The following is a 244,086-nucleotide window of genomic DNA, read 5'->3' as shown; positions in this document are numbered from 1 at the left end:
GGGACCCAGAGGAGAACAGTCAGGCGGAAAAGGTGGAGCAGGGCTAGGGTATTAAGTTGGTGCGCAAGGGGCGGAGACTCAGACGGGACTTCGCCGATCTAGCCATTAGACGTAGAGTTGCACGCAGCAGCTTGAGAATGGAAAATGTAACTCAATAAAGACTTTTACTAAATGATCGCTGGCTAGCGTGATCCTCTGTGAGCTAGGATCTGGAAGCAGCTCTGACAACTGTAATGGAAAAGGGAAAAGGTAAAGAGAAGTGGTTCTCTTTCTTTTTCAAAAGGGATGTCCCTGCAGTCTTCATGAATCAGGGGCCAGCCTCATTCCTCTTGAAGCCAGATTCGCTCTGGCCTGACAGTTCCTCATGAGCACAGCTTATCTCTCACCTGATAAATCAGGATTGGTGGCATCCACCACCTGCTGCTGGAGTGCACATAGATGAACCTTATTTTTAATGGTGTTGCCTTTCCATCTTTCCTTACTGTCAGGGGTTCAGGAGCAGAGACGCAGAGAAGGGAGGAAGCAGAGAGCGAGGGGGAGGAATCCGAAGGGAAAATGAGTGATGATGACGACCCGAGATCTCCAAGCCTAAGCAGTGAGTCAGAGGACTCCCAAAAGGGAGCCCCAGTGAGCAGAGCAAGGGGGGGTTCCGGGGGGACACCCCAGGAGGAAGGGAACAGAGGAGATTCAGAGAGTAGCAGCTGGAAGTCGGGACCCACGCTCATAACTGAGGGCGGCAGCAGCTGGAAGTCGGGACCCACGCTCAAGACTGAGAGCAGCAGGGAGGAAGGTAGCCAGGCATCGGGTTCCGGAGGCTGTCAGCAGGAGGGAGGGCACGAGTCAGGGGTGGTCACGCCCTCCTCAGAGAGCGAGGCAACGGTTAAGAGGAAAGTAGAGAGTTGGGCGCGCGCGCCAAGTTCAAATGCAGCGGAAGCTGGAGCAGTAAGCAGCCCGGAGAGTGAGCCAGGTCCCAAAGCCCGCCGCAAGGAGGCAGAAGGATCAGGGGGGTCAGCGTCAGAGGAGAGTAGAAGGGAGGAGGCCCAGGGGGGCAGAAGGACCCAGAGACGTAGGGAGAGGCGAAGGAGGTGGAGCAAGGCTAGGGTATTAAGCTGGTGTGCAAGAGGCGGGGACTCAGACGGGTCTTCGCCGACCTAGGGCAGAAGGTGTAGAGCTGCACGCTGCAGTTCGGAAATGAAACCTGTAACTTAATAAAGACTCTTATAAAGTGAATGCTGGCGGACTTGGTCCTATGTGAGCTGGGACTGGGTGGCAGCTCTGACAGTAAGACCCGTCTCAGAAAAGCTTCGGACACCTGATATCTCGCAGCGGAGAGAGAGGCAGCTGGAGGAGGGGATCGGTGTTTGGGAGCAAGCTCACGACGGTTAGCAGAGATGACGGAAGCAGAGACAGTTGCAGCGCTGCAACAGGCAGTTACCCAATTGAACGCGGAGGTACTGGCATCCAAGAAGAGGGAGGAGGATGCGGCAGCCGCCTACAGAGATCTCCACGCCAGGTTTGAAGCATGGGTTAAACACGGGCAGCCAGGACCCAGACCGGAGGGGGTTGGGTTGGCACGGAGAGCAGGAGGGCTTGTGGCTCACTTCGATGGGAATTTACAACAGTACCCCAATTTTCGAGCAGACGTAATGTGCGCACTGCAACTGCTGGCAAAAGACTTTAGAGATGAGGAAGAGAAAGTGGGGTTCATACTATCCCATTTGCATGGGGATGCTAAAGCGTGGCTACGCAATTTGTGGAGGGATAAAGATCCGGCGCTTCAGAATGCAGATGCCTTTATCAAAGCGATGGATGCGTGTTTTTTATCTACGATTGATGTGGATCTTGCCCGACGGGAGATTCATGGACTAAAACAAGGGAGGGCAAGCGTCCGGCAGTACCACGCCCGCTTTTTTGCGCTGGTCAGTGCCTTAGAGTGGGACCAGGATTCGCCCCCTGTCAGAGACCTGTTCTGGGAGGGTCTAAGCTCTGCGGTCAAGGATGAAATTGCAAGGGGGGAGAGGCCCCGAAGCACGCAGGAGGTGGTCCAAAGGGCGCTGACTGTGGGGGTGAGGCTGGAAGAACGTCCATGGTGCAGAGATGAAGGACGTGGAGGGCGCGAAGCAGCGAGAAGTTTCTCTTTCGTTCCAAGAGAAGCAGCGCGTGCGCAATCCACACCTCCGCCTGGAGGGGGAGGGGAACCGATGGAGGTTGGAGGTGCAAGGGCTCAGTCAGCAGCCAGAGCCCAAGCACCGACAGCAGTGAAAGCGAAGCCTCCTAGAGGGAACAGGAAGTGTTACATCTGCGAGGATCCAGGCCATTTGGCGAAAGAGTGTCCCCGGAGGCTCCACAAGCACACTGCAGCCTCAGCAATGGTGACTGCAGCAACGCAGCAAGGAGAACCACAGCAGGGAAACGACGATGTCTGGCTGGAGACAGAGGCACTGGGGCCCAGCCAGACGCATCAGTGAAGCAGTCCCCAGCGATCTTGCAACCCACGGACCCCCTCCCACCCAAACCAGTGGTGCAGCTCACAGCATCTCTCCAGCTACCCGATGGCGTCACTATCGAAGTGCCGCTTTCTGTGGATTCTGGAAGCAACGCAGACTTTATAGCGCAGGATTTTGTGGAGCAGCACGCTATACAGCTACTGCCTGCCACTCTGCCCCTGCAAGTCGTCACAGTGGATGGCAGAGAGTTGCTAGGGGGGCAGGTGGTGAAGCAAACGCCACCGATGGTGATGCGCCTTGGCAACCACAGGGAAGTCATCAGTTTTAATGTCACCCAACTGTCGGACACGCCCATTGTGTTGGGCATGAGTTGGCTGGACAGGCACAGTCCGACACTGGCTTGGTACCAGAGACAGCTGATCTTCGGCTCCTCTTATTGCGCAGAACACTGCATCCTGCCCAGACAGGAGGGAGAGGAGGAGGAATCACAACTGCAGTTGGGAACGTTGCAAGCAGTCCCCCACAAATACGCAGACTTTCTGGAGGTCTTCTGCGAGAAAGAGGCTGACAAGCTACCACCGCACAGGCAATATGACTGCAAGATTGACCTCCTACCAGGGGCGACGCTGCCGAAAGGGAAGCTGTATTCCATGTCTGAGGACGAATTACAGGAACTCAAACAGTTCATAGATCACAATTTGCAGCGCGGTTTCATCCGGGAGTCCAGGGCAGTAGGGGGCAGTCCTGTTTTCTTCGTGAAGAAGAAAGACACGCCCCAAAAAAGACTGGTGGTGGATTTTCGCCTCTTAAACAAGATGACCAAGCCTTCTGATTTCCCCATGCCCAGGATTGACGACCTACTAGCGACGGTGCGCAAGGGACGCGTGTTCACCAAGTTGGACCTGCGAGGTGCGTACAATCTCATCCGCATGAGGGAGGGCGATGAGTGGAAGACTGCCATGTTCACGCCTCTGGGCACCTACGAATACAGAGTGATGCCGTTTGGATTGCAAAACGGTTCTCACTGTTTCCAAGCTTTCATGCATCATGTGTTGGCGGGACTCCTTTACAAGAAGTGCGTCTGCTTTCTGGATGACATCCTGATATTCTCCGAATCGCAGCAAGCCCATGACCAAGATGTTCGGGAGGTGCTGAAGAGGCTGCAGCAGCATAGACTGTACGCCAAACTGGAGAAGTGCCAGTTCGACACGACGGAGGTGGATTTCTTGGGTTACAAGTTGTCGGACAAGGGGCTAGCCATGGACAGCGCCAAGGTTCGTGCGGTGTTGGATTGGAAGAGCCCGCGCAACCGGAAGGAGGTCCAGCGGTTTGTCGGCTTCGCCAACTTCTATCGCAAGTTTATCAAGGGGTTCGCGATGCAGACGGCGGCCATTACGGACACGCTAAGCTCCAAGAAAAAGAAATTCATCTGGACGGAGCAGGCGGAGCAGTCCTTTCAGGCACTCAAGCGTCTCTTCGCGTCGGAAGAGCAACTGCTGCATATCGACCCCAGCAGACCGATGCGGGTAGAGACAGACGCGTCCGATAGAGCAGTGGGAGCTGTCCTGCTGCAAAGGGACCCACAGGGGGTCTGGAGGCCGGGAGCGTTCTACTCCAGAAAGCTCAGCAAGTCGGAGCAGAACTACACCATCTGGGACAGGGAGTTGCTGGCCATTCATGCAGCTTTCAAGGCGTGGAGGCACTTCCTGATCGGCGCCAAGCACACGGTGCAGGTCTGCACGGATCACAAGAATCTGGAGCACTGGCGCACGGCTCAGTTCCTGAACCAGAGGCAGATACGTTGGGCGGAGTTCTTTGCTAACTTCAATTTCCGAATAGAGTACGTCCCAGGCGACACCAACGTCATGGCGGATGCACTGTCCCGCAAACCGCAATACCTCGAAGAGGCGACGCCAGCGGCAGCCATGCACATCTTCGCGCCAACAGCGTGGGCGTGCGCTTCAGCCACAGTAGACCTGGATGCGGTGCGGCGGGCGTTGCAGGACGACTCCTTCGCGCAGGCGAAGATGGCAGAGGTGCACAAGGGCACGGCGAGGGGCGACGAGTTCCAGATACGAGACGGCTTGCTCTTACGTAAAGGGGCCATCTACGTGCCGGGAGACGAACTTCGCGCCAGGGTACTGCAGCAGCTGCACGACGCACCCACGGCCGGGCACTTTGGCACGGAAAAAACGGTGGAATTAGTCGCAAGGGACTTTTGGTGGCCCAGACTGAGAGGGGAAGTCGCGGACTACGTTGCGAGGTGCGACACCTGCCAGAGGGCCAAACCGGTGCACAAACCACCGGCGGGACTGCTGGAACCGCTGCAAACGCCGTTTGAACCGTGGGAGAGGGTGGCCCTGGACTTTGTTACGGATCTACCCAGCTCGAGAGGCAAGACAGCTGTACTAGTGGTGGTGGACTTGTTCACCAAGATGGCACATTTCATTCCGTGTGCGAAGGTGGCCACGGCGGAACAAACCGCCAAACTGTTCATAGATCACGTGTTCAAAGTGCATGGTCTGCCGCGGTCTATCCTGTCCGACCGCGGGCGCCAGTTCGTCTCGAATTTCTGGCAGAAGCTGATGAGTTTTCTAAATGTCAAGGTCGATCTGGCATCAGCAAGACACCCGCAGACCAACGGGCAAGCAGAGAGGGTCAATGCCATCATGCAGCAGTACCTGAGATGCTATGCCAATCAACAACCTGCGACCTGGGTGGATTACCTGCCGCTCGCCGAGTTCGCTTACAACAACACGAAGCACGTGTCCACAGGGGTGACGCCGTTCTTCGCCAACAATGGGAGGAATCCCAGAACCTTCCCGGGACGGGAGAGAGTGGGGGACGGAGAACCACAGACGGCGGACGCGTTCGCGTCAGAGTTGCAGGCGGTACACGATCAACTCAGACGGCAGCTGGAGCTAGCTAAGCACGCCTACAAGGTGCAAGCTGACAAGCACAGGCGGGTTGGCGAAGAGATCCAAGTGGGAGACTGGGTCTGGTTGGCAGCCCACGCAGTGCCGACCAGGTGTTGCCTTTCCATCTTTCCTTACTGTCAGGGGTTCAGGAGCAGAGACGCAGAGAAGGGAGGAAGCAGAGAGCGAGGGGGAGGAATCCGAAGGGAAAATGAGTGATGATGACGACCCGAGATCTCCAAGCCTAAGCAGTGAGTCAGAGGACTCCCAAAAGGGAGCCCCAGTGAGCAGAGCAAGGGGGGGTTCCGGGGGGACACCCCAGGAGGAAGGGAACAGAGGAGATTCAGAGAGTAGCAGCTGGAAGTCGGGACCCACGCTCATAACTGAGGGCGGCAGCAGCTGGAAGTCGGGACCCACGCTCAAGACTGAGAGCAGCAGGGAGGAAGGTAGCCAGGCATCGGGTTCCGGAGGCTGTCAGCAGGAGGGAGGGCACGAGTCAGGGGTGGTCACGCCCTCCTCAGAGAGCGAGGCAACGGTTAAGAGGAAAGTAGAGAGTTGGGCGCGCGCGCCAAGTTCAAATGCAGCGGAAGCTGGAGCAGTAAGCAGCCCGGAGAGTGAGCCAGGTCCCAAAGCCCGCCGCAAGGAGGCAGAAGGATCAGGGGGGTCAGCGTCAGAGGAGAGTAGAAGGGAGGAGGCCCAGGGGGGCAGAAGGACCCAGAGACGTAGGGAGAGGCGAAGGAGGTGGAGCAAGGCTAGGGTATTAAGCTGGTGTGCAAGAGGCGGGGACTCAGACGGGTCTTCGCCGACCTAGGGCAGAAGGTGTAGAGCTGCACGCTGCAGTTCGGAAATGAAACCTGTAACTTAATAAAGACTCTTATAAAGTGAATGCTGGCGGACTTGGTCCTATGTGAGCTGGGACTGGGTGGCAGCTCTGACACTTACCCTAACCTCTTCAGCCTCCCCCTCCTTCATGTAGACCAGGGGGTGGACGGGAGGGGGGCAACAGGAGGCCAGCAACCGGTGCAGCTTCAGAAACCCAAGGAAGAACAGGGTCATCAATGTAATAATCAATGAAAAAATTGCCCCTTTGTCAGGTTCCATGTGCTGGGTGTATAATTCGAAAGGATATTTTGCTCTGTAAAGGTACATTTATCCAGTGCAATGGAGGAGGAAGAGGTTGAAAATGGGAGACTTACTGGCACCTGGAGCAGCACCTCGGAACTTCCATGCCCACCCCAGATTGAAAGCTTTAGGCATGTGTTTTACACACACACACACACACACACACACACACCCAATAATTCACAAGCAGGAAATATCCCAAACAGCTCTTCCCCTGAAATATACTCGGAGTCGAGAGTGGATTTCATGCTCTATATTCAGCTCATAGTAGCGAGGAATGAAAGTTCCCCCACAATATCTGCTTTATATACATTATTTACACAATGGGCTGCACGTGATTGGCTAATTCTGGGATTCTCCTGTAGTCCAATCAGGTTGTGGATTCACTTCCACCTGGAGCTGGAATGAGTGGCTCCTGCGGTCCAATCAGACTGCTGCATTGTTCTAGGACCAATCAGACTGCTGCATGTTGGATCCTATTGTTCTAGGACCAATCAGACTGTTGCATTTTGGATCCTATTCAACTCAGTACATAACATCCCCACAAACCACCCCCAAGTTTCCCAACATAGGAATAGTGTGAGTGGAGGCTGGGTGCACCACATTGGAGACCCCAGGCGGAGTAGTAGGGGGATCTCATCCTTTACTTCCACACAAGGGTGACAGGCCAAATCATCTGTCAGAATAGCTATGGTGGCCACGATTTCACTGAAAACCCGATGTCTTAGGTTTCACAACAAAGCAACGGCAAACACCTGCTAAAGGCCCCCTGAAATGTTTGGCAGGGAAAACCCCACATTTCATGGCACCCCCAAAAATGAGCCTTTGGCGCCCTAGCTCAAGGGATCCCAATTTCTCCAAAAGTCAGACGTTGTCCGATTCACTCCAAACACCCAGAGAATGCCCCCTGCAAGGTTTGGGGGTGAAAACACTACGTTTCACATCGCCCCACAAAATGAGCCCTCGACGCCGTAACCCACATGGTTGTCAGGGGCTGGACTGAGGAGGAATGGTGGGAGGCCCCCCCCCCACTCTCGAGGACCTGCTCCACAACTCCAATTTATAAAGATTATAATCCAAGTTAACGAGATCTTCTTGCAATTAGAGGTCAAGAGATATGTAAAAGTCAGTGCTTTATATGAATCAGCCACATGGTGGAGCAATAAACAAAGATTAAAGAAGCCATAATAGCTGGCTCTGAAAAGCTGGGATGGTTTGTGTCTTCAAAGGCATGGCAGTGTGGCTTGAAGTTAATGACTTGTAACACCTCACAGTCATCATCATAATATGATAATAATAATTTATGATTTATACCCAGCCACTCTGGGCGGCTTCCAACAAAATATTAAAATAAAATAGTCTGTCAAACATTAAAAGCTTCCCAGAAGAGGGCTGCCTTCAGATGTCTTCTAAATGTCAGGTAGCTGTTGATCTCTTTGACATCTGGTGGGAGGGGGTTCCACAGGGCAGGCACCACTACTCTGTAACTTGGCTTCTCGTAGGGAAGGAACCGCCAGAAGGCCCTCAGCGCTGGACCTCAGTGTCCAGGCAGAACGATGGGGGTGGAGGCGCTCCTTCAGGTATACTGGGCCGAGGCTGTTTAGGGCTTTAAAGGCCAGCACCAACACTTTGAATTGTGCCCGGAAACATACTGGGAGCCAATGTAGGTCTCGAGGGCCACTCCCAGTCACCAGTCTAGCTGCCGCTTTCTGGATTAGTTGTAGTTTCTGGGTCACCTTCAAAGGTAGCCCCACATAGAGCGCATTGCAGTAGTCCAAGCGGGAGATAACTAGAGCATGCACCACTCCGGTGAGACAGTCTGTGGTACAGAGAGTACCTAGACGCAAGGACACAAGCAATCCTCAGCAGCAAGCCTCCAAGTCCCAAACGGTAAGAACGGCAGCAAAATCTCTCACTTTCTCCATCCCCTTAATTACTGGACTAAGCTAACAAGGAGAGCTTGAGGAGAAGAGGGTCTGTGAGACTTATTTATACAAAGTGAACTGCTCAGAAACAGACCCAAAAGACTAGCACATAAAGAGTAAAGAACGGGAGATTTTATCTTAAATATATTGGAAATCTTTCTCATTATACATAACCACAAGCGAAGATTTCTCTAACAAGTACCAGTAAGAAAAGGAAGACAGATTCAAATTTCACTCTGCAGCAGCAGTAGTAGCCCATTAAAAGAAGCGGAATTCAAGGACTTAACTTGTTTTTTACTTTGAAGTGGCGTGAGCCCAGCGAAAGAGACTGAGTTAAAAGACTTGGATTGTCAGCGCTGTTTGTGGTAAAAGAGTGGAAGTTACTGGGAAAAACAACACTTTTAATATTGAACTTATATTAAACACTAACCTATAAAGATGGCAAAGATGGTGTAGCGTGGTCTAGGAGAAATGGCTGGACTAATTGGAGAATCAAGAAAAGAAAAGCGGCGAAAGGAGGGGCGGAACTGGACAAAAGAGGAGAGGGACTATAAAATTAAAGATGAGCATATTTAGTTTGAGGAGGTAGTTTGTGAGAAAGGAAATACGTTTTCTGGTGTAATGAAGAGACTTTCTTCATATAAAGTGTAAGTAGGATTCCTAATTCCTTCTGCATCCTGTTTCTTTTACTATCCTTCAAGATTCAGAAACGTAGGGAACCATGTCATGGTTAGATTAGTTTATAAAGATTGGCTGCGTGAGCTGCTGGTCTCCTGCTGCCACGTGTCAAAGATCCATCCCCTGGTCTACAAGGAGGAGGAGGAAGAGATATTGGAAGAGAAATGGGAGGATGAAGTGATGGTTATGAAGATCAGAAGGAATCTTTAGTGAAGGTGGAAACAACTAATGTAAGACCAAGCGACCAGCGGATGGATGCCACCGATGCCAATATAGATGGTGAGAGATGGTGATCTTTGTTCTTGAGGAACAGGGAGGCCAGAGAGAATCTGGATCACTGGGATGGGGGGAGGCAGCTCCCTGATTCAAGAAGAGTTCGGGGATGGGATGAGGAAGACAGGAAGGGAGAATAACGCAAGCCACTTCCTTGATCCTCTCTATCTCTGCACTGAATGTGGGGTATCTGGCAACTGAACTTGCTGTCACGAACCTCTAATGAAGAGTGCAGCAAGGAGTTGGATCCACGGAGGAGGGCATCTTGTCAAAAAGACCATCAAATAAGGTGCTCTTCTTGTGATGATGCCCACCAGGGAGAGGGAAGCCATTTCCCTCAAAGCATCTGTGGTGGCCCTGAGGACAATCTTTTAAAAATAACCGTGACATGGTTCCCTATGTTTCTAAATCTTGATGGATCATGATGGAAGCAGAATGCAGGAAGAATTAGAAATCCTACTTGCACTTGAGAAGAAGAGAGTCTTTTCAACTCCTCAGGAAACATATCTGATTTGTCACCAACTATGTGCCATGCACATTGATAACTGACTTTCACGAGTGTTGCCTTTTCGTTTTTCATCACCGTGACGTCTCTTCCTCCTCCTCCTTGCAGACCAGGGGGTGGGATTTTGGTGCTCGGCAGCAGCAGGACAGCAGCCTGTGAAACCCAGGGAAGAACAGGGGGAAAGTCAGAAAATAATCCAACCAAGACATGATCCCTTATTTTTCTAAATCTTGAGGGATAGAAACAAGCAGAACGCAAAAAGAACTGGAAATCCTACATACACTTGAGCAGAAGACAGACTCTTCAATCCCTCAGGAAACATCTCCGATTTGTCACCAACGAGCTGCTTTCTCTCTAACTACCTGGCCTGGAATGGTTGCTCTTCCCAAAGTTCCCTGCCAAGTCAGTCAGCAGGGGGACGTGTCACAATGGAGGACAGGTCACCATTCCTTTAGCTACCCCTCCCGCATTGCAGGGGGTTGGACTAGATGGCCCTTGGAACCCCTTCCAACTCTTCGATTCTATGATACTTTGCTTAACAATGGGCATTGCTCCTCTTAATAGTCAATTTTATAACTTTCAGTTGAGAGGGTGCCGAACATTACTCCTCAGGAATGCCCTCGTTTCTCCTCTCATAGGCAGCAGCCAGCCGTGGTTCAAGGTCTCTCAGCGCAGCCTCTTTCAGCCACTGCTGCCTGGAGTTCTGCCTCCTTCCCAGAAAACCTTTGCAGAAAACAAGCCGTCCCCTGCCGCTTCTAGTATGCCCCTCGCCACCCTGGAAACCTCACTTTCAAAAAACACTTCCGTGTGGTGACATCACATCCCCTGTAATCCCCCAATGTGTCCCATCAATAAACACCCAGCTTTCCTTACTCTGTAATACAGTAAATATTAGTTTTATTTATCTTTAACAAATGTCCCTACCACATTACAATGTGTTTCTTTGGGGGGTGGGTTGTTGTTTTTATTTTGATTACCCGGTATATATATTGTGCATTTTATGTTGAACTTTTCTGTGAACCGCCCTGAGACCTTTGGGTATAGGGCAGTATATAAATTCAATTAATAATAATAACTACTACTACTCTGATTGCAGCACCTTCCCTTTCAAAGCATCTTGCAAAAAGCACTTTTTCCTGTGGTGACATCATGCCCCCTGTAGTCCTGATAGCCTCCCCCTTTCTTGTCTGATGCTACAAGTCTCACCTTTTGTCAGGGTAAAGACTCTGCCATCACCTGATCCACCTCTCTGCGCAAAGCTTCTGACTTCAAACCCCACCTTTACTAACTTCAGAAATTATGGGGAGAACCTGGCACTCAGGAAGTTTAGGGGATCTTTGTCCCCTGCAAACCCACAACAAAATCAAAGTCTGTTGTGTTTTCTTAAGATTTGTACTTAGTTGTATTATGCACAACATTTAGGGTCTGGTTGGTTTTTTCCATTCATAGTCGTTGTACAAAGGATGCACCTTCCTTTCTAAAAAAAACATGGTCGGGTTTCAGTTCAATCTAAAAGCAGTGACACGGAGGCTTTTCAGTAATCTGGGCAATATTATAAAGGACTGGACCTAAAGGATTTCACCCTTAGACTTCCAATCCCGTCACCAGTTACTTTCGATTTATGCTCAGTGTGTCCCATCAATAAACAACCAGCTTTCCTTACTCTGAAATACAGTAAATATTATTTTTATTTATGTTTGAATAAATGTTTCTTCCAAATTATATCATGCAGATGCTGTCCTCCCCACCTCCCCTTTCCTCCCACCCCTTCCTCCTCCCTGGCCAATATGAAACAGATTTCCATTGCACTGGTTTTGTAACTGATTTATTTTCAAATAATATTATAACAACAACATTATAACATTCTTGAATCCACAACGTAGTATCTCAGTCATTCACACTGAAAGAACCGGAATAAGTTCCAGTTGTAAATAAATAATAAATATTAAAGCAGCTCTGGCCTCGGGGAGAATTCCAGTTCATCTTCTCTTAGACTTCTGGCCAGGCTAACTTCAGCAATAGGACAGTACATTTCATCCTGAGGTTTTAAACTGGGCTGCAAAGGTGTGGTCACTTCATTGCTGGTTTGCTGGTGGAATCACCTACCACTAGACAGGCATCTCACAATTTCTCATCTGTGGTTCAGCATTAAGAAATGCTTTATGTTTTGTAGAACTTCTCAAGAAAACCAACAATAAAGGGGCAGCATGGCAGCTGTGCGAAACAGAATAATGCAAAGAACTGGGTAGAGCACATTTTTCAAATTCATATCCTCCACCCTCCTTTGCTGCTGAAGAATATTTATTTTGGCATTCAGTCAGATTGATGGTTAAATCACCATGGCATGCAAACACTGCAGCAGTAAAGAGTTCATCCCAAGTAGACCCACAAAAGTAGCATTGGGTTTTTTTAAAAAAAGAAAAGTTTGTGTAAACATGGTTTGGCTTATATAACTTTATATATATATACATATACTGTTCTTTCACCAGTGAAGTCCATGGAGGGAGGTTTTAACCATAGACTTCAGAAGGAAAACTGCATCATGTCTCCTTTTCAGACAACACTTCACAGAAGTCAACAGGAGTTTGTCTGAATAAGGTTAATCAAAACCAGAATAAGAACCTCAGGATATGGTCTCTGCCAAGTGAGTGCCGCATGCAAGAGGCTTTTGCTATTGGCTCAGGGTGCATCTGCTCTGGGAAATGTTGCTTGTGGGTAAATGAAAGAAAAGCATAAACTGATCTTACTGGTATTTGAAAGCTTTACTAGCAGCAGCAGCAGAAACAGCCCAGTAAATTGCTCAGTAGTTGCAGTTTGACTGTTTATTTTCTCAGCTACTTCCAGTACTTAATTCACATAAGTCTAGATAGGTTTCTGTTGTGAACAAATACTCTGCTTGGTATTTCGCAGTTTGTCAAATGAGCAAGGCAGGGCGTCAGGGCTGATTTTAACAAACTACCTGGCGTACAATTGTTCAGCCAGGTGTGGCACATTCTGTTGCTGCCAGTGTTATCTTGCGCGTACAATTCTAGCTGGTGTACATTACAAGATGTATGGAAGTACAAATGAGCAGGGATTCAATGACTGCGAGCCTGTGCCCCTTCTCAGTTGTAATCCAGGATCCTGTCTATCCATTACACAAGTTGGATCAGTAAAATCTCATAGTGTCTGCCCTGCTGAATGACAGGGCCATTCCTGCACCCACCTTCCATTCTATTATATGCATTAAGTTACGATGGGCCTACTAACTTGCTAACATGATTTAACCATATATCTTTGTTCTGTGTGTACTGCTTTAGCAGCAGAATTTGCCTTTGTTTGCCCATTCACATCATTCTTCATTTACCGGGTTTTTCCTTGTCTCCTTTTTCAAAATGTCCTTCCTCCAAACCTGTCAGTCTACGGGCACAATTCACTGGAAACGTCTCTTGTACATATAGCCCTACAAAATTGGAATATTGGAAGTTCCACATGCACGATTGCTATCAGTTTCAACAGGTCTTGCACTGGAGATGAGGCTACAATTGAACAGTGTTTTAATATTCCCCAAATAATCTCCATTTATTCTATTTTCAGAATTTAAATGAGACTGGTCTGCAGTAAGTCGCTTGTGAATCAGACAGCTTTTCATCCCTGCTGGGCCTTTTAACTTTCCCTGATTGCATTTTGGTCAAGGACTGCAAATACCTAGTCACCTGGTCACCTGTGATTATGAGTAAGAATAATATTGGCAAACAAAAGATGAACAGGTCAAATCCATGATGATTCACTGGGTGAAGGATTTGGGGTACAATATTGAGTTAGCAGCATGGGAGAGATTATGGACAACAAGTTTAAATTCACAGCATGTTACACTCTGAAGGAAAATTATATGAAAATAATGTGTTGTTGGTATTTAACTCCTAGTTAATTAGCTAAAATGTACAATCAAAGTCTAAAACATGCTGGAAATGCGAAGAGAAGGAGGGCACCTTTTATTATATATGGTGGTCATGTAAGGTGGTAAACGACTTCTGGGAAATGATATATAACGACCTGAACAAAATGCTGAAAATAACTTTTCTTAAGAGACCAGAAGCTTTTCTTTTAGGAATTTTAGGTGCCGAGATTCTAAAGGACCAGATGAAATTATCTATGTTCGCGACCACGGCTGCAAGGATTCTGGTAGCCCAGAGATGGAAAGATGGTACAACTCTGACCAATGAAGAATGGCAGATAAAATGGATGAACTATGCTGAGATGGCAAAACTTACAGGAAGAATTAGAAACCAGGAAGAGGCTGATTTTAATAAGGAATGGGGAAAGTATATAATCTATTTGAAAAACTATTGTAAACAAATTCATTGGTAGGACTGACAGAAAACTTGAAGTAAAAATTTGAGCTATGGATTGATAGAGGACTTATAAGAATAGAGTTATGGAAGAGATGCAGAGGGAAAATCTTATGATTCACAAAGGGAGGGAAATCAATGGGGATTTTATAGTATGTTTCTGTTTGAGTGTGTATCTTTCTTTTGTTTATTCTTGTAAAATTGAAAATGCAAAAATACAATTTATAAAAGAAAATAATCTTCAGGCAGGGAAGGGTGTGTTCACTAGAAAGTTTCTCTTCCCCTGCCCTTTCAAGCTGTCAACTGTGCTGCACATGATTGAGACAGCAAACCTATACACATGCACACTTATTTGGGAGCAAGTCCCATTTAAAAAAGCGGGACTTTCTTTCAAGTAAACAGGCGCAGAATGCTCTGTAACACGTTTTGTTTGGACCACCAGGGTAGTAGTTGTTTTTTTCATGGAGGGGTGAGGAATTAATAACTTTTGCAGACTTATATTTGCAAGGCCAGTCTAGTCTTGTTTCCCACTCTCTCTTTTTCTTTACCTCTCTGCTGATGCCACGTGTCAATGTAGTCTTATAGGTATTGTGAAATCAGCGGAGATATCATTTGCAGGCCCCTTGCTGCAGTGACTTGTACCTGTGTCGAAAGTGCTGTGCTCATTAAATGCCCTATCTAAATAAATAATTATTAACAATCACTGTAATAATTAACAATAAATGGGAAACCATTAAAAAATGGGGCATGTCACCCAAGATTGCTTATAATGTTCACAGAATTTGTTGGCTTCTGCAGATGTCACTGGAAGGAAGTTTGCCCATCATGGCAGAAGGCAGATATGCAGATGCAGCATTCCTCTGGGCACAAAGGCAAAGCAACACCTGCAGTGTTAAGGATGCTAAGTCTTGACTCTTCAGCTGGTTGGTGTACAAACATGCAGAGAGCTGTGTGCTTCTGGAACTGTCATGCGGTAGCTGGAGATTTCAAACCCCTGTGTGCTAGATACAGTTTGTCGTCTGTGTTTTGCAAGTGCAGATACTGGATTCTGAAAGCAGATAGAGTCTGATGCATGCGGATGGGTGCACAGGTGCATAACATTGAACACGAGGATGATACACAGTTTTAGGGAGGAATTCAACCTTTCTAGTTCTCTGCCCCTCAATTCTCGCCTTCCCTTCTGCTTTCTTCGTCCTACTTGGAGTGCAGGTTCTTTCTTACACAATTTTCTCCGGTGCTTTTCACATGAGCGCCTGTTTTCTGCCCTTCCTAGATGCCAGGGAGGGCCTTTTCTTGGTAGAGCTCCTGGGTGTATGGAAGCATATGAGGTCCCAGGCATCCTGGCCAATGTAAAGGCCCAGCCTAAACTCCACCACTGGAAAGCTCTTATCACCTCCCTCTGAGGCTCCTGCCTCTCCTGGTTCATTCTTTGTCTCTGTTCCCCCAACACAAGTCCTAGCAGTGACAATGAGCAGCTTCAGGTGTGTGTGGGCTTGCCTGTCCTGTGGCTGGTCGCTTGCTCTGTCAGGTCCCTGTAATAGGCAGATTTCAGAAATCTGGGATAGGAGTCCTTCTCCATCAAGGTGTGGGTTTTTGCTTGGGCTTCTTCAAAGCAAGCAGAATTGGCAATGGTGAGGTTCCTCCTGGTCGCCTCTCTGGTTTCATGGTCAAGGTTCACCTGTAAGGAACACAGCAGCAATTAATTCTATGCCAATATGTTTCTTAACAGTGAGGAAAAGCAACAGGTATTGTATGCATTCTAGCCGAGCCAGTGTGAAGCAGTTAAGAGTATGGAAGGAGGACTGGGGAGACCCACAACCCGCACAGGGGGACTTGGGGTCAGCTGCAGGCTGGCTGGCCCATGAAGCAAAGTGAGGCAGTTGCCTCAGCCCAGCAGACGCCAGAGAGGTGGCAGATTTGCTCCTTACAGAGCCTCACCCCTCCCTCCTGACGGTGAAGCTGTATCTACAGACATAGGACAGTATACAAATTTAACAAATAAAAACAAAAATTTCCTCTAGGAAAAGTCATCGCAGAGCCTCATGCCGCCGCCGCCCCCATATCCCAAGGCAAGACTGCAGTGGTGGCAAGGGGGGCAATGGCCGGGGGGTGGCAGCGGGGCATTTTGCTTCAAGCAGCAAAGTGTCCTGCGCTATCTCTCAGTCTAACCTACTTCACAAGCTCGTTGTGAGGATAAAACAGAGTGATTGTGGGGAAGGAAACATGTCTACTGTCTTGAGCACCTTAGAGGAAATATAGGGTGCAAATGCAGTATTATTATTATTATTTTTTAAAGGATTGCACCATACTGAGAAATTTTACTCACCTCTTTGGGGGCCTCATTTTGAACAAAATCTTCAAAGATCCTGTTGGCTTTGGCTGCTAGTTTGGCTTTTGAGTGGGTTTTCTTATACTCCTCACAGGCCAGCCAGAACTCCAGGTTCTCTTCACTGAACTCTGTTTTGAGGAAGCCATGAAATGCTGCCAGGCCACCTGTGAAGGAGGACAGGGAATGTTTAGTTTGGAAGGAGGGTGACGAGAACAGAAGGATGCACTTTTTCTTACAGACATTAACATAATGCTATGGGATTTATTTATTTTTTAGAAAGAAAAGACATAGGAATAAAACCCTTGTGCGAACAAGGGTCAGAACATTGGTAGGAAAATTATTTTGGGAGAACTGGAGCATAGGCAGGAAATATTTTATAAATATATCCAAATCAGCAGGTTTGGAGCAAACTGATAGGCAGCTAACTTTTCTATAGTATATATATTATTTAAACCACCACAGGGCCTTGTCTGAGGATTGAATTGTTGTTTAAAAGAACACTCTGTGTTATTTATCTGTCTCTAGCTGCAGGATCTAGCAGCTTGGACTGGGAATGTGTGGGGAGATATGCAGTGGGGAATGGCACTGGGAGGGGGGGAGTTAAACGCCTCCCCGCATACTGTAGTCCTTATATGAAATGGAGCTGCCTGTGGCTGGTATTCGTTTTTTAAAAAAAAAGACAGGGGAAACCAAGCGTTGCATTCAAAGGCATGTTTAATCATACATTAATCTGACCCAGAGGTGAACCTGTCTGAGGCACAGTACACTGTAGGACATGTCACACTTGAAGGAATTATGGAACAATCAAGGCATGCATTTGGTAGCTATGGGTGGGGGGAAGGAATGTGTTTTCCTAAAACAAGTTTTGGAAAAACTCTGCTCCCTTTGACGTGTTGGGGACTGTGAAAAGACGTACTCACTTTTGCTTCTCAGAAGGTGGTCAAAAGACTCCTTCCATCCGAGCACCTCTTCTAAGGCATATCTGGAGAGGAGAATAAATGTTAAAACCATGGTGGTGCCAATAGGGATGTTGGGGTGAAGAGTTTAGGCAGAGGAGCAGACAAGACAAGAAGCCCAAAGACCCTAAACTAAAGCAAACACCCTCATCACCACTTATGGGGGGGGGGGAGGCAGAAGGATGTATCTGTCTCTTAATTTCACCTTGTATGGTTTCCATGGTGTGGTTACAATACAGTGGGACCTCGGGTTAAGTACTTAATTCATTCCGGAGGTCCATTCTTAACCTGAAACTGTTCTTAACCTGAAGCACCATTTTAGCTAATGGGGCCTCCTGCTGCTGCTGCACCGCCAGAGCACGATTTCTGTTCTTATCCTGAAGCAAAGTTCTTAACCCGAGGTACTATTTCTGGGTAGGTGGAGTCTGTAACCTGAAGCATCTGTAACCTGAAGCATATGTAACCCGAGGTACCACTGTATTTAGAAAACAGCTGAAGCAACGTCTTCAGTTCTCCTATTTCTTGTTAGCTGTATGGGAAAACATGAGTCCTTGTTCTTGCAGAGAACAAGCTGGCTTCTAGCTTGAGCACTCAGAAGCCACCCCACTGGATCACTGGAATTTACTCAGACTACATGGGTTGAGCGGTGGTTTCTGCACGTGCTGAAAAGGGAAGTGAGGGGCAGATGGGGCTCATCAACCTGGGAAGATTGTCCATCTAAGAGAAGGAAAACTATGATCCTAAACCTCCGCTGCCTTGTGGAATATCTTCAGGAGAAGAAAAGGCTAAAGAGTGAGCCCTGCACAAATCTGGAGTGGAATCCCTAAGATGGTTGGATGGCGTCTTGTACGCCTCCTTCCAGCAACTTCTGCAGCCAGGTTGGTGCTAAACGTATTGCTCTGCTTTCCTTTGGACCACTTCAGCGAGGTCTTGTTGTCTGGGCAGCCCAGGACCTCCGGACACCCTGCGCAGGCTTGTTCCTGGGGGAAGTGACCTGGGTGCTACTGACACAGCAGTTTGACCTCATGCCCAGAGGCACATGCCGTTGTCTCTTGAGACAGATGGATGGCAACAGCTCAGACTCAGGAGGGCGGGTCATGGCTGAAGAACAGATTTCTTCCATAGATAGCTAGTTATGATTCCTCCCTCTCACTGAATTCCTTGGGAGCTAATATATATATTTAATGTTGCTCCATTGCACCTTTCAGGAGCAGTGCTCTAGGTTGGACCAGGTTTTGTTTTTTTACGCTACCTTCAGCACATGACTTACCTCTGCTTTGTGCTTCGGCTCAGGCTCCCAATTTTATATCCCAGATCTGGTTTATGAAGCAGGATCCCCAAGCGGGTCTTGAATTCCTTTGCTCTGCAGAATGAGAGGAATGGAAGAATGTCAAAATGAATTTTAAGGTAAACCAAGAAGTGGCCACGAGGGGGCAGCAGTGTGTTCTTCTTAAAAAGAAGAGAGCTGCTTCAAGGGAGAACCACCATCTGTCTGGTTCCAAACTGGCTCTTGGCTTCTGGCGTGAATTTGCAGAGATATACATTGGGGGCTGGAGACAGCGGCGGAGCATATATCCATGCTCCTGAGGGGGGCGTGGCGCGGAGGGTGCCCTCCCAGCTCCCAGGCATGGGACAGTCGCTTGGGTGCCCGGAGCGGTGTGCGCGCCCTGCAGCCAGGGGCAGAGCGAGCTGCTCACAGGGCGGACATTTGGCGCGCTGCTGCCCGCGACTCCTAAGCCTCCCCCAAGCTGTCAGAATGAAGGGCAAAGGGGGGGTGCCACCGGCAAGGCGGTGCAGCTCCTCCCCTTTCCCCAACGGCTCGGGGTAGACTTGGGATCTGCATGTCACCCCCCTCAGTGAGGGCATCCGGGGCAGACCACCCCCCTTCCTATGCCCCTGGCTGGAGAGAAGAGTTGTTGCATGTTTGTTCAAATAAATGTAGGAGATATATGATGGGGGGAGAGAGAGAGAGAGAGAAAGGGAGAAACAATACTAATTCCTGTTGTGTGAGGGTATGCAAGCGTTTCAGTAATGTAGAATTCCTAATCAAGCTGTAATTCCCATTAATGCAGAAGGCAAGGCAGGATTACACATGCAAGTAATTTAATCATCTTTGACAGATGGGTGGCCATTTGGTCCTTCAACGACTGCTGTAATGATTCCAGGCCTCTAATACAGCAGTTGGGTATTGTGTTTATTGTGCTTGCGGGCTCTGTGTGTTAATCATGCTTTCATGGCTACACAACTTTCCCTGAGTTCCCCTTTTTTAAAAAAAGATTTTTATTTCCCACCTAGTTCCCACTTTTATGGACAATGGATCTAGGTGGCAGCAAAGCTAGCTTATTTTTAGCCTTCAGATTCAGTGGTTAATATCTGAACTGTGTAACCTTTACAACATGAAGGATTCACTAGTGCCCTTCCTGTTTAATAAACTGGAACCTCTTGTAACAGCTTCTCTTCATCCCTGGCATCATCCAGGGGACTCTTGGAAAGTCTGTCATGATTGTCACATATGGTGCCCAGCTATGGCTCTGACAAGTGATCCGAAGGTCACACAAATGAACCAAAATTCTGTTTGCCCAGTGGCCAGCCAGATGCCCCAGGGAAGCTCTCAAGTGGGATGCAAGTGCAACCTAAGATCTCCATTTTTGATGGACACAGTTTCTTCACTTGTTTGGTACATTTTGTTATGTGGCACCTGCTCTTCAGATGCAAAAGGACTGGAATATCACAACATGCAGATGGAACTGTTTGTTAACCACTTTTTGTAAAGACCAAATCATTTCCGCTTGGAGCATCTGCTGTCCTTTTAGTCTCTTCCTCTACTCTTATGTTTCCCTGCAAGATTGCTCTTCCTGTTCGGGCATCCTCTGATAGTCTCTCTTATTCCTCATAGCTCTATGTCAGAGAACTGGAATATTTAAGGTCCAGAGATTCAACACATTCACTCTTTTTCCTCTGCCACTGTCTCTGACTCTTTAAAGCACCACAACAGCTTGACCACAGATGATGGTGGGGTGGGGGAATGAACACCGTCACCAGTGCATAAAGACGTCTCTATTTGCATGCCTCAAGCTTTCCAGGAAAAAGTGTATAAAACAACGTATAAAACAACAACCCCACATTCTTGGACAAAGTATAGAAACCAGGAAGAGCATGCCTGCAATAGTATTATTCTTTCTTTGCTATTAAAAGGACTGATATGTCTGCCTCACTTGGGTGGATAATACAGTAAGCCAGAGTTTCTACAATTACTAGGGGAAAGGATAGGTCCCTGCCTCAAGAAGGTCACAACTGAAATTGCTCACTGCGCTGCTTTTCAGGTAGACATTCAACACTGTACTCTATTGTCATGCTCAGCTGAAACTGAGCTCAAGAGAATCATCCTATTTATGATTTCTCTTTATTTCCTCCCCCTCTTGTTGTCTCCCCCAGTGTCAAAATATAAACTGTGAACACTATTATTCGGTTAAGTAAAATGTTACATCAATAACGGTAGAGAAATTAATACTACTGCTACTAATGACAACAGTCACACTCTTTCTTCAAAACAGCATGAAGCTGAGTTTCTTCCATACCATCTCTCCTGAACTTCCTTTGCACCACTTCTCAGTGACCCAGATTTACTTGCTGCTGCACTAGCCGTAACAATGCGGACACGGTCTCCCGTTTTTAGATTTCTTATGACAGCTGCCTGCCTGCTGTAGTGCATCTGCAACCAGCCACACAGAGGTCCCTCCCCGCTTGGTGCATCACTGCGACAGTTTGTAGATGACTGCCTGGCGCGCCACTTTCTATTCTTAGCTCACCCCCCTCTGGGTGGTGTGTGGCAGGAATGCTAATTGTGCAGAGTGCTGCTTGCAGAAGTGGCTTGTAGAACCGCATTGCAAAAACAGGTGATCGTTTGGAGAAAAAGATTTCATTATAACATTTAAAAGCCTTCCTTTTGAGTGAAAGCAAACGTATGTACGGACCAGGAAGCATCCCTCAACAAGAGTAACAGAAATTCAGGATAAATGCAGTTATTTTGTTTGCTTGTTTGAATTATCCCCCCTCCCCCCGCACCTCCTGCCCTTGCCAGTGATAGATCTTGCTCATCTAACTAACAAAAGTTTTTCCATTCTTTAGAAGATATTATAGGAGTATGAGCTATGGTTGTACACAAATGTTACCCCGATCAGTACAGATGTTGAAGCAAAGCACACGCCTGTTTTATCAACTCAGCGGTTGTTTGCTAAGAGCCCCAAATATTTTCCAGCCTCTTACCTTTCCAAGCAGCTTGTAGGAAGGGAAGCTAACCCCCGACACATGGTGAGGAAGCAGAGAGACGCTTTGCCTGAAGCTGTGCAGAAAAGAGAAGCAGAGGGCAGCTCCAGCAGCACCTTTTGCTGTTTAGCGCTCTGTGCGCTGGTGTCTGGAAGCGGAGCTTTTATATCTGATGGGAAATGGGAGGGAGCGGGAATCAAGTGCACAGCTCCTGCCGCTAGACAAGAAGAACTGGAACTGTCCTTGAGCGTCGCAGTCATGAACAGTTCCCGGCAGGGGAACAAGCAGACCAATTCTGTATTATAAAATATGCCTTCTTCTGTTGCTGTGGTGCCTTAGCATTTGTTGATTTGAAGGGCATTGACTCAAGGACGCATTTTGTGACTAGGTTCACAATTAAATAAACACTTCAGTACTGAGTGTATGGCAGTGCCGGATTTACGTATAAGCTAAACAAGCTATAGCTTGGGGCCCCACTCTCTTGGGGGCCCCCAAAAAAATTAAAGGGGAAAAAACTGGATGCACATTTCCAAAATATAAGATAAAAAACTTATAAAATGGCTTTAGATACCTATTAGGTCCATAAATTACCATATAGCATATATTCAACACAAAAAACAGGGACAATTTGTTGTTGACAAAGGACAGCTGGACATAGAAAGGGCCTAAATCTGGTCCTAGTGTATGGTGGAAAAAATAGTCACGAATGCTGTTTGCTGTACTTTATATGTGATGGTTCCAAGCCTGCCCAGGAAGAAACAAGTCTCATTAAAAGTGGCAGGACTGTATTCCAAGTGAACCTGCTTCAGACCACAAGGCCAGAGAAAGTTGGTGTCCATATTGTGCAGGTTTAGTGCAATCCTGGGAGCTGCACTGTGAATTCTTAAATATGTGACTGTGGATAAGCCCAGTGATAAAATGCTTTTATTTATATGTAGTATTTATTTTTTAAATGCTCTCTGGCCCAATAGGAAATGGGAAAGTGGCAGCCCTCCAGATGTTTACTGCCACAGGTCATGCAGCTAGGGGCTGATGGTCGGTGGAGCCCAACATCTGGCGGCCATAACTCCCTCACTTCTCACCTAGAATTTCCACAGCAGAGCATCTTTCCTGTCACATACCGCAAGCATCTTGCAGGTAGATACACAGGATGGACACCCCACACCCCCATGGGGCATGTCTGCTTTGAGGAGAGGGGAAATATCTCCCAGTTCACATCTTTTTCTCCCATCTTCCCGGGTAGGAAAAGCATTAATTGTCCAACATCCTCCATGTGTGTGTTGAAACATGTCATGTTCCAGCTAAAGAAATAAAATCCTACCCAAGCAACCTTGGCACACCTGACTGGTAAATTTTCTTCCACTCTCCCCTTCAACTTTTCCCCTGAGGGATAATAATGAGCATTTTTTACCTAGGACAGAGATGGAGATTTGAGTTCTCCAGATGTTGCTGGACTCCAGCTCCCATCAGCCCATCCACCATGACCAATGCCCAGGGACAACCAGGATTGTCGTTCAGGAATATCTGAAGGGCCACGGGTTCCCATCCCTGCCCCATGAAATCTGCAATCCATTTGCCATCTGCCCAGCATTTACAAAACATTATGGGTGATCATTGTACCTTCCCAATAAGTTGTCTGTATGCATATCTACTGTGCACTCTTTAGAATGTAACCTAGTTCATGTGAGTTCCGGCACCTCTTTTTTCTAGAAAAATAGCACTGTATATCTATCTAAAAAGCATACCTAGTTTAATCCCTCAGGATGGCATCAACCAACCCATTTTAAGGGCTACATGACTGTAAGGAACTGGGTTGATGGATGAAGAGGTGGGGTAATTTTTATATCAGGAATGTTACTCTGAAATAGGCAATGATCCATTTCTGTGTTCCTTTGGAGGAGTAAGAGACAGCAGAGACTGTCGTAGCTTTAAGAAATATGGCTTACTCACCTATTTACACCTTCAGTCTGCATGGAAAGAGTCGAGATCTCACAGCGTGGCCTTTTCAAGAGGAGCTCGTACCCTGCATCAGGGCAGCCATGCAGTTCAAGGCCTCTCTCCCAGCCATAGCTGTCAACGTTTCCCTTTTCTAAAGGGAAATTCCCTTATTCCGAATAGGATTCCTCACAAGAAAAGGGAAAAGTTGACAGCTATGCTCCTAGCCTGCCTTCAGCCAGCCTGCCTAATATGGATTCCAGTCTTTCCCCCCTCCCATTCTTCTTCTCAGAACATGTTGCTAAAAATTCTCTTTTCCCATCACTTCACACACCCCATCACCTTGGCAACATCTGTCTTCCACAGGCCAAAGGATTTCTCTCAGATGGCCCATCAACCCCCTTTGCCACCTTAACATATTTGCCAGCCAGGCTGGTTTGCATAAGCCAGTCCAGAGATTCCTTGTCTGGCACAGCTCTGCAGCTTGTACTTTCATCCATACCTCAATTACTCATTACTGATAGCCAAGAAGGCAGATAATTCTACTACCCTCAGTGGCGTCTTCTGTTTTAAGCTACCTTGTTTATCCCCCTTCTGCTGGTGGAAAGACCTCCACTTGGATCATATTAGCAGGGCAGGGGAATTTCAGACTGGGAAAACAGCAGGAAAAGTTAAACTCTCAACTTCTGTCATGGCAGCCCTGAACCAGATTTGAGGAGCAGGGGAGGGTAATCTGTAACTGCAGTATTTTTATTTTTAAATGAGAGAGATCTAACAGCCTTCTCCCTCCACCACCTGTCTTCAGGACACGCAGGTCATGTATCCACATCATTGACCAGAGGAGGAATGACTGCTGGAGGAGTGCAGAGAGAAGAAATGCCATGGTGTGACTGTTGTAGTGAAACAAGGCACCTTCATCTGCCCCAGCTGCAATAAAACATGTCTCTCCTGTATCAGCCACAGCACACTGCCCAGGCTTGCACCCCAGAGAAGTCACTTCAGTGCTAACGCAATGGTTTGACTTCACCCTCGAAGGCACACTCCACAGATGGATGCCAACAACCGTGAATAGTGCCATTCCTTCAAATAATCAAATAATCATAATAACCACCTTGGGGATCCGTTTGCCTCTCCCTCCCCCATGTGGAGCTCCAAAGCTGTAGAATTAGGTGTGAATTGGGGCACTTCCCTGTTGAAGGTATAAAACTCACATTTTTTAGATTGGCTTTTTGAGCATCGTTCTATTCCCCTCCCCCCATCCTCTCTCAGCTGTGCCTATTTATTTTTTGTGTTTTATTAACTGATTTTATATTTTGACAGCTGCCTCAAGATTTGAAGAAAGTGTGGTATTGCAGTGGATGGAGTCAGGCATGGGGTGATACCTCAGTCCTGGACTTCCCCACCCTGTGACAGTTCAGCCACTTCTACCAACCCTGAACGACTGCCTCATTCTGCTGCCCTGTGCAGGGCACAGCTCCACAGCTGTGTGGCGTTTCCAGTAAGGAAACTCACTTGCCCTTTTTCAAAAACAGCAACAACCCTGTGATGCGGTGATGGATGGGCTGGAGGAGGGCAAAGGTGCAGTGGCGTAGCGTGGGGGTGCAGGGGGGGCCGGCCGCACCGGGCGCAACATCTGGGGGTTAGGGTTAGGGGGCGCAAATCCACGGGTTAGGGGGCGCAAATCCACGGGTTAGGGGGCGCAAATTACTTGCCTTGCCCCGGGTGCTGACAACCCACGCTACGCCACTGCAAAGGTGCTGTCCCCCCCCCCGCTCCAGCTGCAGGCGTCCCACTTCCACTTGAGGCTTGCATGACATTTCCACCACAGCTGAGGGCGCAGGGAGGGGGATACACCTTCCCTGAGAACTACGGGAAGCTGTGTTGAACCAGCAAGCGCATAACAAAGGCGCTCCTTCTGACACAGTGACAGATGTGGCTCAGAGGCAGTGAAATCCTGCTAGAGTGGGAGGCAGGGAGAAAGGCAAGCAGGAAACAGTTGTGGAGAGTGGCTGTCATTTGCAGGGAAAGGTATACCAGGAACAAGATGAGCCAGAGAAAAGGGGCCAGAAGAGATGAGTGTGTCCTTTAATGTATAAGAGAACAAGATGACTGTTTCGTTATTGCTTCCATGCAGGACACGGCTCCTGTGGTTGTTAATGCTGCCCGGGAGAGTTTTAGCTATAAAGTTCCTCTCATCAGAGTGCCATTTGCTTGTTTATTTTATACACAATACATACTAAAAACAAAACAAACACAGAATATTTCAACTGAACAAATAAAGTGAATGGGACAGGGATATGACCAATGGCTGCTCATACAATGATCCAAATCAGCCAGAAGAGGATTGGGAATAAAAAAACATACAGGATATGTCTATCTGAGGAAACTGAGAGTGTGGTTTGTAGTTGGCAGTGTCACATCACAGTCACACCATACACAAAACATACAGCTTTCCCCAAGGAATAGCTGGCAGCTGTGGTTTGGAGGTCTTTAAGCAGAGGCTTGACAACCATATGTCAGGAGTGCTCTGATGGTGTTTCCTGCTTGGCAGGGAGTTGGACTCAATGGCCCTTATGGTCTCTTCCAACTCTATTATTCTATGATTCTATGAAGGGGGCTGGGCATTGTCACTCTATGAGGGAGGGGTAAACTTTAACCTAAGACAACATGGAAAGAATCTGAGGTGGGCTTTCTAGCTTGAGCTGTGGTGTTTGAAAATTGAGGGGGGTGGAAATGCTATGAGAGAGAAAGATCCCAAGAAAGTGGGAGGGAGACCCTGAGCAGGCTTGCTGGAGGAAGGCAGAGTGGAGAGAAATGAAGGATTCTAGCAAAGAAGCAAAGGCACACACTGCTCCTCCTGCTGCAAGCTTGGCTCCCTTGTTTCTCCTACGGAAGCTGCTCTAGACATCCAAGAAGACTTTCAGTTAAACACGTTGTAACTCATACAGGGAAATCCGGTTGGGAAAGGTGGGACTCCACGGCGCCACCTGCTGTTACAGCGTTACATCACATATACAACACACATAAAACACATGTTCTTTTCCAATCTAACTGTGAGGAAAATTTATTTCTCTCTCTGCCCCTCACACACAATGCAGGCTTAGAAAGATGAACAACCACGGGAAGAATGCATGGCTCTGGTTGGCAGACTGACATGGTGGGCAACCTCACTCCCACCCGCTGCTTCTCTTGTTCCAGCTTGCTTAATATCCTCCAAGGCTTCTTGCAAAGAAAAACAGGGAGGAAAAGGATAATAGAATCCACCACCTACCGTATTGGCCCAAATATAAGCCACACTTCCCCCCCCAAATTCTGACAGTAAAAAGTGTGGCTCATATTCACGACCTTACGCTGCTGGCAAAGCAGTGCGGCTCTCCCCCCCCCTCCCCCCCTGGAAGCAGCCCTTGTATTATGTTCCCCCCCCCCCTTCAATTTTCAGAGTGTGGCTTATTTGCGGGTGCATCTTATATTCGGGCCAATACGGTCATCAAGTCATTTCTAGGGGGAACGACCAGGGAGGGACCTGCTGATAGTGATTACCATATTTTTCCATGTATAACATGGAATATAAGACACCCCCTATTTTGGGGGACTCAAAATTAAGAAAATGGGGGGAGATTGCCCAGTGTATAAGCCAACCACCCCCTTTTATCATTATTTATTAGTAAAAAAAACCCTAGTCTTATACATGGAAAAGTACAGTACATTGATTGGCTAAGGAGAGGAGATGGGCTGAAGCCTCTCAGTCACTGGAAATGTGGACACGTCTCCAGCCAAAATATTTCAGTTCTGTGCTCCCAGGAACTGATGGATTGATAGCAAAAGTGCCCAACAGAGGAGCCTCCGCTGATACTTTGCTTGCAGCCCTCTTCAATTTAGCTAATCTCATAGGTCATTTGGATATGGAGCCTTCAAACAATTAGACTGTCCCCTCCTATATAAGCTCTGTGTGAGGCCTTGGGTCATGTGAAATTGGGTGGGGGAGGCTGTAAATCCTGTAGTTAAAAGTCCCCTGTTCTGAACTGAGTGCCTGGAATTCAGGAGAATAGCAAAGTGGGGAGGTGAAATGTAGGGGATTGAAGAAGAATGTGAATACAAATGTGGGTTTGTATTGGAGGTAAATGTGTGGTGCTTTCCTTTCTCCCCCCCCCCCTTGCACTGGTGAACTAGAAAAAAACCAAGGCACCTGATCTGAAATAGTAATGTTTGTTCCCAATAACTTGTGTGTTCTTCTGCTCTTTCCTTTCTGGCCATCATTGAAAATAAGCACTGAAACTAAACAGTCTCTTCTGCTGATAGCACAGCACTGATTACAGACACGAGGCACAAATGCTGTGTGTGTGTGTGTGTGAGCGTGCAAAGGGAGGGAGGTTTCATGAACGCTCAAGGGAATACCATTTATATAGTCATTCACACGTGTGCTTAAGGTGTGTGTATTCTCAAGGATCACTTGTTCAGATCTGATCTTGCTTTTATGGCTGAGTGTGCTAAAAATTGCTCTGTGAACTATTCCTGTGTGAGTGTGCGCGCCTTGGAGAGACACTAGCTGGCGTCTTTGTGACAGATCCGTTCACATGTGGGCACATGTGGGAAGTTCTGTTATATATACAACCATATGACTGCTAACCTGTGTGGGCAAATAGCCTAGCATAGAAGATCAACAACTGGGGCTTATATGACAGGGAAAGCTCATTTCCACATCATCTAGCCTATTGTCAGCAGCTGCAAGAGCAGCAGCGTTTGATTCAACACTTTGCATGCCATTTGTCCACAGATGCCTGACTCACCAAGGCTTTTTCACTTCAACCCCGACATCCTCCTCAGAGTTGGAAAGGCAGTAGAAATGTTAAGTACTGGTAAAGCACCTAACATGTTTCAGTTGCCATTTCCATTGCTGTGTCAGACTAAAGTAGTAATTACTATTGTGTGCTCATGAGCTGATTAAGCCTGAACCCCATCTAGGGGTCAACCCAGAAGACGCAGTGAGACTCATATAGAGGCAGGGGTAGACAACCTAAGGCCCGGGGGCCGGATGCGGCCCAATCCCCTTCTTAATCCGGCCCACAGACGGTCCAGGAATCAGTGTGTTTCTACATGAGTAAAATGTGTCCTTTTATTTAAAATGCATCTCTGGGTTGTTTGTGGGGCATAGGAATTGGTTCATCCCCCCCCAAAAAAAATAGTCTGGCCCCCCACAAGGTCCGAGGGACAGTGGACTGGCCCACGGCTGAAAAAGGTTGCTGACCCCTGGGGTAGAGTAAGGGTTCAAATTTGCAGCGGGTAGGCTCTTGAAAGACTGTTAATTATTTCATTATATTATTCCTCATGGCATATTAGCATGTCCCAACATACACTATTTCAATAAACTGAAGCATGTTGTGCTCTCTCTCCCTCATTCATTCTACAGAGAAATAGAAGCAAATTACTGCTGGAAGAATTAGAAAAGAGTTAGAAAGCAAATTGTGGAGGCAACATTATAAGGCTTATTAGGCAGATACAAGAAGAAGAAGAGTTTGGATTTGATATCCCACCTTTCACTCCCCTTCAGGAGTCTCAAAGCGGCTAACATTCTCCTTTCCCTTCCTCCCCCACAACAAACACTCTGTGAGGTGAGTGGGGCTGAGAGACTGCAGAGAAGTGTGACTGGCCCAAGGTCACCCAGCAGCTGCAGGTGGAGGAGCGGAGACTCAAACCCGGTTCCCCAGATTACGAGACTACCGCTCTTAACCACTACACCACACTGGCTCTGTGCTTGGCAAAACATACAGGAAATTCAGATTCCTAGCAGAACAAAGGAGCAAAACTGGGAGAAATAAATCTGGTCTAATCTACATGTGACATAGGCAAAGAAAGGGTATATATATTGAGAATTTACCTTGATAGAAATAGTGTGGCTAAACAGGCTGTCAACTGAATCTAATCCAATCCTTTCCAAAGGGGTAAAAAGTCCTTAGGAGGCCACAGTACATGGTTCTGTCAGAGCTGCTGAATAGTTATGAAGTGGGTTGTACTGGGCTGTACTGGTTTCTGAACAGACTCAAGGGTTGGTTAACCTCCCATGTGGCTTAGGCTGCTTGGAGCTAAGCTGCTAATTGTTGAAGTGCCTGAGAGAGCAGAGGGGAGATGGACTGAAGTTGCCAAGCAGGAGATTTAGATGGAATTTAGCTGGCTGTTCCCCTACTCTGGAGGAGACCACTCTACTGTAAGTCTCTGGAAATCCCACACACCTAGCCCTGGAAATCCCACACACATAAGTGAGAGAACAAAATTACAGGATGTCTGGTGCTACTAAGCTGCTCTGCAGGGTTGGCACTGGAGCAGGGGCCAACTTACCATTACAAACCCTAACATAGGTTCTTTCCAAACCATCAATTAGCAGCTCTGCAAATGCTGTTTTGGGCCACAGGCCTCCAAAGGTGGCTGCTGCTGACATCTCAAGTTACATACCTGTTTGTATTTTGCAAGGCTCATCTGCTACCTACTCATCAGCTAATCACATTGTCCTTGAGGATTTCCTGCTTCTGGTGAGAGGGTGTCCACCTTTGGGTGCATCTAGTGGTTAATTTCTAAGAAAAGGGGCACAAGGCTTATGCATGACTGGAAATCTCGTTTCCTAATCCCAGAAACATGGGGGTGGGGATGGTTGCTCAGTGATGAGAAAACTCCAGTTGGCAGGCAAATACATGTTCTGTGCTGATGCTTCCCCCACCCCACCCCAGTACTTAATTTAATAATGGAAATTTTTTGGAACTAGATGTTCCATTGAAGCACTCAGAGAGGCTCACTGTTCCATGCCCCAGGAGTACATGTGTCTCTGAACATGCACAGAGTGTCTTTTCCTGCTTACTGCCCAAAAGACAGCAGACCTGGATAATCAAGTTGCTTTTTCAGATAACATTTTAGGTACACAGTACATTTGCTTCCAATCTGTAATGTGGACTCCAAATATCTTCCCACAAGGTGGCATTCCCATTTAGGAGATATTGTAAAAGCTTGTGCAGGTGACCGGCCTCGGTGTTAGGGGAAGGTGAGGAGCTTTGCCTTGAGACTTCAATGGGGACTGGATGAGGAGAGTTTCCTTCCCTACACTTTCGTGACCAGGTTCTGTCATATCCAGTCGCTAGAAGGAAGGAGTTGGGAAAGAGAGATTTTGGGAGTGATTTTGTTGTTTCAGTTATGTTTTGGGATACACCCCCCTTCCACAGATGCTGTTCAGCATCCTCCAGCTAAGCTTGTTTCTATAATAGCCCTTTCCCCTCGGAACTGTCATTCATTCACTTTTTAACACTGAATCTACATGATGTTGTAGATGTCCAAATCATGGCAGCCTAATGTACTATTCTAGCACTATTCTTCTACAAAGCGATGGGGAGTTGAAAATAAACTAGTCATTTATCTGCCCATCCTTTTTACTTTTGTCTAAATTGAATAAGGGCTCATCCACACTTCTACTTGTCCCATGGCTAGAAAGCATGGGTCCGAGAGGTCTTCAGCTTTATAGGCTGACAGGAGCAAGCCGGCAATAAATTGCACTGTTCAAATTGGAGTTAACTCTTTATTTGGCAGAGTGTCAGGCCTAATGAGCACAACACCTCATTCCTGGTAAGTCTTGGACCATGGATCAGCTGCTGAGACTGAAAGCAAGAGGGGCTACATGCAATCAACCTCTCCTCCGCCCTTTTCATGCCTCTCCTGGTTCTGGGAGACAAGAGGGGAGGGGAGCTTGTTGCAGCAGGAGGGGGAGACACTGTGACACTTCATCAGCCTGGCTCATCTCTGCCTCTTGGCCTCCCTCCTCTCCTGTTTCTGCTTCTGGACTTCTCTCAGTTCGAATCCCCATGATAGGTGAGCTCCCATTGTTTGGTTCCAGCTCCTGCCCACTTAGCAGTTCGAAACCCTGTTACCTCTTCAGCTTCTGTCACCTCCTCTTCCCGGTCTTCTCCCTCTGACCACTCATTGCTGTCCCATCGTCCCATTACTGCTGAATCAGAACATCAATTAGCAGAAAAAACCTATTGACCTTCGTTCCGCTTCCGGAGGGACAGTGGCAGGACAAGCAGAAGTGTCAGTTCAGCATTAATCTCCTAGTCAGGTTGCAGCAGGGAAGCAAGGGGTGGGCTGAATCTCCAATGAGAAAAACTTTTCTGAATGGCACTTACTTATGAGAAGTCATTAAAGATGGATCTTGGCAGAGGGGAAGGACATTGCTAGATAAGACAGAAATAAATCAAGTTCCTGCATGGAATCTCCATTTCAGTTCCACTTCTAGCTAATCATGAAAAGCAATGCCTTAGTAGTACTAGTGGACTCTATTGTGGGAGCAACATAAACACACTAATAGACTCCAGCATCCCAGCAACCAAAGTTCAACTGCCAGCTTCTTTGTCAGCCAGAAGTTCAGAAATGTGCCTCTTACCACCATGATGACTTCTCAGTATTGCCTGCTTTGTACAAAGAGATTTGGGAGCCCGTGGGTTAGGGGCGGGGAATCTTAGACCTGAGTGCTGGATGTGCCTCCCCCCCCTCCCCGCAGCTCCCTCAAAACTCTTCCCAAGCCTAGAATTTTTTTACTTTCCCTCCCCCACTGTCTCTGCTGTGGTCCCAGTGAAAATTCACTTTGCCCCTGGAATTTACCCTGTGCCAATGGAAGCTTTCCTCCCAGGATAAATAGCTGCTTGATCATAGCTGTCAACGTTTCCCTTTTTTTAAAAGGGAAATTCCCTTATTCCAACTAGGATTCCTTGCAAGATAAAAGTTGACAGCTATGCGCTTGATGGAGGGAGATTTTCATCAGGACAGCAGTGAGGGGACATCACCGCCACCCCATATAAACACTCTCTCTCTATCTCTCTCTCTCTCTCTCTCTCTCTTTCTGCTTGTTATGTACTGAGTTGAATAGGATCCAAACTGAAGCAGTCTGATTGGTCCTAGAACAATAGGATCCAAATTGCAGCAGTCTGATTAGTCCTAGAACAATAGGATTCAGAATGCAGCAGTCTGATTGGTCCCAGAACAATGCAGCAGCATGATTGGTTGGCAGGAACCACCCAATCCTGCTCCAGATAGAAGTGAATCCACAACCTGATTGGCTTACAGTAGAATTCCGGAATTAGCCAATCATGTGCAGCCCATTGTGTAAATAATGTATATAAAGCAGATACTGTGAGGGGACATTCATTCATTCCTCCTCACCACTATGAGCTGAATAAAGAGCATGAAATCACTTTGCGACTCTGAGTATATTTCACTGGCGACGAAGGTGGGATCCCGCTGAGCTGACTGCCACACACCGCACCGCAGCACCGCCACCTGCCGCACCGCTGCCTCGCACCATGTATCCAGGCTTCAGCTTCGGGACACAAGGAACTCAGAATGGCAACCGACAGCAGCTTCTCGCCGTTCAACCCAGCATCTGGAGACTGGGAAGCGTATGCCTCCCGTTTCACCTTCCTTCTAGAAGCCAAAGGGGTCACCGATGAAGAAGACGCCAAGAAGAGGGCGATATTCTTCAGCATCTGCGGAGAGGAGACATTTGAAATCGCCCGGGCTCTCCTTGCGCCTGAAGACGTCGCTACTGTTCCATACAAAACAATAATGGAACAGCTGAAGGGGCACTTTTCGCCACAGCCCTCAGTGGTGGCTCGTCGAAATGCCTTCTACGCAAAGAGGCAAGCCCCTGGGGAAACCATAACTGGGTTCGTGACCTCTCTCCGCCAAGCTGCCCGGTTCTGCAGCTTCTCAGAGCTGGAGAACATGCTTCGTGACCGCCTCGTCGGTGGCCTGAAGGATGAGAAGCTGCAACGACGCCTCTACGCTAAGAAGGACCTAACGTTCCAGGTCGCTCTGGAGGAGGCCCTGGCAACGGAAGCTGCTGAGAGGTTGACGCAAGAGGCACAGCCGAGCCTGCCATCCCAACCGAGGGTCCACCACGAAGACCTCACCGACGACTCAGGATCTGACAGGGAGGAGGTGCACCGAGTACAGCAGCGCACTCAAGCAGCGCACAGACCACAGCTGCCTCGACGAGAAGGAGGAAACTGCGCAAGCTGCGGGGAGAGTCACGAGAGGAGGACCTGCCGTTTCCGCAACGCAGAGTGCAGGCAGTGCAGAAAATTGGGACACATCGCCCGGGTGTGTCGGGCTCGGCCCACCCGAGGCAGGCATCAGAGGACCAACCCAAGAGCCCCAGGTCCCGGGGCCCAACGCACCAAGGCAACTCGACGGAGCTCACGGACTGCCAGGTATACCAGTTGCCCCACCCCAACGTAGAGAAAATTTATGTAGAGGTACAGATAGAGGGGGCCCCATGCCGCATGGAGCTTGACACAGGTTCAACTCTATCCATAATCTCGGCAAAGACCTTAAGGAAACTGTGTCCTACAGGGGGTCCCAAACTCAGGCCAGCCCCATTCACCCTACGGGACTTCCAGAAACGTAAGGTCCCCACAATGGGGGTGGGGACCTTCAGGGTGCAATACCGAGGGCGGACGCGGCAACTGGACTTGCTTGTGGTCAAGGGCCCCTACATTAGCTTACTGTGATTGGCATGGTTTGGACCACTGGGGCTAGCTGTCACCGGGGTGAACCACACTAGCTTACAAGTGGACGTGGACGCCATATGCAAGGAATTTCCAGGGGTTTTCGACGGGAAATTGGGACAGTATACGGGCCCCCCCATTGCGCTACAGCTTGACCCCGCAGTACGACCGGTCAGGCTCAAGGCCTTGAAACCCCGTATAGACGAGGAATTGGATCGACTCGTGGAGCAAGGAGTGCTGGAGCCGGTGCCTAATGCCCCCTGGGAAACTCCAATCGTCACACCCGTCAAGCCTAATGGTTCGGTCCGCATCTGCGCAGACTACAAATGTACCATAAACAAGGCCCTCACGGCCCATGCATACCCAGTGCCAGTGGTCAGCCATGTCCTTGCCACCCTGGCTGGGTCGCAAATTTTTGGCAAGCTGGACTTGGCCCAAGCATATCAACAGCTGCCAGTAGATGAGGCCACAGCAGAGGCACAGACGATTGTGACGCACAGAGGAGCGTTCAGGGTAAAGCGGCTGCAATTCGGGGTCAGCGTGGCACCAGGCATATTCCAGAATCTAATGGACTCTCTCCTTAAAGGGATTCCTGGTGTCACCCCCTTCTTCAATGATGTGTTGATTGCCGGGCCCACACCAGAGGAGTTTGAGGACCGCCTCCGCACCGTTCTGCACCGTTTCCAGACGGCGGGTCTCAAGGTGAAGCGGGAAAAATGTCTACTAGGAGTGCCTCAGGTGGACTTTCTGGGATTTATGGTGGACGCAGAAGGGGTCCACCCAACTGGGGACAAGGTACGGGCCATTTGTGATGCTCCAGCGCCCAAGAGCAAGACTGAACTTCAGGCCTTCTTGGGACTATTGAACTTTTACCATTCCTTCCTTCCCCACAAGGCGGCGGTAGCGGAGCCCCTACACAGACTCCTGGACAAGCGGGCCCCTTGAGTGTGGGGCCAGTGCCAGGAGGCCGCATTCCAGGCAGTCAAGGACTTGCTTGTCTCAAACTCTGTCTTGGCACACTTCGACGAGAGGCTGCCGGTGGTGCTAGCATGCGACGCCTCACCCTATGGCATTGGCACTGTCCTGGGGCACCAACTCCCGGATGGAAGAGAGGTACCGGTGGCGTACTTTTCCCAGACACTCAACGCAACCGAGCGGAACTACTCGCAAATTGACAAGGAGGGTCTGGCAATCGTGAAGGGAGTAAAAAAATTCCATGATTTCTTGTACGGGCGGCCCTTCACCGTGGTGACTGACCACAAGCCGTAACTTGGCTTGTTTGCCCCCGAAAGGCAGACCCCCCAAGTGCTGTCTCCTCGCGTCCTCAGGTGGTCAATTTTCCTTGCCAGCTACCAGTATGCACTGATTCACCGACCTGGGAAGGCGATGGGCCATGCGGACGCCCTCAGCAGGCTACCACTACCGGAAACAGGCCCTGACCCAGCACCTGCACAAGAGGTTATGAGCCTGGAGCTGCTTCCCGACCGCCCCATTCAGGCACAAGAAGTTGCACACCATTCCAAGAAAGATAGGGTCATCTCCCGGGTCCTGGACTGGGTGTGGAGGGGATGGCCCAGCAGCAGCCCTGGGCCAGAATTCGCCGGCTACACAACCCGCAAACATGAACTGTCGGCCCACAAGGGGTGCCTGTTATGGGGAAGCAGAGTCGTTGTTCCCCAGCCCCTACGCAAAAGGGTCCTCACAGCCCTACACGAGACACATCCAGGGGTAGTAAGAATGAAGGCCCTTGCCAGGAGTTATGTGTGGTGGCCAGGGATTGATGGAGAGATAGAGGCCTGGGTCAAACATTGCCAGGCCTGCCAAGAATCCCGCCCAGATCCCCCAAGGGCCCCAGTCCAGTCCTGGGAGTCCGCCCGAGCACCATGGTCACGCCTGCATGTGGACTTCGCTGGTCCCTTTCAGGGGAAAACATTCTTCATAGTGGTGGACTCCTACACCAAATGGCTGGAAGTCGCACTGGTACCGTCCACTTCCACGTTCGCAGCCATCCGGGTACTACGCAGGCTGTTTGCAACCCACGGGCTCCCTGACACTCTCGTCTCAGACAACGGGACTGCATTTACGTCAGGAGAATTCCAAACCTTCACAGCACAGAACGCCATCCGCCACATCCGTTCGGCGCCGTTCCACCCTGCCACCAATGGCCAAGCAGAACGCATGGTGCGGACCACCAAGGACACCCTTCGCCGCATGATGCAAGGGGACTGGGAGTACCGCCTTGCCACATTCCTTCTAGCACAGCACAGCACCCCCAGCTCAACGACTGGCCGGAGCCCCACTGAACTACTAATGGGTCGGTGCCTTGCAATCAGATTGGACCGCCTTCACCCCGATAGAGCTCAGGATGAGGTAGTGGTGGGGGAAGGCAGGAACCCCCGGACCTTCGAGGCCCAGGACCCAGTGTATGCAAAGAATTTTGGGGCAGGCCCAGCATGGGTACCCGCCACAGTCACCAGGGTCACTGGCCCCGTGTCGTACGAGGTGCTAACGGATGGGGGGGCAGTGCTGGCGCCGCCACTGCGACCAGATACGGCAACAATTCCCGGGAGAAACCCAGAAGGAGGACAGGTCAGAGGAGTCCCAAGGGAACAGCAGGGCAGTGAGGCCCATAGAGCAGGAGGGGCCAGCAGGAGAGGCAGAATCAGTAAATACAGAGAGGACCCGTGAGGCCGAAAGGACACCGGAACCAGAACCACGACTGAGCGAGCCGGTTGCACCAGACCAAACAGCCCCATCACAGCCAGCATCCTTGGAACACGAGCCAGAACCTGGAGCCCGGACCAGAGAACACCCCAGGCCGCGTAGGCCGCCGGCATACCTTGAGGACTATGAATGCGACCTCCCGGGCAGGACTGGAACTTAGAGGGGAGGGGTGTTATGTACTGAGTTGAATAGGATCCAAACTGAAGCAGTCTGATTGGTCCTAGAACAATAGGATCCAAATTGCAGCAGTCTGATTAGTCCTAGAACAATAGGATTCAGAATGCAGCAGTCTGATTGGTCCTAGAACAATGCAGCAGTATGATTGGGTGGCAGGAACCACCCAATCCTGCTCCAGATAGAAGTGAATCCACAACCTGATTGGCTTACAGTAGAATTCCGGAATTAGCCAATCATGTGCAGCCCATTGTGTAAATAATGTATATAAAGCAGATACTGTGAGGGGACATTCATTCATTCCTCCTCACCACTATGAACTGAATAAAGAGCATGAAATCACTTTGCGACTCTGAGTATATTTCACTGCTGATCTGTCCTCTGACACCTCTCTCTTTAGAAATTAGCCAGTGCTTTGCGAGGAGACAAAATACCCAAAATCTCACACTGTGTGACGGCTGGTTGGAAAGCTGCACCCCACTGACCAAAATGTAGTTGTTCCCAGAGACACTTTAATCCTGCGCTCTGACATTAAAGCAGATGCAGCATTAAAAGAAAAACGGGTTGGAAGACCACCATTCTGTGCTGCCTGACCTCTATCTGGTTCAACCCTTTCCCCTTACAAACCTCTGTTTAACACCATGTCACCAAGTTTGTCTGCTTTTGTGTACCCGCTACACCTCTTCACGGTGCTCCAGGCCTTGTTTTTTTAGCGGCCTGTTTACTGCGCCCTTGTGCTAGCAGGCAAGAGCTGCTCAACCACTTAGCCGCTCCATCCATTATTGATAGCAGATTTGGAACAGAGAGGTTGTTTTGCATTTCACATGTGATGTTTCCTGGCCACGTTCCCCTCCCTTAAGCTCTTCCTTGACAACACTGGGGCAACAGTCTCTTGTGGTGACAAGCAATGAAAGAATTTAAGCACTGAAATGCTAGGGAGTTATTTTTTCAGTATTTTTCTTTTTTAAAGATTGTATGCACAGAGTGTCCCAGAGATACTCGTTGAACTTTTCAGAAGCACTGCTCCACCACCGCAACCATAATAACCCTCATAATTTCTGAGTAATGGCTGCTAAAGAAGGTTCAGAGGGAAAGAGATGATAATGGCTGTTATGCAAGTGCGCAGGGTTCTACTATCGGAGCACTTGCTGAACCTTAATTCGGTCTGTTCAGGCGAACAAGCATAATAGGATTTCCACAAAATGATATACAGGGCCAGGAAGTAGATCTGCATCCAGGTCTTCAGCCATTGTTCAGATGGCAGAGCTCCAGCCTTTCGAGCCAGACCAGGCTGGGGGACAGAGGCTGAACCTCTAGCCAGATGCCTGCCGTGGCTCCAGGTAGCTTGTGCTGAATTTGAGCCTGATTTAATTTGCTGCTAGAACATTGTGGTTGCTTTTTCACCAGTGGCTGGTCCAAACCACTTGTCTGGTGGTGTCGGAAAGATGGGATCACATTGGACAAGGGATATTGGGCAAGAAAATCATGTAGGTAGCAACAGCACTGCCTTTCTTTCTTCCCCTCAAAAATGAGGGTGCTAAAGTTGGTTTTAGTAGAAGCCATATCACGTAAGCTCCATGCTGTTCATATATTACTGTAGCAGCAGAGGAGCCAGCTAAAAACAGTAACTATGCAGCTCCTACTGGCAGTTCCTTATGAAACCACTTAATCCCATATTAATTTGCCCATTTGCTGAGATGTGCTCTGAGCGCCACAGGGCAGTTTTGCAATCTGCTATTGATTCATGGATTTCACAATACAGTCATACCTCGGGTTACAGACGCTACAGGTTGCGTTTTTTCGGGTTGCAGACCGCCGAAACCTGGAAGCACCAGAACGGGTTACTTCCGGGTTTCGGCGGTTGTGCATGCGCAGAAGCGCTAAATCACACTTTGCGCATGCGCAGAAGTGCCAAATTTCAACCCGCATGTGTGCAGACGCGCCACTGCGGGTTGTGGACACTGCGGGTTGTGAACGTGCCTCCCGCATGGATCACGTTCCCAACCCAAGCATCCACTGTACTTTTTCTATTTCGATTTGCTATTAGCTGCTTCATATACTGTTTCTCAGAATGGTGGTGTATATATAAATACATACATTGTTATATACTGAAGTTCTCACCCTGGGCCAGCAGGGGGATACTGTAGATAGTTTTCACTCAGGTCCACATATGCTAATAAGGGATCGAAAGTGACATTCAGTGATTGGATACTTACAGAAAATGGTTACTGTTGCGTTGTAGTGGAGCTCTATATAAGCAGACTGGCTGAACCCTTCAGTTCAGTTCAGTTCTGTCCTGGCCTGTGAATAAGCAAGAGCTGTTTGAAGAATCGCTGTGTCGTCTGATATGTTCACCCACAACTTAACATACATACACATAAGCATACCCTCCAAGTGTTCTGATTTTCCAGGGAGAGTCCTGGAATTATGAAAGCCATCCCAGCTTCTGATTTTATCCTGGAATGTCCCTATTTCCCCTGCCAGTGTTTCCACCACCAAATTCGGTGTCCTGAGTGACGGCAGCAGTGAGGAAGCATCTCCTCACTTGGGCAGCTCATAGCGGCTGCTGGAGAGTGGGTGAGGAGGAGGAGAGATCCTGCCCGCCAGGCCCAGCCCTGCATGATGTGCCAGCTCTGAGGGGCAGGCAGAGGGCAGGACGAAAGGGGGAGTGGAGTGCAAGAAGTTGTGATTTAAAAAAATACTTTGTGTGTCCACTTCCAATCTTGCCCCTTTCTAAAATGTATTTGTTGGTGTGTATTTTTTAAAGAAATCTATTAAATAATAAAATAAAATAGGATTGAGGGGTTTTCTCAGAACGGCGGAGAGCATGTGTGCTGTGTCCCACTGATGAAGTGGTTGTGGCACTCGCTGTTCTTTTGGGTAGGAAATGTGGGGGTGGGGGGGACAAAAAATGGGGATTCGAGGAGGGTCTGTTGGGGGGGGGGAGTGAGAAATGTCCCTATTTTCATCTGAGGAATGTTGGAGGGTATGTATACATATATATATCCTAACTGAGTGTGTTTATCCTGGTGTGTTGCGCTGTTCTGCTGCCACTGTGGATTTCTTGCTGCTGCTTTTAGAATTGTAGCTTAGCTACCCTTTGTTATTATATTTTTATTCTGTATGCCCACTTGAGTATGTCTTTAACACAGATAAGTGGGCTAGAATATCAAAATAAACATGGATTGGGCTTCAGTAGCTGACAGCAAGTACTACTATCTTGTTTCCAGAGAAGCTCAAGAGGTTCATGGTTCAGGATCAGGCCACCTTCCATCATATTTACAATTTTCTTCCATGCATTTATCTTGGAGGGGGAAAGGGTTAGAAGAGGAATTAGATAATTCCTCAAGAAACAAGCAGGGAGTGCATATTCTTTGCTAATAGAGGGGCTTCAACATGGATTCTGAGGAGAGGCTCTCTTCAGCCAAGGGCAGGAGGCTTTGCCATTCATTTCCCCCCTCGCACACAAAAAGAGAGCCAGCTGAGGGAAACTGTCAGAATGATTAAACTGTCTGTGGCCTTTTAAATGTGCTTGTGGGAAGGATTTTTGTCTGCTTGTTTTTATTATGTATTTAGTGTTGCCATTTTGTATTTTTATGTTGTGAAGCACGCTTTGATTTTTGAATGAAGGGCAGAATACAAATTTATGGTTTTTAAAAATTTACAGCACAAATGCCTAGACATGTCCATGCACAAGTACTGAAATAAATGGGGCTTACTCCCAGGTATACAATTGTAGTCCTAGTCATTTGGTAATTGTAGAGTCTGGGTTTTTCATGCTATGGATACTAAATTAACACGTCTGTTGGTCTCAGAGCAAAAATATTCCAGGTTCTTTTTCAAATGATGACTCCAAAACAAGCACAAATATATTCACATGTGTTTGATTCACATACATTGCTTATTCTGATACCAGAAGCTGGAACTTCTTTCTTCAGAGTTTGGGTTATTTTGGCACAGCAAAAGACATTTTGCATCCTCAGAGCAAGATGTCGCTCCTGTCCCCCTTCCACTTACAGCCTCTGACCAGACTGGCAACTGAATCTTATTCTGGTATTCTGGCAAGAGAGACAGCACCCTTCCCCATGCCTGAAGGCAGCTGCGTGGCTTAGGGAGTGCAAGGCAGGTAGCTGAGAGGGTTCAGACTGGGAGTACATACTGGGAGCAGCTGGGGGCACCCCACCACCCCAAACATCCATCTGCCTGAGGCAGCCGACTCCCTGGGGCAGGACAGCCCTGCTTTGCGCAGATACCCAGATCTCTCAACGGGGCTTTAAAAAGTACTCTGAAGGGAGAAGAGAGCAAGTGTGGGCTTTAGAAGGGGGTGGGGTGGGGAAAGACAGCACAGATGGTGTAAAGAATAAAAAGGATCAAAAATAGACATTTAATCATTTGGTGTCAATAGACTTGAAGTGTGGGGAGTGTTGAAAACAAATGAGAGGGAAAACAGTGTGTTAACTAGAGCAGTGTTTTTCAACCACTGTTCTGCGGCACACTAGTGTGCCGCGAGATGTTGCCTGGTGTGCCGTGGGAAAAATGGAAAAATTCGAAAGATTTTTTTTTAAAAAAAAAAAAGTCAAATTTTCGCCCACTAGGCGGGCGCTGGACTGTGTCCACCCTATTTCCCATCCATCCTGGGTGGGGATCAGATCGGATGGGATTGGATGAGAGTGGACAGGCGGTCCGCTCTCATCCGATTCCCCATAGAGAGCAGCGGGGCTCTGACATCAAACTCTCCGCACACAGTGGTGGTGTGCCTCGTGATTTTTTTCATGAAACAAGTGTGCCTTTGCCCAAAAAAGTTGAAAAACACTGAACTAGAGGACTTGGGCAGGGCTTTAATCTTATCATGGAACCATAGAATTGCAGAGTTGGAAGGTCCCCAAGGATCAGTGGCGTAGCATGGGAGGTGCAGGGGGGCCAGCCGCACTGGGCACAACATCTGGGGGTTAGGGTTAGGGGGCGCAAATCCACGGGTTAGGGGGCGCAAATTACTTGCCTTGCCCCGGGGTGCTGACAACCCACGCTACGCCACTGCCAAGGATAATCTATTCCAACCCCTTTCTTTGACTTAGATAATATTTTCCAGAGGGTAAATGCTTTGAGGCATGATTTACAGAACTTTTTTGGGCAGTTGCTGTAATGAAAATCTGATTATAGAAATAACTGGAAGGTTGTGTGTGTGTGTGTGTGTGTGTGTGTGTGTGTGTGTGTGTGTTTGCGTGTTTGCATTCATATACAGTGGTACCTTGGGTTAAGAACTTAATTCGTTCTGGAGGTCCGTTCTTAACCTGAAACTCTTCTTAACCTGAAGCACCACTTTAGCTAATGGGGCCTCCTGCTGCCGCCGCGCCGCTGGAGCAAGATTTCTGTTCTCATCCCGAAGCAAAGTTCTTAACCCAAGGTAATATTTCTGGGTTAGTGGAGTCTGTAACCTGAAGCATCTGTAACCTGAAGTGTCTGTAACCCGAGGTACCACTCTTCTTCCCTTCATGAAGGGATTAAGGCACACATCTTTTATGATAGTGATATAATTACAGTTCTGCAAATACTGTTATCAGCAGCGCCACAGTAGCTTTCCAGCCCGGCAGGCGAAGGAGTTAGCAAGGACGGGGCAGTGAGGAGGTGGGGGGGAAAGAATCTTATTATGTGAGATATGATATTATAGATCAAGTGACGCAAGTCCTGGTAATTCCTCTTTAAAGTACCCTACACAAGGTAGAAATGAACTGGGAGCAGGGAGACAGGGTACAGGGTAGGCAAAAGTCAGGGGTAAATTGTGTGAAGAATGACTCAAGGTGGGATTTGAAGGAGAATGTCATCTGGCAGAAGAGGTGGAAATATCCTATCCTGGATGTAAGGAAAATATGAGAAAAACATGGGTAAAGGAGATGGGTATAAATAACAGTAGGAGGTTCATTACTCTATGTTCCTGACTTTAACTTGCTGGAATTAATGGAGTCCCTCATCCTTCAGGAGATAGGTAGCTTTTTCACAGGTATTTGTCCTATTGACCCTTCCCAGCATATTTCTCCTTCCATGCTGAGTACATAGTTCCGTTGCCATAGGGAGCCAATGGTCCCTAGCAGAGCAAGGATATTGTTGCTATGAATATATTTTTAGAAAGCCAGGATCTTTTCCCTCTCACAGAGACTTTTGTGACTGAAGAGACGTACTCTGAACATAAGACCCATACAAATTGACTAAGTCAATGACCTCCGAAGATCTGCACAGTTAACACCATGTCCCTCATGCTATTTAATAGCCAAGTGAATCAAGTGAGATGAAGTCATTCTGAGATCTGGCTGTTGGGGACATCAGTAAGTTGATGACCCAACTATTTCTCATTTTCATCTGATCACTGGGAGGCTTTCCTCCCCCCCTGCACGCCAGCCAGCACTGTGGTGAGTGTGAGCTGAAATGCTGCCTTTTACCGTTAAAGAGGAGGCAGATGGATCTCTTTATCTTTAATCTTAGCATTATGTACAACAGCAGCACTAAGATCAACTATAAGCTCTCTGCCTGATCTTTCTCTAAAAAGCAGGCATGTCTGATCTTAGTGCTGTGGTTCTTAGCACTCAGACTGGAGATGAGAGATCACTCTGCCTGCTCATTAGAGATCCTAGTGAGGGAATGGAGAGGTCTGGAAATGTTGGTTTTGTGGGTGTATGTGTGTGCATGCACACATGCCTGCATGTCTGGTGTGTGACTGCATGTATGTATGTGAAAGAGCTACAGGGTGCTGTGTGCCTTGTGTCTGCCACATGCTTTAACAATCATGGAAGTATAGAGCCGCATGCAGAGAATTCTACCTGGATTCCAAACTGGACATTCCCACTAAGGATGGAGGAATTCAATTCATTTCACATCTAAAGGTGTATCTATCTAGTTCTCACGTCCCAAAACAATATGCAAACTGAAATGCAGTCATTTTTCAAACACCACACTTTTCCTGATTTTGCAGAGCAGGTCTTCAGCAAAGCAATATGTACAAATATGCATATACAGGTGAAACTCGGAAAATTAGAATATCGTAATTCAGCTTAAAAGGTGAAACTAATATATGAGATAGACTCATGACATGCAAAGCGAGATATGTCAAGCCTTTATTTGTTATAATTGTGATGATCATGGTGTACAGCTGATGAAAACCCCAAATTAACAATCTCAGAAAATTAGAATATTAAATGAAACCAGCAAAACAAGGACTGCACATAGAGCAATATTGGACCTCTGAGAAGTAGAAGCATGCATATGTACTCAGTACTTGGTTTGGGCCCCTTTTGCATCAATTACTGCCTCAATGCGGCGTGGCATGGATGCTATCAACCTGTGGCACTGCTGAGGTGTTATGGAAGACCAGGAAGCTTCAATAGCAGCCTTCAGCTCTTCTGCATTGCTCAGTCTCATGTCTCTCATCTTTCTCTTGGCAATGCCCCATAGATTCTCTATGGGGTTAAGGTCTGGCGAGTTTGCTGGCCAATCAAGCACAGTAATCCCATGGGCACAGAACCAGGTTTTGGTACTTTTGGTAGTGGGGGCAGCTGCCAAAGTCCTGCTGGAAAATGAAGTCAGCATCCCCATAAAGCTCGTCTGTGAAAGGAAGCATAACGTGCTCCAAAATCTCCTGGTAGACGGCTGTGTTGACCCTGGACTTCATGAAGCACAGTGGACCAACACCAGCTGATGACATGGCTCCCCAAATCAACACAGACTGTGGGAACTTCACACTGGACTTCAAGCATCTGGCATTGTGTGCCTCCCCATTCTTCCTCCAGACTCTGGGTCCTTGGTTTCCAAATGAGATGCAAAAGCTGCTCTCGTCAGAAAAGAGATTTGAGGAGACCAGAAGTGGAAGATCTCCCATCCCTAAGCCTTGCAGTGTCTGTTCAGATATTACACAGACCTCCTGGGGAAGTGAACAGTGAGGAGCTTTTCCTGGATCAAACCTAAAAGCAGAGTTGCTTTGGTTATGTGACAGCGTTGCCCATCAGGCTCTATTATGGTCCATTTGACTGATGGAAAACAAAAGAGCACGCTCTAGCTGCATGTCTCTGAGACAGATGCTTCCTTCTGCCCTGTCAGCTTATTGTGGTACCCCGGAAGATTTTGCTGAAGATAGAATTACAAACAAAGCTTTAAAGGTGCGTGTAAGCCTTTCTAGTAGTTTTAAATGCCTGTAAGCTAGGTGTATTCACACAAAACACTCACTCCACCCTCTCCTGTCTTTTGACTTAAACACTTTGACTTGTGACACCTCATTCCCCCACCATGTCATTTCCTTCTGAGAGTGGCCCTGTGAAAGTGGGGGCAGGGAATCACTCTCCAAGTATCTCAAAGTAATTTCACTCTCTCTCTGTGTGTGTGTGTTTACAGTACAGTATATGTTTATTTTAAATCACACGAATCCTTTTCCTATGGGACGTCAGGAGAGACACACCTTTCGATCTGGCGCTCTGGCAATTGTCAGCAGGGCCGTCCCGGAGTGGCGGCCAGGAAGGCGCTGCTGACTTGTGCTCGAGTGTGTGTCTTGCACCAGAGCTCCAGACCAAAAAACCATTCCAGGATCCAAACAGAAGCCTTCTGTGATCCGGTATGCCCCACTTAAAACAGGTCACTTGGAGTGTATGATTCCAGATCAAGGCCCTACAGCTGCTTTTTCTTAAAAATAAATCTAGACAGTTCAAGCATACTCTAAAAAAAAGTATGAATAACATAACATGTAGTTTGGCCTGAGCTAGATGCCTTTATTCCATTTTTGGGTACATTGGGATTTTATGAAGCGCAGCACCACAACCCTGTATATTAGGAAAAGTTCACTTCATCAAATCCAAAATGATTCCAACCACACTGGCCCACTTATATTCTATGCAGCCATCAAGTATCGGTGACATTGCCTTATCTCTTTTAAAACTCTGAAATTCCTTCTTCATAGTAAGATAATATATCTGGGCCAGTTAGAGTTGAGTAAAGTGGAATGCCTTTCATTATACGCCTTTAGGTGCCAGGTGAAAACGTTCCTCTTCAAACAGGCCTTGGGTCCATTAAGTACCCTTTGAAATGTGTTGGGGGGTTGCTTTGTTTTTGTTCTAGTTTTTATTATGAGTTTTGTGTTTTTATCTTGTATTTTTATGCTGTGACCTGCCTGAGCTCTTCAGATGAAAGGTGGCATATAAATTTAATAAATAATAATAAAAACATCACACACCAAAGTGAAATAACCGTTTCGTAAACATTATATTAGCATTTAAGCATAAGGACAGGCAGGTAGACCGATAAAAGCCATAAACTAGCTCCCAGCAAGTGACAAACTGAATCTGCATCTACTGGGAAGGAAGCACCGAATACACTTACTCCAGTTCATGCTACTTTACTGAGAGCAAGTTTTGGCTCCCAAAATGGAGTCCGGACAGGACAAAATGGCTGCCACCATGTTCAGCAAATTCAGAACCATCACCTCTTGTTCCTTGCTCAGTATAACAGATATACCTGCAGGACTGAAGGAGGTAAGAAATTAGGGAACAGTAAGGGGAAGATTTCTGTTTCATGCTTTAGAGAGAAGTGAACTGTCATATAAGGTGAGTGGAGAGACATGCACACACAAAAAAGGAGAATAAATTGAAGGGGAATTGACAGATGAAAGAGGAAACCGCAGAAGACTGACAGGCCAATTCTGGTTTAATGATTTCAGTCCAGAGAAAAACAGGAAAGAAAATGTGTGAACTGAATACTAAATTCCATCTTCTCTGAGAAGCGAGGGGGGACTTTGCAAAGAGAACAAGGCAGAGCGTGCCAGTTGCCCAGAGAAGAACAGCAGGAAGCCTTCTGTAACCCCAGATGCTTAAGGAAGGCCACCCGTGTCAGGAGTCGGCTAACATGGAGGTTGCTCCACAAAAGGAGGACTCTGCCTGAGGCCCTGAGGCATTTTCAGCTCCCAGCCACCCTATCGCAGTCCTTCCCCACCGACATTGCCTGCCCTTTTGCGAGGGCATCAGCTGGCCTATCCCCCCCCCCCCGAATCCTGGGAACTGTAGTTGGTTAGTGAGTGGTGGGATTCTGGGGCCGTGAGGGGGAAACGACAGCTCCCCCACGCCTGCTCCAGAGGTTCTGGGGGGAGAAGGGAGGAAGGCAACAGAAGTCTACAGCTTTCAAAGGCAGCTTTATGTTTCAATAAATCTACAGTGCTGTCCTTCCTGTGTGCTTGTCTCTTCATCGACTTGCCTGTGAGCAACACAGAGTCCACAGTGAGTCCAAGACCTAGAGGGTGCAATAAGCAGCCACCTACTGTGGCGCTGGTGCTGCTCACGCATGCAAGTTTTTCACAGCATCCACACAATGACGTCCTCTTCAAAATACCACTCCCTCCCCTTTTAATCTGGATTTACCATTTCCACAGGTTTGGGTGTGGTGTTGTTGGGTTTGTTTTTTAACCTAATCATGGATTTTCCACGGAAATGGTAAATCCAGATTAAATGGGAAAATAATATAGGGCAGCAGTTTGATGAGCATGACGTTGTGTGGATGTTGCACAGAACTTAAATGCATCAGCAGCACTAAGCACATGCAGCAGACATACAAAGCACTTCCCCAAAGAATCATGGGAACTATAGTTTGCCCCTCACAGAACTATAATTCCCAGCATCTTAACAAACTACAGTTCTCAGGATTCTTGGGGTTTTAAATGTATTGTGGGTGTGCAGCCAAGATTGCCATATGAAAGTGCCCCAAACGTCTGACCTGGGTAACTCAGGGCAGGCAGGATGTATGTGCTTTGTGTTTGTAAAAGGTCTCAAGCTTCCTTGAGAAAACAGTTGTAAGTTACAAATAGTAGGAAAGACTACCACCTGAGGTCTTGGATTGGGGCTGCTAGTCAGGACTGACAGCAAATGGCTAGAGGGATCATTCTGACTATGAGGCAGCTTCTTTACTGCCAGTTTTGGTGGGCACATCTGCAAATTGGTCATTTCTGCATGAAACATTGCTTCCTCCAGTATCTTACTACACAAACAAATATGACTCAGAATCCCATCCATTTTCACTTACAAAAATGGCAAAGATAAGTCGCTTCCGTTGGACAGAGAAACATAATTTTGCCTGGCAAAACCCACTGAAGAAAACAGAAAGGGCTTCAATGCTTCAAAAGAAGCAATTTTGAAGTGTAGAGAGAAAGTGCAGTCAGTTGCTGATGGCAGAACAAAAGTGCTTGGTTAGAAAAGAACAATGAGCTGTTTATAGTGTTTGCAATTTTCAATGGGACTTGTCTAAATGAACCCCTTTTTTCCTGTTACGCCCGACACATATTGTACATGTATTGTACATGTGAGAATGAAGAGGGTGAGGAGAGCAGGAGTCTCAGGCTTGGAGTAGAAAGATTCAGCTTTCCGTTGTATTATGGGAGAAGGGTGGCATGAGGTGGCATAAAAATGCAGGCAGCTGTCTGCCCCATGCCTATGTGTTTTCAGTGGGCTGCTCTACACTACCACATGTATTATACTGCGGAAGTCCATAAAACAGATTTATAAAGAGACTCATATAGCGATCATGTGAAATGCTGGTGGCTCTGCACTGATGGTGAGCAATTTCATCCCATGTCTGACTGAACTAGCTCGCCCGTGAAAGTGGATTGCTCCCTGAACACCTCATTTGCTTCTCTGATTATTGTCTCTGGAGTAACATCCAGCCTTTTCTGCTGGGCTCCCCATGGTAGCACATCAGGGAGAAGCATCCATTCTACCTGCTTGGGCAAGCTTTCGTGCCACAGTGTGGTATGAAATATAGCTAAGCAAACAAAGTGCCGGCTGTTGTTTTCCCTGCTTCCTAGAGGCCTTGGTTTGTGGCTGAGAATGTAGGCTTTGCAGTGATTTACATATAACCAGGGGCTTATCGGTTTACCCAGTGCCACTTGTCAGCTGTTCTGTGAATTGGCTCGTGCTTCCTTTAAAGGCTGGCAGAGGTGAGGAAAAGATCTGTTGTTACCTTCTACATCTGCAGTGGCTTGCAGATTTCTGCCTTCGGGCCTCGTGAGCCTGATATCACAGCTGGTGTTACAGAGGAAGGGTTTGAATGCTGGATCCTCACCATCATCCTGCACGAACTCTGCACATGAGAGCCAGTGTGGTGGTGTGGTTAAGAGCGGTAGTCTCCTAATCTGGGGAACCAGGTTCGCGTCTCCACTCCTCCACCTGCAGCTGCTGGGTGACCTTGGGCCAGTCACACTTCTCTGAAGTCTCTCAGCCCCACTCACCTCACAGAGTGTTTGTTGTGGGGGAGGAAGGGAAAGGAGAATGTGAGCCGCTTTGAGACTCCTTAAAGGGAGTGAAAGGCGGGATAGCAAATCCAAACTCTTCTTCATCCAAACTCTTCTTCTTCAATATACTCCCTGCAGCTGCCAAAGAGGAGAAAGATGGAAATAGCGGACAAGCTGCCTTTCACCATCTGATTTGCAGCTTGAGAAGTCCCTGATAGGCTTCCACAGAGTTACTAAGCAGACAGTGCAAAACCAATGTTTTATATAATTGTCAGGTAGCCTGGCTCCATTTCTTTTAAAGGTTGTTTCTGTTTGGCATCCGTCCTATGCTAAAGTCAGGCGGGGGCAAGCATCCAGTTCTGGAGGATCTGCTCTTTTGATGTTTACAGCTTGCTTCTCTTTCTAAAAAGAGTGGTTCCTGTTTTCTTTCCCACATATCACTATAACATACTTCTGATAATGCACTATCTTATCTTAGGGATTCCCACCCACACAAGAGAGATAAAGAGGTTTTCATTTTATGTGTATTACGTCTTTACTGTAAGAGTCAAATGGCAACATTCCAGTTTAAATTACAAGGCAATTCCAGAGATGATGTCAAAGGCATCATCAGCCATACAAAATGTGAATTGCATGAGTCGCTATTGATCTGTTGGGTTTGTGTGACTCACTAAATGAGCCCAACAGCAGCAGATATGAAAAGAATTTGGGGCAGGATCCATCCTCCCACTCCCATCTTCAACTTTCATCCGGCACCTTGCCAGATTGCCATGAACTGGATTATTATTATTTATCATTTATGAATTTTTTCTACCACCCTATACCTGCAGGTCTCAGGGATGATGGTTCCAGTCCAACCTGCAATTGTCCTTGGATTCAGGAAGCCTGTGATGAGGTCCTAACTCTGCCATTCCCACACGTGCGCACTCCATATGAAATATGCCACTCGCACATGGCGGCCGTACGGGCTGCTACTTGCGCAGCGACCGTATAAGCTGCTGTGCGAGCGGCAGCCTGTACGGACTGCACACACACAGCAGCCCATATGGTCACTGTCTGAGAGGCAGCCCATACGCATGTGAGAGCAGCAACCCGTATGGATGCCGCGTGAGTGGCGCCCATATGGACTGCAGGCGCCCTTGGCCGCTCTACAGCTGGGGGGAGGCAGGGGCCATCTTGTCACCTCTCCCAGAGTGGCACCCAGGGCAGACCGCCCCCTCCATCCCCCTTCCTATGCTACTGCTGCCATGCACCCTCTCTGTCCCTCAGCCTCAGTTCCAAATCTGTAAAATGGTAGTAATTGTGGCTTATTAAAGTATCTTGCAGATTATGAGTGCATTGTAAATAAATAGCAAATTTGTAACTGAAGAGCACACTCTTTCACTGCAGAACCACTTGGGCAACAGGCTTCTAAATCTCCAGCCACAAACCCAAAACATGCTTCAGCAGTGAAATAGATCTCTGAGGTACTGTATTTTTCGCCCTATAGGACGCACTGTCCTATAAGGCGCACCTAGTTTTTTTTTTGGGGGGGAATAAAGAGGGGGGGAATTATTTCCACCCCAGGCGTGGGGCTGGGGCGGGGGAGGCCCAGCCCCCAAACAGGCAGCTCTCTGCAAGCCGTGGGAGCCCAGCGCTGGCTCCCGCTGCTTGCGGAGAGATCCGCAAAGCCTGGACACGCTGAGCTCAGCGAGCGCAGGCTTCGGCATGCAGGCAACTCTCCGCAAGCAGAGAGAGCCCAGCGGGGAGGTGCGCAAAGCCTGCATTCGCCCCGTAGGACGCACACACATTTCCCCTTCATTTTTGGAAGGGAAAAAGTGCGTCCTATAGGGCGAAAAATACGGTATTTTAGGTTGCATACCACTGAAATATTAGTTGCTGTGGTTTTTCTCTTGCAGGGTGAGCCAGGTTCCCCCCTACACTTTGCTATTTCAAAACAGTACTAGCAATTTTGATGTTGGTGCATTCACCATTCTGACCCCTCCCTGCCACCATGCTTCAGGCAGGCAGACCTTATATGAATACATATATTCATTTTGTGATAATTTCTGAACTAACAAATTGGGACTTGGGCTAGATGAAAACAGAAGCTTTTGGTCATAAGGAAAAATGATCTGGGAAAGGATATTCAGCCTGTTCTGGGTATGGTGGCGATTGGAGAGTGGGTTGTAGCTTTGGCCAGGAATTATTTTGCATCGTTTAGGAATGTATCATCTGAAGAACGCAGATGTGGTCACAGTCACAAATGCTTTGGTCACATCCAGATACTCTATGTGTTTTGTGTTGGCGTTGCCATTGAAGGGTGCAAGGAAGCTGTTGCTGGCAGAGAATGCCAGGGTACTCTTAGTGATCCAGAGGCTTGACAACCATATGTCAGGAGTGCTCTGATGGTGTTTCCTGCTTGGCAGGGGGTTGGACTCGATGGCCCTTGTGGTCTCTTCCAACTCTAGGATTCTATGATTCTATGATCCATTATTCAAAGCAGATTAACCCAATATTACACAAAATCTATTGGCTCCTGATACATACTTGAGCCCAGTTCGAAGTGCAGGTTACCTCCTTTAAAGCTCTAAGTCAGGGTGGTCCAACTTTTCATACCAAGTGGGCTGCAAGAATACTTTTGACACAGAACCCGTGGGCCTCACACTTCCTTGTCATGGCGGGGAGGGGGGGAAGGATAAGGCCCACATCTGATTCCCACCCAGCCCTCGAGCTGCCTTCCCAAAGCCAGCTAAGTGAGCTGCTCTGACAGAGTCCTAGAGATCTACATCCTCCTTCTCAAAGCCTAGTTCGCATTTTCCCAGCTTGGGAAGAAGGTGAGAGGGCTCTAGGATCCTGCCAGAGCCTGGAGCCTCATTTACCTGGCTTTGGGAAGGCAGCGTAAGGGCTGTGGGGTTGTGTGGGTCAAATGTTGCTGAGGCTCCCGCCCCCCAAAAGGCCTCAAGGGCGGTGTGAGGTTCTTGGGTCACACCTTGGACCACCCTGCTCTCAGTGGTTTGGCTTTGGGCAGCCCTGTAGCCAGTGTGGGGCAAAAGGATGCACAACTACCCAGAGCTATTCTCTCCTCCCCCCTCCCCCCCTGGATATTTTTGGGAAATTATCTCATAAATATGTGACATTGTCCCACCACAACATGACACACAATGACACCTTCCATTAAAGAATAACAGTCCAGTGACATCTGGAGGGCTCAGGTTAGCCATCCCAGGTGTAAAACTGACCCAAGAGGCCTTGAGTACTGATGACTAGATTGGTCATACTTATATTGCTTATACTGGACACCAGCTCTGTTTGTGTGTTTTAAATGGTTGATTTTATATGGTTTACTTCTGTTTTTAGATGCATTTATTTTTATATTTTATTGTAAACTGCTATGAGTACTGTTTCTGCCACATATATATCTGACAATGGAGCTGCCTGTTATATGTGTGGGATTATGAAAATACCACAGTAGCAATTATAAGACCATTTGTGACCAGCTAGTATTGATCAATGACATTTATCAGTCTTATGAAGGATGCAGATTTAAAGAGATGGCTGAACTGGATGGCACACTCAATTCCAATATTTCTTTGATGAAAATAGGGATGTCCTATTCCAATAATAATAATAATAATATACTACCCATCTGACTGTGTTGCCTCAGTCACTCTGGGTGGTTTCTGACATATATAAGAACACAATAAAACATTAAAAAAAACTTCCCTATACAGGGCTGCCTTTAGATGTCTTCTAAAGGTTATAGAGCTACTTATCTCCCTGGCTCGGGGGGTTGCATAACTCCATGCCCTCCAACATTTATCCGAAGAAATGAGGAAGGAAAAGTGAGACATTCCAGGATCAAATCCGAATCTGGGATGCTTCTGTAAGTCCAGGACTGTCTGGGAGGTGTTCCATGGTGGTGTGGACCAGGGGCACTTGCCCAGTCTCACACATTTTCCATTGACAGGCACTCCCATTAGCCAAAGCTCTGTGCACTGGCACCAATTCCTGGGGGCCCAGGCACCCACAATTTTGTGGCTGTGGCTGTCCAGCTGCTGCCACACACACCCCACCACCCCCTGCCATCGCCTTACCTCTGGTACACTGGCACCCTGGCCTGAGTGATCCGGGGCTTGTCCCTCTGCCGTGGGACCTCTGTTGGGGCCTGCTGTGGCCACGGGTGTGCTTGCAGGCTGTGTCCGCGGCGGCAGCAGGCCTCAACGGAGGAGCGGTGGAGGTGCAAGCTCCAGCCCCATCACCACTGTGGCACCATGATAGTGCGTCTGCAGCCGCCACAGCATCATGATAGTGCCAGGCCACACTATCATGATGGCACAGCATGACGTGATGTCATGACGTTGTAGCGTAGCGCCAGTGCACAGGGCACCCACGTTCAAGGGCCCAAGTCCGCACTGCTGCCTCCGTGCAAGGGTTTCTGTTTGAGCAACAGGGAGGAGAGGGGGGAATCGTTCCATCTGCCAAGCTGACAATGTCTGTAATAGCATGATGTGGAATTCCACCCACTGTTTATTTTCTTGGATTCTTAAAAAGATATTATTTCTCCAGGCTTTCCCAGAAGGATCAGTTTATTCACTGGCAGTATTTGACATTTTTCTGATAACTGCTTTCTATGTTTTTACTTCTTCTTTTTAATTGTAAATGGGTGGGGACTAATTCTTCCTCCGGTGCCTGTTCACCCTGATACCTTGTGTGGGAGTCAGGCTCTGTGTCAAGCTGCAGTCTGGTTCACCTGGTGCCACTAAGACCCTACAGAGCTCCAATCTGCATAGTCATGTGCTGTATATGTACATCTAAATAGCCACATCCCAAGTCCTATTTCTTGAGGTCAATTCTGTGAGACAGAAGGTGTATGAGAAGCATTTCACACCTGCGGGGTTCCATGTGGTGTGGCAGCTCACTAAAAGAGTTTTCAACCTACCCCACTTCATGTTCTGTTTTCATGTGGCCTGGTTGTGAACACATGCCAGGCCACAGGGAACTCTGAACAGCTGATTGCTCTCTGTGTGCCCCACATTTTATATAAACTGGCTGTCACCTGTTCTTGCATGTGACACCAGATGCTGATGCGCACGCAAGTGTAATATAATCTATTTGCTTTCTTTTAATGTCTTTAGGCAACAGCAGCCTTGGGAGAATATTTTCTCCTTGGGTTGCCCATAAGAGCTGAATGAAAGAAAGGATACTTATCTCTTACAAAATATGGAAAATTAGAGAATATTGCAATAATTGAACTCCCATTTCTCTTGATTTATTAATACAAGGGGGAAAGCATTAATCACAGGCCTATTTTAGTACATATGAGGCTGTGCTTTTGGCATGACAGGCCACAGTGGATGCCAATTTCCCCCCATTAAAAATTGACTCTGAATGGTTGTTAGGCTATTTTCATTCCCAAGAGAGAGATGCTGCTTGCAGAAAAGCAGGCACCCAAAATAATTATAATGCTTTCAGATGAGAAGTTTCCTTTCATTATACGTTATCAATATTATTGAATCTCTTTCCTGTAATTAGAGCCATGGGACTAATTCTCTGGGACTAAGAGAGATAATAGCATGCAGACAGAAAACTTGTGCTGAAGCTCTACAATTTTTGGTCAAAAAGTTTACATTACCAGAACAGCAGTGTGAATGTTGCGCCTATACTGAACGATGAACCATCCTAGGTTGACTTCATTAGGTATTCCCTTTAAGTGTTATAGGATTGCTGCTTAATGCTGCAAGCTTAAAGAGCACTGAAGGAAAAGAAGGCATCAGGCCTTACAGAACAGCCTTGCAAACAAGCCCACAAAATTTTCTGGTCCACAACTTTTACTGGCCTACCTCCCAACATGTACCTAAATTAGCTATTTGTGGTACATGTTGACAGTCTGGAAGAAAATAAAGAGCAAATTGCATGTCTGCTTGCTTACCGTAAGTCTAGACTAAGTGGTTGAAAAACTTGCTTCAGAATAAAAAAATTCCTTCCAGTAGCACCTTAAAGACCAACTAAGTTAGTTCTTGGTATGAGCTTTCGTGTGCATGCACACGAAAGCTCATACCAAGAACTAACTTAGTTGGTCTTTAAGGTGCTACTGGAAGGAATTTTTTTATTTTGACTATGGCAGACCAACACGGCTACCTATCTGTAACTTGCTTCAGAATGCTTTGCTCAGCATTTGCTAGGCAGCCGCCATGTGGCTTGCAGGTGACAAACGCCCAAATCAACACACGTGGCATCTTTTATATGGAAACTGCCGAATCCTGAATTGTCCCCCCTCTAAATATGTCCAGTGCATGCTGGGGAGGAGAGGTTTGTAGATTGCCATTTTTCCTTGACCTGCTAGTTGTCTGTGTGCTTTAGTTTTCAATTTCTCTGCGCACACCCTGCTCCTTCATTCTGATGTGGTAAAAGTCCAAGGAAAGCTGCATCATATAGAGTGTAGCAGGGCCGTTTTTCAGCTGGAACTCGCCAGAACTCATTTCTGGCACCTCACAGGTGAGTGCCATTATAAGAGAACAAGGGAGGTGTTCTTGGTGAGTTCCGGCAGCTAAGGTAAAAGGTAAAGGACCCCTGGACAGTTAAGTCCAGTCAAAGACGACTATGGGGTGCAGTGCTCATCTCGCTTTCAGGCTGAGGGAGCCGGCGTTTGTCCACAGACAGATTTCCAGGTCATGTGGCCCGCATGACTAAACCACTTCTGGCGCAACAGGACACTGTGACAGAAGCCAGAGCGCACAGAAATGCCACTAACCTTCCTGCCCCAGTGGTACCTATTTATCTACTCGCGCTGGTATGCTTTTGAACTGCTAGGCTGCATGAGCTGGGACAGAGCAATGGGAGCTCACCCAGTCACGGGGATTTGAACTGCTGACCTTCCAATCGGCCCAAGAGGCTCAGTGGTTTTGATCACAGCACTGAGGGAGCAGAAATGTAATGGGAGAGTAGAATTATTATTTTATCAGTTTCAGTGTTTTATATTATTAAATATAGTTGTCCATTTTCCTTTGTAAACTGCTTCCTGGGTTGTTAAATAAATATTCTGCTGCATGTGTGGTTCAGCCAGCCACCTTAGCAATTGTCTGAAGCTGCCTCTGCCATTATATGAAATTGCTTAGGAGTTGGCAAATTGACTAAATCATGTTGGAGCACATCTGCACAGCGGTTTCTGAGGAGACCAGACAGGCACCCAGTGCATTTCCATTCCAGTCCCTGGAGTTCATATTTGCTTAGTGCTTCATCTTGATCGACTGCCTCCAGTTTTGCCTGTCATTCCACACACAGCCTGTTTACCATTAGTCAAGGGAGTCAGGCAGCAGATTCTGGAGTACCATTAAAGGGCAGCAAATTGTCATATATTTAGTTTGGTGCCATGCCACCGTATGGAATGCTGTTTGGGTTTTTATTTTTTATTTTTGCCTCTGACTGGCCTCAAATGTCTTGTGCTATCAAACATCTAGTTTACTGTGTGCCTCTGCTGAACTTAAAGCTTCAGGAACCAATATGTACTCACCCTTTGTCACTAAGCTGGAAAAGCAAATGCGACAAAATCCATTCTACTTTATGATTCACTTGTTGTCATGGTCAATGCTAGATGCTCAATGCCATTTTAATGCAGTGTATGCGTTACAGAGACATTGTCAGGTGAGTCTGTACAAACCTTGAAACGCAAGGAGAGTGCAGATTTTTTAATCCCAAAAACGCTACTGCAGGAAGCCACCCCCCGCCCTCTACCACCACAGCATCACATCAGAGCTTGCAATCGGCTGTGTATTGTGCACAGTGTTTGAAGGACACAGCACCCCATGATACCACTGATTCAAATGCATTTTCAGCCTTGCTCCTTTTTATCATTAGAACCTTGTTTCCTTATTCTTCCTTACACGCCCACCCACCCCAAGTACAAAGTTTGACCTGAAATATTTGCTCACTGCAGAGCCCAACATCATGACACAGCAGGTGTCTACATAGTCTATTTTAAGCTGTGTTTCTTAGGTAATAGAATACAACATCTGCATATACACATAAAACTGAGCATGCTGCTGTATTGGAAGAAGAAAAAAATATGCTGCATTATGTCTAATATCTATATACTCACAAACATAAACAGCTCTCCAAGAATAGGATTTTCATCTAGGATAGATTTTCTCCTCTAAACAAGTCCCCTTCAAAGAGGGTCCATATGTCCTCTTATTGTTCACACAGCACCAACATCAATCAGTGAATAATAAATAACAGTCAGTGGTAAGGATGATAAATAGCATTATGGTGGAGTTCAGTGCCACTTTTATCCACTGGTGCGTGAAAGCAGGAAAATGATAATTCTCTGGCATGTTTTGTACAGCTGCCACTTTGGAACTTAGATGGGCTTCCAGTTTCTTTAAGAGAAGCTTTGCAGGTTCAGTTTCTCACACTCATTCCTGCACCACTTTATTTACCCTCCTTCTCTTACCCACTTTGGTGTGAGAGACTATTGCATAGTGCAGTTACTGGGGAGGAAGGGATTGTGAATGGAGTGAGGAGATGCACCAGGTCATCATCTGAACTCGTCTTGGGTCTGCTTAAAGCTGGAGCTTTTCACAAAATATAAATCCACTCTGCATACTGAGATGGCAACCTTACCAGGAGATTGGCCATCCTTTTATTTCTTTCTCTTACCACCCGTATCACAGGGGTATTCCTACAGCACAAATTGATAATTGTATCTACAACACTTGAACCATTATGACTTTCCCAGAGGGAACCTAAGAACTAATATGTGAGGGTGCCAATAAGTTTTAGCATCCTAACAGATCTAGTTGTATTACTCAAGGGCAGGAGGACCCCAACCCATATATGAAGGAGGTTTCATGTTTTTGGCTTCTTGGAGAATGACCTTTGCCTCTTTATACTGGCAATATGACAAGTGTATTCACAGTTCTTTGAAAGGGCCATCCATGCAATCAAGAAGCAAGAAGAAGTAGGTGTCAGAAGGAGTACACTGCCCACTCCCTGCTTCTACTTCCCATCCCTGCATGCTGTTCAAAAAAACCCAAACCCACTCACCTGTCTTCAGAACAAAGTGGGAGCAGGAGCTTAAAATGCAAAAATTTGAGGCTTACACTGACAGTATAATTTAGATGGCTGTATATAGAGGGGCAAGGGATAACACTTAAGGGGCAGAGACTGTTTCAAGATCACATCAATACAAATCCAAGTAAAAAGGAGCTGTGTTGTTCTCTTTTCACATAGGAGCTAGCCTGAGTCCTGTGCATTATACCACAGCTTTAACTCTCTCGTATGCCCAGCTCCAACAGCCTATCAGAGTGTTGTCAAAGAAGGTCTTTTCAGTGGTGGCTTCCCAGTCATAGAACTTGATTCGAAGTGAAATCAGGCAAGCCCATCTCTCCTTAATTTTAAATAGACCTTGGGTCATCTTTTTATCATGGACATTGGAGGCTAATCTAGGACACTGCTTTTTAGGGTTGAGTTATTTTTCTTTTTTGTGTGTGTGGTAGGATGCCCTATATAACTTTTGGTGGTACTGGATATTATGTTTGAATGGGTTTTATTGTTGGATTATATTATGGCTATGTATTGCGAACCTCTTTGGGATACAGTTTTGCCTTAAAAGCAGTCGGAAAACCTCTTGAATAAGGTAAGGAAAATAAATCAACTGCCTGAACATACAGGTTAAAAGAGATGTAGAACCTTCTTGTCAGGGTTTGCCTGGATTTGAATTCAAAACTTTCTTATCAACAGGCTGGTTGCCCCTTTGATAAGCTATTCTGGGTGGTAAAGCGGAGGGGAAACTGGTTGTACCATCCACCTCAAGCCTCCACTTTGCCCCACCCTAAAACAGATTTGGTTTTATTTGGCCAGGCTATAAATCACTCCAGGCCAAGTCTAGAGCCTTGTCTGTCTTGGCTCTCCATTTTTAAAATATCTGCTGAGGCGTAAAACATCTGCTACCTGCTGGTCTATGTCCTTCTGGCTGACCAGTTACTGCAATCTGACTGTCCTTTCTGCATGGTGCCTTGCACCTCTGGCCGCTTGCTTCTGGCGCTTCTCAACAAGGCCAGCCTCTGACCGTCCAGATGCTCTTTCTGGATCTGCTTTGTGGTCCAGCACAGATGACTATTTACCGACTAGCCTAGTGTGGTAAAGGAATTAGGAAGCCTGGCTTCACGACCAGTGAATTCAGCATAAAATGTAGTTGAGATGTTATGTTCCTGAAAACAGCACCACCTACGAAGTGTTTCAGTGTTGTGTGTGTGCATTTGCTAAAGTTAAAAATATAGGTGTCTGCTCACACACGCACACACACAAGGATCCAAAGAGAGCACTGGACTCATGCTGAGAAATGTTTTACACACACACATACAGCCCAACTCTTCATACTTCTTCCGCTCCCCCTCTCATTCTACCGCTGTTGTAACACCAATGAACTTAATTTCACATACGGAAATGGATTTGGCTGGTGCAGGAAGCTCATGGTATCTAAGGAGGGGAGTCTCCATCTCTGCTCTAGCTGAGCCTCCTCTGGGTTTGAGACAGCAGGTCTGTATACATTTTTGACCTTAGGAACCTGGGGTAAGAGTCTTTTTCCATAAGGCTGTGAATTTTGCCCTGGGCCTGGTCAAAGCACGTTGGTGAGGGCTCCTGTATATTCCGTCTTGTCACCTCTCGGGTCTGGAAGTCTATGTTCACCTGAGAAAGAAACACAAATGTAATTTGTGTGAGGCAGCAGGGGCAATTCTTAACTCCCCCCGCCCACCATCCATAATCAAATACAGCATTTTTGTCACACTGTCAAACTTAATTCATCACTTTTGAGCCGAAAAGCAAACCTGGAGTACATTTGGCTCAATGACACATGCGCAGCCATGTAGAATTTCAGCTGGCATTGTCAACTTTTAATTTTAACCAAACTGGCCAAGGGGTGACGTAGATTTGGGGGCAAAATCAGGGTGAAACATATTGGGCCAAGTGCAGTGATGGAACTTGCCAGGTGAAAGACGCAGCAAGCTGGATGAGTAGGTAGGCAATGAAAGAACCAAGGCTGGAACACATCTGAGATGCATTGGTTTCTCATATTTTAATACTGATCACCTGACAAACAGGCAGTAGGATCATTAAAATATTGGGCATCTGGTAACCCAAGTTTTAGGATCCTTCTCTAGATCAGCAAATTAAAGTAATTTCTGAATTGCCTAACCTTTATTGTAATGTCATGAAGCATATTTCTGTGCATATTTGACATATCAAGCATATTTCTGTGCATGTTAGTGCATATTTGCTGGGAAGCAAGTCCTGCTGTATCCATGTTATTCCATTCTATCCCTTACAAATACCCTTTGGAACTTGACATCTATCAAGTTTTAGGTCTGAGTGCATATCTAAACCCAAGTGGCTGCAGCTCATGCCCACTGTATTATGCTGCACCAGAAGATGGGAAGTCAAATGTTCTTGCAACTATACAGTCATGTGGGAAAGACATTGCACTTCTGCTGTGGGCTCACTTGTGGAGATGAAGCCTATCGCTTCTTTTTCCTTAGACATTTTCACGGAGATTCAGCCACCACTATTTTCTGCTGTAAATCAGGAAACTCGGAGTCCTTCCAAGATTAGGGCGTTTGATCTCCTCTCCTGCTGATAAGTAGTTGGTAGATTGAGTCGAGCTGGAGCTAATTAAGGCTTTCTCCGAGACTTTCCAGGGCTTTCTCTAAAACTTTTAGCCTAAACTTTGTGATTATAGTAATTAAGAAAAAAATACCAGGCGATAGAATACTAGAACTGATAAAAGCTAATAAAAAGCTGATAAAACTAATAAAAACTGCACGACTGACGCAGAGCTCAAATCAATGCTTCCTCTCACAACGCCCATGTGGAAAAGACTGTGGGTAGCCTTCTTCTCTGCAGAGAGGGATCCCTGAATGGCTGTTAGCTTCTACATCCATCCATCCATGGCTTAGTGGTATGTCCAAACATTCCAGGGGTGAGCACACATTGCCTGATCCCCCCCGCCCCCCAGGTTATAAACTGTGGCACTATGTTGTGTATTTTTGTGTTTTTATTCTGTAAACTGCCCTGTGAACCTCCGATGAAGGGAGGTATAGAAATAGATACAAACAAACAAACAAACAAATAGACTGAGGTTCCACAAGTGGCCCCCAATCCTAGGAAGAGTGGTGCGTGGTGAGTTCTCTGCTGCCCTCCACCACCCTTGTTTCCAAGATTCATCCTGCCAGAATAACAGGTTCTTGCATCTACTAACCTCTCGTGGTGCTTGCACATCAATAAATTCTTCAAAAATTCTGTGTGCCTTGGAAGCCAGCTTGGCAGTGGACCGTGTCTTTTTGAACTCCTCGCAAGCCAGCCAGAATTCCAGGTTCTCTTCACTGAACTCAGTCTTTAGGAATGCACGAAACGCAGCCACTCCATCTGAAAAAAGGGGAAACTGTTTAAGGCTTGAAGGTGTGAACCATTTTCAATTTTTAGGGGTTTGTTGCTGTTGTTCCATTCTAATGAAATGGAACCATAGGTTCCACCTAACGACCATAGGTAGGGTACCAACATTTTGCAATTTATTTACAAAATGATGTTTGGGCTTCCCCCCTCAATATTTCATTTTGTGCAGCATATTTTTAAGAAGATAAATGCATCATGGAAAGCCCAGTTGGTGTCTGAGCATTCTGGAGACACACACACTTAAATTTGGTATGAGAGTGGGGAATTGTAGAGCCATTCAGCTCCTACTGCTAGCACTAAACTTCAGGTCCAGCTTTTTATGTACTGTTGTTCCTATGAAGCATCTTGAAGCAATTTCACAGTCCAGTGAAAACATATATAAAACAAATGCATATATAAAAGAGTTCCAACAGCTGTATATATAAACAATTGATAAAGGTAAAGGTAAAGGTACCCCTGCCCGAACGGGCCAGTCTTGACAGACTCTGGGGTTTGTGCGCCCATCTCACATCTATAGGCCGGGGGCCAGCGCTGTCCGGAGACACTTCCGGGTCACGTGGCCAGCGTGACAAAGCTGCATCTGGCGAGCCAGCGCAGCACATGGAACGCCGTTTACCTTCCCGCTGGTAAGCGGTACGTATTTATCTACTTGCACCCGGGGGTGCTTTCGAACTGCTAGGTTGGCAGGCGCTGGGGCCGAGCAGCGGGAGCGCACCCCGCCGCGGGGATTCGAACCGCCGACCTTTCGATCGGCAAGCCCTAGGCGCTGAGGCTTTAACCCACAGCGCCACCCGCGTCCAATGCAAATACCAAATGCAATAAATGCTGGGAGTGCATTAATTTTAAAACTTTGTACCATCAGGGAACCCTTTCTATTATTTACTCATGTATTTAAAACATCTGTCATTCACCTTTCTTCAATTAACTCATCAAGGCAACTTGTCTGCTGAGGAATTCCCATATGTGTTGCAGAAGAGCTTGCAAAATATTTTATTGTGATTGCTAATCACACACTTGGGCCAAAGCAGACATGAAACTAAATGCATCACTGGAATTGTATTTTATTCCCCCCCCCCCCAGTTAATAGGTGTTTCTCACCCCCACCCCACTGTCTTCTCACTGAGACTGTAATGTGTTGGGGCGGGATTAACCTTCTCATTCTCCACTGCAGTTTTGATAGGACCCCATTACTAGCGCAGAGAAGGAGAGCTCCCGCTTGGGTCAAGGGTGGAAACGATTGAAGTCCCTTTTGCAGTATACCTATTAACTGCTGTATATTTTGTAAAAAGAGAGCAATTTTAAGTAAGATTAGTGTCATGTCCAGTTTAGCCCTCTGTTCACACCATGGCTACCGGCTAAGCTTTTGGTCTCATCACCAATAACAGTAATGATGGGGTAGCTCTCTTTCAAGGAGACTTGTGCGCCATTTTTACTACCTCACTGAGGAACTCCCGAGAAACCTGTTGAGCTGCCTTGTTGTTACAGAACAAGGGTGGCTAACCAAATAGCTTCATTCATTCTTGGTCTAATCCCTGGATCCTTCAAGTGTTAAAAACTAATCAAATCAAGCTAGCCTCTTGGTAAGGTGTAAGGAGATGTAAGGAGAACAAAGAAAAGGACTCCTTAAAAATAAATGCTTCCTTGCCTTAAAAACTCTCTGTAAATGGAAAACCAGCACACAGGCAAAGAGTTGGACTAGAACTTTTCATATAGATGCATCTAAAGAGGGGTTTTGTGGGGTAGGGGGGAGTTTAATAAGGGAGTGTTTAGAAAAGGTATCTCCTCCTAAGCGCCATAGCATGGGTTGCCGGTGCCTGGGGCCGCACAGAGCGGGTGGGTGGGAGAGAGTGAAACGGATGAAGTATACATGCACATTCAACTGCCTAACGGTGTCCGTATCACCCAGCTGCAGAGATAAGAAAAGAAGAGTCGTTTCATTGTCTGGAGAAGTCATGTCCTGATTTGCATGGAGAAGCCATTTTCAATGGACCCCAGCTTACAGAAGCACTCAGCTATGCTGAGGCAGAACTGGCTGCTCAAATTTTGTGCCCCGTAACAATTTTGTGCCCAGGGCAACCACCCCTGTGCCCCCCATGCTACGCCACTGCTTCACCCATCTGTATTCAGAAACTACCATATTTTTTGCACCATAACACTCACTTTTTTCCTCCTAAAAAGTAAGGGGAAATGTCTGTGCATGTTATGGAGGGAATGCCTATGGGTGGCATGCCTACAGATATTCCTCCTCTAAAAACTATGTGCGTGTTATGGTCGGGTGCGTGTTATAGAGCGAAAAATACGGTATATAGTCCACTCAATCACCACAGCATCCCATCACGTTGTGTGGCACATGCAGGCCCAGGCAACCATGACGACCCCTCAAGGTTTGAATTGAAATGCGGCATAGGAGAGGACTGGGGAAACAGCTCTCTGCACTCCATAGGACTAAACTGCCCTGCTCATAATAAGCTCATGACAGAGGACATATTCCTCATTGTATTTAAACAGCCACATCTCCAAGGCCTCTGAATGAGCTTCTGGTTGAATGGGAGTTTATGCCCAGGTATACCATTTGCAACCCATCAGCTATTTAGGACACATTTGTAATCTCTATTTATGCATGAGGGTGAGCATCCTCTTTCTAATCATTACCACTTTCATAAAGACTGGCAGAGGAGAGCACAATGCGCTTGCTGATGGCTTTAGGTAGTTAGTGAAAGTGCCCTTATCTCTTCGGTGCTTAGTAACTGCCAGGGTATCTTGGGTTATATGTTATAAATAGAGAGAAGGCCCGCTAACACTATTGTTTGCTTTTGCTGCTCAGTAGGAGAGTACTTTGGAGGCAACAGTCTTCTGTAAGAGAACAGTCCCTTGGAAGAATCCTCTTATCTGAAGAGCTGTCCGGTCCAAGGCTTATATTAAGATAATGAAACCTAAGAAGGAGAGTGTTGACGTTTCCCATCAGTAGACAGGTATGCATGTCACTATGGGGAAATGTATTGTATTTCTATTTAAATTATTATTATTTTTTTAAAAAAGATATTTATTAAAAGTTTTTAAAATATAACAAGAAAAAAGAAAAATAAACATACAAAATAAAAAAACCAGTTAAAAACACACATTAATTTTCAATAACATAACTTCCATACACTTATTTCCTCGGACCTCCTCGGACCTCCCTTCTTTGTATTCCAGTTCGATTTGTTAGTTCAGCAAATCCTTACCATTAAACTTTTACCCATTTGTAAAACCTCTTTTTTTCATATCTCTTAAAGCATTACAGCTGGAAACTGCTTAGTTTCTATCCAACATCCTTCTAACATTATAATAATTATGTCTGAATCTGCATCTATGCATAAAATAAGCACATTCAAATTTTATGCAAATTGTTGTCCTCTTTACAGCAGTCACTAAATATGATGACCCTGATCCAATTAAAATTAGCTCTGGTTCCCAGAGAGGTAGTAAATCGGTGTCTGGCCAGTGCAACTATTAAGAGTATTGGAGGAAGGATTAAACCAGTTATCTTGACCCATTTAAAATCCAGCTTCCACTCTGCTTTTGGCACTAGGATAGCTTTGGTTCCTCTTGTTGATTACTCGTATCAGGAGATGGTGTCCCTGTTTATTCTCCTTGATGTCTCAGTGGCTTTTGATACCATTAACCATGGTATCCTCCTGGCTCAGAAGATTGGGGTTGGAGCCATGGTGATACAGTGGTTCTGCTCCTACCTTCTCTAGAGAATAGCATTGGGTGACGAAGGCTCAGTATCATGGCAGTTGTACCAAGGGCTGCAAATGCCCCATCTTGTCCCCAGTGCTTCTTAACATCCATATGAAGCTGTTGAGTGCTGTCACCAATAGTTTTGGGGTTTGGTGCCATCATTATGTGGATGACACTGGGCTCACTCACTCTATATGCCATCTGGACCCAGTGAAGCTGGATTGGTGCTGTATCGGTGCCTTAAAGTGGCAACGGGCTGGATGAGAGCCAAAAAACTGAATCAGAATATGTTGTTGTAGGCACTGTCTTAGGTCAAGGAAGGTCTTGGTGGATATTTAGGAAGTGCCAAATACGTTCCTAAGCCACTCCAGGCTGAATCATTTGCCAACACTTGCCTACTCCCTGACGTAGTGACCTTGAGCTCAATATAGCACAGAGTGTGTCTGATGGCCCTGAATAGCTTGGAGTTTTGTTAATGGCAGCAGTAGGCTAGCATGCACTTGTGCATTAAGACAAACAGATAACATGAGAATGCTCCCTTCATCTGCCCCCCAATTCTCTTTCAACCTTTCGTGTTTTAGAATCGCTGGTTTGTTTTGAAATTCCGTGACTCCTTGTAAGATATTATAGGCATGGGTCACTTTTAATATTCTGAGACACTGTGGTTTAGAACCAACATTAAGTCCTGTGCTTTCTTCCTACATATGATCCAAGTTCTCAATTTTTTATCTCAAGGTCTATCCACTGCAAACAAAGCCCACTGTTTACAGAGGCAGCCTGGAAAGTAGCAAAAACCTCACTTCATTAGGGAGCTATGTTATTACTAGCCTTGGTTTTTCCAATCCCATAGCTTTCTTAGCATTTGCCTTTTGGGAATGAGCCCCCCCCCCCTTAATAATAAATGTAAACAGCTTTTTATCATGTGTTCACATGTGTTCCTTTCCCTTCTCTTCCAATGTCTGCTCTCAGACATCCTCACTATTTACATTGACTTTTGCGGAAACAGGCTGCTTGCCAGAGGACGTGAGAAACTGAGCAGACTTGGCCAGAAGCTTTTATGAAAGAAGAGCGTTTTCTCATGATGGATATGCTGAGAAAGACCTCTTTGCCCCAGAAAGTAACCTACAGGAAGCAGAGGGCAAGATAAGCAGCTGGAGGTAAAAGATCCCACACAGACCTCTGAGTAGCCTCCTGCTCTCAGTTAACTCAGTAGCTGTGCAAAGAAACTAAATTGTGGAAAAGGGAGTGATGCTTGGGTGCTAATCCCCAGACATTCAACTCCCTAGTCTCTCTCTCTCTCTCTCTCTCTCTCTCTCTCTCTCTCTCTCTCTCTCTCTGTTGCATGTCCCATCACACACATGACTACCTCCTCCTCTCTCCTGCAGTGACATCCAATAGTCCAAAATGTGTAATGCAGTGTCATTGTGCTGAATCATATCATGGTGATTCCACCCAGAGGTGTAGCTATGGGGAGTAGGGGAGCTGTGTGAACCTACATTTTGCTCCGGAACTGGCAAGCCCACACATTCAGTGATTGAGCTTGCAGTTGGATGTGGCATGTAAACCAGTCAGTCCTTTAAAAACTGGGATGAGTATTTGACTTTTCAATGACACTTGCATTGGTATTTTGAATCCTGGCAGCCACTCAAAACTAACAAAGTTTTAGCATCACCAGATCTGTGGCTAAAATGGGAATTTTCAATAATGTTTTTAATGGGGAGATTTAGTAATGAATCTGGGGGGAGGGAGGGGGGAGAGAAAGTGGAATTGCCAAAAGGACATAGGAGTCGCATGACACGTATACACACATCAGAGACAGAGGGAGAGAGGGAGGGAAAGAGGAGGAAATCTTCCCAAAGCAAGCCAAGGCAATTGAAAGCACGCAGGGTTTTTCCATATCTTGACAGTTGCAATCAGACTGAGGATTTAAGGACAGTCCACCCTGCTAGATGTTGGACAAATGATAAACCACATACCCAGCCCTGTGAGGGATGCAGTGCAAGATATTGTTTTGTGTCTCTTCCAGCATTCTGTCAAAAGGAATCTTCATCTGTCTAGCCAAACCATCTCTCCTGGGCAAGAAATATACAGGGAAGAACAAGTCCTCTCCCTCTGTTCATGGTCACTTCTCTCTCTTCTTCTCCCCTACCTCTTCCTTACTCCTCAGACCAGGATTTAGCATCCAAGAAGCTATTATTTGTCCTCAGATGTATGAACACAGAACAGATAACAAATTACAGCATGAGAATAAACTCACAGAGACGTGATCATCTTGATGACTGCAGCAGAAAGTGATGACCAGCATGTGTGAAACAGCCTTTACAAGCCAATCCCCAGGGACAGACCTTTATCATCAGTTCAAATGCAATTCTGTTCTGGGTCATGCTATCCAGCAGTGCCAAGCAAAAAGAGATTTTCTTTCTAGCCCCTTTCTCTGGAATGGACATCCTTTTCACACCTACATTTTACGGAGCATCTAGATGATGCTGTTGTCGGCCTGCTGTATCCCACTAGTTTCTGTGTCATCCTCCCATGTTTTCTTCAGGCCTGATTTGTGGCAATTTTTAGAAATAAAGGGTAATTGCAGCACTGACCTGTCCAGTGTGGATGGACTTTTGAGGTTTTTAAAGGATCCTTTGCAGATACTGTCTGCCTGAAAATACAACTCATTTTATTGCTTCCTGTGGCGCATAGGTGGAGAATAAGTGGTTAACATATTTTAAAATGACCCAGTGTCAGTTTCTCTTTCCACGGTGGGTGGGGGCAGGATTGCTACCAGTGTTTCCTCTCATTATTGTCATTGCCCTGCACTAGAAATCCTCAGGGGCAGAGTCCTCATACAGCAGTAGCCCTGAGCAGGAGATGGGTGTGCTTCCTGATCCTAAATGCCTGGCAGATACATAAAAAGGGCGCCAGGTCTTGCAGCATTCAGAAGGCAGGGGGTTAATCATGACTACCTGATCCACACTACCTATTGCTAACACTTGCTCCAGGCCTACGCTGAGGCAACTTGCTCTTTCTGTCTCAGCTGTGGGATGATTATTCCATCTGCGAACCTACTAAACTCTGCATTAACACCTTGATCCTTGACCAACATCCTGACCTTCTCTTAGTTTCCAGGCTGTTTCCAGAGGCCAACCAGTTTCCATCTTGCCTGGGCTTTCACCTGCAATGGATGAGGATAATATTTCTCTTCTTTTCATTGTTTATACAGTGGTACCTTGGGTTAAGAACTTAATTCGTTCTGGAGGTCCATTCTTAACCTGAAATTGTTCTTAATCTGAAGCACTACTTTAGCTAATGAGGCCTCCCGCTGCCACCGCACCGCTGCTGCATGATTTCTGTTCTCATCCTGAAGCAATTTTCTTAGCCCAAGGTACTATTTCTGGGTTAGTGGAGTCTGTAACCTGAAGCATCTTTAACCTGAACCATATGTAACCCGAGGTACCACTGTATAGTGAAATAGCAGCAATATTACAATATTCTTGTTGCTGTTTTAAGAACATGAGCGCTATGTGGCCTCCATATAGTTGTGGGATATTTGGCCAGTCCCAGTAACAACAACTGATCTTGTTTTTGAAAAGCTGGTTAGCTTTGCCACCAAGACAGGAAACGGATTGAAATACTTGTTTGCAGATCTCAAAACAGTGTTCACTTCACAGACACCTACAGCTAGGGCAAAAATAGGCTTGCTTTAAAGGAAGACGGCCAAGTATAACAGCCCATGTTTATCAGCATATTTTTCCAACCCCTCTCTTTTCACAACTGGGTTATTCCTCTTTTTCTCCTCTTCCTTTCTTTGCTACTTTAAGTTAGGAGTATGCTGGAAAATAGGACTGCTTCTCTCTCCCACCCACCCCACCCCCCAAAAAACCATTCTCCATCAATTAGTGAGAAAAGAAAATGCATCCAATTAAGGTATTATAAAAGGGGAGAGAAAATTTCAGAGGAATTCTCATGGGTGGGGTGCAGGGTTTTTGATGCACTTACTTTACTTTTGAGAGGGCTGGGGGGTGTTTGTGAGTACCCTTTCTTTATCCCCCCCCCTCTCTCTCTCTCACTGGCAGACACAATCTGGTCTCCCACCACTGCCCACCACACTACCCACCCCAGCCCTGTTCAGTTAAGCTGTAGCAGTGCCAGTGTTGGAAGAGCAGATCCATGGCTTTGCCCCACCACACTGGCCATTATGATGTCTCACCAGTGGTCTGTACTCTGCAGTCCTCCCAGGTGCCCCCACTTCAACCAAGACCAGGGGGAGGCATAGTGAAGTGTGTCCTCTCAGGGGGATTTTTCAGTACAGGAGCCAGGAAGATGACAGAGTACTGGGGAAACATTTACCGGGACACCCAAACCACCACCAGCCACCTCGAAATGATAAACTAGGCTCAAAACCCTGCATCTCATGAAATTCTAAAGTGCTCTGAGAACGAGGCAGAAAAATGGAGGCCTCTTTCAAAGAGGGAGAAAGTTTTTGATTAACTGGAGGACAGCACAGCTGAAGGTTGCATTTTAAAAGACTATTTGAATCACACCAGGCTCCTAACTTTGTTCCCTAGAATGCTGCCTCATCTTGGTTATGTTCTAAAATAGTGTTTTGAATCATTAGTCTCCAAGGGTTTTCCCCTGGAATGTTGGACTGCCCTGGTAATCTCTGTTGCAATGCCATTTTTTGCATTTTCGGCTTTGGTTGTACCACTGTCACAGACACTTATTGCTGTGATGTCACTATTTTCTGCGCCATAGCTTCCCACTCTGGATTTTTACACACATTTTAAATGGATATTTGTTTGGTAATCATTTGCAGCTGATTGCATCCCACTGGACCAGCCTACTGCAAGAGAGTGTAGTCATGCAAAATTCAAAATTGGCTATAAGAAGCTACCTTAGACGGACTCATACTACTGGTTCTCTAACCCTGTGGTTGTAGCTTTCCAAAGCTTCAGGAAATAAGTCCATCCCCACCTCCAGCAGTCTGGCTACATGAGATTATTTAATCCATCAAAGTATCCTCCTCCCCTAGAGCAATACTCCACTATTTTAGCTGTTTTTCTTTTCTTTGAAATTTCACTCTGTACTGTGCACTAGGGTGTGTAACTCTTGCATTTGAAACACACAGCAGGGGCATTTGTTCTGTAGCGAGGTCCCACCTTTCCCATTATGTGGGTGTGCTTTGGAAAGGAGGTGTGATATAGAAACAATCCCTGCAGCTAGCCAGAGCAACATACTGCAAGCTCTGAAAGGTAAAAGCTACAGGATATATCCTGTATCAGGAGAAATCTGAACATTCCCAGTGTGATATGTCAGTGAAACAGAATAATATTTTCATGACTAGAGCTGGGATAATTCACTGGTTATAAGTGAGAGAAAGCATGTTGATTATATGGTGTTGGAGATTTTATATAAAGTTTATATGAAAATTGCAGATTGTGGGTTCCCCACCCCAACATAAATTATATTGTGTAACAACTGAAATAAATAGCTTTTTCTTACTGAGCAGTGTGGGCGGAGATCTGCAGCCTACATTAGAGACTTGAATGCCCAATTCCCATTCGTTTTAATTAACTTGTTAGGCAGTTTTGAAAAATCTTAAAGCTCATCGTTAAAGCTGGAATTGAAGGGACTGTTGCCGAAAGCCAGACTCAGGTTGCAGGAGGATACCCATTCTCACCTGATATAACAGCAGATATGAAACTGTGAAACCAGCCAATGCCTCTACGCAGATCCATCCTTATTTCAGACATCATGATATATTGGTATATCACAATGTTTAGCCGGTGATGGATTGCAATGTTCAAAGCCAAATATCACTCAGCCCTAATGCAAGGGAGGGCAGAGTTAATGCCAAACTAGACATATCTTCGTCCTATTCTCCTATAAATCAGGGCAGGGGTGTGTGGATCTAATTTTTATAGCTAAAGGGGCATGATAGTGAGAAGAACAGAACCCTCCCCTTCTTCACCAGCGTATGAGCCACTGCATACCAGATATGAACATGTTCTGAGGAGAAAAGTGCTCAGAGTGATGGGCAGAGCAATCCTAACTCTGGTCAGTGAGCAGTAGGGCAGAGTGGAGTGGCAGACCCACCGTTGCCTCCAAAGCCCTTCCATCCCACAATGTCACACTTTGAGGGGCTTAAGCTGGCTGCTGCCAGAAGGAATGCTCTTAGCAGTAGCTTTCTGACCAACCATGCTTTTGACGGGTGCAGAGGGGACCTATGGACACTGAACCCCCACAACCAGCTGAGGGACATCTCCAGTCAATCCTAGCTTGCTGCAGCAGTCTGAGTTAGGGAACTAAGATGGCAAGTAAAGCATGGGAGTTGGGGAAGGATCCACTCCCTTTACCATAATGCCTTTCAGAATTAGCACCCAGGAATTTTCTCCCCACCCTCTACTTTACAAGATACATGAGCTAACACATATGGCTGTCACTGTCACATATAGTATGCCCCCCTAGATATGCAGAGATCTAACACTACATGAAGACGCTTGGAGAAGAGATGACATGATAGCCATCTCCAAATATTTGAAGGACTGTCATGTAAATGGTGGAGCAGATTTGTTTTCTGTTGCTGAAGAACAACCCAGATGTTGTTGGACTACAACTCACATCATCCCTAGCTTGCCGGATCAGTGGTCAGGAATGATGGAAGTTCTAGTCCAACATCTGGGGACCCAACGTTGAGAAGGTCTGCTCCCGAGAGTAGGACCCAATCCAGTGAGTTCAAATTACAAGAAAGGAGGCTTGAACTAAATATTGGGAAGAACATCCGAAAAGTACAATTTGCTTGACAGTGGAAGACACACTTGCCTCGGAAGGTGGTGGTGGAGACTCTTTGGTTAGGGTGGTTTTTAAAGCAGAGGTGGTGTGATGGCCTGGGAATCCGATTCAGAGGCTGAACCGGAGGAATCCCAGCCTGCACAGGAGTCCCCGCCTCCAGGGCCGGCTGAGCTGGGGCAGGGCCTTGATTCTGAAGGGCCTGCACCTGTGCTGGATCCTCAGGAGCAGGCACCAGGTGAATCCTCTCTGGCTCCAGAGGCGATTGAGGACGCATTGCCTACAGGTGCACCTCTCCCAGCCCTGTCAAGGGAAGGTGAGTCTCCCCCTGGATCCAGTCACCCTCCGGCCTCTCCTGAGCTGCAGAGGCTCAGGGCAAAGAGGCAGAGGGAACTGGTTTCTCCCAGGAGGAGTGCTCGCCTTAAGGCCAGGAGAGGCGGGTCACCTGGGGGCCGGGACCACCCCTGGCCTCAGAGAAGATAAAGGCCAGTCAGCCCGGTCCCAGGTGGCGGGAGCAACGCCGTTGAAGAGCTGTTTCGGCCAGCACCCAGCCCTGTTCCCCCAGAGTTCCTGTCCTTGCCCAGCTCCTCGCTGTGGACCCCGCTTCGCCCGTGGAGGACTGTCTGCCGACCCTCGACTCAGGTCCTGGACCTCACCCCACGGTAACCTCTCCCTTGGACCAGCACAGGCTGGTTGGTGACCTGCCAAGGATGCTATAGAAGTGGAGAGTGGACTACATCACATGAGAGGTCACTTCCAACACTCATGTTTCTTTTGGGGTGTGCAAGGCCTTTGAAGATGCACAAGTGAGAGGCACAATTTTTGCCACTTGGAGATGTTGCCAGCATGGGACATAATACAAAATAAATGTCAAACTTATTTTCTTGCTTTATATTCACATAACAAGAGTTGATCTAAGGAAAAGCCAATTGAAGACTCTCCTGTGAAAATCATCCAGGTGTACAACCCAGGATACATCTTAAGCGGTGCTTTTTTCTGGGGGTACACAGGGGGACGCATACTCCTAAACATTTTGTGTATCTAAGTTTGACCTCATTGAGGGGCAGTATTTCTATGAGTAGGAAAATGAGAGTACCCCTAAATATTTTTTTAGAAAAAAAACACTGCTCTTAAGAGAACTGGATCCCCCTCCCACTGGAGGCCTGTTACAAAGCAGTTAACAAGTAAACCTTGTCAGTCATTAAATAATTAGTAAATTGATAAGGTTGGAGTGCAAAGAATAGATACCAGGAGGAATGCAATTCTACTCACATTTATGGGACAGAAGGACATCAAAAGAATCTGCCCATCTTGTAGCTTCTTCTGTTGATAATCTCCTGTGACAAAGTAGGGGGCAGTTAGGGTCAGTGAGCATTGCTGCAAGTGAGAAATAGGGATTGAGGAGTGTATACCAAGGCAGCCCAAAACCTGGCAGAATTTGCAATATTATATGGCCTAAACAACTTGTGCAAAATTACAGAGCAGCTAATTTTCTGTTCTGTATCACCTTCTTTGTACAGACGTTAGAGTTCTTTTAAAAAGTATGTTGAATGTTGGAATAGATTGGCGAAAGGGACAAAATACAGATATCTGAGACCAGAGGTCCTTCCTCCTGGTGGGGTAACTGTGCTGGTGGTGCACTCCCCTACTCCAGGTAACTTGTAGTTAAGTATGCAAGCAGGCATTCTTGTGAATAAGAGTGCTTTTGTTAAAAATACTTTTAAAAGGCAGGGGGATCAAATCAGGACCACAGTAATAGGGTAAGCCCACCCACTGTTTTCTTAATGGAAAATTCCTCCCCTCTGTCCTGGTCTGTTGTTTGCCCCATGAAGGAAAACCTAGGAGTCCCTAGTAGCAGCTGGGGTAGGGAGATTTTAATCCTAAAAACAGCATGGGGAGAAAACTTAGTCTCCCTCCTCAGCACTATAATTCTGATCTGCTCTTGGCTAAAGCAAGACTGCAATTAATATTGGGGGTTTTTATGTGGGAGGTTCTAACGCTGACTGTCCCAAGTCACATCCAGTTTGTTCTTTAGAGAAGTCCCAAAGCCACCTCTCTGCTCCTCTTCCTGCTCCTCTTCCTGCTCCCAGCCAGTTATTGCCCTTTCCCCCGTCTCCGGCAGTGTTCCTTACTCTGTCCAGCCAGGCTGACATCTAACTGGCCTGGCTCCAGCATCCTTCTACCATGACTTGTGCTTCTGGAGCAAGCCTCACCAGCCATTGTGGTATGGTGCTTCCAGCAGAGCATACCGAACATCTGGCAGTGTAAGGAGAGAAGGACATTCTGTGCAAACATGCTTAGAGGCACACGCATAAAGAAATGCAAAATGTGAGTGGAGATACACGGATGCAAAGGAGGTTGAGGCTCTGGAGAACTGCCACCTTCTTTTGAAGGAGGTTTCCAGAGTCCACTTCAAATTAAGCACTACACTGTTTGCATCTCATTTATACTGTTTCGCAGCTGTACGTGGCTCACTTCTAATAGAGAACATTCTAACCGAGGCACACCCTAATTCATGGGTAGGCAAACTAAGGCCCGGGGGCCAAATCCGGCCCAATCGCCCACGGAATCATAATGTTTTTACATGAGTAGAATGTGTCCTTTTATTTAAAATGCATCTTTTGGTTATTTGTGGGGCATAGGAATTAATTCATTTCCCCCTCCCCCACCAAAAAAATAGTCCGGTCCCCGACAAGGTCTGAGGGACAGTGGACCAGCCCCCTGCTGAAAATGTTTGCTGACCCCTGTCCTAATTACAGTATTTCATAAAAGGGTTTCTATTATTGTTGAATGGATTTAAGTTGGTTCCGGCAGAAGAAGGCAATCTATGAAGATTCGGGCTTACTTACTCCTTCGGCACAAAACCTGTGCCATCCATTTTCTTACAGGTTTGAAATCCATGCTGCCAGGTGCAGAAATTGAGAACGGAAGGATTTATAAAATCACTGCAAAGGAAAGCGGAGAACAACACAGAAAAGGAAGAAGGTGGATTGTCTCACCACTACTCACTTTAAAGCCCGGTTGGGTTTGTCTGGAAGGATAGCCGTGAAGTCGCTGCACGAGTCTGATTTGTGAGACAGACATCCCAGGCGAGTCCTCATCCCTCTGTTTCTGCAGTCAGTCATACAAGGCAGGGGAGCAAATGGGAGAAAAGGAGAAGGGATAACAATTAGCAACCCAGCGGGATCAGACTCTGGGTCCACATGACGCAACATCCTCTTTCAAGCTTTGGCCAACAAGATGCTGCCCAGAGAGCCAGGGTGGTGCACTGGAGGGGTCTCCAACCTTTGGGGGCCATGGGGCACATCTGGAACTTCAAGAGACTTCCATGAGCGCCAGGCACAAAATGGCAACTGTAGGAGAAAGGCAGAGTGGCTGCCACATCCAGAAGTGCAGACAGGGCCACCAAGCGATGCAGGCACCTACATCACCTCCACCACATTTGCTCACAGAGAGAAGCCATTTGCACCTTTCCTCTGTTCAGAACAGATGAGAGAGTAGGCATCCGACCTGAAATGTGGGCCTGTTTAGGTGGAGCCAGTGCAAAGAGGAAAAGTGAACAGCCTCTCATGCATGGTGGATTGGGGGGGGGGTATTTACTGAGCCCTTTCACAGGCACCAGAGGAGAGGCTAGCGAATGTGCTGGTGCCCACAGGCACTATGCTGGGAATCCCTTGAGCATCATAACAAAAATAAGGTCAAAGGAATTTCAGACTGAATGCACGCCTCTCTAATCTTTGCGATTCCAGAGACGACCTTGAAGGGGGCACGGTTTGACACAGAATACCAGAAATTAGAGAGCTAATTTGCATGTGTGCCTATTTTCAACGAATTAAGAGCTAATTAGAACTTATTAAAACTGACTTTTTTTAACTTTCCAAGACTATAGGAGTGATCTCCCTTTTGTAAAGAAGATGAATAAACAATTTTGCTTTTTTATTTTATTTTTTAAGTACCGGCCTTTTGAAGTTTCTTATTGCAAAAGTTTACTGGATGTACAACCATTAGGCCATTTCATGCCTGTGAATGTAGAGGCAAGCTCCAGTTTCCTACTGAAAGCCAAACTGGATGTGTGCATGTTTATAAAACATGCACTTGCCCATTTACCTATAGCACCGCTAGATTTGGGGTGTGCAGGCAGTTCCCTTGCCCAGGGCGCTGAGCCAAGGGGGTACAAAACTGAGAAGATCCATTTGTATCTACAACTAGTGGGTGTTGGTTGTCAGCTGCTTTGGGCACAGGGTCACTGTGGGAAAGCTTCACGTAAATAAACACAGTCAAAAAGGAGAATCATCTTGGCCAGTAAGTCCTCATTCCTTTCTAAGGGCTCACTAAGAAAACAGCTTGAAAGCCACTGCACTAACGCCATACTGATTCTCAAACTCCAAAATCTTAATGAAAATTCATCTTGCACTCTTAACTCTCCCCTGAGCCTCAGAGGAATTTGCTTCTGTTAACTTCACTGTGAAACAGCCTGCAAGAGCTTTTCATGACTGCACAGTTAAATATAAAATAACCTTTCTCGATGCCATATGGGAGGCCTCTGCAGAAAGCTTTGGCACTGTCTCCAAGATAATTTCACTGTGCCCACTTCTCCCTTCTGTTATAAACACTCTTGCATGATTTCTATTTATTGAACATTTTAAATGTAATTTTAGAGCAAATCTAAATGTTAGCTGATTAAAATGATTATCTGCTTGGCACCGTGCAACCTGCCCCAGAGCATTTAGCTCCAGTTGAAAAACAGGTGACTCTTTAGCACACCCTAGCATGTGATGGAGGAAAAGAAACACCTGTGTTTTACAATATGTGACCCAAGTGAATGAGCAATGCAATCTGAACCCACTTTCCCACTAAAGAATTTTGAAATAGTAATTAAAAAGAATTTGTTTCTCATCAGCCACAAAAGCATATTTTTAGAGTTCTTAACTAATTGAATAATATTTAGTTTACCGAACTAACAGTGCACAAACCAGTAAGAAATCAAAATGGCAGTTTTCAATTTGCTGTCTAACCCAACAGACCTCTCTGTACTTCCCAACAAATCGTCTAGGTTATTCAATATTTTGCTGTCATACGCAGATGGCTATATTGATCCTATACTACTTAAGTTTGATATTGCTGTGTGCTCATTTCTTTTGAGTATATAATTTTAAAGATTCATAAAAAGAATGTTTGTTACCTGCCTTTTAATTAGCAACATTAATATTTGCATATTAGCAATGTGTAGAGGATACAACATGTAGGGGATAAAATAACTAATACTCAAACAAACACTACCGATCCTTGGCAGCAGGTGTTCCATTTTTATTTCAGTTCCCTACTACTGAAATAACAGCCTCACAAAATAAAAATAAAAAATCCTTAATTCCAGTCGCCACAAACTAAAACCTGCCTTTCCCAATGAAAACTGTATTTCCAGTCAGCCAAACCTTCAGTGGATTAATCTGCTGATTAACCACTGATTAAAGTGTGCAGTCCTTTTCTGCATATCAGTATACTCGGTCTGACCCTTTCATGTGAATTCATAGCGTCCTGCAAAATAACACAGACATTCATAGTGTTAACATTTAGTGGCAATCATGAAAGTAATGAGAGCCATTGCTAGCCAAGTAGGCAGGTAAGCTGAATAATTGTTGCCGGCTTAATGCATCCTGTTCCCTTTAGCAAGAAAGTAGCACACACAGTTCCCCCTCCATGGTCTCCTCACAACAGCCCTGTGAGGTAAGCTAGGCTGAGAGATAGTAACTACACAGCAGACTTCGTGGCCAAGACAGGATTTGAACCTGTGTCTCCCTTCCCAGTCATGGTCTGGAACTTTAGCCATTACCCTTCCTTTATAAGAAGTGACCGAACCCAAAGGGTGCTCATCAATGGTTCCTCTTCATCCTGGAGAAGAGTGACTAGTGGGGTGCCACAGGGTTCTGTCTTGGGCCCGGTCTTATTCAACATCTTTATCAACGACTTGGATGATGGACTAAGGGCATCCTAATCAAATTTGCAGATGACACCAAACTGGGAGGGGTGGCTAACACCCCAGAGGACAGGATCACACTTCAAAACGACCTTGACAGATTAGAGAACTGGGCCAAAACAAACAAGATGAACTTTAACAGGGAGAAATGTAAAGTATTGCACTTGGGCAAAAAAAAAATGAGAGGCACAAATACAAGATGGGTGACACCTGGCTTGAGAGCAGTACATGTGAAAAGGATCTAGGAGTCTTGGTTGACCACAAACTTGACATGAGCCAACAGTGTGACGCGGCAGCTAAAAAAGCCAATGCAATTCTGGGCTGCATCAATAGGAGTATAGCATCTAGATCAAGGGAAGTAATAGTGCCACTGTATTCTGCTCTGGTCAGACCTCACCTGGAGTACTGTGTCCAGTTCTGGGCACCACAGTTCAAGAAGGACACTGACAAACTGGAACGTGTCCAGAGGAGGGCAACCAAAATGGTCAAAGGCCTGGAAACGATGCCTTATGAGGAACGGCTAAGGGAGCTGGGCATGTTTAGCCTGGAGAAGAGGAGGTTAAGGGGTGATATGATAACCATGTTCAAATATATAAAAGGATGTCACATAGAGGAGGGAGAAAGGTTGTTTTCTGCTGCTCCAGAGAAGCGGACACGGAGCAATGGATCCAAACGACAAGAAAGAAGATTCCACCTAAACATTAGGAAGAACCTCCTGACAGTAAGAGCTGTTTGACAGTGGAATTTGCTGCCAAGGAGTGTGGTGGAGTCTCCTACTTTGGAGGTCTTTAAGCAGAGGCTTGACAACCATATGTCAGGAGTGCCCTGATGGTGTTTCCTGCTTGGCAGGGGGTTGGACTCGATGGCCCTTGTGGTCTCTTCCAACTCTATGATTCTATGATTCTAAGAAACGTTGCAAGGCTCCCTAATACAAATAAGACACCTGTGGCCAAAAGTCCAACTGGCACCAAGGCACAGTGCTGCAAGCTCAATGAGTACAAATGGCCGACTTATGTTATGAAGACCTGGTAGTTCTTCTCCAAACCTGGGCTTGTTTCACAACTGGAGATGCTTTGGGCATCTTCTGCCCAGAGCTCCTCAACCACGCCCTTCCTCACAAGGCCCATTCTAGCAAGCGCTGTGAAAATCTCACAGATCTCTCTCAGTTGAGGCACATGACATGTATCTCTGCAGTGCTGCTTAAACTCCTCGGGTGTCTGAGAGAAAGGCAGTGACGATGCACAGCAGACAGGGAGACTGCGACAAAACAGAGCTTGTGTGGGACCTTATGGTGGAAGGGGCATGGCTGGCAATGGCCAAGATGGGGGAAAGGCAGGGAAAACGTGGGGAGCCAAAGGGGGGAGGGAGGACAAGGCAGGGGGAAATGAGCTTGACATGCTTCCATTCAGAATTATCTGGAAATAAGGCTATCCCATTTTACCAGCAGCATAAAATGGTAGAGCCCTAAGGTGGCAGAATGGGGTGGTGGAGGTGCCACATCAATGAGAAGATAGATCAGATCTCTCTCTGGCTGGGGGGAGAAACATTCGAGAGAGGTTATTTCTTTGTGGCATCAGAAGTGTTGCACCGCAGGCCATCTCCGTTTGTTAATTCCATCCCCGACTGACTTGTGAGAGTGGCAAACACAGTTTCCAGGAGCCAGTACTTCAGAGAAGAAAGAGTAACCATGCTGGGTTCTGATACTGCAAATTGTAGTATTTTTTGCAAAAGGAAGGCAACTGTCCTCAACACAGCAAACTCTCTCACCTCCTGGAAGTGACAGCTGACCTTCCTTGTAGCTTTTCAGAACACAGAATTGGTAAGAACCCTGGCAAGCTGTTCTCCCTTCCCCTGAGCATGGGTGTAGCCAGGATTTTTGTTAGGAGGGGCAGGCCTTTTGCTAGGGGAGGGCAGAACCTCAGTTTGCTATGTATTTTTATTGATTTAGGGGGCAGCTGCAGCTTCCTGCCCCCCCCGGCTACGCCCATGCCCCTGGGTGGCCCATGGAGGAGACGCTGAGGGGTTGCAGTGCAATGTTGTTCAGCAAGCAAGGCAGTCTCAGCTCAGGACTGAACTGGATAAGGAGTTGGTTAGAGCATGGTACTGATAACACCAAGGTTGCAGGTTTGAGCCCCTCCAGGAGGTTGGACTAGATGGCCCTCAAGGTCCCTCCCACCTCCACAATTCTATGATTCTTTGCCCTTGCTACTCCTTGACATCAAGGTGAGGCTGCTGGGCAGGAACATGGAGAAGCTGGCTGGCATTTGAACTGGCCTGAGAATGAAATAACAGGAGGACTTGATGCCACATGAATGGATTCAGGTCCTTTAACAGCCTCAGTTGTTCACATGCATGCCCTGAGGAATCTGCCAGCAAGTCCCCCACCTCCTGGGGCCCTTATGCAGAACACACACAAGGTCAAGGGGAAAGAGTAGCAGGCCAATGCTAAATAGAGACCACCTGCCAATTCGCCCCTGAAAATACTCCCCCTCAGTTCACATATGACTTTTACAACATGCCTCCTTTGATGTATTCAGTGGTCTTTGTTTGCCTGATCTTGAATCTGGACTAAGGATTTTGAGCCCTTGTGTTCTGATTCAATACATGATATCCAATCACTGAATAGTTCAGTATTTGGGTCACTGCCATTGGCCCTTAAACTCTGAGTTATGATTCGCAGCTTGGAAGTTTAGACAGCCAATCACGTTGAGAGTGGGAGTGGCCCAGTTGATTTACCCCTGTTCTCCAGTTCTGTTAGTTCCAGTGCTTTTTTTTCTGGGGGACGCAGAGGTACACACACCCCTAAACATTTTGTGACTCTTTGTACTTTTGTCCATTTACTGTACAGTGGTGCCTCGCAAGACGAAATTAATCCGTTCCGCGAGTCTCTTCGTCTTGCGGTTTTTTTTTTTTTTTTAATTTTTTATTTATTTATTTAGGAAAATACAGTCACTACATCATTATACAAATATGTACCCTCATAAAAGTTGCCATCTTGGAAAAAAGTAAAAGAGGAAAGAAAAAAGAAAGGAAAAAGAAAAAAGAAAAAAAAGTGAAGAGTAACGAAAGAAAGAAAAGAAGAGAAACATCACATGCAATAATACACATACAAGTACTTCCGTCCAGCTCGGTTTTGGAATTACATAATCTTACATTAATTTGCAGTATTATTAAAGAGTAATACGTCAATGCTTTCAGTTATCGTCGATTGATAAATTATTTATTCCCTGGATGCTTTCAAAATAAATTAAAAATTTATTCCATTCGTCTTTGATCTTAACTGTATTGTTTTGTCTTATTTTTTGGGTTAATCTCGCAAGTTCAATATATTGGTATAACCTCAGTTGCCATTCTCTAACCGTTGGTAAGTCAGCGGTTTTCCATTTTTGTGCAATTTGGATTCTCGCCGCGGCCATAGCATATTGAACGAAGGTTTGATCTATTTTCTTTATTTCTTCTTTATCAATCATTCCTAAAAGGAACAACTCAGGAGTTTTGAGGAAATTATATCTCAAGATTTTTTTCAATTCGTCATGTATTTGCGTCCAGAATTCCTTCACCACATCGCAGGTCCACCAAATATGCAAAAAGGTCCCGACCTTGTCCCTACATCTCCAACAGGTGTTATCAACATTTTTATACATCTTTCCTAGCTTTGCTGGGGTCAAATACCAGCGGTATATCATTTTCTCTAGGTTTTCACGAAGGGCTACGCATGCTGTGAATTTTACACCTTTTGTCCACAATATCTGCCAGTTTTTATACTCTATGTTGTGACCAAGGTCTTTTTCCCATTTTACCATCGCTCCCTTCACCAGATCCTCCTTCGTGTCCCATTCCAATAATTGTTTATACATTTTGGAGAGAAGTTTTTCATTACTCTCCAAAATTTCTGCCTGAAACCTTGATTTCTTTCCACTAAAACCCACTCTCTTGTGCTCGCCCCATAGAGCATTAATCTGGTGAAAGAGCAGCCACTCTTTTATTCTGTCTTTCAACTGCTCATAAGGCTTCACCTTCCATCCTGCTTCTGTCTTCACTAAGAGGTCCTCGTAAGTACATTTCTCTTCCTCCATATTTATTTTCTTGCTTTTAATAATGTCAGTTGGGGACAACCACCCTGGGATGTCTTTTTCAATCAATTTTTTATACCTCTTCCACACCTCTAGTAAAGGACCTCTAATTATATGGTTGGAGAAGCCTCTATGGGCGTCCCCTTTCTCTTGCCAAAGGTAGGCGTGCCACCCGAATCTGATGTTAAAACCCTCCAAGTCTAATAAGTCTGTATTTTGAAGGGTGGCCCACTCCTTTATCCAACATAGACAGGCTGCTTCATAATAGAGCCTAATATTCGGGGCTGCAAAACCACACCTCTCTCTTGCATCTGTCAAATATTTAAACTTTATTCTGGCTCTCTTACCCTGCCAGATGTACTTAGTCAGGGTTTTTTGCCAATTTTTAAGGAGGGAGGTACCTTTAATAATCGGAATATTTTGAAACAAAAATAATAGCCTCGGGAGGATACACATCTTGATGGCAGACATTCTCCCTGTCCATGATAATTTCAGTCTGTGCCAGGTGTCCATATCTTTTTTGATGTCCTGCCAGGCCTTACTATAATTGTCCTCAACCAAATTTATATTTTTTGGTGAGAGCCAAATTCCCAGATATTTGACTTTATTCATAATTTTAATACCACTTTTTTCTTCTAGTTGGGTTTTATCCTGTTCAGTCATATTCTTTATCAGAATCTTTGTTTTTTTCCTGTTTAGTCTAAATCCCGACAGTCTACCAAATTCCTCTAGAAGTTCTATTATCCTACTTGTACTATCCACTGGGTTCTCCACGGTCAGGACCAGGTCATCGGCATAGGCTTTAAGCTTAAATTCTTTCTTTCCAATTTTTATCCCCCTTACATTTGCCGTCTCTCTTATTCTATTTGCAATTACTTCCAATATCATTATAAATAACAAGGGGGACAAAGGACAGCCCTGCCTTGTACCTTTCCTGATCTTAAAGGGTTTTGTCAAGTTATCGTTTATAATCAGCCTGGCCTGCTGCTCTGAATAAATTGCCCTGATACCTTTCATGTAGGGGCCTTCAATACCTGCTCTCTCCAAACATTGTAATAAAAATTCCCAGGAAACATTATCAAAAGCCTTCTCGGCGTCTACAAAGATTAATGCCGCAGGGACGTCTATTCTCATATCTAAGTATTCAATAATATTTAATATGTGGCGAACATTTTCTTTCTGGTGTCTGTTGGGGAGAAATCCTGCTTGGTCTTTGTGTATATACTTTGTTAAGAGCTTCTTAAGTCTACCGGCCATAATATCGGCAAAGATCTTATAATCGTTATTAAGTAAAGAGATTGGTCTATAATTTTTAACGTCTGTTTTTTCTTTCTCTGATTTTGGGATCAAGGTTATATATGCCGTTTTCCACGACTCCGGGATCTTCCCTCCCTGGAGGATATTATTGATCACATCTTTAAGCACTGGGGCTAAATACTCCCCCAACGTTTTATAATATTTTGCCGAGAGGCCATCTGGACCTGGGGATTTCCCCATCTTCATCCTACCGATGGCCTCCCTTATCTCATTTACTGTAATCTCCTTATTCAGATGTATCCTATCCTCCTCTGTTATATATTTCCTCTCATTTTGTTCCAAATAGTTCTTAATTTCAGTACTGTTTTCTTTTCCTCTTTCGTACAATTTTTCAAAAAATTGAGTAAACCTGTTTTCTATCTCCTCAGGGTCTTCTATGATATTATTCTCTATTATTATTTTATTTATCACATTTTGTTTCTTTCTTTTTCTTAACTGCCAAGCTAATAATTTCCCCATTTTATTTGCCGACTCGAAATATCTTTGCTTTGTAAATTTAATTTTCCATTCTATCTCCTGGTTTAGTATGGCCGAATATTGAGCTTGAAGCACCCTTGAGGCTCGAATAGCGTCATTATCTGTAGGATTGGTGACCAATTTTCTCTCGTAATTCCTCAATTGAGAGAGGATATCCTCTTTCTTACGTTCCCTTAACTTTCTTCTGTAACTATTTTGTTGTATTAGCAGACCTCTCAACACCGCCTTACTGGCGTCCCACACCACATCTATAGGGGTTTCTTTATTCAAATTTAGATCTAAATAGTCCTTTAGGGTACCTTTGATTTTTTCCCTCACCTCTTCATTATCCAATAGGTTCTCACTCATCCTCCACTTGAATTGTCCCTTCGCTTCATTTTTTATTTCCATATCTAAAGCACAATGATCAGATATTGTCCTGGGAAAGATTTTACAACTCTTCACCCTTAGCGAGAGCATTCTTGTCGTCCAGATCTGGTCGATTCTACCCCAGCTCTGATGGGGTTCAGAGTAGTGAGTAAATTGTTTAAGAGAGGGGTTTTTCTGCCTCCAGATATCAATTAGGTCTAAATTTCCTTCCATGTCTTCAAAAGATTTCGGCAATTTCCCCCTAACCAAATTCCCTTTCTTTTCACTCCTATCCAGGTCCGGCGCCGGGACGCCATTCATATCTCCAAGCAGAACTAGTTTGTGGGTTTCCAACTCTAGTAACATGCTTTCTAGTTTCTCAAAAAATTCTGCTCTATTTGAGTTCGGTGCATATACTGTCACAACATTAATTTTTTCCCCCCGAAAATTTAGCTGCACCCCTAAGATTCTTCCTTCCTCATCTTTACATATCAGCGTCGGTTCCCACTTCTCTTTGACGTATATTACTACGCCTCTTTTTTTTTTTTCGTCAGAATTAATAAAGTCTAGTCCTAACCTTTTATTCACCAGGATGTGTTTATGTTTTTTTGCAATATGTGTTTCCTGAAAGCAAATTACATCATACTTTTTGTTTTTTACAGCTTTCTCAACTTTATTTCTTTTAACCTTATCGTTCAACCCATTTACATTCCAGGATAAAAGTTTTAATGTATGTGTTATTGTTTGCCTTTGTTTGTTTCTAAACCCTCAACCGGGCTTGCGGGCTATACTCTAAACTCCTTTGTCTCCTGAGGTTTCCCCCTCTTCTGCCGTCTCCCCTCCCACTACGGCCTCATCATCCTCTTCCTCTGTGACCCCTTCTCCCTTCCCCGCCCCTCCCCTTTCCCCCTGTCTGTCCCTTATTTCCCCCTCCTCTTCTTCCTCCCTATTCTTAAATCTGCTCTCTGCCTTTCCCAAGTCTTTTTCATATCTTCTCAAGAACTTATCCGCCTCCTGTATGTCCAATAATCTAAACTTTTTCTCTTTGTAAAAAAAATTAATCCCTTCCGGGAACTCCCATCGAAATGGGATCCCGTTTCTCTTCAATGTTGCTGCTATTTGTTTATAACCCTCTCTTTTACGAAGTAGCCTCACTGGTATTTCCTTATAAATAATGATAGGCCTTCCATCAATTCTTAATCTGTTATTATAACTCTTTCTCAAGATTAAGTTTTTCATTTCCATAGAATTAAAAATCACCAAGCAGTCCCCCAGGAATTTGCTTGCTTTCAGGTGTTTGGGCCTAGTCATTCTAAACACATTATCCACAGTAGAGGCCATCTCTTCCTCCTTTAGACCTAGCCAATTAGAAAGTTCTTTAATCATCTTCCCTCTTATATCCTCGTTCCTTTCCTCCGCTACTCCCCTGAATTTGAGATGAAGCTGTTTTGCCCGCATCTCTGCCATGGCTAGGTTATCCCATATCTTATCTTGGGAGTTACTCAACTCCCCCAGCTCTTCTTTGACCTTCATTGTCTCCTTTTTTTGGTCCCTCATCTCTTTCTGCAATTTTTTATTAGATTCCTCAATCATTTTGGACTTTGCGGAAAGATCTTGTATTTTTGCAGAGAGTTCGCCGATTGCTCCCTCTATTTTTTTGTCAATCCTCTCCTGAACCTCTCCCAATTTGTTTTCCATATATGATGTGTTTTGCTTAAATTCCTCCTTTATTCTAGCCCACAGATTATCTAAATCTTTAATTTCCTCCTGTCTCGACAGCTTTCTCTCACCTGGGGTTCCACCTCCCCTCTTCCAATCTTTTCCATCCTTTCCCGTCATTTCCTCCTATCACCTACTAAAGTTTCGCTTCAGCCACACCTTTATATCCCTTGTATCTTTTCCTTTTCAACCCTCCAATTAACCGCAATTTTAAACAGAAGAAACAAAGATTGTCAATAGTAGAAGGAAAAGATAGGAGAAGAGGGAGAAAAAAAATAGAAGGAAACCAATTTCCAAACCGATTAAAGGAGCTGCCACGGGAGGGGGTCCAAACTTAAACTTCAGGTGGCCCGGGCAGAACCCACCGCAAAAATTTGTACAGTCCAGCGGGGTTGGTGGAGGGGCGGGTACGGGGTCAGGCCCTCCCAACTTCTGGGGACCCCTTTCTTCACTCCTTACCAGTCCGCTTCTTCAGCCCGCTCTGCGTCGCAAAGGCAAAGTATTAGGTTGTCTAATAAACAGACTTAAAAAAGTTTGATCCTACTTAGTCCACTTTTAGCCCTTGATTGTCCAAGTCCAGGTTGTAGTTATAAATTATAAATGTAGTTCAAATTATGGCTATGTTCCAAGTTATGGTCGAAATCCAAATTTCAAATTCCAGATACCACAGTCGGAGTCCAAATCAAATTATAAAAATCAGTTAGGTATCACGTCACCTCCTTAACTTTTAAGACCTTTTTAGGCCCCTTTGTCCATTTCCAGCCACCTAGGGATGTTCTCTCTAGTAGGCGGGTGGGCAGGTGCGAGGGGGAAAAGCGAAAAAACAAAATAACAAAATGTGGCGGCAGATACGGGAGCTTTGTGGTCCTCTCACCCTGCGCCTACTGTGCCTGCTACCACTTTCTTGCCCTTAGCCCACCGTCGTCTTTCCTCGTTCAAAGTAAACCTTAAGGTCCTTCCAAAGGTGTCTCGGACAATTAGGCAATCCGGGTCTTAAACGTACATTTATTAGCTATGAACAACCGGAGGTGCTTTTCCTTGTAAAATCCCAAAAACAACCCAAAAAAACGAACTAAAAAACACACCAGAGTCCAATTAGTCCTTAATATCCAGTACCGTCCTTTCTTTGATCCTCACCACAGATTATTCTTACTCAAACAAACTCTCCAAAGAAAAAAGCAAAAGCTCCTTACGCCATCGACTTTCCGCCTGCGCCATCTTATATCCTCCACCGTGCGGACTCCCAGGAACAATCTAAAGTCCTCCAGGGACCGCCCAGCTTCGCTAGTGGCTTTTCGCCTTATACATTGCGTTTTTGTTTAAAAGAAAGAAAAACGCCTTAAAAACGCTGGTGGATCCCGTTCCTCTCTTAAGGCGGTCCGTCGCGTCCCCAGCCGAAGCTCGAGGCGTCGCCCTGCAGAGTCGTTTCCGCCCCAATCTGCGTTCGCGGTCCTTCGTTTCTCCTCGTACCAGCCTCAGGAGAACGGCGCGACCGCTTCCACGCTGCTGGGTATCTTTCCCCCAAGGGTACCCCCCTTGGGGTTTTTGGGGTGCGTTTCGCCCTGACGTCTCCCCAAGCCTCTGCAGAACCCAGAAAACCTAAGACAGGTTTTCCGCGCTTCCTCGCTGGTTGCGACCGGAACCGGAAGTCTCGTCTTGCGGTTTTTTAGTCTTGCAAAGCACGGCTATTAGCGGCTTAGCGGCTATTAGCGGCTTAGCGGCTATTAACGGCTTAGCGGCTATTAACGGCTTAGCGACTTAGCGGCTATTAACGGCTTAGCGGCTTTAAGAAAAAGGAAACAAACTTGCAAGAACTCGCAAGACGTTTCGTCTTGCGAAGCAAGCCCATAGGGAAATTCGTCTTGTGGAACGACTAAAAAAACGGAAAACTCTTTCGTCTTGCGCGTTTTCCATCTTGCGAGGCATTCGGCTTGCGAGGTACTACTGTATTTATTTTCCCCTATTTGAACTATAAAATCGTGATTTTCTTGAGTCAAAATGAGAGTACCCCTAAACATTTTCTTAAAGGAAAAAAGCACTGGTTAGTTCAATAAAGGTTCTTGCTGTTATCACTGTGTCTTCCTTCACGGGAACCAACTACACTTCAGTTCCCCTGTAGCATCTTGTTTTGTCTTAAGAGAACGAGGCTGGAAGTTTCCAATTCAAATCTTGCCTCACCCAAACTTCTTAGTGCAGCACCACACTTTTCTACATAAGAAAAGGAGAGAGTTGCAAGGAGGAGAGTCTCGGCCAGACACCAGCACAGAGCACCTTAATGTTTTATATTTGTGTGGAAGTGAGAATTTTATCAAGCGCAGCTTTTCACCTCCTTGGATTTAAAGCCGTGCAGGTGGTTGCCTGGGCATTGAGCTGAGAGGATGCAAAACTGAGAAGATCCATTTGGAGACGCCAAATGTTGACCTTGCTCCAGGCACTATACAGTGGTACCTCGGGTTAAGAACGTAATTCGTTCTGGAGGTCCGTTCTTAACCTGAAACTGTTCTTAACCTGAAGCACCACTTTAGCTAATGGGGCCTCCTGCTGCCGCCGCGCCGCCGGAGCACAATTTCTGTTCTCATCCTGAAGCAAAGTTCTTAACCTGAAGCACTATTTCTGGGTTAGCGGAGTCTGTAACCTGAAGCATATGTAACCCGAGGTACCACTGTATTACCAAAGATTAGCAAGGCCCGCCCCTGTTTGCATGTGGTTACCAAAGTGCTCAAGAGGAGAACATTGGGCACCTGTCAGGGATTGGAAATCTGCTCCACATGTTACTGGGCTCCAATTCCTATCAGCCGCAGCCAGCATGATCAGCGTTGAAGAGACTTGAAGTCCCATGGACCAAAAAACCCCAATTAAGAGTTAGGTTCATGCTACAGGTTGGAGTTAAAGAGGAGCCCAAATTGAAGGCAACTGCATCTGTGATCCTAAATAAGCCTTTGTCTATCTCTCTGCCTCAGCCTCCTATCTGCAATTTGGGGGTTAATGGAAAGGAGAGGTGATGTTAAGGGCCAAGAGTAAGAAACAGGAAGACACCGGCTGAGGTGTCATTTCTGCCTCAAACACTTTCAGTGGCCTTAGGCAAGTTGCTCTTCTCTCAGCCTTGGCATTTCATAACATGGATGTAATATTCGCCCACCTTACAGGGCTGGTGTCCTTAGGACCTTTGGAATGATGTATACAAAGCACTGTGTAACCTTGAAATGTGTGACTTAAATGCTAAGGGTTGATGCTGGCAGAGGAACATGGAGCAAATGGAGTGGGACAACTGTGTATGAATGAATGGTATTTGTTAGTTGCTTTTCTTACAAAATAACCCAAAGAGACATTACAACCAGTTAATAATAACAGTGAAAACCTAAAAACACAACTAGACAGATAAAAGGCAGGATTGCATGTCTCACTGCATTAAAAGATGCCACAATGCCACCTTTCAAATAAAGGCCCAGAAGCCAAGGCCTTGTGCCCAAAACTGGATAAAGGTGGTGCTGGGTGTGCCTCCCTGAGGAGAGCATTCCAAAAGCATGGGGCCAACACTGAAAAGGCCCATTCTCAAGTTGCCTTCCTCCAAACCTCCCACATTGTTTTGCATGGCAAGGCAGTGGAGGTTTCGGATCAGAATTGTCCTTCCCAGGTTGGCAAGCCCCATCTGGCCCTCACTTCATTCTACAGCACCTGCAGAAACCTCCTTCTTGGCCATTGGACCCACTACTGGTCTTGTCCACTCAATCCGCCAGATCCTGTCTTCGGATGCAGGAGAAGTCCTTAATTCACTGAGGGTTTGAGACCCATTGGCTACCCTTACCTGTGGCTGCTGTGACCTGCTGACAGCTTCTAGGAGCCACAGGTGAGAGGTGAGTGCAGAGTGAGAATCAAAGGTGGACAAACTACCCCAGAAGGAGCATGTCATGCACCCCACCAGGGGTACTACCCCTCCCCTAACACCCCATGGAAACTAATAGAGACTGGAAAAATGGATGCAGTTATTAGGTAGATCTTACTTGGCACTGCACAAGTGGACTCATCTGCAAAACAGCTCTCCTTTTGTGCTTCAGCAGGAAGGATAAACATAAAGCAGATAGAAAAGACTGACAGTGCAGAGGCAAGGAGATGGGCCTGAAGGTCTTCAGAAATCCAAAGTAGGCAAGCGCAAGCAGGGACCAATCCCAGCATGCACTTAAAAATCTGATTATGTACACACACACACACACACACACACACACAGCTTCTTCTAACTAATGGAGGAGGGATTGCATTAAATGCCAGCAAGTGCATTCATTTTAATCCTTATCCCAACCGTCTGCCTTGTGCTGTATTTTTGCTGAAATCAACCCCTGTAATTCCCTAAGCCCTTTTGAATTTCCTCATTAGCGCACTCTCAGCCCGCCCACACCATTGCCCCATGAGGCTGCAGCACGTGAGGATGCTTTCCCTGGATTCCCCTGGCTGGAGCTGCCCATGTGAGAAACTGGGTCCTCTCTTCCTCCCTGTCTTTGCGCTTGCACAGGCCTCTGTGGCCGGACAATCATTTGACCTTCCCTGTGCTGCAAAATCTTGGGACAGGGTGGTGGGCGGAGAATATAGCAGCTTTCAGACAACCATAAACCTGCAAGCACATCAAAGTTTTGTCCTGGTGTTATTTGACCTCATTTTGGGTGCATCTGATCTGGCCCACCCCCCTCCACAATCTGTCTCCATCCTATCCGCCAAGGCACCTCCTGTCCATCAGGGCACAGGTGAAACAGCTCCAGGGTTTGTTTTAAATTCTCTTCCGCTCCTCCTGGATTCCAAAAGGGTTTTGGTTTATTCATGATTTCACAGTAACAGGCAAAAGCATTTGCGGCAAAGTCTCCCATCTCTCCCATTCCACCGCTATTCTTAACAACAGCAGGGATGGCACAAAGGGTGGTTGTTGTTGTTTTATAAAAAGAGGTTGTTTATTTTGTAGGGGAAACCACCTGGGTGGTCCCATCTATTAGGCATTTGCTTTCCCCTCTGAAGGAATCTCCTTTTCCCTTTGCAATAAAGGGAGCAGGTGCAAAGGCAACTCTTTCAAGTGCACCCAGGTGCAGATTTTGAGGTCTCGGGTGGGGGAAGGGGTGGGGGAAGTCTCCCCATTATGTGACACCCAACTTGGGCAAGAGGTTATTGCACCATCACCAAAGGCATCATTTAATATATTTGGATGGGAGAAACTATGGGGGAAACAACAGCAAAGGACAAAACGGCAGAACAGAAATGTCTGTCTAAAAAAGGTGGTGGAGGGGGCAATGACAGGAAGAATGCCCATCAAATACAAACATTCAGGAGAGAGCAGACACATTCAACATGGATCGTGCACCCCAGACAGACAACCCTAGAGACCAAGCAAAGATACTCACTGCCTTTGCCCTGTCCTCGTGCTCTGGAGGTCTTTGCCAATTGTGTGGTCAGAGAGGCTCTATGGAGAGAAGAGAGCAATCTCTTAAGCTGGGAGCAAAACCCACAGACAGCGACACACCTCCCTGCCTCCCCCTCCCCCTATTTCCCTAAGCAACGGTTCTGCTGAAACCTCTCTGCATATCACATCCAGTAAACACTAAAGCAGCCTAACTGAGCAGGCTTGAGGTTTGGCTAGCGCTGCAGAGCTGGCTCACAACATTTCCATTGGTAGGATTTGAGAAGTGCCCACCTGATCGGAGCATTTTGAAGCATCCTCCTTCATCCTGCTCCTCCTTGTTAACCTGATGGCATTCAAATCCCTTTGCTTCTACTAAATTAAAGTAATCCACCACTCAGGGTACGCAGTAAATGTCTGATAAAACGTTTGCTGGGAGGATTCAGATGGGAGTCCCGTCCCCCCCGTAAACATCCATTTGGTCCTCGCTTCAGCAGTTAGAACAAAGCACTAGCCTGTATTTAAATAAGTATTTAAATAAGTCCTTGGTGGGTTTAGGATAGGATGGTAAATCCATGGAGGTTTCTGTGCAAGGCAGCTGGTGGAGTGGGGTTGAGGAAAAGAACATCAGCGAGTTTCATTAAAGAGCGCCAGTGCCAGTGAAGTCAAATTGCATCTATTAAACAGCAAGGCGGGTTTCTTATTGGGAGCACTCGTGTGATAAATACACAGCCATTTTTAAAAAATAAAAAATGTGATTCAGAGTCAACTAAATAGAAATGTGTGAATTCCTCCTCAGTTCATCAGCCTGGGTGTGATCTCACACTTTCTTACGCTTCCTCTCACCTGACTCCCATCATCAGTCCAGATCTCCTGCCAGCTCAGGCACACCTCTGTCTCACTTCCTCTCACGCTCTTTTCCTCTAGAGGTGGAAGGAGCTTTGAAGGCCATCACATGCCGCCCTGTGCAATGAAGGGATTTCCCTAGTCGTAGCCCATGCCCAACAGAAGTCACCTGGGGCTTCTCACCATCTCAGCTTGGTGGTCACATATTTATTGGGTGATAAATGAGTGGTGAACTTGGGTCCAAGGATAGTCACACTCAGGACCAGCCCTGCAGCAGATGTCCTCTTGGCCAGGGTTCCTGGGGTTAATTTCTAAAGCCAGAACTGTTGCCAGGATTCGGAGTGTAGCAAGCAGGAGGTTACTTGATCAGGCAAAGGCAAAAATCCGGGATTCCTGTATTGACACCTTGACAAACATCAGAGTCAGCCACAACTTGACCGAGATCTTCTGGCTCTTGTGAAACCATTCAAAGGTGCATAGTGAAGGACCATACTGGTACTATTGGCTTCAGAATGGTTCCACCCCCAGGCAGACCATTGCTTCAGCCTGACAAGACCTAGCTATACATACTCTCACTAGGTCAGGCCAGGGTAATAGTTTACTTTTAGGCTTTCCCTAGCTGGCCCACAGCTTCCTTACATCTGTCTGTAACCCATTTATTCCTCTGACTTTCTCTGCCACCTGTTTACATGACAAATAGATTTTAAACTGTCCAATGAACAGTATTTTTTGGACATACTGTTTTTTATTGGTTTGTATTTTGGTTAAAGAAGAAAATACTAGGTATAATAATAGACGGAGAATTCCCTGGATGGAAAGATCCAGGTTCGAGGCAAGAACTCTTTGGTGAGAGAACCACAGCAGAAACTTAAAATCATGAACAATGCAGCAAAGTAAAGTGTGGAAATGTAGCCTCTTAGACCTTTAAAAATTCCCCTTCCAAGTTGCTTCTAAAGTTCCCCACTTCCCATCATCTCCAACTAGTAGGACCAGTTCTCAGGAATTATGGGAATTATAGTGCAAAAACACCTGGAAGCCCGTGTTTGGGAAATGACCCGTGTTCCCAAGCTGTAAGTCACTTGAGGGGGCGCCCGGGAGGAACATTGTGACTCAGCTGCCCTGCAAGCCCAGTGCTTCCCAGGGTGATCTGCCCCTCCCGAACCCCCCAGCTACACCACTGCTGTGGCATGGGCCAAATGGCTCACACAAGAGCACAGGATCAAAAGATGGAAGACCCCATGCACACTCCTTCCTACTTCCTTGGCAGTACTCCAGAAGCTTCCAGAAGTGCAAAGGCAGTGGAGGCTATGCAGGCTGGTGTCACCTCTCCTGAGGCTGCAGAGGAGGAGGCCACGGAGAAAGATAGAAGGGGGCAAGGGAGGGGACAGTGGCAGGGAGGGGGCAGGCAGGCGAGCGACAGGGTCAGTGGGGTGGGGGGGGTGCCCTGATTTCCCCACCTGAAATGTTCATGGGGTGCAAATCCACTTCCAAAACAGAAAAAAACCACCACATATTTTTGTGATAAGAAAAGTGAAGGCAAAATGCAATGGTGTAGGTTAATATAAACTGCATATGCAAATCAGAATGAACGCTTAATAAACAGCAATACTGTTTAACTTCATGCAAATTTGGTGCAAACAAATCTGGATGAATACTAAATGAACAGGTCATTTGAAAGAGCCTCGGTCTCTGCTGCTATGATTTGCACCCACAGATTAATTATTGTGACTGAATGCATTAAAAAACCCTTCTTTGATGTCCATGAAACTAGCTCCTAAGGAGTGTGGTAAATCATAGCAGGATTCCTGGTTTATTGTGTTTCACTATTCCTTTACAATCAAGTTGTTTAGATAATCCATTCAAGACTGCAGAACCAGTTTGTTAGCCCAAGAACTGGAAAAAAAAAAACCTATGAGCTGTAAGGTTGGTGAAAAGGTAGTATCCAAAAGCCTTTGGTGCCCTGCTGGTACAATTTTGTCTTCACCCCAAGTTAAAAGGGCTTCTGCTGCAGCTTAGAGCAATTGCTTCTTTCACATCCCTTGTAGCACCAATTTTTGTTTTCAGTCTGCTTTCTCCATCCTAGCTGATGTAAGAGCCTTAGCTTTGCTTTCCCCATTTATAACTGATGAAGGGCATTTGAATCACTTGTGTCATGTAGTCAATCCAGCAGAAGCGGCTCTGCCAAAAGACATCATCATAACCTTCTTTGCCTCTAGTGAAATAGCTATTGTCATGTTGCTCTGTTTGTCACAGCCTTAAGCAGCTGTTTTTGCAGCAGTAACCCAACATTATTGGAGGGAAAGGATTCAATATTTCTCAGTTTGGCAGCTTACAGCGTTCCTGGCCATATATACACTAAGTGAAGCTGAAGCCTGGGAAAGCCTGATAGCTCTTTGTATATCCTCTTTCAAAGCAGGGGACAGAGATGTGGCAGGCCGGTTCTGTCCATGCGCCAGACTCCTTAGGGTGCTTCCAGATGACCTCTTTACTGAGCATTCACTCTGATTTGTTTTCAAGGAGATGACATTGGCTCCGACCCTCCAAGTGTCCCTATTTTTCAGGGACATCCCTGATTTAGAGGTGCCGTCCAGGTTTCTGATTTGATCCCAGAATGTCCCACTTTTTCTTAGGATGTCCCTATTTTCATTGGATTGATGTTTGAGGATATGTAATGAATGAGCATTAAGCAGCCAATGTTGTCAAATTAAATAGCCAGTGTGGGGAAGCCAGATGCGGCTGTGTCAGAGAGTCTCCTAATGAGGGATAATTCTGGCCAGTTTTTGTGGAATTCTATCTGCTAGTCACCTTTTATTTCTCTAGTGCAGAAAAACACCAGCACATCCTTGCTTCTTGCCGTCATTCCTCCAGTTTTTATTGTCATGACGTCCTTGCCGTGATGGTGTTTGAGCTAAGCACGGGGGTCCCCTTTCCCTCATAATCTCCTGGTTCTCCACTACTTCACATTAGCTCTCTGTGCCAATTCTTCTTGGTTTTTTTGCCTTTGTTTATATGTATATACACTTTATAAACTGGCTGCCCTATAACCTTTTTTTTATTGGCAGCATCCAAGGATGAAAACAAACAAAATTACAACAAGTAAATACAACTGGTGTAAACCCAGCAGCGTAGTTTTTCAGAGTGTGGCCAAAGGTGCCTCCAAACTCTTACTATTTTCCATGAGGAATTCTCAGCCAACAGATTGTGTGGATGAAGGGCCCAGAGTCATCTATCTCTGCTTCCCCCAAAAAACCTTCAGGAGGACTGTCTTGTTTTTCTGTGATAAGAAAAGCAGCAGAAATATGTGCTGGAAACTGTGGAATAACACTTGCTTCAACACCACGTCCTCTAACCTGCCCGCAACATAGTCTCCCATTGCAATGAAAATGTGGAGACCCTCACACAAACCCCGAAGCCATCACAGCTTCTCTATTTGTCATGCAGAATCCCAAATTCCCAATTGCAAGTTTCCCCCCACCCCAAAAACCCCAAATCTTTCCCCGCCTTTTCATCCATTGCTCCTTCCATCTCCTGGCCAGGGAAAGAGAGAAGCAGCAATCTAGTTTGGGTTCTCATTTGCATGCTCTTACAAACTGCTCAGCAGCATCACACGGACAAGGAGGGTCTGCTCTGCATCTAAACCTCTTAGGTCTCTGCCCAGTTTCTTTGCATTGCTGCCCTTCCTTTCTGAAATATACTGAGTCACAAAGTGATTTCATGCTCTTTATTCAGCTCATAGTGGTGAGGAGGAGTGAATGGAAGTCCCCTCACAGTATCTGCTTTATATACATTATTTACACAATGGGCTGCACATGATTGGCTAATTCCGGAATTCTACTGTAAGCCAATCAGGTTGTGGATTCACTTCTATCTGGAGCAGGATTGGGTGGTTCCTGCCAACCAATCATACTGCTGCATTGTTCTAGGACCAATCAGACCGCCGCATTCTAAATCCTATTGTTCTAGGACCAATCAGACTGCTGCAGTTTGGATCCTATTCAACTCAGTACATAACACTTTCATTGCCAGTTTTGTTTGGGAGCCTGAAGTGTCACTGAGCTGCCACCACCTGTGTCTGTGTAGTGGCCATTTTCTCTTTGGCTCCTGCTTTGAGAGAGATAGAATCATAGAATCATAGAGTTGGAAGAGACCACAAGGGCCATCGAGTCCAACCCCCTGCCAAGCAGGAAACGCAGAGAGCTGAATCTGATCCTGCAGCTTGTCTCTCTCTGTGGCTTAAAATGAACTGGACTAGATTACTAGAGAGGAAAGGGATTTGAGGAGATGGGGAGGGGTCCTCCGAAGCAATAATGCCTCCCTCCAAAGCCCCTTCCTGCCTGACTTCTCATGTGGATGGGGGGAAAGCATTGATCTTTCTCATGAGCTGAATTGATAGTGCCTTCGGAAATCTTGTTTTGTGCATTTGGGTGAGGGGGACTCCCAAAGCAGCTGAGGCGCAGGTGGTCCCGGGGAGGCGGGTGGTGCCTATGTAGCTGATCCATTCAGAATTCACCACAGTACTAGGATGCTGCAGCTGTTTACACATTCCTAATTTGCTCAGAAGTTTGAAACATTAAATTGTGTCCTCCCTAAAAGAGAGCACGTGTTGCGGTGAGACCTGGAGACCAATCCCCTGTGTTGTGGGTGGGTAAAATTGGTCAGCCACCCGATTGGTAGGTCCCTTGATGTTGGGTTCAATCTGGCCAATGGGGCGCAGTCCAAATGGATCAAGGGACCTATATATACACATGCACGTGACCCAGAGCTTCCTCTTTTGGTGCGTGCATTGGAACACCTGCCCACCTCTCCCTACTTTTAGGGCTTGCGCGCTTGACCTTGTTATGCCGTCATGTGTCTTCTGTCGTTGGGACAGGAGCACGGCAGGAATTTTCCCCACTTGGCTGATTGGCTGGTGCCATTTGGGTTTCGCTTGCCGCGCAGCAAATCGTCGCAACTTGTAAGGTTGCGGATAGGCTCTGGTTCCGGTGATAGAGATTGGAGAACACTCTCGCCATCCCTATGTGAAGGGTATTCCGTTAAAGGAATTCAGGAACTTGATGGTTTGGTCATCCCCTGAGAGGGGGTTGTGCCCGTGCCTGAGTCCAGGGGGGCATTTGGGTGGCGGAGTTAGCCCGTTCCCGGCTTTCCACTTATCCAGCTGTTCACCCTTGGCTGACCTATGCTGGAACCCTGGGTCATCACTACCTGCATGGTAGGGTGCTAGTCGAACCAGAGCCTAAGCAACCAGCCACTTTCTGTAACCAATAAAGTTGTGGTCTAAATTCTGCCAAAAAACCAAGCTAAAATTTGAGTCAAGTGTGAATTTATTTAGAGGGGAGGTCTCTAGGTCTGAACACGCAAAAAAAAAAAAATGGAAGTTTATATATCCCCAAACTCAAAGGTTTATATGTCCCTGGACCCTGAAATAAGCACTGGGATACTCCATATCACAACAATAATGATTGTTCAAAGTTACCATGCTTCCAAAATACTCATCAATGCATATCACGCAGCCTCCACACACACAGTTAGCTGTATTTGGGGTTTTCTTTCCCCCTCTAGTCTGTGCTTAAAGTAAGGTTACCAGTTGTCCCCGTTTCCTGGGGACAGTCCCCAAATTTACAAATCAGTCCCCTGACAAAAGCCACTGAATTTGACTGAAGTTGAAAAGTGTCCCCGGATTCATTGAAAAAAATCTGGTAACCTTAGCTTAAATCTGCAGTTTTGTGTGTTTCCTCCAATAGCTTTTGTACTTGACCAGGAGGAAATGTTCAAGCAGTGATACTGATGTAGAATAGAATGTCCCTACTTCCATCTGATGAATGTTGGAGAGTATGCTACAAACAAATCAGAATAAATGCTCAATAAATGGGTCATCTAGAAGCACCCAAAGAATCAGGGCCGTATACACTTGGTGCCAATCAACATTCTGTGCCCTGGAAATCTAATCTTCCATCAAGAAAATATGAATGCTTTCACTCATATGAATTATATACATCCAGCAAATATGCATTCCTTTGTTTCCTTTTCATAATTTATGCTGAGGAGAGAGAGGAATCTCTGCAGGGTGCTGAAGCCTCCTGAGGACTGGGAATCTCAGGTAATGCACTTCCAGGGGATCTGCCTGGTGGCAAATGGCAACCAAACAATTTTATATAGCATAATTGTAAATATTTTCAGGTATGAGATAGAGTATATCTTGCCCTCCAAACGCTGTGACTGCCTTTTTTCCAGTCCCCACTCTCAAAAATGTTCAGATCTTTTGTCATGCTATTCTTTCTCCCCAACCCTTTTCCATTGTTGATCCCAGTGGCAGCAAAAGTTGAGTCCCAAGGCAGGCATCAGAGATAAGCTGCCTACCAAACTGATATATTTATATAAGTATTGTTTTATTTATTCAGAATGTTTATAGGCTATGCTTCAGCAGTGCACTCAGAACAGCTAAATGTAAGATGATAAAGGCCACAATTTTAAAACAATGAATCATCATGAAACACAATAAAATAAGGCACAGCAGAGCCATAGAATGAGATAAAATGCTAGCATAAAACCGGAGTTGGCGTCAGGGGTGGCGTCAAGATTGGGCACCTGCCAAGGGATTCAGCAGGATCCCTCACCAACTGACCACCAGTCAGTCACCTCACACATCCCCAGGCCACCAGATGTGTTTTAGTGATGGGTATGGCTGTGCTTTTGAATGGGAACTGAACCAGACACCTGCCATGTCTACCCAAAATGCAGTCCCCAGCCCAATGTTTGGTTGGTCATTGCATTTTTGGTAATTTAACATGGTGAACCCACCACAGGTCAGAGCCAAGCACCACCACCTACTACTATAACATACCTGTTGGTGGTGAGGTCAGTGACTGGCTGCAGCAACAGTGGCAAACAACAGGTTGAGAGGGTGTTGGTCTTAGGTTGGGAGCGACTAAAGTTCAGTGTCAGCCCTGCACAAAACCTCAGTCACATAAAAGCTCTGAAAGGTGCTCACTTTAAGCTCCCAGATTGTTCCTTTGAAGCCCTTCATCTGACATCATGTATGGCACCAGGGGTAAGTTGGGTGGGCATGGCTTCCCCAAAACGGCCTTGTGGGCCTGCAGACCAGAGGTAATCCTACAGTTGTTATTGAACAACAACTGCTTAATAGGGGCAAGACCTGCTGGAGATGAGTTGCTGTGATCATTAGATTCAGGTAGGTAGCCGTGTTGGTCTGACGCAGTCAAAATATATATATATAAATTGTCCAGTAGCACCTTAGAGACCAACTAAGTTTGTTCTTGGTATAAGCTTTCGTGTGCATGCTGGTATCTGAAGAAGTGTGCATGCACACGAAAGCTTACACCAAGAACAAACTTAGTTGGTCTCTAAGGTGCCACTGGACAATTTATATTTTATATTTTTATATATTTCGACTGTGATCATTAGGTCTGACACTCCTGTGTTGATAGTGTTTTTTGCTAATAAAGAGTTAACTTCAACTTGCATGGTGTGATTTACTGCTGGCTCACGCCTGACAGGACCGTTCCCAAGGGAAGCGCACATACCGTGAATCCCCTTCCAACTCCTTGATTGTAAGTGACTGGATTCTCAAGGAAGGAGAGGAATGGGAGAAGCCCATGGCTTATGGGTAGAAAGGGATGAAGTTGGGGCAAGTGGCCATAGGCTTAGGCCTACTTCCCACTATGATGATAACCCTGAATCTGGGCTATATCACTTCAGATGAAAAGTGAAAGATCACCTGACTGCATAAGTATACAAAAACCCCACACATAACCCACAATATGTAGAAAATTGGTGTGTAGCTGGACAAGTATTCAGTCCTATGAGCCCCCTCTTATGGTCCAAGGTGGCACAGCCCAGGCATACACATTTCCTGCCTCACTGAGGGCAAAATCAGAGACGGCATGTATGTGCCTGAAAGCAACCAGGGGGAGATTAAAACCAGGGTTGCAACAGTAGGGAAATGGCGCTTAATCCTTTCCCTCCATGCCATTTCCTTGATTTAACTGCCTCCCCAAAGAGCTCTTAGCTGCAGATGCCTACCTCTTTCCTACCCATGGAGAGCCATGGCAAAAAGCAGCAGGTGAGGGGGACTGAAACTGGAGAAATGCCATGAACCGCACTGCTCCAATGCCATGGCTCCCATCCCAAACCTTCTTCCCTCACTGGCTGCTTTCAAAGGCAGAATAGATGGTGGAACAGCTGATCACAGATCTCCCAAACAGCATCTACTTTGGCCCTGAGAACTGGGCTTCAGCAGTCAGGGAGACATGGGTCGGGTGGAGGCTGAATTTTATGTGCTGATTCCAAAAGGTAATTTAAAACATGTTTTTCAAAAGTTTAATAAGCAGGGACTTCCGGGTTGGCGCCACCGCCGAATGGCGGACTCCCTCCGAGCTCCGGAGGGAGTCTGCTCGGCAGGGGCTGGGTCCTACCGCGCCGGCGACGCGGGGACCCTTAGAAACCACGGGAACGGATCCCGTGGACATGGTGACTCGGCTGGCACCGTTATCGCTCTCCCGGCTTGTGAAAGAGCCTTTTTAAAGGCTACGGATCGGGCGCCGGGGAGTAGCGTGGTGCTTTGAGTCCTCCGCTTCCCCTGCCGGGCGCAGCCGCATGCCATTCGGCGGAGAGCGCTGGCTTCTTCCAAAGGAAATTCGGTCAATTGATCAACAACCCGTGAGTAATTGGGCAACCGGGTTTAAAAGGAGGAAAAAAGAAAATTTTTTCCGGATTTGGCACGAGCGGGAGGGGATCCAAAAAAGGAAGTCAGTCCCCTCCCTGATTGTAAACATGCTAAAACAAGGACTGAGAAACCAAGATCTATTCAGAAGCTTATTGATGATAAAAATTACCAACTCCACGATGTGAATTATAAGAACTGTGCTGGAGGAGAGGAGTCGAGGGTGAGGAAAAAGCAACCCCCCCCTGGGAACCGGGGCGATTCGGACAGCCTGGCGAAGAGAGATGGAGATTTTGACAGCTGTCAAAGGAGCTGTCAAAACTGGAAATTATAAAGAGGACTTTGCTACAAGTTCTTTGCTAGTTAATTTTGTTACAATTTGATATAAATATGGACATAAACTGTCGGGAAAAAGAAACAACAAATTGACTTTTGGATTAGAGGATACAAAGTTATTGTAATCCCTCTAGAGGGGATTCGGGACATTACAAGTGTCGTATGTGGAAAAGTACTCTGGGATGTGTAAAGGTCTTATCTCCTGGGAAAGCTGCAGAACTGAAATATTATTTTGTCTACAGAGGTGACTATAACACAATAGAATCTTCTATTGAAGCAAGAAAGGAACTGGACGTAAGTCTGTGTCCCTGAATAACAAACCTCTGTAGAGACGTTAAATTTTGGAACAAGAATGTTTTGACAGCTGAACAAGACAGAAACCTGAGAAACCAAGAAATAAAAGAGTAGATGACTGAATACGACACGGAAAGAATAATGGGAGGAGCAACAAAAGATTAAAGAAAATTAAAGGCCTCTATTAGATTGGATTTTCGAAGTTAAACATCATTAAGACAACCAAATCCGAAGAAAACAGCAGGATGGACTGAGATAAATTTGGCTGTGGACTTAAGATCTCCAGGCCGACAACATACAGACAAATGGACATGGGGAATCAAAACCGGGGAAGGGAGGGGGAACCTTAGAATCCAAAGGCTTTGTAACCAACCTTTTGAATTTCTCTATACTTTCTATCTTATATTCTTTATAACTTTAATATTTTACGTTTCTGTTTTTTCTTTTTTTTAGAAAGGGGGAATTCGTGGAAGGAATGAGAGCGGATCTTGGGGAAAATTTTGTTCTATTATAAGACGAGGAGTGATGCTAAGATGGTGTAAATTTAAATTGGTTTATGAGTATAATATATTAGGTTTAATTGGGGATGAGAACTTGTGGAGCCAACTTAGATAAAGGGGAATACAATCGGGAGGGGAAGGAGGAAGTCCCAGAAAGAAGGTTATGAAAAGAAGGGTCTAAATTAGTTTCTCTTTTTCTTTCTTTCCTTTATCTTTCTTATTTTCTTATTCTGTTATTATTGGAAATTTTTAATAAATATGATTATAAAAAAAACAAAAGTTTAATAAGCAAAATTATTTATATTTGAAGAACTCTATTGGGTCATGGTGTCCATAGCCTGATTGCTTTGACTTCCTGCCAGCAGGTTGTTAATGCAGAAGATCGCCCACTGGGAAGCCCAGCTATGATTATGGACTAATATTTTCCCTTTTATGTTTTCCCAGGTCAGGGTTGCATTAAATCAGGAACAAAACAGTGCCCATGTGTTGATACAGGCACTGTGGCAAATGTGATTAAATGGACAATAAAGAGAATTGCATTTCACAAGGGCCAATAGTTTTAAAAGCCTCTTTTGAGGCAAGAGGAGAGGGTTGTGGAAAATTCCTGCTCAAATGACCACAGAGCTTTCCAAGGGCGGGGAGTTGTTTATCCTCGCAGATGGGATGAGGCAGCTTCTACGGGAGAGCTTTTAATAACACAAGCATTTTTGACATTAGGCTTGAATGTCATCCACATATTTTAAAATTTTCTTTAAGAGATAAATTTAAAGTAAGAGGCGATAGATTTACAGTGTGTTATAATCTAAGAGAAAATGTTACGAAAATGCTCTACCGGTGGCACCTCACCCCAGCCAAACGGGCCAAACTATAGAAGAATAGATCTGAAATTTGTTGGAGATGTAAAAAGGGGAGAGGTTCATACATGCATATGTGGTGGGAATGTGAAAAAATTAAAGAGTTTTGGGATATTGTATACAATGAATTAAAAAAAGATAGTCAAATTCCCATTCACAAAAAGACTGGAGGCCTTTCTATTAAGGATAACATCAAATGAAATTAAGAAAGAAGTAAGACCACTTTTTATGTACACAACATCTTCTGCCAGGATTCTGGTTGAAACGAATTGGAAGAGTGAAATTACACCTTCAAAGTTAGAATGGCAGTTAAAATGACAGAATACATCCAATTGGAAATAATGACGGGGACAGTTAGAGGGTACTCAATGCAGAAGGTGAATAAAGAATGGATAGTATTTAAATAATATCTGAAAACCTATTATGATAGCAAAAACCTCCTAACTCTTGTAATGTACAGATAATAAACCCAAGAATATCTCTTTGAATGAAATAAAGGAAACAAAGTATAATAATATGATACTGTGTAAAATTAACAAATGAGATTCTGTTTCTTGAGAATAATCAGAAGTTTAATTGATCCTTCTTGTTTTCATTCTTTATTTTTATTTTCTTCTTTCTTTTTCATTGTATTTTTCTTTTTTGTGTGTAATGTTTGTGCATAAACTGTAATATAGCAAGATTGTTGTGTAAATATGTGTTGAATGTTGAATAAAGATTCATTTGCTCGCAAGTGGCTCATAGCTAGGTACAGAATGCGCCTGGTGAATTTTGAATACAGGCTGGGGGGGGGAGGCATCAAATGTTGGCCTCACTCCCCCCCCCCCCGCGTGACAAGGCAGGGTGGAGCCCGTGGGCTCTGTGTCAAAGTCCTCTTGCAGCCCACTTGGTGTGAGAAGTTGGGCCACCCTGGTCTAAATATTCTTAAAATGCAGTATTTGGCAAATAGCTACGTTCTCACCCCTCAATGAAAGAAGAACAGGAGATGTCCCTGCAAGCTGCACATGACACGTAGTGTGATCCTCAGCTTCCCCCAGCGGCAAAACCTGGATCTCAAATCCAGGTCTTCCCCATCTGAAAAGCAGTTAGTAGCAGCAGTGAAGATGGTAAATGGAAAAGCCCTCCACCTTTTTAGCGCATTCCCCTTTGAGAACTGGGGGTGCCCTATTCAAGGAGAGCAGCTAAGGTTCATGGGGACAAAGGTGTTGATGGGTTTGCTTGGAGAGAAGGGAATGTGAGTGGAACAGAGCAAGCGCAGGCCAGAGGCTGTCAAGTACAATAACATTCACCTCTTCCCACAGCTTGCCAGACTCATGTTGCTGCTGCGGCTGTCAATACATCAATGTCTGTAATGCACCCTCCTTGGGAGAAAAATGGAGCTTGTTGTGAAACATCTGAAAGATCTTAAACTCGCGGGGGGGGGGTTATAACCAAAGAACAGACATTTCTTAAGCTCACAACCTACTGGAAGTCCTCAAGCTGCAGTCATAAATGCACTATTTAGATGCTGCCATTGGAAGGAAGGAAGGAAGGAAGGAAGGAAGGAAGGAAGGAAGGAGGAAAGAAAGAAAGAAAGAAAGAAAGAAAGAAAGAAAGAAAGAAAGAAAGAAAGAAAGAAAGAAAGAAAGAAAGAGACTGCAAGGTTGTTCCCTCCAGCCATTTAAATAATAAAAAATGAATGGATTAATGAACAGTTTTTGTACTGAACGACCCAAACTCATGAGGCTCAAGCCTAGATCCACCAAAAATTGCTGGGTTCTGCCCCACAGCTGATTTCATAATGTTCTAGCAAATTGCATTAACTGTTGCACCTTATTTTAAGACAATGCACAATACCCAGTGGTTTTTTACTAAAAATATGTTTAGGGGTACTCTAATTTTCCTACTCATATTGAAATTTTGAACAAGAAAGCTAAAAGTGAGCAGGGGGTGAGGAAATGGAAATGAATAAAAGCAACCCCCACATGCACACCACACATCCAGCAAGAGGGGGTGAAGGGGCTTAAATAGAAGTTTTCACAAATCTAATGAAAAACAAAACAAATGGAATGAAAGCAAATAACTGAATTCGGTGCCGTTTGTTGCAGGGACCAAATAAATGACACAAAAAGCCTGCAGCTGAACTGAAGGGGAGTGAATGACCCTGAACATTCATGAAAGTTTGCAAATCAAGATTAAAAAATAAATGCAAACTGGAAGGGAAATAGCACAATTAAGATTGAATGCATTGAAGTTTGTTGATGGTACCAAATCAAAGGATCTCTCCAAACTGGAGATGGTAAATGTGATTCAATGTAAGCAAGGGCAGCTAAAAAAGCCAATGCAATTCTGGGCTGCATCAATAGGAGTATAGCATCTAGATCAAGGGAAGTAATAGTGCCACTGTATTCTGCTCTGGTCAGACCTCACCTGGAGTACTGTGTCCAGTTCTGGGCACCACAGTTCAAGAAGGACACTGACAAACTGGAACGTGTCCAGAGGAGGGCAACCAAAATGGTCCAAGGCCTGGAAACGATGCCTTATGAGGAACGGCTAAGAGAGCTGGGCATGTTTAGCCTGGAGAAGAGGAGGTTAAGGGGTGATATGATAGCCATGTTCAAATATATAAAAGGATGTCACATGGAGGAGGGAGAAAGGTTGTTTTCTGCTGCTCCAGAGAAGCGGACACGGAGCAATGGATCCAAACTACAAGAAAGAAGATTCCACCTAAACATTAGGAAGAACTTCCTGACAGTAAGAGCTGTTCGACAGTGGAATTTGCTGCCAAGGAGTGTGGTGGAGTCTCCTACTTTGGAGGTCTTTAAGCAGAGGCTTGATAACCATATGTCAGGAGTGCTCTGATGGTGTTTCCTACTTGGCAGGGGGTTGGACTCGATGGCCCTTGTGGTCTCTTCCAACTCTATGATTCTATGATTCCATGACTCTAAGGGTAAAGTGAGGTGAATGGGAATAAAAAAATTATAAACTGTGCACACATAACATTTGATAACAGGATCAATGGAGACCAAATATTTCTGAATTTCTATGGAGTCAATGCACAATCTAGATCTATTGCATAGTTTTTGCTCCTGGAAAGCACTTCTTGAGAATCTGGATTTGTTCTGAAAACAAAAGTTCATTGCAGCTTGATTCTGTGTTACCCCACAGTGCATCCATTTGAAAGCACATGAAAACATATATAGGCAACTCTGGCAAAGTGTGTGTCTGTGTGTGCACACATCCACACCAGCCCAATGAAATTGTGGGTGGGTGTATACCAAGATTGCAACTTCTAACACTTCCTTCTTTATTCATCTGGGGTATGTGCAGAAAGAGACAAATATGATAACCTAACCGAGGGGAGGATTTTCAAATGGGTATCATGTAACCACATCAATTTTTGTGGACAGAACGATTTTCAATCAATTTAGATTTAAAGCAGCATGTTGCAGATGAGCAAGAATGATTCTGGATTAATAAAAGGCATTTTTGTAATAGAAACAGGTTAGTGTGTGTGTGGCCCTAATTTCTCATGGGGTCTGAACTGGTGACGACTGACCAGGAATGAGACCTTGTGGTCATAGTGGATGGCTCAATTAAGATGCCACGCTAGGGATAATTAAGAAAGGAATTGACAATTAAGACTGCCAGCCATCATAATGCCATTATGCAAATCTATGATGCGACCACACATCAAAGAACTCTGTACAATTCTGGTCCCCTCAGCTCAAAGAGGACATTACAGTGGTGGAAAAGGCTCAGAAGAGGGCAACCGAAATAATGAAAGGAGCAAAGTGACTCCTCTACAAGAAAAGGTTACAACATAGGGAATTTTCAGAGAGATATTGCTGGAACTCAGGAGCATCCCGTGAAGCTGAATGTTGGAAGATTCAGGAGAGGCAAAAGAAAGCACGTCTCCACACACTGTATAGCGACACTGTGGATTTCACTCCCACAAGAGCTAGTGGTGGCCCCTTTAAAATTCTCTTTAAAAGAGAAGTCCAGGCTAGGGATTCTTAGGAAAGGAACTGAAAATAAAATCCGCCAGGATCATAATGCTGTTACAAATTGTCACCTCAAAAAGGATATTGTACAGCTAGAAAAAGTGCAGAAAAGGGCGAACAAAACAAGGGGGTGGAGCAGTGCGCCGAGGAGTAAAGGGTCCATTGTATTGGAAAAGAATGTTTAAGTAGGAGCATGAGAAAGGAATTACACAGGGCATGGGGAAAGAGGGCAGAGAGGGGCTTCTCTTCCTCTCATCATCTAAGAGCCAGGAGCCATCTAGCCAAACTGAACGGTGGAAGAGTCAGGACAGACAAAAGGAATGGAATCATAAAATTATAGAACTGCAGAGTTGGAAGGGATTTGCTCCTTCCCACCCCCCATGGCTAAGCCAATGGCAAGGAATATTTATTCATTATGATTACTTTATTTCAATAATTTATATACTGCGTTACACTATGGTTTCTAAGTGGTGTACAAAAGAGCCACAAAGGAGAAAAAATATTTTTATTAAGAAAGAGAGTCTTCATCAGATACCTAAAGTTTGGTTTGCAAGACTGTTTTGGCCAAGGCATGGTCACCTGCTCTATACCCAAAATCATATATGAAGTCAGCTGTGGGGCGGATAAAGACGTAGAGGGGCCAAAAGCAGGTTGAGGCACCACCAGCCAGCTGATCGGCAACAGATGGTTGGAGTTTGCGCAGTGCCATGTGCTCTGAAGCCCTAACATCAGCTGGTTGTCAGGGCTTGATTATTGGGGCTTCCATCCACACAGTGAATCTGAAAATGGGTACCTTGACAAAATTGTGATGTCAGGTAGGACCCCCCCCCCCACATCTGCCAGACCTTACCCATGGGCTGGAGGAAATAACCCAGGTCAGTTTCCCCCACTCCCGGCCTCAATATGGCATTAGCTAGCACAAGATGCTTGCCATAGAAGTGGCCAACAAATTGAACAGCTTCAAAAAGGGACTGGACATTTTCAATTGTATTTATTTATTCAATTTCTATACCACCCTACATCTGAGGAACACAAGGCGGTTTACAATCTAAAACCACAAAAATATATAATATAGTAACAACAAAAAAAACAATACCCCCACCCCCCACCCCAGTTTAAAATCGCTTAATTATGGGAGAAGAGGGATGTTTTTGCCTGGTGAAGGCAGCAGGGCAGTCTCCCTGGGGAGAGCATTCCACAAAAGGGGAGCCACTCTTGGGTTGCCCCCCTCCAGACCTCTCACGGAGGAGGCCCATGAAGAGGAGCCTCAGGTGATGACTGCAGTTTGTATGGAGAGAGGTGATCCTTGAGGTATTGCAGTCCTGAACCATTTAAGGCTTTATAGGTCAACACCAGCACTTCCATGGCGTATAAGACTATTGATGGCTGCCAGTCATGTGGGCTCTATTACCTCCAGTATCATATGCAGTATGCAGATACCTCAAGCAGGAGAGCAATGCTGTACTCATCCCCTGCATGCGGGATGCTGGGCAAGACGGGCTCCTCCAATACTCTTACGTAATAGATGAAGTGTTTGTCTCCCGTTTACTTTATCTCAGGGAATTCACTGACAGTCATGGAGAACTCAGGCGCCCAGCATAGTCCCGTCTCTTCATGGGCAAAAGACGCCTTTGGGCTCCATTTCTTGATTACACTACAGTATTTGGATGTGAACGGCCCGTTACCGAGAGAGGGCTGTACTTGTTGTCATTGTTGTTTTCAACGAGCAGGAGTCTTGATTATGAGGGTGAACAGGATTGCTCAATTGCTTTCTGGTAACTTTAATAGTTGCAACATGAATACTGGAAATTCACCCAATGAAGCTTTTCTCAGCATGAAGATGGAAGTGGTGGGGGAAATTTACCTTGCTGAATTCCTGCTTGTCACCCACTCTTAAAGACACAAGAACCCTGTAATTCAAAATTAGCAACCCTGCATGTGAGGAAGCCATAAAATTAGGAACAGATGCAGCATATTTGGTGGCCAGTCTCTTCCCTGCCACTGATTTGGGGAAGAAATGTGTCTGTCTTGGTTCTTTCGGCCACGGATATCCATGCAACATTTGCCAGTCACCTATGATCTAAGGCACTAAAGAAGCAGCCTGCTCAGTGATTTAGCCTCGCCAGCACCTTCCAGTCAGTCTTCTACTTCCTTTTATCTGCAAGCTGTCACTGTCCCTTGGTGAACTGCCACTGATTCTGCAGCCCTCTTGCCTTCCATTCAACAATTTAAAAAAGGAGAAATGAGGGAGGAGAAGCCAGATCTATGCTGCTGCTGCTGCTAATCACTCCCATTTATCGCAACAGCAGCAGCCAGGCAGGGGAAAAACAATCTGTCTGTAACTTGTAGAGTTCACTGTCATTCTTGGGGGTTTTTAGTACTGTGTTAATCCTACTCCTCTTATTTTTTTTAGCTATTTTTTGAAAACCTGCGGTTCACCTACCACCACAGATACTTCCCAGAAAAGCAGTATAATTTGGGGCCGTGTATGCTATCAGCTCTGAAGAAGAGGTTTGTGCATGAGCAGGACTGTCCTTGGCAAATGAGCATCTCTCTCTCTCTCTCTCTCTCTCTCTCTCTCTTTCCTTCAGTCATCCTGGAGAGGCTACACACCAATTAACATACTGAGAGGAAATCCACTAAAGTGATTGCAATGGAGGGTGACAGCTGAAGAAGGCCCATGCACCCCTCCCTCACCCACCCATTCAGGCCCACTGCCCCACAGAAATTGGCGAGAGGCCAACATCCCCAAATGCCACCGCTGAGGAGATTGCATTTGACCCAGAGGTCTGCCGCCCTGTTGCAAAGGCCGCCACACCAGGCAGCTTCCTTGTCACCACCACAAGCACCCAGCTCCTACCTGTCTCTTAGCGGTCCGCACTGCAGAGGCTGCTTGGGTTGGGCTGGCGCTGGGTGGGCACGGCTCACTGAGGCCCTGGACGACAGAGACTGCGGCCTCCCGGTACATCGGAGAGCTTGAAGGGTGGCCAGCCTGACCACTGCTCCGTCTACGGCAGCCTCGGGAGCATGCTGCTGAGTTTGGCTTCTTAGCTCTGCGGCTCCTGAAGAAGAGCTGGTGGAAAAGGAGGGAGGTGGGGGGACGAAAGAAAGAGAGCAGGGAGAGGATGCTCCCTCAGATGTGTGCACAGAGAATTGAAATGCACAAGAGGACTGGGCAGGATAGCACAGGCTCACAGCCTGACTCGTTCTCATTATTCCAGCAGACTGACTCCCGCCTGCCTGAGGCTCACTCCCGCAAAATCCAGCCGTTTCAAGTGCACAATGTTTAGAAGAGGGAGGGTAGTAGGCTCATCCCAAAAGGATCCCTGAATTGCCCGCAGGGTGTGGGGTGAGTTGGAGGGTTTCACCTTCTTGTTTGCTGGGATTTCAAGTCCAGCTTTGCCAGAAAAGCAAAAAGGCACATAAGCAAACAGAGATGCTTTGATTTATGTTTCTAGGCTGGCTGTTCCATGGCTGCTGGATTATCCCTTTGTGTGAGCAGGAGGAGGAATTCACACTGTGCTTCTCCTCAGAACAGCCGGGAGAATAATCTGGGCTGCATGGATGCTCCAGACCAGTGCGTGCTGTCAGCACCGGCCTCAGGCATCTAATTAAAACAGTGTTTCATAGGAATCTGGCCTTATATTGAAGCAGAATATTGTCTATATGACCCAGATTTGTCTGTTTCAGCTAGCAGCTCCAAGGTCTCCAGCAGGGGTCCGCCTAGCCCAGTGGTTCTCAAACTGTTTTCTCTTCACCACACTTTCAGAATAAAAATTTGCTTGCACCAAAAAATTAATTGATAAGAAATACATTGGAAAACAAAAAAGAAACGATCCTAGCAATGCTTGATTTATAACATGGAACACAACTACCGTATTTTTCGCTCTATAACATGCACCCGACCATAACACGCACGTAGTTTTTAGAGGAGGAAAATCCGTAGGCATGCCACCCGTAGGCATTTCCTCCATAACACTCACAGACATTTCCCCTTACTTTCTAGGAGGAAAAAAGTGAGTGTTATGGTGCAAAAAATACGGTACTTTATAATATGATCATGGGGCATCCAGAAAGTAGGAAACAATGCAGCTACATAAAAACATGCATCATTCCCAAAATATAAACGAGCCTCTAACATACAGTGAGGGGGGAGTATTTGATCCCCTGCTAAATTTGCCCGTTTGCCCTCTGACGAAGAAATGACCAGTCCATAATTTTAATGGTAGGTTTACTGTATCTGTGAGAAACAGAATAACAACAGGGAAAACCCCCCAGAAGACAAAAGTCAGAGATTGATGTGCATTATAATGAGTGAAATAAGTATTTGATCCCTTTGCAAAAGATGACTTGGTGGCAAAATCCTTGTTGGCAATTAGAGAGATCAGGCGTTTCTCGTAGGTGGCCACCAGGTTTGCACACATCTCAGGAGGTATTTTGTCCCACTCCTCTTTGCAGATCCTCTCCAAATCAGTAAGATTTTGAGGCTGATGTGTAGCTCCCTCCACAGATTTTTGATGGGATTAAGGTCTGGAGACTGGCTAGGCCACTCCAGGACCTTAATGTGCTTCTTCTTGAGCAACTCATTTGTTGCCTTGGCCGTGTGTTTGGGGTCATTGTCATGCTGGAATACCCATCCTCAACCCATTTTCAATGCCCTGGCTAAGGGAAGGAGGTGCTCACCCAAGATTTGACGATACATGGTCCCGTCCATCGTCCCTTCGATGAGGTGAAGGTGTCCTGTCCCCTTAGCAGAAAAACACCCCCAAAGCATAATATGTCCCCCTCCATGTTTGACAGTGGGGATGGTGTTCTTGGGGTCATAGGCAGCATTCCTCCTCCTCCTTTTGGAGTTGATGCCAAAGAGCTCGATTTTGGTCTCATTTGACCACAACACTTTCACCCACTTCTCCTCTGGGTCATTCAGATGTGCACTGGCAAACTGCAGATGGGCCTGTACATGTGCTGTCTTGAGCAAGGGGGCCTTGCGGGCTCTGCAAGATCTCAGTCCTTCACGGCGTAGAGTGTTACCAACTGTTTTCAGGGTGACAATGGTCCCAGCAGAGACATCACCTTGCCAACAAAGGTCCGAATAGTTAAAGCTATGGTTTTCCCAGTAGTGATGTATGGAAGTGAGAGCTGGACCATAAAGAAGTCTGACTGCCAAAGAATTGATGCTTTTGAATTATGGTGCTGGAGGAGACTCTTGAGAGTCCCATGGACTGCAAGAAGATCAAACCTATCCATTCTGAAGGAAATCAGCCCTGAGTGCTCACTGGAAGGACAGATCCTGAAGCTGAGACTCCAATACTTTGGCCACCTCATGAGAAGAGAAGACTCCCTGGAAAAGACCTTGATGTTGGGAAAGATGGAGGGCACAAGGAGAAGGGGACGACAGAGGACGATATGGTTGGATAGTGTTTTTGAAGCTACCAGCATGAATTTGACTAAACTGCGGGAGGCAGTGGAAGACAGAAGTGCCTGGCGTGCTCTGGTCCAGGGGGTCACGAAGAGTCGGACACGACTAAACAACAACAACATGGTCCCAGCTGCCCTGAGATCATTGACAAGTTCCCCCCATGTAGTTCTGGGCTGCTTCATCACCGTTCTCCTGATCATTGCAACTCCACTAGATGAGATCTTGCATGGATCTCCAGGCCGAGGGAGGTTGACAGTTATTTTGTGTTCTTCCATTTGTGAATTATTGCACCAACTGTTGTCACCTTGTCACCAAGCTGCTTGGCAATAGTCTTGTAGCCCAATCCAACCTTGTGCAGGTCTACAGTCTTGTTCCTGACATCCTTGGACAGCTCTTTCGTCTTGGTGGCTAGTTTGGAATCTGCTGGATTGATTGCTTCTGTCGACAGGTGTCTTTTGTACAGGTACTGTAATGTGCTGGGATTACAGGTAAGACGTCTCCCTTACAGCAGGTGCTTCTAATCTCAGCTCCTTACATACAGTGAAGATACCAGGTAGCCTGACATCTGGCTGGTTGATAGGGGATCAAATACTTATTTCACTCATTATAATGCACATCAATCTCTGACTTTTGTCTTCTGGATTTCTGGGGGTTTTCCTGTTGTTATTCTGTCTCTCACAGCTACAATAAACCTACCATTAAAATTATGGACTGGTCATTTCTTCATCAGAGGGCAAATTGAAAACTTGCACTTTGCTTCAAACTTGACCATGATGTGTAGTAAAATTGTATTTGTAAGCTCACCAAGAGTTGAAGGAGCATCATGCAATTCTTGGCTGATAGCCATGTCATCAAAGATCACTGCACTATTTTCTGCAGCTTGGTCAACAAGGTCATCTTTTATTTGGACATAAGATCAAGAGGATACAATGTGGGGTTTTTTGCCAGAGGGCTGTCAGTATCAACTCTGTTGTATACAGTCCAAAGAACAAGATTTTATGTTCAAGTTTAAATTTGATCAGCTGCATCAAATGTTTGTTTTAAAATACAGTAGTACCTCAGGTTAAGTACTTAATTCGTTCTGGAGGTCCGTTCTTAACCTGAAACTCTTCTTAACCTGAAGCACCACTTTAGCTGCCGCCGCGCCACCAGAGCACGATTTCTGTTCTCATCCTGAAGCAAAGTTCTTAACCCAAGGTACTATTTCTGGGTTAGCGGAGTCTGTAACCTGAAGCGTATGTAACCCGAGGTACCACTGTACTGTAAATAATAGATGTCTGTATTGTTGATGCTTCAATTACTAGAAGGTAATGGATATAGATTTCTTTTAAAGACACTATTTAGTTTGTTAGACCACTAAACCAGGAAGTGTGCATAAGCAGCCAATGACAGCTTATATGTCAGTTCAGTTCTTAGTGTTTAGGCTGGGAACCTCATGAAATTCCAGGACAAAGAGCCATGTGGGCAATTAGGCAAGTCCACTCCCCCCCCTCTTGGTGCGGCGGCATTGCGGGAGAGCAGAGGCTTCACTGGGGCTCCGACAAGGGAAATTGAACTTCAGTGCCCTTCCTGACAGGCGTTGGGGGCATAAGCCCCCGCTGCCTATCAGGAACTGGATCCTAGCCTGCCCCCTGCTTTGGCAAATGAGGATGCAGGCTGGGAGTTGGGCTGTGCCAGGGGGCAGAGCCAACGGAGCAGGTAGGCTTCCCTTGAATCTGCCCCTTGCCCCCTTTAAGCGCCCACCCTCAGTTTAAGCTAATAGTCAGTGACTGCTGTGGCTACGGTGGTCACTGTTCTTGATGGGGCCGGGTAGGAATTTGCCCACTGGGCTAACTGGCTCTCACCCGGTGGTTTTGCCTACCTCATAGCAATTGTCACAACTGGTTGGGCATTGGGGTAATCCTTTGTTTTGGATGGGCGGGAGGTTGTAGTCTCCGCCCTCCCCTCCAAACGCTGGGGTATCTCGTTAAAGAGATCCAGGAGAAGTGGCTATGTCTGTGTGCCCAGGCGTGCCCAGGGCCGAAGGCACTCCCCCAGACGGTGGTCCCTGTGGGGGTCATCCTATTCGATGTAAGTCTCAGGAACCCCCACCTGGATTGACCTACGCATAACTTCCGGTATTTAGATGGCCCCACGCCCATTATTGAATATCTGTATTCAATAAAGTTGTGGCCTGTTTTGACCCAAAACCCAGTCTTATTGGTCTCTTATTTACATGGGTTGGGGTATGGGAAGCCCAATGCCTAGTTCTGCAAGCACTGGAACTCCTGGAGTCTCTCACTGCTTGCAGATTGGGGTGTATGCAACAATATATTATCCGAAATACTGTTGCATTCGTTCCCCATCTGCTCTGAACATGGTTAGAATGGAACATGCCTATACTTGGAAGGAGCTGTGTTGATAGATGGGATTAATATTTTCTCCTTGGAATTTTACTGCAAAATAGAGGCGGGTGTTTTTATTGAACAGTATACGATAGCCGATGGGTGGGTTTCAAAAGAGACCCTCTCTATGCTGTGAATAATTGTATTGTTCAATTAAATCTGCAAATTGTGGGTCTCTTCCTTTCATTTTGAGCTCTTGTCCGAAGGTGGGCAACCACTGTGGAAGTTACAGCCTTCAGCTTAGGCTCTGTGGGGGGGACATTGGGGACATGATTCCACCCAGAGAAAGCACCATCCAGAGTGATACAACTTAAATCACTTTCTACAAACACTTTGCTTGTTCACCTGACAAGCTATTGGTCCCATTCTTCTTAAACACCATCCTGTCTGCCCAGCTCAGCTTTTTCAAAGACACCTTTTCCTGTGAGAGTGAGAACTTCAGTTTGTCAGTTTATTTTGTGTGAAGACATAAACTTAGAGCAAGATGTTAATTTAGGAAGATTTATTTTAAAATGCTCATGATGCTTATGTAACTGCGAAAAGTCGCAGCAAATTCTATAGCAACATGAAGATAGAAATACGCGTCTCTCCCTGTGTTTTCTTTGGTGCAGGGCGGGGGAATACTTTGAGCCTGCAATCCAGAACCTACCGGTACTTAACTTGGAGTAAGGCCAATTGAACTTTGAATAGAAGTGCATAGGTTCACACTGTGATTCACTCTGGGTTTGTACAAGCAAAGCTGTGTCTGCTCTGCAATTCTGCACAAGCACATAAAGCATAGAGTTTATGCATCCTGAGAACCTCAACTTTCATCTACTTTTTAAAAAGTACATTTCCAGCCTCCTTGGACATGGGAGGGAATGCTGTCACTAACTGAATTCCAAGTAGGACTGGGGAAATACCATTCAGTGATACCCGACCAGCCAAGCACTATTGTCATGGGAGTCGGATCTCTTTCACAGGTGTTCCAGTTGTTCTGATTCCTGGACACCAATGCAGTTTATAGGGTTTCTATCATCTTATCAGCTAGGGCTGCATCTCAGCTGTTTAGGTTGGAGCAGCTGGCAGTGAAATCACCCCTGGGTCAGGTGGTTTGCCCCCCCCTCGCTCACCGAAACAAGCTGGCAATGTTTTGTGAGGAATTGGTTCTAACTTTTTATTTCTGTAACACCCAACTAGCCTTCTGTGATCTTTCACTCTCGTGCAAATTCACCTTCTATATAAACTCTTTTGTTCGATTAAAACAAAGCTGTAATTATCACTTTACGGACTTAGTGGCTTTCAGCTGGCTGGTGAATTCAAAGCAGTTGGCTGTAAACCAGAGCTCCCCACATGTTTCATACCCAGGACACAGATTTATTTCCCCCTGAATCAAAATTGGAGGCATCTTTCACTACACTCTGCAATATATCCCACTTAATAAGTATCTCAGGACTCCCCAGACAGCCTGTTTACTGAGCGTACATCCTGATTTGCTTGCACAAAGTTTAGGCAATGGCTCATCTTTACTGAGTGTTTGTTCCAGTTTGTTTGTGGAGAGGTTACATGGCAATCAGCATTTCTCCTGGTTTCATCCTGATTTGCTTGCATGAGTGTTAAATGACCTCCCGTTAGTCAATTGTTTATCCCACACTTTTTGGTGAATTTCTCTTTCATTATCCTAGCTGCAAGAAGTCCATTTTTTAAAAGTAGATTTGTTATGTCTGAGTGCTTGAATCCACTGTAATTGTACAAACCTACATCCCTGGTATGTGATTGATTCCCTCCCACAAAATGCTGTCGTTCTGGAGGTGACCCTGCTCTCCTCTTTGACTTGTCAGTCATGGCTCAGGGATAGGTCTGGATGGGGAAGGGGGCTTGCAGTGATTTTTAGGAAGTCATTAGCTTACACCAGGCGTTCTGTTGAGAAGACCCAGTTTTCTGAGTGCATGCTCTGGAAGTTGGGCAATAGGGGCAGTACAGGATTCCGTTTGTGGTACCAACCTCCCTGCTGCACCAAGGACTCCCTGCCTGAGCTGCTTCAGGCCATAGCAGATAGAATCATAGAATCATAGAATCATAGAATCATAGAATCATAGAATCATAGAATCATAGAATCATAGAATCATAGAGTTGGAAGAGACCACAAGGGCCATCGAGTCCAACCCCCTGCCAAGCAGGAAACACCATCAGAGCACTCCTGACATATGGTTGTCAAGCCTCTGCTTAAAGACCTCCAAAGTAGGAGACTCCACCACACTCCTCGGCAGCAAATTCCACTGTCGAACAGCTCTTACTGTCAGGAAGTTCTTCCTAATGTTTAGGTGGAATCTTCTTTCTTGTAGTTTGGATCCATTGCTCCGTGTCCGCTTCTCCGGAGCAGCAGAAAACAACCTTTCTCCCTCCTCTATGTGACATCCTTTTATATATTTGAACATGGCTATCATATCACCCCTTAACCTCCTCTTCTCCAGGCTAAACATGCCCAGCTCCCTTAGCCGTTCCTCATAAGGCATCGTTGCCAGGCCTTTGACCATTTTGGTTGCCCTCCTCTGGACACGTTCCAGTTTGTCAGTGTCCTTCTTGAATTGTGGTGCCCAGAACTGGACACAGTACTCCAGGTGTGGTCTGACCAGAGCAGAATACAGTGGCACTATTACTTCCCTTGATCTAGATGCTATACTCCTATTGATGCAGCCCAGAATTGCATTGGCTTTTTTAGCTGCCGCGTCACACTGTTGGCTCATGTCAAGTTTGTGGTCAACCAAGACTCCTAGATCCTTTTCACATGTACTGCTCTCAAGCCAGGTGTCACCCATCTTGTATTTGTGCCTCTCATTTTTTTTGCCCAAGTGCAATACTTTACATTTCTCCCTGTTAAAATTCATCTTGTTTATTTTTGCCCAGTTCTCTAATCTGTCAAGGTCGTTTTGAAGTGTGATCCTGTCCTCTGGGGTGTTAGCCACCCCTCCCAGTTTGGTGTCATCTGCAAATTTGATCAGGATGCCCTTGAGTCCATCATCCAAGTCGTTGATAAAGATGTTGAATAAGACCGGGCCCAAGACAGAACCCTGTGGCACCCCACTAGTCACTCTTCTCCAGGATGAAGAGGAACCATTGATGAGCACCCTTTGGGTTCGGTCAGTCAGCCAGTTACAAATCCACTGAGTGGTAGCAGAGTCAAGACCGCATTTTACCAGCTTCTTTACAAGAATATCATGGGGCACCTTGTCAAATGCCTTGCTGAAATCAAGGTAGGCTACATCCACTGCGTTCCCTTCATCTACCAGGCTTGTAATTCTGTCAAAAAACGAGATCAGGTTAGTCTGACATGACTTATTTTTCAGAAATCCATGCTGACTTTTGGTGAGCACAGCATTCCTTTCCAGGTGCTCACAGACTGTTTGCTTAATGATCTGCTCCAGAATCTTCCCTGGTATTGATGTCAGACTGACTGGGCGGTAATTATTTGGGTCCTCTCTTTTCCCCTTTTTGAAAATAGGGACAACATTTGCCCTCCTCCAGTCTGCCGGGACTTCGCCTGTTCTCCAGGAATTCTCAAAGATGACTGCCAGTGGTTCTGAGATCACATCTGCCAGTTCTTTTAATACTCTTGGATGCAGTTCATCTGGCCCTGGAGACTTGAATACATGTAAACTAGCCAAATATTCTTGTACTATCTCCTTAGTTATTCTGGGCTGTGTTTCCTTTGCTGAATCATTTGCTCCAAATTCTTCAGGTCGGGCATTGTTTTCTTTATCGGAGAAGACTGAGGCAAAGAAGGCATTGAGTAGTTCAGCCCTTTCTGTGTCCCCTGTTTGCATTTCACCATCTTCTCCTCTGAGTGACCCCATTGTTTCTTTGTTCTTCCTTTTGCTACGAACATACCCATAAAAGCCTTTTTTGTTGCTTTTAACCTCTCTAGCAAGCCTGAGTTCATTCTGTGCTTTAGCTTTTCTGACTTTGTGTCTACATGTGCTGGCTATTTGTTTGAATTCCTCTTTGGTGGTTTCCCCCCTTTTCCATTTTTTGTACACATCCTTTTTTAATCTTAATTCAGTTAAAAGTTCTTTAGATAGCCACCCTGGCTTCTTTAGGCACCTTCCATGTTTCCGTCTAATGTTCTCCTGGAGTTCTCCAGATGTTCTCCTGGAGACACCTAGTTTGGTTGTCCTAGGGGATTTTAACATCCATGCTGAGACAACCTTACAAGGGGCCGCTCGGGACTTCGTGGAAAGCATGGCCTCCATGGGGCTGTCCCTGAATAAGTTTGGCCCAACTCATGGTCATGGACATGCCTTAGACCTGGTGTTCACCTCTATGGATGTGAGTGATCTGACAATCAATTATCCTTAATATACTGCATTTTTATATCTTACTTTCACTAATATATGCACTTTTGTGAACCCTGGTTAAAGAACTGCATCACAAAATTTGGGTCAGTGTGAATTTCCAAGTATTAACTGTGTTTTGGTTTGCCTAGCATTTTGAAAAGGGTGGATTTGATAGAAGCACATTTAGTTGTGAATTTTCCCCCCATCAATACATACAACACATGCCAGAGATCAAATGTTGAGAAAACCTCTCTAGTATTTGAAGAAGAGAGTGGCAGCAAAACTTGCTTTACTGTTTCATCCACTGATGTTTATTTTTATCTTTATCTTAAATCATGAAGATGCAAACTTACAAGAAGCTTTTCTCAAGAGGCAAAGGCCCTGAAAACATTGCCAAGGGTATTTTCCTGAAAGGCTCTATAATGAGAAGGCATTTTGCCCAGAAGACAGTTCCTAGAATTTGCAGCAGAAAATCTGTTATTAAGGGAAATCTTCCATGGAGGCATTTATTGTAAGTACCATAATTTACTACAGTGGTACCTCTGGTTAAGAACTTAATTCGTTCTGGAGGTCTGTTCTTAACCTGAAACTGTTCTTAACCTGAGGTGCCACTTTAGCTAATGGGGCCTCCCGCTGCTGCTGTGCCACCAGAGCACAATTTCTGTTCTTATCCTGAAGCAAAGTTCTTAACCCGAGGTACTATTTCTGGGTTAGCGGAGTCTGTAAGCTGAAGTGTCTGTAACCTGAAGCGTCTGTAACCCGAGGTACCACTGTATATGAAACCGGGTTTTCAATTTTGTAGTTGAAATTTAAAAGATGGTTGAATCCTGACAAGACAGAAGTACTGTTTTGGGGGGACAGGGGGTGGGTGAGTATAGAGGACTCCCTGGTCTTGAATGGGGTAACTGTGCCTCTGAAGGACCATGTGCGCAGCCTGGGAGTGATTCTGGACTCACAGCTGTCCATGGACGCACAGATCAATTCTGTGTCCAGGGCAGCTGTTTATCAGCTCCATCTGGAACGCAGGATGAGACCCCAGCCACCCTCAGCTTGTCTTTCCAGAGTGGTGCTGCTCTGGTTATCTCCCGCTTAGACTACTGCAATGCACTCTACGTGGGGCTACCTTGGAAAGTGACCCAGAAACCACAACTAATCCAGAATGCGGCAGCTAGACTGGTGACTGGGAACAGCCGCCGAGACCACATAACACCGGTCCTGAAAACCTACATTGGCTCCTAGGACGTTTCTGAGCACAATTCAAAGTGTTGGTGCTGACCTTTAAAGCCCTAAATGGCCTCGGCCCAGTATACCTGAAGGAGCGTCTCCGCCCCCATTGTTCATCCCGGACGCTGAGGTCCAGCGCCGAGGGCCTTTTGGTGGTTCCCTCCCTGCGAGAAGTGAAGTTACAGGAAACCAGGCAGAGGGCCTTCTTGGTAGTGAGTGGTGCCTGCCCTATGGAACGCCCTCCCATCAGATGTCAAAGAAATAAACAACTATCTGACTTTTAGAAGACATCTGAAGGCAGCCCTGTTTAGGGAAGTTTTCAATATTTGATGAATTATTGTATTTTAATCTTTTGCTGGAAGCTGCCCAGGGTAGCTGGGGAAACCCAGCCAGTTGGGCGGGGTATAAATAATATATTATTATTATTATTATTATTATTATTATTATTAGAATCATAGAATCATAGAGTTGGAAGAGACCACAAGGGCCATCGAGTCCAACCCCCTGCCAAGCAGGAAACACCACCAGAGCACTCCTGACATATGGTTGTCAAGCCTCTGCTTAAAGACCTCCAAAGTAGGAGACTCCACCACACTCCTTGGCAGCAAATTCCACTGTCGAACAGCTCTTACTGTCAGGAAGTTCTTCCTAATGTTTAGGTGGAATCTTCTTTCTTGTAGTTTGGATCCATTGCTCCGTGTCCGCTTCTCCGGAGCAGCAGAAAACAACCTTTCTCCCTCCTCTATGTGACATCCTTTTATATATTTGAACATGGCTATCATATCACCCCTTAACCTCCTCTTCTCCAGGCTAAACATGCCCAGCTCCCTTAGCCGTTCCTCATAAGGCATCGTTTCCAGGCCTTTGACCATTTTGGTTGCCCTCCTCTGGACACGTTCCAGTTTGTCAGTGTCCTTCTTGAACTGTGGTGCCCAGAACTGGACACAGTACTCCAGGTGAGGTCTGACCAGAGCAGAATACAGTGGCACTATTACTTCCCTTGATCTAGATGCTATACTCCTATTGATGCAGCCCAGAATTGCATTGGCTTTTTTAGCTGCCGCATTAGCTAAAATAATTTAGCTAATTATTTTAGCTAAATAATTTTAGCTAAAATTATTTCTCAAGAATTGGTAATAATCTGCCTATTCGGTTCTTATTCAACTTGACAAATGTTGTGCAACATTCATGATTCTCTCCCCACCCCCATCCTAATTTGCAATTAATAACACACTACTCAACCTCTTATACACGAAGCAATGCTTATACGAATTTGGAGATAAAAGCTCTAGACTTTTGGCAAACAGATGTTAAAAAAATAAATCTAAATCAAGGGTACACAGTAATCAGAAAAGCAATGGCACCAAAACATTCTCTCCTAAAGACATCTACTCAGACTTTTATTCTAATTTTTTGTTGTTGACTTTTTCTTTACTTGTTGGCACCCGTCTATCTCAGGAGACAATGGAGGAATGTCCCTTGGGAAGCAAAGGCAAACTGTTGGAAGGTTGCAGAGCCTGCTGTGGCTGTAGAGACCGAAGTGGGAGAGACATGTCTTGTTGCAGCTGGGGCAGAGGAAGGCGTCCAGCTGTGCTGCCGCAGATGAATCATAGAATCATAGAGTTGGAAGAGACCACAAGGGCCATGCACCAAGCCCTTTCTTCTCTTCTCTCCTCTCCTCTCCTCTCAGTTGTCACTCAGTTTCCCAAAGAAACATCACACACTTTCCTCTCTCTCGGAGTGAAAGAATCTTCTCAGAAGTCGTGGAGAATGGGGCTGCCATATACCCAGGGTGTTCTTTCTTTTGCTGTGGGTCCCCATTGATTTTGGTGGGGCTTCAGTCCACCCCAAACCAACCTGGAAGTGGCTAAAAAGGGAATTTGCAGAATGTTCGGCACAGTTCTTACTTTTTAATGAAGAAACAATCACTTTTCAGATAGAACTAATTTCCATGAAAAAGCAACCTTTGCTCAACTGTAGGTTATTACTTCTTTATCTGATATCCAGAAACTGCTGGAGTTGGAACAAGGAACCTTCACCACCGAGGAAATGCTTTCTTACAAAGGAATGCTTTGTGGCCCAGTGCATTGTGCGCAGAACTCCTTCCAGGAGGCAGCAAAAATAACAGTATATCATGAGAGAATGGAATAACCTGACTTGCCCTCAAAAAAGTTTTTTTCACCACATGGGGCTACAATATTTCTTCAGCATATGCTGTTTCTTACAACATAATAAGCTATTCTCAGCTTTCTACTACCTCAGATTTCTAGGACCTCAAATTGTGACCTATGAACCACTGGGGATCTATAAGTTACACTCAGGTGATCCATGGAAGATTGCGGATCATTCAAAAATACCTGAGCTTAGCCTTGCATTTGATTTATGTTTTCTGATGAATCAGATGAAGGCTGTGTTTGCCTAGGCACGATTACTGAGCAGGCTAAAAAGGCCTTTGAGGCCTCTGGTTTTCATATGTATTTTGTGCTTTCATTTTGTATTTTTATGCTGTAAATGGCCCTGTGATCTTAGGATGAAGGGCAGTATGTACATTTTAAATAACAACAACAACAGCAACAACAACATTTTTTTTTCTTCATCCATCACATCTGAAAGGCAAGTCTGCAGTTATTAAAATATGAGTTATGTATGAACATTCATTTGTACACATGTGTATGAAGAGGTCCCCCAAGATGCACAGCAATTTTCAAGTGGTCTGCATAAGAACTGCTGCTCTATTGGTTGACGCTGCCCCCCACCAATTTCTTTTTTGTTATTACACAAGGATCAGGTTATTAAGCATCTCTTTCATCACGACAAAAATCACAGGTAGATAAATGCACAAGATGTAGAACACTGAAGAAAGCTCTAGGTGACTAGCTTCTTCTCTGATATACAAACAGTAAATTGTCTTACCTATAAAAGGAAATATTTTCCCTGTGCTGATTTTCCATTTGATTTATATTCATTATTGCAAAGCCAACTCGAGTACAATGCAAACTAGTGTCACAAGAACATTCAGCAGCTAAGAGGCAAAGAAAGGGATCACTATGGCAGAGGAGGGAGTGTTGTCCGGAAGAGCTGCGTGGGTGTCACAATATGCAGCGTATGTCATAATGACGCTACCAAGAAGTTAAAGGATCTGAAAGCATGCCCTCTCCCAAACCCTCCATGTTGTTAGAATTCCTGATCTATGACTGCAGTCATAGGATTGTTGTCTATCACATGACGGTGTATGTTTTGACTCCACAGAGTGGGAAGTGATGGAGACAGGATGTTTGTGTTAGTGTGTTCCGTGAAGTGGGACTATTGTCCTTTGTTCTTTTTCTCTTTGCTGTCTGATGCTAGAGAGAGAGGGAGCCATGTTGCAGTGCTCCATGTGTGTTTATATGTAAATAAAGTAGATTAGCCAAAATGCTGAGTTGCTGAGGTCTGTCACGCGCATGATGCACAAACTCTGCGGATCCCTAAGTGTGCCGGTGTCGGTTGGCATTGGTCACTGTGATGATTGGGCTGAAGAAAGCTTTTGAAGCTCCCGAACGATCAACCAGGAGGGGAAGAACATGCCAGTTGGGCATGTGTCTCTGCCAGGGTCCTACTCGAGTGTAGCCTGAACTCCTGACACATGTGTATCTCCTCTCCCAATGAGCAACTACATCAACCATCCTCTTCTGCTGATGGAACCATCACTAGAAGTGTTGTATGATTAAAAACCAGGGACTAAACTGCCTAACACCACAATCCTTTTCAGAAATGTCAACTTTGTTTTTGAATACTTGTGTGGATATAGTGGTACCTTGGTTCTCAAACGCCTTGGTACGCAAACAACTTGGAACCCAATCACTGCAAACCCAGAAGTAAGTGTTCCAGTTTGCAAACTTTTTTCGGAAGCCGAACATGCTCCATTTTGAGTGCCATGCTTCTGTTTTGAGTGTTACACTGAGGTCTGCCTGTTTTTGCTATTTATTTTGCATTTTTGTGGCTTTTTTGCTTTGTTTTTGTGACTGTGTGGAACCCAGTTCAGCTGCTGATTGATTGTGTGACTACAGTACATTGTTTATTGCTTTCATTTTATGGATCAATGGTCTTGATAGACAGTAAAATTCATGTTTAATTGCTGTTTTAGGGGTTGTTTTTAAAAGTCTGGAACGGATTAATCCATTTTGCGTTACTTTCTATGGAAAAGCGCACCTTGATTTTGGAACACTTTGGTTTTGGAACGGACTTCCAAAACGGATTAAGTTTGAGAACTGTTATGTAGTTGAATAGGATCCAAACTGAAGCAGTCTGATTGGTCCTAGAACAATAGGATCCAAACTGCAGCAGTCTGATTGGTCCTAGAACAATAGGATTCAGAATGCAGCAGTCTGATTAGTCCTAGAACAATGCAGCAGTATGATTGGTTGGCAGGAACCACCCAATCCTGCTCCAGATAGAAGCGAATCCACAACCTGATAGGCTTACAGTAGAATTCCGGAATTAGCCAATCATGTGCAGCCCATTGTGTAAATAATGTATATAAAGCAGATACTGTGAGGGGACTTTCATTCATTCCTCCTCACCACTATGAGCTGAATAAAGAGCATGAAATCACTTTGCGACTCTGAGTATATTTCAAGAACCAAGGTACCACTATACTCCTTTTCACTTTCTCCATGTTCAGCCCAATACTTTTTGGCACCTGAGGTGCATCACATTGTTTATTGCTTTCATTTTATGGATCAATGGTCTTGATAGACAGTAAAATTCATGTTTAATTGCTGTTTTAGGGGTTGTTTTTAAAAGTCTGGAACGGATTAATCCATTTTGCGTTACTTTCTATGGAAAAGCGCACCTTGATTTTGGAACACTTTGGTTTTGGAACGGACTTCCAAAACGGATTAAGTTTGAGAACTGTTATGTAGTTGAATAGGATCCAAACTGAAGCAGTCTGATTGGTCCTAGAACAATAGGATCCAAACTGCAGCAGTCTGATTGGTCCTAGAACAATAGGATTCAGAATGCAGCAGTCTGATTAGTCCTAGAACAATGCAGCAGTATGATTGGTTGGCAGGAACCACCCAATCCTGCTCCAGATAGAAGCGAATCCACAACCTGATAGGCTTACAGTAGAATTCCGGAATTAGCCAATCATGTGCAGCCCATTGTGTAAATAATGTATATAAAGCAGATACTGTGAGGGGACTTTCATTCATTCCTCCTCACCACTATGAGCTGAATAAAGAGCATGAAATCACTTTGCGACTCTGAGTATATTTCAAGAACCAAGGTACCACTATACTCCTTTTCACTTTCTCCATGTTCAGCCCAATACTTTTTGGCACCTGAGGTGCATCACAAAGTGGCACCCCCCAACCTGACCAGGAAAGAGTCCCTAGACCAGTGGTTTTCAGCCAGTTTGCTATGGCACCCTGGGGTGCTGTGGGCAACGCTGGCCTCTGTCCCTCTTTCCTTCCCTCCCTCCTCTGAGGCTCTCTTGCGTCTCTGCCCCGCAAAGGCTGGCACAGCTGTTTGAGGCAGCCTTGGAGTAAGCCAGCAAGGGGGTGAGGGAGCCCAGCCAGCCAGTCCACTAACCCTTGCTGTTGGGAATGGGCAGACCAGTGAGAGGGCGGGCAGGCGCTGCCCTGGCCTTCCTGGAGCTTGCTGTGTGCAAGGCTTGCCTGGGAGGTGAGTGCCTGGTGCCAAAGGGGAGTCTTTCCGCCATGCAGACCCAGCAGCGCCTGCTGCTGCCTCTGCTGCCTCCCAAGGTGAGCAGGGGGCCACCGTCTTCCCAGGCAGGGTGAGGAAGCACCTCTCTTTTTGGCGGGGGGCAGCTCAGAGACCGGGGCGGCGGCAGAGGCTGCTCAGAGGACACCCAAGGAGAGGGGAGGAGGCTGGGGAAAGAGAGAAGGTGTTCAAAAAAGGGTGAGAGGCTGCCAGCTCGGCAGGCAAGGGAGGACATAACTGGGCTCCTGAGGCTTGGGGGGGCATTTCCCCACAGGGAAGCCGCAGAAAAAATGTAGTTGGCCAAAAGGGTTGAGAACCTCTGCCCTAGATTTGGGGCCCCAATCCTACTAGCACTAGCTCAGCCATGTCAGAATCAGAGCCCAGAGTGCTGCTCAGGGTGAGGTTCCTGGCACAATGCCCCCTTCACAACCCTCCTCCATTAATTTTGGGTGTTGACTCCACAAGAAAGGTAGGGAGAAGAGATGGAATCCCAATGGCTCCCCATCAGGTACACATTGAACGTCCGATATTTGGACACAGCGGTCAAGTAACATTGTCAGTAGGGATACAGGAGAGCAAAGAACACAATGTGAACTATTAAGGGGCTAGCTTGTCTTCTCCTTCCCTCAACTTGAATTGTTTACACCTTTTCAGAGGAAATTCATCAGATTCTCCCATCTTTTATGTGCAGGGATGCATTTCCTGCCTTGTGCGTCCTCCTTCCTCCCCTGTGAGTCACTGATCAAAGCTACACAGTGAGCCATTTCCTCAAGCCAGCTTTCATCTCTTCCCTAGCGCTATGGTACCATTGGAAATGCGGTTACCTGGCAACAGTAATGCTGATTTTTGCTGCAAATATTGCCCCCTCCCTCCTTGCCCCAAGCAGCGGAGCCCAAAAAGGCCTATTAATAGCAGCAGCAGAAGAGGCATCCAACGGAAAACAGATTTCAGATCTTTGTGCCATTTGCCTGACCCTTCTAGAAGTATGAATGAATGAATGAATTTATTAATACGGTCACAGACCAGCATCAACACACACAATATCACAGATCATTAAAAAAAAATATCAGAAATACCCGTGTTCGATCTTGGCGTACACATATGCATCTGTAGTATATGTCTGTCACCTTGAGCCAATTACAATCTCTCCACCTAACCTCACAGGGTTGTTGTAAAGAAAAAATGTGTGATTAATTTTCAAGACTTTATTATGAAGTTAAAGTAACACTCTTGTAGTAAATATTAATAAAATTCAGGGGGGACATATCAGGGTTCACAGCCATTACCTCATAAAATAAAGTGCTAAAAAATACACATTAAGTTAATATTTTCCCAATAATATACATTTGAACATAAGGCCATTGAAAGTTTGTATGGATCAGGCAAATTTAGTATGTACAGTGGTACCTCAGGTTACAAACGCTTTAGGTTACAGACTCTGCTAACCCAGAAATAGTGCCTCAGGTTAAGAACTTTGCTTCAGGATGAGAACAGAAATTGTGCTCCGGTGGCGCGGCGGCAGCAGGAGGCCCCATTAGCTAAAGTGGTGCTTCAGGTTAAGAACAGTTTCAGGTTAAGAACGGAACTCCAGAACGAATTAAGTACGTAACCAGAGGTACCACTGTATGAGGTACCACTTTAACAGGACAACATAGAACAGCTTTGACATTTGAGTGATGGGGGGAATGACCCAAAGACTTTACATTTTGCATCATTTATTTGTTTTAGTATTTTAAAACTAAAACCACCTTGGCAGAAAGACATAATATAAATGCAATAAATAAGTAAATAAATACATTTGTAAGTAAACATATATCACTTCACCATAAGTATCTTAGCATATGTTCTCTCAAGGAAGTTGTACCTAAAGGCTGACTCCAGAAGTTTTTCCAGCTTGGAGAAGTGAACCATGAAACAGTATTTTGCATAAAATGATTCAGTGCAAACAGAGGTAGAATATGACTAATAAATATTTTCCATCAATTAATTCCTGGTCTACGAATAAATCAGCTAGACCACATAGCAAAGCAGATTTTTGGCTGCAAATCGCCATTGTGTGGCCAAATTTAGAAGTACAAGTGCAAGGCAGGATAAAGATGGGAGGAAGTAAATCTGTATTTCTTTGTGCTGAGGTAAGAGCACAAAGAAATTGTGGTTGTGTGGCCTGCCACTGTTTTCATACCATAACAGAGCAGGCTCAGCTGTAAAAGCAGTCGAGGCATATTTCTAGGAGAGCAGGCATCAAGGAGCCAGTGTTGGAAGCAGCTCATGAGGTCAAGCTCTGAAGCTGTGCTGGAATGGCCAACTCCCCATAATTCAAAGTGTTGGTGCTGACCTTTAAAGCCCTAAACGGCCTCAGTCCAGTAGAAGAAGAAGAAGAAGAGTTTGGATTTGATATCCCACTTTATCACTACCCGAAGGCGTCTCAAAGCAGCGAACATTCTCCTTTCCCTTCCTCCCCCACAACAAACACCCTGTGAGGTCAGTGGGGCTGAGAGACTTCAGAGAAGTGTGACTGGCCCAAGGTCACCCAGCAGCTGCATGTGGAGGAGCAGGGAATCAAACCCGGTTCCCCAGATTACGAGTCCACCTCTCTTAACCACTGCACCACACTAGCTCACCACAGTATACCTGAAGGAGCGTCTCCACCGCCATAGCTTTTCCTGGACACTGAGGTCCAGCATCGAGGGCCTTCTGGCGGTTCCCTCCCTGCGAGAAGCCAAGTTACAGGGAACCAGGCAGAGGGCCTTCTCAGTAGTGGCGCCCGCCCTGTGGAACGCCCTCCCATCAGGTGTCAAAGAGAAAAATAACTACCAAACTTTTAGAAGACATCTAAAGGCAGCCCTGTTTAGGGAAGCTTTTAATGTTTGATAGGTTATTGTATTTTAGTGTTTTGCTGGAAGTTGCCCAGAGTGGCTGGGGAAACCCAGCCAGATGGGCAGGGTATAAATAAATTATTATTATTATTATTATTATTATTATTATTATTATTATTATTATTATTATTAAAATTGAGAGTGCATTTCAGACTCTTCAACCAAGAGCCACGGCTCCCAAGATTCTTTGGGGCAGGCCATGACTCTTTAAAGTGGTATGATGCTCCTTTCAATGTATTTTGCAGATGGGGCCACAGTCTCAAAATGCAAGGAGGCAGCCTCAGGCTCCCCAACCCTCTGTCTCTTCCCAGGCTGGTTAAGACACTGAGCCATCCATATCCTGCCACAATTGTCCTTTAGCCCATAGGATGACAAAGATGGAAGGCAGCCTGAGGCCCATTGTTATGAGTTTGTGGGTGCCAGACCCATCTATCCTTGGACCCAAGAAGGGTTAGAATTTAATCAAGGCTTGGTCTCACTGCACAAAGCTCTGTTTCCCAAAAGACAGGATGCCATGTATGATTACGTTTGTTTGGAACCCTTAGATGGTGGTGGGAGTATCAGAGAGGGACTGGGGAAAGGGTTAAGCAACTGCAGTCCCACAATCCCCCCCACCCTGCTACTTCTGCTCTCCTGTTCACCCTCCAGAAGCAGCTGTTCCCAATTCAGTGTTAGAGAGGGAGATCTGATGTCGGATCCTCTCCCCTCACTGCTGCCAGATCCTCCAGTGTCCTGACATGGCTGATGTCCTAGCTCCAAAGCTGGATGGATCAAAGTGAGGGGCATTTTTTTGGGGGGGGGGATGCTGTGGGAGGATCAGGAGGTGTCCTCTATCTGAAGGAAACAAAGCTGCCCTAGGATGGCCTCAAACCAGGAAGAAAGGTAGACATGCTCAAGAACATGTCAAAATCTCTCCCTCCCATTGTTTCCAGCCCAGAAATGGGTGGGGGAAAGTGGTGTGCTCCTGTCACTTTCACTTCCACCCCAGCATCTCAAGCTGAGCAGAAGACAGGATACGGCTTTTCAACTACCTTCAGATTTCCCACCCACCTAGCTTAAGATGGCAGCCTTACTATGTACTTTACATTGTTGTTGTTTGCAAGATGCCTTAGAACTGAATGCCCTGTATAAATTCCTGATACTGTTTTATTATTGTTGCTCTCATTCAAGACAGACAATAGTCACTCAGCACTGTATGTTGTCTCTTAACTCTGCATCTTTGCCCAGGCTTTAATTTCAAATTACAGCTAACTACCCATTGAACCTTTTCTTTCTTTCTTTCTTTCTTTCTTTCTTTCTTTCTTTCTTTCTTTCTTTCTTTCTTTCTTTTCAAATCTGTAAGATCCGCCTTCTTGCCCAGCTCCTGTCCTTAATTAATTAGCAGTCAAATATAAATGCATCTTGTAGGCAGGACTAGTTACATAATTGTTGCAGAAACAAACAAAAAAAAGGATTTAGGCTTTTTAATAGGTCAAAGTTCATATTGCTATAGCTATAGATTTCTTACAGGCAGAGACAAGTCATCTTGTTATGGGCTGGATCTTTGCATTGGAGCCTTTCTGGTTTTGTGAGGATGGCAAAGCGCTTCTGATGTCTTCCCCCTTTGTCATTCAGAGCTGGTGCAAACGTTATTGCAGTTTCTTCATTCCCAGAAATAGCTGGATATAGTCCATCCACACAAGTGTGGCGCATGGCAAAGTGGGCTTTTGGACTGTGAAAGCTCATACTAAGATGAACTGAAGACTTACATTCGACTCCTTGTTAATGCATGAGAGGTGAACTCCCATAAAAGCATGCTGCCTACTTTCACTATTAGAAAAATCACAAGATGCTGCCCGGCCAAGGACTTCTTAACACCTAACAGTGTTGTTGTTGTTGTTTCTTTGTTTCCACTTTTATCTTGCCCTTCCTTCGCAATATCCCTGTGGAGGTAGGTTGGGTTGAAGTTCTGTAGTGAACTTCATAGTTTGAGTAGCAATTCAAATCTCAGTCTTCCTGTTCCAAGTCTAACATTCTAAATCAGAGCTTTCCGAACTGTGTGTCGCAACACGTTAGTGTGTCAGCTGCCGTGTGTAGGTGTGTCGAGTGAACGCTCCCTGCGCTCCTCCCAGGGCTGGAAAGGGGTTGGATTAAACTCCAGTTTCCTAGTAAAACTGAATTACTGTGTCACGAAATGATGCATGTCTAGAAAGTGTGTCACCAACATAAAAAGTTTGAAAAACTCGGCTCCAAATGCTTGTCTTGGGAGGCTTGGGGACTCAGCAGTTAGGAAGCTGGGTGTTTTGCCGCTGAGCTATGGCCCTTTCCCATTTCAAGCTAAAATACTCTCAGGAGAAAAGATGTGTGTGTTTACAAATGGATGGGCAAGTTTCTTTCTCACATGGGAAGATGACTTTGACTCAGCATTTCTGCTGGGATTTACTCCAGCTTCCGTGCAAACTCCCATATCCCTTTCCTTCTTCCCTTTAACATCCTCCTGGAGGTTAAATCTTTGCGGAGTTTTCTGAAAAGGCTGCTGGCACAGAGCTCCTTGCTACTAACAGCTCATGTCCCTGAACAAGTCGAAGTTTCCACTTCCTTCGTAAATATGCATCCGCCATCGTCCCAGGGGAGCAAACCATTCTCACAAACATGCTTGCTTACGCTAAAGATAGCTAGGCAAAGGCTTCCATGGCTGCCCCCCCCAATTCCGACAAAAGCAAAAGGGATTATTTTCCCTTGGGAGGTTTGTCCCCTTTTTCTTCCTGCTGCATTCCTGATGAAGGGAAATTCAGCCCAACTGTTCAGTCAAGGGAGCCGTGGACTCAAAAAGGTTGAAATCCTCTGCCAGATGGGGATCAAAGTTGTGACCCTGGTGTTATCAGCACCATGCTCAAAGCAACTGAGCTGTTTAGCCACATTCTTGCATTTGATTTTTCTTTTTACGTTTTAAGAGAATATTTTGTTTTCCTGTAATCATGCTGCTTTAAATGTGGATCATGATTGTATTTGTATCTGATTCTCATCTGTAGTGTCTGATATATTGTAGTGTTTTATTTAAGACAGGTTGCAAACTGCCTGGAGATTCCTTTGGAAATGTGAGGCAGTATAGACATGTTATATATAACATAAATGCACCTGGAGGGCCGCAGATTCCTCAACTCTGGCCTTATCATTTCCCTGCTTAGAACTTCCCTCCTGGAATTCCTGCCCTGGGGCCTCATTCTGTCAGGCTCCTGTCCCAAAGTCAGCAACTTTTAGTTGGAAGAGATACAGTGGTACCCTGGGTTACAGACACTTCAGGGTACAGGCTCCGCTAACCCAGAAATAGTGCCTCAGGTTAAGAACTTTCCTTCAGGATGAGAGCAGAAATCGTGCACTGGCAGCAGGAGGCCCCATTAGCTAAAGTGGTACCTCGGGTTAAGAACAGTTTCAGGTTAAGAACGGACCTCCGGAACGAATTAAGTTCTTAACCCGAGGTACCACTGTAATAGCATTCAGACTAATAGCAGTCCAGGCTTAGCAGCAAACACAAAGTCCAGAAGTCAAGATTCCAAGAAGTTCTTAACCAAACGAAACCTGAAAGATGCCCCAACAGTTGACACCCCCCTCCTGCCAGTCTTTTATAGATAGAGTGGAGTGGGCTTATTGACAGGACTCTCTCATCCTGGGAGACAGCTGCACATGCGCACACGTCCCTCTCCCTCCAGCTCTGATGCCACTTCTGTGGGAATGTCCAGGGAGTCAGGAGAGGAGATATTGTTTGATGATATTCTTCCTAACTTGTGTTAGCAAGTTCTATATCTTAGCAGAGTTTAAACATTCCCCTTTTGAAGGCAAGGCAGTTTGCTTGTTGCAGGCTCGTCTGAGCCTCTCTATAGGAGATTCCTGGTAAGATCCCTTCTTATCCCTCTTAAAAGAATAGACACGATCATCTTATGAAAGTCAACATAAAAGTAATTTGCTCACAATCATTCAGTTCACAGTTGGATCCCTGAAGGCAGACTTAGGTTACAAACCTATATACACATGTGGAACTATCCCATAAGGGAGTTAGTTCCTAAGTGACTGCGAACAGGCAGTCACTTCTGCTAACACAGAGGTCTGCAACCCGCGGCTCCGGAGCCGCATGTGGCTCTTTTACACCTTTGCCGCGGCTCCGGGGCGGATACTAGCGAGGGGAGGAGGCGCATTGTGCGCCCCGACACACCCCACTGTGGCGGGCGCTGTACTGACTGTGACGTCGCATGGGGCGGGAAGACATCACCTTCCCGTCCGCTGTCAGATCGCAGCTCCGGAGATATATTTGTTTTAAATGTTGCAATGGTTTTGCGACTCCCAGTTGTTGTTTTTTTCTTTGGAAATGGGTCCAAGTGGCTCTTTTTGTCATAAAGGTTGCAGACCCCTGTGCAGCTAACACATGGAAAAGCAAAATGGAGGAGAGAGAGCAAGAGAAGAACGTGTGCTCCCCTACCCAGAGTAGACCACACCCACACCGAGTCACATGCAGAGAGGAAGTCTGTCCCAGCTCAGGAGGAAACAGGACGTTTTCTCCTGGCTGGTACAGAGCATCCCCTAGCATGTCCCTTCCTTCTGGGAATGTTGTACTTGACTGCTATGTGTCTCACATCCCACAATCTCCTCCTGTTCAGCCCCTCCCTCTGGCTGGTCAAAGTCTCCCTACTTCCTGATGGGGCCTTGGGTACCCATCTCCAAACCTGTCTCTGCTCCTTCTTCCTCTGGCATCTGGGCTGCTGAGTCGTGCCAAATCTTGACAGAGTCCAGGGGCCCTTGACGCTTCCCCTCATGCCAGTGTTGCGGGCAAGGTCAGATTATAATGGTGCAACTGTAGCAATTGCATCAGAGTCCATTCCAGTAGGGAGCCTGGATTCTGAGCTATTATTATTTTTAAAACTATGTATCTAGCCCTCTGAAAAGGAATGTTACAAAGCAAAATGTGCAGGCATTTTTCTGAGCAATTTCTGTGAGAAATTCTGCTCCCACCTGCCCACCACTGCTGTTTTCCCTTCAGATTGTGTCCTTCTAATGCCACTTTGCAGATGAGAAGCAGTGCCTGGAGTCTGAAAATACAGCTTGGCTATATAAACATCCAGCTCAAATTTTAAGAGTGAAAATGATTTCTGGTCTTTGAGCCTGCAGAGAGAGATTTGAAAGCTTGTAGTCAATGTGAAATCCTGCAAGCCTGAGTCATTGTGGTTTCCAAGCAGGATTTGCAATGGTTGAGACTCCTCCCTAGGTCTTGTAGAAGAACTAGACAAATCTGCAAACTTGCATGATTTAGGCAGACTGCAGAATCCAGCAACTCTTGGTGCAGAATATTGGCTCAGAAAGTTAGCACAACTTGTACTTAGCTCTGTAGTGAGGGTCCAGATTTAGCATAAAAGAGAGCCCAAACACCAGGAAATATTGAGACACTCAGAGTATCTGTCCTGATAGCTGATGCAGCTTTCTGCTGGTGAAGCGGGAGAGGTTTTTGCCAACATTTTACAATTCCAAACAACATTTACGGTAACTCCATTAGCAGTACTGACATCCCATAATTACTCACAGTTTAGGAGAGGTCTGCCATGTTCTCAATGCTACTTGTTAAAAATATAACTGTCAGTTACTTTGCAATGTGTTGTAAACAAGAAGCCATCCCTACTTCGATAGCAAACCATAACTTGTCAAAGTGACAGCAGCAGACTGACAGGAACATGGTGTTTAGGGGGGAAAGGGAGAGATGGAATGTTTTCCAAATGAACATCTTCCCGGTGGGTTAAAATATCTCTGCACATTTGTTATTTTAGAAACCAGGGTAGCAGGTACCCAGGGGGGTGCAGAGAATCAACATTATTCTATGGATTAATTAAGCACAAAATGGGGATTAGCACAAGATTAAGTACCAAGGGGGAGGGAAGTGACAAGTTGCAAACTAAAGACCTGGGTATGTTCACAGCCTGCCAGGTGTTTCTGCCCTGCAGTTGTCATTCTGCTCAGTGGGTCTACACAGTGTCATCCTCCAGACAGGCTTTGGGCTTGACTGATCAGGGCTTGAAGGGGGTTGATTTTGAACAAATGTAATCCAGGAACAAGAGATGGAGCTGAGCTGAGGAGGCTCTGTAGAAACCAGGACAGTCCTCGGGGAAGAGGATGCTGCTGTGAGAATGGCCAGTAGTGATTCGGGTTACTTTGAAATGGAGAGCTGGCAGGAATTTTAAGGGTCTACCCTGCATTAGGGGCCACGCACTCTCAGGCAGCTGACCGTCTCCCCAGGTACACCCCAAGGCTCCATTTGCACCATATGTTTAAAGCAGTGTTTCCCAAACTTGGGTCTCCAGCTGTTTTTGGACGGCAAATCTCATCATCCGTAGCTAGCAAGGTCAGGGATTATGGGAACTGTTGTCCAAAAACAGCTAGACACCCAAATTTGGGGAATGCTGGTTTAAAGCAACATCATGGCACTTTAAACCGTCATGGTTTAAACCCCAGAGAGTCTTGGGAAATGTAGACTGTTCAGGCTGCTGAGAGCTGCCAGGAGACTCCAATTCGCCTTGCAGAGCCACAGGTTTCAGAGTGGTTTAGCAATCCATCCCTCTTCCCAGGCAACTCTGGGAACTATAGCTCTGGGAGGACTAGGGGTCTCCTAACAACTCTCAGTGCACAAGTGATATTACCACCGTTTTGTTTCAAAAGTTGTGCCCCATGTCCCTGCCTACAGCATCTGGTGCTAGTGAAGGCGCATGACACAACCAACTGCACATCTTCAAGTCTCTGTGTGTGGCTTGCAACTGATCAAGGGAATCCATTCACTTGCTGGATCGGGATGTAAATGTAAATGATTTCTAAGAGCGGTGCACAGCAGGCCGGTCCAACTTTTCTTACCAAGTGGGCTGCAAGAGCACTTCAACATGGAGCCCACAGGCCACACACTGAACTGAATTTCCATATTGGTAAAAAAAGTGTTTGCAATATAGCTAATATACAGTTAATACACAGTAATTTAATATAATATACAGTAGCATAATATAATAATATAATATATTTAATATACAGTTAATAGATTTAATTGAATATATATAATTAAAGGCACAATTAATAGATTTAGTATATTGAATTCTTAAACAAATTTAAGTCACAAACAACTGTATGAGCTTTTGTTACCAATACATGACACAATTTTTAAAAAGGTTTTAAGTTTTTTTTAATTGAATGTTGCAGAGGGCCGCCAAAAAGCCCTTGTGAGCCCCATGCAGCCAACAGGCTGTGGGTTGGACCACCCTGGTGTAGAATATTGGATGAGGACCTGGGAGGCCAGAGTTTGAATCAGTCATGAAGCTCAGTGGGTGAGCTTGCGCCAATCACGGTCTCTTAGTCAATCTAACTCACAGGGTTGTTGTGAAAATAAAATGAAGAGGTGGGTAACTGTGAATGCTAACTTAAATTCTTAGGAAGAAAAGTCAGATGTAAAGGCAAAAACAAATAAAGAAATGAGCTGGTTCAGGGTGGTTGATGCTATTATATGCTTTTATTTATTTGCTTATTTGTTATAATCTGCTTTTCATGTCACCTGGGTCTCAAAGCCACTTACTAAGAATAAAACCATACAATATACAGAATTTAAAGCCTTAATTAAAAGAGTGTATAGGTTTTGTTTGCTATTGTAGATGATCCCAGATCCAGGGAAAGCTTCAGTAACCAGACATCTCTCTCTAATGGGGCACTTTTCTTCTAAAAATTGAATTGCTTTGATTTTCAGAGAAGAGTCTAGTCCAAGAAACAGACATGACACTTCTCTGCAAATATAGAAACCCTAATGACTTTCTAAGTAATGAGCTCAGGGAACATGACTAGTGTCACAGCACTCCAAAGGGAGGAAATACTGATGTCATTTACATCTGTAAGTGACAACTCAAAAGTCTCAGCAGCATTGGTGCAGCTTTCACAACGAAGTGTCACCTTGAGACTTTTCTCAAGTGACAGCTGTTTTAATAGCCTCTTGAGCTTCAGCTCTGAGACATCTGACCCAGTTAGCAACATGAAGGGACTGGAAAGGGATTTATTTTTTTGCTGTAAATCTAATGGCTCCTTAAATTCACATATCATTATAGAGTATACTGGTGGTACCTTTTCCCAAAGAGAATGAGTAGAATATATACCACTGCAATCAGTTTTATTGTATATAGCCAAAGGCCTTGACAATGGATGATAGAGAATAAAATGAAACTTCCATCTAAAATCAAACAACATAACTGATCAGAAAGGTTGGCAGTTTGAGTCTGCGCAATGGCGTGAGCTCCCATTGCTTTGCCCCAGCTTCTGCCAACCTAGCAGTTCGAAAGAATATCAGCATGAGTAGATAAATTGGTACATACTTCTGTGGCGGGAAGGTAAATGGCGTTTTCATGCGCTCTGGCTTCCGTCACAGTGTTCCATTGAGCCAGAAGCAGTTTAGTCATGCTGGCCACATGACCTGAGAAGGGCAGTGAAGATGAGCACCGCACCCCATAGTTGAATTCGACTGGACTTAACCGTCCAGAGGTCCTTTACCTTTACCATTTGGATAACAAAGAATATTGAAGATGTGGTCCTGAATAGAGCAAAATAGTTTTGTATAAGGGGGATTGCTAAAAAGAATCAAATAGTTCCGGTTCAAAGTAATCAATAAATTTGCTGACTGTGTGCTACTAGATCTAGTTACTCTTGTCAGGTACAGCAAATATTACATTAAAAAGCCTGACTATCACTGACTGTATGTATGCTGCTTTCTGCTTATATTAGTAAATACAGTCGAGCACAAGACTTCTAATCTCAGAGTCAAGGATTTGAGCCCCATGTTGAGCAAAAGATCCCTGCATTGCAGAGGGTTGGACTAGATGATTCTCATGGTCCTTTCCAACTCTACAATCCTATGGTTCTATAATACTTAAATTCTCCTGCAAATTGCTCCACAGTTCTGGATTTCTTATGCAACACCAACTGGAAAGTTCTTTTGATTTAGACAGAAGCTGGTACAACCTTCAGTCAGCCAGGGAATACTGATGTCATAAAATCTGTAGATGGTATGCAGAGCAAGCAAACAAAATATGATTTATTCCATGGAGAAATGTTGGCTCCTGAAGGGGTAATAAGATTAACTAATGTAGCATAATTAAACAGAAGCAAATGTAGTTATGACGCATGACTGGCCTAGTTTTCTGATAAATCCTTGGAGACAAAAATTAAAGGATGGATTCACAAAGCTGTCATCGCCCTGGTTGAGGAATTACTTTGCAGGACCCTCATGGAACTTGTGAAAGAGGCCGTAGATGCATTTTTCTGCGCAGGGCAAGACAGCAGAAGGATTTGCCACAAATGTGACTGGCCCCAGGTGGCTGGGAATAAGGCTATTCCAATAACGTCCTGCCTCATGATCAGGTGGAACATCAGAGGAGACTGCTGGGCCCAGAAGGCTTGGTTGGCCCCTCGTTCATTGAACCACAGTAAAACCGTAAAGGCTCACCCACCTACCCCACCAAAGTCAACTCCATCCCTTTCCCCTAGTGAAAGCCTGCTCACCCTTATATGCTACAACCAGCTCAGTCTGTACAATCCAGGCAAAACATGAGCCACAAGGAGGCATCAGGTGTGTTGAAGAAAAGGTGCTTGCAGAATATGCACATCCCCATGACTCAGGCAACACTAAGCCAAGCTCCAAGGAAGGCAAAAACTTTTCAGGGCTACCAGCACCTTAATGTTTCAAAAGTGAAGATTAACCAAGGTGTTTGCTGCACGTCTTACTTGGAAATTTGCCTTCACAAATCATTTTTGGTCCCGAAGCCGTGTTTATTCTGAACCTCTTCTTTTCCAGTAGGCCATAGTCCACAATACCTAGGTGGCAGGGCAGAGACATCATAAATCAATGTGAAACTGAAGATCTCACTGCCCTTTCTACGTTTGAATGCATGGCTGATCATCCATCTTGTTTAGATACTGATTTGGACATGGGGACTGCTTATAGTAGTGTATATGTTTAAATTAGGATTGATTGAATATTCTTATTGTTCATACCAGTTGGTGATGTTTGCAATCTCTTCTCTCTTCATTGTGTTTGTAAAAAATAAAATAAAAGCAGTGAAAACAACAACAGCAAGTAGCCTGGCATGTTTACAATTAGTTCACCCCAGTGTCTTGGCATCATTGACCAGAATGCTAGAAGTAGGAACAATTGACTATAAATTTTATATATTTGGGGGGGGGGAGCTTTTTAAAACAACCAACCAATAGGTCCTGGGTCCTTACAAGGGCCTCTGAAATTACATCCCTGAGGATATTTTCATATGCCCCCATAGGTCATCTCACTAAAGAGACGTGCCCAAACTCTTTCCCATAATAAGAAACAACACACACACACACACACGCACAGAGAGAGAGAGAGAGAGAGAGAGAGAGAGAGAGAGAGAGAGAGTTCCAAATGAGTCATTTAATCCTGAGAAGCCCTTGGAACTAAATCTTCTCTATCAATTCAGAACCAGAATTCCAAGAAGAAAATAAAATTACAGCTTGTCACTTCTCATTCCATCAGGGAGCACTGATAGAAAAAAGAGGAGAGCAGGCAGGCAAAAGGAAAATAGTGATTAAAGGTGCGGGGGCTTTAAATTATACATTGTTACTTGGTTGGAAGTCACTGAAATGCATGTAGCGTACCAATTTTTTTTACTCAGGACAGGAATGTTGAATTTTTTTCTAAAAATATGGCTTCAAGACAGGCATAGCCATTGTTTTATGATTTCTGCTAACAAGTGCACTATGTAACACTTTGTTATAACCCTTTCTCTCCATGAATGCCAACAATATCCTCTCTGTGTAGATAAGGGGAGGGCAACATTTTAATACTTTAACATGTCCCCACCTTTCACCTTTCACAGAGACAAGCAAAGTAATATTTTCCTTCAGAGATCTGAATGCGTTTTGAAACAGTGTGAACAACTCGTCCCACTTTAACCTCTGGACAACAGCTTTTGCAGCATTTTGAACCATTTCAAAAACCTGCAAATGTCTGATTGGGAATCTCAACTAAAGCACCCATGACAGATGGCCAGCCAACCTCTGCTTAAAGAAGGGGAGTCCACAACCTCCTGAGGGAGATGGTTCCACTGAAAAACCACTCTGTCAGAAAGGTTTTCCTGAATCTCCTTTCTGGTAACTTGAAGGCATTGGTTTGAGTCCTAGCCTCCAGAGCAGGGGGAAAAACATCTTGAGGAAATAACAGGATACCAAAAACTCATCCTGAGCTGGTTCTAGGCAGCCCTGCATTCCAAAACTGGAAAATAAACCACCGATAACACAGTGTGAGATTTCCCTCACAAAGCTGCAAAACTATCAAGCCACTCACACCTCACCTCAGCAAAAAACAGGCACAACTTCAGAACAGCCCAGCTCCAATTCAGAGAGAGCCCAATAAAGAAAAAGTATTCATACATCCAAACAGCAAACATGTATACCATTAAGCAGAGGAAATAGCTAAGCAAGAAAACACAAGCTTCCCCCTTCCTGACAGTTTATCCAGCCTGTAGCCCAGCTCCTGTGAGATTTTTGCAAAACTTTGCCCCTCCCTTTGAACTGGGGGAAAGAAACCAATTAGACAGATTACATTAAATACTCCTCTTTGTCAGGCCAGTGACCCACCTTTGCCTGATTTGACAAATTAGAAACACTTTGTATTTCACATTTTACAGGTTAAACTCCAAATCAAAACTATTGCAGTTGATTTATACCCCCCAAAAGTTTGCAATGTGGGATGCTCACCCAAAGAAAACGTGGCTCAGCAAATGACCTGTTATAAAACCATTAAAGACACCTTCCAACCTCATCAAGGCCTCATCAATCACCTTATTCTTTAAGATAGGACTACAGCTAATTTTACTGCCCTTCAGCACAAAGATGTGCATTTAAACAACAAACTAGCATTTACAGCATTGAAATTCTTACAACTGGGACAAACATGCACACTGAAGACAGAAAAATGTCCAGCATGAAACCAGAACTGCTGCTGCTCTTAAGAAACCAGTTGCTGTTAAGAAACCACCAGCAACCACAAAAAACAGCTGTTCCACTATCATCCTAGGATTGATATCAGTGCTTCCCCCAGGAAAACCACTAAACGCAGATCACTGGTTACCGCTACATTTCTCAGCATTAAACATAGCAGTCTTCCTTCTCCTTCTCACTGTAAAAGTGTCTTCTCACTGGGAATGTCCAGAACAGAACAGGAAACAACAGCAGAAAGCCTCCATAGACGCATCTCTTCACACTGAGGCTTCTCTTCACTGCTGCTGTTGGCATTGCCAAAAAAAATTCTGAGATGGCCAGAGAATCACACACCAGAGATAAATCTGTTCTCTGACAGCACACAGTCCGCCTCACTGCAGAAGTTGGAGATGGGTACTAAGACCTTCCCCGTCTCCAACAGCCACCCAGTTTGCCTCTGCTGGGTGTCCAGGGTCACCATACATCCAAGTGGCCTTCCTCCAGGGATGACATAAACCAAACCTATGCTCAGCCACCCACCAGGCAATCAAGCACATCACCATAAAAAATATCACAGAGCTCAAAACTTCAAGGCAGGAAAAAACGCCAGGACGTCACTGTGGGGGTTGCTGCCCTTCTAGTAAGTAGGTCTGCTGAAACAGAATGGCTTCATGCCAGTAAAACCACTGCCAGCTCCTGGCCCCTCTGGGCTCTCCATACCTCCCAGTGCTGCATCTGCACCAAGCGCTACCAGCCATCTCTGGAATCAAGTCTCTTCCAGCTTCTTGGCGCTGCAAGGCTGTTCCACAACAGCCACCTGGCTCATAAATCACCACAACCGGCATCCACTCCAGCCGCTTCAAAACCTCTGCCCAGGCATGGAGACTCTCCGGGTCCTCCTTGTCCTCCTCTGGCATTTCAGCACAGCTACTCCTTTGCTCATTCACAGCAAACACTCCGGCACCGCACAGCCGGACCTCCTCAACACTCTGCTCAGCCTCAGAAACCTATGGGGGGGCATTATGGGCCCATAACCTGTTGTGAAATTCTACTCAGTATTGATCCAGAGCAGATTCCAGTGTATAGTTAGCAGAGTAAAAATGTAAACACATTGCAGGATTCCCCCCAAAAAATAGACCAGAGGCAAATTTATTTCATCTGGTAGAACTTTACTGCTACTGAAGGCAAATGAGCATAATGGTCACAAATTTAATACATTCAGGATTGGCACTGTCCATAAGAAATCCAATTGCAGCAGACTTAACTTAAACTTACAATAACTTATAATAAGTCTAAATCTTAACACTATATATACTATGTACAGAACATCACACCAGAAGGAAGAGTGATAGAAAGACAAAGTGAAACCCAGGCCCCTTCTGGCCTTACTTTTATAGTCAGCATGACCTTGACAGAAGAGATAACAGAACCAGTTTAAGCCAGCTGTACTCAGCTTCTCTGAAGGAATAACCCAAACATCATGAGCCTTCTGCTTGTTTCTTTCATACAGAGAAGCTTCCAGAAGCATCTTGAATTAATCAGACTAGGAAAGATCTCTAGACATCAGATCAATACTTTCTGCACTAAGAAATGCAAACGGATAATTTGAAGGTGGTTTTCATATCTCATTTCTATCTCTTTTCCAGGCTAAACATACTGCAAACCCTCAACTGTTGCTCATAAGGCTTGGTTTCCAGACCCTTGGGAATCTTGGTCACCCTCCTCTGCACATGTTCCAGCTTGTGAATATTCTTCTTAAATTGTGGCATCCAGAACTGGACACAGGATTCCAAGGCAGAATAGAGTGGTATTATTACTTCCCTTGATCTGTACACTACACGTCTGTTGATGCAGCCTAGAATACAATTGCCTTTTTTTTGTTGCTGCATCACACTGTTGACTCATGTTAAACTTGTAGTCTACTAAGACCCCTAGATCCTTTTCACATGTGCTGCTGGCAAGCTGGGTGCTGATCTTATATTTGTAAGCTGGTTCTTCCTGCCTAAATGCAAAACCTTACATTTGTCCCTGTTGAAATTCATTTTGTTAGTTTGGGCTCAGTTAAGGTCATCTTGAATCCCAATTCTGCCTCCTGGACCCAAGTTGTTTAGGGCTCTTTGAATGAACACAAGAATCATAAACACGACCCGATCACTGACAAACATTGCAGCTCCCCAGAGTTTCTAAATCCCAACAATGCAATTAAATAAAATATATATCCTTGGAAATATTAAGTGGAACTACACACAGGCTTAAAGCCCTCGGTCTCAGTCCTCTGGCAGGCAATTATAGAGTGCCTGATTGATATGCACAGCCTCACAGCATTGTGTAGAAAGACTGCTGTTTCATGGCAGTCTACATTCTGAAAGTGAGGGCGTAGGGAATCAAGGAGTCGTTGTGTCCTAACACAGACATTGTGGCAGCTGCCATACTAGCCACTTCCTGTGCTTCCATCATATGCCAATGTCACTGAGACCCTCCCATTCCAGTTTGGTTTTCTAGCTCATCTTCCCATCTTTTCTCAACACATGGTTTGCAGCATATTTTGAAATGCAATTGTAGATGAGCAAAATGCAGAGGACAATCACCAGAATGAGTGGTCCATGAGGGAGTTGTTGATGAGCCTCCCTTTCTGCCTCACTTTGCCTGCATTGCGCTGCCATTACCATACCCAGCCCTACCGTTAGGCAGAGGCTGTGTAAACTCTGTACCTTCAAAGTGCCTTCTTTCCCTCAGGGAATTCTGGACATTGTGGTTTATCTCTCATGAGGTTACAACTCTCAGCCACTGTTAACAAGCTACAGTGCCCAGAATTCTTGGAGAGAAAGAATGTGCTTCAAATCTCCCTTAAAGAGATTGTGCGTACACAGCCAGGTGAGGCAGCTGAGGAGTGGTGAGGTGATGGAGGGAAGAGCGTGTGCCAGGTGGGCCACTCAGTGCTTCCTCAGCTCACCTGCTGCCTTCAGGTGCTGTGAAGGATGCTTTTCTGTCACCAGTGCTGAAGTAAGGTTTACTTGCCAGTCTGGCTGGCTTTTTTTTCTATAGAATAGGGAAAGGTGCCATCTTGTCCCTCAGGGCTTTTTTTCAGCCAGAGCTCAACTCCGGTGCCTCTCAGGTGGGCACCATTGCCATAATAAGAGAACAAGGGAGGTGTTCATGGTGACTTCTGGCACTTCTTTTTCTAGAAAAATAGCACTGTTGTCCTTCACCTCAATATATCTTGGGCCAGCCCTGACTATAATCCTGCAGCATGGTCCTCCCCATCCCCAACCAATTTTATTGTTTGCCTTTTAAATTCAAATTAAATCTAGTTTTTGAGCTAAAGCATGAATGCACAAATAAAATAGTACAACCCCCCCCCCCATTAAAGCCTGGTTGCATTAATAGGTTTTGTTTTAAAATGAATGAGAAAAAGATGAGATTGGCTCAGCCTGCAAAAAGGAAAGTGCTCATAGAAATTTAATTAATACTAATAAATAATAATAATAATAGTTAATTCAAGCACAGAAGCTGTTTTACAGTCACACCAAATGGAGAGGCTTTCGCTGCTTAAGGGTTGCAGTCCCAAACCCACTTCCTAGCATCTAATGGGACTTGCTGTACAGTGGTACCTCGGGTTACATACGCTTCAGGTTACAGACTCCGCTAACCCAGAAATATTACCTCGGGTTAAGAACTTTGCTTCAGGATGAGAACAGAAATTGTGCTCTGGCGGCACAGCGGCAGCAGGAGGCCCCATTAGCTAAAGTGGTCTTCAGGTTAAGAACGGACCTCCAGAACAAATTAAGTACTTAAGCTGAGGTACCACTGCATTGTTTTTAACACTCGATTGGGAGCCGCCCAGAGTGGCTGGGGAAACTCAGCCAGATGGGTGGGGTATAAATAATAAATTATTATTATTATTATTATTATTATTATTATTATTATTATTACTTCACCCGACCCAAGGGAGTGAGCAGCGTGAATTATGAAGGATTGTCACACCACCATTTCCCTACCAAAAATCACCACCTGAAGCTGCTATTTCCCCACTATTCCAGTCCTAACCATACTTTTAAAACATGCTCTTAAATTAATGTTACCAGACGTCCCCATTTCCCAGGGACAGTCCCCGGATTGACAAATCAGTCTCCTGACAAAATCCATGGAAGTTGAAAAGTGTCCCCGGATTCATTGAAAAAATCTGGTAACCTTATTTTAAATGTGGGTTTTCTTTTTTGCTTTTTAAAATTTTTATCTGTAAAACCAGTGCCATCTAGTGTCTGATCCACGTTTGGAAATAATTAGTGACTACTGTAATTACAATGTTTTGCATGATAAATTGTAATTGTCACGAATTTGTTGTATGGAATGCAACAAAAAGGCCATAATATTGCACCTTAAAATTTTCTTTTAGCTTTTTATAATATAGTTTTATTGCTTTCCAATACAGTATATAACAATTAAAAAAGAAATAATACAATAACAAAATCCCAACTTTTAGCTTTTTAAAGAATGTGCACTAAGATGTATATTTTGAATGATTTATTTACTTTTCTTTTTTGGATGTTTGCTCAAGGAACCTTTGCCCCTTTGGTTGTTCATTGGAAAATTTATTTCCTTCCATCTGAAGAGATCATGCAGACAAATCCCTAAGCCCTTTGAGCCCTTTGAGGAAAGAAAAGTTGATAGTGATCAAATAAACAAGCAAGTAGATGGAACAATCAAATAAATGCAGATCATGGAAATTATTTGGGGTGGGGGTTGTCAGGTGAAGAGTGGTCTTTCATGAAATGGCTGAGATGTTTATTTTTCTTTCTTCTAATTTCTAGACTTCTTCCCAGCCAAACTGCCTGGAATCCAAAAGCATATCTTAACTTGGTTTGCTTGCTTTAAAATGAACAGGATAACCTTGTTCAAATTAAAGTATTTTATGATTGCATCTGACTAAGCACTCTAGTCTACAAATGCTTGTGCCATAATAAATCTGCCTTTATTGCACTTGCTTGTTCAAACAATCCTATGCACGCTTGTTTATTTGTGACATTTATATCCACCTGCCCTAGAAGGAGCTGGGGTGCAAACGTGCTCCCCCCCCCCATTGTGAGGTGGGTTAGGCTGAGAGACTGGGACTGGCACAAAGACACCCAGTGAACTGCACAGCTCAGGGCGGATTTGAGCCCTTGCCTCCTAGGTCTTGGTCACTTATGTTTTAATAAACATATAACAACAACAACAACAACAACAACCTATTATTTATATGTTGCCCATCCAACTGGGCTGCCCCAGCCACTCTGGGCAACGTCCAACAAATTAAAACACAGTAAGATATCAAACATTAAAAACTTCCCTATACTGTACAAGGCTTTCCTATACCATATATATATATATATATATATATATATATATATATATATATATTCCAGTAACAAGAAGCCGAAAGCACCAGCCTGAAGATGACGAGTGAGACCTCGTCGAAACGTCGCACAGACACCCCGACTCTTACACGGGAAGACACCCGAAGACACCAAAACCTGCATTCCTGTACCCGTGAAAATCTACGAAAGCAAATATATATATACACACACACACACACACACTTTAGCACTGCAGTTCACTCTTGGCTTACCAGGAAGTAAATCCAAACGAGGCTTCCTAATGATTAAACCTGTATAGAATTGTGCTGTTAATGTTACTGTTCACTATGGATTTTAGAATTTGGGAGGGATAAAAATCCTATTTTGTGCATGTGCGTGTATAATGCAATATCTCTGAAATCAAAAAGTTGCTGCTCATCCCCGAAAACTGGGCAAGTCCCTATGCCTGAAGTGTGTCTTAATTCACCCTGCTGAGCTTGCATTTACAATTCCCTGTTTTCACTCTCAGCCAGCAAACTCCGGCAGCTGCGTTGAGCTGCTTAATGCAGGGCAGTGAATTCGCCTCTTTGTTCTGAGCATGCTCCAAACCGGTGGGCATGCTCAGTAATGTTTCTTTATTCCTTTTAAAGCAGCAGCAAAGCCGCCTGATTCGGCGAAGCCGGCAGCAGAACTTCCTCGGCCGGGCCAGGTGAGAGAGCGGGGGCCCCGTTTCCATGGCTGGGTTGCGCATGGCGCCAGATTGATTGGCCAAGGAGGACGCTAGTTCAGGGCTCTTGGGCAATGAATAGGGCGAGGCTATTGCTTTGCTCTGCCATGGTCCGAGGGACTGGTCATCTGTAACAAGGCAGTCCTTAACTGTCTTCTGAGGAGTGCATGCCGCCCTGCAGAGGGAGGAATGCCCTGAAGCAATGGTGTTTCTTTCTTAAAACAACAGCAATGGTATTTTCACATTGGTTCAAGACAGTCCAGGAAGACAGTTTGTGTGCAAAATGCAAAACTGCAGCTGTCCGTCTTATTGCCTCCTTTAGTTATGGCTGGTGGAGTGAAAGTCCACTTCTTTTTCAGGCTGAAGAGCTGTGGTTTGGTTTGGTTTCCAAAGGCAGAGGAGAAGGAAAGGGAGTGGTAGAAGTGCCTTGTGCAAGAAGTTGTTGAATCTTGAGGGTGATTTCATGAAGTTCTTTGAAAGCACAAACACTTAGGGACCCAAAGAAGCAATGGACGCTCTGCCTTTGAAATGTGAAAGTCAGCAGTTTAGATAGAGAGATAAGATAGTCATTTGGATTTATAGCCCACCCTTCACCTCAAGGTTACGGCAACTCAGTAACAGCAAGATCTTATAGCACTATCTCCCTCTTGCCCAAGACCTGGGCAAAGATGTGTATTTGAACCAAGCCACAGTGAACAATGATGGCACTAGATGTTTGTTGGCAGGGAGGAACCACCGCCGAGAAAGTCATGTTATGGGTGTTCATCCTGCAGGCCTTAGAAGACAGCAAGCACTGCTAATAGCACCCATTATAATATCCAGGCAGGTGCGAATGGAAGGAGTCCTCTCTCCGTCAGATATTTGGGACCACATGACTGGGCTCCACCTATAACTGGTGGTATCATCTTCTCCCCTGTCTAATATCTACATGAAGCCATTGAGAGTGGCCATGAGGGAATTCTGAGCACGGTGTCATTAGTACATTAATGATACTCAGTTCTGTTTCTCTGTAACGTCTGAATTAGGAATACTGGTTCTGGCCAGGATCCTGTTTCATCCAGTGACCAACCAGATGTGTCCAAGATGCCCACAAGCCACAAGGGCAACAGCCTTTCCCTTTCCTTTCCCTCCTCCAGCAGCTTCCATTATTGTGGAAGTGAATGCCATATGCATTTACTTACTGCATCATGAAATCCATATAGGCTTCCCAGAACATAGGCTCTCTAGGGTGGCTTGCAAAACAAATACAGTCATACCTCATGTTATGTTTGCTTTGTGTTATGTTTTTTCAGGTTGTGTCCCGCGGCGACCCGGAAGTACCGGAAAGGGTTACTTCCGGGTTTCACTGCTCGCGCATTAACGCAAGCACTAAATCGTGCTTCACACATGCACACAAGTGCCAAATTGTGCTGCGCAGATACGGCGCTTCAGGTTGTGGGCTTTTCATGTTGTGAATGGGTCTCTGTAACGGATCCTGTTCGCAATCACAGGTACCACTGTACAGCCATTAAAAGCAATAGGAGCTTTTAAAAACTAAAAATGTAGTCATGAGGCAAGGTACAGTATGTGCTGTTAATTTGTCTTGTTGCTGAATATTTGCCAAAACTGCATATTGTTTTTGAAAAAACAATAGAAAGTTCTCTCTGTCCTGGACTCTGTCTGTAAGGGTTAAGAGAGGGCTACTCAACATCTGCTTATTTTCCTGTCACGATCAGGGCTCTTCTCTTTCTCGGACTCCACCCCAGCCGCTCTATGGCAGCCCAGAAGAAACTCCAGGGTGTTGTGGCAGCCACTGTCACGCCAATGACTCCAGATGGGTAACTATCTCCCTGGCCTTCAAAGCAACGGCAGTAAGGTTTGATGGGCTCTTAAATAAATCACAGACACAGATCATGATTCGTTTTATCATATCCTTCATTGCCTATCTGCACATGTCTTGCAACAGAAAGGGGGAAATTGGATTTAAAATGGCAATAATTAACCAGTGTGTTGGGTCTTGCCATCAAATTTTAGAGCACAACTTGTCTGCAACTACAAAATACTAAGTTTTTGTCAAGCTTGGCTCACTTGCTTGAGGTATCTGTTTGCACTGCTTCAGAGGCAGTATGCTGCTTATTTGCCCTGGGTCTGTTCTCTCTTCCTTTCCCATACTGCTGCCTCCCCTTCTTTAAATTCCTCAGAGCAAGGACCTCTAGTGTGTGTGAAATACATAACTTACAAAGTTACTCTGTATGGCTCTGTGTACCTGGATGCCAGAATTCAAAGACCCACTCCACTAGGGCATGGCTAAGGCTGATGGGACTTGTATTCAGAAACACTTTGAGGGCTCTTGGATGGCTGACCTAAGGAGTCACCATTTCTCTATGGCAACCACTTTTGAAATGGAGAGGCGTTTCTAAAGGAATTTGTGGCACTGTGACCTGCTGTTCCGAGGAGAGGGAACCCAACACCCCAAAGGTTGCCCACAGGCCCTTGGAGATGCCTGAAGTTCCTCTTTAGCTCCTCGCCCAAGTGGGCTACTGTGTAAGATGTGGAGGATCCTGATCTGGAGCAGGTGTTTGGATCCAATCCTTTGCAGATATATTATTCTAGTGTAGAGTAGACTAGGAGTGGGCAGTCTGCCTCCCTGCATTGCCCAGTTTCTAGTGGCCAACCCAATGCATGCTGGTTGCTGGAATTCTTGCAAATAGGGCTGGACTGAGTAGACCTTGGTCTGATCTCTCATCCGTTCTTAAGCAACCATGCATGCTTGGGCAGTCATTGAGCACAGATTAGTTAAACCTTAACTGTTAAGATTGTATAGTTAGGATCTCTTGCCTGATAGGGGAGATGACAGGCATTCAACAGAGTCAGCAAACACTCCCTGCCTGGTGAATTCAGGAAACTGCCTGCCTATTTAGTCAATGGAAAAATCACAATTCTCACTTCCACCTAAAGTTCAGAAGGACCAGTCGTTCCCTTTAATGTAGGTTTTGATTGTATCCATGAATTTTTATATATATTTTAAAAATTGTACTGAATATGCTTTTTATGATGTACATTGCTTAGAGATTTTATAAATATTAAGCAGTTTATAAATACTTCTAGATTAAATGAAATAAATATAAATATAAAACTGTGGTAGTTCTAGTAAGAAGGAAAAAAGTGGATGATAGAAGGGTGAAATTGGCCCACCATTGGAATAAACCATAATGGTAGCCCCCTCCCTGCCCGCCCCCATTTAACAAAAGAAAACTAAATTTAAAAAAACAGACTCTTGCTTATTCCTGTGCTGGCTCTCTGGCTCCTGGAGCCCTGCGCAACCCAGCAAGCTTAAGATTAAGAGCTGAACGGGACTACCCAGAGTTTATCAGGAAGGAAAACAGACAGTGTTGTTGGTCAGCCATTCTCTTTTCAAGAATGTGACCCATCTTCACAGATCACTAGTTTGCTTCTGTCAGCAAGGGGTGAGGCACTTATTAACAACGCTGACCTTGGTACAAACAAGTGTGGTGATCTTGGAGCCAAACACCCTGTGGCAACGATGCCTTGGCCCAGGGCTTCCTCCTGCTCCTGTGGCCATGCAAATGCCTTTCAAAGAGGCAGGATGAACTCCCCTGAACGTTCATGGGCCATGGACTGGGGCTTCTTCCAACTGGGACTGCTGCTCCCATTCGGAGTTGGAAAGCTATCCGGAGATAGCAGGGGGGAAACAGGAACAAGGAGTGGACAACAACTTTTGCAGCCTGCAAAACATGGTTGAACGTTTTCATGCTCTGGGCTCTCCTTTCTTTGGCTTTCTGGTTTCTGTTTTTGTGTCATTTGTGAAAACACCAGAAAAACTGTGAATGGAAGCAAAATTAATATGGCATTAGCTATCCTGCAGGGCGTGATGCCTTTTATCATATGATTCTATGATCTGCCTGGCGAGGGAAGATTGATTGTTCAGGTTCAGTTTTCGTGTGTACCTGCCTGGCACTTCACATTCCGGGTTTTTCTTTTCAGTTACGGATATAGGTATCATGCTTCCTGTCTTGTGTTCCTTTCTTCAGAGAAATCAACCTCTCTGTGATTGGCCAATATGTGGACTACCTGATAAATGAGCAAGGTGTGAAGAATGTCTTTGGTAAGATATGGCTTATGAGACCATTTGCTTTTGTGTGGACTGTCTCCTACACACAAATGGCTATCATTTCAGCCCCAGACATCTAAGATGACACAATATATCGTGATAACTTTATATTACCTTCAGGATTAAAGTACCATGCCCCTGAATGTGTCAGTTTGGGGAGCAACAGCAGGAGAGTGCTATTGTACTCTAGGCTTTCCAGAGGCATAGAATTGTACAGGTGAAAGGGACCCCAAATGTCATCTAGTCCAGCCCCCTCCACTGTAGGAAGGCATCTGATTGTCCACTATGGGAAATGGGATGCTGGCCCTTGGTCTGATTTGATGCAGCAGAGCTCTTCTTATCAAGAGAGTCTATGCACAGTCTGGTAGATAACTTGGCTGCCCATACTCACTCCAGGGAGGCCTATGACAACTGAAATGAATATTTATTGTTGCAGTGTGTTTCTGAAACGGAGCCTTCTCCATGGAAGTTTCTGCTGTGATAGGTCCCATGTGCATGCTTCCCCCAAAGAATTGTGGGAACTGTAGTTAACTGTGCTGAGAGTTGTTAGGAGACCCTTATTCCTCCTCACAGAGCTACAATTCCCAGAGTTCCCTGGGAAGAGAGATTGGTATTTTTAAACCAACTTTAGCCCTTGTACCATGGGCCAACAGATCTGACCCAGTATAAGGCCAAGACATTTTGGCCCCTGCAGTAAACCACAAAATGGCGCCCACCGCACCCCTCCAGGGAAGAAGGGGTGAGCAAAGATCTACATCAGGAACAGGGGGGGACTAAAGATCTACATTGAGATAGATGGTGGGAGGAGATCAGCAGTCCCTCCTATTGGCCAAGAGGCCACTGTAGAGGGGGCATGGGCTGTGCTGCTGCTGCCGCTGCTGCTAATACATTCCTTGGAGGCCAGAACTGCTGCCCCTGTGGGTTCTCCCGCCTGAGGCAGTCGCTTCACCTTTCCTCATGAGTGGGCCGGCCCTGATCAGGCAGCTTGCTATGTTCCTGCAGTCACCCCACGAGGCTCCTCACGGGGTCCCTGCCATGGGAGCATATTCACCCAGTGCTTTTCAAGCTGCACTGGCTCCCGGTGGAGGACAGGGTCAGATTTAAGGTGCTGCTTTTGACCTTTAAAGCCCTTCACGGCCTAGGACCCTCGTACCTACGGGACCGCCTCGCCTGGTATGCCCCACGGAGAGCCTCAAGGTCCATAAATAACAACACCCTAGTGGTCCCGGGCCCTAAGGAAGTTAGATTGGCTTCAACCAGAGTCAGGGCCTTTTCAGCACTGGCCCCAACTTGGTGGAACGCTCTGTCTCATGAGACCAGGGCCCTGCAGGATCTGATTTCTTTCCGCAGGGCCTGTAAGACAGAGTTGTTCCACCTGGCCTTTGGCTTGAAGCTAATTTGATTCCCTCCCCCTCTTTCTTTTTCCTTTCTCCTCCTGTGAAGAGGCTGCAGCCTAATGTTTTAATGTTGTATCTTAATCTTTTAAATTGTATTTTAATCAACTTGTTTTTATTATTGGTTGTTAGCCGCCCTGAGCCTGGTCTTGGCTGGGGAGGGCGGGGTATAAATAATAAAAAAAATATTATTATTATGAGCTGTGAAGCAAGGCTTCCTGCAAACATGCTGAAGTAATCATTCCCCCTGCAAAAAAATAAAATAAAAATCTTTCTATGTGTGCAAATACTTCCATTTTTTCCTTTTTTGGTCACAGTAAATGGAACTACAGGAGAAGGCCTGTCCCTGAGCGTTCAGGAGAGGAAGCAGCTGGCCGAAGAGTGGGTGACTAAGGGCAAAGATAAGTGAGTAACTCCGGGGGTGGGCTGCAGATTGGTGTGTTTCATGGAAATCACTGGCTATCTAAGCAAAGACAGATGATTGTGAAATCCGTGTTCTGTTTCCTTCCTTTTTTTCCCCTTTAAAGGCCAGGGAGAGGGGAACAGTTTTTCAAGACTACTGTTGAAAGTAACAAGCTGCAGTATGTTAATGTCTGTCTCTCATCTCCAGCAGATTTCTAGATTTCTTCTCATTGCTCAAAGAAAACAAGGAAAATAAAAGTGGATATTTATAGGAGGAGAGCTGTCTGTCTTGTTTTTGTCTATGCCATTCCTTGCAGGCTGAAAATAAGGATGGAGAGGCGGGATATGGGGAAAGAGAGAGTGTTGTTTCTTTAAAACAGAACGCTTGGGCTGTGATGATCCTGGTTCAGAGATGAAAGAATAGCTTTACCTTTTATGACAGTGGAACAGATTTCTTCAGAAGGTGGTGGACTGTCCTTCCCTGGAGGTTTTTAAAGCAAAGGTTGCATGACCATGCATCTAGTTGAGATTCCTCCATTGCAGGGGGTTGGACTAGATGACCCTTGGGGTCCCTTCCAAGGCTACAATTTTGTGATTCTATGTATGAATTACGTAGAAATCACTGGAGGGCAGAGCACACAGAGCATGAAAGCTTTTAAAAATCCTTTTCCTTCTACTTTCAGATGTTAACTTCGTAATAATAACAGGCTGTGGATATATTGATTTCTGCTTTTAAAGATTAATCTCCCCTTCAAAAAGCTTGCTAAAAACGATTTCAAATGGCTTTGATGCAGCCCCCTTTCATTCTCTTTTTAATTTGCTACCTTGACTACTGCTTAAACTTTAAATAGCTGTAATCCTCTGATTCTATAAGAGCACGGGGATATCACCTGTGAGTGGGCCAAATAATATTTTTTACCATTCCAAAGTTTGCTGGCATAGGTAGCATCTGCCAATGGTGATGCTTTGTATGGTGATGATGTTCCACCTCCACGGCCAGAGTCCTTGTGTCTCTGGATGCCAGTGGCTTGGAAGCCCAGTGGGGAGAGCACTGTGGAGCTCAGGGGAGGCACCTGGCCGGCCGCAGTGAGAGCAGGATGCTGGACTGCGTGGACGGGCCATGGGCCTGACCCGGCAGAGCTCTTTTCATGGTCCTGTGACTCCTGGCTTTCCCACTGAATATCATACATTTTTTTTTCTTAATTGATGTTCTCTTATGAATATTTATAGTACTTTATGTAAACCACTTAAGATATTTATTTTTGATTAAGCTGGCTTTAAATCTTGCTAAGTGAAAGCACAAATCTTCAGAGAAGAGTTTCTGGGGCACTCCTGAAGGAAGGGGGGGGGGAATGTGACTCAATATCCTCCTTTTCCCCTGCAAGTTTTTGAAGCATGGCCTACAGATTTTGACTGCGTTCTACTTTTGCTCTGTGTTCTATTTTGCTGTTCATCTTTTTGAAATACCTGCATTTCTGCATAAATATGCCTCTTCACTGGACTAAATGGCCTATATCCCTGTGTTGCACGTTGTCACATGTGATGAACACACGTCTGTATGCTGATGTGTGGGCACTGAGAGGCTAACTGCACATTAAGTCCCAATGCTCTCCTCCTCCTCCTCCTCCTCCTCCTCCTCCTCCTCCTCTTCTTCTTCTTCTTCTTCTTCTTCTTCTTCTTCTTCAAGTTGCTTTAGAACAGATCATTTGAAAGCAAGTGAAAGACTATCAAGGGAAAGCTGTGGAGCAGTTTGGACTGGAGATGTCTGAGGAAGGAATCAAGTGTCCTGTTCTGCTTTTCTGTTAATTCTTAATTGCCTCTCAGCAAAGCAGATTTTCTATTCCAAGATATTAGATCAGGGAGACCTTTTCAAGCCCACCCTGGCAAAAATAGCTGGAGACAACGCGGCTGAGACCTTATGCAACCTCCGGGTCTGTGTTTCCCCACCCTGATATAGAGACATACATGCACATGTACAAATACATGGACCTGGTTTTAATACATGAGTTTGTCCTCGACAAGGCTGCAGTTAAATAGATATTATGAAATGCTTGCACTGCAGACTGTCAGCAATAAGACTACACACACACACACACACACACACACACACTTTCCTCTTTTCTTCTTTGCAGACTGGATTACGTGATTATTCATGTTGGCGCACTCAGTTTGCCAGAAGCAAGGGGACTGGTGAGTGTGGGTTTTTAATGTATTTTCCCCCTGTTTTTATCCTACATGAACTTTGGCTGCACAAGGAGACAGTCCCCCGCCTACATTCATTTATTCATTGCATTTATATCCCGCCTTCCCTCCAAGGAGCTCAAGGTGGCATGCAAAATATAACTCTCCTCCTGCACATTTTATCATCCCAACAGCCCTGTGAGGGAGGCTAGGCTGAGTGTGAATGAGTGGCTTAAGGCTACCCGATGGCAGTGAGCTTCATGGCTGAGTGGGGATTTGAACCCTGGTCTCCCACATCCTAGTCCAGCACTCTAACCATTATGCCACATTGGCTCCCTTCCTGTCAGTGCAGGGCTGAGAAGCTGCACTTGCTGAAATTCCGCCTCCTATGAAGGGTAGCAGGTCTTCTGGTCCCTCTAAAGCAGCCTCTCCCAAGCTGGTACTCTCCAGATGTTGTTGGACTACAACTCCCATCATCCCTGACCATGGGCCACGCGGGCTTGAGATGGTGGAAGTTGGAGTCTGACATCAGTTGCAGAGCGCCAGGTTCAGGGAAGCAGCTTTAGGGAGAAAATAAGGTGAGTGTATGGTTGCAACAAATGTAAGTGGGTTCCAGCTATTTAAAAAAATAAAGTGTTATTTGCATTGCAGATACTTGGAGTAGGTGATTGTTAGCATATGATCACTGCAGATGATCAAGACACATAAAGCCCACCAAAAGAATTGCTTTGCAATCAGAACATCTCCTTCTCAAAACAGCCAGGAATGGCTATAGAAACAATACCATCAGGAGATCCAGTTATACAGTGGTGCCTCGCAAGACGAAAAGAATCCGTTCTGTGATTCTCTTCGTCTAGCGGTTTTTTCGTCTTGCGAAGCAAGCCCATTGACGGATTAGCGCTATTAGCGGCTTTTAGCGGCTTTTAGCGGCTTATCTGCTGATCAGATCAGCTGATAAGCGGCTTAGAAAAAGGGGGGGGGAACCAGCAGGAACTCGCAAGACATTGTCGTCTTGCGAAGCAAGCCCATAGGAAATTCGTTTTGCGAAGCACCTCCAAAACGGAAAACTCTTCGGCTAGCGAGTTTTCCGTCTTGCGAGGCATTCGTCTTGCGGGGCACCACTGTATTTCTATATATAACTCTAGCTGGGGAATTCTCCTGTAATTGGGGAATAGACAAGTGATCTGTTCCTTTTCTAGCACTTCCGTGATGGTGCCAATCTCTGTGGATTTCTTTCCTTCCTTTTCAGGCTAAGCATGCAGCAGAAATAGGAGCGGATGGCATAGCTGTCATCGCCCCCTCTTTCTTCAAACAGGTGAAGAAAGGTGAGGAGGCAGGTCCCACTGTATTATTTCCCCTCTTTCCATCCACATCCCAGGCAGGTCTTCAGTACTGTGAAGAACAATGTTGTTGGGATGTGCAGCGGTAAAGCCAGAGGATGTGAGCTGTTTCTGTTAACTGCTGCAAAATCAATGCCTCAGCCGTCACTTTTCAATTTACATTCCCTCTTTGTATTCTATGGGAGTGGAGAAAAGCCACAAAATGTGGCATTGGGGGCAAGTTCACCTTTCTGTGGATCTCTGCTTCCATTTGAAAAGGAAATAAACCAACTTTGCAGTCCTTGTGGCTTGGAAGACACACATTAAAATGATCAGGTAATGGACCTTGTAAAATCTCAGAAGCCAGAGTGGGGGCTGAATAAAAATTCCAGTGATCAGGAGGTGAGGCTCCAGTGCCTTCCATAGCTCATTGCCTCTCCTCTTGACTGACAGAGATAGAATAAATTATGCAAGATGAGCATGATAAATTATACAAATTTGCATAATTTATATAGGCTGCAAAAGCCCATTTTTCTTTGTACAGATTTCAGGTTACCTAAGCCAGAATGTTTTGGGGGAGTGTGTGTGTTTTCTTTTAGTGCAGAGTATGCCCATCCATGAATATAGAGGAAGGTAAAAGTAATGGCTGCAGGTCCATCTCTGCGTACCATGCAGAAGGAGGCATCTAAGCTTTGAACATACTTAGTTAATCTCCTGGGAAGTTTTCTACTTTTATAGAGCCTGGACTTGCATCTCACAATTCACAAATAATGAAGATACGGGTCTGCAGTCTTTTTGTTCTTGCATCTTCCTGCATACATATTCTGTGCTAATTTGAGATGCTACCATCATTTATCCTCACTGACATGAATCAGATTAGATCTGGTGGTTTGGGAATCCCAGCTGAAAGCCTGGAACAATCCTTATCTCCTTTTTGGTCTCTCCACCTCCAGCCACGTATTGGCAACCGAGCTGGCAAGATGAAGACCCAGATGAGTTAGCGACTACAGCACCCCTTCAAGAGTGGATTTTAAACTCTCTCTGTGTTGGATGGGGGGGGGGATAGTGGTGCAGGCAGTTTGGGGTTGCTACTTGCATGTCACATAGGCCGACATTGCACATGAGGTGTGCTCTTCAAAATTACCCAGGTTTTCAATTGCTTTCCTTGTCTTCTCCTATTTAGATGCTCTAGTTGCCTTCCTGCGGGATGTTGCATCTGAAGCCCCAGGCATCCCATTCTATTATTACCACATCCCTCCCCTGACTGGTATAAAAAGTAAGTGTTACTCGTCTAGATCATCCTAATTACATCGCAGGGAAATGTTGGACTCGGCAGCTCTTTCTGTGTATGTTTGGTGTTTAAACTAATTTAGGCAAATGTCAAATGCATAGGATTGTGCTTCAGAATGTAGTGGTGGTCAAGATAGATGTATTGTACTAGTAGAGACATGGTCTAAGGAGCATAGAAGCTAATTCCATCTTTGGAAATAATATTGCTAAACTCACTAGAACATTGATGTGTACTGGTGATTGATTAGGAGCAGATCCACACAAATCGTTTAGAGCACACCCAAGACACATTTATTGTAAATAATTTTTTATTGATTTTCACAATTGAATTCCACATTTAATCACAATAGTACTTCCCCCCCACCCCCAAATTCACAAATACCTTTTTCAAAACCTTGTCTTTGAGGTTCTTTAAACCTCATGACTTCCCTCCATTCCCTCTTCTTGGTTCTTTATATAGACAAAATTATTCTGCATTTCCATATTTCATGCTTAACCAATTATTATTTCTCTTAATTTATCCAAATTTCTACTGATTGCAAGTGTTTAGTCAAGGCCTATTGATGTTTCAGCCTACTTGCAATACCCTGCATTCGAACAATAAACCTTTCCCATTCTTTTTCCTAACTTTAGCATACTCCAACTTTCCCATCAGCAGACAGTATCCATAAGTATTATAAAGAAAGATTTAGTAACCTTTTCACTTGCAAATTGTTTCCATGCAGTGATAGTTACTAATAAGGCGGGAATGGACTTCTGACACCAAATTCTGCCTAATTAATTAATTAATTAGGAATTAATTAATTCTGAAAGTAAATCTTTACCTTTCCATTGGCATGGTAGTAATTTTTGGAAGATCTCTGCTTCAGGCTTGAGCTGAGGCTTCGCTCCCGTGGAGTTGTGATACTGCCATGACTGCAGGCTCGACTGCTGCTTCCTCCCCCCTTCCCATACTTTCCAGCACAAAAGGAGTTTGGGGGTTGCAGGAGAGCCCTTTTGATGGCTGCTGGACCTCTCAACACCCTGAGCACCCTCTCAGGGCTTTTTTGGGGGGTGCGCCTCACCCTGGCGCTTCCCCGTTTCTCCACGGGGCTCGAGTCCGTCAGACGATCGGACTCACACTCCTTTCCACCATCTGCAGAAACCGGAAGTGCGCCCAAGACACATTTAAAGCACATTACTTCCCTCAAATAGTGCTGGGAACTGTTGTTTGTTAAGGATGCTGGGAACTGTAACTCTTTGAGGAGAATCCACAGTTCCCATGGTTCTTTAGGGAAGTCCTGTGCTTTAAATGCACAGTGGATGTGCTTTGAATGTTATGGTGTGGATCAGGACTAAGTCCCATTGTTCATACATGTGACATGTATTATGGGCATTGTCCTTGTTTATATTCATTATAAAGTATATAAATTTTGAGCCAGTGTAATGGCCAAGGTTTTCCCTCAAAATGCTAGAGAAATGGTAGCTTTGTGAGAGTTCCAATAATAGTCGGTTAAACATTGCTTTACCTCCCTCTTGGCCCACAATTCCCAGAGTTCCTGCTCTGAGGCAAGAGGACGTCTGCAAAATCTGGTGTAAGATTATAGTGTATTCTGATCAAGGAATTCCATTTCTGTTGCCTTCCATAGATAAGGAAGAGGGAACTTTTGGGGGCATTCTTCCCAGATTTACACCTTTTCACAAGAAAACATTCTTTATAGTATATTTTGGGATAGATTCACAGCCTCTATTGTGATGTTTTCTTGCCAGATGTGGTCATGTGCTTTGCCCAGTAAGACTTGAAAACTTGTTGGTGTTCCTCTCTTTTGCTTTCCCTCTCTGTTCAGTTACTGCCCAAGAACTGCTAGATGGGATGATAGAGCAGATTCCCACCTTTAAGGGGGTGAAGTTCAGTGATAAAGACCTCCTGGATTTTGGGCAGTGTGTGAAGAAAAATGACAGAGGCCAGTTTGTACTTCTGTATGGTGTGGATGAGGTAAGGCATTTCTATATTAATAACTCTGGTGTACTGGAATGGCATGATGGCTTCCTAAAGCGATGTAACCAAGTAGTGCTTTTTGTGCTACTGGGGATATCTTCTGCCTACCAAAGAGCTGCCATGATCACTTGTTTTTGTTTTTTATGTAATTTTTAAAATTAATTTTCCATTTTTTAAAACAATATTATATCATCGTACAGTATCACCTTTTACATATTTTTAGCTCTACTGAGCTTTTGACTTCCCTCCGCTCCGTCATCTGGTTTTTATCAAACACATCTTAGAACCGCACATTTATATCATCTAACTTCTACATGTAACTTAAATTATTTAGAACTTAAAGCACAAGTAGAAAGTTTCTTCTTTTAAACATTGTGAACTTTACCGCAATCCTGCTAGTGTCTTTATATGTTTACAATGATTGCCTAAGTATTCAATAAATTTACTCCATCCTCCCTGGAACACTTGGTCACTCTGGTTTTGGATTTTCCCCGTCAGCTTTGCCAATTCTGCATAGTCCATCATCTTCATCTGCCATTCCTCTATTGTCGGTATTCTTTGTTTCCACTTTTAGGCTAATAAAGTTCTAGCTGCTGTAGTGGCAAACATGAACAATTTCTGGTCAGCTTTTAATATTTCCACTCCGGTCATCCCCAGCAGGAATGCCTCTGGTTTTTTAGGGGCCATTATCACTTTTTGAGGGATGCGGGTGGCGCTGTGGGTTAAACCACAGAGCCTAGCACTTGGCAATCAGAAGGTTGGCGGTTCGAATCTCCATGACGGGGTGAGCTCCCGTTGCTCGGTCCCTGCTCCTGCCAACCTAGCAGTTTGAAAGCACGTCAAAGTGCAGGTAGATAAATAGGTACCGCTCCGGTGGGAAGGTAAATGGCGTTTCCGTGCGCTGCTCTGCTTTGCCAGAAGCGGCTTAGTCATGCTGGCCACATGACCCGGAAGCTGTACGCCCGCTCCCTCGGCCAATAAAGCGAGATGAGCGCCGCAACCCCAGAGTTGGTCACAACTGGACCTAATGGTCAGGGGTCCCTTTACCTTTACCTTTATCACTTTTTGAATACTGTCTTCCCAGCAGCAAGTTGTTCTACTGTTTTCTCAAGGAAATAAAAGATGTGTTTTTTGTCTTTCCCTAACCAGCAACTCCTGGCTGCACTCGCTATGGGAGCGACTGGGGCAGTTGGAAGGTCAGTCTCTCTTTCACAGCACAAACCTAACTATGTCTACTCAGAAGTAAATCCTATTGAATTCAGTAGGACGTACTCCCAGGTAAGGAGGGTTAGGCTAGCAGCCTCAGTCATCTTTACGTGAATGAGAAAGTATGAGTTCCAATGCCGCGTCTTTTGAAGCAAAGAGGATCATTTTGCAGTTCATTTTTCTGGCTGCTTTTAGCCCTGCACCAGCTTTTGTTTATACAGCTGAGTGATGAGTAAGAAAACTTTCATGTCTGAAACAGTTTTCTTCTTTTTATTGGTATAGCTTAGAGCTTCCAAACTTATTTGGCCTACTGCTTCCTTTTCAGAAAAAAAACCTCAGTGCCCCCCCCCCAGGAAATGAACAAACAGAAAGATTCTGTGACAAATTTGCATTCTTTTATGTATCTATATTTCTACATATATCGTACAACATAGTAAAGAAAGATGTTGTAAATAAGACACCTTATTGACAACAGATGAAACATGTGGCTTTTCAAAACTGGACAAGGAGGTGACTAGTCCCTGGGATTAAAGGGAATGGCGCAGTCCAGTCGACCTCAGGGGCGGGGCTGGTGCAGCAGCCGGCCTGCCATTGGCCAAATAGGGAGGCAAGCTGCGATCAGGTTAACCCAAAAAGGTTCACCCAAGCCTGGGAAAATGCACCACCTCCAGGATGACTGCCATCTGGGGAGGCATTGCTGCCATCTTGCAACGGCGCCCGACCTGGCGGTAAGCGTCATTACACAATAGATGAAACATGTACAAATGGTTTTTCAAAATTTTATTCTCTTCCACCGCCCCCTTATTTTTATTCAGTGCCCCCAGTTGCACTGTCCCCCGCCAGATCATTCCAGTGCCCCCCAGGGAGCGGTGCTGCCCACTTTGGGAAACACCTGTCTAGCTTTTTGCCTGCAAATTCTTATTATCTGCACCTTCTGCCCTCTCCTGCTGACCAGTATTGTGGCTAAGGGCCCATTCATATTCAGCATGCTAACGCGTTGGTTGATTACTCTCACCCAAATATGTTTTGCACCCTGCTTGAGTGGCAGGGAGGGTGTCCTTGAACTCTGATCACGTCTCTTCCTTCCCTGGATGGCGAAGGATAGGAAGAAAGCAGCCTCTTGCGCAAATGTTGCATTTCTTGCCTTTTGCCCTGGACACCACTGCCTTGTGGGCCCTGGAAACTTGTCTAGAGGGGAATGTGGCTCTGAGTCTGAAAAAGTTCCTTGCCCCATTTAGAATGGTAACCATAGAGGGCACACTCTGTGCAGGAGCAACTCCCAGTTTTGCACTGGAAGGATGCGTTCAGATTTGCTATTCTGCTCAATCGATTCTAGTTATGGCGGCACATGTTAATACTAACTCGGCCTTTGCTCTGTTGGCTTTTGTCTTTGTACAGCACCTATAACTATCTGGGCAAGGCAAATAACTCAATGCTGGAAGCTTTTGCCAAGGGAGACCTCTCCTTGGCACAAAAATATCAGGTATGATATTTCTAACTGAAGCTGGTGACAGTGGATGATAGGAGGATAACAGATTCCTCCTTCCTTTTGTATACAGGTAACTCCCAACTTACACTGGCAGCCCAGGACCTCCATAGGCACTGCCCAGGCTTGCGCCCCAGAGAGGTCACCTGGGTGCTAACGCAGCCCTTTGACTTCACCCCTGGAGGCGCACTCCATTGTCTCTCCAGACAGATGAATGCCAGCAACAACTCTATTCAGCTTTACGCACTTAGCCCAAAAAATAATTAAGGGGGGGAATGGCACCCCCACCATTTAACCCATTGTGTTTTGACTATACACGATTTTGGCATTATGCTCTATCCCCGGAGTATAACCCCCCCCCCCCGTAAGTTGTACGGTACAGATAACACACTATAAAAGTCGTGTGCATCTCCCCCTTACCCTTCACCCAGCTTGGGACAATGGGCAAATGGGAAGAGGTTTCTTGACATGTATCACTTGCTGAATGAGGAGCACCTGTCCTGTATTTGCAAACAGTTGGCATGGGACCCATATGACCTAGCTGGCACTCTGCCAAAAAATTAAATAAACACTTTCATTGCACCCACCTCAGATCCTGTGTGCACTTCCCTTCCCAATCCTTCATTGTTCCCTCTCCCCTAATTACCTGATAACACTATGTATACCACCTCCAGTTTAACACTGTGTATTCCACCTCCAGTTGCTCTACACTTTTTTTTATTACCTATAATAAAATTAATAAACTTATTTTCTGTCTCTTAGTACAGTACCCAGGAAGTAATCAGCTTTTTCATGGCACAGGGTAGGTACCACAGTAGACCGAATCCTTTTCTGCCCATCAGACGTGGTTTATCCAACGTGCTTGAATGCTTCTGAATTTCCTTTTTTAAAAAAAAGCTTTTATTGCCCAAGAAGCGCAGATATGTTCTGAAAGACTCCATTTAACTTTCTCTCTCTCCATTTTTCCTTTGCAAATTGCACTTTCTTCAAATGCAGCTGTTCTCATGGGTGTAGCCAGGATTTTTGTTAAGAGGGGGGCAGAACCTCAGATTTGTATTGGTTTTTATTGATTTGGGGGGAGAGCTTCCTCTGGCCCTTCTTGGCTATGCCCCTGGGTTTTCTCCTACTGCTTTGATTTTCAGATCTTGATTTCTTTTCCAAATGCATTTCTTTAAAAATATATAATATTACTGTAAGATTATAGTAACAAATTATTTGTACTCAAGTGCTTACACTAAAGTGCATGTACTCTATGCTAACCATCTAGCAGCTTGTACATTTGAACTATGCCTCAGATTTCATCTGTAGATATTCCATTGTGTATCTATTTGTAATATTATCTTGTTTGCTGCCATAGCATTTAGCCAGATTCCCCAAATGTTTAGCAACAGTAACGCTCCATGTCAGGCAGTAAATGCATGTCACGTGTGGTATAGTCAGCCCTAGAATTTTGAGAGCTCATATGACATTGTCATGTTGAATCAGTAAGTTCCCACGTGGACTCTCACCTCTGCAATGAGCTTACTGGGGAGCCTTTAGGCAGGCCAGTCTTTCAAGCCTTCTGCTGCGCCAGCTGCAATATGAAGACATCACATTGGGCAAAAGATTCCTGCATTGCAGGGGATTGCACTTGAGGACCCTTGTGGTGCCTGCCAACTCTAAATGCTATGATTTGGTTGTTCTTTTGTCTGACTTGCAGGGCTATAGTAAGAATTTAAGGTAAAGGGACCCCTGACCATTAGGTCCAGTCGTGGCCGACTCTGGGGTGCGGCACTCATCTCGCTTTATTGGCCGAGGGAGCTTCCGGGTCATGTGGCCAGCATGACTAAGCCGCTTCTGGCGAAACCAGAGCAGCGCACGGAAACGCCGTTTACCTTCCCGCCGGAGCGGTACCTATTTATCTACTTGCACTTTGACATGCTTTCGAACTGCTAGGTTGGCAGGAGCAGGGACCGAGCAACGGGAGCTCACCCCGTCACGGGATTTGAACCGCCAACCTTCTGATCAGCAAGTCCTAGACTCTGTGGTTTAACCCACAGCGCCACCCGCATCCCTTATAGTAAGAATTACAACAAACTAAAAGCTTAGAACACTGGAAAACCCAATAAATCTGATTACAATATTATGTTTTAACTTTTCTGTCAAAAACATTCAATAATTAAAGGTTGGGGACTAGTAAGTTGGCTAAAAGGTTGGGGGCAAGGGCCAGACTTCCTGAGAGGCAGTAAATCATAGGGTTTCTCTCCCCCTGCTCTTTTATGAAAAGAAATTATTTTAGTCACATCCCCAATATACATTGTAAAGCACTCTTGTAACAGCTGTGGCTTTCCCTCAAAATCTTGGGAACTGTCATTTAAGGGTACTAGTCTCACATAGCTACAATTCCCAGGAACTACAGTTCCTAAGATTGTCCATGACTTTTGAATTGGTATGGGTGCTTTAAATGTATGGTGTGGCTGTGACCTCCATCATCGACTATAGAGTGGGGCAGAAACTTTGTCATTGTGGAATGATTTGTGTCCTTTTTTCTTCTGGCTAGGCTTTGGCGTTGCAGAGACCAAAGCAATCGTGACTCTGCTTTCAGGGATACCCATGGGTCCCCCACGACTTCCACTCTCAAGTGCCTCTGAGGAGTTCATTGCCAGTGTCAAACCCAAATTGGAGAGCCTGAAGAACTGTTGCTACAGCTGACTTTAAGTATCCAGTGTGGGCATAGGAACATGGGCCATGCAACTTGGTGAACAGGTCTCACTTGCATACTTGAGATGCATCCTGACTGCTCAGTGTCCGTGAGGAAATTACTCAAAGACTCCTAACAGGGACTATGCATTGGTGCCCTCTACATACCTTGCCTGGATGGAAAAGAGTAGCTGCTTTGCTGCTTGGCAAGGATAGGATGCCTCTCCAATAAGAAGAAAATAGCTTATTTTGAAAATGGGAAGATGCTGTTGACAGAACGTCTATCAGTTCTTTTGCACTATTGGGGAATCAAGACACAGCTTAGACTGCCAAACTCCTTTATGCTTTTCTTGCCACTTTCATATCCCTAACGAAAATACAAACAGTGATATAACTGGATTTAGTACCTTGTAAACCTGAATTGTGTTTACAGAACCCAGACTCTGGAAACTCCAATGTCGACATTATTTCAAGAAGTTCCTAAACTTTTGCAAGTTGTTTTTCTATCTTCCTGCAGAGTTGCTGACATTGTTGGACTCCAACTCCCATTAGCTTCAGCCAGCTTGGCCAGTGGTCAGGGATGATGGGAATTGTAGTCTGAAAACAGCTGGAGACCCAAGTTTGGGAAACACTGAGCTAAAGCTATTCTGCCAGGAGGTCCAATCTTCAGTAAGCACCTAGAGGTGATTCCTCATGAGTAGATCCAATAGTGGGACTCAAGCCTCTTGCTTCAAAATCAGTGCTTTCTAGGAAACAGGTCTATGGCTGGAGATGAGGCCAGGAAGCCTCTCCACCCATCAGGTTGTTTTACAACTCACATCAGGGAGCCTTATCCTGAGTCAGACCATTGTTAACACTGATTGGCAGTGACTGTCCACTCCACGGTTAGTAGGAAGCTGTTCTATGTACCCCCATGGCTGCAGCAGATTCTCCATACCAGTTAGAATCTCAAGGTCAGATACCCGGACTTTTCTGACAAGTAACCTGTGCCCCTGGCAAAGAATTCTGGGGAACATTCTGTAGCACACACACGGTTCTTACTGAATGTTGTTCCATTGCTAAGTATGTGAATGGCCTTTAAAAAGTTAATCTAATGGGAGCTTTCCTTCCAATGCAAATAGCAGCTGTGGGGGACTGATCTGGATCATAGCCTAAAATCTCCCACCCACTCTGGATTATTCTACACAACCACACAGACTGCTATTTATTTTTTAAAAAATTGTCCGGTAGCACCTTAGAGACCAACTAAGTTTATTCTTGGTGTAAGCTTTCATGTGCATGATACACAGAAACAGAAGTCACCAGACCCTTATATATAGTGGGAGGGTGGGGTGGGGTTTTTCTCAGAAAGGAAGTAGGAGATGGGGGATTGACTCAATGGGTATGGTAAAAAGCAAGGGATTGTATCCAGATGACCAAAAATAGCTTTAGCATATGTAATGAGACGAGAATCCAATATTTCTATTCAGATCAGGTCTCTATTCAGATCAGATTTTTCCTGTAGGACTAATTACAGTCGTTAACAGGTTTACCATACCCATTGAGTCAATCACCAATCTCCTACTACCCTTCTGAGAAAAAACCCATCCCACCCTCCCACTATATATAAGGGTTGGGTGACTTTTGTTTCAGTGTATCTGAAGAAGTGTGCATGCACACGAAAGCTTAGACGCAGAACAAACAGGGCAGGCACTACAACCTGATCCTAAGCTCTTTAAAAATAGTACATTGATAACAATAAATATTTAATGCTCTAAGACCTGCTAATCTTGTTGATCACTGTTAGACAGCTAATTACCCAACATTGGAAAATAGCTGCCATCCTGAATTTAGAGGTGTGATGGGATAGGATGCAGAATGTAGTCCTAATGGAAAAACAAACAATTCAGAGCACTGGAGAAAATGAAAAGCTAGAATAACTTTGAAGGAGTTTGGTATATGCTTATTCAACATGTTGTGAAAGACAGCATTGCTGTGTTGCCACCATCAACTCATAGTACACTTCGAAATAACTTGTTGAGAAGATGTACAAGAGACACTTGATCTGGTGAGATTAAAATGAACAGTGTGAAGTATTTTATAAACTTACCTGTTACCTAACTGGAACGTATTAACATGCATGGAATGTCTGTGGGAGAAGGAAAGAGATTTCTTTGTTAACTTTACTTTCAAAACTGCAAAAATAAAGTCTTTTTCGTGGGCAGAAGGTTTCTTTCATGGTAGAATGCTCACAAGTCTTCTAATTGAGAAATGACTCTAAACAGGTTTTCAAAGAACTCCATTAATTATAGTTAGAGGTAGGTAGGTAGCTGTGTTGGTCTGCTGTAGTCGAAACAAAATTTAAACATTCCTTCCAGTAGCACCTCAGAGACGAACTAAGTTAGTTATTGGTTAGTTATTGGTTTTTGTTATTGGTATAACAAACTTAGTTGGTCTCCATTAATTATAGTTCTGAAACTGCTGCTCGACACAAATTGTAACAGAAAGTAAAGTGCCACAATAAATTTGTGTGGCCTGTTGGTGATGAGCAGCTATTTTAGGCCACTTGTAAGTAAGGACAGGACCATGAAAGTAAATTATGATTGTCCAGAACCTGCTATAGTTCATTGGTGATGAAGGTGTAGGTGGCGAGCACTGCCCTGCCAGCCTCTCTTCTGAGCCTGTCTTGCAATAAATTATTCCCAGATAGCAAGTCTGGCCTTCTCAATCTTGTCTGCCTCCCCCTGGCCACCTGCCCTTCATTAGGTGAGAAATGCAGTTTAAGAAAACCCTTCAGCTGTGTGTTTCTGTCCAACAAGTTGCAACAAATGTGGAGTAAGAAATGTCTTCCAAGTCCTGCGGCACCTTAAGAGCTGGCAAAATTATCATGGCACTTTACTGGATGCACAGGTGATGCTAAGCTTTCATATTCCTTGTTAAGCCTAAAATAGACAATACTGTACCACAATTTGGGACACTGGTTGAGAGAAGGGTGTTAGGGAAACCATTGTTTGAGCATCTTCCCTTCCTGAAAAATGCAGATTTTTTTTTTAAAAATGGATTTGTGTCTTGTTTTTACTTCAGCAGGTTGACAGCTTACTCTGACTGATTTTGCCATGCAAGCATGTTGTTAAGGGCTCAGGAGTACCAGACTCCCCTAAATTCCTGAACTCAGCAAGTGTTAGAATTTAATCAAGCCTCCCAAACCCTGGATCCGGTAATGGCTAAAATATAAGCCAGGCTAGCTGCCTCATGAGCAGGTGTTGCACCCAACATTGGGTTGGGGTGCGTCACATGTGCATGACATTACACGCATGATGCCCCCCCAACCCCGCCCGACCCACTCAACTTGCCATCCACTGGGGGCACCCCCCTCCCAGCTCCCATCGGAGCCTGGCTCCAGCCGAGGCAGCTTCCTCAGAGTGGAGAGTCAGTGGCAGAGAGCCGCCACCCTTCTCCTCAACTGGGGTGCACCGCATGCAGCTCCACCGCAGCAGAGAGAGGCTCCTGGCTGCGGCAGTTTCATCCCCGAGTCAAGCCTGACTCAAAGGGCGGAGAGGGGATGTGGCACACAAGGGACTGAGCACACAGAGTGTGATGTTGACCCTTGAGTGTCCCGCCTGGTTGCCTAGCACTCACCTGGCGGCAGGGTAGTGGGATAGGGCCCTGTTGGGAGAGAACAAAGGGAAAGGTGATGGGCTGTTAAGAAAGCGAAAAATGCCAGATGCCAAATGGGTGGGTCTCCTCCTCCAGCTCTGAACAAAACCCATTGTTAGTGTTTTAGAGTTGGCTTTGATGTGACCTGGAGGAGGGAAAGGTTGCAGGCTGGTAAAGGCAGCGAGCTGGAGGGTTAGAGTACAGTAGTTGTATAAATCCAAGGCTAGGGCTATGGGAGTGTTGCAGGAACCCCCCCCCCCCAATCATTGTTTGTACAAACACGACACACACGCACTCACACACGACATTTCTGTTAAAAATTCATAGTAAATTAACCATACATCGGATTTCATAGAATCATAGAATCATAGAGTTGGAAGAGACCACAAGGGCCATCGAGTCCAACCCCCTGCCAAGCAGGAAACACCATCAGAGCACTCCTGACATATGGTTGTCAAGCCTCTGCTTAAAGACCTCCAAAGTAGGAGACTCCACCACACTCCTTGGCAGCAAATTCCACTGTCGAACAGCTCTTACTGTCAGGAAGTTCTTCCTAATGATTAGGTGGAATCTTCTTTCTTGTAGTTTGGATCCATTGCTCCGTGTCCGGTTCTCCGGAGCAGCAGAAAACAACCTTTCTCCCTCCTCTATGTGACATCCTTTTATATATTTGAACATGGCTATCATATCACCCCTTAACCTCCTCTTCTCCAGGCTAAACATGCCCAGCTCCCTTAGCCGTTCCTCATAAGGCATCGTTTCCAGGCCCTTGACCATCTTGGTTGCCCTCCTCTGGACACGTTCCAGTTTGTCAGTGTCCTTCTTGAATTGTGGTGCCCAGAACTGGACACAGTACTCCAGGTGTGGTCTGACCAGAGCAGAATACAGTGGCACTATTACTTCCCTTGATCTAGATGCTATACTCCTATTGATGCAGCCCAGAATTGCATTGGCTTTTTTAGCTGCCGCGTCACACTGTTGGCTCATGTCGAGTTTGTGGTCAACCAAGACTCCTAGATCCTTTTCACATGTACTGCTCTCAAGCCAGGTGTCACCCATCTTGTATTTGTGCCTCTCATTTTTTTTGCCCAAGTGCAATACTTTACATTTCTCCCTGTTAAAATTCATCTTGTTTGTTTTTGCCCAGTTCTCTAATCTGTCAAGGTCGTTTTGAAGTGTGATCCTGTCCTCTGGGGTGTTAGCCACCCCTCCCAGTTTGGTGTCATCTGCAAATTTGATCAGGATGCCCTTGAGTCCATCATCCAAGTCGTTGATAAAGATGTTGAATAAGACCGGGCCCAAGACAGAACCCTGTGGCACCCCACTAGTCACTCTTCTCCAGGATGAAGAGGAACCATTGATGAGCACCCTTTGGGTTCGGTCAGTCAGCCAGTTACAAATCCACTGAGTGGTAGCATAGTCAAGACCGCATTTTACCAGCTTCTTTACAAGAATATCATGGGGCACCTTGTCAAATGCCTTGCTGAAATCAAGGTAGGCTACATCCACTGCGTTCCCTTCATCTACCAGGCTTGTAATTCTGTCAAAAAACGAGATCAGGTTAGTCTGACATGACTTATTTTTCAGAAATCCATGCTGACTATTGGTGATCACAGCATTCCTTTCTAGGTGCTCACAGACTGTTTGCTTAATGATCTGCTCCAGAATCTTCCCTGCTATTGATGTCAGACTGACTGGGCGGTAATTATTTGGGTCCTCTCTTTTCCCCTTTTTGAAAATAGGGACAACATTTGCCCTCCTCCAGTCTGCCGGGACTTCGCCTGTTCTCCAGGAATTCTCAAAGAGGACTGCCAGTGGTTCTGAGATCACATCTGCCAGTTCTTTTAATACTCTTGGATGCAGTTCATCTGGCCCTGGAGACTTGAATACATCTAAACTAGCCAAATATTCTTGTACTATCTCCTTAGTTATCCTGGGCTGTGTTTCCTTTGCTGAATCATTTGCTCCAAATTCTTCAGGTCGGGCATTGTTTTCTTTATCGGAGAAGACTGAGGCAAAGAAGGCATTGAGGAGTTCAGCCCTTTCTGTGTCCCCTGTTTGCATTTCACCATCTTCTCCTCTGAGTGACCCCACAGTTTCTTTGTTCTTCCTTTTGCTACGAACATACCCATAAAAGCCTTTTTTGTTGCTTTTAACCTCTCTAGCAAGCCTGAGTTCATTCTGTGCTTTAGCTTTTCTGACTTTGTGTCTACATGTGCTGGCTATTTGTTTGAATTCCTCTTTGGTGGTTTCCCCCCTTTTCCATTTTTTGTACACATCCTTTTTTAATCTTAATTCAGTTAAAAGTTCTTTAGATAGCCACCCTGGCTTCTTTAGGCACCTTCCATGTTTCCGTCTCATTGGTATTGCCTGACGTTGTGCTTTTAGTATCTCCCTCTTAACAAACTCCCAGCCATCATGAACTCCCTTTCCTTTTAGTATTGTTGTCCATGGGATCTCACCCAGCACTTCCCTAAGTTTTATGAAGTCGGCTTTCTTAAAGTCAAGAAATTGAGTCCTAGTATGCTTGGCTGCTCCTTTCCGCTGTATAGTAAACTTCAGAAGAGCATGATCACTCGCGCCTAATGATCCTTCCACTTCTACCCCACTAACCAGGTCATCAACATTGGTTAGGACCAGATCTAAAATGGCTGTTCCTCTTGTTGCTTCTCCCACTTTCTGGACAATGAAGTTGTCTGCAAGGCCAGTGAGGAATCTGTTTGACCTTATGCTCTTGGCTGAGTTTGACGTCCAACAAATATCCGGGTAATTGAAGTCCCCCATTACTACTATCTCCCTTCCTTTTGCATGCTTGGCCATCTGTTCCAGGAAGGCATCATCTATGTCCTCCGTTTGGCTTGGGGATCTATAGTAAACTCCCACAATGAGGTCTCTGTTATTCTTCTCTCCCTTAATTTTGACCCAAATGCTCTCACTTTGGCTTTGAGGATCTAAATCTTGGATCTCTTCACAGGTATACACATCCCTGACATATAACGCCACTCCTCCTCCTTTCTTGTCTGGTCTGTTTCTCTGAAATAGATTGTATCCCCCCATTATTACATTCCAATCGTGGGACTTATCCCACCAGGTTTCAGTGATGCCTATTATGTCATATTTAGTTTGTCATATTTAGATTTACCGTATTTTTCGTCCTATAAGGCGCACCGGCCCATAGGACGCACCTCATTTTTTGGGGGGGAAATGAATTTAAAAAAAATATTTCCCCCCCCCCAGCGCTGGCTGCCGCCCCAAGCCTTGCGCTCACCTGCCCGAAGCAGGGGAAGCCCTCCGGAGGGCTTCCCCTGCTTCGGGTGAGCGTCAGCAAGCCTCGCGCGCCCGGCAGGAGTTCCCACCGGGTGCGCAAGGCTTGGGGCGTGCTTCGGGTGACAGGCTGCCGCCCCAAGCCTCGGGCACCTGGTGGGACCTCCTGCCGGGTGCGCGAGGCTTGCAGACACTCGCCCGAAGCAGGGGGAGCCCTCCGGAGGGCTCCCCGTGCTTCGGGCGACAGGCTGCCGCCCCAAGCCTCGCGCACCCGGTGGGACCTCCTGCCGGGTGCGCGAGGCTTGCAGACTCTCGCCCGAAGCAGGGGGAGCCCTCCCGAGGGCTCCCCGTGCTTCGGGCGACAGGCTGCCGCCCCAAGCCTCGCGCACCCGGTGGGACCTCCTGCCGGGCGCGCGAGGCTTGCAGGCATTCGCCCCATAAGACGCACCCTGATTTCCCCTTCATTTTTGGAGGGGAGAAAGTGCGTCTTATGGGGCGAAAAATACGGTACTTTTATTTTACTCCATGAAGGAAGGACTATCAAAGGGGGATGGTTTGATACAGGACGGCCATAATCCCTTAACTGTACCAGCACATACACAGGAGCCCTACCCAGTTGGCATGACAACCTTGATGGTCCCAGACAGAAGACCATCAAGGTCACAAAGGGAGTGGATTCAACATGGACTGGAACAAAGGACAATGATCAGATCTTCCCTCTGGGGGCAGGAAACCGCCAGCTCCCCTTTGTCCCCTGGAAATGACTCATGGGGAGGGGGAAAGGAGGAACCAGCCAGGTGACAAGATACTCAGGTTACCTCCACAACTCCTCCCTCAACCCCTCCTTTTTGTGATGTGTCAATGATGTAGTCATGATGTAGTTCTAGAGGTGTAGTTTGGGGGATTAGTAACTAATAAAAGTTGGGGTCTTCTTTTGTTCTGGGCTTCCATCTTGTTCCACCTGGTGGCAGGTGGGAGTCCTGTCGCGACAGTCTTCAAGAAAGACCAAGCCTACTGGCTGCTGTTTTGCTCTGGTATTCCTGGCTGGTGGCCTTGTTTTCTTGTCCAAGGGAGCCCTCGGATTTCTCCGTTAACAGTTGAAACAAGACCCCCTTGGGGTGTTCACTGGCGGAGGAAGAGGGATGTGGGGGAGCGCACCACCCCCGGCAGCGCGATCCCGGTGGGGTGCCTTCGCCACCCACCCACCCCAGTGCCGGAGCATGAAGCTCTGCCACTGGGGGTGTTGATGCTGTGAACCCCTCCATTGCAGGCTCAAGTTGTATGTAATAAATAAACCATATATCATAACAACACCACAGTCTCCACTGTGCCTCATTTTCCAAAAGGAACAAACCCTGAGTGAGTGCTTGAAACAGAAACAGTGAGACCACCTTCCCAAGTGCCAACTAAAAGTGAAAACGCAGCAAAGCGAATTGGCTTTCTCTAGAGTTTCGTAGAACTCTGCCCTCGGTTAGTCCTTGAACAAACAAAGGATGCACATGCAAATGAAGTGAAATGAACATGCAAATGAAATAAAAACATACTTGCGCGCCGCCCCGTCTCCCAGCAGCTCCGCGCTTTTGCTTTTGCTCTGGGCTGAAGTGCCGCTTCCATCCGCCTGGGGCGCTCGCGCTCTCCGTGGCTCGGGGCTGCCCGTCACCTCCCCTAACTGCGCAGGCGCAGGGGCGCCGCCATCTTGGCCTCTTTGTGGCGAGCGGCGGAGGACCTGGCGAAGCGGGAGCCGCTTGACGGGCAGAGGAAGCTCCTGTGCTGGCCAGGGGCTGAGGCAGAGCTACCCGGCGCAGGACAAGGTTACATTTAGCAGGATTTCATTTTTTAAAATAATCATTGGCATGTGTGGGTGTGAGGGCAGGGGCGCCGTGGAGAGAAAAACGGGCTGGGGAGGCAGGGGGAGGGAGGAGAGTGCGCAGGCGCGACGAGGCGGCGGGGAAAATGGAGTGGGAAGCCGCATGCGCAGTAGAGCTGCTTCAGTTGGTGGGCGGGAGCCAGGCGCGCGTGCGCATTTGTGCTCCCTGCTATGTTGGCGTCCGGTTTCCTGCATAGAATCGAGAAGGCAGAGTCGTGAAACGACCCCTGATTTCCGGGTTTAGTTTGGGCTGCTGAGGGGGGAAGCCGCGCAGGCGCTCTAGAAATGCAACGGCGATCGCCTCCACCTCCGAGCCGGTGCTTGGGTTCGATTCATAGAATTGCAGAGTTGGAAGCGGGACGGCGGCAATTTATTTTTATTTTATTTATGTATTCATTACATTTCTGTACCACCTTTATATTTTAATAAAGCTGGAGCGGCCTGTGTTGCAGCCTCGGGTGTTCCTGTTTCACCTGTAAGCCGCCTTGACTCCCTGTCAGGGACATAGCCGGGTTACTTACAAATAAATAAATAATAATAATAATAATAATAAATAATAATAAATACCTAACTATTGCCGTCAGCAACGTAAGGATAGAAACATAGAATTTAGAGTGGGATAACAGCTATGGAAATAAGTTGTCTTTTCTCTCGTGTAGCTGAGCTTGAAATAGTGTGGACTGTGCTGACTGGGGCTGATAAAGAAGCCACAGCCCAAAATATCTGGAGGGCACCACGTTGGGGGAGGCTGTGCTAAATGTGAGATAGCTCTGAACCTCAGGGCCCTGGGTCCCACATTGAGCAAAAATATTCCGCATTGCAGGGGGTTGGACTAGATGACCCTCTGGGTCCCTTCCAGCTCTTGTATTGTAGCATTATATCTCAGTGTGGCCAGTGCTTTCAGAGTCCTGAGTTCCCTCTTGTTTTGTGTCAGTGGCTTCTATTTGTGCCCTCCTAACAAAAGGAAAATGTCATTATAGCTAATGGGGGACATCTAGTCTCTAGTCTTGCCGCCTTGTGCTGCCTGGGGCTCCTGGGAGCTATAGTTCAAGAATACTGGAGGGCCAATTGGAGAAGGCTACTCTGGGGAAAGAAAGTTAGTCTATGTCCTAGTGCTTTAAGAATGTTTTTCAACCTCCCACAGTAGGGGCCGCACTACTCCACCCAGTTTTGCCATGGGGGACGTGAAGAATTTCCTGTATGCTTGGTGCGGCAAGCGGAAGATCACCCCAGCTTACGAAATCCGTGCTGTGGGCAACAAAAACCGACAGAAGTTCATGTGTGAGGTGAGAGCCTGTTTCTGAGGAGCTCAGAGCAGCTTTGCTTTGTCTTCATGTGCACATGCAAGGGTGCTTGGAAAAGAATATTTCCTAAAGCTGGGATGGGCAACATGTTGCATGGGCTAGTGACATCTCTTGTCTAGCACCAGGCGCTTTTGAGTGCTCTCCAGAGACTGCATTAAGCAGCCCAAGCCCACACCCTGCTTCGTCCACCGAAACTGTCCTCCATCTCCATTGCCACTTGCCAACTGCAGCTAGACATCCACACCCTGATTTAGATTGTACTTTTTATGGCAAACAGGTATTGGGAGTTGTTCATTGTAAACGTAAGTTGCTGTATGTTTTGCCATTCAATCCTCTCACTTGAAGAAGTCTCAAAAGCAGCATGCCCAGTTGTTCTCTGCACTTTTTCATTTTCCAACTTGAAGTCACTTGGAAATGGTATTTGCGATGAGCTGGTGTGGTGCTGAGGCTTCCCATGTTTTTCCTTCCTGAGCCTGTGTATCCACTCATTGCAGGTTCGGGTGACAGGCTTCAACTATACTGGCATGGGCAACTCCACCAACAAGAAAGATGCCCAGACCAACGCAGCAAGGGACTTCCTCAATTACCTGGTTCGAGTGAATGAAATCAAAAGTGAAGAAATCCCAGCTTTCGGAGTAAGTGTTTCTGTTCTGGGGGATATGTGATGTGGTATGTCATGATTTTATAATCAAGGTTAGGTTTACTGTCAAGGACCAGGATATGGTCTGAAAGCATATGAAGTGTGTCTAGGTCTGATCGAGTGACTACCTGGAAACCAAATGTAAGCTGCATTTTTTCCAAAAAATTGCTGCAAGGAAGGCCATATACTGAATTCTCAAAATACTTGTGCAAAGTTGCTAATGTTTGTGAAACTTGCATAGTTTATTACTCTGGATGATATTTGAAGATTGTATCCAGCTATGTTTTACTCAGAGTAAATCTATTGAAATGAATGAACCTAAGTTAGTAATGTCAACTGATTTCAGTGAGTCTGCTCTGGGTCTGACTAACATTGGAGGTTTTGTCTTTCCACCCACTTTCTAAGGGTTAGAATCGTTCTTAAAAGAAAAGAAAGCTGAGGCACATAGGAATGCAGAGCCCGATGTGTGGAGGACATGTAAACATACAAGCCTTTTAAATTAAAATATTTCCCATTGTTTTATCACTTGTTGTTGCCTGGGGCTCCTTTGGAAAGGATGGCAGATTAAAAAATAAATTAAAAGTAAGTCCACCCAGTTTTGCAGCTCTTTAAGTTGACTATGAAAGGAAAATACTTAGCAGAGTCTGGGTCACATTTGGGGATTGGGGACTCTGAGGAAAGCAACATTGTAATTCACAAAATACTTGTTCTTGCTTAGGCGGGAGCTGTGGGTGCTGGTGATGGAGAAGCGGCTGGAACAGAAGAAGGTGCAGATGGGTTTGCTACACCTTTGGGCGGGCCGATTCCTCCTCATCTGGCTCTCAGAACAGAAGTAGGTAAGGCACTGAACACCTGCCTCTTACATGCCTTATATGTGTTACACTCTTGGTGCTTTATAAATCAAGAGGTTGGGAAGACAGAGGTGGTGAGACTCTGGGGAATTCTATTAAAATGTACTTACAGCATGTGTTTTACAGCTATTAGGAAACACTTTGCTTTCTTCTCTTCCCTGATAGATGGTGTTCCTTCTTCTGGAGCTGGAAGCTCTGGCTATGGGGTAGCTCAGTGGGACCGCGGAGCTAATCTGAAGGATTACTATTCCAGGAAGGAGGAGCAGGAGGCTCAGGCAGTAAGGGTTGCTTCTCTCCCCCCCCCCCCTTTAAGATAAGTTCAGTCCACATTATAGTTCCAGGTCGGTTGATACATAGAAGATACTTCCATATGCTTGTTTGGTGGGGTGGAATTTATGTGAGATTATTCTGCAGGTAAAGCTCAAATATTTGATATTTTTATCGTCTTGGTTAGCATATGAAGTAACTTTTGTTACTGTTACGCTTCCTTTAATCTACGGCTATATTTGGGGGATAGTGGAATAATTCTGGGCATATTACAAAATAGATTCTCAGGGGTTGCCTATCAGAACATGTGGAGTCTCCAATACACAGATCTAATGGTTTAGTCATAGTATTAAAGTTGTTTAATTTACTGTGGAAATGCTTATCTTAGCTTGCAGACAAGATGATCCAGAAATCTTAAAGCCTGTTTCTTCTAATACTGACATGTAACAAAGTTAAGAGTGGCCCTTGTAAACTTTAATTACAAGACATTTGTTTCTTACCATCAGACTTTGGAGTCAGAAGAAGTAGACTTAAATGCTAGTCTTCATGGGAATTGGACCTTAGAAAATGCCAAGGCACGCCTGAACCAGTTTTTCCAAAAAGAGAAGATTCAAGGAGAATATAAATACACCCAAGTGGGGCCTGATCACAACAGGTTTGCTAGGTTTTCTCCTTTGTGTTGCTGATAATGTTGAAATGCTTCTTGGCTGCTCTGCACTTTCAAATAGGGAATTTAGTTAACTTAATGGATACGCTGAGTAAACAAAGGTACAATCAACTATTTGTCAGTCTCTCTAATCTAGCCATTGCCAGGAGTGGAGCATAGCCTCCATAGAGCTGCATTCCCTCTGCTGAGAACATACAGTTTTGTGTTTTGGCAACTGCCCGCCCCATTTCTCTCCTCCCTTTCAAGGAACTGTTACCATTATTTGACTTCAGCTTTCCAGATAACAGCCAGTCTTCTGGCTACAGTGCTGCTTTTGAAGCTGAGCTTGGAAGAGGTCTGTATTTTAGTGTCCTATATTTGCACTTAAAGAACAGAAACAGGCCTGGTGACACACTTCCAGGGCAAGGAGGCAATTCCCCTGTGATCCCTTCTGGCTGGCAAAACAACAGCAGGAAATCTGGAGGGAGGACTTCTTGCATCACTTCAACAGCTGTCTCTGAAAATTCCAGAAGCCAGGAGCAGCTGATACCATCTGCTTGGTGAAGCCTATGAGACACCAGGAGTATCCTCTTTAAGGAAGGAATTGGAAGATAAAACTGTAGAGTGAAAGATTTTTTTTTTAAGGCCGTCCAATTTTAGCTGTGTAAACTGCTTTGAGAATATTCCTTTTATGTCAAGGGTGGGAAAGGGCACATGCTGCAGTTATAGCTAGTGCTCACGGCAACGATACTTGCGGGTTTCTGGTGTCTCTTTCGAAAACACCACCAGGTGTGCAAGAAAAGGCAGTGCAATAGGGGAGACCCAGGAGGTCAAGGGCCTCTCTTGTTCTGGCTCCAATGATCCATAGTTGGTTGGGCTGAATATGTTCCATCTGAACTGGGCCATTGTGTAATCAGAATCAGATTTAATTTCTGGCTTTAAGTGTACTTTGTGACATTACTTTTTTCTTCCAGCTTCCAGTGGAGATAATTGCTTTGAGTACGCAAAACATTGTCAGGGTTGCCATCTTTTTACTGGCCCTACTCCTGGGTATTAAATCAGCAGCCTGGCGTGCAGTAATCACTTTGGTAAAGCTTCACTATCCCAGGAAAAGCTTTGCTTGCTTAATTTCTGCATGACAGACTAGAATACAAAAGAGTGGTACTGGTAAAAAGGTGGCAGCCCTAATTTTGAATGCTTTGGAAGGTGTTAATTACAGAATATTTTTCCACCTAACCGTTGTGGAAGTTGTACTTCTCTGGAATGTGACTTCCAGTCCGTTTGCTTGTTGAAGATGGGAGCAGTGAGTGACAGTACGTTTCTCAGCCTGCTTGCTGTTTTCCAGAGAGCATTCCAGGGTGTAGAACTTGTTACTCCCAGGAAGGCTCGGATAGATCACTTGTGTCTGCAGGGAAGCAAAAAGATGTTTTCGAAAACATGCTGTGATATATCCAATGGTTTAGATTTATCTAAAACTTAAAATTGCTCAGTAGTGAGAAGGTGGGGGGATGCACAGTTTGTGTGGCCTGTGCAGTGTTTCCCAAACGGGTCTCCAGCTGTTTTGGGGCTACAACTCCTATAATCCCTAGCTAGCAAGACCAGCGGTCAGGGATGGTGGGAATTGTAGTCTAACAACAGCTGGAGACCCAAGTTTGGGAAACACCGTTCCAGTGAATGACTGTAGTTACGCAAACAAAAATTCTGAGAAAGCATGGTTTGGTTGTATTGGCAAGTGTGGATGTTTCCTTTTTAGTGTTACAAAAATTTCTGCTTCCAGTTCTAGAATAACTAGAAGTCACCATTATATCAAATTCTGTTGTCCCATCTTTTAAAGTGCCAGCTGCCTGGTTCCATCCTGATTTGAGTAAAGCCCATCCCTTTGCGCAGACCCAACTTGTCCCAAATCGAAAAGCCCTCCTCCCAACACCAGTTTTGTTTTAAACTCATCTAACATGGAACTCTGATTGACTTGAAACTGGAAGCAGATTCCCAAACCAACCTATTTTAAAGTTTTAAGAAAAAAAGCTTAGGTACTGGAAACAGTTCATACAATTTTTTGCTCTTCTAAAGAAGCTGTGCACATATTTCTATCCCATTTTTATAAATATAAATATGCTTCCTTTGGGTAGTCTCATAAAAAAGCTAATTGCAACTTTGAAACTGGCCATTTGGGCTAATACTGTGTCTGTTCATTATGTAACTGATTCATTTTGTGAAAATTAAGAAGTGGATAGTTTCCCATGGACAAATACAGCAGGGAATTTTTTTAAAAATTCCACATCATAGATGAGAGTTGGTACCATGTCTTCCTGGCATTTCATTTGTGATTGGATGTTTCTTTCCAGAAATTAGTTTGGGAGTATATAATTCTAAACACAAGCATGCTTTCCTTGCGCACAAAGAGGGTGCTCTGTCAGATGGCAGGATGGGAAGATGACTCCATAGCGGCATTGCAGTTAAGCTCCAGGCTGAAAGGGGTGGCCAACTGCAACACCAGAGATTTTTGCTCATTCACACATGTGCTGCTGCTTAGGCTGTACTAAGCAATCACATGGGGATCTATTGTAAATTGATTTCTGGTGTTGCTGTTCCCCCCCAGGTGGAGGAGAATGAATTGAGTGCTGGATATAAGCCTGGCTGAGAAACATACTGGCATCGGTGTCATTAATGAAAGGGTGGCTGTTGTGTCCCTGAGAGCCAGTGGCCTTTTGACTCATGAAGCCGCTGTGCCTGAAGGTCAGTTCACTGGTGGTTTAGGAAGAGGCCTCTGAGCGTAATATAACTTCTCTTGTTTGCAGTGAGACATCAAAACCTGGAACTAGTTGCAGGTGCAATGTGATCTTCTTGCAACACAGCAGAAATGCTGGGGGCAATTCCACCTTTTAAAGTATAAGGAGACCTCAACAAATTTTAAAACCCAGTTTGAGTTAATTACCATTCCCAAGCAATTTATTTAAAACCCGACAGTTCTTACACATGTTTACTCAAAAATGCATCCCGCTCAGTTAAATGAGTAACTTTCTGAGGACTGTCACCCAAACTTCATTGGTAATAGGTGTATGCGTTGTAACATAAACATATTTAGGACTATAGCCTTGTCCACTCGTACCTTAAATGACCAAGATATTTGTGGAAACTAAACCAACTGATCACATTCCAAAGCAGGTAAAAATAAGAGCCACGTGAAGCTGTGTATTTATCTTGCTACCTTAGATGGGGAGTTCCAACCTCAGCCATATTTTTCCTAGATAGCTTGTTGAGTGATGTGCTTACCTTTACTGTTGCCTATTTTGCCAGATTAGTCATATTTTGGCTCCTTTTTGGGCAAAAGCCTGCAGTTGCAGATGTGAGGCTGAGATAGACAAAATCCTAAATGGAGTTTTAAAAATCTGGTTCTTTTGGGGTTTTGTACAGTGTGCTTCTATTCTGCTATTAAATCCTGTACAGTGGTGCCTCGCAAGACGAAAATAGTCCGTTCCGCGAGTCTCTTCGTCTAGCGGTTTTTTCGTCTTGCGAAGCAACCCTATTAACGGATTAGCGCTATTAGCGGTTTAGCGGCTATTAAAGGCTTAGCGGATTAGCGGCTAAAAGGCTATTAGCGGCTTAGAAAAAGGGGGGAAAGCGAAAAAAATCGCAAGACTCACAAGACGTTTTCGTCTTGCGAAGCAAGCCCATAGGGAAATTCGTCTTGCGAAGCGCATTGAAAAACGGAAAACCCTTTCGTCTAGCGGGTTTTCGTCTTGCGAGGCATTTGTCTTGCGGGGCATCACTGTAATTTTTTTAGTCTAATTAATTTTTTCTTCTCAATGGGTTCATATTAATTTGGAAGCTTATTATTTGCCCATTCTTTTTTAACCAGCAAGACATACAGATTATAAATTATTCTCTTAAGAACACCTTAACCTTTAAAACATTGTAAAAATATGTGCTTGGAAAGAGCTGCTCATTTTACAGTTACTTTACAGCGAAGTCATTAATTTTTTTAAAAGTGCTAATCATGTGGAGTTAACAGTGAAAGTTTGAATTTTATTGGGCTTTGCTTAATGGAAAAGGCCTGGCTATGTTGGAGGTGCCTAGTTTGATCTCCCTAAAAAACTAAAGCCCTAATACTCTGCTTTCTGTATGTGTTGCAGGAGCTTTATTGCAGAAATGACCATTTATATCAAAAAGCCGGCTAGAAGTAAGTGTCTTATTGGGAGTGAATTTAGTGTTGTATTTTGTGCAATCCCTATTGGAAGTTTTTTTAATATACTGTTGGTTTTGGTGGTGTTAGTGAGTCTCAACTCTTTCAGGCACTTGCAGTTGAAATCAGTATGTGAAGTACAGTTCCTTTCCTAGTGGGGTGGGAGAGCTGAAAATAATGCCAATATATTTCACATCTGGCAACCAGTGCACCCCTTTGGTGTCAGATAGTACATGGGTAAAGATAAAGGGACCCCTGACCATTAGGTCCAGTCGTGACTGACTCTGGGGTTGCGGCGCTCATCTCGCTTTATTGGCTGAGGGAGCCTGCGTACAGCTTTTGGGTCATGTGGCCAGCAGGACTAAGCCGCTTCTGGCGAACCAGAGCAGCGCACGGAAACTTCATTTACCTTCCCGCCGGAGCGGTACCTATTTATCTACTTGCACTTTGATGTGCTTTCGAACTGCTAGGATGGCAGGTGCTGGGACCGAGCAATGGGAGCTCACCCCGTCACGGGCATTCGAACCGCCGACCTAGGCTCTGTGGTTTAACCCACAGCGCCACCCGCGTCCCACAGTACATGAGTAGATGAGTCTAAAAAGCCCAGGACACGGCCCTTTAGCAGCTATGATGGCTCATTTACCAGAAGTAATGTATTTAGCATTAGCTCTGGAAGTGTATACTCAATTCTGACCAAACTAAGCCTCCTGGTGTATATTTTTCTCTAGGAGACATGTTGTAGCCTATAGCCCAAACTACTCTGGGTCCCCTTGATTCCATGCCCACACGTGCCAGCCCTCTTATTGCATGTTAGCCAACAAGGCACACAACTAGAGAACCAAGACCCTGCGGGATAGGTGGGTGAATGGGAAAAAGAAATGTCAAGAGCCTCTGATTTTGCTGTTGTAGTAGTAGTACTAGTAGTACTAGCAGTACTACTACTACTACTAGTAGTAGTAGTAGTAGAATCATAGAATCATAGAGTTGGAAGAGACCACAAGGGCCATCGAGTCCAACCCCCTGCCAAGCAGGAAACACCATCAGAGCACTCCTGACATATGGTTGTCAAGCCTCTGCTTAAAGACCTCCAAAGTAGGAGACTCCACCACACTCCTTGGCAGCAAATTCCACTGTCGAACAGCTCTTACTGTCAGGAAGTTCTTCCTAATGTTTAGGTGGAATCTTCTTTCTTGTAGTTTGGATCCATTGCTCCGTGTCCGCTTCTCCGGAGCAGCAGAAAACAACCTTTCTCCCTCCTCTATGTGACATCCTTTTATATATTTGAACATGGCTATCATATCACCCCTTAACCTCCTCTTCTCCAAGCTAAACATGCCCAGCTCCCTTAGCCGTTCCTCATAAGGCATCGTTTCCAGGCCTTTGACCATTTTGGTTGCCCTCCTCTGGACTAGTAGTAGTAATTTATTATTTGTACCCTGCCCATTTGACTGGGTTGCCCCAGCCACTCTGGGCAACTTCCAACATATATAAAAACATAATAAAACATTAAACCTTAAAAAGTTTCTTATACTTCTATAGGTTATATAGTTACTCATTTCCTTTACAGCTGATGGGAAGGCATTCCACATGGTGGGCGCCACTACTGAGACGGCCCACTCCCCTCTATTAGAGGTGGTTGCTTGCAGCTGACCAACCTCACATGTATAAATAAATCTGAGATTGAACAGATGATAACCCTTGAACAGGTTATTGATTTTATAAACAAGCCCGAACACAAACTTGGCTGAGATAACCTCAGTAACTGCTTTCCAACGTGGGCAAAATATTCGTGCGTTGCAGTGGGTTGGATCAGCTGAGCCTTGGTGTCCCTTCCAATGTCCTGTGATTCTTTGTGTTCCCTGATGGTAATTAAGTACCAAAGCAATTTGATTACTTGCACTGATAAAATTTCACGGCTCCCACTTGTGATCTTTGAGAAGTTTCATTGTTGTTGTTTAGTGACTTCTGGCTGGGAGATGGCGCTGTGAAGCACATCTCTATTTTCTCTTTGGACTAATAAAATTTCAAACTATGGCAATATTGGACTGCTCTATTTCAGGAATCTATGCTCGTGAGCATGGCTCAAACAAAAAGCTGGCTGCACAGTCCTGTGCTCTGTCTTTGGTTAGGCAGCTCTATCACTTGAACATCATTGAGCCTTACTCTGGACAGACCAAGAAGAAGGAAGGCGAATCAGTGAGTCCTGTTTCAAATGTCCTATGCTGTTATGTGTGCTTGTGTTTGTGCGCGTGCACAAATGCATTCCTCAGACTTGCAAAAGATTTCATTCTGTTGAATAGTCACCAGGCTAGAGTGTCTTTTTGTAGCACTGTGGAGCCTTTCTGTATCGGCTGGCTTTCTTGATTTGATAATGGCTGGTTTTGGATACTTGCTCTGTTTTAAATCCCCCCCCCCCTTTTTGATGAGGCAGAAGACTAAAACATCCATGGGATGAGCCCTCCCAAAGTTAAGCACTTTTAAGTATAGTTGCTATGTTTTGGTTTTTAGATACGACACATATATGTACTTTTAAAAATAAAGAAGTTTTCGTGGTTTAATGTGATCTATTTCCTGTTTGTGTTCTGAGCCAAGAATATTATGACTTCCTTTTCTGTAAGCAAGTGTACTGTGCAAGTACATCTTTCAAGGGAGTGGTTTCTTTATTGGATCTGAGAACATCTTTACGCATGCCAATTTCATAGGTGGAGCCTTACGAAGTCAACATCTCTTCAGATTTAGAATATCACTTGCAAGGCATCGTTGAGGAGATGTGTCTTGAAACGGTTCCACCGGTGAGTGTGTGGTCCAGAACAGCTTTCTTTTCACTTTCTCAGTCAGATGGGATTCTGCCTATTTTCACTAAGCACTGTGTTATTTTTCTAACTAACTTGGCAGCCCGAAGATCCCAACTTCCCTGCTATTCTCAACATTGGAAAGTTGGCCCACTTTGAACCATCCCAGAAACAGAATCAGACAGGGGTTGTGCCCTGGTCCCCCCCTCAGTCAAACTGGAATCCGTGGACTAGCTGCAATATTGATGAGGGTCCTCTGGCATACGTAAGCCTACAATTCATATATTTTATTGTGATTGCTGGCATGACTCATTTTTACTTTTTACAGAAATTTGTTTGCTGTTTACATAGTTGGCTTTGTTGTACCTATTTTAAAGCAGTATGTATCTTCAAATCTTGTGATCTTTTCTCAGGCTACACCAGAACAGATAAGCATTGACCTAAAAAGCAACCTCATGTATCAGCTGGAAAATGATCAGGAACTGCAAAAAGTAAGTCAGGTGACATTTAGTGTTCTTGAGCCTTGTGATAGGTTTTCACAGGTTAGAGAAAATTGCAAGGATATATTTTTGGGAGTGCTTGCTTTACATTACCACAGATATTAGCCAAAATGTCTTATAGACTTGGGTTAGTTTGGGGTATAAAGCCAAACTCTACATACATGGAGCACAACTCCCAAGATACATGCTATCTTACTTCCACATACCTTGTCCCTGTCTGTCATTTCCCAGTGGCTCTTCTCCATCTGCTAGGGGGCAGGTTCTTTGGAGTAAGATTTGGCCAGGTATTGTGCCTGATCACTTCTACTTCCTCCTTTGTCCTAGTCTGCCAGAGAAGGTTGTAGGTCTTTGAACTGGCAAAAGCATATTCACCAGTATGATGCGCATATGTATACACACACACACACACACTTGAAAAGATCTTTGTGTTGTATATAACCAAAGAAACCAAAGGGGAAGAAACCAAAGGGTATACTTAGATCTCCAAACTTTCAAAGTGTGCAGAAGTTGGGGTGAGGAAGACAGTGGTTTATTTGCTAATACATAGCCAGGAAACTGCCAATTGCCAGGTTATTTGCTGAATATTAATCACAAACTGCTCTCTGTCCCAGATTCTTCAAGAGAGGGAAACCCTGCCTGTGAAAAAGTTTGAGCGAGAGATTCTGGATGCCATCCACCAAAATTCTGTTGTCATCATCCGTGGGGCAACAGGCTGTGGCAAAACCACACAAGTTCCACAGTACATCCTGGATGAATTTATTCACAGTGGAAGAGCTGCTGAGTGTAATGTGGTTGTGACTCAGGTGAAGAGCCTGTTCAGAGCAGTCCTTAAGATTGGTGAAGTATTTGGGAATAATACCCGTCAGAATTAGTTGCCATGAAATTTAGTAAACCAAGCCGTAATATATCCTTAGTGCTCCCATTTGTCATCTTACGGATGCAATGCATACTTCTCAACCATCCCTGTGAGATTAATTTGCTAATTGTCCATCACTGTGCTGTAGTTAACTTGAAAATGACTGAGTAATGTATCTTTTTTTTAAAAAAAATTATTTATAAAATTTTTCAAATATAACAATAAAGGAAAAACATTCCATCCAAAATTTACATCCAGTTCTAATCTTTGCACTTTCAGACTTCCCTCAGTCTATCTGGAAATTTTCCGTATTATCACAATTATTCACATTTCTTCCATCTATATTGTTTGGTTTATTTAAACCATATTAATCTTAACAATTATTATAAAACAAATATTTCTTTCCATTATTATCACAGAGCTTCTTGAAAACCTACAAACGTTAATTGTTCTTCGCATATATTTTCAATATACTCTGTAAATTTATTCCAGTCCTCAGTAAATCTTTGGTCTCACCGGTTCCGAATTCTCCCCGTTAGTTTATCTAATTCTGCGTACTCCATCAACTTCATTCTCCATTCTTCTTTCGTCGGGATTTCTTCCTGTTTCCATTTTTGTGCCACCAGAATTCTTGCCGCTGTTACTGCATATAAAAACAACTTCTCATCCTTCTTTTTTATATCATTCCTTAGTATTCCTAACAGAAAGGCTTCTGGTTTCTTAACAAAAGCATATTTCAACATTTTTTTCAACTCATTGTAAATCATTTCCCAGAAACCTTTCATTTTTTTACATTCCCACCACATAGGATAAAATGTTTCTTCTTTCTCCTGACATTTCCAACATTTATTACTAACTTAATACATCTTGACAAGTTTTACTGGTGTTACATACCATCTATATAACATTTTCATAACATTTTCTTTTATTGTAGTACATGCAGTAAATTTCATTCCTTCTTTCCACAGTCTTATCCAGTCATCAAATTGAATATTATAACCAAAATCTTTGGCCCATTGAATCATTGCAACTTTAACCTCTTCATCCTTAGTATGCCACTCAAGTAATAATTTATACATTTTAGATAGAATTTTAATATCATTATTCAAAATTTCTTTTTGAAATCTAGATTTTTCTTCTTGAAAGCCTCTTTCCAGCATCTCTTTTTTAAACATCGCATTCAATTGGAAGTAATGTAACCAATCATACACATATTCTTTAACTTCTTCGTATGGTTTCAATTTCCATTTATTTCCTTCTTTTATAATTAAATTCTCATATGTAATCCAACTCCCGGTCATATTGATCTTCTTAACACTCATTACCTCCAATGGCGACAGCCAGAATGGAGTTTTAAACTCTAATATATTTTTGTACCTATTCCACACTTCAATCAGCGGAACTCGGAATATGTGATTTTCAAAACCTTTATGCACTCTTTTTTTCTCATACCATGAATATGCATGCCAACCAAATCTATTATCATAACCTTCTAAGTCCAAAAATTCTGAATTTTCTAACTTTATCCATTTTTTCACCCAGCAAAGACATGCAGCCTCAAAATATAACTTTAAGTCTGGCAGGGCAAAGCCTCCTCTATCTTTTGCATCTGTTAAAATCTTAAATTTTATTCTGGGTTTCTTGCCCTGCCAGATATATCTTGATAATACTCTTTTTTGCAGGTTTTGGTGTCTTCGGGTGTCTTCCCGTGTAAGAGTCGGGGTGTCTGGGCGACGTTTCGACGAGGTCTCACTCGTCATCTTCAGGCTGGTGCTTTCGGCTTCTTGTTACTGGAACAGAGCAGAATCTGGTGTTTGAGTTCCTATAAATACTGTTGAGGGGTGTGGTGTATAGCCTCCAACGTTCTGGGCAGAGAGGAAGTTCCTAGATTAGTGTGCCTTTTCTTCTTTTGTTCCTTAATTACTTGAGGGATATCTTGAGTGATTTCATGAGTGATATTCTGAATACCACTGGGTGGGTCATTAAGTGTAGATTAAGTGTAGTAATTAAGGAACAAAAGAAGAAAAGGCACACTAATCTAGGAACTTCCTCTCTGCCCAGAACGTTGGAGGCTATACACCACACCCCTCAACAGTATTTATAGGAACTCAAACACCAGATTCTGCTCTGTTCCAGTAACAAGAAGCCGAAAGCACCAGCCTGAAGATGACGAGTGAGACCTCGTCGAAACGTCGCCCAGACACCCCGACTCTTACACGGGAAGACACCCGAAGACACCAAAACCTGCATTCCTGTACCCGTGAAAATCTACGAAAGCAAATACTCTTTTTTTTATATATAAAATTTTTATTGGTTTTACAAAAAAATTTTAAAACAATACAAACATATAAAAAGACATAAAGGTAAAGGTAAAGGTACCCCTGCCCGAACGGGCCAGTCTTGACAGACTCTGGGGTTTGTGCGCCCATCTCACATTTATTGGCCGGGGGCCAGCGCTGTCCGGGGACACTTCCGGGTCACGTGGCCAGCGTGACAACGCTGCTCTGGCGAGCCAGAGCCGCACACGGAACACCGTTTACCTTCCCGCTGGTAAGCGGTACCTATTTATCTACTTGCCCCCGGGGGTGCTTTCGAACTGCTAGGTGGGCAGGCGCTGGGACCGAGCAGCGGGAGCGCACCCCGCCGCGGGGATTCGAACCGCCGACCTTTCGATCGGCAAGCCCTAGGCGTTGAGGCTTTAGCCCACAGCGCCACCCGCGTCCCATAAAAAGACATACACACACGTATAGTTTCATAACCTTTTTTTTCATAAACCTTGTTTCTCAGACTCCCCCATACCTCCCCTTTCTGCATCCCAATGTCCAAAGTTTTTTAGCAACTTCTAAATATTTCTGTCAAGCCTCTGTCTTCTTAATCTTTCCTTCAGTCTAGTCTTATATTGCTGTAACCCTTTCTTTCTCAAAACCTCGACATTTTAACATTCATCAAGTTTATAATAGTCCTTAAGATAGATTTTAAATTTCTTCCATTCTTCTTCCGCCGTCTCCTTTCCCTGATCACGGATTCTGCCAGTCATCTCAGCCAATGTCATATAGTCCATCACTTTCATCTGCCATTCTTCCAAGGTGGGTAGCTCTTGTGTCTTCCAATACTTTGCGATAAGTATTCTTGCTGCTGTTGTAGCATACATAAAGAAAGTTCTATCTTTCTTTGACACCAATTGGCCGACAATGCCCAAGAGAAAGGCCTCTGGTTTCTTAGGGAAAGTACATTTAAGTACCTTTTTCATTTCATTATATATCATTTCCCAGAAAGCCTTAATCTTCGGGCATGTCCACCAAAGGTGGTAGAAAGTACCTTCAGTTTCTTTACATTTCCAACACTTATTATCAGGCAAATGGTAAATTTTTGCAAGCTTGACTGGGGTCATGTACCACCTGTAAATCATTTTCATAATATTTTCCTTTAAGGCATTACATGCCGTGAATTTAATACCAGTGTTCCACAACCATTCCCAGTCAGCAAACATAATGTTATGGCCAATGTCCTGTGCCCACTTAATCATAGCTGATTCAACTGTTTCATCTTGTGTATTCCATTTCAGCAGCAGATTATACATTCTTGACAAATTCTTAGTATTGGGTTCTAACAGTTCAGTCTCTAATTTTGATTTTTCCACCTGGAAGCCAATTTTCCTGTCTTGTTTGTAAGCCTCCATTATTTGATAATAATGGAGCCAATCTCGTACTTTAGGTTTCAATTTCTCATGGCTCTGTAATTTCAATTTATCTCCATCTTGTTCCAAAATTTCCCAATACTTTGGCCATCCGGCCTCCATATTGAGTTTCTTCAATGCCTTAGCCTCCAAGGGTGACAACCATCTAGGGGTTTTGTTTTCCAACAAATCTTTATATCTTATCCAAACATTATATAACGCTTTTCTAACAATATGATTTTTAAAAGCCCTTTGCACCTTGATTTTGTCATACCATAAATATGCATGCCAACCAAATTCATTGTTAAAACCTTCCAAATCCAAAATGTCTGTGTTCTCGAGGAGCATCCACTCTTTCAGCCAGCAAAATGCTGCTGCTTCATAATACAGTTTTAAGTCCGGCAGGGCAAATCCCCCTCTTTCTTTTGCATCTGTGAGTACTTTAAATTTTATTCTGGGCTTTTTGCCCTGCCAGACAAATTTCGCAATATCTTTCTGCCACCTCTTGAAACAGTCCATCTTGTCAAGAATCTGCAAAGTTTGAAACAAAAATAGCATTCTAGGCAATACATTCATCTTAATAACTGCAATTCGGCCTAACATTGACAGTTTCAAATTTGACCATATTTCTAAATCTTTTTAAATTTCTGACCAGCATTTTTCATAATTGTCTTTATACAAGTTCAAATTTTTAGATGTCAAAAAACCCCCTAGGTATTTCACCTTCTTGACCACCGTCAAACCTGTCTCTTCTTGAAATTTCTCCTTCTCCGTAACTGTTAAATTTTTTTCTAAGTTTTTTGTTTGTTCAGTTTAAATCCGGCTATCTGGCCAAATTGTTGAATTATCTCCAACACCCTTTTCGTACTAGTGCTTGGCTCCTGTAAAGTCAACACTAAGTCATCTGCAAAAGCCCTTAACTTATAATGTTTAGCTCCGACCTGTACATCTTTAACCTGCTGGTCGTTTCTAATCATATTCAGCAACACCTCCAGAACAGAAATAAAAAGCAATGGGGAAATTGGGCACCCCTGTCGTGTTCCTTTTTCTATCTTAAGTTCCTCAGTTACCACATTATTTACAATCAGCTTAGCTTTTTGTTCAGAGTATATCGCACCCATACCATTCTCAAATCCTTGGCCTACTCCCATCCCATGAAGATTCTTTTTCATAAAACTCCAAGAGATATTGTCAAAGGCTTTCTCCGCGTCCACAAAAATCAACACTGCTTTGGTGTTAATATTCACCTCTAGCAATTCTAAAATGTCTATTATATTCCTTACATTGTCTGATAAATGCCTTTTAGGGAGAAAGCCTGCTTGGTCCTTATGAATCTTCTCCATCAACACTCTTTTAAATCTTTTTGCTAAAATGTCTGCAAAGATTTTGTAATCCACATTAAGTAATGATATTGGGCGGTAGTTCTTAAGTTGAGTCTTTTCAGTCTCTGTCTTTGGTATGAGTGAAATATACGCTTCTTTCCACGATTCTGGTGCCTTTTTTCCCTCTAAGATCTCGTTACATACTTCTTTTAACGGTTGAACCAACCACTCCTTCAAAGATTTATAGTATCTGGAAGTCAGTCCATCTGGTCCTGGAGATTTGCCCAGTTGCATGTCCTGAATGGCACCCTCTATCTCTTGTTCTGTTATTTTCTGGTTTAAATCCACCTTGTTTTGATGAGAGATTTTTTGTAATCCATATTTATCAAGGAATTTATCTATGTCCTCTTCATTTTGTGATCCTTGAGAATAAAGCTTTTTAAAGTAGCTCAGAAAACAGTTTCTAATCTCATTGGGTTTAGATATGTTCTTTCCATCCACTTCTAGGCTTGTAACTGTATTTAGTTTCTGCCTTTTCTTCAATTGCCATGCCAGAAGTTTGCCACATTTATCTGCCGATTCGAATGTCTTTTGTTTCATTTGCTTTATCTTCCATTCAATCTCTTGATTCATCAATTCCATATATTGTGTTTGATATAACTTAATCTCTCTCAAAATCTCCTGGGACTTTGGTTTTGATCTTAATTTTTTCTCTCCTTCTTTTATCTTTTCCAGAATCTTTTCCTTCTTCTCATTCTGCTTTCTCTTTTTTATTGAATTTTGTTGAATCAAAAATCCTCGCATCACAGCTTTACTTGCGTCCCAGATCACTCTTTTTTCCACATGGGCCTTTAGATTTATCTCAAAATAGTCCTTTAAAGTTTTTTGGGCCTTCATGTGGATCTCCTTATCTCGAAACAGGGTGTCATTCATCCTCCATCTAAATTGACCAGTTGTTGTAAGTTTCATTTCCATCTTCACGGCGTTATGGTCGGAGCAAGTTTTTGGGCAGATTTCTACCTTCTTAATCTTTGGAGCCATCCCACTAGTGATCCAAATTTGATCAATTCTGGTCCAGGTCATCATTGCTTGAGAGAAAAAAGTTCCCTCTCTCTCAAGAGGGATAATACTCTTTGCCACTCTTTAAATATTGTCACACCTTTAATTATTGGTATTGATTGAAATAAAAACCACATTTTTGGTAGCACATTCATTTTTATCGTTGCAATTCTTCCCCAAAATGATAACTTCATTCTCCCCCACACTTCCAGGTCCTTCCTAATCCTATTCCATATCAGTACATAATTATTTTGAAAAAGATCAATACTCTTGGGAGTTAATATAATCCCAAGATATTTAACTTTCTTAACCACTTCCATCTCTGTTTGTTGCTGAATTCTTTCTAATATCTCTTGGTCCATATTTTTAACCATTATTTTCGTTTTGTTCTTATTTAATTTGAAACCGGCAACTTGTCCAAATTGCTCTATCTCTTCTAAGACTTCCTTAACACTTTTAATAGGGTCTTCTATTGTTATAACCAAATCATCAGCGAAGGCTTTTACCTTGTATTCCTTCCTATTAATGTATCTTAATAGGAAAAGGGTACAGACAGTGACATCATCTCAGCTCAGTTTACAAAAACTGTCTTTGTCAATTGAGACTGCATTTTCCTCCTCAAGTTTTCCAGTATGAAAATGTACATGTTGGAATTTGTATTTAATTTATTTAAAGCATTTTTGCCCTGCTCAACAACTGAAAAGACAATCGTTTATTTTCAGTTTTATGTTTATCAGAGGACTGAGGTTTTTTGGATAAAGGTTTTTTTGGATCAGAGATGTCTTGGCCCTGACTATTTCACGTTTTGAAATGCTAGCATTAATTTTTGGCTTTCTTCCTGCCCAGATGTGGGTGGGTGGAGAGATTGCAGATCACTGAATCCCCAGCATCCAATGTTTGGGTACCTTGGTATCATGACGCCTGTGATTTTTCCACCTTTTGATAGATGCTGTTTGAATGTATTGTTTCCAGTTCTATGATTTTCATTCATGAATTTGTTGCAGGGAATTGGTGTTGATGAGTTGGTGCAGATTTCATATTTTGAATTGAAAGATATTTCTTTTAATTCTGTAGCCCAGGAGGATCAGTGCTGTTTCTGTGGCAGAACGAGTCTCCTACGAGAGAGGAGAAGAACCTGGGAATAGCTGTGGTTATAGTGTCCGCTTTGAATCGGTGCTTCCCCGACCCCATGCCAGCATGATGTTCTGCACTGTAGGTGTGTGCTGCTTTCCATTCTCTCATTTTCAGGCTAGGATAGCGAGGTGATATAGAAAATCTGGAGCTAAGCAGAGTTGGAGAACCTCATCTCACAGTGGTTTTAGTCATAGCGAACATGAAAATGATTGAAATCTTAGAAACTTACTTTATGCAGCCTCTATCTGGAAGCTTTGCACTAGAATGAAAATGGTGCCATTTCCTCCTCATGAGAGAGGTAGGTGTCAAACCCATAGTAGTAATTGGAAAGGAGCTGTAGAAAGGGCTTAGATGTGTGTTTGTACTGAGGGGTTGGAGGCTTTTTTTATTTTGTTTTTTGTAGAGGGGGGGCTGGGATTTCCCCCCCTACCCATTTCTGACCTTCACCTGATACCTATCTTCATTGACATGAATTTCTTTTTTCTCCTTCAAGGTGTCCTCTTGAGAAAACTGGAGGCTGGCATCCGTGGAATCAGTCATGTTATTGTGGATGAAATCCATGAGAGAGACATTAATGTAAGCTTTGGTAAAGGTAAAGGTACCCCTGCCCATACAGGCCAGTCTTGACAGACTCTAGGGTTGTGCGCTCATCTCACTTAAGAGGCCGGGGGCCAGCGCTGTCCGCAGACACTTCCGGGTCACGTGGCCAGCGTGACGAAGCTGCTCCAGCGAACTGGCACCAGAGCAGCACACGGAAACGCTGTTTACCTTCCCGCTATAAAGCGGTACCTATTTATCTACTTGCACTTAAGGGTGCTTTCGAACTGCTAGGTGGGCAGGAGCTGGGACCGAACGACGGGAGCTCACCCCGCCGCGGGGATTCGAACCGCTGACCATGCGATCAGCAAGTCCTAGGTGCTGAGGTTTTACCCACAGCGCCACCCGCGTCCCTTAATGTAAGCTTTGAACTCTACCCAAACAGCTTGTTTGCCACCTGGCTCCCTTAACATTGTGTAAGCATGCCTATTGTTGTGAAAGGGAGTAGGTGCTTCTGTTAGGTTCTGCTGGCACTGTGTTTCTGCACCATTAAAACAAAGTTGTCCTCAGCTTACAAACTGGTGGTTCTCTTGTTCACCTCTAGCCCCTGCTAGAGATCTACGTGCTAATATCCAGAGCTATCCTTTAGGCAAATCGGGTAGATAGAAAATAACTCTACAAAATTATCCATTGGTCCTGTAACTTTGAGCAAATGTGAAATGTGCACTCTGAAGCACCCCAGCATACATCAGATGGTGGGAACTAGAATGGGGCATTGTTACTACTTTATATTGGGGGTTTAGATTGCAGTGGACTTTAGTTGTCACGTCGTTGCTAAGAGACTGAGCTATGAATTGAGAAGCCTGCAGTATGAATGCCCGGGCTCTCTGCCATGAATTCACTAGGAATCCTTGTGCAAGCCACCTTTCCTCAACCACCCATCTGCACTATCTGCCCCTCCTTTTCTTAATTCTGCCTTCTGTCTTGTGGTGTGTTTGGTAACAGCTTTAATGATGGAATCACTGTTTTTATTTTTTCTATTTCTATATTTTGCTAGCCACTTTGAAGGGGAAAAGGAAGATATAATTTTTTTTTGTATGGATAAATAAATATGGGGATAACAGCCCTTGTGTAGCTGCAGAACCTGTGGCCCTGCAGATGTTGCTGAACTACACCCCCTCCATCATTCCTGACCAGTAGCCGTGCTGGCTGAGGCTGATGGGAGATGGAGCCCAGTGGCATCGCAAGGACCACAGGTTCCCCACCCCTGCTCTAAGGTTACAAGGTAGTGATGTGAAGTGTTTTGAACAATATAAATGCTAAGTTTTGTTTTAGGTAAGTACCTCAACTGGCGATCCCTTGATGCGATAACATGATATGTAATAAGCAGTCAAATTCATAGGTGCCTTAAATTTGATTGAGAGTTCAGGTGTGTTTATTTTCTTTTCTAAGGGTTGTTTTTTTCTCTCTACAGACTGACTTCCTATTGGTGGTTCTGCGGGACGTCATTCAGACCTACCCTGAAATCAGAGTGATCCTCATGTCTGCCACCATTGATACCACCATGTTCTGTGAATACTTCTTTAATTGCCCCATCATTGAGGTCTTTGGCAGAACCTACCCTGTTCAAGGTGAATGGCTGCCCAAAGGAATATTAGAAAAGCTGGAATAAAGGACGTTGTCATTTGGTGTCATGGGGATATCCTTACAGTGTCAGAACACTGGCATGAATTGCAGAGCTGACACAATTGAATTGCTAATGCCAGAAATAAAATTGTTTCTAGTACAGACACAGTTACCAGATTATGTATTTTAAATGCTTACAGAACTTTTATCTGTATTGTACCTTTTATCTGGGAAGATAAAAGCAACAGTAATTTGGACATTTTACTGTTTTTCTGCCAATATTTGGTTGAGCAGGATAGAGGTTAGCCTTCATCTTCAGAATCTTTTGGGTCATCCCGCTGGAGGTCGCTGCAGAATCCTAATAATATCCCACCCATCTGACTGAGTCTCCCCAGCCACTCTGGGCAGCTTCCAACAGAATATTAAAAACACAATAAAACATCAAACTTTAAAAACTTCCCTAAACAGGGCTGCTTTCAGATGTTTTCTAAAAGTCAGGTAGTTGTCTATTTTGTTGACATCTGGTGGGAGGGCGTTTCACAGGGCAGGTTCCACTACCAAGAAGCCCCTGTGTCTGGTTCCCTGTAACCCCACTTCTTGCAGTGAGGGAACCGCCAGAAGGCCCTTAGTGCTGGACTACTAATGAATAGTTGATAAGATAATCCCTACAATAAATATTCTCTCTGTTTTAGAGTATTTTCTGGAAGACTGCATTCAGATGACTAAATTCATTCCTCCGCCAAAGGACAAAAAGAAGAAGGATAAAGATGAAGATGCTGGTGAAGATGACGATGTGTGTTGGGGTTTTTTTACATGTACAATTTCTGCAGCACTTGTAAGAACAGTAATGATAATGCATGCGTAAAGGTAAAGGGACCCCTGACCATTAGGTCCAGTCATGACCGACTCTGGGGTTGCGGCGCTCATCTCGCTTTATTGGCTGAGGGAGCCGGCATACAGCTTCCGGGTCATGTGGCCAGCAGGACTAAGCCGCTTCTGGTGAACCAGAGCAGCGCACAGAAACGTCGTTTACCTTCCCGCCGGAGCGGTACCTATTTATCTACTTGCACTTTGACATGCTTTCAAACTGCTAGGTGGGACTGAGCAACAGGAGCTCACCCCGTTGCGGGGATTCGAACTGCCGATCTTCTGATCGGCAAGTCCTAGGCTCTGTGGTTTAACCCAGAGCACCACCTGCATCTCTCAATGCATGCATACATATAACTTACACGTACAGAAAAACTTTCTGGCAGTAAGAGCTGTTCAACAGTGGAACAGTCTCGCACGGAAGGTTGTGGACTCTCCTTATTTGGAGGTATTTAATCAGAAGTTAGATGGCCATCTGTCAGGGATGCTTTAGCTAAGATTCCTGTGTTGCAAGCAGCTGGAGTGGTTGAAGCTCCCATCCAACTCTACAATTCTATTCTTCTGTGGGAGGGAATTGAGCAGGTGGCAATATTTTTACCTCTTTATACTACTTTGAACTTTGGCTTATTCTACTTTATATAAGAAGCAAGATTAAATTATACAAAAGCCCTGTACAGTAAACCAAGACTGCACTTCACTTAGGAGTCAAGATATTTTGCAACCAAATACATCAGGCCTTAGGCATTACTCCAGCGTACTAGAAGGTTCACACTAGGAAATGAGTAAAGTGGTTTAATATGTATGATAGGTTGGTATTCCCTCTGCTTCAGTTTAGAGACCAAAACTTTTTTTATGCCTCGTGTTCCTGAGGGTTGCTGACTTTTAGCTGCTGTTTCTTTGGTTTACTTTCTGGTGTGAGTGGCTATATTACTGAATTTTTGGTTTCTGTATCCTATATCTGTTGCATTAATCAGCATTTTGTGATTTCATGAAAGCTGTGCTGAGCATCAAACAATAGAAAGACTGATCATAAATGTTTAAATAAATAGTTGGTAAATGAAAACCTTACACCTTCAACCCCTTTTATTAGCACTTGCTTGACAATTCCAAGATAAGAGTCCTCACCTCTTATTGGAGGAAAAGTTACAATTTTGGCAGCAGATTTCTTTGAAAGTAGGGCCAGAATAAGTTCCGGTTTATTGAGTAGTGAGAACTGAACCAATAAATGCAGTCCCTTCTATTCTGGGCATTCGTGTGTCTTTATGAGCTGTTGGTAGGGGAATAGTTCTCAAAGTGCTGTTTTCTCCTCTCTTGTAGGCCAATTGCAACCTTATCTGTGGTGATGAATATGGCCCAGAAACGAAGCGCCGCATGGCCCAGCTGAATGAGAAGGAGACTCCCTTTGAGCTCATTGAGGCCTTGCTGAAGTATATCGAGACCCTGAATGCGCCAGGAGCAGTCCTTGTTTTCTTGCCTGGCTGGAATCTGATCTACACCATGCAGAAATACCTGGAAATGAATCCACACTTTGGTACAAGCAGTTTTCAGCTTTCCTCCTGCCTTTGTTTCTTCTTATCTGATGTGTTCATGAAGGTGAAAGAGATCTCGGTCTCCCTTATGTGAAAGGAGTGAGTGCTTGAAAGAGAGTGAATGGTAGTATTTAAAAATAGGGGGGGGGGTGAGAGGGATGTTCAGTTGTATGTATGGAGTTTTAAAACATTTACTTTCATGTGCTCATTATAGGAAGCCAGAGGTACAGAATACTTCCCCTGCATTCCCAGATTCCCCGAGAGGAGCAACGCAAAGTATTTGACCCAGTGCCGCCTGCAATGACCAAAGTGAGCCTTCCTTTTGTACTCTAGGCAAGGAGTGTAGTAGGTAGTCCCAGGTAATATTGTATTCAGAATAGATTTATGTTTGTTTTTCCAGGTAATTTTATCTACCAACATTGCAGAGACAAGTATTACCATTAATGATGTCGTCTATGTTATTGACTCTTGCAAGTGAGTTTTTGTTCCTCTTGTTTCTTTGGTTTGATCTGCAAAATGGGTTTTATGTTGTCCTGCCTGCCAGAAAGCTTAAGATTAAGCTTGCAGAACCTTTTTCATTTGTTACAGTTAGGAACCACCAGGCTAAAGTACACAGCCAGGGGCTTGGTGGAAATCTGTATTTCCTGGCAGGCCAGACGGATGCTTAAGCAGACATCTTTGGGCAGGTGTGTGTGGGATGCTTTCTTTGCCATGTGGGTGTAATGGGGCAGCAGCGACTGGGGGAAATGCTTAAAATTTGGAGCTTTTCTCCACTGATTTCTTAGAACATGCCTAAGGTAAGACTTAACACATTTTGAAATTACACTTTATAAACATGGGCAGGACAGGATTGGGTTCATCTGTTTGATTAATGTGGCTCTTAAAGTCATGTATCAATGGTACATGTTCAGAAAAGTGAGGATATACTGGACCTGTGAAGCTAATTCTGCAGATTTTGCCAGGCTTCTACATATGTGCTCATTGTGGAAAGTGTATCATCACCCTCTGGTGAGCATGATGTGGAACCAGCCTTGTAGCAAGTGGGGATTGTCCTGGCAGTTGCACATGCGCCCTCTCTATGCCCCTCCCTTGCCCATAGGTGAAAAGAAAGCCGGGAGAGATTGGGCTGCTGTGTTGCTGAGGCAGCTAGAGCACCTTGGCAGTGTTATGGCAAACCAGGAACCCCTTGCTCTTCTCTAGAGCAGGAAAGGGTTTTTAACAATTGTGCTCTTAAGATCTATCAGCCTTTGGGATAGATATGTGGTCAGTCCGCACTGGTAACTCCCCTGCTAAGAGACAGGAATCAGTTTTGGTCAATTGTATCCTCTACTGAGGGGGAAGTGCATAAAGAGCTCCTCTCCACTTTAGGTCTTACTGTTTTCCCATTCCTTCTGTCCCACATGATCAGTTATGTATGTTTCATTTTTGTTAAAATAAAAAATTCCTTCCAGTAGCACCTTAAAGACCAACTAAGTTAGTTCTTGGTATGAGTCTCATACCAAGAACTAACTTAGTTGGTCTTTAAGGTGCTACTGGAAGGATTTTTTTGTTTTGACTATGGCAGACCAACACGGCTACCTATCTGTAACTGGAACTATGGAAGGGACCTCATTTTTGTTAAAATTTGATCTCCTCATCCTAGTTTGTTTATACTGTGACAGCTGCCACCATAGTAGCTGTTCTACAACTGTCTCTGTCTCTTAACACATCACAAGCCCTCCTGTTTCTAATATGTTCACAAAGTCATCTTAGAATTTGAGAATCCTGCCTTGTGCTGCAGCCTTCCTCTTAAGTGCTAAATCCCTCAAGGTTCTGTGCATCACATCATAATTTGCTTTGTTTTCAATATTTAAGAACTTGGAAGTTAATTGATAATGCATTTTCTTCTAACTAAACTTCACAGGCAAAAGGTGAAGCTCTTCACTGCTCACAACAACATGACCAACTATGCCACTGTGTGGGCTTCAAAAACGAACCTGGAACAGCGGAAAGGCCGAGCTGGCCGTGTCTGTCCTGGCTTCTGTTTCCACCTTTGCAGCAGAGCTCGCTTTGAACGGTAGGTGTGCACTCTGCTTATTCTTAGAGTAAATTCCTGAATAAATAGTTAACTGAACTAGAAAAGCCAGATGAACCCAACCTCAGAGACTAGGTAATGGGTATGGATTCCCCCCCCCCTTAGGATGCAAATAAAGAGGAACTGCAGCCTGTAGTTGTAAACGTACACTGTTTTACCATTGTGCAAATTTATATTATTAGTTTGAAATTAAGTTGCCCATTTTGCTGTTACTGCTGTGGTAGCTTCCACAGAGCTGAGGTGGAAGGGGGAAGGAGTTTTGCTCCCATGCCCCTAGCACCCCGAAAGGACTGTGAAGTGGGTATGGATTAGCTTATAAACCTGTCAGTGAATGTGTGGTTAACACAGTGACCTGGATTGGCTCCGAGACAGGGATGGGCCTTCCAGGAGTTTTTGAATGCCCAAGTCTCACCCCAGCAAGCATGGCCAAAGGTTCCCCATTCTGTCCTAAAGGTTCTGCATCAATAACAGATTGTCAGGTTATCCCTTTCACAAATCAGTATCTCATCCTTACACCTCTTTAGTCTTTTCATTTTTTGGTGGAGACTGAGAAGGGTTGTGACACTGTTAAGACAATAAGCTCTCCGCTATGTGTGTAAGGGGACTTAGGGAGCAGTGTTGGCCGAAGCAGAGTAGAGCTATTGGTAGTACCAGTTGAAATGGAACATACCCTAAATATTTTTCTCTCTCCATTTTGTCTCTAGACTTGAGACTCATATGACTCCAGAAATGTTCCGAACACCGCTACATGAAATTGCTTTGAGCATCAAACTGCTACGACTGGGAGGGATTGGCCAGTTCCTTGCCAAAGCTATAGAACCACCTCCTTTGGACGCAGTGATTGAAGCAGAGCACACACTCAGAGGTACTAGACTGATACTTCCAGTCTGTAAGCATAGATGTGGTCTGTTTTCAAACTCTGTGTCATACATTTTCACACAGAAGCAGTAGATATTCAGTTGCTCTTTTCATGACTCGATGTTTATGCCTTTGAAAAACTTGGTCTACAAGGCAACAGCCAGAACATTAACAAAACCACTTGAGTGAATGTATTTCCCTAGTGTGTTTAAAAAAAAAATTACTCTCAATTTATTTATGAGAAGAAGTGCTGGTTTTAACCTACAAAGTTAGTCCATGGTAGTCCACAACTGCTTTCTCCAACACAATCCTTTTTGCCAATTGAGGTTATACAAGGCCCTTCCCTGCTTGCTCCCACTTTCAGCATGGATACTGGAGAAGAGGCCGCTTCTGTAGTGGAGCCTCCAGTCACTATAGAATGGTGGTGTAATTTATGTCTTTTGTGTTTGCCATTGTGTTGCCTTGGTCAGTCCAAAAAAAGTTCCATGTAGTCCAGTATTCTGCATACAACAATAGCCAGTCCTGATGCTTTAGGGATGCTAACAAGCAAGATCAGAAGGCAACAGCTTTTCATTTTGCTGCCACCTTTCTGATTTATCTAACAGCCTTGTACCAAGCATTGCTCAGTATTTCTAAGAAACCAAGAATTCATTGTGGCTTTGAAACTTTTGGGCTGCCATCTTGATTCAAAGTGGTGCCCAATTGTATCCAAACAGAACAAACATCTGCTGCTTCAATATGGGAATCATCGTGAAAAACTTGATTGTGGTATCTTAAGAAATGTCCAAATGCATAGCAAACAACTAACTTTCCAAAATATATAGTACAGTAGATGCTTCACTAATTGTGAAGCTGAATGAACAGTTAAATTAAACCCTATCAGATTTTGCCAGCGCATTTTTCCTCCCCTCGCAGAGCTTGATGCCTTGGACTCCAATGACGAACTGACACCTCTTGGGCGAATTTTAGCTAGACTGCCCATTGAACCTCGCCTTGGGAAGATGATGATAATGGGGTGTATTTTCTAGTAAGTGCCATTTAATAAGGTTAGAAGTGTGTGTGAATTGATTGGGTGACTGATTATGATTGGTCTCTAAATGGAGTGTTGTGGGTTCTTTTGGAAATGAGTTTAAAAAACCATGAAACCGAATTTTAACTTGAGACATTATTTCAGAGCCAGAAGTACATTCGTTCTGTTTTTATTCAAACTTGTGAACTTGAATTGTTTGAGACAGAGGCTAGGCGTCATCCCGCCCCCGCCTCTAACATTCACACCAGTAAATTCTGCTGTATATTCTGTTAATAACATAGTTAGATATCAAGTTTATTGAAGTTGATCTCCGGCTGTTAGGTGCAAGACCATGAGAAAAATCATTCTGTGGTTTCTGTTTCAGTGTGGGAGATGCTGTATGTACCATCTCTGCAGCCACCTGCTTTCCTGAACCATTCATTAGCGAGGGAAAGAGGCTGGGTTACGTTCACAGAAATTTTGCTGGAAATCGGTTTTCTGATCACGTGGCCCTCCTGTCAGTTTTCCAAGCCTGGGATAATGCCAGGTAAATTTATTCAGGACAACTAAAACTGTGAACAGCTGCATGACCTTATAAGGCATCCTGCTTTATATAGTTAGTTCAGTATATGGAAAATTACTGTGGAGCATCTGTACAGGTTGGTTGCAAATCAGTTTGTCTTGTCCATTTTCCTTTTGCAGACTGGGTGGGGAAAATGCAGAGATACATTTCTGTGAACACAAGAGACTCAACATGGCTACTCTGAGAATGACTTGGGAAGCCAAAGTGCAGTTGAAAGATATTCTTGTCAACTCTGGATTCCCAGAAGGTAATATGCATGAAGTAATTTCAAGTATAGGGAGTGTGGCACAGTAAACAAATACATGGCTCTGTAGACTCATTTTTATGTCAGAGGTTATTTAATAATAAAAACATTTTAGATACAGGGAGCCCCCTCCATGTATGGCAGTGGTTGTTGGCAGGGGGTGCAGTATGTATAGAAAGTACAGTTGTACCTCGGAACTCAAACGCCTTGGGTCACGAACAAATCAGCTCCTGAATGATCGAAACCTGGAAGTGAGTGCTCTGGTTTTCGAACGATTTTCAGAAGCTGACAATTTTTGAACAGATTCGTGGAACGCATTCTGTTCGAGAAGCAAGGTACAACCTGTACTCTAAAACTTGGTCCAAAGTATCTTGATTTCCCTCCAGAAAGAAATTCCATCATTTTTGTCCTAGCTGTGTTCTGCAGTAATCTTAATCCCATTTTTGGACAGAATGGATTTTAAAATGTGAGACTTCTAGATGTTCAGTTGCTGAATCTTGTTGCTACATCAGGGAGGTCCTGTCTTTGTACTAGTTTCTGCTTCCTTGTTGTAGGGATCTGTATATATTTGTAAACTCAAAACACTCATTCTACAAATGTAAAATATGTTTCAAATGAGGAAATTAAATGCTTTTTTAAAGTTTTGCTTATAAAATGAAGTACTACTTGGAAAGCCAGTTCCTGTTCTCTTTTCCAGAGTGTTTGATGACCCAGGTATTTAACAACACTGGACCAGATAACAGCCTAGACGTTGTCATCTCTCTGCTGGCCTTTGGTTTGTATCCCAATGTCTGTTTCCACAAGGAGAAGAGGAAGATTCTGACCACCGAGGGCCGCAATGCGCTTATCCACAAGTCTTCTGTTAACTGTCCATTTAGCAGTCAGGACATGAAGTATCCTTGTCCATTTTTTGTCTTCGGAGAAAAGGTAGGCAAATGTGAAAGATGTGCCAGGCTACCAAGTTGCCATGCATGTTTGAGTACAATTTTTGATCTTAGGCATTGTATGTTTGCTTTTAATTAAAATCCTCTGGTTGAAATGTAAAAATTTGCCGGTCTGGAGTCTATAGAAGATCTCTTGTCATGATTGTAGCACCTTGGGTTTCAGCTAGTAGTTCAGGACCCACCACTGTATCGTGGCCTGATCTAAGGTGGGTTGCAGTTGCAGCACTACCACCATGTAACAAGAGGAGGGAGGAGAAGAAATGGGTTCCCAAAAGCATGTTTGGGTTAAAGGTGGGTCCCTGGGTTTCTGAAAAAGGAGAAGACTATACTGATACGCTGCTTATTTTGGCATAAAACAGTATATAAATTAATAAATAATGTGTTTATGTGTTCTTGTTTAGAATAATCAGCACAATGTTCTTAAGCTTTCGAAGCATTATAGGCCTCTATGAAAGTGAGTTTTATTGTATTCTTGAAGTTAGATGGCTAAAGCCATGTAACTTCTTAGTACTTCTGTGTTGCAAAGTATCTTGTGTCCTTATAGCCACTGAAAATATAGTGCAATATATACTCTGGTTTGGAGTGAATTTTGTACATTTCTAGAAATGTCAGTTTGAATAGGTGTGATTCCAGTATTTGAAGCTTTTAGGGCAAACAGGGAAGAAGATAAAGGCTACTTAGGGGAGAAGGAGGACAGAATGGCAGTCTTCTGGCAGCTATAAATTTTGCTCTCTGCTGATTTCTAATTATTTAGGCAGTGTTGCTCATCACTATAACTATGACACCTGGAAACTTTTCCTTTGTGTGCTAGGATGCTATCGTAATTTCATATTATGCCCCAGATTCCATATGGTATGATCCACAAAGACATCTGTATGTTTCTCTATTTACAGATCCGGACCCGAGCCATCTCTGCCAAAGCAATGACCTTAGTGAGCCCTTTGCAGCTGCTTCTCTTTGGCTCTAAGAAAGTAGTATCAGATGGGGAGATTATTATGTTGGATGACTGGTATGAACTTTTGATTGGCTCTGGATACTAAATGCATGGGGAACGACTGTGAGGTACAACAGCTGGTTTCATAGCTTTAAAAGGCTGTATAAGAAAGGAAGTGTAAGAACATTGAATGTAGACAGAAATTCTTCACAGAATTTTTAGGATCCTGTTGAGTGTTGATGCATCAGATGTGGAAGTGAGGGAAGGGAGTTTTGAGCGCATGAAAAAAAATATGCAGTTGATGCCCATTCCTGTCTAGATGGCCCTATCAAAATTCTTGTGGGTTTGCTTTTTTAAGTTCTCAGTATTCTTAGAGAATTTCAGTTAACAGGCTTTACTGGGGGAAATTATAATACTGAGTTGATGTGCCTCAAACCCTAACAGCACAGCTGATTGAACACTTTGGATGATTAAATGGGAGGACATATGTTGGGTCCCAGGAATGGATACAGTATATTCCAGGGGTCAGCAACCCGCAGCTCCGGAGCCACATGTGGCTCTTTTACACCTTTGCCGCAGCTCCGGGGCGGATACTAGCGAGGGGAGGAGGCGCATTGTGCACCCCAACACTCCCCACTGTGGCAGGCGCTGTACTGGCTGTGACGTCGCATGGGGGCGGTGCATGCGTTAGTCATGCAACGTCCCAACGTCACCTTCCTGCCTGCCCGATACATTGTAAGGGGCATGTACGCTGGTCACTGCATTGAAAGGGGGCATGTACGCTGGTCACTCTCCTGGTATGCCCCACAGAGGAACTTACGGTCCTCAAATAAAAACATCTTGAAGGTCCCAGGCCTCAGAGAGGTTAGGCTGGCCTCAACTAGAGCCAGGGCTTTTTCGGCTGCGGCTCCAACCTGGTGGAACACTCTGTCACAAGAGACAAGGGCCCTGCAGGACTTGACATCTTTCCGCAGGGCCTGCAAGACAGAGCTGTTCCACAAGGCCTTTGGTTAGGGCACAGCCTGACTCCCTCCTTTGGCAATCCTTACAATACTTTAGTTTATGGTTGCCATCAATTCTGATTTTAATTAATTCTTATGATGTTTTTATAATGTTGCACTATTTTAGTGTTGTTAGCCGCCCTGAGCCCGGCTTCGGCTGGGGAGGGCGGGATATAAATAAAATTTTTTATTATTATTATTATTATTGAAGGGGAGTGAAGAACACACACACACACACAAAAAGGTAACTTGTTAATTTAACATTTATTTCTATGAGGAGGAGTAATTCTGAGGGGTCAAACAAAGAAATAATAAAAAAGTGACAAAAAAGTTATTTTTATAATGACGAGTTTTGCAGCTTCCAGGTTTTTTTTCTTCGGAAATGGGTCCAAGTCGCTCTTTTTGTCTTAAAGGTTGCAGACCCCTGGTATATTCATTTGCTAAACTGTTTCTCTCCTGTAGGATCAAACTGCGTATGCCTCACAACGCAGCTGCGTGTATCGCTGCCTTGCGTGCAGCAATGGAAGCCCTTGTGGTGGAAGTAACTAAGAATCCAGAAATCATCAGCGACCTAGACCCACTGAACAAAAACATGCTGGATGTAATTTGGGAAATCTCCAAACCATCAGCTGCTGGCATCAACCTCGCAGCAGGCACTATGAGGTTAGCTCCAAGCTATTTTAGAACTTTAGTCCATCTATTTCCCGCGCCCCTCCTTTTTTCTTGGCGTTCCCTCCTCCTTTCTATGTAGTTAGTATTTTGTTTGATGTGTTAGGCTTTTTTTCCTTGGTTGTAGGGCTTAAGGGAAAATAAACTATGGTGAAGATAGGAGCAGGATTATCTTTACTCCAGATTAGTTAATCTATGACTAATGTGGTCCCTGACAGGAGGTGTTGCCCTCAATAGAAAAAGGTTGCCCACCCGTCTCAAGAGTCATAATGAAACCTTGCCACTTGTTTAAGCTTCCTGTTTTCTTCTAACCAGAGATTACAAAAATCCTAAAAGGGATGGATCCTGCTTATCAGAAAATAGTTACAGTATTACAAAAAATGAAATTTGGGATAAATGGGCAGTCTTCACAGGGATCCATGTTGGGAAAATTTTTAACTCCTAAATAGTATGTAGAATGAGACCAAAGTTTCAGGATAATAAAATAAGAAAGCAAATCATGTTGGCTTCAAAGGGGATATTATTAGATAGGATGATAAGGCAAGAAAATGCTACATGAAAACTTTAGTAAGTGCAAATAATGCATGGGGGGATGAATTTTTGATTGATTGACTATAAATTTACCAATAATTACAAGCAATTCAATCAAAGAAAGACAGATTATGAAGAGCGATCAAACAGTTGAGGAAGACATATTTAACATATTCTGGATGGGGTTGCACTTCCCCTTAAGCTTGCAGCTTGGAAATAAGGTCTGATCCAGGACTGCTATGAATACCCAAGCTACATTAGTAGCTTTCTGTGCCTTTCACCAGCTTTGGCTGGTGATGCAGCTGTAACCCCTTCATGGGGAAAGATGATCTGGCCCCCGTTATTTGTTTTAGAAACATTCTTATGGCAATCAGATCATTTCCTGGCCTAGTTCAAGGTGTTGGTTTTGACCTTTAAATCCCTTAATAGCCCAAGACCTTGGTATCTAATCCACATGAGCCTGCTGAGTAGCTTAGTATTATTTTTGAAGTACATGTGAGGACCCCCCCCCCAACCTTAAGTTACGTGGGTGGCTACCAAATAGGTCTTTGGAGTGGTGGCACACAAATTATGGAATTCGTTAAGAATGTGCACTTATTATCATCATCATTGATAACTTTCAGATGCCAGATTCTCTTGCTCTCTTTATTGCATAGCTGTCAACTTTCCCCTTTTCTTGCAAGGAATCCTATTTGGAATGAGGGAATTTCCCTTTAAAAAAAGGGAAACGTTGACAGCTATGTTATTGTGGTACTTTATTATTTATTAATATATGGTTTTATTAAGGTGGTTGTTAAGCCACCATAGGATGACCAAGGTGTACAGCCATCCTGAAATGAATAAAAAAATCCCCAAGGAGATACTTCTGAATTAAAACAAGGGTTAATAAGAAGCGTGTGTAAAAAGTAAAAGCGTTAAGAATGAAAGAGAAAAATAAGACAGCAATGTCATTATTCCATTAAGTTCACATTTAGAACACGGTTGCAGCTGGACAAGTTACAAAAAGAACGGCAAGATATTAGGAAAGACTTAAATCATTGAGGCTTCTTAGGGAATATAATGGAGGGCGAGAAGAATGTAAAATCCTAAGTAGTTTGAGGGAAAATGTAATCCTTAATGTTTCATTTTGAAACCTAGCATTAAATACTTGAAATGTGGAAAAGAAATTACCTGTTATCAATGTGAGATGGGTTTCCTAGTGTGAGCACCATAATCCTGTTTAGGACTGCATTTTTACAGTAAAAATTAACAGCTCTTATTTTTGTTTCCCAGGTATGGGGATGGACCTCGCCCCCCCAAAATGGCTCGATATGACAATGGAGGTGGCTACAGAGGTGGCAGTGGTTACAGAGGTGGTGGTGGCGGCTACAGGGGTGGATATGGAGGTGGTTATGGAACCGCTTACCCTGGTGGTTCTGGGGGAAGGGGATATTCCAGTGGTGCTGGAGGAGGTGGCTTTCGAGGTGGTGGAGGCTTTCAAGGATACCAAAGTGGAGGAAACCGAGGGGGTGGGTTTAGAGGCAGGTGGGGGTGGTAGGGGTGGAACAATAGTACCACCCAAAAATAATGATGCATGGTCTTGCTTTTCCCCATGTTTCTTTGCTTGTTATGCAGAAGTGTTTCTAGTCCTAGAGTTCACAAAGGATTGAAACTTTAATTTGATATAATAAATAATCAGATTGCTATGATACTCTTTCATGATGTGTTCATTTTGATCTTAATAAAACAAGTTACTTGTTTTTAAATAGATTCATAAGCGTCATATTTTTAGAGGTCGTCTCCTGCCACCCAGAAGTGCTCTGTTGGATATAATTTAACTGCAAAAACAGTGGAGAATGCCATTTCATAGGTTTTGCACATAGTCTCTGTGATGTAGTTCAGGGATCGCAAACTGGTGAACTCCCACCCACTTGGGATTATGGGAGGAGTTGTTCAGCAACTACAGCACTACATTGCCTGCCCCTGGTGTAGTTGGTCATATTTGGTCCAAGTCTTCCACAAGTGAGGAACTGCAGTTCTAGGAAATGGGAGAGGATGCTGGGGAGGTGGATCAGAGCGACAGCACTAATCTCTTACCTCATTCTCTAAAGAACTTGAAAGTTCAATAGAGTCCATCAGTTTCTACGTCTGGGCCTCCACAGGTACATTTCCATGGCATGCACAGCTTTGAAGGAGTACTATCCTAGGCCTCTTAAGACAGCTATGTTTGTTCCTCATCATGATCTCTTTTTGACATCTTGTTGGGGAAATAAAACTATGGTAATAGTTATGCTGAAACTAAGTATTTTTCAGTATATAAGATGTCCTCATGTATAAGACAACCCCTATATTTTTTTTACCCAAAATTAAGAAATCTGGCCAGAGCCAGAACCTGAACCAGCCTGGGCTGCCCATACCAGAACCCCTGTGCATTCACCATCCATGTATAAGACAACCCCCAATTTTTGACTTCTTTTTTTTTTAAAGCAAAAACCATCGTCTTATACACGGGAAAATACAGTAAATTATTAATGATGCATTCGTGTTAACACTAGATGTGGAAGGATAATAAAAGGGCCAGAAAAAACTGACAGTTAACCTTTAATGTTGAATTGAATAGGACTAACTCCACTTCCAAGTCCAGAATTCCTTATTTCTCACATAATCAATTTTAAGTAAGTCAAGTTTAGCTCTAGCTCCTCAGTCATACTGTCCCCTGACTTCTATCCTTGACCTGCCAGAAGTATGCTAAATTTTATGGGGCTGGTGTTCAAAATATCCTACTTCATTCGTAAGACCTGTTTATAATACAGTAAAAATTAACTCAAGAAGACAAACCTGTAGTAATAAATCCGCAGTTTTAACTACTTTTCAGTAAGTCTGAAGGTTACTTACTGCTGTACAGGCTTTTAAAAAATATATTCCCGAGTTGGAATAGTGAGTACAGAATTCAAACTGATAGCCTCCAAGGGGTTATATTTTGAGCTATAAGCTATGGCTTCTGGTGCCAAAGACTTAAATGGAAATTAAGCTTAAATTATTGCCAAGCTATGAAGAGCTTTCTGTTTACTAAGAAATAGAAATTACGGAGCTATTTCATGTTTCATCAGTATCCATAATAACTCTTATTAATATCCTTTAATACAACAAGTTTTCCTTTGTAGCTGAAACCTGTAGCTTCAGTTAACTATGCTGATGCCTTTGGTGTTGTCTTCTAGTATGTTTGTGCTCATCTCAAGGCTCAATTCCTGCATTAGTTTGGAAACAGAATCTTCGCCATCTCCTGCAGCAACACATTCCACTGTTCCTTCAGCTGCAGCACACAGCTGCTCAGAAGGCTTAATAATGGTCACTCCATATCCATTGTTACTGTAAATATGATTGTTTTTCATCCTTAGTTTAGGAGCAGGAAGAACCTGTTAAGGAATCAAAAGTTTATTCATAAACTCTCGGTAGCATCTTAATCAAATTATCTTCTTAAACATGGAAATCTTTTCAAATAATTTAGGTTGTTACAGTAGCATTCCATTGTCAACAAAAATTTACCTTAATGTTAATTCCACCAAAACTACCATGTGAGGAGTCACAGGTTCGGAAGTTATTGCAGTGGTGAATTTTGTTACCCTCCAGAGTAGCTGTGCTTCCTGGGTATAACTCGACTCCAGCCCCCTGAGTGCAAAAACCAAAATGTGGATTGACATGCAACTAGCTGTTCCTACTGATCATGTTATCAGAACAAAATCAATTTTTGTGTGTGAATACAAGTTAACTGATGCAGATCATTTGGAGCCAGTGTGGTGTAGTGGTTAAGAGCGGTAGTCTCGTAATCTGGGAAACCGGGTTCGCGTCTCCGCTCCTCCACCTGCAGCTGCTGGGTGACCTTGGGCCAGTCACACTTCTTTGAAGTCTCTCAGCCCCACTCACCTCACAGAGTGTTTGTTGTGGGGGAGGAAGGGAAAGGAGAATGTGAGCCGCTTTGAGACTCCTTAAAGGGAGTGAAAGGCAGGATATCAAATCCAAACTCTTCTTCTTCTTCTTCTGGTCAGCAACTAGCAGCTGCGCAGTACTAAGGAGTGCATATAGTACTGGACCAGAACCCCACTTGCATGCTGCAAAACTGATTGGAATCAAGTCTTCTTGTCACATCTACCATCCTGTCCACTCACACCTCTTTCCTGTGGACCGGCAACTGTAATATTGAAATTTATGCTATCTATCACTGACATCAAGTCTTTTCATTATTAGTTCCCCTTCTGCATTAAACCAGGTTTTTGTGTGTTCACTGAATGAAAGCATCTTACATTCTCATATGCGTATTGTATCTTGTTTTGAACTGAAATAGAGTACCTGAGCTCCAGTAATCTCACTGTTTATAATTGTCAGAGAAGCCCCAACAAGTACACAGACACCAGTTCCTTCACACTTCAAAACACAGTTCTCCAAAAATGTGTGTCCAGATTCAACTACTATAATACCATCGAGAGTCCCTTGCTGCTGCACAGTAATATTCATTATCTTCAGATTTTGAGCCCTGGACACTATAAAACTGTCATAGACAGGATCTGAAACAATCACAATTTCCTCTCGTCTTCCAACTCCTAAACAAAATGGAGAAACGGAATTATTAAAATCAATTAAATGTAGAAGTGCACAGAAATTGGACAGTGGGAGTAGGGAGGAAATGTACATTTGACCAAGCAGCTTTAAGTACAGTGGTACCTCGGGTTAAGTACTTAATTCGTTCCGGAGGTCTGTTCTTAACCTGAAACTGTTCTTAACCTGAAGCACCACTTTAGTTAGTGGGGCCTCCTGCTGCTGCTGCGCCACTGGAGCACGATTTCTGTTCTCATCCTGAAGCAAAGTTCTTAACCCAAGGTACTATTTCTGGGTTAGCAGAGTCTAACCTGAAGCATATGTAACCCGAGGTACCACTGTACTTCAAAAAAAAATGGATGGTATTCAATGCTGTCCTTGTTCAACCAGAATGCAGTTTTCCTTTCCTCTCTTCTGTGCCCCCACGCCAACTGCAAAATCTGCTTCAGAGGACTGATGCACATTGGTGGCACAGTTTGGTGGTTGGCTGATGGCTGTCAGAAAAACAGAGAGCTGACCATGCCTTGCATTTGCTACAATCTGGAGCCAATTCTGAGCCAACTTGGAATTTAGCAGGACACAAAACTTTCTATGCCGATTGCACTGTATAGTTCCTAATGTGATCCAACACTGATGGCTGCACCCGTGTACAGTGGTACCTCTGGATGCAAATGGGATCCGTTCTGGATCCCCAGAACCTGAATCTGTGTGTCTGCACGTGTCGTGATTCGCCGCTTCTGCGCATGACGTCATTTTGAGCATCTGTGCATACGCAAGCGGTAAAACCCGGAAGTAACGCATTCCGTTACTTCCGGGTCGCCGCAGAGCACAACCCGAAAACGCTCAACCTGAAGCAACTTCAACTCGAAGTATGACTGTAGTCCCAATCAGATCACCAGCAATAGTTGTAAAGCTATGCTCAAGAGCAGGATAGGAGACCATGAAATTAGACCCACTCTTCTACAGCTGATGATTAATTTGCTATTGCAGATAATATGACCAGTGCTGCACGTTTGCAGTTGCTTCAGAACTTTTATTAAGAAGCTGTAATGCCTATAATAAAAGACACAAACAAGAAATGTTTTTATATAAAACCTTAAGTGATTCACTCTCCAAATTCTGAAAACCTGAAAGAGCCTCACATTTAACCAATCTTTATTCTAATAGTTGGTTTTAGTTTTCTTAATCTATTCGATAAAAATCACAGCTGGCACACTACTGACCTTTAATAACAATATCTTCAGTTAACATGGAAAGGTTTGCTGCTTTATATTCTCCTGGGAAAATAAGCACATTATCTCCACTGTAACAGCTGTCCAAAGCCAGGTTTAAGTTATCATGTTGCTGAAGAAGTGTGTCTGGGGCTAATTCTTTAACCTGGGCAGATGAGACAGATACAAAGTAAAATCGGGGATTAGCCAGTCTTGTTTTAAAGGTTAATGTGGTTTTTTAGCCTATCCTTTCACTGTTGCTTCTATGCAGCATACTTCTAGGAACTCTCTGAACTTTACATGCTGTTCCCTACCTACAGTACAGTGGTACCTCAAGTTACAAATGCCTCAGGTGTATCTGAAGAAGTGTGCATGCACACGAAAGCTTATACCAAGAACTAACTTAGTTGGTCTTTAAGGTGCTACAGGAAGGAATTTTTTTATTCAGGTTACAAACTCCGCTAACCTGGAAGAGTTACCTCGAGTTAAGAATTTTGCCCCAGGTTGAGAACGGAAATCGTGTGCCGGCGGCGCAGCAACAGCAGCAAGAGGCCCCATTAGCAAAAGCATGCCTCTGGTTAAGAACAGTTTCAGGTTAAGAACAGACCTCTGGAACGAATTAAATTCATAACTAGAAGTACCACTCTACACATTAGTTTCCTTCTGTATTAAGCGCACAAGTGTTGTTAGCATTTCTCTAAAAAACAAAACAAAAAACAATTTGGGCAAAGTTCCTTTATGGGTTATGTGTGTAAGTGCCATATAGGATGTGACCAGCACCAAGATGACAGGCACTCTGAAATGATAATAGTGTTTCCATAAACACCTTGCCAGTGCAAAAATGCTAGTCTTCATCTACTTTGCTAGCACTAAAACAAACAGCAGCTTATTAGGACAGTTTTTAACCAAGCAAAACTGAAATTAAATTAAAAGACTGCTGAATTCAATCCCCTTCCAGCCAGACTGCTTTCGGGAGAATCACAAAGAGAGCAGAAGGCAACAGCTAAGTCTACAGTATTTCAAAATAAAAGAATCCTGCACCTTACAGTTCTACAAAGGGAGCAATAATGGAAAAGCTTTTTGGGTAGGGTTGGAGAGAAGAAGGGATATCAAGGAAAGTTTGCTGAAGGAGAAGCAGCAGTCTCAGCTACTTGGATATTTATTCAAATGAACTCCTTACCATTTCTGCTGCTGCTGTTTTTGCAACAATGTAAGTTACAGTTTTTCCATCATCTCTGTGTCCTTTCCTCCGTTTCAAAATTCTTGGGGTGAGAGGTCCATGAGCCCTAAAATTTAAAATGAACTTTGTACTATCAATAATGCCTTAGGCAAAGCATTCTGTAGTTGTATTTAAATAAAATTGGCTTCAAGTATGCTTCGCACTGTATTTGTTTCAGCTTTAAACAGATACAGACATTTAAGCCTAAACAATATCCCTACAGAAAATGAGCATACCAGAAATGTCTGGCATGACAAAGCCTTGAAAATGCAAAGCGAAAAAATACGAAGCATTCAGTATTTTTACTCTTTGCCAGACAACTTCATTTACAACTGATGTAATTGCACTGTAGACCCTAGAAATATTTACTATGAATATTGGCTTAAAATGAATAAAATTTAAACTTCAACTACTTAAAGTATAAACAGTATTCAAGGCAGCTAATTAAAAAGAACTAAAGGGTGCTGCGTCAAAGCTATTTGAAAGCATTTTTATAAACCATTTTGGAGGGGAGATTAATCTTTAAAAGCAGAAACCAATATATTCACAGATCATTAGTATTACAAAGTTAGTATCTGCTAGTATAAGAAAAAAAGATTTTTAAACGTTTTCATGCTCCATGTCCTCTGCCCCCCAGTGATTTCTCAATAATTCATTCAATTTTTGAACTTTTGCTCTATTAAATATGTTAATGAAATGGAAGCATAGAATATAATAATTATTACAAAAGAATATACATATTTAAATAAACTTACATAGTCTTAAGTATAGCAAAGGTCTCAAAATAACAAAGGAAAATAATTTAACAAGAGCAGCTGAACTGGCAGCTTTTATATCACAGGGAACTGCAGAACTAATGCTGCAAGTCTGCGCCTGGGAGTGAGCCCCGTGGAATTGAATAGAACTAAGTAGACATGCCTGGCGTGCTCTGGTTTACGAAGAGTCGGACACGACTAAACGACAACAAGTAGACATGCTAACTGTCGCATGGTAACAAGGGGGAGTCCTGCTTTTCTACAACTAATCCTTTCTAACTCTGAAATAAGAGTTCGTGGTAAGTGAAGTTCCACCAAATAGAAAACCTATCACACTGGATTTTAGGTACTTTTTCCTTCATTGTCTAGATTAATATGAAGGGAAAAGTACCTAAAATGCACTGTAATAGGTTTTCTATTTGGTGGAACTTCACTTATCATTATGGCCCTAATTACTTATGGAAATATGTACAATTGTGGGAAGATTATTATTATTATTATTATTATTATTATTATTATTATTATTATTATTAAGAACACATTGTTATTAAGTTCACAGCTGTCAACTTTTCCCTTTTGTTGCGAGGAATCCTATTCGGAATAAAGGAATTTCCCTTAAAAAAAAGAAAACATTGACAGCTATGTAAGTTCAGAAAGTTTCTTTATGACTATACAAAACACAGCTAGCAGCTCTACAAGTTCTTAGATAGGAATTTCCCCACTGAGTTGCCAAACACTGAAACTAGGCGCATAATTACTCATGCAGACATGTAACCTACCGTTGGCTCTTGCCTTTCAAAAAATGAAGCAATCCATTACAAATCTCTGCAAATTGTTGATCTGGATAAATCTACTGGCATTATGATGATTATCTTAACTAAAAAATAATTAGTTATTTATCATATGTGGCTCTCTAAGCTAGATGCTGACACACTTACATGCCATTCCCACCAATTTCAATGGAATTTGCTTTCTTTTAAGCGTATTCAGAAGAGCTGCTTTTGTTCTTCCCATTGATGACAAAAATGGTATGAAAATTAAGTATTTTCTGTTATTTACTACTGCAAACATTTCTTAATAAAAGTATGTACATACACTTAAAGGAACCAAATTTAATGCTATGGCAGAGTTTCCCAGTTTAATATTTATTCAGCTGTTACACCAAACAGAATAAAAAACAGAAATGCAAAAACTAGTAAACAGGTGTATACCCAAATGTCCAATCCTGTAATATCAAGTCTCTGCCTTAATGGCACAATCTGAAAACATACGAGGAGAAATGTCCAGGCCACTGCTGTAGTGTCAGGAGTATTTCATTTATCATATATGATCTTATGAAAAACTATTGACTGGCTCTGACTAGGAGACCTGGGGTGGGACTGTGAACTCATCTGCGCTTCATTCAAGAGGCACTTTAGGCACAACAGGACAGTTAAGGTGACATCATTTCATCAGATATCTCCTAGCAATCGTTTATAATGGAAATACACAATATAACTACACCAGGACACGCCAATCTGAGTGTACATCTACACAAATTATGTTCAATGTAATTAAACATATACAGTGGTACCTCGGTTTTTGAACATCTCCGTTGACTAATATTTTGGTTTTCGAATGCTGTAAGCCCGAAAGTAAATGCTGTTGTTTTCGAACGCGCCTTGGAAGTCAAACTGGAAATGCGGCTTCCGTATTCGAGTTTATCGTTTTGAGGCTTCCGTACTGAGTTTTCAGTTTTCAGTTTTCGAAACTCGAACCATCTTCTGGAACAGATTACATTCGAAAACCGAGGTACCACTGTAGTAACATCTAATTCACTAACAAATGAATTGTACTTAAAATTAATAAAGCAACAGGTAATTAAAACAAGCTATTTGGACAACAAGCAAAAAAACTGAACCATTTTTTAAAATCAACGTCAACTTAAATTACCTCAGGCGTAAATCTTCCCATATTTTCAACAATCCACATAGCATTATCAATTCATAATACTTTTTCCAACATTCAACTGCTTCTTCTGCTGTGGGTTCTTCTTTAATATTACTTTGGTAATGAATCAACTCCAAATGCAGACTTTTGTACTTTTCAAGATTTCTTCTAAAACGATGAGCAATCGGAGCAGGGATAGTCCCATTCTGAATATCACACCAACTATGAAGATTTAAGAAAATTAGAGCTTCTCCTTTTGAAACTTTATGCAAAAACTAAGCTCTACTAGTTCTCTCAAACAGCAGATCAGGAGGTTAACTTGAATAAGAATTGCATCACTTCAAACTGCAGGTGAAGTTGTTCTCATGATAGGATGTCCCTCTATATATTAAAAAAAATAAAATCCAATTTATAGCATCTTAACATGTTACGAAAATAAATGGCTTCTAACCTAGCCCTCTCCATCACTCAGTAGAGCCTTCACCAAAAATCTGAAGTACTTCCTCATCTGCTGTTTCTGAGAACTATTGCTGAGCAGCATAAGGTAAAGGTAAAGCGACCCCTGACCATTAGGTCCAGTCGCAGACGACTCTGGGGTTGCGGCGCTCATCTCACTTTATTGGCCAAGGGAGCCGATGTACAGCTTCCTGGTTATGTGGCCAGCATGACTAAGCCACTTCTGGCGGACCAGAGCAGCGCACGGAAATGCCGTTTACCTTCCCACTGGAGTGGTACCTATTTATCTACTTGCACTTGGACGTGCTTTTGAACTGCTAGGTTGGCAGGAGCAGGGACCGTGCAACGGCAGCTCACCTGAGCAGTATACTTACATCTTAATTCTCTCTTCTATCAGTGCAGCATAGGCCTCGCTCTTTTCATCATCATCCCAGTCTCTCCAAAGGAAGTCATAGAAGAACCTAAATAAAAGCCATAGTTGCATTGCATTGATAATTATTATAAAAAGTACCTAAGTATATACGGCTACAAAGTTCAGGAGGCACTTGGGAGGCTGGAGAAAGAGAACTACCATCTTTGCCACTCCCTAGTACTTGAGTAGAGACAAGGGCACCATCTAGCTGCTGTGAACCATTTGGCCTTGTGAGACCTTGCCTGTTCTGAACTGCATTTAAGCCAAGCTACTGTGGCCCCATGGAGTGCCATGAACCCAGTTTTAGAATGGTTCAGTGTTATTTTTATTTATTTTGCTTTGAACTCTAATTTTTATATTTCCTCTGTATTAGTTATCTATTAAGTCTAGATTACTGAATTGTGATACTCAATTCCTTATGGGTTATATCCAATTGTGGCAGCTTGTTAAGGCAACAACCATTACAAACAGCCTCACCTTACAACAGCACAACCACCAAATCCAATGGGTGTCCTCCTCTTGTGAAAGATGTCGCCCGACTGCCAGCACAACTGCTACTGTTATACAGTTGTACATCCGCTTACGTATCCCTCTGGTTCTGTAAACTTCAGGATACGTAAGCGTTAAACCCGGAAGTATATTTCTGGGTTTTTACTACGTGTGCATGCACAGAAGCGCTCCACTGCCACACGCATGTGCACGGAAGCGGTCCCTCCAATTGTGGAATCCTCGGGATCTGACCGGAGCTCCAGAACGGATCCCGTTTGCAACCAGAGGTACCACTGTACTCTGTGGCACTTAAGCTTGTGTGCTAACACAGAATAACATCAACTGTCAATCTTTTTGAACTAGCCCTATGTTGGATCTCATCCTTTCTTTAATCATTTTTATCTTACTTGCATTTTTTATATGTTTTGTGACATACTATTTTTCAGAAGTTATGCATTTTGCTAATAAGTTGATTTTTGATGAGAGATGCTTTGGGTATATTTTACTGTAGAAAATGGGCATGTAAATAAGCTAAAAAAGGACATTCATTGCCAGAATGTATCTAGCAAAAATATATAGCAGAAATAATAAAATTCAGAAGGCAAAAGAGGGAAAAGCAAAATAAAAGTTTACCAAATTAATTTTGTTAATCTTGCTGTACCTCTTCCTATACAGTACAGAAAAACTGTAATGTACAAGCTGTCTGTATTATGTCAACTTTACCATATTATTGGTACACAATACAGTGGTACCTCGGGTTACATACACTTCAGGTTACAGACGCTTCAGGTTACAGACTCCACTAACCCAGATATAGTACCTCGGGTTAAGAACTTTGCTTCAGGATGAGAACAGAAATCATGCAGCAGCGGTGCGGCGGCAGCGGGAGGCCCCATTAGCTAAAGTGGTACTTCAGGTTAAGAACAGTTTCAGGTTAAGAACGGACCTCCGGAACGAATTAAGTTCGTAACCCGAGGTACCACTGTAATGTATTCCATCTTTTTCTCAATAAAAGAATCATTTTTTTACTTCATTTCTGGGAGAGCTGTGTCAGCTAAAATGTATTGTCTTCTCTTATGTCTAAACACCTCTCTTGCCTGGCTTTGCTTGAATAGGTGCCTTACTTTGGTTCAAAATATTGATGTTCTGTTTTGGGCTATTTTGAAATGTCCTTATATTTCTATAAAGTCTTTTATGCTCTCCTTTCTTTCTGCAGCCTAAAGAAATAAAAACTTCTTTATGTTTAGCTGTTTGACAGATTGACCACATTAACCCCAGAATATTGTAAAAGAGTAGCAGGTGAGGAAGCAAGGAAGGTGAGGCTTCCTTTCTATAAAAAAATAGAAAGATTAAACAAAATACAGAACTGACATAAACTTACACTAAATAAGAAAGTAGCTGTTGAAGATAGGTACTCCTGTCAGTTAAGTAGAACAGATTGTTCCCACATCCCTGCTTTCAACTTCCCCCAAGGTGGGATCAAATATTGGTTAGGTTCTGTTTATTTTTGGCTAAACTTCTTTAAACTCAAAGTTTGGATGAAATTGCCCAGTTATTTACAACCAACCCTGAATAAACTGTAGTCACTAATTAGAAAAAATGGCTGAATAAGATTTGTTGAAATTCTCCTGGAAGTAGTATTTTAAAGCATAATAAGTGGGCTGGCCACATTAGTCAAAGCAGCTGACATATGGCAGGAACTTACAGCTCCAAACCAAGAAGAATCAAATTAAAGATAAGAATCAAAACAAGGCCCCAGGGAAATAATGTTCCTACATCAGCCATGGCTCCAGATGACAGACCGGCAAGTCAACAAGGATGTGAGATAAAATACTACAAGAATATGCAATTGAAGCAATAGGCACCTAACTTCTGGAAACCACAGATTCATAATGTCAGTGCTACAAATTAGCAGCCCCGAATGGCTGTTGTTGTTGTTTAGTCGTTTAGTCGTGTCCGACTCTTCGTGACCCCATGGACCAGAGCACGCCAGGCACTTCTGTCCTCCACTGCCTCCCGCAGTTTGATCAAACTCATGCTAGTAGCTTCAAGAACACCATCCAACCATCTCATTCTCTGTCGTCCCCTTCTCCTTGTGCCCTCCATCTTTCCCAACATCAGGGTCTTTTCCAGGGAGTCTTCTCTTCTCATGAGGTGGCCAAAGTATTGGAGCCTCAGCTTCACGATCTGTCCTTCCAGTGAGCGCTCAGGGCTGATTTCCTTCAGAATGGAGATGTTTGATCTTCTTGCAGTCCATGGGACTCTCAAGAGTCTCCTCCAGCACCATAATTCAAAAGCATCAATTCTTCGGCGATCAGCCTTCTTTATGGTCCAGCTCTCACTTCCATACATCATTACTGGGAAAACCATGGCTTTTACTATACGGACCTTTGTTGGCAAGGTGATGTCTCTGCTTTTTAAGATGTTGTCTAGGTTTGCCATCGCCTTTCTCCCAAGGAGCAGGCGTCTTTTAATTTCGTGACTGCTGTCACCATCTGCACTGATCATGGAGCCCAAGAAGGTAAAATCTCTCACTGCCTCCATTTCTTCCCCTTCTATTTGCCAGGAGGTGATGGGCCCAGTGGCCATGATCTTCGTTTTTTTGATGTTGAGCTTCAGACCATATTTTGCGCTCTCCTCTTTCACCCTCATTAAAAGGTTCTTTAATTCCTCTTCACTTTCTGCCATCAAGGTTGTGTCATCTGCATATCTGAGGTTGTTGATATTTCTTCCGGCAATCTTAATTCCGGTTTGGGATTCATCCAGCCCAGCCTTTCGCATGATGAATTCTGCATATAAGTTAAATAAGCAGGGAGACAATATACAGCCTTGCCGTACTCCTTTCCCAATTTGGAACCAATCAGTTGTTCCATATCCAGTTCTAACTGTAGCTTCTTGTCCCACATAGAGATTTCTCAGGAGACAGATGAGGTGATCAGGCACTCCCATTTCTTTAAGAACTTGCCATAGTTTGCTGTGGTCAACACAGTCAAAGGCTTTTGCATAGTCAATGAAGCAGAAGTAGATGTCTTTCTGGAACTCTCTAGCTTTCTCCATAATCCAGCGCATGTTTGCAATTTGGTCTCTGGTTCCTCTGCCTCTTCTAAATCCAGCTTGCACTTCTGGGAGTTCTCGGTCCACATACTGCTTGAGCCTTCCTTGTAGAATTTTAAGCATAACCTTGCTAGCGTGTGAAATGAGTGCAATTGTGCGGTAGTTGGAGCATTCTTTGGCACTGCCTTTCTTTGGGATTGGGATGTAGACTGATCTTCTCCAATCCTCTGGCCACTGCTGAGTTTTCCAAACTTCCACTGGCCTTGTTATTTGCAGGGCTTTTTATATGCCTGTTGTCTTTGTCCATGGAGTTTTCTTGGCAGGGATACTGGAGTGGCTTGCCGGTTCCTACTCCAGGTGGATCACGTTTGGTCAAAACCCTCCACTATGACCTGTCCATCTTGGGTGGCCCTCCATGGCATAGCTCATAGCTTCTCTGAGTTATTCAAGCCCCTTCACCACGGCAAGGTAGTGATCCATGAAGGGGCCCGAATGGCTAATAACCATTAAAAGAATGCCAGCAGTTCATCCTTGGTATAGGGCTTTCCAAATTTCGCTGCATTTTGATGTATCCACTGATCATGCGTTTCTGTTACCTAAGAGCTGTTAATAATGGGGAGAAAGTAAAGTACTGAAGGACACATTAAAGGTAAAGGTAAAGGTACCCCTGCCCGAACGGGCCAGTCTTGACAGACTCTGGGGTTTGTGCGCCCATCTCACATCTAATGGCCAGGGGCCAGCGCTGTCCGAAGACACTTCCGGGTCACGTGGCCAGCGTGACAACGCTGCTCTGGCGAGCCAGAGCCGCACACGGAACGCCGTTTACCTTCCCGCTGGTAAGCGGTACCTATTTATCTACTTGCCCCCGGGGGTGCTTTCGAACTGCTAGGTGGGCAGGCGCTGGGACCGAGCAGCGGGAGCGCACCCCGCCGCGGGGATTCGAACCGCCGACCTTTCGATCGGCAAGCCCTAGGCGCTGAGGCTTTAGCCCACAGCGCCACCCGCGTCCCCACATTAACTGACCACTAGTAAGTTTTGTAAGGTTTTAATATTTCAAGGTTCTGTAACTTAAAATGGAATAACGGAAGCTGCCTTTTATGAGATCAGATTATTTCTCCATCAATCCTATTATTCTCCACTTTGACTGGTAGCAGCTTGCAAAGCTGTCAGGCAGAGATCTTTCACGTCACCTGTTACCTGGGATGCCAGGAACCATCACCTGCACATAAAGTGTGTACTCTACCTCCCTAACTTCAAAAATAAGCTTCTACCCTCAGTCTAATATTCTTAAATTCTTTTTCTAATAGTTATTTCTATTTTGTCACACCTTCTTTAATATGCTGTTGAATCCCAAACTCTAGAAAAACATACCTCACAATTTCCAAAGCCTTGGCTATATCATACACTGCGCTGTCCTGCCCCTCTACAGGATAGACTTCCAAAAGAGGCACACAGTGATCCATTTCCTCCAGAACTTCATCAACCAACTGTCTTGGAATATTTTTAATATTAGAGGAAAAGGGTTCAGCTACAGATACAGAAACTTTGAAGTTAGCAGAGGGATTCTGGGGCAGTTTGCAAGTAACCTGTAACAAAAAAACAATTACAAGGTTAAAATAGATTAAGATTTATATATAGATTTCTCAACTCTTTTGACTTTTGTTATACAATTTATGGCTACAATCCTGTTCTCAAGATAGGTCAACTGAGAGGTTATTGGATATGACACAAGTTATGCTGACATTGCAGCAATTTAAGTCCCCCACCCACATGGGAGTATAAGATTGCCCAGTCCATTATGCTTAAGGAACATTGAAATGGTAGGTTTTCTAAACACCAGATTATTGAATGCACAAAGACTGAAAAATGTCCCCGATCAGCTGCCACGCAGAAAACAAGAGAGTAGATAGCAAAGATAGAATTAGGTTGATTTAAAAAGGAAGTGGGAAGGAAATAAGGAATCTCGCCTAAACTTCTACATGTTTCATTGCATACTGCTGTCCCATATATACATATACATATACATATAATCATACCCTCCAAAGGGAATTCTTGTTAGTAAGCAAGTTTTCCTGGGTCAGAGCTGGAACTCTTAGCCCCAGTATAGCAGAACTCCCAAAGAAGGTTTGGCTATTATATAATAATTATTATTACTGAAAATAGTATGTATTTTCATACAGAAGAAGTTATATTATTATACTTCTTCTGTTTTTAAATGTATTTTTATTAAAGATTTCTTGGTTTACAAAAGTATGTGCAATGTCTCATTTTTCAAGTTACATTTTTTACAGATCAGTTTCATTTGTTGAGACATTAGTGTTACATTAGGAAGAAAAGGGGGGAAAGAGGTGGAGGGGGGAATGGGGAGTGGGGTGATGTTTCTATTTTACTTAACGTATGTGTGGGGTTTTGCGTCAGCGATGCTTGTGCAGGTTCTCTTTGGTGTTGAGAGGTTGGGGGTTGGCCTAGGGTGTGATTGTTCATTTGTGATTGGCTGTGATGAACTTTGTTTTCATGTGTGAGTGGGGGGGGGGGATGTTTTGGATCAGGTTAGCTATATTGATTCGTATGCTGTTGGTGGATTCTTGTCGTTGTTTTGTTGGGCTGTGTATGTGATAAAGGAGCCATACTGGGGTGAGGGCGTCTTCTATTTGTCCCCGTGTCAGTTCCCGTTTATAGTATTAGTTAATTTTTCTAGTAAGGCTGTTTCCCATACTATTTGGTACCATTGGTCCATGCTTACTCCTGACAGGTCTCTCCAGTGTCTGGTTATGGCGTTTCTGGCTGCTGAGAGTAGGTGGATTATGAGTTCTTTGTGATGTGAGTGGGCATTATTGTCTTGGAAGATGTTTAGTAGGGCCGGTTCTGAGGTTATTTCTAATACTTGCTTAGTTATTTTGCATATTTCTTTTATAGCTGTTGTCCAGAATAGTTGGATTTTGGGGCATTCCCACCACATGTGGAAGTATGTGCCTGTGGAGGTGCACCCTCTCCAGCATTTTGGTGAGGTTCCTGGGCGTATTAGCCCTAATTTCCTTGGTGTTAGGTTCCACCTGTAGGTGAGTTTCAGAGTGAGTTCAGAGTGAGCCTTCCCACGGCTTGCGCAGAGCTGCCTCTTATCCCGAAGCCCGGGCGCGCTGAGCAGTCGTGCCCGGGCTTCGAGTAGCTCTCTCTCTTGCGGAGAGCAGCTCTAGCTTCCCCCGGCCCCAGCACCCAGAACAGGCTGCTCTCCGCAAGAGAGAGAGCTACTCGAAGCCCTAGCCCTAGCTTCCCCCGCCCCGCACCTGGGGGGGAAATAAAAATATTTTTCCTTATTCCCAGCCCCAAAAAAAACCTAGGTGCGTCCTATGGGCCGGTGCGCCATATGGGGTGAAAAATACAGTAGCTGGGATGGGGTTGGGGACAGTTTGCCTATTTCTGCTTTCCATGATTTAAGCATGCTCTGTGTGCACCTGTTAAGTGTTGTGGGAATTTTCCTTAGTTTGTTTGGGAGGAATAGGTATGCTGTGGTGCAGGTATTTTCAACTGTGTCCCTTTCTAGGTGTATCCATTGTTTTGTCTCATCATTTAGTATATATGGGATTATGTGGTGTACTTGGTTGGCAATGTAGTATAGTTCTATGTTGGGGATTCCCCATTCTCCCTCTGGGGGGGGAGGCGCAGGTATTTGGAGCTTATTTTGGGGTTTTTTGTGTGAGAAATAAATAAGTGTAGGTTTTTTCCTGCCGTTTACAGAGTTGGGTTGGGGGATTCCAGACTGGGAGGGTTAGGAATAGGTAGGTTAGTTCTGGGAGGGGATCATTTTGATTGTGGCTATTTTGTCTGAGAGAGTGAAGTTCATGTTGTTCCATCTCTTTAGGTCTTTGTTAATTTGTCGCCACGAGGGGTTGTAGTTGTGGAGCTATAATTTATTGAAGTTTCTGGTTATTTGTACCCCTAGGTATCTGAACTTGGTCTGGAAAAGTTTTATCTTGGTGACATTATTATACTTTTTTCAAACCTAAAAATACAATAAAAATAGTACCCTGTTTACACTATATACTATGCTCCCATGTGTGTAATATGGTCACTGTGTCTCCCCACCCTCTAGAATGCAATCCTAAAAATACCTAAAAATTTAAGTAGCACAATCAAAATTCAACAAGTAAATACTTGGGGAAGGCCTCATACCAAAAGGACTTCACCTCCTGGCAGAGGTTGCCAGGCAGACTTTCCTGTAAGGAGGTTACAAAGAATAGCAACCGTCACTGGGGGAGCTTCCAGACTACTACTATTTTGCGGTGGGATTCAAGGACACGCAGGCAAATTCAGGTGGCAAAATACTTGATTGGAAGGCTTAGTGCAAGAAACCCACCTCCCCTTAAAAGTTCAGACTTCTTGCAACACGGAAAGTGATGGGGAAATGCACTAGAAAGTGTAGGATGACACAAGCTTTGACACGTCTAGCCTCCCCACAAACAAATCAGAATGAATGCTCATCAAAGAACCAACGTTATCTAATTTCTCTGCAAACAACAGGATGAATTATGAACAAACATAAAATATAAACAATTAGAACAAAAAACACTGTGGTGACTTTCCCAATAGAGGCAATATCTGTGAAAATAAGAAATATGTGAAATGATTGGGTAACTTATAAAGACCTATTAATAGAAGTAGATCAAGAGATAAAATTAAGGAGGTTTGAAGATATAAGAGGTTTTGTATCCAACTGGTTGCAGTATCATCAGCTTAATGAAGTACAGTAGCACGTCAGCTTACGTGACCATCGGGTAATGTAAACTTTGGGTTGCAAAAGCAGCAAACCCGGAAGTGTTTCGCCGTGTGCACATGCGCAGAAGCGCTCTACTGCGCCATGTACATGTGCAGAAGCGGTCTGCACACGCATATGTGGTCCCTCCAGTTGTGGAAACCTCGGGATCCGACCAGAGCTCCGGAATGAATCCCATCCGCAACCAAGGTACCACTGTATTTAAGTTGGATTTAAAAAATGGTTTTTCAACTAAAACCTCTCAATTTGAAAAAGAGTTGCTAGAAAACAAAAGTAAATTAATTTCCAAAATTTTCAATCTATTATTGGAATGGCAAACAAAAGATGAGCACCTTTTAATTGCTAGTTTTTATTCCTTACCTGTTTTAAGTCTTATGAGTTCAGTTTATCCATATCTTTTATCTTATGCTGGTCTGTGACGGAAATAAAGTTTGATACTAACTAATACAGCTAAAAAAAGATGAGCAGGTTAAATAAGTGATGATACATTGGGCAAGGGACTTTGGTTATAATATTGAAACAGCAGCATGGGAGAGGTTATGGAATGTAGACTTAAAATTTACATGGTATATTTTGAAAGAAAACTACATGAAAATGATGTACAAATGGTATTTAACTCCTGGTAAACTAGCTCCTGTGGGAAGGTAAACCGAGTTTTCGTGCGCTGCTCTGGTTTGCCAGAAGCGGCTTGGTCATGCTGCCCACATGACCTGGAAGCTGTCTGCAGACAAATGCCGGCTCCCTCGGCCTATAGAGCAAGATGAGTGCCGCAACCCCAGAGTCGTCCGCGACTGGACCTAATGGTCAGGGGTCCCTTTACCTTTACCCTAGCTAAAATGTATAAATCAAAATCAAATGTATGCTGGAAATTCAAAGAAAAAGAGGGCACCTTTTACCACATGTGGTCGTCATGTAAGGTAATAAAAAAACCTTCTGGGAGAAGATGAGTTGAAAAAAATATTAAAGATAACTTTTTCAAAGAAACAAAGCTTTTCTTTTAGGAATATTAGATATCAAATGACCAGAAAAAAACTGTTCATGTATGTGACCACAACTGCTCGGATGCTGCTAGCCCAGAGATAGAAGGAAGATATGGTCCTGATCAAGGAAGAATGAAAGATAAAATTAATGGACTATGCCCAAATGGCAAAATTAATGGGAAGAATTAGAAACCAGGAAGAATAAACCAGGAAGAATGGGGAAAATATAAAATTTATTTGAAAAATTATTGTAAACAATTAAATTCATTAGCAGGATTGATTTGAGACTTGTAGTAAAAATTTGAACTAAGGAATATTTAAGATTTCATTGAAGACTGGAGTTATAAAGGAGATGCGGGGTGGGTGGGAATGATAACATTGTTGTTGTTTAGTCGTGTCCGACTCTTCGTGACCCCATGGACCAGAGCACGCCATAATGTAAGGATCCACAAAAGAGGAGGGGGGAAGTCAAAGGGGATATATGTATTGTTTTCTGTTTTTATTTCATGTTTTTATTTGATATATATGAATCATCAACAAACATGTCATCTGGAAGTGACCTGCAAAAGTCCTGGTTTCACTATAGTACATTGAAAGAAAAATGGAATGGAACCATTCGGGACAGGGAAAATTATCAGAATAGGGCATTTCCTAAGTTATACAGGGGCCAGGCCATTTGGTGCTTTAAAGGGAATACAGGCAATGACTGATTTAGGCACGTCCAAGCAACATGCGACCACACAGTGCCAAATCCAGAAGTAGCCCCAAAATGGGATGGAATGGGATGGAGCAGGCTTATGTGCATTCCACTGATGCACGTGAGGGTCCAGAACGTAACCCTCGCACAAAAGGATTACCTGTATAGAACTATTACAGAACTATGAAAGAAACATGATAAAGGTAAGGCCTCACTGCTTTCAGATGGCTGGATGTAAGTAAGACACTTGAGCTAACGTTCCCAACGGCTACAGATAGGTAGCCGTGTTGGTCTGCCATAGTCAAAATAAAAAATTCCTTCCAGTAGCACCTTAAAGACCAACTAAGTTAGTTCTTGGTATGAGCTTTTGTGTGCATGCACACTTCTTCAGATACACTGAAACAGAAATTGCCAGATCCTTCTATATAGTGGGAAGGTGGGGAGGGGTATTACTCATCTCAGCTATCTGCCAATCACCCATTCCCACCACCCTTCTGAGTAATACCCCTCCCCACCTTCTCACTATATAGAAGAATCTGGCAACTTCTGTTTCAGTGTATCTGAAGAAGTGTGCATGCACACGAAAGCTCATACCAAGAACTAACTTAGTTGGTCTTTAAGTTCCCAACGGCATAGCTGAACTGGTGGGAGCTTCACTTTCATCGTACGATGTCTCAGACCCAGTAATAAAAAGACCAAGTATTCAAAAACTTTCTGAAAGAGACTTGTAATGTTTCCTGCCACAACAAAGTATTCAAATTGTGGCTATCTTCAAATTAATATTCACTGAACTGAAAGTACTAATTGTCACCAAATATTTTTTAAAATTAACATTCTAAAGAGAAATGTAGTTACCTCAACAAGCACACCAACATATGGTATGGGAATTTCTTCAGAATTAACAAAAAAAAGTTCTGGATTGGTCTTCCAGATTCCAAGCCATTTTTCCTTCATCTTCAACTTTTCCAAAAGGTATTTGCTAATGGCTTCATTGGCATCTTCTGCCTTTCATGTAAAAGGAGAAAGAAATGTCAGAAATGTATTTGGATATTTTCAGAAACAAACAAAACATAACCTTGCAAATTAATCTATAAAATTGATCATTTCCCTTTCTGCCCAGCTAGCCAAATCCCTTTCTCTACAGGGTGCGGCCAACCACACACACAATATGTCAATGCATCTACAAGTAGGATTTAGCTGAATGAAGCCATCTTTAATTATGAAGTTGTGGGTTGTGGAAATTGAGGGAATTCCTCAGACTGTTTTTCTCAGCACACAAATGCCTATCCTGTAACATAATTTGCTCTCTGGATCTATGTGTCCCCAGCTACTTCTTATAAATGTACAATCCGGAGAGGAGTCCCTAAGACAGTTGGACAGGGCCTTGTATGTCCCTGCCTAGCAACACCAGCAGCCAAGCTGGTACCAAATGTATTGCTGTTTTCCTTTGGGAAAAAAAAGCGGGGGGGGGGTGTATTTCTTGCTGTCTTTGCAGCCCAGGCCCTTCATACACGTTGCCAAGGCATTCATTGCTGCTAACACAGTTTTGACATCACCCTCAGAGGTGCACTCTGGAGACAGACAGATGCCAACAACTTATTTTTAACATTTTTTTTACTTTTAAATTTTATTTGCTTCTATTTTCTTACTATTGTTACCTGCCATAGATGCTATGCAAGCAGAGATTTGTGCACATATTCTCTAGATATGTTAAGTAAATAATACATGCATATAATCAGCCTCTTTCTCCCACTTCCTTTCCTGCCCAGGGCTGCACACACTCCACTCCACAAGTGCGCAATCTGTCTACTTGTTAACAGAGAGTTGAGCTGTGCACTTGTAGTTATTCACATGTAAAGCTGAACGCGTGTACCCCATCTATATGATACTTATTTGTACAGTACATATCCGTCAGCCGCCTCGAGTCCCTGTCGGGGACAAGGCGGCCTTTGCACCTCAGTCATGCCGGCGAGGGAGCCGGGGGGGGGCGGGTTTGGGGCCGGGCTCTTGCCTCGGCTCCTCTCCCTCCCTCCTCCCTCCCTCCCGGTCACCTTGCAGCCCTTCAGGAGGTCGTCGCAGTACAGCGCCGCCTTCCCGCCGCCGCTCAGCGCTCCCAGGTGAGAGGGGAACTGCGCCGGCAGCGGCCCGGCCTCGCCCTCCTCCTCCCCCGCGACGCCCACGGTGACAGCCAGGCGGCGCGCCCTCGCGCTTCCAGGGGGGCTTTTCGCCGCCCCCGCTCCCTCCCCCGGCTGCTCCGCGGCGCCCGACGCCATCGCCTCTCTCGCTGCCCCGCCGCCGCCGCCCCTGCGCGCCCCCCCCCGGCTCCCCGGCAGGGCCTTTATATGCGGGAACTACTTTCCCTGGCGCGAGGCAGCCAATGGGCGGGGCGGAGTTCCGCGCGGTCCCTTTGTGACCGTTGGGGGACAGAGCACAGAGCCGGCGCGCGGTCTTCTTCCGCGTGCCGCGCGCAGGAGTCGCAAGGAGTGCCGCCCTGGGGGGAGCGGCTGGCGGGTCTGGGCCTGGCCGGGGCCCACGCAAGAGAAGCCCTGCTGAGGAGGAGGAGGAGGAGGACCAGCGGGGCTGCCAGGGCCACCTTCCCCCTTATTGCTCCCTCAAGGCGGGCTCTGGCGCAAACATTGAAACCTCAAGGAAGCGACACCCTGAAGCGCCTTGTATACGCAAAGTCCAGCTGGGGAAGGGGGGACTCCACAGCGTTATATCGCATATACAATGCATATAAAACGCTTTTTAAAAAAACAATTTTGGGGGGAAGCGATTTATAGGCATTGTGTATGTAATAAAGTTCGGACGCGGGTGGCGCTGTGGGCTAAAGCCTCAACGCCTAGGGCTTGCCGATCGAAAGGTCGGCGGTTCGAATCCCCGCGGCGGGGTGCGCTCCCGCTGCTCGGTCCCAGCGCCTGCCCACCTAGCAGTTCGAAAGCACCCCCGGGGGCAAGTAGATAAATAGGTACCGCTTACCAGCGGGAAGGTAAACGGCGTTCCGTGTGCGGCTCTGGCTCGCCAGAGCAGCGTTGTCACGCTGGCCACGTGACCCGGAAGTGTCCCCGGACAGCGCTGGCCCCCGGCCAATAGATGTGAGATGGGCGCACAAACCCCAGAGTCTGTCAAGACTGGCCCGTTCGGGCAGGGGTACCTTTACCTTTATGTAATAAAGTACTGTGACACCAGATGGCCCTGTGGAGTCTAGTCTTTCCCGACTGGATTTCCCTGTACAGTGGAAACCCCACGTGTGACGTATGTTAGATGGAGAAATAGTTACCTGCCCAATGCTGCTTTGTGAGCTTCTGCTGGATCAGGCCAGTGGCCCATTTCGTCCAGCATCCTGTTCTCACAGTAGTCAACCAGAAGTCTATGGAGCAGAACCTTCCTACTGGAACGTAGATTTGAACCTGGGACTTTCACAATAATTCAAGCCTTACATTCTTACATAGTAGCTAGCCCTTGATAATATTTCTGGCAAATCTGGTATGGTGTCTTATTTTCATAGCAGAACTACTAAAATTTTGGTAGTTTGCATATAATATTGAAATGGTGCGCAATATGGGACAATATGCTGTTCTTACGTTTGTATAAACACTGTCCAGAGCAATCTGATTGCATTTTCCTGTTTGACTAGAAATTTCACAGTTGGACACATTCTTATTGATATTATGGACTCCAAATACATTTGTGGTTGGGTCACAATGTTCTGAGAAACAGGACAACAAAACAGGCGAACACCTGCCATCTCATATTTTCATCTAGAGGGAATCCTTGAGACACTGAATATTTAGATTCAGTGAGAGAAAAGTATTAGCTGTGTATTGCAGTCATGCACCTCATGGGAGCCGTCAATCATGTTTTTGCCCCTTCTTACTCATTCCAGCCCTTATAATTGAAAACTCAGATGTTGCTAGAAAGCCAGCTGGATCTGTTCCCTATAAAGCAAGAACAAACAGCTACTATTGTTCTGCAGCTCAGTAGATTTGTGTCCAAAAAGAGTTTAATCAGATTGGACTCTGTGGGCCTTTCCAGGTGATAAAAAACCCACCAGATTTTATTCTAGAATAACAGCAGACCTAATCCGACTTCAGTAGAGACTAGTCTTGCTGGTGTTCACAGTTCTTAAAAAGAGGGCAGGATGAATGCTCCAGAGCTGACTTTGCGGAAGAAGGAGGAAACTCATAACAAACAGAAGTTTTACAAATAAAATGGTGGAGTATTGTGAGAGTAATGTGAGAGGAAGTGGGTGGCCTTGCTAACCCTTTTCCTTTGAAACTAGCATTTTGGGAAGAAATACTTTTTTCTCTTCGCATTCCAGTGCCATGATCACACTCCTCACCCAATGCTGGTCTGCACAGATCAGCATTAGATCATGTGTGCCTGTGTGTCCATGTGCCTGAATGTATACATCTGTGTGTACAGGTGTGTGACGGCCTGCCCAGTTCAGCATGCAGCCCCCCTAAAGTTTTGTCATGAGGCAATGTGGCCCTTAAAGCCAGAACAGCTAGCCATACCTGCTCTTCTGTCTAGTCTGCATCTACTGACAATTTAGAGTATTGTGAATAGTAGCAACTAAATTGGCATCTTTCCTTTCCATCATATCCTGCTCAAGCTAGCCAACAACAATGAAAACAACTAACAAAATGAACATATAAATACTCATCACATATAATATGATAAAGAACAGATATAAACAGGTCAATAGAATCAACCCATCTGTAAAACAGGACCATCAAAACCCATTAAAAACAAGGAGTATAAATATCAAGTCAAGCTGCTTTTTAGGGAAGTTTGTCATTATCAATCTTCTCATAGAGGAACAGTTGATAAGCTTTTGAGGATCCTCTAGGCACTTCAGAAAATGGTTTGAAAACAAATAGTAGCAGCAGCAGCAGAGGCACATGATGGGCTGGAGACAGGACTCTAAAGCACATCCGCCCCTGCCCCTCAGGTCTGCCACAAAGGGAGTTATGGCAGCTGGACAACTTCAGCACTGGTTCATTTTGTAGCCTCAGCAGCACCTGGCATTCCAAACGACACATGAGTTAAATATGTACAGTCTAAGCAACCACCAGTCCAACAATCTGATTTTCTTATCAACTGCTTTATGGCAACATACATAAATAACCTGGAAATGTCCAAGGAACGGTTTGTGTGGAGTGAACCTCTTGAAAGACAACATACAATCTAGTTATTTCAGTTTTAGTTAAGTGGATTGGAATGAATCTTCCTTCCTTGAAGACAACTTAAGTTAGTTAGTGAAGCAGAAAGCCTTTGGCACAGCTACCTTTCCCTACCCACCTTTTACTTGTTGCCTCTCTGTGAGCCAGAAGCCTTGCACCAACTTTGGCACTGTGATCTGAAGCCACTTATGTGGAAATAAACTCAACTGAAATGAGGGATACTTCTTTTCACATAATGTGCTTAGGGTCAGGGTGTTAAGAGAGATCAGCCCAGATGTTGGCCGAGCCCTTGTACTAATCCCTGGATGGCAGTACAGAGACATACAAGTCTAGCTAACTCAGCAATGGCTGCAGGGATTCCTAAAGCTACGTATTCTGGCTGCAAGACATCCATCTCTCCAGCATGAGCGTTTGCTCCCCAAGATAATGGCTTCAGTTCTTGTTTGAGTGGGTAAAAAATATTTGCAAGGGCAGAAGAAGGTGCAAATTATTCATGTAAACACATCTTCTATTTTGGTCCAAGATGCATCCGCAGTAATTGATATCCATTTATGTCTGTGGCAAGTTTTGGAAAAGTGAGCTCAAGGTCAAACTGCTTATTTGATCCCTTCTGTAGATCTGCTTAGATTAAAACCTGCTAAATGAAATCACTTCTTCTGAAACCAAATATTCTGCACTGTAAGCTATAACATATTAACAACTGTTAAAAGAAGAAGGGATTTGTGTTTCTAGGGTTTCAGCAATGAATTATGGGCAGAATGCCTTGTTAAAGCTGTAGCAGCAGTCCATTGGGACTTCACTGTATGTATATCCAAACACAACTGCAACTGCTATGGTTGTACTTATTACAAAGATTACACAGAGCATATAAAAGATATCAAAGTCAAACTTATATTCTGTTTCCATTCTTCAGGAGATAGTGCTGGTGCTTTTATAGCCAAAATGGCAGCACACGTGCACACACGTGCACACACACACACGTAGCAGTCAGGTCCAGGGGCATTCCAAGGTTTGCAGAAGTACAAAAGATATTGAGAGGAAAATCTGTACAGAACCCCAACCCAATAGCCTATTGAGAACTGAGCATGCCCAGTGGGCACATAATATTGACTGATAGGCTGAAGGGAGCAGCCCCTGACTTTTCCATATCCTGGCTGAACAAATAGCTCATCCCCCAAAGAACTGATGCATTCTAGAACCATAGAATTGTAGAGGTGGAAAGGACCCCATGGGTCAACTACTAGACCAACCCCCAATGCCTGTATTTTGGGATTGGTGCATTTAATTTCAAATGTGACAAGGTCTGAGAACAGAAAATCACCACTTGTGATTTTTTAATTTTATATTTCATTGTATACAAGAAGAGTTCAGCACAGTATCTGTTCCCTACTTTTAAAAACTATTTTTTGGCTGGCACTTGAAAAGCAGGCAGGCTGATCTTGATACGTTAAAATGGAAACTCTCTATTTTTAATACAATTGTATGGTTGTTTCCATTGTTGCTAGCAGTGCCCACTCCAGAGTTTAAAAATAACATTTCCTTCCTTCATAATCTTGTCACATGTAAAAATAACAAAGTGGCTCTCTTACCTATAACAACATTTCATGCTTATACATCTTCAAAGGGTTTTCAAGTTATTAAAATAGGATATGTATTTTTGGAACATACACAAAAATGACTAGGATCCGCTATGTTCCAACATGAAGCAAAACCTACTTGCACATACAGATTAATATCAAGATACTGAATTCACAGATGTTTGAAGTTATTTCTTATATACTGCCATAATGATTTGCATCTTTAATCTTCATACCAAATCACAAAGCTATTTTACACACATGATGATGTGTCCTACAATCCAGAAAGCACACACTGTGTGAGCAAGACTTGGGGGGTGAGGGGAAATTGCCTGGATTATCTTCAAGGCTCTCCTGACTGGCAGACACAGCCTTGTCGCCCTCTTGTGATAAAGAAGCAGCCCCTCCCATGGTGCTCCTGTCTCCCCAACCCAAAAGCAAGGAGGGCCCTTTAAAGGCCAGCCAGCTGCTCCAGCCTCACCTTCGAGACAACATAGAGAATGCTTCATTTGGGGCTAGCTGCTTGCAAAGCTCTCTCAGAAGGATTCTGGGTGCTCTGCAGTGCTTTTTTTTCTTAAAAAAAAAGTTTAGGGGTACTCTTATTTTCCTACTCATATTGAAATACTCCCCCTCAATGAGGCCAAACTTAGATCCACAAAATGTTTAGGGGTATGCGTACCCCTGCACCCCCCCCCTGAAAAAAAGCACTGATGCTCCATAACAATCTCCAGGGATTCTGGGGGCTTTGGACTCCTGCTTCCGCTATGAGGAGGAGGACGTTGGCTATCACTTGTTAACTCCAGGCTAAATTGGGGGGGGGGGGAGAGCAGACTCCATCATGTTCCCTGTCCCAAGATTCCTCAGCCAGAAGGTACAAACCTGTAAGCCAAGAAATTGGATATTACCTGTTGGTAAGTAACACAATTCAGGAAATTCAGGAGAGAAATTCCCATTGTATTTCACATTTTAACCATGTTCATAAATTGAAATTCTGCTAAACCACAGAGCCTAGGACTTGCTGATCAGAAGGTCGGCGGTTCGAATCACCGCAACAGGGTGAGCTCCTGTTGTTCAGTCCCTGCTCCTGCCAACCTAGCACTTTGAAAGCACATCAAAGTGCAAGTAGATAAATAGGTACCGCTTCGGCGGGAAGGTAAACGGCGTTTCCATGCGCTGCTCTGGTTCACCAGAAGCGGCTTAGCCATGCTGGCCACATGACCCGGAAGCTGTAGGCCGGCTCCCTCGGCCAATAAAGCGAGATGAACCCCAGAGTCGGTCACGACTGGACCTAATGGTCAGGGGTCCCTTTACCTTTACCTTTAGTTTCCTATAGATTTCTGATATGCCACTCAGAAGTTAAAAGACAACCTACTCTCAGCTTGGGAGAATGGGCCTCTAATCCACTCCTTTGACAATAATTTTAAATTCCCTAATTATTCTCTCTCCCAGTTTCTGGGCCCAATTTAAAGGGCTGGTTTTGACCTATAAAGCCTTAAACAGCTCAGGATGCAATCAATACCTTAAGGACCACCTCTCCCAACAAGAACCCCAATCATTGTCTGCGGTCCTTCTTTGTGTGCCCCCTCGACAAGAGGCTTGGAGTGTGGCAAGATGAGAGTGAGACTTTTCTGTGGTGGCTCCCCACTTGTGGAACGCTCTCCCCAAAGAGGCTCACCTGGTACCTTCATTACATATCTTTAGGCACCAGACAAAAATGTTTCTCTATAAACAGGCCTTTGGCTGATGAACAGTCTGCAGCTTTCTAAATTGTTTCAGGAGAGTTATTGGCTTGTTTTTGTTTTATTATGTATTTTGTGTTCTTGTTTTGTATCTTTATATTGTGAACCACCCTGTGATCTTCAGATATAAAAAAATCAATCAATTAGAATAATTAGTTGTATCAGCTGCCTCTCTAGTCATGTACACCAAAGGTTAGCATCACTGTATATATGAGTCTCACTCGCCTTGTCGTGGTGAGTGGGCTTGCACGTTCCTGTGACCCTTGTGAGCGAAGCTGTCACGAGTCTCGTTCTCCCAGCAGGGTCACCCAAGTTGGTAAGGTCAAAAGGGAGGAGTTAGACATAGAATGATCCAAGAAGTCCTTGACGGGAGAACAGGTGGATGATAACAAGTAGTATGTTACGACGATTGTGAAGGCGGATGAAGGCTGCAGCAGACAGGACTCTATGGATTGTTGTGATACTCATGTCATGGCAGTGGATACAGATTCAATCGAACTCAAGAAACAAGGGAGAAACATGCTAAGATGAAGGCATGCTTGGCAAATCCACACCATGATCAACTCCTGCCCAGAAACCAAGGTCCCCACTGTGGAAGGATGTGTGGATCCAGAATCGGCCTCCACAATCACTTAGGGACTCATTGTTCAAACCGTGTTTATGGAAGACAATCTTACTCGGCTATGAGGGATCGCCAAAGAAGAAGAAGGATCTATGGTACTCTTTCTGTGGGAGCATGCATTCATGAACTCTCTTCTTCAGTGTCTGGTCAGCTCTGCTGGTTAAAGCATGGCGCTGATAGGGCCACGGTGGCATGTTTGATCCTGATGGTGGGGCAGTGGAATCTTTCTGCCTTGCAGGGGTTGGACTGGATAATCCTGGGGGTCCCTTCCAGCGCTACAGTTCGCCCTGCACAATTCATATCTGAATGGCTTCACAGTCATCTGTGCTGCGCCAGCCTGGGATCTTGAGGTGCTGCCCTTGACTCCGCTGGCTGGGCCTGGGCACGGGGTGCCCCTGGAGAGAATTCCCCTCCCACTTGGGAGGCTTCCGCTGGCAAGGTGGGGTGTGCAGGTGAATGCGGACCGGAAGGCAGGTGATCTCTCACTGCCCTGCCCTTCTCTTCTTTAGAGTTTATGATTTTCAGTTTTATACATATCAGTAATTTTACCATCATTTTAACATTTCAAAACTCGACTTCCTTCCCCCTTTCTGCTGTTCCTTAAATTTATTTATTTATATGTTTTCCAAATAAATTAATTTGTTATCCAAATGAATTAATTTGTTCATCTATTCAAGTACTTTAAATATATACAGTGGTACCTCGGGTTAAGAACTTAATTCGTTCTGGAGGTCTGTTCTTAACTTGAAACTGTTCTTAACCTGAAGCAGCACTTTAGCTAATGGAGCCTCCTCCTGCTGCTGCACCGCCGGAGCACGATTTCTCTTCTCATCCTGAAGCAAAGTTCTTAACCCGAGGTAATATTTCTGGGTTAGTGGAGTCTGTAACCTCAAGTGTATGTAACCGGAAGTGTATGTAACCCGAGGTACCACTGTATACTCTTATAAAACTGCAGGTTATTACAATGTTTTTATCCATTTACAGTTTATTTGTAAATCTCCAATAAACCATTTCCATTCTTTTATAAACAGTTGGTTATCTTGCTTTCTTATTTTCCCGGTAAGTTTCGCCATTTTGGTATGTTCCATAAGTTTTTGTATCCATTCTTCTTTCGCTGGGAGGTATTCTTCTTCTTTCCATTTTTGGGCAAGTAACTTTCTTGCCCATCCTCACAACTGTTGGGAAAAAGAACCCCCGGGGATAAAAACATGATCAAAGACTAGCATATTTGTATTCCAAACTTTATTTGAATCTGTTATGTACTGAAGTTCTCACCCTGGGCCAGCAGGGGGATACTGTAGATAGTTCAGGTCCACATATGCAAATAAGGGATCGAAAGTGACGTTCAGTGATTGGATAGTTACAGAAAATGGTTACTGTTGCGTTGTAGTGGAGCTCTATATAAGCAGACTGGCTGAACCCTTCAGTTCAGTTCTGTTCTGGCCTCTGAATAAACAAGAGCTGTTTGAAGAATCACTGTGTTGTCTGATATGTTCACCCACAACTTAACAGAATCCATACAAAAATGATTTCTATATTTCTTTATTTATATATTTGGAATTGTGGGGAGGGGGGAACTGGGCGTGGGAGGGGGGGTAAGAGCTCCGCTCGAGCTGCTGGTCTCACTGCTGCCGTTGCCTGGAAGAGAAAAGAAGAGAAAGGATTCTTAATATTTTAATTGATTCTTATGCTGATAACCCATCTTTCTGCACCCTCCGCCCCACTGCCAGATTTTCTCTGGTCTCTCTGTTCCTGAGGAAGAAAGATCAACACTCACCATCCACGTTGTTATAGGTGGACTCCATCCCCTGGTCGCATGGTCTCACAAAAATCGATCTTATCTTCACCTTCTCCTCCTTCCCGTCCTTCATGATGTTTACCTTCCACTCATCTCCTTTCTCCGCCTGGCAGACCAGGGGATGTATCTTGGGCAACCGGCAGCAGGAGACCAGCAGCCTGCGGAGCCGCCTCAGACTTCGGAACCTAGGGGAGAAGAGGAAACAATGAGGAAATGGGTTCTAGAGATCTCTGTGCTGGATTTGGGGCACCTGGCAGCTAAACCTCCCCTACGTTTCAGAAAGAAGGAGAAATCCTACTTACACTTGACATGAAGAGATTCTCTGAAATCTTTCTCGCAGCATTTTTCTCCTCTCTCCTTCACTAGCTATCCTCAAATGGTTGCTCTTCCCAAAGTGCTCAGCCAAGTCACTCAGCAGGGGGACGTGTCACAATGGAGGACAGGACCCCCTTACTTTAGCTATCTTGCTTAATAATAATTATTCCCCTTCACAGTCACTTTTCAAATCTATCTTTCAGTGGGTTAAGTGGTTTTATTCCATTTATTTAGAAAAGATCAAGGAGCTGGCTTCATCCAGCACGGTGCATTTCTGGACAGGACAGGAAATGCCTTGCAAACACCCCACCCTTTTTTTCAGCCCGGCGGGGTCACCAAGGGAAAGCACTTCTGGCCTCGACTACGGCTGCTGTTTCTCACTTCATAGTTCAAAATAACCCCTCTCCACACCCTGTAGTAATCTGTCCAGTATTAGGTTTAAATGTACCCCAAGCTCTACACTTGATTCTTGGCTATTAAAAACTAGTTAAAACCATTTTATTTCATTCACAAAAGAAAAGCTGACATGGGATTCTGATCAAGGTTTATAGACAATGGGTGAGACCTTTATTGATCCTTTTTGTAAGTTATTATTAGTAATCAAGAAGGGGTTGGGGTGGGAAGCAGTTTTGAATATGAAACTGGTGGATGGCTGTCATTAGTTCAGATCCATTTCATAAAATCATGGAAGGGAGCCAAGGGTCATCTAGTCCAACCCCCTGCAACGCAGGAATTTCAGCAACAGCATCCATGACAGATGGCCATCCAGCCTCTGGTTAGAAGCCTCCAAGGAAGGAGAGTCCACCACCTTCCAAGGGAGTCTGTTCGACTGCCAAACCACTCTTAGTGTCAGAAAGGTTTTCCTTAATGTTTAGTCGGAATCTCCTTTCTTTGAACTTGAAGCCATCTGTTCGAGTCCTCCTGTCCAGAGCAGGATAAAACAAGCATCCTCCCTCTTCCATGTGACAGGCCTTAAGATAGCTGAAGATCTCCTCTCAGTCTCCTCTTTTTCAGGCTGAACATATATTGCAGTGCTTCAAGAGTGCAGTGCTTCAAGAGTGCAGTGCTTCAATATTGCAGCGCTTCAAGAGACTCAAAGAGCAGGCGAGGGACAACTGAAGGAAGAAAAAGGAGGCTACACATTATTCTGGAAAGGTCTATCTGAACAAGAACATTGAATGCATGGGATAGGCTTTGCTATCAAAAACGATCTTGTGAAGCTCCTGTCAGAAGTCCCTACCGGCATAAATGAGCATCTCTCAACCCTTCGAATAAAACTCACCAAAAAACAACAGGCTACTATTATAAGCGCTCATGCACCAACACTGGATGCCGATGAAGGCATTAAAGAAAAATTTTACTCTCAGCTGGATACCATCCTATCAGAAGATAAAATTATTCTCCTGATGCAAGAGTTGGGCGAGATTTCTATCTGTGGCCTGGGACTATTGGGAAAGAAGGAATTGGCAACAGCAACCAGAACGGAATCTTACTTTTGACGATATGTGCAGCGCACAAGCTTGTTATTACCAACACACTCTTTTGACAGAAAAATAAATTTAAAACTATGTTATTGTCTGTGCTAAAGATCACCATGATGTGCTCCTCACCAGAGCTATGACGAGCTCCGACAACTGCTGGACAGATCACGACTAATACGCTCCACAATGGCTATCAAGATTATACCTCAATGCAAGCTTCAAGGAAGGAAACCAAGGTGCAAAATGAACACTCAAGCCCTTCAAGATCCAATTAAGCGGGATTGCTTCCAAACGACTCTTAAGGACCATCTGCTTTTGGAGTTCTCTGATAAAATCGAGGAACACAGGACCAAGCTAAAAACACCCATTATTGCAGCCTGTGAACAAACTATTGGATAGCAAACCAAGAAACACCAGGACTGGTTTGATGAGAATGACAGTGAGATTGAGTGCATGACTGACAATAAAAGGAAGGCCTTTCAGATCTGGCAAAGAGATAGAAACTGTGCCACTAAGAAAAAAAAATCTATGCCAACGCTAAAGCTGAGGTTCAAAGAAGAACCAGAGAACTAAAAAACACCTGGTGGATAAAAAAAAAAGCTCAAGAGATCCAGCACTTAGCCGACACTCATGATGCACAGAGTTTCTTTAAAGCCACAAAGACCATGTGGACCGGCTGCTTGGACGAGTGAAACTGACCACATGTCTCCTTGATCCTTGCCCATCCTGGCTAATAAAAGCGAGCCGGGAAGGGCTGGGCAATGGGCTCTGCGGGGTGGTGAATGCTTCCCTCTGTGAGGGAACATTCCCAGACCCGCTGAAAGAGGCGGTAATTAAACTGCTTCTTAAAAAAACATCTTTAGACCCAGCCAATATGGCCAACTATCGCCCAGTCTCAAATCTTCCATTCTTGGGCAAGGTGATTGAGCAAGTGGTTGCTGAACAACTCCCAAGCACGCCTGGAGGATGTGGACCATTTGGATCCCTTCCAATCGGGATTCAGGCCTCATCATGGGACTGAAACTGCCTTGGTCACGCTGGTCGATGATCTCCGGTGGGCTAAGGACAAAGGTGAGAGCTGTTTCCTAGTTCTACTGGATCTCTCAGCGGCCTTTGACACCATCGACCATAACATCCTTCTGGACCATCTAGAAGGGCTGGGAGCTGGGGGCACTGTTATACGGTGGTTCTGCTCCTTTCTCCTGGGCCGTGTCCAGAAAGTGGTGTTGGGGGATGAGTGTTTAGACCCCTGGGCTCTCACTTGTGGGGTGCCTCAGGGTTCCATCCTCTCCCTCATGCTTTTTAATATCTATATGAAGCCGCTAGGAGAGATCATCAGGGGGTTTGGGCTGGGTGTTCATCAGTATGCAGATGATACCCAACTCTACCTCTCTTTTAAATCAGAACCATTGAAGGCGGTGAAGGTCCTGTGTGAGTGTCTGGAGGCGGTTGGAGGATGGATGGCGGCTAACAGATTGAGGTTGATTCATGACAAGACAGAAGTACTGTTTTGGGGGGACAAGGGGCAGACGGGTGTGGGGGACTCCCTGGTCCTGAATGGGGTAACTGTGCCCCTGAAGGACCAGGTGTGCAGCCTGGGAGTCAACTGCAATTAATCCAGAATGCGGCAGCTAGACTGGTGACTGGGAGTGGCTGCCGGGACCACATAACACCAGTCCTGAGAGATCTGCATTGGCTCCCAGTACGTTTCTGAGCACAATTCAAAGTGTTGGGGCTGATCTTTAAAGCCCTAAACGGCCTCGGTCTTGTATACCTGAAGGAGTGTCTCCACCCCCGTCATTTAGTCCGGACACTGAGGTCCAGCGCCGAGGGCCTTCTGGCAGTTCCCTCATTGCGAGAAGTGAGGTTACAGGGAACCAGACAGAGGGCCTTCTCGGTAGTGGTGCCCCCCCCTGTGGAATGCCCTCCCATCAGTTGTGAAGGAAATAAGCAGCTATCTTATCTTTAAAATACATCTGAAGGCAGCCCTGTTTGGGGAAGTTTTTAATATTTAATGCTGTATTGTTTTTTAACACTCGATTGGGAGCTGCACAGAGTGGCTGGGGAAACTCAGCCAGATGGGCGGGGTATAAATAAGAAATCATCATCATCATCTATGGGCCAATAAATCATGGCATATGCCCCCTACGCTAAGCAAACGGTATCACACTATTAAGATAAAGAAGTTATTGCACTGCGCTGGAAAGAACATTACCAACATCTCCTTAACTGCAACTCCCCCGTAGCTGCTGAGGTCCTCTCACAAATTCTGCAAAAACAAGTTAGAGATTAGCTTGCAGTATCTCCAGATCAGTGGACCTGATGGGATACCTGCCGAAATCTTCAAAGTGGGCGGAATTGGACTTACACAACAACTTCACAAGCTCATAAAAAAAATATGGGAAAGAGAAGAGATCCCAGCAGACTTTAGAGATGCCAAAATTATCAATCTCTTTAAAAATGGTGACAGAACTGATTGTGGAAACCATCAAGACATCTCATCGAGGCAGCTAATAAGCTGCGGCCGGCAAAATTCTTGCAAGGATCTTAGCAAAACGTCTCTTAACAATATCCGAGGTGACCCTTCCTGAATCCCAAAATGGTTTTCGGCCTTCTAGGGAGACAGTGGACATGATTTTCACCACTTGACAGCTTCAAGAAAAATGCAGAGAGCAAAACCAATACCTGTATATGGTGTTTATTGACCTGTAGACTGTCCTTCTGAAAATTGGCCGCCCAGATAAATTTGTAAACATCATTCGGCTCCTCCATGATAATATGACAGCAACAATTGCAGATAACAATGGCTCTCAAAGTGAACCATTGACAGTGGGATCAGGTGTTAAACAGGGTTGTGTTATTGCCCCAACTCTATTCATTATTTTCATTGCCATGATCTTACACTTTGTCGAAGGCAAACTCCCCACCAGAGTAGAAATCATATATCGAACAGATGGGAAGCTCTTCAATCTGAGCAGGCTGAAAGCAAAGAGTAAGGTTACTGTAACTTTCACCATAGAGCTTCGGTATGCTGATGACAACGTAGTGTGCGCACACTTAGAAGATGACCTCTGAACTATCCTAAATATATTCGCAGAAGCTTACGAAAAGCTTGGCCCATCGCTCAATATCCAAAAAAAACAACAACAACGTGCTGCACCAACAAGTACAAAACAACCCCTCTGCAGTGCCACAAATCCAACTCAACGGTATAACATTGGAAAGTGTCAATCACTTCTCCTACCTGGGCAGTTATCTTTATACAAGGGTCAACATTGATGCCAAAATCCAGCATCGCCTGAGCTCTGCGAGTGCGGCTTTCTCCCAGTTGAAGTGCAGAGTGTTTGAGGACTGGGACATTCGCAGGGAAACCAAAATGCTTGTTTACAAAGCTATTGTACTACCAACTTTACTGTATGCTTGTGCAACATGGACCACTTATACATGCCATCTCCAACTCCTTTAAAGATTCAATCAACGGTGTCTCTGAAAATTTTTACATATTATTTGGGAACAAGGGTGAACTAATGTCAGTGTACTGGAAGAAGCAAAGATCACCAATGTCGAAGCAATGATTCTTCAACATCATCTTTGTTGGACTGGTCATGTTGTGCAGATGCTGATTATTGTCTTCCAGAGCAACTACACTATTCCAAACTTAAAAATGGAAAGTGTAATGCTGGTGGGCAACAAAAGAGGTTTAAAGACTCTCTCTAGGCAAATCTTTAAAAATGTAGCATAAACACGGACAACTGGGAAACACTGGCCTTTGAGTGCTCCAGTTGGAGAACAGCCTTTGCCAAAGGTGTCGTGGACTTTGAAGACACTCGAACTCGACACTCGAGAAGTGTGCAAGAGGAAGGCACGCTTGGGAAACTCTCACCGGGATCAACTCCTGCTAGGAAACCTATGCCTCCACTGTGGAAGAACGTGTGGATCCAGAATTGGCCTCTACAGTCACTTACTGTCTCACTCTTAAGACCGTGTTCGTGGAAGACAATCTTACTCGGCTACGAGTGGTTGCCAAAGATATATGAGTGCAAATGAAAGTCCATAATCTTTAAATTCAATCTGTGTAAATGGTGCAATAAGTACTTTACAGTCAGAATCTCAGCTGCCTTGATGTATACACAGTGGCGTAGTGTGGGGGTGCAGGGGGGGCCGGCCGCACCGGGCGCAACATCTGGGGGGGTGCGCTCGCACTCGCAGCTCTCTGCCCCTACCTGGCTCACTCACTCTCTCTCATTGCACTGCTGGCTGTGCGAATCTGATCCGAGCCGCTAGGTCGCCGCCCACTGTGGAGGGGGTGGGTGCCAGGCGTGCGGTGCG

General features: G+C 44.6%; 6 protein-coding genes and 2 long non-coding RNA genes across 21 annotated transcripts; 4 read left to right on the top strand and 4 right to left on the bottom strand.

The window, feature by feature from the left end:
* Window positions 1-11,674: 11,674 nt before the first annotated feature.
* On the bottom strand, window positions 11,675-22,022 carry LOC309535237 (regulator of G-protein signaling 16-like). Its single transcript, XM_082228046.1, has 5 exons — window positions 21,748-22,022; window positions 18,752-18,844; window positions 17,446-17,507; window positions 16,523-16,689; window positions 11,675-15,874 (listed from the first exon to the last, which is right to left on the bottom strand). Exons 1-5 carry the CDS (start codon window positions 22,005-22,007, stop codon window positions 15,674-15,676), a joined length of 783 nt encoding a protein of 260 aa, XP_082084172.1. The 5' UTR covers window positions 22,008-22,022; the 3' UTR covers window positions 11,675-15,673.
* Window positions 22,023-46,296: 24,274 nt separating this feature from the next.
* On the top strand, window positions 46,297-75,300 carry LOC309535741. Of its 4 annotated transcripts, none has more exons than XR_014221370.1 (4): window positions 46,297-46,624; window positions 64,619-64,766; window positions 66,524-66,674; window positions 68,631-68,685. It is a non-coding gene; the product is annotated as an uncharacterized lncRNA (long non-coding RNA). The 4 variants fall into 4 exon arrangements; XR_014221369.1 differs by lacking the exons at window positions 46,297-46,624; window positions 66,524-66,674; window positions 68,631-68,685 and adding exons at window positions 63,664-63,816; window positions 73,818-73,951; window positions 75,186-75,300; XR_014221371.1 differs by lacking the exon at window positions 46,297-46,624 and adding an exon at window positions 63,664-63,816 and having other exon boundaries at window positions 64,622-64,766.
* On the bottom strand, window positions 56,936-141,166 carry RGS8 (regulator of G protein signaling 8). 7 transcript variants are annotated; one of them, XM_082229110.1, is made up of 6 exons: window positions 141,140-141,166; window positions 91,587-91,645; window positions 75,307-75,408; window positions 73,570-73,634; window positions 61,601-61,767; window positions 56,936-60,033 (listed from the first exon to the last, which is right to left on the bottom strand). In XM_082229110.1, exons 1-6 carry the CDS (start codon window positions 141,149-141,151, stop codon window positions 59,851-59,853), a joined length of 588 nt encoding a protein of 195 aa, XP_082085236.1. In that variant the 5' UTR covers window positions 141,152-141,166; the 3' UTR covers window positions 56,936-59,850. The 7 variants fall into 7 exon arrangements, with proteins under 7 accessions (XP_082085236.1, XP_082085230.1, XP_082085232.1 ...); XM_082229104.1 differs by lacking the exon at window positions 141,140-141,166 and adding an exon at window positions 109,936-110,333 and having other exon boundaries at window positions 75,307-75,436; XM_082229106.1 differs by lacking the exon at window positions 141,140-141,166 and adding an exon at window positions 109,936-110,167.
* A 5,697-nt stretch (window positions 141,167-146,863) lies between these two features.
* On the top strand, window positions 146,864-167,297 carry NPL (N-acetylneuraminate pyruvate lyase). 3 transcript variants are annotated; one of them, XM_082226676.1, is made up of 13 exons: window positions 146,864-147,027; window positions 148,761-148,862; window positions 151,077-151,150; window positions 152,868-152,955; window positions 155,085-155,142; window positions 156,383-156,458; window positions 157,636-157,728; window positions 159,569-159,717; window positions 160,870-160,916; window positions 162,325-162,409; window positions 163,175-163,214; window positions 164,952-166,153; window positions 167,113-167,297. In XM_082226676.1, the coding sequence occupies exons 1-12, from the start codon at window positions 146,936-146,938 to the stop codon at window positions 165,101-165,103; spliced, it is 1,056 nt and encodes a 351-aa protein (XP_082082802.1). In that variant the 5' UTR covers window positions 146,864-146,935; the 3' UTR covers window positions 165,104-166,153; window positions 167,113-167,297. The 3 variants fall into 3 exon arrangements, with proteins under 3 accessions (XP_082082802.1, XP_082082801.1, XP_082082803.1); XM_082226675.1 differs by lacking the exon at window positions 146,864-147,027 and adding an exon at window positions 147,060-148,535; XM_082226677.1 differs by lacking the exon at window positions 146,864-147,027 and adding an exon at window positions 147,060-148,535 and having other exon boundaries at window positions 148,761-148,900.
* Window positions 167,298-173,657: 6,360 nt separating this feature from the next.
* On the top strand, window positions 173,658-208,239 carry DHX9 (DExH-box helicase 9). Of its 2 annotated transcripts, XM_082226643.1 has the most exons (28): window positions 173,658-173,802; window positions 175,003-175,144; window positions 175,657-175,797; window positions 176,521-176,638; window positions 176,819-176,931; window positions 177,427-177,575; window positions 181,700-181,746; window positions 183,809-183,945; window positions 184,452-184,541; window positions 184,645-184,806; window positions 184,955-185,032; window positions 185,653-185,844; window positions 193,029-193,170; window positions 193,582-193,664; window positions 195,100-195,256; window positions 195,944-196,044; window positions 197,436-197,649; window positions 197,862-197,956; window positions 198,048-198,121; window positions 199,551-199,703; window positions 200,426-200,586; window positions 201,495-201,606; window positions 201,974-202,135; window positions 202,291-202,418; window positions 203,113-203,342; window positions 204,253-204,368; window positions 205,757-205,957; window positions 207,767-208,239. In XM_082226643.1, the coding sequence occupies exons 2-28, from the start codon at window positions 175,034-175,036 to the stop codon at window positions 208,029-208,031; spliced, it is 3,732 nt and encodes a 1,243-aa protein (XP_082082769.1). In that variant the 5' UTR covers window positions 173,658-173,802; window positions 175,003-175,033; the 3' UTR covers window positions 208,032-208,239. The 2 variants fall into 2 exon arrangements, with proteins under 2 accessions (XP_082082769.1, XP_082082770.1); XM_082226644.1 differs by lacking the exons at window positions 173,658-173,802; window positions 175,003-175,144; window positions 175,657-175,797; ... (1 more) ...; window positions 176,819-176,931; window positions 177,427-177,575 and adding an exon at window positions 180,166-180,302.
* Window positions 203,349-203,742, top strand: LOC309534509. Its single transcript, XR_014220764.1, has 2 exons — window positions 203,349-203,525; window positions 203,615-203,742. It is a non-coding gene; the product is annotated as an uncharacterized lncRNA (long non-coding RNA).
* An 818-nt stretch (window positions 208,240-209,057) lies between the features above and the next one.
* SHCBP1L (SHC binding and spindle associated 1 like) lies at window positions 209,058-229,312 on the bottom strand (the record flags this gene model as incomplete). Its single annotated transcript, XM_082227013.1, has 10 exons — window positions 209,058-209,889; window positions 210,020-210,142; window positions 210,821-211,071; window positions 212,290-212,443; window positions 213,458-213,563; window positions 216,184-216,402; window positions 217,011-217,097; window positions 221,963-222,177; window positions 227,895-228,044; window positions 229,091-229,312. The coding sequence occupies 10 exons, from the start codon at window positions 229,310-229,312 to the stop codon at window positions 209,653-209,655; spliced, it is 1,764 nt and encodes a 587-aa protein (XP_082083139.1). The 3' UTR covers window positions 209,058-209,652.
* A 5,627-nt stretch (window positions 229,313-234,939) lies between these two features.
* LOC309534498 (uncharacterized protein) lies at window positions 234,940-239,319 on the bottom strand. 2 transcript variants are annotated; one of them, XR_014220755.1, is made up of 3 exons: window positions 237,941-239,319; window positions 237,103-237,801; window positions 234,940-235,119 (listed from the first exon to the last, which is right to left on the bottom strand). XR_014220755.1 is itself a non-coding variant. In XM_082226708.1 (3 exons), the coding sequence occupies exons 1-3, from the start codon at window positions 238,302-238,304 to the stop codon at window positions 237,710-237,712; spliced, it is 339 nt and encodes a 112-aa protein (XP_082082834.1). In that variant the 5' UTR covers window positions 238,305-239,317; the 3' UTR covers window positions 237,692-237,709. The 2 variants fall into 2 exon arrangements, 1 of the variants encoding a protein (XP_082082834.1); XM_082226708.1 differs by lacking the exon at window positions 234,940-235,119 and having other exon boundaries at window positions 237,692-237,801; window positions 237,941-238,146; window positions 238,264-239,317.
* Between the last annotated feature and the right edge of the window lie 4,767 nt (window positions 239,320-244,086).

Source organism: Podarcis vaucheri (genome assembly GCF_965113315.1).
Source record: "Podarcis vaucheri genome assembly, chromosome: 6".
NCBI lineage: Eukaryota > Metazoa > Chordata > Lepidosauria > Squamata > Lacertidae > Podarcis > Podarcis vaucheri.
The sequence above is the reverse complement of the archived record's forward strand: the minus strand, read 5'-3'. Positions and strand labels throughout refer to the sequence as shown.

What these genes read in the sequence shown, in the direction of transcription:
- NPL (XM_082226675.1), top strand. Translation starts at nt 148,432, where the DNA reads ATGCACACAAGTGCCAAATTGTGCTGCGCAGATACGGCGCTTCAGGTT. An exon ending in ACGCCAATGACTCCAGATGG is followed by an intron (nt 148,863 to 151,076) that starts GTAACTATCTCC and finishes TCCTTTCTTCAG; the next exon opens with AGAAATCAACCTCTCTGTGA. An exon ending in TTCTGTATGGTGTGGATGAG is followed by an intron (nt 159,718 to 160,869) that starts GTAAGGCATTTC and finishes TTCCCTAACCAG; the next exon opens with CAACTCCTGGCTGCACTCGC.
- DHX9 (XM_082226643.1), top strand. Translation starts at nt 175,034, where the DNA reads ATGGGGGACGTGAAGAATTTCCTGTATGCTTGGTGCGGCAAGCGGAAG. An exon ending in ATGCTGGTGAAGATGACGAT is followed by an intron (nt 196,045 to 197,435) that starts GTGTGTTGGGGT and finishes CCTCTCTTGTAG; the next exon opens with GCCAATTGCAACCTTATCTG. An exon ending in ATTATTATGTTGGATGACTG is followed by an intron (nt 204,369 to 205,756) that starts GTATGAACTTTT and finishes TCTCTCCTGTAG; the next exon opens with GATCAAACTGCGTATGCCTC.
- LOC309535237 (XM_082228046.1), bottom strand. Translation starts at nt 22,007, where the DNA reads ATGACTGCGACGCTCAAGGACAGTTCCAGTTCTTCTTGTCTAGCGGCA. An exon ending in CCTACAAGCTGCTTGGAAAG is followed by an intron (nt 18,845 to 21,747) that starts GTAAGAGGCTGG and finishes CTCATTCTGCAG; the next exon opens with AGCAAAGGAATTCAAGACCC. An exon ending in AGCCGAAGCACAAAGCAGAG is followed by an intron (nt 17,508 to 18,751) that starts GTAAGTCATGTG and finishes TCTCCTCTCCAG; the next exon opens with ATATGCCTTAGAAGAGGTGC.
- RGS8 (XM_082229104.1), bottom strand. Translation starts at nt 110,288, where the DNA reads ATGAGAACGAGTCAGGCTGTGAGCCTGTGCTATCCTGCCCAGTCCTCT. An exon ending in ACGAGGACAGGGCAAAGGCA is followed by an intron (nt 75,437 to 91,586) that starts GTGAGTATCTTT and finishes TTCTCCCATTTG; the next exon opens with CTCCCCTGCCTTGTATGACT. An exon ending in AAACCCAACCGGGCTTTAAA is followed by an intron (nt 73,635 to 75,306) that starts GTGAGTAGTGGT and finishes ACTTTGTCACAG; the next exon opens with GAGATTATCAACAGAAGAAG.
- LOC309534498 (XM_082226708.1), bottom strand. Translation starts at nt 238,304, where the DNA reads ATGCTGCGAGAAAGATTTCAGAGAATCTCTTCATGTCAAGT. An exon ending in AGAATCTCTTCATGTCAAGT is followed by an intron (nt 238,147 to 238,263) that starts GTAAGTAGGATT and finishes CTTCTCCCCTAG; the next exon opens with GTTCCGAAGTCTGAGGCGGC. An exon ending in CACCTATAACAACGTGGATG is followed by an intron (nt 237,802 to 237,940) that starts GTGAGTGTTGAT and finishes TTTCTCTTCCAG; the next exon opens with GCAACGGCAGCAGTGAGACC.